Consider the following 288358-nt stretch of genomic DNA (forward strand, 5'->3'; position numbering starts at 1 on the left):
TAAGGACTATTGACGGATCTAAATCTCAAGGCTTGAACATTGGTATCTCTGTATGATTTTGATCTGTTATATGTGGCGCACTCTTGATCTATAAATCTGGGTTAACTAATGTCTGAATGCTTAAAAGAATAAATTATCCTTTATAGATCTGTACGCAGGTTCAGTGAATTGAAGGTGCGTATATACGCGTTTTCTGTGAATGAAAGACGCGTATACGCAGGTTGGTTGTGGTACAGAAGCGTATACTCGCAGGTTTATGAACAGTGAAGTAGTGTATATGTCTTGATTTATGTTCTAGTTGCTTCTGTTTTATTGCTGCAGTGTTCTGGGTTCAGAATTGGTGTTTGATTACAGTTACTGTGTTCTGGGTTCAGTGGTCAGAGGAATGCTTAGTTGTTTCAGCTTTTGATTGGTGAAAAGGAGTTTGGGTTATGCAGAAATTCTTGATGTTTGATTGATGTTACTTGTGGATCCAGTCTGAAAATTAATGAAACGAGGTCCCTGAAAGCAAAGAGAAGGTTGCAGCCTTCTGCAGGTAGGAGCCTGCGTACTAGTATCTCAAGCTAGTACAAGAACTAAGGGGGTTGAAGCTCCCTTCCAGGGAAGCTGGAAAACGAGAGAGAGAGTTGTAGCTCTCTGCAGGTTGCAGCCTGCGTACTGGTAAAGTCTGCTCCAGTACAAGACATTGTAAAGAGAAGTTTCTAATTAAAAAGAAGATAGAGACGAATTGCAGCAGGGGGTTTTCACCCACATTGGGTTTCCTCCTTATATCTTGTGTTCTTGTGTGTGACTGTCTTCTGCTCTGTTTCACTGTTTCTGGTACTGTTTATGTGCATCTGAATCACAGATTAATAACTGACATCTGAAAGATAATTCAAATTATAAGTCTGATTTATATACGCACGTTTATTTATCTGTAGTTGCGTATATACGCGAGTTGTATTAACTGAAGTAGTGTATATCATCTGGAATTTAAAAAGGAAATATTTGGCTTGATAATACTGATTCACCCCCCCCCCTCTCAATATTATTTCCAACAGAATATAGATTTAGGGTTTCTTCAAAGTGATCTCAAGGTAATGTTTTTTTCCTTAAGGAGTGATATTTATGTTCTTTCCTTTACCAAAGCTTTGATACCATGTTATTTTTTAGTACAATTGATACAATTAATTTATTTCTGAACTATGGTAATTACTTGTGAATATATATTATAGTTCTTTTATTTTCATCAAGCAATCACACTTCATAAATTCAACTAATAACCATGAAAATAAAGTAGATATCACAATGTGAGAGAAAGAGAGAGAGAGAGAGAGAGATATCAGTGATAAGTGTGTATGTAAAATGAAAAAGTTCAAGTGTATTTTATACCAAATATATCCAAGAGGCATGTCTCTTAAATTGAATCATGCCTCTTTGTAAATTAAATGCTGGTAAGTTTTCACATTTACATTTTTACTCAGTTTTGTTAGTGTTGAAGATCACATAAATAATGGTGGGTAGTAACTCTTGGTATGTATATTTATTTACATCTTCCTATTCCATGTTTTATGCAAATACTTGCTTAAATTATCGTGATGGTAAATATGTTATTTACATGAGTATGAGCTATTTTCAAGGATCTTAGTTTTATGTGGTTTTGTTGATTTCCTTTCTTTTCATTTTATTTCTTCTAATTTAAAATTTAATTTTCTTTCATGTTTTTACATATTATTATAAATACATCAAGGATTATGAAGACTGGCCATAGCTACATTATTCAAGACAAGTCTGATTCCTTCTACTTCTCTCTTGGGTCAATTATTTCTTAACTTTCATTAATGACCTCTCCCACACACAAAGTTTATTTCTTAAAATTTAAGAGTCAAAATTTTCACTTGTTTTTGGCCTACAAAACCATTGTAGAAAAATAATTTGAACATCAAATTCAAAAGTTAAGTGTGGATAACAAAGGAAAACATGTTAACAACAAATTTACAACTTCAAACACTTACAAGGCATTCAAATGTAACATATTGTTATATACCATAGCAAACTAACATTGTTGAGAGACAAAATCAAACATTTAAAAAAATGAGAAATTGTATGATCCAATCTAAAGGATGAAGTCATCATTTTTGGGTTAAAGCCATTAATTGTGTCATTTACATAGTTAATAACACTCTTAAAAAAACTTTTAAAATGTAACATTGAAAGAAGCATAGAGTAACATCAAACCTTATGTGAACTAATTTCATGTGTTTGGAATTAAAACTTGGGCTCACATCCTTCATGAGAAAAGGAAAGTGTTATAGCCTAAGAGTGAAAAGTGCATTTTTGCTAGATATTATAAAGATGTCAAAGGTTATAAATTTCTTCAACTTCATTTAAATGAAATTTTTATTCAAAGAGATGTCAATTTTGCTAAAATTCTCTTGGTTTGTGTGCCGAATTAGCATTTGTGCCATCTTTGACTTGTGAATAATTTTCAACAATTGTGTCATCTCCTATTCCAAAATTTTTTGCTAGTGCTCCTATTCTAGTTCCACCTAATCTAGTCACCTTGCTCTTGCTTAGTCCATTAAACATGAACATGCATCAATGCCACCATGGCTTAGATGGGTCCATACAACACAAGAAGTAGCTAGTGATCTTGTCAATGTTCCTTCAACTCAACATTGTACATGTTCCTAATTTAATAAATCTCGTTTTTTTTAATGTAGGTTTCAAATACTTATTACCCAAAAACTTTGTCAAATATTTTGGTTATCCAAAATGGTATGTGGCAATGAATGAAGAATATGCTTCTTTAATTGTGAATGATACTTGGAATCATGTACCTCTTCCAAAATAAAGAAAAATTATCAACTGTAAATGGGTGTATAGATCTAAGTATGCATCAAAGGGAAGTGCTAGAAGACATAAGGTTAGATTAGCTTCCAAAGGGTTCTCTCAGGTAGAAGGAATTGACTACACTTAAACCTTTTCCCCTATATACAAAATGAATTATATATTCCTTCTTTCATACCTTGTTTCTTCATATAAATGGGAACTCCATCAAATGGATGTTAAATCCACCTTAGTACATGGGGATTTGCACGAATAAATTTAAATGGAAAAAAAATGAATATAACCTTATTTGTTTCCTTAAGAAATATCTCTATGGCCTTAAGCAAACTCCTCAGCCATGGTATGTTAAAATGGATAGCTTTTTTCTCTATAAAAGCATATCTAGATGTCATTGTGACCCTAATGTATATACCACGAAAGTGGGTAACCATCTCATAATACTTGTTTTTTATGTTGATGACATTATCTTCACTGGTAGCAATCACAAGATTTTAACCCATCTAAAATCAAACCCTTAGAAGAAATTTGAAATGACAGACTTAGGATATTTACATAATTTTCTTGGCCTCTATGCCTTGCAAACCAAGGAAGGAATTTTCCTTTCCCTATATAAGTGTGCTCATGACCTCCTTCATTACTTTATTATGGAATATTTGAAACCAATGCCATCTCCCTTCTAGTCTAGAGTCAAAAAATTTTCCACCCATACTACAATAATAATAAATGTCACTTTATACTTTCAATTAGTTGGTATCCTTTTTGTAGTTGACTCATAAGCATCTTGATATTTCATTTGATGTTAGTCTTGTTTCCTGCTATATGCAAACACTAGCCCTCATAGCCACTATAAATTAGCAAAGAGAATACTTTGATATATCCAAGATGTAGTTCAGCTTGGGATACATTACTATTCAAGACGGACTCCTTTGTTGGTCAATTTCAATGATTATGATTGCACTAACAACATTGATAATGATAAATCTACTATAGGTTATGACTTTAGTGTTGGTTTTGAACCTATCACTTGATCTTATAAGAAACGCCATACTCTTGCTCTTTCTTTCATCGAAGTAGAGTATTTTGTTACAATTAGTGCAAGTCAAGAGGTTTTGTGGCTTCAAAAAATCCTTTTATTGTTTGGATTCTAGAAACAATATCCCATCACTCTTTGGTGTGATAATCAAAGTGCCATTCCATGCGCCAAAGATAAAATTCAACATTAGCACAAAAAACACATTCAAATACACATGCACCTCATCAAAAGACTCTTTTAGGATCATGTTCTAGAAGTGTTGTATTACCTACAAATGATCAAGTTGTTGACATCTTCACAAAGACATATAAACAAAATTTTTCAAATTTCAATCTATGTTAAGGGTTCAATTTATTGTCACTAATGGGGCATAGGCACTACTACCTGCTTCCTCTTTTTTTGTGTCACCTTTGTAAATCCTTCAATCCTATCACAAGTTGTTCTAAGGCAGGGATGTTAGGATAGTTTAGCTAAGTTCAACTTGATTTAATGCTTTTAGATAAAGAATGTTTCTTTAGTGTGATTTTGTAATACTCTAATTAAAAGCTCATGAATATGTTCTAGGTATATATCGATCCAAAAATGTTAGAGTTTTGTAACTATGGTCGGTCTTCATATTTTATAATTTATTCCTTCAAATATATGTATTAATAAATTGAAGACATTTTATTCATGTCTTTTTCAAAGAAAGAATTTGAATTTTTAATTTTATTAATTTTGTCATTGAATAAGTCAAGTCGACCCAACCCCTTTGTGGCACCCATTTGTCCTCCTAAGATGCATATATATACGTCATTTGGCCTCCTCTTGGCATCATTTTACCTCACAAGAAGACATCTTTTGATCTAACCAAAAGATGAAAAAGGCAAGAAGAAGCAATTTTCTCTCCAAGTTTGACCTTGTACTTTCTCTCCCCATTGACTTCGCACATGTGACATTTTCTGGGAAAATCTAGCAATAGGTCTGAAATTTCAAGTTTAGGAAGAGGTCAAAATTTGGCCCTAGTAGAGTAGAGGAGGTTGAGACTTTTAGGAGACTTGTTGAATTGACTTGAAGACCATTTGACCAAGTTTGACCAGGGATATCTTGTCGGTCTATTTGACTTTGTTTTGAGACATCGAAGGCCTATATAATTTACATTCCAGGTCAACGAAGGCCTTTATAATTTACATTCCAGGTCAACGAAGGACTAAAATCAACACAGACGTTATCTTTGATGAGGATGCAACTTTCAAGAAATCTAGGGATATTGATGATGATGATAATGAACATGAAGATCCTTAGAATGTTGATACAAGGCCTTCTTAAGCAGTGAATCCTTCTTCATAAAATCAGTGAGAACCATAAGGCCCAAATGATTTAGTAGACCCTCCAAGGGTTTTTGTTCCAGAACTCAAGAAGAGACCAACATGGCTTCGAAGTACTTTGCAGGAAGAAAAAGGTCATGCAACTCCTCGTGGTACTTTCAAAGAAATAAAACAACCCAAGAGCTATTCTATATATGTAACATTCATGACTCGTATCATTGATTCCAACCCATCCAATTGTGAGGACGCAACATATTAGCAAGTATAGAAAGATGACATGTTGGAAGAGTACACATCCTTTATGAAGATGGACTTATAAGATATGGTGCCAAGGCCTAAAGAGAAGTTAGTGGTGACTTCCAAGTGGATATACAAGATTAAGCATGTAGTGGATGGAAACATAGAGAAGTACAAGACAAGATTCACGGAAAGAGGGTTCTCCTAGAAAGAGGGAGAGGACTATGAGGAAACATTTTCTCTAGTTTCTAGGTACACTTCTATTAGAACCATCATTTCTATTGCTTTGGTTATGGGTTGGAAATTGCATCAAATGGATGTGAAGACAACTTTTCTCAATGGGATGATTGAAGAAGAAGTGTTCATAGAACAACCTCAAGGGTTTTAGGTACATGAGAGGGACACTCATGTTTAAGGACTGAAGAAAGCCTTGTATGGACTTAAGAAAGACCCTCCTACTTGGTATTCTTGAATTAATGGATATCTATTGAGTCTTGGTTTTACCAGGAGTGATGTTGATTCGAACCTTTAATACAAGGTTTCTAGAGGTGAACCTATACAAGGGAAGAGAATCTCATTGATCAGTATAAGAGGGAATTGATTGTTGCATTATATATGAAGTATCTAGGCTTGATGTATTACCACTTGGGATTGGAAATATGGAAGAATCTAAGATATATTTTTCTTGGTCAAGGAAAATATTTATTATGATCCTTCAAATATTTTGAATAATGGAATTTAATTCCATGACTACTCCCATAGTGATGAACCTAAAGAAGCTAAGAGACTCTGAGTCAGATGTAGTGGATATTGTTAAAAATTCTAGGGCAATATACTAGTTTTTGAACACTGATAATTACTTGTGATTTATATAGAATCCTTTTAACAGTTACTTCATTTTCATCAAGCAACTATACTTCAGAATATCAGTCATATAAGAGTAAGAAAGAAGCAATCACAATGCATAATATCAACACAATGATTACCCTAGCCTTAGAGACCTAATTCAACAAGAGATATAAAAGTCAGAGATTATGGTCAAACCAACCAACATTAACCAAGTGTCCAAGTCATCTGTCCTCAAACTGAACATAGAATATGCACATCAAATTATTTGGCCCTCTGTCAGAAATATCAACCACAAATTCATACCTCTATCGCAAATAACATCCACAGGTTTGGACCTCTATCAAAAATGGAATCCAAAGGTTCAGACTTTTTTCAAAAATGTCAACCATAGGTTCGACCTTCTTGTATAGGTAATATATCACAAAATTCATACCTCTCTCATAGAAACAAACCACAGAATTATATGCCATAGAATTCAGCTCACATGCACATGGTACGAGTCACAACAATTTCGTCCTTCTAGAGAAGATATATGCCACAAAGAGGATTTTTTATTCAAAGAGACTTCTTACCTTTCGATCTACTTCTAAGCTTGATTCAAACTCCTAGAACTATTTGTGTATGCTCAAATGCGTTGTGCCTTGAGGAGGATGAAGAACTCTTATTTATAGCCACTCATGAGGTTGAATGCGTGTCAATATTATCTAAGCCGACTTGTAGGAGAGACAGGGATGACTTGAACATTTGGGATCAAAAACCAATTTTCAAAAAATTAATTTTTTGTTCTTTTGATATATACAAAATTTGATTTTCTTATGAGCGTGAAGAACATGCTTTACATGAAAAAATACATCGATATAAGAATATGAATACCAACCATAGCTATAAAAATTCAACACTCCCTCTTAGCTAGGGAGGTATTCATAATGACTATAAAGATATTCTCAAGCTCACAAATTCTATAAGGAAATATCAAGATTGAGATATGCGTCATCAATATCATAATCACCAACATCAACAAAATCATGTTTCATCATCAAACAACTATAGACATTGTAAGGTCCCTATAATACTAGTGTATTCCCCTTATTGTTATTATTAGTGTAGCCCCCTATTCTTATTGTTAGTGTAGCCCCCTATTGTTATTTTTGTGCCCCATATAAGTCCATTATTGTTATTGTTGTTCCCTTACATTATTATTGTTATGTAGGTTTTGATTATATTGTGGCCCCTTAGAATCCTATATATACCAAGGAGGTCTTATCATTTGTATTATCCAAGAATTTTTTGTTTATGTGATGTGAAGGAAGTTCCCCCCTTGAAGAGGATAGTTTTTAAGTCATTGATCTATCTTTTCTACTATTTTGTGAGTTAGTTGCATAACATTTGGTATCAGAGCTTTGGATTCTAGGGTTTGCTTCTTCAAATAGGTCATCTTGGAATTTTCACTACAATGTTTTTCCTACAAGGACTCAGAAGCTGAAATTACAACCACATGGATCCAAAATATTGGTGAACTTCATGTACGAATTTTAGATCTTGGTTCGCTATATTTTCAGATATATGATCTAAGGAAGTTATGGTTTTGCAGGCTCCAGAATTCAATCTCAAATAGGTGACCTAGGGAAAATAGTCGTAACTTTCTCTCTAAGCATCAGATTTGAATTTTTTTAGAAGGGCCTGAAACTACACAAAAATTGGTTTTGTGTGTATCATTTTTAGGGCCGAAAGTCAAAACACTAACACGTGGAACTCTATACAAGTTCGCTCTACTGAACCATTTGATAATCAGGTCATCGTGGGAGATTGGGAATAACTCTTTCTTGAAGAACCCAATCTCAATCTGACTTGTGAGGTTGGAAAGAAGGCTCAAAGGGCTACCACAAGACAAAAGTTAAGACCTTGAAGATCCAAAATTATAGAGATACAATAGTTTCAATATTGAGCTCCTAAAAAACAAGAAAAGGTGTGTAATTTCTTGAAATTTTGCATGACTTTTATTTGAAGAAACAGTTTGAAGTGGTTCAAAGGGCATGAAGAAGAATATATATCATTGTTTGATCAAAAAATTCCTTGAAACAAAAAAAATGGACACACCTAGTAAGAAACCAAAAATCTCTTCTATGATGCATGAAGAAGAGGAAGAGATGCAACATGATATATCAGAATTACAAGACCAAGTGCAACAAATTTCACTCTCACAAAGAGTAACCAAAAATGAATTGGAAGCAATGATGAATGTCAAGATGGATAATTTAAAAGGGAACATTGATGGTTTAGAATCAAAAATAAAAATGGATGTGGAAGGCTTGAAGGATGGTTTAGAAACAAAAATGGAATGTTCGAAGGATGGTTTAAAAGCAGAAATGGAAGGTTTGACAAATTTGCTACAAGAAATGCTTCCAAATGGTGACAAGGTATTCCAAGAAAATCATGATGAGAAAAAAAATACTAATCATGGTTACAGAGAGCCCCATATTGTTATTGTTGTTCCCATGTATCCGCCATGTTGTTATCATTGTGCCCCATTGTTATTGTTGTGCCCTTACATTATTATTGTTATGTATGCTCTAATTATATTGTGACCCATTAGACTCCTATATATACAAAGGAGGTCATATCATTTGTATTATCCAAGAATTCTTCATTTATGTAATGTAAAGTAGGTTTCCCCCTCCAAGAGGATAATTTTAAGTTGTTGATCTATCTTTTCTATTGTTTTATGAGTTGGTTGCATAACAGACATAGTCTAAGTGAAATAACATAGACCTCATCAAGATAAAAAAATTCTCTCTAGAAAGAGATTAGAGCATGATGCTAGGAGGATACAACCTCTAGGACCATACCTCACCCAAGGTCAAGTGACATAGGGAGTATGTCCTCTGCCAGACCAATATCCCTAATTCATGTCAAAGTACTTGAAACATGGATACATTCCCTAATTCAGGTCAAAGTACTTAACATGGTGAGAAAGATATTCCATGGACCATTCTTCCTAATTTAGGTAAATGTACTTGATACAAGGATAACATCCCTAATTATGATCAAATTGCATGACGCGGGAAGAATTTCAGTCCGTGATCTTATCTAATCTATCAAACCATTCTCCCTAATTCTAGTCAATGTAATTGAAACATGGATAACATCCCTAATTCTGCACAAAGTATAAGACATATGGAGAAAACACATCCATGATGTAATCAAAACTCACTCTCAATGAGAGGGGAATTATCCACAAGATGAAGGTTGTCCCAAAAGTACATGAACTTTACTTTGGAAAGAGGCTTTGTAAGTATATCAATGATCTACTCATCAATGGAGATGTATTGGAGCTTGAAAATTCCCTTTCGCATGATGTCTCGAATGAAGTGATACTTGATTCCAATGTGCTCCAACCTTCCATGGAAGACAAGATTCTCTGGAACATTTATATAACTTTGGTTATCACAAAAAATCACAGCCGATTTCAACACTTCATTAAATAAACTTGCAAGAAATTTACAAAGCCAAACTACTTCACAAATAACTGCATAAGATGCCATATATTATGCTTTTGCAGTTTTGAGATCAATGAAGGTCTTCTTCCTACTCATCCAAGAAACCATCATAGAGCCCAAACTAAAACAACCACTAGTTGTACTTTTCCCATCTTCGGCACTTCCAGCCCAATAAGAGTCAAAGTATTCGTGTAGTGGAACCTCATTGCTTGCAACATACCTTAAGCAATAATTAATAGTACAAAAAAGATATCTTAAGACGTGCTTTGTGGAAATATAGTGATCATGATTAGGCTCCATATGAAATTGGCTAAATGTGTTCACAACAAAGCAAATACCCGACCTATTATTAACCAAATACATCAGTGAACCAACCAACTATCGATATATAGATGGATCAAAATTATTAGAATTATAACTCCTTAGCTTCTTGAAATTTGTTATCATAGGAGTTGGCATACGTTTACAATATATCATGCCAAACTTTTGGAGGACCTTAATAATATACTTCCCTTAACCAAGGAATATTTCACCAGGTTTTTTCCATACTTCTAGTCCCAAGTAATAGTGCATTAGCCCAAGATCCGTCATATCAAATTCAATAACTAACTCCCTCTTACACTGAAGAGTGAGATGCTACACACTTGTCAGCAATAAGTTATCCAAATATAGCAATAGAATCACAACCTCATTATTCATAATCTTGATGTATCTTTTTGAAGCATCATCACTTTGACAAAACCAAGCATTTTCAAATAAGCATCAATATGTGAATACCAAGCTCTAGGATCTTGCTTCAATCCATACAAGGCCTTCTTCAATCTACATACGTGAGAATCTTTCCCATGAACCTCAAACCCTTGAGGTTTCTCTATGTATACTTCATCAATTACACCATTGATGAAAGTTGTTTTCACATTTATATTCCATCCCATAGAAGGTGCAATAGAAAAAAGAGATCTAATAGTTGTGTACCTGATAGTCAGAGAAAAGGTTTTGCCATAATCTTCTCCCTCTTTCTTAGAGAATCCTCTAGCCACAAATCTAACCTTTTACTTGTCAATGCTTCCATCTGCTGCATGCTTAATTTTATAAATACATTTGGAGGCCACAACTTACTTTCCTTCAAGCCTTAGTACAACTTCTCATACATCATTATTTATAGTTGATTGATACTCTTCCATGATCGTGTCTTCATCAAAGTTGCATGCCAAAAATACTTCTTTGGCTTCTTTCTTTCTCTAAATGTGCCACAGGGAGTTTCATGACCTCCTGCCTCTTGAAGATTAGTTCTAATCCATGTTGGTATTTTCTTGTTCTCGGAACAATAATAGGGTTCACAGGTTCACTTGGTCCTTAAAGTTATTATTCTTGATGATATATAGGTGGTTCTGAAGGATGGGAATGCCTTGGACTTTCTTCTTTAGGAGACTCAGGTTTTTCATTGTCATTAAAGTCCATGTGGACTTCTTTGGATTTTTTGAAGGATACATTCTCATTAAAAGTGACATCTCAGCTTACTTCAATTTGACATTGTCCTTGAATGTAGATTCTAAATTCTTTTGATGATTCACTATATCCAACAAAGATTCCCTTCTTTTCTAAAGGGTCAAGTTTCTTCCTTTTGTCCTTGGGAATGTGAATGTAGATAAGACAATTGAAGATTCTTGGATGATCAACCCTTGGCTTGTGACTAGTGATTGTTTCTTCAGGAGTCATGTCTTCTAGAATTCTGTGAGGACTTCTATTTTGAATATATATAGTTGTCTTGGATGCTTCTTCCCATAGGAACTTGGGAAGGTCTTGATCATATAGCATAGCTCTGATAGATTCTTCAATATACCTATTCTTCCTTTCTGCTATTCCATTTTGTTGTGGATTATAGGGAACTCTTAGCTCCCTCTTAATCCCAACTCTTTTATAGAATGCAAAAAGCTCTCTTGAAATGTATTCCCCTCCATTATCAAATCTCAAAATTTTGGTCATTTTCTCCGATATATTCTTGACCTCGGCCTTGAATTCCTGGAAGTTGTTGAGTAATCATCCTTAGAATTCATGAAATAGATCAATGTCTTTCGTAATTAGTCGTCAATAAAGGTCAAATAATATAGAGTAATAAGATATTTCACATACATCATACCACACATGTCATAATGGATTAGATCCAAAACTTCTTTTGATCTACTATCACTACTAGGAAATTATTTCTTGACATTCTTTCCAAGAGCACATCCCCTACATACTCCTTCATTATCTACTTGTAAATTAGGCATGCTTGAAACCATGTGACTCAATGAAGAAAAAGCTTGTAACGAATATGGGAATACCTTCTATGTCATAATTCACATGGATTGATATCCATATGAATCAAAACTTGAGGAGGTTGATTTAAAATTTGTACAACCATCCTTCACGAACGCCAATGGTTCTAGTTTTTTCTATGCTAGAGCCTTTAAGCCATACAACTACTTTTACATAAATAAATTCTACTCTATCACCTTTATCTTCTAAACATGAAATGAAAACCAAATTATTTTTCAAACTTGGTACATAGAGTATGTTGTTAAGATGAATGCTATTTCCTAGTTCTAGCTTGATAGATGCAGATCCAATCCTTCAATGGGACAGTTATTCTTGTCTCCAAGTTCCACCTTGTGATATGAAATTCCTTTCAATATACTTAAGAGTTGGTCACATTCACCTGTCATGTGCCTTGATGCACCACTATCAATCAACCACATATCATCATCTTCAACAGATTCATCTGTAAGAGCAAAAAGTAATAAAAATATTTATGACTTTCATCCTTGACTTTCTTCAGGTGTTCCTCATCTTTTGTTGTAGATGAATGATGCCTTCCCTTTATCTTCTTGCCCTTTGATGCTTTAGGGCAATTGTTTCTATAATTTTTGAACTTATGAGATCCATAACATTGGAATTTACACAAGTCTCTTTTTCCTTGAGGCTTAGATCTTCTACCAACATTCTTATTTTGAAATCCAAACTTCCTTTTATCATTATTCCTTCTAGATATTGTAGCAAATGAATGAGATTTTCCTTCATCGTGTATTTGGATCTTCCCTTTAGCAATAATCCTATATTCATCTTGAGTGAAAGAGGTCCATAATTCTTCAAAGCTTGGAGTGTCCTTTCTAGCACAAATGCCAACTGCAAATGAATCCTATAAATCAGGTAAGCCATTGAGGGCAATAGTAATTAATTCAGATTCAAAAACGAGTTCACTAATACTTTGCAGTTGATCTCTTATATGAGCAATTATCATGAAGTAGGAGTCCACAAATTCATCTATTGACATTTTTGCATCATGAAGTTGATTTCTAAAAGACTCTTTTTTCCAATGTTGTTAATTGAGAACAAATCAATAAGAGTATCATAAACGTCCTTTGATGTAGCTAATTTTGAAACAAATGGAATCAAATGATCCTTAAGAGATTCAAATAAAATTCTTTGAGCCTTAACTTCACCCTTCATGAACCTTGATTTTCCTACAACATTGTTTCCATCTAGTGGCGGTACCTTACCTTAGACAAATTGCAAAAATTCATGTTCTTCTAGAACAAGATCAATCCTCTTCTTCCATGCCTTGAAGTTTGATGCTCCTTCAAGTTTGTTTCCTTCTTTGCAAGAGGGAACCATTTTCTCATAAATCTTGGACATAGAGATAATATATTTCTTCCTTGAGAGATAGGGATTCAACAAGATGTGATCTTCAACTTTTTTTCTTCACCAAAGCTTTGAAACCGTGTTAAGAATTCTAGGGAAATATACTAATTTTTTAACATTGATAATTACTAGTGATTATATATATAATCCTTTTAACAATTACTACTTTTTCATCAATCAACTATACTTCAAAAGATATTTCGTACGAGAGTAAGAAAGAAGAGATTACATTGCATAATATCAACGTAATGATTACCCTGGGAAAACCCACTTGGGGTAAAAAACCAACAACTTCTTTCTTTAGAGAACCAATTCAACAAGATATATAAAAGTCAAAGATTATAGTCAAACTAACCAGCATTCACCAAGTTTCCAAGTCATCCCTCTTAAAACTAAACATAGAATATGTACCTTTATTTGGCCCTTTGTCACAAATATCAACCACAGGTTCAAGCCTCTTTCACAAATAATATCCACGAGTTCAAACCTTTTTCACAAATGGCATACATAGGTTTAGACTTCTGTCACAAATTTCAACCACGGGTTTGGTCTTCTTGCACAAGTAATATATCACAAAATCATACCTCTCCCATAGAAGCAAACCACATAATTTTATGCCACAAAATTTGGCTCACATGCATAGGGTATGAGTCACAACAGTTTCGTCCTTCTAGAGTAGATATAGACCACAAAGATAATTTTCTATTCCAAGATACTTGTTCATCTTCGATCTGCTTCTAAGCTTGATTCGAATGCCCAGAACTATCTTGTGTATTCTCAAACGAGATGTTCCTTGAGGAGGACAAATAACTCTTTTTTATAGACACTCATGACATCGAATGGGTGTCAATGCTAGTTGATCCAATTTGTAAGGGAGGGAGTGCCAACTTGAACACTTGGGAGCCAAAATCAATTTATAAAAATTTAAATTTGTGTTCCTTTGATAAATACAAAATTTGATTTTCTTATGAGCATGAAGAACATGATTTCCTAATGAACAAATACATCAATATATCAATATGAAGACCAACCATACTATACAAAAAAATCAATAGATCCCTCTATGAATTGACAATTGATTGGTTCTCTAATGTATCCGATAAATATTAGACTATACATTTTCTTTGTAGGAATTACTTTGAGTTTGTTCCAGGTGGAACCAGGGCATGTACATTGGATTGTGTTAGCATCAGTATTTCACCTTTCCCTAAAGGTCTAGAGGCTATTTTTATCAATTCATTATGTAAAGTCATGGTTATGTAAATGGCCTATAAAATTTCTTATGTAAATTTCTATATAATCCTAGGGACATGTCTAATCAAGTCTTTTCACCTAACCATAAGCTTATCCTAAGCTTTTCGCAACATATTTAGTCTACCTCAAGCCTGTAGCTCGCACTAGAAAATATTTTCATAACGCTCACCAGAATTTTTAAAAGATAGGTTATCGAGTTTCCAACCCCATAATTTCAAGTGCTTGAGCGTTTTTTCACAAAGCCCCACCTCTTTCGATCCATGATGTGATAGTTAGCTACATTGTAAATCTGAAGAAGGAAGTTTAAACTCAAACCTAAATTTTCTGGAAGTTACCCTAAAATGGTAATTTCCAGGAAACCCAAAAATCTATTTACATTGCACAGGAAAGTTCTAAAAGTGTTTGCATTGTCCAGCCAGGATACTCCAATATTATAGAGGGATTTGCAATGTTAGAGTCTTTGCAAATATGGGTCGATCGAGTTATGTGAAGAGGTTTATGTCAAAACCCTAGCTAAGGAAACAAAGGGAGAGCCTAGTCATATCCCTGTTGAAAAACATGATGAAAACCTTGTGAAAGAACCAGAGGTTAGGGTTTATGAAAGGAGAACAAGAAGACAGCAGAAACTAATGTTAGAAGAAAAGGAGGCAAAACAGAGAGCAACACAAAGTAAAAAAGGCAAACAGAAAATGGAAACAAGGGAGGAAGAAATGGAAACATAGCCTAGGGTTTATTGCAAAAAACCTCATACTTGCCCTAAAAACAAGCTAAGACTGAATTTCAAGGCTAAAATGAACCCTAGGCTGAAGGATACAGTGATTATTGATGCAGAGGAAGAGATTGTGCAAGCTTCAAAGAGTAGAAAGAGACAGAGGAAAACAGAGCATGTTGACAGAAAGGGGAAAGAAACCCTAAAGGTTGATAAAATCATACAAAAAGCTACTAAAAGGGTGACAAGAAGCCAGGATAAATTATAACTCCTTGCTCAAGTTGTTGAATCCATGGAAGAATAAACAAATCTGCATTTTTGGTGAAGCAGTACCTTGAGCCAAGAACAAGGGAATTTATTTTGTTGTAAAAACCCTAATTTTGACTAATATATTTCATGAAGTTTTTTGATAGTTTAGCTAGCATACTCCAGGGTTGAATGATGATATTATACAAACTTTTGTGGATTGTAAGCACACAGATGAATTCCCTATGGTTTTGGTCAAATAGTCAACAAGAAGGAGAAATGGCAACACTCTGTTTTTCCCTATTTTAGTCACAATCTTCAAGCATAGTTTACAAACAGTTGAAAAGGAATTTTTAAAAATTGAAAAAATGAATTGTTGGGAATGGGATGATTTCAAAAAACCCCCTTCATATTTTACCCAGGCATCATGTTTTGGAAACTACAGAGGAATGATTGAGGCTTATTTTTCTAGATTTTGTAATTCTATTTTTCCCTGTTTTAGTCACTATTTTCAAATGCAATTTTCGAACATATGAAGATGAATTTGTAAAAACCAAAATAGTTTTTGGTTGGTCACATACTATTTTTAAAAATCCTCTCTCAGTTTTTACCCATCTAGCATGGTTTAAAGGATATGAAGGAATATTTGCAACCTATTTTTCAAGATTTAAATAATTAATTATTTCATGTTTTAGTCATCCACTTTGGGCAAGGTTTTCGAGAATATGAAGATGAATTTTCCAAATATGAAAGAGGTTTTTGTGGGGAATGAGTTGATTGAAATATATATATATATATATATATAGACACACAAACACACACACAAAAATCACGGTTTGGGAGATCTGAATGCATATTTGAAGCCTATTTTTCATAAATTTGCCAGATTTTTCGAAATTATGTTTCCTATAAAAATGTCAAGTCAACAGTTGAAGGCCACCTCATCAAATTCAACTTGGGGATCAGATATTATCTCCTCCTTGATTATTTCAAATAGTAATGAAGAGGTTTTCAGATCCATTTCTTTTGGATCTTGAGGATTATTGTAATTAATACTTTCCACAAATTGTGGATCTGAAACTTATGTAGTATTTCTATAAATTAAATGTAAAAGGAGGACCAAGGGTTGGTTTTTGATGAAAGAATAGCCATTTTCTGTGTGTTGCAATCATTATCAATATATAGTTTTCCAATATCAGTAGATTTTGGTTAGTGATATAAAGATTCATGTGATGGTATGTTTTAGTATGTGTTTTCTACAGTTTCAGTGTTTCCTTCTTTGTAATATCATATGAATGTATGGTCTTTTGAATATTTGAATAAGAGTAAATGTTACAGAATTCATCCTTGCTTTGATGTTATGTTTCATAGATTTCAAATAGTTACACTCTTATGCCCTACTGTAGTGGGTTGTTCTCCTATTTTTCCCTCCAGCTATAACAATGACAAATGTCTAGAATGTGCTATCTACCTTGCCTTTGTCAATCTTGATCAGACGGCGAGTATCTTGGTAAGATGACATAAACCCTACCTCGTTAACTCCATTTCCCAATGGACTATCTCTCTCATGTCCAACCAAACCCTACATCAACACAACTAAACTGAATATCTAGCCATTGTGTGAATGTACAATCAATTGCTAATTTAGTGATTAGACTGTCAGAGAGAGCCCTCTCCATATTGAAGGGGCTAGCCTTCAATCTATAAGATTGGTTTTGAATGGTTACCTTAGGAATTTCTCTTCTACAACAAAGAGGATATTTTTGAGTGATAACAGATTGCAACAAAGCATATTTTGATATATCTATGTGGCACGACAAGTTATGGTTTGAAATATGTCTCAAATGATGGAGATTAGCTATAGGGATTCATAGATTCTAATTAGGTAGGGAGTGCAAAAGATACAAAGATCACATCCATATCTTGTTTCATCTTGGGATCTGTTATCACCCCAAGAAACTCTCCTAGGTTGTATATCAGAGATGCTCAGGAACATTACAAACTTAACAAAATGTTGGATAAATGGTGAATGAATGAAAGAAATGCTGCATATTCAAGCCAGATAACCACTTCTACTATGCTTAACCCCAGACATGGGTGAACACCCCCAGACTACAAGGCTTTAGACCACCAATTACTCACAGTTTAAGGAAAATGTGATGATGGAGAATATTGATCACACCAGCAAATGCACAGGACCCTGTGATGGCCAGCTGCAACCAGTAAAAAGGTCTGCAAATTCTATTTCCTAATGCACAGACAGGATGACAGCTCTCTGGCATTAAAACAACAGAAACCTGCATACAAATTCAATGAAACTAACTAGATTCTAACACAGAGGTGGGATGACAGCCCCTCTAATGCTAAACATCAGCAGCACATGAACAAATGCATAACAGGCACAACCTAGAACAAAGAAGAAGAAGTGGATAGTGAGCAATTAACAGCAAAAGAAGCTTGCATTAGCTGAAAATGAAGACCAGACGCTGCAGGTATCACAGTAGTTACAATCTCCAGAAGTTGAAACTTACAGCAAAATAACACTCATCAACCTATTACATTCTGTCTTTTGGGTATATATAGAGGTTATTTACAAAATTTCTCTGCTAGGCAATGCGTGGAGAGGTCATAACTGACCACCAACCACATTTACAATATGAAATGGGCCTCTGCTACGATCTGATTGTCTTTAATGGACAAATCGACCTTTTCTGATGCTTTGCAGTCCTTCTCAGGCAGATGGAGTACTGACTGATAGGAGCTCCATCATTGATAAATGGTTGAACTGCTCAAGGGTGTCCTTTTTATCCTTGGTTGTGCTGCTCTTTGAATGCAGTTGGTTGTAGATTGAATGTGTCGGGTACAGGTAGTTGATCGTTGCTATCCGTCGGGAGCTCCAGACAGTCAAAGGAGTTAAAAAAAATCATGGCGGAAAGATGAGCAGAAGGCGAATAAACATTAGCCATTAGATTAAACAATCGGACGGCGGAGATCATGTTAGAAGGAGCTATCAGGAGACATATGCGTGGGAGCAACAAGGGCTGTCAGATCTGGATGCGCCAGATCTGACGGTGATCTCAATCAGAAGGTGCGCGAACATTACCGCGCGAGAGGACGTACAGGACGAGTAGTTTCGCAGGCGGGCAGTTTTCCCCGCACCGCCTATCAACCTGTTGATGCCGCGAAAATCGTTGTATCAACATTGGGGGATAACTACCCGGTCTGGACCTTAGTACAGCTCCTTTTCCGTTTGGAATGGTGGCTCCGACTGGGGATAATGGGACCAGTTTCCCAGAATTGGATAAACGGAATGAATGATTGGTTGACTAATCTAATGATAGGTGAATAACTTGATCTATTGGCGAAATAAAAGAACTACTACTAATCCCGGGAACTATTGTACTCTTAAAGTGTAGCGCTTGATGATCTATATTTATAAACAGGCATGTAGATGACTCTATTCAATAAATATGGACTTTTATTCATTCAAGAATTACTTTGCTTAAATAGTTAAACAAAGGGATCTGCGCAATATTGCTACACTTTATATATCATCGATACATATATGATCAAAGGAAAGGCATCCCATAAACATCCAATAGTGGAAAGAATAAAGAAATGTTGTTAAAACACATACATATATGCGATAATAGCAAATGTAATCAAATAACAATTCATATGAAAAGAATGAATTCAGACATAGATAATAGTACCATATGAGCTGCTAGACACTCCCAATATCAATCACTACTTGAGATTCTTCCTTCAACGCAGAAATACTTTCAAACAAAGACAGTAGTGCACAATTGCATAAAAGCTTCCTTGTCAAAATTAGAATAACTGGTCCAATTTCATAAAAGAATATGGCTGAAGCACAATAGTGCAACTTCAGTCTTTAAGTCAAGTACAAAACTTTACGACCCTTTCCAAAACAATGAAAGGGTCTATAAATAATTAATTAATCTAACTATCTACGAAACTGAAATCCTACTTAATTGGTATCAATTGATTTTGATCCTATTTTCTTCAACAATCTGGCAGTCGGCGGCATGAATCATCAAGTAGGTTGTTTGCCTTTAAATCTGAGCTGACTTATCGCAAGCATCGGCTCCACTTCGGGTGGTCTATTGAGGCGAGAGCTGAGCTGGGCGGCATAGGTGGCATCCTGAATATCGGGGATAATATACCCGATTGCATCCGTAAGGCACTTGAGGGTGGCTCTCTGTGTGTGTGGTTTTACCAAGGAGAACCAATAGGTGTCCCAGGTTAAACTGTTAATTCCAGCAATTAATCTCCCCTTTTCCTCTCGATCTGGATAACATGATTGCTCCAATGTTTTCATCGCTGTCAATTTTCCTGGTGTGCATTGGGAAATCATGTTTGATAAGTAGAGAATGTTATTGACTAATTCAACTAAATTGCTTGAAGTTGATTTGCATCTTGAAACTGCTCTCTCTGCTTTCATTAACTGGGACTGCCATTCTGTAAAGAGTATATCTTTATGTGACTCTAAAATTCTTGGTAAATTCGCCACTTGTCCTTGATCAGTATCTTGCCAGTCAAGAAATGCAGCTATCGTTTCTTCAGCTTGATCCAATTTAGTCCTAGCCTTATCTACTTTATTACTTATGGATGCCGTTAATTCACATAGTGGCTCTGCCTGGGCGATTTGTTGACATAGAAGCTTAATTTGGGCTATCAATGTAGTATTTATCTGTAGTGCTTCTACTCTGAATTCAACTACTTGTGGAACGCCCTTTGTCTTTTCAAGCTGTGCTGATAGTTGAGCGATTTGCTCATCTTTTGACTTCAGCGTTTTCTCATTCGCTGCCTTCAATTGCGCCAAGGCCTCTGACAATTCTTTCTGCTTTTGGATTGTACTGTGGTCAATCCTTTGTTTTTCTGCCTGCAATTGTTGAGTTAGTTGATTGTTTAATTGTTGTTGTGTCAACAATTGCTGCTCTGCCTGCTCCGCTTTCTGCTTTGCTTCAGTCAGCTATGCCTGTAATAAGAAAATTTCCTGGTCTTTTGTTTTCAGTAAAAGACTCACCTCCGATGCCTTATCTATTGTTGCTGCCGAATAGGCTCCAACATATTGTGACAGTTTTGTCAGGTCATCAGAGGGGTCAAATTCCTCCTTCCAAACCACATTGCCGGTGACCGTCTGTTCTGGGAAAAGGGAAGGTTGATCGGTCCTTCTTCTTTTCCTCTGTCGTTTTACTACAGCTTTATGCCTTGGGCTGTAGAAGACATCCAAGGGAGGAATCTCTTCTACCTGCAAAATGATTTGATCGGAGGGGTCCTTTGGTATTATTTCTACTTCTTTTGAAATGGGTGGGCCGCTGGTTCCACTTTGAACCTGTTGTGAAGTGGTTTCCTGTGTGTCTGCTGCCTTCGAAGTTTCGGTGTCCTTTGAACATTCTAGACCACTAATAATAGAATCAAATTGCTACCATTCCTCGAGCAATTTTGGGTCAATATGAGTATCCACATTTACTTCAATGTTGGTCTGTTTCTGCTCTTTCATCTGGGTCTCCTCCCGCACTTTCTCCTGCTCTTTAGTCTGAGTTTCCTCCTGTGGCTTTTCTGGTTCTATTATTGTAACCAGAGGCTCCTTTGACTGTTTCCGTTCAGGCTCACTTGTCGATGTTGTTGGGGTTGTTGCTAATAGATCTAGAGGCAGAGTTTGCAACCTCTGTTCTCTAAGTCTGTTAAATTCAACCAACCCTTCATCTTGATATTTCATTCTGGAAAATGCCTTAACCTGCATTATTGACTCAGCTGAGGAGAATAGGTCATCAAACATATCTTCTTTATGATCAAATTTTGACAATTTGGCCTGTTCGAGTGCATTATAGGCTACTTTGTTGGGATCAAATTGCCTATTAGGGAGAGTTGCTAGAGTTAATGATTTCATCTTTGTAGCTTCTTTCTCTGCATGTTTGAGATCATGCAAGGTATAGACACCGCATCTCAAAGGAAAAGAGGGCCAGCCCTGCTTCTTATTTTTCTTGAGAGTCTGTGTAACACTCTCAGCAATAATCTGGTAAGCTATTTCCCTCGCCAGCAGTTTATCAGGTATGTACAAAGGAAGGACGTGAGGTTCGGCTTGGCTACCGAAAACTCTTATATAAGTGAACTTTTCCTCCCCGAACCATCTCCCTATTGATGTTAAATCAATGCCAGCTTGGTAGGAAATCTTGGGAGCAGGTTTATCAAAAATAGAATAATGAATAGGCAACATAAAGCCATTGCAGACTTGGTATAAATGGTGCTTATAAGAGGATTTCCACAATTTCTGATGGTATATGTGAATAGGCATGGAGTCTTGTGGCGTCCACCTCCAGCCGAGCACAGCAAATTCAGAATTAAATCACAAGGTATCTAAAATATAGGCACTGTAATAGAATGGGGGAATTAGCCTTTCAGTAATGCGGGTCTTATTCCTAAACTCAAGAACAGCTGTAGCTAGTTTATCTGAGAGAATAGTGGCCCAATCCATTATTTTACTGTTACACGCTGCTTCCATCAAGGGAACCATTTCTATAGTAAAATTAGAAGAGTCATGCAACCCCCACAATCTACACATCATTATTCCAGCATAACAATAAGGAGAACATAGGGAATCAACCGAGTACTTACCGGAAGATTCATGTTTGTGTTTAGCTGGATTTTGTCTCCAATCCCGGATGGGTTCAAATTCCACTTCATTCTCTTTTCGGAATTTCTCCAAAAATGCCTTGTTATACTTCTTCTCTGGCTCAGGCAAATGATACATTTGCCTTAAATCATCAGCCTTGAATGACCCGAAAATTCTCCCGTCTCTGGTGCAGAAGGTTCTGTCCATGATCGGGATTTCCTCAATTGCCCATCGCACTACATCTGTATATGGGAGAATTTGCTCCCGAGCTGCTATCCGATGAAGGAAGGAGTCAGCCAGGTCTTTTAAAGTACCCTCAGATTTCCTAGTTGAATCTGCAGAAGCTTGTACTGTTGTCACTTTAGGTTCTTCGACTTCAATCAAATTGTAGGTACTCTGCCAAGTAGTTCTGTCGAGGCTAGAACATGTAGTATCAGATATCAATCCTTTCTTTTTGTTTGTTGGATCAGCGACAGCTTGTCCTGTGGCTGGCGCAACGGAAGCGACTGTGGTTTTCTTAGATTTCTTCCCCATTCTGCTTGAGTTTTCTTCTTTGGATGAATTCTACACAGAAGTGAAAATGAACGTAACACAGAGAATTGGCAATGAAAACCCAATATGAGAAAGATAAATTGATCAATGCGTGATGAGGAATTAGCTTTTAAAATGGTCGTGAATACAGTCTATGGGAAGATTTCAGGACTTATTATTACATTAAATGGCCGTTTAAACCTGCCAATCCTTTAAATGCCCATCATATCATTAATCGGCCGAATGATTCGTTTAAGCGTGCCTTGGATGTTTTGGCGGTTAAGCACAGGTAAATCACTGTTCGACAGATCGAGCTTTTAATATGAATTGATCGTAATATCCCTCTGTCTTAACGGCTTTTTTTTTTGAAATCTACGCTTTTGGCTTTATCGCAATCGGGCGTCGGGGAAAACTTAACTCCTTATGTTGACACTTTTTGGAATCCCCGATCGCCGATAGCGATATCGCATCGCATCGGGAGTATGGGCGCTCTATGAACATATGGATAGCATACCGCCGATCGCCGATCGTGAAATCGCATCGCATCGGGGTGAATGGCCTGGGGCGCTTTAAGAACATGCATAGAACATTGCCGATAGCCGATAGCGATATCGCATCGGCGAAAACCAATGGGCCATTAACTTTTGCTCCCTATGTCATTGCGATATGCGATCTTGCGATCGATTTATTGCAATGATAAAATATTGATTATTTGTATAAATATGATCAAAATGGGTTTTTCAAAAGGTTTTCATAATGTTTTTCATTTTGTTTTCGGATCTTTTTAACAATACAATATTGATACCAATCAAAACTAAAAGGGACCCATTTCATATGATAGTTTTTCAAAAGAAATAATGATAAGAAATGGGGGGTTGTTGTAAAGCACAACACAACCCAAGGCGGTTTCCATATAACCACATGCGATCCAACAGAAATACGCCACGTGGCGCCCGAAAACCGCTACCCCCACGGGTTATCGCGTGCGCAGGTCGCGCGATCACCAGAAGCATCAACCGTCAATCTGGTGATGGACGGCCAGATTAAGAGGAAGGTGCACGAGGTTTAAACATGTGGTAAACATGGAGGAGACCGTCGGATCGTGGACGATCAACGGCTACGATTGAATGATGAAGAATAAATGGATAAGGTGCACGATCATGTTTTAAATGCCCGAGCTAAATAAAAGGGTTATGCAGAGTTTAAATAGATAAAACAGAGGCAGTATGATCTTGGCGCCCGGGAGTTAAAGCAAACAGGTTTACACTAAAATTTGAAGGAAAATGGGGCTAGCGGGAGGTTAAGGGAAGGTAAGGAGAATCAAGGAGAAGAAGGTAAAGGCGAGGGATTGAAGGGGTTTATGAAAGAAACAGAGACAGCGGAGTGTGAGGAAACTTGAAGGAGCAAAAAGGGAAATGACTGCTGCGAGGCCCTTTCGGCACAAACCCACCATCAAACCCGAAAATGACCTTCAATCACTGAAAATTGTAGCAGAGCTAACACTGGCTCCTTCTGGGGATGAGATCCTCCCTGTGAGGTCTCAAGAACCTGCAGACCAATGCCTTCATGCAAAATCAGCTTTAAAAACTATGCCTAGTATCCATTGGGCATGGAGTCAACTAAGCCTACTCCTAAAACTAAAAAATAAATTGCTTACAATCATTAAGGCCCGAGGACCTTAGACAACATAATTACTCAAAAATTGGCCAACTGATGGGCCATCAAAATTGTTTCTCCTGCTCTCAACTGGTTCATCATAGATCAGCAAAACAGGATTGATTTGATCATCTACCTCAAACAATTTAGGACTTTTGAGCTTAAGAGGTAGATATTGATCAAACTTCATTACCCTTCTGTGTATTTTCCTCCTTGGATGCTCTTCACAGGAGCCTTTGTACACCTGCTGAATAATCACTATTGTTGTGTACTTATCTTTGTCATCTGTGGCCTGCACAATTAATATGAATGGTGTACCAATGTGTTCATGTGTGGAGGACACAGAGATACCACCTGCTCCTAAATATTTATTTGAGTAATGCTCATCCAAGGAAGAGTCCCACAACTGTACACCCTCCTCCTCTATTATCGAATAAGCTGCCCTTTCATGCTGTGTAGAGGCCACCTGAGCAGGTTTCAAAAAATCAAAACTGAGGTGATCAGTCTCAGCCTTGAGCATTGAATTTTGTTCTGCCTCAGTGTTTAAGTGGCAACTTTGAGGGATTTTTACTTGAGCAGACAGAGGGACAGAAGATGATGGGGAGTTGTCTTCTCCCTTTTTGATCACTGTGCTGGGGATAACAGCAGGTTGTTCAACTTGCAGATCTGCATAGCCATTAGAAGATGTGCTGGCCTTAGGCTCGAACTCTTGGAGGAAGGGATCTGCTGCTGGCTGCTACTGCTGGTCAACTTGTTGTTTTGCAGTTACAACAAAATGCTAAGCAGTGCCTTTGGATATTTCTTTCTCATAAGCAGCCCTTGTTAAGAAAGGAGCACCTTCCAAAACATGGACCTCCTCCTCATGCTGCACTTCTTCCATGACTATATTCTGTAAAAGGGACCTCACCCCTTTGTCTTCATTTGTAACTCTAATTCTTTGCAAAATCTGCAACTGCTCCTGTGTTCCTTTATATGGATTTGGCATTGGAAAATAAAAGGAACAATGAGCTCCTGCTTCCTTAGAATGCTGCTCATCTTTTAACTTAGAAACTTCAGAAGCCACAAACTCAATCATCCTAGCTAATTCATCGATTTTAGGCTCTGAGGATGATGACGATTCACCTCCCTGACTTCTTCTTTCAGCATCACCTTCGAGTCTTTCTGCAGCAATGATATTTTCTTCTAATTCAAAGGCTGCAGCTTGCATATCAGCCAAAGACGCAGATCTTCTTTCTTTTAACAGCGGGCAGATTTGAGAATTGAAAGCATTGGCATAAGTAATCATGGCAAAAGTAGGGGTTGGTCTTACTTCAGTTGGCATTTTGTTGTACATATGATTGAATCTGATGTTAAATTCAGACAACGGCTCACCATCTTCTCTCTGCAAGTTCCCAAATTCATTATGATGAAAGAGCAGATCATTATTATTTCCCCAGTGCTTTAAGAACACACCATCTAGGGTCTCAATGTCTGCAATAGACCTAAGGGGTAATTCTCTAAACCATTTTCTAGCTTTCCCGTCTAGGCTTTGGACAAAAACCCTCATCCAGACATCCTCTTCATTGATATCCAAGTTATTAGCGTAGCTATAAAAAGATTCGAGGTGCTCTTCAGCTGATACTCCTTCTTTACCAGTAAACTTTGGCATAAATTCTTAATAATCTCCTGCAGGTATGGCATTCAAAGGCATAGGCAAGACTAAGGGTCCATACCTAGCAGCAACTATTCATTCTATCTTTGTAAGAGCTTGTTGGCCTGCCATGACTGAGGTATATGAAAGGGATACTGGTGGACTGAGTGGAATGAATCAATGAAAAGAATAGCAGAAACAGAGGAATATGATGGACAGCAAGGAATGTTTCTTTCAACTGAGGTCCGAAAGGGAAATGAATGAGTAAGGAGCTAAATGAATCTCTGAAGGTATTTCTACACTAGCAGAGATACATGGAAATTTTAAGGCTTACCTGATCCTGGTGCTCCTTACTGCGATATTTTCTTCTGCTGAACGATCTTCTCAGGATCAAGCACTGATTCCGCTGATGGTTTCTAAATATTTCACCGAACATGCCTCACCAACTGCACCAGAACTGCAATGTGGAGTCGCCAAATATTGGTCTTCCTCCAGTGGAGTCGCCAGATAGATGATTACAACCAAAATATGTGTTCAAGCCTTTTCTATCATCAAAGCTTGAAGTTGTGTCGTTCTCCTAGGGAAGTTGAGCTTCAATTCTCCTCTCCCCGGCAACGGCGCCAATTAGTGTTATCACCCCAAGAAACTCTCCTAGGTTGTATATCAGAGATGCTCAGGAACATTACAAACTTAACAAAATGTTGGATAAATGGTGAATGAATGAAAGAAATGCTGCATATTCAAGCCAGATAACCACTTCTACTATGCTTAACCCCAGACATGGGTGAACACCCCCAGACTACAAGGCTTTATACCACCAATTACTCACAGTTTAAGGAAAATGTGATGATGGAGAATATTGATCACACCAGCAAATGCACAGGACCCTGTGATGGCCAGCTGCAACCAGTAAAAAGGTCTGCAAATTCTATTTCCTAATGCAGAGACAGGATGACAGCTCTCTGGCATTAAAACAACAGAAACCTGCATACAAATTCAATGAATCTAACTAGATTCTAACACAGAGGTGGGATGACAGCCCCTCTAATGCTAAACATCAGCAGCACATGAACAAATGTATAACAAGCACAACTTGGAACAAAGAATGTTAAATTGGCAACTAGGGCCAAACTCCATGTAGGTCGGCTTATTTATGGTAGCTGATATTTCTATTGGATCCCTCTCATCGAGAGGTGTAGGATTGATCCAAAGATCATCTGATTCCGATAAGTATTTATGGAGATATGAATTTATTTTGTTTATGTAATTATTATCAAGCCGACCTGCTCTTATGTAGGCTCTAGAAGCCCAACCGACGTGTCTATTCATCATCCTCGTTTTGGTATAAATAGATGAGGATTTGATATCATTTGCACACATTCTTGAGGTGATCTCCTCTCCATGTCTTGGGTTTTTGGAGAAGGAGAAAACCAAAAGAATGTGCTGACCTAGAAGAAGCCCTAGCTGCAGATAAAGCTATAATCACAGTCAACGTGTTGCCCCCAAAGTGATGCCCAAATTTGTGTCTATGAAATCATCTATACGCAGGCTATGATACAACACAGCAAGATATTCACGAGTGAAAATATTCGGATGGTTTCACCGTAATAAGGATTCCACGCTAGCTAGCCGCAGTACATACAGCCTAATACGCTGAGACACTAATATGTAGTCATAGAAACTCTTATGATACATATCCGCAGCAGATGGTGGAGATCTTACACGCTGTCACATTCGCAGTTCAATAGGACATCAATACGCTGTTTATGAAAACGTTGTTCACATATACGCTGATGCTGTTCACATATACGCTGGTCCATACGTTGTTTATGAAAACACTGTTCACATATACGTTGATGTTGTTCACATATACACTGGTCCATACGTTGTTTATGAAAACACTGTTCACATATACGCTGATGTTGTTCACATATACGCTGGTCCATACGTTGTTTATGAAAACATCTGTTCATATAATACGCTGGTCATTAATGATACTCATACGCAGATCATGGAGATTCTACGCAGGTCATGAAGACTCATACGCAGTCAATGATGACACTAATACACAGATCATGGAAACACTATGCTATTCATGATGACGTTCATTTATACGTTGTTCATGGTTATTATACGATGCCCTAATCTATGCATTGGGTCACCGCTGTCCACATAGTAGCTGCAACGTTATTAGAAGCCATTGTTCACATGGTAGCAGCAGCTGTCATAAAAGGTATCATAAAGGGTAGCTGTTGTGATGTCAAGCATGAAGAAGAGCCGCAGTAAGGAAGACATCTAGCCACAGAGAGCCCAAGGATATGCAACCAAGGTAGCCGCAGTTAAGAGCAGATATGCACTACAGGAAAAATGACGCCAATCTGAGGTGAGTACAGGTTCTTGGTGTCAAGGTGTTGAAGCATATATGATAAGGGTTCTGGAGGAAACCCTTGCAACCTTCACTTTGGACCTACCTGCACATGTATATAAATGAATATGGGTACCCTCTCAACTGCATGCTATCTCTAATTAGAGAAGGCTAATGATGATCTCAGTATGTCTATGAGTAGCATCTCGACATACTTGTAGGTGATGTCATCAACCGGATGAAGCTGAAGGATCTTAAGGTGCAGCATGATGGGCATAATAGTAAAGGGCAGCACATGCAACATAATAAGGACAGCATGATGTATGGGCAGCATAATGATGGGAGCATGAGCAGCATGATGATCATGGGCAGCATAATGATGGGAGCATGAGCAGCATGATGATCATGGGCAGCATGATGGTGCTACACAGTAAGGTGCAGCAAATGGATGAGATGCAGCACGATGATAGGTGAAGGAGTCACCTTGAGAATCAGTTGAAGCAGAATGTCTTCAACTGATCTCATCATTATACGAAATGATCTATGCTAGATATAGATAAGTCAAAGTGTTGACTTCTGTTGTAAATGTACTCTCTCTCTCTCTCTCTTTCTCTGTTGAACTTTGAAGATAAAAGAAGATTTGATCAAAGGGTTTCCCCACACATTGTGGGGTTTGTCCCTGGCTCGCGCCACATCTTGTGTCCTCTTGTCTTGGCTTGTCTTCTGCGTTTTATATTTATGTTCTATCTGCGGTTTATCGTAATGCTGATGTGATTGCTAACTATGAAAATTTAAATAAATTGCTCTAGAATAGAACATACCTAAACTTAACATGGTATCAAAGTTGAGGTGAAGATAATGCCCAAGCAAGAGTGAAAAGAGCAATCACCGAAGACAGTTGGGACAAGACAGAAGGATCAATGGGTTCCTCATAATTCACCTAGGGTGAAGTCGAAGCAAGAATGTTATCAGAATGGCGCAGCGGAAGTTTCTGATGGCCCATCTAAAGATCACTTCATTGGGAAGTTCGGATCTAAGGGTGGAAGGAAAGGCGGATACCTTGTTGAAATAAGTTCGACCGTTATGCAAAGGAGTGTCAGAATGGCAAAGACACGTCCCTTGATGAAGATAAAAATCATTCCTGGGACATCTTCAATGATCAAAGGAATGACTGGTAATGCAGGTCATCAAGGAAATGGTCGACTCTTCCACGAAAGCAAGGAACCCCAAAATCTCTTTTATGTACCTGATCGCAAGAAGAACCTAATGTCCATCTCGGAAATGGAAGTCAAAGGTTACAAGGTGGAACTTATCAATGGAAAGGAACGTGTTTGAAAATAGATATTTCAAAGATGTTTTTGAGTTCAGGGTTGTATCAAGTTGTAGGAAGTCCACTGGGGACCATGTCCATTGACTCAGCACCGGAGGTCTGTGAGTCAGATGGTGACTAGGATCCCTGAATTCAAAAAGGAGCATGAAGGTACATGTATGAATGTACTGAAGGAAAATATTATAAGGGGATCATTCCCCTCATGCAGCAGGTCCACAGGCTTGGAACAACCTGAGGAGTTTGAGACTCATGATCAGGAATCTCATGTATACAGATGGAAGAAAGCCCTCCATGGCTTGAAGAAAAACACCTCGGGCGTAGTATGAGAGGATTGATCTCTGTCTAATGCAACTGAGATTGACTAGGAGTGAAACTGATCCAAACCATTACTTGAAGGTTGTGGATGATAAACCTCTCATACCGGCACCTATGTTTAACAGGTGCAGACCCTCTCATTTATAGGAGACAGAGGGAGTTGGATTATGAATGTGGAAAAATAAGCCGCAAGCTTGTGACTGCCTCGAGGATCTTAACTTTCAGAAGTTATATGGTAATGATGTCGAACCAGATTTGGGAAATGCCTTTGAGTTTCATAAACTCATTCGCGTTGATGTACTTGGAGAACCTCCGTCTGAACATATGGGATGCAGTTAGCATGGTGAGCTCGTATTTGAGCTTCAGTGGATTGGTGCCAAGAATCTTCTGAGATATCTTCAGGGCACAACCTCTCATGGATTGAGATACATTGCCGAAAATATGAAACCACATGATTATTCGAATGATGAATGGGCAGGCAGTGTGGAGGATCACTAGAGCACTTCTTAGTGTTGTTTCTCTTTGGAAGCTGCCTTGATATCCTAGATGAGCAAGAAGTAGAAGTCGGTGACTCTGAGCACCTTGCTGCTAGTATGGCCTTCTGTGAGGTAGTCTAGTTGTTGAAGCTCTTCAGTGAGCTATTTTTACACATGATGAATACCACTGTGATTCTCTGTGACAACCAGAGGCGATATTCGATTATTGAGAAATCCCGTATTCAACGATTGCTCCAGCAGGTAGACATCAGATACTACCTTATCTGGGATATGGTAAGTCGATGAGAAAGAAGGCTCCATCGCATTGAGACTAATGTACAAGTTGTTGACATTTTGACAAAGCCCCGGGGAAAGATCAAATCTATGATTTTCCCGTACGACTTGGAGTCATCGGGAGACCCTTGTAAAAGGGCCCTGCATGTTGCATACATTGAGCTCTGGGAGCTCTGGGGGATTGCAATTCTTACTGGAACAACATACGACCATAGGGTGACTCACCCTTCCCTGGTGGTGTGCACTGGAACAAGATGATTCGCTCTCTTGTGTAACAAGATGATTCGCTCTCCTGTGTAGCAGGATGATTAGTTCTCCTGTGAGGCCTGGATTGATGTGTTCTCCATGGCGATTGTAGCAAGATTGATGTGTTCTCCTGTGAGGCCTAGATTGATGTGTTCTCCATGGCGATTGTAGCAGGATTGATGTGTTCTCCTGTGAGGCCTGGATTGATGTGTTCACCATGGCGACCTAGATTGATGTGTTCTCCATGGCAATTGTAGCAGGATTGATGTGTTCTCCTGTGAGGACAGGATTGATTAAGTTCTCCTGTCGAGGCATCCTACCCATGCAGTCTAGGACTCATGGGAAGTACCTCTCATCTAATCAATGAGCAGGGATATGAAGTTAGGGACCATAGTAGTACCGATGGACGCATCGTTGTATATACCGTACTCCCTACGCTAGGATGACCTTAATTGATATGGGATCAATGATACTGGTCTAGGACCAGTGGTAGGAGTTGCACATACTATGACGCTGACTTCGGGTCAACTGATACTGGTCTGGGATCAGTAGTACATACTCTGAGACTGACTTCGTGTTAGTGCAGGACTGGTCTGGGACCAGTGAGAGTCATACATACTATGAAACTGACTTCGGGTCAGTTGAGACTGGTCTGGGACCAGTAGTACACTCTCTAAGCCTGTGATACTAGTATGGGACCAGTGATAGGAGTTGTACATACTATGACACTGATTTTGGGTCGGTTGAGACTGGTCTGGGACCAGTGGTACATACTCCGAGACTCACTTCGTGTCAGTGCAGTACTGATCTGGGACCAGTGAGAGTGGTACACACTATGACATTGACTTCGGGTCAGTTGAGACTGTTCTGAGACTAGTGGTACACTCTCTGAGACTGCGATATTGGTCTGGGACTAGTGGTGGGAGTGATACTTACTATGAAGCTGACTTCGGGTCAGTTGAGACTGGTCTGGGACCAGTGGTATGCACTCTGAGACTGACTTCAGGTCAGTGGAGAATGATATGACTCATTCTCAATCAATTCTTCTTCTTCATAGTTCAGCAGAGCTAAGTTGAGCAGAGCAGAGCCAGCAGAGCCTGCAGAGCTGAGCAAAGCTAGCAGAGCAGAGCAGAGCTAGCAGAGCTAGGTAGAGCAGTGCAAGGCACTTATGGCCAAGATAGTACAGTTGGACATATGGATCAACGGATGGAGTTCTCCCTAGTTGAGAGGGAGTGTTAAATTGGAAACTAGGACCAAACTCCATGTGGGTCGGCTTATTTATGGCAGCTGATATTTTAATTGGATCCCTCTTGTCGAGAGGTGTAGGATTGATCCAAAGATCATCCGATTCCGATAAGTATTTATGGAGATATGAATTTATTTTGTTTATGTAATTATTATCAAGCTGACTTGCTCTTATGTAGGCTCTAGAAACCCAACCGACGTGTCTATTCATCATCCTCGTTTTGGTATAAATAGATGAGGATTTGATATCATTTGCACACATTCTTGAGGTGATCTCCTCTCCATGTCTTGGTTTTTTGGAGAAGGAGAAAACCAAAAGAATGTGCTGGCCTAGAAGAAGCCCTAGCTGCAGATAAAGCTCTAATCATAGTCAACAAGTTGCCCTCAAAGTGATGCCCAAATTCATGTCTATGAAATCATCTATACGCAGGCTATGATACAACGCAGCAAGATATTCACGAGTGAAAATATTCAGATGGTTTCACTGTAATAATGATTCCACGCTAGCTAGCCGCGGTACATACAGCCTAATACGTTGAGACACTAATACATAGTCATAGAAACTCTTATGATACATATCCGCAGCAGATGGTGGAGATCTTACACACTGTCACATTCGCAGTTCAATAGGACATCAATACGTTGTTTATGAAAACGTTGTTCACATATACGTTGATGTTGTTCACATATACGCTGGTCCATACGTTGTTTATGAAAACACTGTTCACATATACGCTGATGTTGTTCACATATACGCTGGTCCATATGTTGTTTATGAAAACACTGTTCACATATACGCTGGTCCATACGTTGTTTATGAAAACACTATTCACATATACGCTGATGCTGTTCACATATACGCTGGTCCATACGCTGTTTATGAAAACATATGTTCATATAATACGTTGGTCATTAATGATACTCATACGCAGATCATGGAGATTCTACGCAGGTCATGAAGACTCATACACAGTCAATGATGACACTAATACACAGATCATGGAAACACTATGCTATTCATGATGTTGTTCATTTATACGTTGTTCATGGTTATTATACAATGCCCTAATCTATGCATTGGGTCACCGCTGTCCACATAGTAGTTGCAACATTATTAGAAGTCATTGTTCACATGGTAGCAGCATCTGTCATAAAAGGTATCATAAAGGGTAGCTGTTGTGATGTCAAGCATGAAGAAGAGCCGTAGTAAGGAAGACATCTAGCCACAGAGAGCCCAGGTATATGAAGCCAAGGTAGCCGCAGTTAAGAGCAGATATGCACTACAGGAAAAATGACGCCAATCTCAGGTGAGTACAGGTTCTTGGTGTCAAGGTGCTGAAGCATATATGATAAGGGTTCTGGAGGAAACCCTTGCAACCTTCACTTCGGACCTACCTGCACATGTATATAAATGAATATGGGTACCCTCTCAACTGCATGCTATCTCTAATTAGAGAAGGCTAATGATGATCTCAATATGTCTATGAGTAGCATCTCGACATACTTGTAGGTGATGTCATCAACTGGATGAAGCTGAAGGATCTTAAGGCGCAGCATGATGGGCATAATATTAAAGGGCAGCACATGCAACATAATAAGGATAGCATGATGTATGGGCAGCATAATGATGGGAGCATGAGCAGCATGATGATCATGGGCAGCATGATGGTGCTACACAGTAAGGTGCAGCAAATGGACGAGATGCAGCACGATGATAGGTGAAGGAGTCACCTTGAGAATCAGTTGAAGCAGAATGTCTTCAACTGATCTCATCATTATACGAAATGATCTATGCTAGATCTAGATAAGTCAAAGTGTTGACTTCTGTTGTAAATGTACTCTCTCTCTCTCTCTCTCTTTCTCTGCTGAACTTTGAAGATAAAAGAAGATTTGATCAAAGGGTTTCCCCACACATTGTGGGGTTTGTCCTTGGCTCGCACCACATCTTGTGTCCTCTTGTCGTGGCTTGTCTTCTGCGTTTTATATTTATGTTCTATCTATAGTTTATCGTAATGCTGATGTGATTGCTAACTGGGAAAATTTAAATAAATTGCTCTAGCATAGAACATACCTAAACTTAACAAAGAAGAAGAAGTGGACAGTGAGCAATTAACAGCAAAAGAAGCTTGCATTAGCTGAAAATGAAGACCAGACGCTGCAGGTATCACAGTAGTTACAATCTCCTGAAGTTGAACCTTACAGCAAAATAACACTCATCAACCTATTACATTCTGTCTTCTGGGTATATATAGAGGTTATTTACAAAATTTCTCTGCTAGGCAATGCGTGGAGGGGTCATAACTGACCACCAACCACATTTACAATCTGAAATGGACCTCTGCTACGATCTGATTGTCTTTAATAGACAAATCGGCCTTTTCTGATGCTTTGCAGTCCTTCTCGGGCAGATGGAGCACTGACTGATAGGAGCTCCATCATTGATAAATGGTTGAACTGCTCAAAGGTGTCCTTTTTGTCCTTGGTCGTGCTACTCTTTGAATGCAGTTGGTTGCAAGATTGAATGTGTCGGGTATAGGTAATTGATCGTTGCTGTCCATCGGGAGCTCTAGACAGTCAAAGGAGTTAAAAAAAATCATGGCGAAAGCATGAGCAGAAAGCGAATAAACATTCGTCGTTAGATTAAACAATCGGACGGTGGAGATCGCGTTAGGAGCTATCGGGAGACATATGCGCGGGAGCAACCAGGGCCGTCGGATCTGGACGCGCCAAATCCGACGGTGATCGCAAGCGGAAGGTGCGCGAACATTACCGCGTAGGAGGACGTACAGGATGGGCAGTTTCACAGGCGGGCGGTTTTCCCCGCACCGCCTATTGGCCCAAGGCAGTTTCTGTATAACCACATGCGATCCAACAGAAATACGCCACGTGGCGCCCGAAAACCGCTACCCCCGCGGGTTATCACGTGCGCAGGTCGCGCGATCGGGGGAAGCATCAACCATCGATCTGGCGATGGACGGCCAGATTAAGAGGAAGGCGCACAAGGTTTAAACATGTGGTAAACATGGCGGAGACCGTCGGATCGTGGACGATCAACGGCTACGATTGAACGATGAAGAATAAATGGATAAAGCGCGCGGTCATGTTTTAAACGCCCGAGCTCAAGAAAAGGGTTATGCAGAGTTTAAATAGATAAAATAGAGGCAGTATGATCTTTGCGCCTGAGAGTTAAAGCAAACAGGTTTACACTGAAATTTGAAGGAAAACAAGGCTAGCGGGAGGTTAAGGGAAGGTAAGGAGAATCAAGGAGAAGAAGGTAAAGGCGAGGGATTGAAGGGGTTTATGAAAGAAACAAAGACAGCGGAGTGTGAGGAAACTTGAAGGAGCAGAAATGGAAACGACTGCTGCGAGGCCCTTTCGGCACAAACCCACCATCAAACCCGAAAATGACCTTCAATCGCTGAAAATTGTAGCAGAGCTAACAGGATCTACTATGATATCTTGGATGAGCATAAAACAAACATATGTGGCACTCATGACTGTAGACGTAGAATACATTGCAATTAGTTTAGAAATATGTGAATAAATATGACTTTCAGAGCTACTTGCAGAAATGCTTGATCAGGTGCAAGATCTGAGTGTGATATATTGTGACAATCAAAGCTCTATGAAGCTTTCAGAAAACAAAGTTTTCCATGATTGGTAGAAGCACATTGAGATCAAGTATCATCACATCTGAGACATGGTACAAAAGGGAGTAATGAAGCTCTGGTACATTTATACTGACGAGTAGGTTGTTGACATTCTCACCAAGCATATTCCTAGGGAAAGGTTTGTATACTTCAGGGGTAGACTTGGACTAGTTGATAATGTCTCCTTCATTGAGATGGAGTGTTGATGTTGTTGCATCAAGGGGCAGACATTCTCCCTAGGTCAAGATATAGATAAGTCAAGTATTGACCAGGGGCCACAATACGTGTCTAGGGAGAATGGCCCAAATAGCATCAAAGCCTAGAGTACTGCCCAGGTGGACGAGTGAGTGCTTTTAGCATCAACCAAGAGAGTTAAAATTTAATTAACATGCAAGAACGGTTATATCCCAGGGTTTCACCATAGATCATAGGTCTTGACAAGGTTCCAAGTGACAACTTGGATGATTGGTGAATTTCTCCAAGTGATGACTTGTTGAGAATGATTCTGATGAAGGATGCTTTCCACAGGTAGTGGATTGACATAGCAATGTAGCTATCTCATTCAACCTTTCCTTGGAGAATTTTTTTCAACAACAGAAAATTTGACGAAGGAATTATGAATACCTCCCAAACTAAAAGTGAGTATTCGATTTTTGTAGCTATGGTCGGACTTCATATTGTATAATTTAGCCCTTCAAATATGTGTATTGATAAATTCAAGACATGTGTTTCATGTATTTTTCAAAAGAAAGAATTTGAATATTTAATTTTAATAATTATGTCATTGAATAAGTCAAGTTGGCCTACACTTCGTCAAGTCGGCCCAACCCCTTTGTGGCACCCATTCGACCTCCTAAGATGCATATATATGTCATTTGACCTCCTCCTCTTGGCATAATTCGAGCTCACACCAAGAAATATGTTGATCTGAGTGAAGGATGAAAAAGGCAAGAAGGAAAATGATTAGAAGAAGCATTTTTCTCTCCGTGTTTGACCTTGAACTTTCTCTCTCCATTGAATTCACACATGTGAAATTTTTTGGGCATATCTAGCAACAAGTCCAAAAAATCTGAGTTCAAGAAGAGATTGAAAGTCTTCCCTAGCAGAGTAGAGGAGACCAAGACTTTGGGCAGCTTGTTGGATTGACTTGAAGACCATTTTGATCAGGTTTGACTAAGGATCTCTTATTGGTCTGTTTGACTTTGTTTTAACTAGGAAATATCAGTTATAGCTCTTATTGAATTGAAGGGTTTATCTAACTTGGACAAGTTCATTGGGTAATTCCCCTAAGTGGATTTTCCTAGCGTAAATCTTGTGTTGAATTTGTGCATCATTGTTTTTCATTGTCATCTATGTCTTCCTACTATTTTATGGTTGAAATTCTGAAGTATAGTTGCTTAATGATTTAATAGAAGTACTAAAGACAGACATCAAATCCTTCAAAGTGTTTATTAGTTTTAGAATTAGGTACTAGTATCTATTGTACTTGTAAAATAAACAAACAATTCATATTCTCCCCAATCCTAATGGTGCTTAGTCCATGGGTTGATGATTGATTGATCCATGCTCTTTATCTAAAGAGCATGAAAGGTCATTTGTTGATAATTGATTGTGAGAGACTTATAAGTAAAATATTTTTGGTTTGTATTAGTCTATTACTTCAAGTGGTTGTGTTATTGTTGTCATGCATTATTTTCCTCTTTTATGGTTTAACCATATAATACACTAATATATTAATCTTTGACCTATCTATGTCAGTGATTATCTTGAGGTGTTTAACCAATGTACATATATTGTATTTATCAAACAAAATTTACAATCAATTGAACTAATCCCTTGGGGTTTTACACACCTATCTAGCCTCCCACACCCTACTCCATATTGATGGTGCACTAGTCCATACCAATGTGTTTACTAATCGTGCCATCCACAAGTGTGGGGAAGTATCCCTTGAGAGGAAAACCTCATGAGGAAACCAAACATATATTTCTCTTACGTTGTTTGTCGACACCACTAGTAAACCCATCTACATGGACTAAGTTCACATCACTCAAGCGATTCGAACAAAGTAACTACTTGCATAGAACTAGCCAAATGACTACAAAACATTGACAAAATTTGATTGAGCAAATCCCTGAAACTATATATATCACTACACCCCACTTAAGTGATTCAAACAAATTTTGTCAATGTTTTCTAGTCATTTGGCTAGTTATATGCAAGTAGGTACTTTGTTCGAATCGCTTGAGTGATGTGAACTTAGTCCCCACACACACTCAAATCCATTCTCTTCAATTTTTTTCTTAAAGCATGATTTGTTCTTTAATTTTTCAATGGAATGATTTTTTAATTCTTCTACAATGTATTTAAGAATAATATCGTCAACTACTAGCATATTTATTTAAAGGGTAACAAAAATGGCTATGTCCCACAATATCATATTAGGATTTGATAATAGTGTGATTAACCAAACTTACTAACTAAAGATTAAAAATAAATAAATAAAAAGTCAAAAACCATATAAAATATAATTGAATAATTAAATAATATTAGTGATATTTTACAAAAAAAAAAAAACTAATGGGTATAAATAGAATTTAGTGGTCACCATAGTAAAGGGTTGTGTCATTAAATTATTTAATTATTATGTAAGGTTATTTATATGTATGTTGTAGGGGAGAGTGTTGCCCCCTCACCTCTTCGCTAGCACTTTGATTCCAAAGCATGAGTGTTATTTGGGAGCATGCTCCCTTGGTAACAAAGAGCACTCCATACCAATTTAGTAAGAATTTAGGGAGCATTCGGGAAGTATCACTCCTTGAGTGCTCATAGGACACTTCTAGAATTCTCTCAATAGCTTTAAAAATGTCCCTTGGGCACTTCTGTGCGATAAGACAAATTTGACTTAGCTTCTTGGTTTGTGGAATCCATGACAAGGTTCCAAAAGCTTACATTAGGCATGGTTATTTTTACTTGGTGGATTAAAACACACACTGCATTTTCTCTCATTCTTTTTCTAATTTCACTCATCTACTAAGGTTTTTAGTAGGATATTTACTTGTTCAGGCATATATTCATGAGATCTTGGAGGGAAGATTAATAGATCCATTACTTGTTTAGGAATAGATTCATGAGATCTTGGAGGGAAGATGGACAGATCCATTTGTGAGATCTTGGAGGGGAGATTGAACATTGTCATAGATAAATTCAACCACCATTGGAAAATTGAAGAGGTAGGTTGTAAAGTTCATTATCATTTGTTTTTAATTTTTTTTCACGTATTGTAAACTAGTGTATTTACTATGGTGAATGCTTGAATGTTATCTTCCCCTATACCTTCCCATTTTCCTTCTCCATGATTCTATTGCAACCAACGAGCTATTCTCAAGATTCAACAGGCATGAAAGGTATGTCAATGTGGTGTATCTTTTTAGTTTTATTTTATATATTATGATGTTGGTGTTGGGAGGATGTCAAAATATCAATAATGATAAGGAATAACTAAAAGTAGGCAACACATACCATGAAGAGGAGAAGTAAATGGAAAAGGATGATGATAATGAAAATGCTAATGATGATGTACATATTCCAAAGATAACATAACACTCGTATGGAAATATGTGACAGGTTAGGGGAGAGAAAGGGAGTGGAACCACAAATTTATATGCTCCCAATATTAGTGTTGGGAGGATGTGAAAATATCAATGATCATGAGGAATAAGTAGAAGTAGGCAGCACATACCATGGAAAGGAGGAATAAATGGAAAGGGATGATGATAGTAAAAATGTCAATGATGATGTACATAAACCAAAAGAGAACTCAATACCCTTGTGGAAGTATGTAACAATGATTGGGGTAGAGAAAGTGGGTGGAAACACAAAATTGATATGCTCCCACGGTCATAAAACTTATGCATGTTCATATGCTTGTGTGAGAAAGCATCTTTGTGGGATTATGCCATGAGATGAAGGCAAGACTATAGGAGTCAAAACCTCTGAGCACGTGCTAGTCAAAAATAGAAAAAAAATATATATATACTAAGGAAGAGGAGGCCATACAAAAAAAATCCAAAAAATCAAGGGTTAAATATGAGAGTTCACAAAGAATGTTTGATGGTCAATCCCCATCTCACCCACCCCCCCACACTAGTAGATTCTCACCTATGCATGTAGCGCATTAAACAATATCAGATTTCCTTAACCAAGGTTGTAGGGATGATGAGGATACAAAAGAATATAGGTTTTTGTATGCATGTGATGCATCATTCAATGTTCCTCGCGCATTCTATTGGCATGAAAGATACAATCCATCAACAGTTCCCCTAAAAGATATAAGAGGCCTAAGTATTAAAAAGCTCAAACCACAGGACTTGATAGGGGAAAAGTCAAAATACATAGTGCTCTTGGAACATTTACAAATGATTGGAATTAATATGGGGCATCCATTGTATTTATAATTTGGTTGGACAAACCTTAAATGTGAGCCATTGATAAATATTCTTGGTGTGTTTACTAGTGTGGTATTCCTTTCAGCATATTACTACTTCGTTTGTTATAAGATTGGTATTAATCTTGTAAAAGCCTTAAATCATTCAAGAGATTGATCCATTAAATGTCATTAAAGTTACCACTAGTAATCCTGTTGATTATAAGGAAACAAAGCAACCAATGAGAATAGGTACCCTAACATGTTTTGGTTAGGGTGTTTGATTCACACATTGAACCTCTTGACACATGATATTATTAAAATGAATGATCATGATTATAAACAAATTGGTGCATTGTATAAGAGGGAAGAAAATGATAAATCATAGCATGGCCTACCACATTTGCCACGATCACTCTAACTTGGAGCTACTAAAGATTGCAAAGGTCAAAGTTCCTAGCTATTACCTCACCTTTAAAAGGTAAGAAAGGCATCACCAAGTATGGTCTCAAGTGATTCATTATAGGATTTTAAAGACAAGGTTGCATTCATATCTAATAGACATGAATTTCGGGAGGGGGAAGACATAATGCTTGATGGTCAATTTTGGCAACATGTTAGGTATGTTCTACAATTCAGCAAGACCATTTATAGTATGATTCAATTTGCAAATATAGATTGGCTAGTGGTTGGAAAGGTATATGAGCAAAAGGATAGCATTCTAGGTCAAATCAAAGACATTGTTGAGAAGAGATGTGATCTTGTATGATCATAGCTATGATTGTGTATTTGTCATTACACCAAAATATTATTCTCCATCTCAGTTGGCCTAATCAACACTTGGGGTGGGGTTAAAAACAAAATACAAATCCAAAAGTACAAAATAGGAATATTCTTACATTGGACAATTTGGTCCCTTGATGAAAAGGAGCACGCACAAATACAAAGTCAATTGAGTCGGTACATTAGTGAACATGGAGTCTTTTCTAATTTGCATGCAACTAAAGATCAAGATAGGTTGAATCATATTGAATGGTGGAACATGTATGGATCCTCTACTACACACCTACATAAATTGGTGGTAAGGGTGCTTTCACAAGTTGTTAACATTTGTTTTGTAAAGAGGTATTGGAGCACCTATAACTTCATTCAAAGTGTGAAAAAAAACCATTATGAATGTAGACTAGGAAGAAAATTTGGTTCATGTGCAGTACAACTTGAGGTTGTCATCTTATTATTGCAAGGAAACAAAGAATAATAGAACATAAGTGAACTTGGGACAACAATCCAAAGAATGGAGCCATAGTTTTAAAATTCTTAGAAGCTAAACTTTTGGGTGATCATGATGGAAATCATATTCATGGACAAAGGAAACTACTATTAAAGTACAAGTAGAAAAATACTTGTTTTATTTACTAGGTACCATTAATGAGATGGGTTTCCAATATCATATCGATCACAAAGAAATAGGGTACAAGCATGCCACCCCATACACTAACAAGTTTCTAGATGCAGGAGTTTTTCCTTTAACTTCACAACATCCAACGCTAAGTGAGGCCATGTAGTTGTCGGTCGTGTTCCACAAAGACTTCCACCTCCTACTACTCTTCTTCATATATCACAAGAAAACAAACTAAACATTTCTCATGGAAAGAGGAAATCTTAGTAGAGAGATCTCTTTTTATTTTTCTTTTTTAGATGAACTTAGTACATTGACTTTACCATGGCTTATTTTGTAAACATTATATGACAATTTAAGTTTGAACTTGGAACCTACCTTTGAACTGAGTGAATCTTACGACTCTTTGATAATGAATACAATACTCTATTTTGTTTAACGGTTGATGTTATCTATTGCAATTTGTTGATGACAAATTTTCTATGTTGAAACTTGAAAGTTGATGTTATGGTTGATGATTGATCATTTGATGACAATGATACAAGTTATAACTACTAGATGATTAATATTATATGCATTCTAAATAGTTAATGCTTGATAATCATCATTAATTTAATAATTAATCCTATGTTTTCACATTTTTTGGTAGTGGATTCAACCTTCTAAATGTTTCTTTTATATATATATATATAGATATATATATATAAACACTTCTAAAACATTCTATTTGCGAAAACTGTTTGAAATTGTGCTTCTTGCTCCCACTCCCAACAGCCTTGATTGATATAGTTATGAATATCATGGTATACATCACACTAAGGAATCAGTTTGTGGCATTAGTGCATTTGGTAATTTGTAACACTCCGAGATCAAATTCCACTGGTCCATATTATCCAAATCAGCAATGAATGTTTGGCTTCTAGCATGGCGTTGAACCAAATTGTCAATCATTCAATGTAAAAAGTACTACTTTTTAAACCCTAAAAAAGGTGGGAAAATATTTTACATGTATTCAAGTCCATCTTATCGACACTGCAAATTCCTTGTGATGCTTCTCCATATCCTTGTCTGCAGATATTTTTGAGCCATTCAAACGTGAGGATTCATATTTAGGACAATACCAAGTATTGGAGATCTATCAAACAAATGAAGCAACATCTAGAAACCTAAGTCTCCTTGAGCGCTGATTTTCAAGACAGTAGAAGCATAATCACATATCACTGATGGTTCAAGGAACGAAATCCACTAGCATTTAGATTATTGATGCTAATCCAGAAGCAACAGATTTCTTGAGAGGAAGAGATACTGGATGGCTTCCAAAATACACATCAAATAGAGCAAATGCAACAGCCGGTGAATCTATAGTAACATCTGCTACTGAAGGGGATCCGTCTGAAGAAATTGAAACCTGCACATAATGAACATGAATCTAATTAGAATCTAATTATAACTTGCAGCTAAAATATCTTCCCGCAAAACATTACTTTAGGTTCGGGTCTGAGTAAATACAACTCTCCAGGGACCTTCACTGCACTTCTAGAAGTAGAGACTACAAAAACATTTCTCAGCCATTTGTTGATCAAATGATTGACGTCTTATTAGATTAGCAAGTCAGATAAAATAGGATTCAATTTTAAACTGAGGCAACATTGCCACTAATTTTTAGGATGTTATAAAAATAGAACCATTCAGCTACAATTTGAGCAGGGGATAGTCATCTTGATCGAAAACTAAGCTTTTATAGGTGCTAACGGAGCCTTGGCTCGCTGGTGAGGTTTGCACAATATTAGGCCATCCACCATGGTTCTATTATTTCTATGGTCTGACCCTGCCCAAATGACATGGTTATCAAAAAGAGGATGAGGTCAGGTGTATGTCTTGGACAATTTGGTGAAATTGATGTCCCCTAGACCTGACACATGGTTATAAAATAGAGGATGAGATCAGACACACGTCCTGGAAAGTTATGGTGAAATAGATAACCCTCAGACCTGGCATCTAACATGAAGTAATCCATGTTATACAGTGCAGCCACCAACCTTGGAGTGCATTACTTGAAACAAATTTGAAGACAAAGTCTTGATAGGCAAAACAGCCTTGTATTTGATATTCAACCTACAACTATGTCTAAATCAGTGTTGCGAATATTGTGATATTATTGCGAAAATATTGGGACATCATGTTCTTTTCAAGTTGATGATAATAGCGGCTGATAATATAGGTGATTTTTTGTGCTCTGAAAACATTGTGATATTATCATAAAAATGATATCACGAAATGATCCAAAAATCGGCCTTCCACACTTGGGTTCATTTATAAACTTAATTTTATGTGTTTTTGCCTCATTTTGCAAATAGTGGCCAGGGGTTAGAGAGCAGAGGAGTAGGAGAACAAATTTCCTAGACTTAAGGAGGAAAACAAATGATGATATTTAGGAGCCATCTCAAAAAAAATTGCACAGTGGACTGACTTTCCTCCGCAGGCTGTGCACTTGCAGGTATGGGCATCAAATTCAGCCCTGTTTTTTTTGTTTCTCTTAGTTTTTCCTTGGGTTTTCAGTCACCCATTTATTTTCCATGATTTTGCTAGGGGCAGGGAGTGTATTTTTTTGCCATTATTGTTTCATTGAGTGGAGAGGGTTTCTTGATTGTAAAAATGCTGATTTTTACTTTTTAAAATTCTTCTTGTGCCCTAGGTTCAATCTTACATTGAAGAATACGCATGCTAAGATATTTGGACCCTATATGGGAATAAGATGAAATTGAAGGGGGGTTCAATAGACAAAATTTGAGTTGCAAGTTGTGTGGGAAGCATATGACAGGGGGAATATCCCAATTGAAATACCACCTTGGACAAATTTTGGGACATGACGTAGGAATTTGCCCAGATGCATCTCTATAAATCATCTATATTTCCATCAAATCATTAGAAGATAAAGATCTGCCAAAAGTAATAAGGAAGCTATGAAAAGTCAAATTGCAAGGGGAGGAGTGGGGACAAGTGAGAGTGGTTCTTCAGCATCACCTTCTACAATGGCCAACCCCACATCTACCTCATCATTTTTTGTTCCTAGAACCACACTTGATGCACAACCTTCTATCAAGTCAATGCTTAAAAGAAAGGAGAAGGAAGAAGCTGACAAGCTGGTGGGTAGGTGTTTTCTATGGAGTGACATTCCCTTCAACATTGCCAAGAACAATCCATTTACCAAGCTATGTTTGATGCTATTGCTATTGTTGGCACAAGTTACAAAGCCCCTTTTATGTTGACTTGAACGGGCCTATTCTTCAAAATGAAAAGGCTGATTGTACTACTAGATTAGAGGAATTCAAGGCATCATGGGAACATGTGGGATGCACTTTCCCAATGCTAGCCTGCCCAGGGCTACTTGAGAGCGAGAGCGGGGAGTGACATTTTCAAAAGCTCTTGGGTTGGTAGAAAATCGGGAGTGAATTTTTATATAATATATATTTTGATGCATATCTGTCAACAAAAGAATGTAGAATGATGAATTAGTAATAAAAAACATAAAAACAAGCATTAAACCATATAACATCATTCATCTAATGTTTATAATCTTCATCAACCATAGGTCCACAAATTACAAGTTCTCATTTATATAGCATGTAAGGGTGCACATAACCAAAATAGCATCGAGTGCAATCCATCTCTGAACCGAAAATACATCAACAAATAGGCTCTAGATGGCCTCTAGCATCCAAAAAATCATGCTACAACACATACCCACATATCATCAAAATTATTGCCTATCGTGGGATCTTTGTTATTAATATCACCCTCTAATCATTAAAATATGATAATAAAAAAACGTAGAATGTCAAGTCAAGATTTTGTTTGAGTGATGGGTACATTTTTAGTAGGGTCATGATAGAGGAGTTCAACAACCAATGTCACTAACATCAAGGTACATAGAGGGCTTGGTGCTCTTGATTAAATACGAGTTCCATACCCTAGTACATGACAAAATCCAATGGAAACGTTGCAATCCCCCCAATCCTAAAAAACTAATAAGTCTACTAGATTTTAAGTAAGATCTAAAATTCTACTTTCTCCAAATGAAATCCAATGAGGTTGAATCCACTCTCAAACATCCTGAGTCATTTCATGGTAATGTTAAAAATTTAAGTAAAAGTGACATTCTCCCTTATGAAGATAAAGGAGAATGTCACTTTTACTTTAAGAATTTAACATTACCATTAATTGCATATCAATACTAGGGCCATATGCTTGAATATCAGGGTACTCCACTCAAAAACTCTTGTTTCTTTGAAAAAATGTGTGTTTGGAACATCTTTGCGAAAAAAGCCGGGGAGCAATTTTTTTTGCAAGGGCACGCTTCGGGGGCAGATTTGAAGGGGGGGCAACCCCCCATAGCCCTAGCCCTGCCTGATTTCTCACAGCCCTTTGTTTTGGAGTGTGATGCATCAGGAGAGGGCCTTGGGGCAGCTCTGATGCAAGGGGGTCACCCAATTGCATTGGAGAGTCGGAAGACGCAACCACATTAGAGGTTGTATTCTACATATGACAAGGAGATGCTAGCTATTATGAATGCGCTAGCCAAGTTCTAGCATATTTTGTGGGCAACAGGGTTAAGGTTTAAATTGATCATAATAGCCTCAAATTTTTCTTGGAGCAAAGATAGGTGAATGAGAGGCAACAAAAATGGGTAAGCAATATCCAAGCATATGATTTTGACATAGAGTATGTCAAGGGCGAGCAAAATGTGGTGGTAGACACATTCTCTACAAGGCCTGCAACACTCTCACTTATGATCATTGCTCAGAATTGGAGAGTGTAGTTGTTGGTTGAGTACTCAAAGGATCAACATGCATGTGAGATCCTGGATGGCATAGCTGGGGATGACCAATACAGGGTGATGAACGATGTGATTTACTACAAGGATATGATTTATTTGGTACCAAGCTCCCAATTGCGGGAGAAGATCATGCAAGTTGTACATGACTCACCGCTAGTAGGACATCAGGGGTTCCTTAAGACATACAAGGATATCAGAGAGAGTTTCACTTGGAGGGGCCTCAAGGAGGACATTTTGAGGCATGTTTGCGAGTGTGACACTTGTCAGAGGAACAAGGATGAACAAACACATTCAACGAGCCTACAGCCTCTCCCTATTCCTGAGCAGAAATCGGAGAGCATCTCTATGGACTCCATCATAGGGTTGTCAACAGTACAAGGACGGGATTGCATTTATGTGGTGGTTGACAAGTTGACTAAATTGGCCACTTCTTCACCATTCTGACTTGGTATTCAGCTTCACAGGTAGTCGAGTTATTCTCCTAGGAGGTGTTCAGGCTACATGGTCTCCCAAAGACCATTGTTAGTGACAGGGATAGCAGATTCATGGGAGGCTTTTGGCAGGAGTTGTTTCGTCTCATGGGGACTAAGCTCACTCCTAGCACTAGCTATCATCCACAGATGGATGGCTAGATGTAGATAGTGAATAAGTGGCTGAAGGGTTACTTACGCAACTATGACACAGGGCAGCAACGTGGATGGATGAGGTGGTTGCATCTTCGAGAGTATTGTTATAACACCACCTACAACATGTCTATAGGTATGTCACGTTTTCGTGCTTTGTATGGTTATGATGCACTAACCTTTGATGATATGGTTTTTGGAGACAACAGAGCCCCAGGGGCCAAGAATTCGATACAGGAGAGCCAAGATATCCTTAGAGCTCTCAAGGATAACCCGCAGATGACCCAAAACCAATAGAAGTTAAATGCAGACAGGGGCAGAGTTGAGAGGCACTTTGAGGTCAGGGACCTAGTATTTTTGAGACTCCAACCGTACAGGCAGTCCACACTTAAACAAAAGGGCATAAAGAAAATCAAGCCATGTTTCTACGGGCCATAGGGTGACCAGGCGTGTTGGGGAGGTAGCATATGAGCTAAAGCTCCTAACAAGGAGCTGTTAATTTCGCAGCTCAGTGACAAATTCCAACAATGGGACTAGATTCCTCTTTTCGAGAGGAACTGTTGACCACTGGAGTGGCCCCTGATGATTATTTGAAGACTCCACACACAAGGATGATCCAGAGGACAGTTGTACCATCATATATGATCATTCAACAGAGTTTTTTAACTCTACTTCTATCTTCTCATCATCTTTCTTGTACCCAGATTCCACACTCTACGGGGAATTGTAATAAGTGATACTAGTAATGATGAGGTTTTTAATTTGTAACAGGCCTAGGATGTTGGGAATCGATCAGCAAACGAGTACACTTTTGAGTGTTTTTTTTATCTAGTTAATTATCCCTTCTTTTTCAAAGGCAGATAATTTTCTGGGTTTTTTCACTCACTTTTTACCCGAATTCGAGGTGACGGTTTGAAAGTTGAGCCCCTAACACATCTTAGTGTCTAAAGCCGATGTATATTACCATACTAGATCACACAAAAAATTTCGTGGAATTTCGCTAGGTCTAAGTAGGATTTTTTTATAATTAAAAATTTCCCGCAAAACTAGATTTTTTAATTATTTTCTATATAATGGTATAAATAAGTGGCCTTGGGAAATGTCTAGGGCGTGTGACTACTCGAAATTCATCCTCAGAGGCCCAACATTCTTAGGACCCACTTTAGGGGTCAAAAAATGACTTATAGTCCCTCAAAAGCCGATTTTTCAAATCACTGTGGCAGAAAATGAAAAAAATGAAAAAAAAATCAATAATTGGAAAATTTTCTAAATTTTTCCAAAGTCAACAAAATGACATGGCAATTCCAAATGAAATTCAAAGGTTATGTGGCAGTTACATTGGGTCCACCAAAAGGGCGCTAGCTCAATTACAACTCAAAGTCAAAGCAAGTCAAAGGGTGGTCAAAATGCAATCAACAAGGCAACACGATGAAGTTTGGAGATATCATGAATTATTTAAAAGTGGATTTGATTTAATATATAGTCTAATGTTAAAGGTAATATGAGTGAGTAATGGACCCCACTCATTTCCATTGTATACGTATATTCCATGCTAAAGTTTCATGCACATGCCAAATGAACTCCACGCAGCCAGGCAAGTGAAAGTTTCAACGCACATGCCAAATCAGAAAATCAACGCTAATATGAGATTGGTTTGGTGAGAGATTTGTGGAGATTGGTCTCCACATACTTCCATACACTTGTATGCTAATTACTCCTAGCATCTTCCATGCATTTTACACAGCAGTCAACGCACTAACAATACCCATATGCTGATATTTTTGGCAGCTCTACGCACGGGTAGATTTGGCATAGGAACTTGTGGCACTTAGATGTTGAGACTTTAGTGGGAGTGTGCTCCCTTTTCGCCCATCAGATTTCACACTTGGCAGCCCATCAAATTAGCACATGAAGAAAAGAATGATACGCAGCAAATTAATGCACATTTAACAGCAGCGTACAAAGATTATGAATAGCATTTTGTTAGAGGTGGCATTGAACACATATTTTTGAGGAAGTTTGTCTACCACACTCTTCAGTTAAGTCTACACTTGACCAGCAGTTGAACTAGCACATTAATACAAAAGCAAAGTACATACTAGCAGTTTGGGAACACCTACAGCCAATCATCTTGCCACTTGTGATTTGATTTTCTACATTGGGATTGTCAATCTATCTCCACTTGTCATTGGAATTTTCCTTGGGACCATCTCCCATTTTCTTATTTATATGAGTCTTGAGCTCTCATTTGAAAGATATAGAACGAGTTGTTGGGCTTGCGGAGTCTCTGCTAGATTTTGTATTCATCTTTCATATAATAATAAAAAGTCTTTGGGGTTACTAGCTTCTCTTGTGGTGCATTCTTTGGTTGATGAGGTATACCTGTTTCATTTGATGTTATTATTCATTTGATTTTACATTGCTATCTAGTTGTTTTTTGTGCATTTGCCTGAGGGCATTATTGTCTAGGGAGGAGAGATTTGCAGCTATCTCAAATCTCCTTTGGGCTTGGTATATTTTGTGCTCTTGTTGTAGCTTGTTATTTTCGGTTGAATGACAAACTCAACTTGGCCTCTATATGCCAAGTCTCTTTTGCACTAACAATTGGTTTGCAGGCATTTGTGTGTTCAAAGGATAGGTTGCCAAGTCTATTGGAGTGTGAGGACTTCTTCGGTTGGAATAGTCACCTCCAAGGATATCAAAGATCCCACAAGTTGTTCAAGCCAACAATCTCATAAGACATCAAGAGATTTATTTAAAAGGGGGTTTCATGAGCCCTTTGCTTCTTTTCCATCTTGAAAAATATCATATATTTTCTTCTCTCATTTGTGTGCATATTGATTTTATCTAGCATTTGAGACACTATTTCTTTTGCATGCTAACTCTTTTGCTTGCTTTCCTACAGGTGTTCTTGGAGGCAATTCAAGTTTGAAGAAAAAGAGCTGAAACATATGCTAAGTAACCATTTTCCATTTGGAAACTCAAGTCCAAGGTTATTTGGGCTTTCCATTTGAAGGCATTTCACTTCATTCTAAGCAAAAAACGATTTCATTTCTTAAAGAGCAATACTTTGAAGGCACTGGTTGTTTATGTATTTCATGCTTACCTTATGTGTTTATGGTTATTTTTAATATTAGTTTTGCTTATAAATCTTAAATAAATAATCTATTTAACTCTAACAATTATCCTGGAAACTCACATCTTTTTTAACTTAAATTTTCATTAGGGACCACCCCCCTTAGCTAACCTAGGAGATAGTTCAAACAAAGAGAGTCGGGATTAGTGTGACGGCCCCTTCTCTGAGTCCCCTACCACCAACCACATCTTGTGGGGTTGAAGGCTTTTCTCACTGACTTGTAGGTAGGTGTAGGCAAGAGGATCAACATTTTTGGCGTCGTTGCCCGGGACAAGCTTTCTTGTACCTGGGAAATCGACTAACCTTTTGGTTTTAGCATTTTTGAACTTTAGATTTAGATATTTGCTCAAGTGGCGACTCCACTCAATCCAAATTTTGCAAGAGTCTCTACTAGGAGAAATTCAAGTGGTCTAGTTAGCCCCTCTCCTGATCCTGAAAGGGTTTTTAGAGAGGTTGAATAGACTTCTCGTAGTAGAGCTCTTGATAGTCTTGGGCAAAAGGCGATTTCTGATATTCATTTTCTTTTTTCAAGAACCAGTAGAGCCTAACATCATGAATGATCTTTTTGCTCCTTTGACTTCACTAACATAAATGGCTATCCTCACAATATCCCTGACAAGGCTATTGAAAATTTGTCTTCCTTTCAAGGTAACAATGCCATTAGTGCTACATCACATGTGAAAAACTTTATTGTTTGTATCTTTAAATGGTGTAACACTACTAATTATGAGGATGTGAAGATGAGACTTTTTGTTTTATCTTTAGAAGAGGATGCTCTTGATTGGCTCACTGAGCAACCTGCTCACTCATACAACTCTTTACAAGCCATTCTAACTGCTTTTTTAGATAATTTTGGAGAGGAAGGAAAATAGGCATTTGATCAACGCCATTACCAATATGAAGAAAAATGAGAACGGAACCACGAAGGAGTTTAACAAGAGATTCAATGGATTAGTAAAAAGCATGCCTACTACTTTTAAACCTCATGATGAATTTCTTTTATGCTCATATCTAGATGCTTTTAGTGTTGACACTGCTTATGAGTTGAGGAGGAAGGAGTTTGTGAATTTAGGTGCAGCTCAAACTGAAGCCTTAAAAATGGAAAAGGCTAGAAAGCAATCAAGAAAGTCTGAACTTCCTGGTTTCACTAGAGGCCATCAAAACCGAATGATTCCAAAGGCAAGGCCAAAGAAGATACTACACATGATCCTATTAAGAAGTTAACCCAACTCATCAAGAGTATGGAAGCAAATCACACCAGTGAAATGAATGCTATCCAAAATCGATTAGTGGCCATGGAAATAAATCAAGGTGGGAGATTCCCAAATAGAGGAAATCATAGATGGCAAAAGAGAGGACCTCCCAATGACCATAGGCCACCTAATCCACTCAAGCCTACAAACTTAGTTGATGATTCCATGCCTTATTGTAGACCTTGTGATGACATACATGATGAACTCACTTGTCCTTATGCAAGAAGGATCCTAGAAGGAGATATGATGGGAACAAGTGAACAAATCAATGTAGTTGGAAAAGAGCATCATTTGTCCTTGGAAAATTGGATGGGAGTTATGGAGAGTAGTCAGAAGGTAAATAAAAAGTCTCCATCCTCCTATAGTATAAATAATTTTGAAGATTTGGATAGGATCACTGAATTATATGGAGAGAAGCCTTCATCAACTCAGATTTTAGAGATAGCCAAGGATAAGGAAAGGGGAAAGAATAAAGAAAGAAATCATAGTAAAACTTTCACTCCACCCACAGCGAAGTTGAATATTGACTTGGGGAGATGGATTAATAATGCTAAGAATTTAGTTCCTGTCACTGAAATCATGAAGATTCCCTCCTAAAGATATAAATTGTTGAAAGCCATTGATGCTCCTAGTAGAAAAGAAATGTCTAATTTTTCTAAGAATAGGTATGAGGATGCCCCTATCACTCTACAAAGTAGTGATATGTGTAGAGATAACAGAGACCGCCAACCTTTTTTCATCACTATGTTGGTCAATGGAATGATTTTACACAATTGTATGTTTGACTCTGGGGCATCATCTTGTGTCATGACTAAGAAAGTCATGAATCAGTTAAATTTCAGGATTTCTAGACCCTACCACAACATTTGTGCAATGGATTCAAAGATCACTGAAGTGTGTGGTTTGATAAAAGATCTTCAAGTCCACTTAACTGTACATCCTAAAATTATGATCACCATTGATATTGCGGTGATTGATGTGCCTGATGCTTGGGGGATGTTATTATCTAGAAAGTGGGGATCTAATATTGGGGGTAGTTTGCAAATGGATTTAAGTTATGCTGCCATCCCTAATAGTGAGGGCATCATGGTTAGATTGGATAGTGAACTGGAGAAAGTTTCATATAGAAAACCCCAAAGAGCCTCATAATGAAATTGTGTATGAATCTGATAACTTGGGAAACTATGCTATGCTGGCTAATTCTTTTCCTCCTTTGGAGAAGGAGGTGGATTGTAAGAAAGATGGAGGTTGGCACATGAATTTTTATGGTGACCATTCTAGGTATGGTAAGGGTGTTGGAACTGTCCTTACCTCCCCTCTTAGTCACATATTCAAGTTTGCCTATAGATTGGAATTCGATGCAACCAACAACGTAGCATAGTATTGAGTTGGCAAAAGACTTGAGGATAAAGTTGCTTAGTATCAAGGGGGATTCTGATTTAGTCATTCTTCAAACTAAGAATCAATTTGCATGCAAGAATGATAGACTAAAGAAGTATCGAAATGTTGTTTGGGATAATATGGAATATTTTGATGCATTAGACCTTCAAGCAATTCCTGGGGAAGGAAATAAACAAGCTAATGAGTTGGTTGTTGTTGCATCTACATTACAACTTGGAGAGAACTTGGTGGATGGTAAAATTAAGATGGAGATTATCTTTAGGCCATCAGTTTCTGATAATCTACAGCATTGGAAAATCTTTAGTGATGAAAGCCAGGTGGTTCGTTTTTTAAATAACATGGAAGAATTTTATAAAATTAAGGCTGGCTACAAAGAGGAAGGATGTGATTATGAGGAGTGTAATGTGGTGACAAATCCCACTCCTAGGGAACGTGTAGCCTTAGAGCAAGTGTTTGACAGACATGATGCATCAAAGAGAAAAGATGATAAGAAATGTGACCCAGGGGAATTCATTGAAGTGAATATTGGTACCCCTCATGACCCAAAGATTATTAAAATAGGCAAGGGTACCAATGAGCAAGAAAGGAAGAATTTGATAAACTTATTTCATGAATATAGAGATGTTTTGGCTTTTTCATATGATGAGTTGAAAGGTTATAGGGAAGATGTTAAGGAACATACTATTCCTCTTAAGGATGAAAATGCCAAACCCTTTAGGCAGAAACTTAGGCAAATCAATCCTAAGTTAGCCCCTTTGGTGCAAAAGGAATTGCAAAAGATGCTTCAGGCTGGTATTATTTCTCACACTAGGCATTCCACGTGGTATTCAAACTCCGTTATTGTGAAGAAGAAGAATGGATCAATCAGGGTGTGTGTAGACTTTCGAAATCTTAATTTAGCCTATAAAAAAGATAATTACCCTTTACCTAAAATGGAAACATTATTGCAAAGGGTAACAGGATCTGGAATGATGTCTTTCTTAGATGGATTTTCAGGATACAACCAAGTCTTGGTGAAGAAAGAGGATAGACATAAGACAACATTCACCACACCATGGGGTACTTTTGAATATTTGAGGATGCCTTTTGGATTAACGAATGCTGGAGCAACTTTTCAAAGGGCTATGGACTATGCCTTTAAGGGTCTAATTGGGAAATTTATTGAGATCTATCAAGATGATTTAACTGTTTTTTCTAAAAATGGAATTTCCCATATAGGCCACCTAAGGCAAATTTTTGATAGGTGTAGAGAGTATGGAATATCCTTAAATCCTGCTAAATCTATTTTTGGAGTGACTGAAGGGAAGTTTCTTGGTCACATCATTTCAAAGGATGGGATCAAGATTGACCATGAAAGAGTTGAGGTTATTCAAAGTATTCCTTTGCCTCATAATACTAAAACCCTTTAATCCTTCTTAGGAAAGATTAATTTTCTTATAAGGTTCATTCCAAATTATGCTGAGATTGCCAAACCCATCCAAACCCTCTTAAAAAAAAGATGCTAAGTTTGTTTGGGGAAATGAGGGTAGAAAAGGTTTTCAGAAAATAAAGGATTCTATTGTCAAAGCACCTGTTCTAGTAAGCCTTGATTATTCAAAAGAATTTTTGATTTTCTCTTTTGCTTCCGAAGATACTATTGTTGGGGTGTTGCTTCAAAAGAATAATGAAGGGCATGAGAAACCTATTGCTTTTATGAGTAGGTCCCTTCAAGGATCTGAGTTGAAGTATAGCACCATGGAGAAGCAAGCTTATGCTTTAGTCAAGTCTCTTAAACAATTCAGAGTTTATGTGGGGTATTCTAGGATAATTGTATTTGTTCCCCACTCTTTTGTAAAGGATATTTTAGTCCACGCTGATTGCTTAGGAACTCGAGCTAGGTGGGTCTTGAAGATTCATGAGTATAATTTGGATATTAGACCTACCAAGCTTGTGAAAGGCCAGGGATTGGCCAAAATCTTGACTGAAGGAAATGAGAAAGCGATAGGAATGATTTGTCAAAATGATTTGGAATTAACTTCATCAGAACTTCAAAGGTTCGGTCAACTTTAATGGTATAAAGACATTATTCATTATTTGCAAAATTTGTCATGTCCTAACCATTTAGTTGGCCATAAGAGAAGAGCACTAAGGCTTAGAGCAACTAAGTATTGCATTATGAAGGATGGTCTAGGTTGGAGAAATCCGGAGGGGGTAATACTTAGGTGTGTTGATGAAGTTGAAGCCAAAAAGCTTCTATCTAAGTTTCATTCAGGATTTTGTGGAGGGCATTATGCTGCTAAGACTACCACCCACAAAATCTTTAGAGATGGTTATTTTTGGCCTTCTATTTTTGTTGATGTGCACAAGTTTGTTAAAGGTTACCAAGCTTTTCAACTATTCACTGGGAAGCAGAAGTTAGCTTCTTTGCCTCTTCAGCCGGTGGTCATGGAGGCTCCCTTTCAACATTGGGGGCTAGCTTTATAGGGAAATTTAATGAAAATTTGAGTAATGGCTACTCATGGATTATAACTGCCACTGATTATTTTACTAAATTGGTAGAGGCCATCCCTACAAAACACGTCACCAACAAAGTAGTGATAAGTTTTCTTCAAGATAAGATTATCCCTCGTTTTGGTGTCCCTGCCAAGATTACCACTGACAATGCCAAGGCTTTTTGCTCTATTGAATTCTCATCGTTTTGCTTAAAGTATGGCATTGTTTTATCCCATTCATCAAACTACTAACCTCAGGGTAATGGCTTAGCAGAGTCTAGTAATAAGAATTTGATAACCATAATCAAGAAGATAGTAGGCGATAACAAACGGGCATGGGATAGCAAAATTAAATATGCTTTGTGGGTTGATAAGATAACAAAGAAGAGTTCTACTGGGAAGAGTCCCTTTGAGTTAGTTTATGGCTTGGATGTTACCCTTCCTATACATCTGAGGTTACCAGCTTACCAATTTCTACAAAGTTTCACATTTGATAAAGATGTTGTGCAATGTAGGATTGACCAAATTGTAGAATTGGATGAAACCAGAAGAAGAGCCTTTGAGCATTGTTGTAAAAATCAATCTAAAGTAAAAAGAAATTTTGACAAATCATCTAGGAATAGAATGTTTTCTAACAATGATATGGTTTTTCTGTGGAATCGCAGGAATGAAAAGCCAGGTAATCATGGTAAGTTTGACAGTTTGTGGCTTGGACCATACATTATTAGGGAAGCAACTGGACAAAATTCCTACCATTTGAGCACTTCAGATGGAGAACCACTCGAGTTACCTGTGAACGGCAAACTTCTCAAATTGTTCTACAAAGAAAATATTTGATGTTGTGGGGCATCTTTTTGTATCATATTTCTAACCTTATCCCGTGTCATTTTCTTTAATTAGTTTTATTTTATGAATAAATTGTCATTTATGCTTTTAGAATAAATTTCCATTTCTTCGTTTCTATACTTTATTTCATTTAATGATATTTTGAATGGAAACTATTGATATATGTCTTTTGTTGGTGAATGCAGATTCCAGGTTCTTGCACACTATCACTTCATATCTAGCATGCATCCCCATATGGAGCCAAATGTTGACCACTAGAGTGGCACCTGATGATATTTGAAGACTTCACGCCCAAGGATGATCCAGAGGACAGTTGTACCATCAGATATCATCAGTCAACAAAGCTTTTTATCTCTACTTCTACATTCTCATCATCTTTCTTGTACCCAGATTCCACACCCTGCAGGGAATTGTAATAAGTGATACTAGTAATAATGAGTTTTTAAGTCTGTAACAAGGCTAGGATGTTGTGACTCGATCAGCGAACGAGTACACCTTGGAGTGTTTTTTTTATCTGGTTAATTATCACTTCTTTTTCAGAGGCGGATAATTTTCTAGGATTTTTCACTCACTTTTTACCCCAAAGTCGAGGTGATGGTTTGAAGGTTGAGCCCCTAATACATCTTAGTGTCTAAAGTCGATATATATTACCATACTAGATCACACAAAAAAATTCATGGAATTTGGCTAGGTCTAAGTAGGATTTTTTAATAATTAAAAATTTCCCGCAAAATGGGATTTTTTAATTATTTTCTATGTAATGATATAAATAAGTGGTCTTAGGAAATGTCTGGGGCATGTGACTATTCGAAATTCATCCTTAGAGGCCCAACATTATCCTAGGACCCACTTTGGGGACTTATAGTCCCTCAAACGCTGATTTTTCAAATGACAGTGGCAAAAAATGAGAAAAATTGAAAAAAATTCAATAATTGGAAAAATTTCTAAATTTTTTCAAAGTCAAAAAAAGTCAACCAAATGACATGGTAGTTCCAAATGAAATTCAAAGGTGATGTGGCAGTTACATGGGGCCCACCAAAAGGGCGCTAGCTCAATTACAACTCAAAGTCAAAGCAAGTCAAAGGGTGGTCAAAAAGCAATCAACAAGGCAACACGATGAAGTTTGGAGACACCATGAATTATTTAAAAGTGGATTTGATTTAATATAAAGTCTAATGTTAAAGGTAATATGAGTGAGGAATGGACCCCACTCATTTTCCATTGTATACATATATTCCAAGCTAAAGTTTCATGCACATGCCAAATGAACTCCACGCAGCCAGGCAAGTGAAAGTTTCAACGCACATGCCAAATCAGAAAATCAACGCTGATATGAGATTGGTTTGGTGAGAGATTTGTGGAGATTGGTCTCCACATACTTCCATACACTTGTACGCTAATTACTCCTAGCAGCTTCCACGCATTTTACACAGCAGTCAACGCACTAGCAATACCCATACGCTGATCTGTTTGGTAGCTCTACGCACAAGTAGATTTGGCATAGGAACTCGTGGCACTTGGTTGTTGAGACTTTAGTGGGAGTGTGCTCCCTTTTCACCCATCAGATTTCACACTTGGCAGCCCATCAAATTAGCACATGAAGAAAAGAATGATACGCAGCAAATTAACGCACAGTTAACAGCAACCTACAGAGATTATGAACAACAGTTTGTTAGAGGTGGCAGCCAACACATATTTTTGAGGAAGTTTGTCTACCACACTCTTCAGTTAAGTCTACACTTGACCAGCAGTTGAACTAGCACATTGATACACAAGTGAAGTACGTACCATCAGTTTGGGAACACCTACAGCCAGTCATCTTGCCACTTGTGATTTGATTTTCTACATTGGGATTGTCAATCCATCTCCACTTGTCATTGGAATTTTCCTTGGGATCATCTCCCATTTTCTTATTTATATGAGTCTTGAGCTCTCATTTGAAGGATATAGAACAAGTTGTTGGGCATGCGAAAAATCTGCTGGATTTTGTATTCATCTTTCATATAATAATAAAAAAAGTCCTTGGGGTTACTAGCTTCTTTTGTGGTGCATTCTTTGGTTGATGAGGTATACCTGTTTCATTTGATGTTATTATTCATTTGATTTTACATTGTTATCTAGTTGTTTTTTGTGCATTTGTCTGAGGGCATTATCGTCTAGGAAGGAGAAATTTGTAGCTATCTCAAATCTCCTTTGGGCATGGTATATTTTTTGCTCTTGTTGTAGCTTGTTATTTTCGATTGAATGGCAAGCTCAACTTGGCCTCTATATGCCAAGTCTCTTTTGCATTAACAATTGGTTTGCAGGAATTTGTGTGTTCAAATGATAGGTTGCCAAGTCTATTGTAGTGTGAAGACTTCTTCGGTTGCAATAGTCACCTCCAAGGATATCAAAGATTCCGCAAGTTGTTCAAGCCAACAATCTCATAAGACATCAAGAGATTTATTTAAAAGGGGGTTTCATGAGCCCTTTGCTTCTTTTCCATCTTGAAAAATATCATATATTTTCTTCTCTCATTTGTGTGAATATTGATTTTATCTAGCATTTGAGGCACTATTTCTTTTGCATGCTAACTCTTTTACTTGCTTTCCTACAGGTGTTCTTGGAGGCAATTCAAGTTTGAAGAAAGGGAGCTGAAGCATAAGCTAAGTAACCCTTTTCCATTTGGAAACTCAAGTCCAAGGTTATTTGGGCTTTCCATTTGAAAGCATTTCACTTCATTCTAAGCAAAAAACAATTTCATTTCTTAAAGAGCAATACTTTGAAGGCACTGGTTGTTTATGTATTTCATGCTTATCTTATGTGTTTATGGTTACTGCTCATATTAGTTTTGCATATAAATCTTAAAGAAATAATCTATTTACTCTAACAATTCTCCTAGAAACTCATATCTTTTTTAACTTAAATTTTCATTAGGGACCACCCCCCTTAGCCAACCTAGGAGATAGCTCAAACAGAGAGAGTCAGGATTAGTGTAACAACCCCTTCTTTGAGTTCCTTGCCACCAACCACACCTTGTGGGATTGAAGGCTTTTCTCACTGACTTGTAGGTAGGTGTAGGCGGTAAGGTCAACAGGACCAATTTTGACTATTGAAGCGTTCAATTTGGACAAGGGAAAGTGTACTTTTGAATTGAAGCCCACAATGTCACATTTGATCAGGTCGGCCCTAACAGGGAAATGGACACCCTTGGAAGCCTATAAATGCAAGTGACCTCAAGCTCCTTTGGACATCATCAAGCATCTTCTTCTTCTCTTCGTCGTTGATTGGTTTGCACAAATCTGAGGCTGGCTCGAGAAATTTAGTTTGTACAGGTCCGACATTACAAGGTCCAGACTCCAAAGCTCGCACTGTTTTAGGGTTTTTGGTTTCCGACCAGAGGCTTGACACAAAAATATTTTCGCTGTAACCACAAGCTTGTAGGCTCAACAGTGTGGTTGGAAGCTCTCAACTGCATCCATATCTCTTCCTCTATGCTGTTGGGATCTAAGGCTAAAATTTGACATTTGACCGCAGTTGACCACATATAAGAAAAGTTGTTTCTAATCTATATTGATGATGGGAACATATTTCTGATTGTTGTTGGGTTAATTTTGTTGTATGATTTTGTATTGGCCTTTTTGTTGAGGCAAATTAATTACCTATCATTTAATTGTCAACCGGGGGTTTCGTAAAACTTGTGAAGCATGCGTGCACTATATATGCTAGAAATTAACTTTCAATTTAGATCAATCTAACTACGAAACAAAATAATGAAAAACCAAATTCACCTATTCTAATTCAACACTCAATTCAAAAGAAATTATAGTACAATTATAGTACAGCACGCGGAATTGGAATCTTAATCTTTCAATCTTGCAGGAATTGAAAAGCACACCACTCTTTCAGAAATGAAAGCAAAAACAATCATTCTTAACCTCTCACACAGGAAAATATATGAAAGAAAATAAAAACAAATGCTCTTAACTTCTAGGTAGAAAGCAAATAAAAACAATCACTCTTAACCTCTCACACAGGAAAAGATATGAAAGAAAATAAAAACAAATGCTTTTAACTTCTAGATAGAAAGAAAATAAAGACAATCACTCTTAACCGCTCACACAAGAAAATATATGAAAAAAATAAATCTTAATCTATGAAAGTAGTAAATCTTAATCTATGAAAAACAATAAATCTCACACATTGTAGGTGGCCAATCCAAAATCATGAGAGATGGGAAGTTGAGAGGCTCCAAATGCAAGCATAACCAAATCAAGGTGAACATCGCTCATGAGCATGGTGCCAAATCCAAATTATATATTCAAAACATGAGCATTTCCCCAACTTTACACATGCCTTTCAAAGGAGAAGGCTCTCCTATTTATACAAAAACATAAGAAGCTACCTCATTAATGGAGGTCCATTATTCTCTCTCTAGATCCCTAGAAAATCTCATAGAGTTACAACTCAAATAGGTAATGATGAGACACATATCCTCTTTGACCTTTATCCAAATCTTCTTCCATATCTTGAAGATAATTCGAATTTGAGTATTGGAAGCCACATAAGGGTGCCTTGGAAGCTTCCAAATGACCTACACATGTCATGAAACTCAAGCCACTTTTAAATATTAGCAAGTACATGTCATTGTTCTAAGTTTAACCATTTAATTCACTTATAATACTAGAAATCATTAACTTTTAGAAAACACAAAGGCAACCTATATAATTATGAAAATGGAGGCCAATGAAAGGTTATATGGTCATGGAGTTGTGACATGTGAGTGAAATGGTGGTGATAAAGGTGAAAGTGAATGATATTTTGAATACACTTTGGAGACTCTACACTTTTTGTCCTTTCTGTTGAACATTTCATGACAATCTAATAGAAGAAGAATTACAAAGGGTTTTCCCCATAGTTGGTTTTTCCTTGGTCATTGACCGAAAATCTGGTGTCTCTTGTTGATGTGTTGATTGTCTCCTTTGTCACTGCTTTTACTGTTCTATCTTCAATTACTGTTGATGATTGAAAATATTAATTATTGATGAAAGATTGTTAATTGAAGAATTGAATTGGGCTAAAGTAATTGAGACAGCATAGAGTAGTGTGAAATTTAACATGGTATTAAAGCTAAGGTGAAGGACAAGCCCAAAAAGAGACAAGAGTTGAAAGAAATCATCTTTAGAAAGTTGAAGGAGCCTATCTAATCAAGATGTCTTCCTCTTTCTTCAAGGAGCATGAGAAATTGGGTGACTCATCTAACTTTGCTGCATGGAAGATCAGGTTGGAGATCATAGCTGATAACAATGATGTTTTGGAATACATTCAATGAAAGGTACCTGAGCCTCTGGACAATGCTTTCGTCGCTGCCAAGAACAAGTTCAAGAAAGGTGAGTTAAAAGCAAATCAAATTATAGTTGATAGTTTACAAGATAATTTACTTACATATGTTGGAAATTTGAGGAAGTCTAAGGACATGCATGATAAGATAGCTAATATGTATGAAGTCAACAGTTTGAATGAAATCATCTCTTTGAAACTTCAACTCAAAGACATGAAGACGAACAAAGGAGAGTTTGTGCAATCCTACATTATGAGGATATCTCGTCTTAGAGATCAATTGCAAAGAGTTGGAGAAATTGTGTCTGACAGGGAATTGGTGATTGTAACTCTTAGAGGTCTCCCTCCCATTTGGGAAACCTTCATTACTACCATAAGCAACAACAATATCTTCCCGTCATTTGATGAGATTGTTGGAAAGCTCACTCAAGAAGAATCAAAGACAATATCAAGGGGCAGGATATAAAAGCATGAAGAAGGAGAGCCCATGTTGGGCCTCAAAATGGTCCCTATTTTCACTCCATTATTCACCAATATCTTCACATTTTACCTTCATGTCACCTCCATTCCACCTCCACATCATTCCATTTACCTCATTATTGGGTTATAACTATGCTTTTCCAAAGTTTATTAATTCTTAACATTTTTAAGTGGATTTATGGCTAAACTTTAGAAAATAATATGCTTATACTTATACCTAACAATTAGAATGAGTTTGTTGACATGTGTAGGTACAAAGGAAGCTTCCAGGGCATCTTTATGTGGCCTTGAATGATCAAATTCGAATTTGATAAGATAAGCCTCATGGATAAGATCATGGACCTCATGGAGGAAATCATGGAGGATAGGGTTATGTGTCTAGATGGTTGAGAAATGTATGGAACTAAAAGAGAGATTAGTGGATCATCATTATGAGTTTGTTATCTCATCCCATTGTATAAATAGGAGTACCTCCTCCATTCCAAAGGGAGGACTCTTGGAACATTGTATCCAACTTATGATGGAATAGAATAAAGCTTCATTTTGCATATATTTCCATTATGTAGTTATAGATATAAGTTGTACATATATTTCCATTATGTAGTTTTAGATATAAATTGTCTTAGTGTAGTATATGGAATAGCTTGTCACTTTGTTCTTAGGAGAATTGAGCTCACTCTAGAAGGATCAAAGGAACATGTTATTTCATATTAGATCTTATTTCATTTAGTTGCTTAGATGTTTGAGGATTTGCTTGTGATTGATGAATGAATTTTAAATTAGAATCTTATCAGCACATGAGAGAACAACCAAGGGTCTAAGTTAGGCTCTCTCTCTATTTGATTTGCATGATAATTGAAATTCATTCTTTTGCTTTTATGTTTCAAGTATCATATGAGGAGATGACCAAGAGTCTAAGTTAGGCTCTCTCTCCATTTGATTCACATGATAATTGAAATTCATCCTTTTGCTTTTATGTTTCAAGTTATTTCATTTCTTATGCTTATGAATGACTCTTAGTTTAGTTTGGATTAGTACATGAGAGGACAATCAAGAGACTAAGTTAGTCTCTCTCTCTACTTGAATCTGAACAATAGTTAAGTTCATTCTCTTGTCTTCATTTCAAGTTTTTAGTTTCATGTAATCAATGATTTCTCTATGATACTGTAGGGAAGGACAACCAGGACCTCCTTAGTTAGGAGCCTTTTCCCTTGCATATTATATTGAATCGTAAATAATTTAGCTAGACATAGAGTTAGTTGCCTACTCCTGCATATATTTTGTTGGCATCATCACAAGCTTACGAGTTTCCCTGGTCGATAATTTAATGAAGCAATTTAAGCCCAATAAATTGCCCAACATTTTGGCGTCGTTGCCGGGGATGGTGCTAAGGGATTAGGCATTAGGAATTTAATTCAGTACTAGTATTTTTCTTTAGATAAAATAATTTGTGAAACCTGGTGACAGCAGGCTCTTCACAAAGGAGTTTAAGTTTGAGTTTTCTGATGTTTTAATGTTTAGCTAGTTTTAAATTTCGTCTTTTCAAAGAAACCCCCCCTGCATAAATAAACACAAATCAATCGATTAGTATGCTCTCTTCCTGCGCTTCGTGCGATCAGGAAGATCAGAAAATCTATTGATTTTGTTCAAATAAAAATACTCTTGCTGGAGAGCTAATTTGCAAAAAGACAATAAAGAATTTTGTGAATAAAAAAAAACATCTTTAAATTTTTAGATGAAATTTAGTTTTTTTTAAATTTAAAAAATAAAAATTTCCACGAATAATAATAATATATGTATCATATATACACATATTATTATTAAGAAATAAATGAAAAAAAAAACTAACCATTTCTTCTGTTTTTTTAGATATTTAAAAAACAAAATTTCATTGTGCTACCAAATATGAACCAATGGAATTCTCTTCAAAGGAAGGTTCAGGTGCTGATAGCCATAACATAGGTGTGCAAAGGCCAAAAGCTCTTTTTATTGAGGGTACTTGTTCTAGTGAGAAGGTTGCAGCTGACAGCAGTCATGGGGAATCTGATGCTGGAATAGAAGGTTCTTTCTTTCAACATACCGAATCTCCTGGAAGGGGGAAAAGGCGATTAAAGCATGGAGGTGTTTCAAGGAGAAATTATAAGAGAACAGCTAAGGAAGTTTTAGTTTCTATGAGGAAGAGACAGAAGATGATTGTAGCTTCTGATACAGATTCCGTTGCTAGTGGAGGTACAACACCTTCGGATATCAATCTCAGCTCAAGCGCAAGGCATTCTGACACCTCTAAATTAAAAATCTATCCAAAAAAAATTTCAAGAACAACTTCAGCAACAAAATGGTCCAGCAAGCAGGATTCAAGCGATAAAGAAGATGTTGATATGAATGGTATTAAGCGGGAAAATGATGTTGGGGATGAAACCAAATCTGTAAATGACATGCAACTTGATTCAACAGAGAAACAAGAGTGGGGTGCCTGCAATAAGGATGCAAAAGTAGATATAAGTATTGATATACGTGATGAAAATGGATGGAGCGCTATAGAGAAAGGTTTGTATTTGAAGGGCATTGAGATTTATGGCAAGAATAGTTACCTGATAGCACAGAATTTACAATTTTGGCAGCATTTCGAATTTAGGGTTTGTAGGGGTTGTAAAAAAAATTTGAACTTTGCTTGAGCAGATTGTCTTATTTGCGAACGGGTGATGTCCCTCAGTATTGAGAATTGTGGGAATTTGTCCTTCAGATGGCGGTGAGCTGAATCTCTATGTGCAATGTGGCCGAATGCGAGGATCTGGTCAGACGATCATTTCAAAACTTGCCCTCAATTGCGTTTAATCCCTTTTACAAATCCACACCGCAATGTCCATGGCATTTCTTTCACAGCAGTAACGTGGGAGTTGGACGGAGCGCCAATATTCTCTTCCCTCAAAACATTGCTCGAATAATCATTAACGTCACATGTCAGCATTGCCGTCAAATAAATAAAAAAGCGTTCAGACAAATGACATTTTTGGATTCTCTGAGGATGATTCTTATGTAGAAAAACAAGTTGATCTTGGTATAAACGGTGGTAAACATGAATCCCATTTGAATTCCGCTTCACCTCTTTCTGAGCCAGCGCTAGAACCATCTTCTGCTGTCGCTGCTGAAATGAAAAGAGAGTTTACAGCTGCTTTTCCTGACGAAATTGAAGCTATTGCTGACTATGAAACTTCTGAGCCACATGAAATAGCGCTGAAGAGCTGGGGAGATAAGATGAATCAGCTGAGATGATTGAGGGATAAGTCGAGATCTGGCGATTCGTTTTCATTAATGCAGCAGATATTTTTCTGAGGAAATCTCGGGATATTTTGTTAATGAAAACATCAGTTATAATATGTGTCACTGCCAGCAACAATGACCTTTCAAACTTGGCGTTATGGATAAATAAGCGTTTGTGAAAAGCTTGGCGAAATAACTTGGCATGTTGATTTTGAAATCGGCTTGTTTAGATTATAGTGGCGGACCCACAGCGATTGCTTTACTTAGTGCACACCCTGCCATACGGAGGAAATAGAGTTTGAAAATTTTAAATTTGAATCTACACCACGTTCCGGTGCATGTCCTCTAAAGTCTTCGTCGGAGGTCTTTCGTATGGATAGATGATCAGACTCTCAGAGAGTCATTTGCAACCTTTGGCGATGTCATGGAAGCCAAGATTACAGAGAGACTGGGAGATCAAGGGGCTTCGGTTTTGTCACCTTCCCTTCTGCAGATGAGGTCAATGCTGCACAGGAGCGAACCTATGGCGGCCGGTGGTGATTTGGTGCCGGTTGTGGAAATTAATGCCCACCATTATTCGAAGTTGCTTATTTTTATTTGTTAGTTTCTCCTGCCTGCATCAATCGGTAACTGGGCCAAATGATATGCTTGATGGTTTTGCACTATTTCTTTGTATGCCTGATATATTGCATGCCGTGGAAAATGTTACTCTAGTGCACTGTTCGTTTAATGGTTGTATGTACAGAGGCCGAGCGCACTATTCGTTTAAAGATTGGAAATACATAGGTTGAGTGCGCCTCGGAGTCGCTTCCTACCTATTTGGCTGATTCTTCATCTTTTTGACAAATGTACGTAACAATTTTGTGAGGAATTCAACAATACTTTTGTATCTGTCTGACTGCAATGACTTTCGATCAGAAAGAATCTCATAGAATGTACAAAACAGAGATAGCTGGTAAAGATGACATTATTCTTCTATCGGAAGGTCAAATTGTGTATCAAGGACCTCGAGAAGACGTGCTCGGCTTCTTTGAATCTCTCGGCTTTAAATGTCCAGAGAGAAAAGGCGTAGTCAGAATGTTGTTAGCGTGAATGAATTTGCGCGGTCCTCTGTTAGGTGTTAGTATCAGATCACTCATCTTTAACTTTACACTTTGCGAACTATGACACGCCTTTCTCTCTTGTATTCCACTTCGTCCCTTTGATGCATGATAAGGAGAGCTCTTCGAACAGTTGATTCATTCAACCCCATTCTGACCATATCATCAATCAGACGCCTCTCAGATGCGTTGATGCCGATTCCCATCCGTCTCTTTATCTGTGTCTCAACTTGCTGAATTTCACTTCTCATTTCTGGTGTCAAACTTATTTGTTCAGCAATGCCAGAGCGTGTAGCATCCATGAAATGTAAACAGCAACCGGGGCTGTCTTCTCAACAAATTTAAGGAACTGTGATTTCGCGGTGGGTGGATGGACCAAGTAATAGCACATTGATATCTCCTCTTAAACGAACTCCATCAGGCCGTCTCTTCCTCGATCCGCCAAGGAGGAGGCAAGCAACTGCCTTCTTAACATCAGGCATAAGCGCGTTGGTAATAAGCGTATTGGGATACAATATATGCCTATTTAGATTCCCATTTTTTTAGTTATACCTTATTTTTAGAATTTTTCCTTATTAGGTTTTAATAATAAAAAAAATTGTTGATTTTCAACTTTAACAAAATCTCAACTTAAATAACAAATTAACAAATTTATGTTTTTAATTTGTTATTTAAAAAAAAAAACTAACTTCATTTTAGTTATTGTTTAATTTTAGAATTTTTCTTTATTAGGTTTTGATAAATAAAAGTTTGTTGATTTTAAAAAAATTTCAACTTAAATAATAAATTAAAAATTATGTTTTTAATTTATTATTTAAAGAAAAATCTAAATAAATAAATAAAATCAACATAAAACAAAAATTCACAAAATTCACACAGATTTGAAAATTGGAATACTTGGACACAAATTTCAAAAATCGATTTATCAAACATTGGAGGATTCTTCTTTCGATAGCTTCAAGTTGGCATTAACCCATCACATATTTCTGATCTATGCTTTATGATGCACTAACATGCAGAACAGAATTTCCAAGCACATTTCATGAGTTATCTGACACAAACAGGGAGTATTATTTTTCATGGTTGTGTTTAGGAATGGATTAAAATTGATATCATGAATTGAGTTACTTTCAACACTTTGATTTTTCCTAAATCTATTTTATTTGGTATGAAATTTTTGCGTAAGAATCATGAAGAAAATGCGCAATTCTTCTTGAACAAACTAATGTTTCCTTTCTGCCAAGGTTTTTACAGGTTACAGGATAACAAAGTGATCATTAAGGAGATTGCATTGTGACGACAATTAGTCTTCCAAAGACTAAATTCATGAAAAATTCTGAAGACAAATCCATCTCCACAACCACTACCTTGCACTTCCCTTTCTTCAAAAAGATTTTGAATTCCACCAATTATACATCCATAAAGCGTAACATTTCCATATCCATTTTTCACAGCAAAAGTTCTTATTCATACACCATGCATTTCCTTACATCCATTCCTTACAAGCTTATTGCCATTTTCCTTGTCATTACCATTCCCCATCATTTCCACCAATAAAACCCTGCTTGAGTCAAAGTCCTAGAGTCTAAGTATCATTGAAAAAACACCTAGAGGCTTGCATGCCTTAATGGCAAGTACTCTTGCCAATGAACAATGGGAGTACATTAATATCCCTTGTTCGTTGGATCTTGTAGGTGACTCGACCACGACAAATTTATTCGTACCTACAAAGATGTGTTAGGCATCCTGACTCTTATTGGAATCAATGGTGGGAGCTCTTGTGTTGGCTAGGGGCATTCATTAACGGCCACTAAGTCAACAACTTCTTGCTATGTTCGACATCGACACATTTAATCACATAGGAAGATTTGTGCCATCGAGCGTTGAAGACTTGAAGACCCATATTTTGTAGCAGATGAAGCCAATTTCCTTTCATTGTTTTTCAGTTTGTCATCATTTGAGGACAAGTCAATCAATAAGGCTGGGAGGGAAATGTAACTTATATATTTTGTATACTTCCAAGCCTTATAGATTTTCAGCGATATTTAGCAGACTCATCGGATTCATCATCCAGCAGCAGATACGACTTTCAGCCATGTTCAGCAGACTCCTCAGATTACGACAATACAGATCCATCTTTCATCCACAACTTGAAGAAGAAGCTTCAGAGCATAATTGTGGCAGCTGAACATGCATGATTCATCCACCATTTTCCCAACCAAGTAAAGAAGACTATGAACAACAGTTTTTGCAGCCATACATGCACAACTCTCATCCATTTTTGGAAGGGTAAGTTAAGGTATGATATTTTCTAACTTTTAACCATTAAATTCCTTGAAAAGTTAGGATAATAATTTTTGGAAAAACTTCACTTCCTTTCCCCTTCTTTTCCCCATTTCACATAACTGCCCAAACCATCCATTTAAGGGGAAGGATACATTTACATACATGCTTTGTCACATTCATATCCACAGTCATATATCACATTCTAAACCCCACTTACCTTCAAAATATATTCACTATTACATGAGCATACAAATGGCTTTGACAAAAGTATTTAAAAGTTAAATGGATGCCAACACAATCATGGTTGTTACGCAAGAACCAACCATGACATATTCCAACAAAAATACTCTGCCATTATTACATGAGCATACAAATGGCTTTGACAAAAGCATTTAAAAGTTAATTGGATGCCAACACAATCATGGTTGTTACACAAGAACCAACCATGATGCATTCCAACAAAAATACTCTGCAATAAAAAGTAATATGCAAAGATCATACATTGAATGCAACAAACAAAATATGGTTGAAACACAAGAACCAACCAAGTTGTAGTTCATCAAAATAATGCTTTGCAAAAGTTAAGTAAATGATATCATGCAGAGTTTAAGCCAAAGCTCAAGTGCCAAAAAGTAATGTAATAGATTGCATGAGGACATGCAATACCTTCAATTTGGGGGAGATGTTGGGCCTCAAAATGGTCCCTATTTTCACTCCATTATTCACCAATATCTTCACATTTTACTTTCATGTCACCTCCATTCCACCTCCACATCATTCCATTTACCTCATTATTGGGTTATAACTATGCTTTTCCAAAGTTTATTAATTCTTAACATTTTTAAGTGGATTTATGGCTAAACTTTAGAAAATAATATGCTTATACTTATACCTAACAATTAGAATGAGTTTGTTGACATGTGTAGGTACAAAGGAAGCTTCCAGGGCATCTTTATGTGGCCTTGAATGATCAAATTCGAATTTGATAAGATAAGCCTCATGGAAAAGATCATGGACCTCATGGAGGAAATCATGGAGGATAGGGTTATGTGTCTAGATGGTTGAGAAATGTATGGAACTAAAAGAGAGATTAGTGGATCATCATTATGAGTTTGTTATCTCATCCCATTGTATAAATAGGAGTACCTCCTCCATTCCAAAGGGAGGACTCTTGGAGCATTGTATCCAACTTATGATGGAATAGAATAAAGCTTCATTTTGCATATATTTCCATTATGTAGTTATAGATATAAGTTGTACATATATTTCCATTATGTAGTTTTAGATATAAATTGTCTTAGTGTAGTATATGGAATAGCTTGTCACTTTGTTCTTAGGAGAATTGAGCTCACTCTAGAAGGATCAAAGGAACATGTTATTTCATATTAGATCTTATTTCATTTAGTTGCTTAGATGTTTGAGGATTTGCTTGTGATTGATGAATGAATTTTAAATTAGAATCTTATCAGCACATGAGAGAACAACCAAGGGTCTAAGTTAGGCTCTCTCTCTATTTGATTTGCATGATAATTGAAATTCATTCTTTTGCTTTTATGTTTCAAGTATCATATGAGGAGATGACCAAGAGTCTAAGTTAGGCTCTCTCTCCATTTGATTCACATGATAATTGAAATTCATCCTTTTGCTTTTATGTTTCAAGTTATTTCATTTCTTATGCTTATGAATGACTCTTAGTTTAGTTTGGATTAGTACATGAGAGGACAATCAAGAGACTAAGTTAGTCTCTCTCTCTACTTGAATCTGAACAATAGTTAAGTTCATTCTCTTGTATTCATTTCAAGTTTTTAGTTTCATGTAATCAATGATTTCTCTATGATACTGTAGGGAAGGTCAACCAGGACCTCCTTAGTTAGGAGCCTCTTCCCTTGCATATTATATTGAATCGTAAATAATTTAGCTAGACATAGAGTTAGTTTCCTACTCCTGCATATATTTTGCTGGCATCATCACAAGCTTACGAGTTTCCCTGGTCGATAATTTAATGAAGCAATTTAAGCCCAATAAATTGCCCAACAGCCCACTACCTTCATCACTCAAAACAAGAAGAAGAAAGGAAAAGGAGGTCCATCAAATTCAAGAAAGCCTCATCCTCAAAATTCAAAGATAAAGAATGATAGAGCATCATCTCACATTGAATGTTGTAATTGTCACAAGAAAGGTCATTATGTTCGAGATTGCCCCAAGAAGAACAATGGTCCACGCTACAACACTAGAAGTAACAACAACAGGTTTGATGATCGAAGAAGAAGAGATGACCGAAGGAATGATCGCAATGGAAGAGATGAAAGAAGAAGAGATGCTCCATGTGATCATGAAGAAAATCATCGTCTAGAAAAGAAATCAAGATACTCTAGGTATGAAAGTAATGTTGGCAATCAATCTGAATATATTCTTATTTTTTCTCTCACTAGTTCTTCTCCTTCGGATTCGTGGGATAGTTGGTTGGTTGATAGTGGGGCCACTCATCATTTCTCTAGGTATAAGGAAGTTCTCTCTAATTTGGTAGAGAGGGAGTCAAATTTGAAAATTATTCTTGGAGACAACTCCACTCATCTCGTTAAAGGCTTTGGGTCCGTCAAATTTCATTTGGATTCCAGGGAATCTGTTTTGCTCCATGATGTGATGTATGTGCTAAGATTGAAGAAGAATTTGGTATCAATATCTGCTTTGGAAGACAAAGGGATGAGGGTTGCCTTCATTAAGGGAAAGGTTCTTACTTGGCCTGTTGGATCACCTATGAGAGATGCATTCACATTGGGATCGAGATTTGAAGGATTCTACAGAGTCACTAATAGACCTCTTCTAGCATTGGTCCATGACACTAATCATCTAAGTGAGCTATGGCACTGAAGATTGGCCCATATTCATTATGATGCTCTTTTGAAATTGAAGAAATTGGTCTACGGTATTTCCGATGTTCAAGCCCAACATGATGGAGTATGTCCAGGTTGTGTCAGTGGAAAGAAGACAAGGGGACCATTCCCCTCTAGTGAGAACAATACAAAAGGCATCCTCCAACTCATTCATTCTAATATATGTGGTTTAATGCCCATACATTCTATTGGTGGTCATCATTACTACATCACCTTCATTGATGATTTCTAAAGGAAAACGTGGATATATTATTTGAACAACAAGGATGAAGCCTATGAAATGTTCAAGGAGTTCAAAGCTTTGGTTGAAAATCAAACAGGGAAGAAAATTAAGATATTTAGGTCTAACAATGGTGGAGAGTACATTTCGAATGAGTTCATTGATTTTTTCAAAAAGGAAGGTATCAAGAAAGAGACGATTGTGCCCTATACTCTCAAACAAAATGGAGTAGCTGAAAGAAAGAACAAGTCTATTGTATAAGTTGCCCATGCCATGCTCCATGATCAAAAGTTGTGAAAGTTCCTTTAGGGAGAAGCAACGAATGTTGCTATATATGTTCAAAACAGGGTGCCTCATCAAAGATCGGACAACAAGACCCCCGAAGAAGTGTTCACAAGTGTCAAGCCTGATGTTGACCATCTCCATATCTTTGGCTGCCCCATATATTTCCATGTCCCGAAAGACAAAAGAAACAAGCTGGAAGCCACGAGAAGAAAAGGTACATTTGTTGGATATTGTGAAAATTATAAAGCTTTTAGAATATATATTCTTGGTCAAAGGAAGGTTGAAATTAACAGGGATGTAACATTCGATAAAGATGTTTCCCTTGGGAAAGAAAGGGACCTTCCTCCGCCTCCTCTTGAGAAGAAGAATGATGATATGGATATTTTCAATGGTCCTTCCGTGCCTGAATTCGAAAGAGACATTGTTGATGATCCCATGGAGCCCATGGACCCCTTAGATCCTCCTCCATGTGATCCTCCTACCAGGAAGAGGCAACTATGGCTTCGTGACATATTACAAGATGATGAGAAACGTGTTCCCATTTGAAGATCATTTAGAGAAAGTTAGAAACCATGTAGATATCAGGGACATGTTGCAGCTATGAGCACTACGATTCAAGTTGAACCTCCCACCTTTGAAAAAGCTGTGAAAGAACAAGTTTGGAAGGATGTTATGGCCGAAGAATATGAATCAATTATGAAGAATGACATATGGGATGTTGTGCCAAGACCAAAGGGGAAATTTGTGGTGACTTCAAAGTGGCTATTCAAGATCAAACATGGAGTCGATGGTAGCATTGAGAAATATAAAGCAAGGTTCGTGGCCCGAGGATTCTCCTAGAAATAGGGAGAAGATGATGATCATATATTTGCACTTGTGGCTCCAGATACAACCATTCGTTCGATAGTTGCTCTTACTACAAGTCAAGGATGGACCCTTCATCAAATGGACGTGAAGACAACATTCCTCCATGGCATGTTACAAGAAGAAGTGTACATTGAGCAACCACAGGGATTTGAAGTAGAGGATCGAAAGACACATGTTTACAGGTTGAAGAAGGCATTGTATGGTTTGAAGCAAGCCCCTAGAGCATGGTACGGCTGCATAGACAGTTATCTGGAGAAGCTGGGATTCACAAGAAGCAATGTCGATCCCAACCTCTACTTCAAGGTAGTCCAAAGTATGCCATTGATTTTGGTTCAATATGTTGACGATCTATTCTTGACAGGTAGTGAGCCCCTGATGATCGAGTGTAAATGGGAGTTAGCCTCTAAATTCAAGATGAAAGACCTTGGACTCATGCACTACTTTCTAGGCCTTGAGGTGTGGCAAAGGCCCAGCAAGACCTTCCTTTCACAAGGAAAATATGTCGTGAAGTTTTTGGATAGATTTGGAATGGGAAAATGCAAGTCCTTGCCCACACCTATGGAAATGAATTTCAAGAAGTTATGTGGAGAAGCTGCAAGACCCGATTTGGCGAATCCATCCGAGTACAAACAGTTGAATGGGGCTCTGATGTTCTTAGTGAACACCCATCCGGACATATGCTATGCAATGAACATGTTGACTCAATTCATGACCAAGCCTCTCCATGCACATTGGATTGTTGCCAAACACATTTTGATATATTTGTATGGGACGATAACCCTTGGTCTGAGATATTATGTCGGAGATGTTCGACTTCATGGATATACCGATATTGATTGGGCAGGAAACGTTGTCGACAAGAAGAGTATGTATGGATGTTGTTTTAGCCTTGGATCTGCCATGATATCTTGGATGAGTAGGAAGCAAAAGTTCGTAGCATTGAGTACCGTCAAGGCAGAATACATTTCTGCTAGCATGGCTAGCTATGAAGCAATTTGGTTGAGGAAGCTCTTTGGAGAGCTATTTGAGCAGGTCCTAGACACTACAATGATATATTGCGACAACAAGAGTGGGATCCGTCTAGCATAGAATCTTGTATTTCATGACAAGTCCAAGCACATAGAGATTCAATATCATTACATTCAAGACATGGTGCAGAGAGGAGTCATTAAACTCCATATATCGTCAAATGAGAAAATTGCAGATATTCTCACCAAAGCTTTTTCGAAAGGGAAGTCCTTGGTCTTCAAAGAGCAACTTGGACTGATGTATGTGACCCCTCCTGATAAGGGGCATCACTAATCAAGAACACTAAGCCGGCTCTTCCCCCCTGTCTAAGCTCCCAGGGTGAGGAATTGAGATGCAGGGCTCCTAGCATCGAGAGATCTCCAGACAATAGGGTTTTATATGGTGTGCCCCTATCTGTCACACATAGGGTCGGGGATGTTAGCTCCCCTATCGTGGTCTATGCAAAGTATACCCCAATTGGCATTGTTACCGCTCAAACTAGCAAGGGTCCTAGGAGGGGATCCCGTGGAGAAACTACCAGGTCAAGGGGCAACAATGGAGCGATAGCTCACTGTCACCTCAAATAAGGCTCCCTGCTCTTTACGGACTTTCACCGATGGGAGGAAACCCGGTATAAGGGGAATCACTAGATGAATAGATCAATAAGGGGATAATGAGTGGTTCCTAAGGCTAAATCACAAGAGAGACTCAATTATATGGCTTTATTGCTCGGGAAGCAAGGTTATATGCTCTCTAAGAAGGGCTAAGAGGATTGTCGAGGCTAGGGTTTGGGAGTATATCTTGTAAAGATCACTCCTAGGCCTAGAAATCCTTATGGAGAATTGGTCTTTACGTGATCTTTGTGGAATTTGAGTTGCAAAGTTGCGGGACCACACGAGACCAAGTGGACCAAGAATTATGTCAAGGGTGTCGAGTTGAACAACCATGGAAGGGCTTGACCTAATTATGGAAGAGAATAGGATCAAAGAATAACTTTTCTTCTGCGATTTGGATGCAATGATCCTAATGAGGTCACTAAACCAAAATCAACCTAGGGCAAGAAATGATCTTGTGGCTAGGACTTGCTATATCTCGGGATTCCACCGTCAGAATTGCTTGAAATTGGGAAGACATCTTGAGCAAACTACAACGCAGTAGTGGACCAATTTTCAAGGGTTTTGGATGGTTACAAATGATCTCATGTGATGCCCTAGGAGACCTTCTGGGTTAGGCCTAAAATTGGAAGAAATAAAGAAAAGAAATGTTATTTTGACCACCAAAGGGATATGAGGATCATTTCCTTATTGCTTGGGCTTAATGGAGTCAAGATACACATAGATCATGAAATTTCCTAAGTTAAGGAGCATTAATTGATCTTTGCTAGCCTCTCCAAGGACAGCAACTAAATCAATAGATATTTATACTTCAAATTTGCGAAGGAGACAAGGTTTCGAGGTCTTCAACCTAAGAGGTGCCTCTAGGAACATTCACCCAATCCCTCAAAGATCAATGCATGCATTTAATCACTTATTCAAGGTCCTAGAAGAATTTCGCATTACAATTTAACCGATACAAGAATAAATATAACAACATACATGCAGTTAACTAGTAAGATAACAAGAATAGCATCAAAATTTCGACTTACATGAGAGAGAGAGAATATATCCATTTATCAACTTCGCATTAGAGAAGCTCTAAAGACAATAGTGAAATCCGAACATCAAAGTGCATCAAGAAAAGCTCCAAAAATTCATCCCAACAAAAAGTGTGAAAATAAGAGATACTAATCCAATCCCAATGATGATGATGAAAATGAATCACCTCACTTGTATTTATACAATCACTAATGAGTTCGATTCGCCTATTTTGGCCTAATTGAGCCCCAAATAATAAAATGATGTGCAATAGTAACATCCCTTGGTGACAAGCCCACCAAGGTAGCTCAATAACACAATGATAAGCCTCTCAAGATGGTAGAATGATTAATAAAGTGAGTCGTTGGGCCTTTGAGGAGGCCTAAAGAAATCTAGAGTGTGCCATGATGTGAGAATGGACCTTAAACATAGTGGACAAGGGGTTGGCCCCTTGTTTTCCAAGCAAATCCTTGTGGTGCCCCCAAATGGGTGTGAGGGGCACAAGGACATCCTCATGGGGCTCCAAGAGGATCGAAAATGCTTGTAAACCATTTGTAAGGGTTAGGCTAATGTCATAAGCTCTCATCTAGAACCCGAATCATCTGCGAAGTGTATGGTGCAAGTGTGGAGTCAGTGGGGCATGGTGAACCAAGTGCATCATCCTCATCCAAAATGTGGAACACGAGCAATCAATGAGTGGTGTTGGGGATCCATGAAGTAATCTCTATTATGGTGGAGGCCCATGGCTCTCAATGCTCACCCTACGAGTTCCAATGTGGCCCTCTGGAAGGCTAGGACCCCGTATAGGGAGACCAAGCCCCAAATGGAGACCCACCTGCAATGTTGCACAAGATCCAATGCATCCCCTTGCCTTCCAATACAACAAATCATTAAAATAATCAAGTAAAAGAGCTTACAATCATGGAATCAATGGGGCACTTCATGGTGGCATGCCCTTCCAGAGTGGGCTCTGGCATGTACAAGTGTCTCTGAGCTCAATAAGGGGGTTAATCAAGGACCTTTATAGAAGGTTTCAACTTCTAAAGGGGATGACATGTCCATAATACATCCTTCAAGTGGTAGGTGGCAAATGATATAGTAATGGAACAGAGTGGAGACCAGGGGAATCATCCAGACCACATGTCATGGTACAAAGGAAGCTATAACAAGGGAAGCCCACACCTAGGTAAATGAGTGTAGGAGGGAGCAAATCATGGTACATGAATTACCTCGACCTTTGTTTTACCACCCTTCTTCATATGCCTTTTGCCTTTTGCCTCGGGGCTTGAGGGGATGAGAGCATGTTCTGTAATATATAGCAGTGGATACCCCTTTAAGATGGGGGTAGTTCATCACCCACTAGGGGTTGGGACAATCATGGGTTCCTTAATGATGGAGAGGGCTCATCTAGGGCCCATAGGAACCAGGGTGATGGTTATTGATAAGGGGTAGACCTCATGTTTGGCTTTTGCCCACGTGTTCAATTCATGTCTCGACCATCTTTTGCATTTTGTGGTACAATTCCTTTTGAGAATGGCCAAATTATGCTTTCTTTTCTTTTCTTTTAGTTGCATCAACCTCCAGGGCGTCGTTCCAAGCTCGAATCGAGGTGTAAACAAGGGGAGGGGGAGGCTAACCCTATGTGGACCCAGCGCATGGGAGAAAAGATGAATGGCGCTAAAATGAGTGGAAGGGGGTGATGTATATGGTCTCGAGAAGCGGGACCACGCAACCAAAATCAAGATTTCCCATATAGTTCCAGCCCTAAAGCTAGTGGCCAGTAAAGGAGATCCCACGAGACTAGGATACATGGCTAACCATGGAATCGAGAAGTGGAGACAAGAGTACAAACCTAGCCCACTCTTTCTGCCAAATCCCCCCACCAATCCATGCCCAAAAGTGCCCATGACAAGTAAGGAAAATTACTTAACTATACCAATGAAAGCCATACTTTCGAGGTCTGGAAGCCCACCTTCAAACATACAATCATAACAAGTGGGCGAGGGACCATGTGGCTAGCTCAGGTGGTAGAGATAATGGCACATTGAGTAATCTAGTGGCTATAAGGGGTTGTTGGTTGCCGACTGAGGATCATCTAGGAGAAAAAAATGCTCATATATATACTACCCACAGGTGGTGGGTAACAGGCATCATACCCACAAGCTAGGCTTGTTGGGAATATCGCTCCTCGTCTGGCCAATGGGTTGAGAGAATGCTTAGAGGTGTACAACGAAAGTTGATTACGATGCAGGTGTTCCACCACATGACTCTTGAGGGTCACTGTTGGAAAGATTAGTGGGCAATAGGATGGGTTGAGATGTGCTCCCCTATGAGATAACTCTTATTGCTCGATATGGGGTAGAAGATGTTTTGCTCTCCGATGAGATTCCGGATTGAAATGTGCTCCCCGATGTAGTTCAGGTTGAGATGTGCTTCCTCATATTGTTTCGGATTGAGATGTGCTCTCCGACATTATAGAGGGTGGTAGCTAATGCACCCCGATGATTCTTCTTCTTCAGATTCAAGAATGTTTCAGCATATAGAGTTGAGTAGAGATGGGACATGATATGATGACAGGATACATACGATTATTACATGATACAGTTGGAATTTCTCCCTAGTTGATGAGTGTTAATTTGGCAGCTCAGTGATAAATTCCAACCATGGGACTAGATTCCTCTTTTTGAGAGAACCAATTTTGACTATTAAAGCACTCAATTTGGACAAGGGAAAGTGTACTTTTGAATTGAAGCCCACAATGTCATATTTGATCAGGTCGGCCCTAACAGGAAATGGACACCCTTGGAACCCTATAAATACAAGTGACCTCAAGCTCATTTGGACATCATCAAGCATCTTCTCGCTCTCTTCTTCGTTGATTGGTTCGCACAGGTCCGAGGCTGGGTCGAGAAATTTGGTTCATACAGGTCCGAGATTACAGGGTCTAAAGCTCGCACATGTTTTAGGGTTTTTGGTTTCTGACCGCAAGCTTGACATAAGCAGTTTTCGGCTATAACCGCAGGCTTGTAGGCTCAATAGTGTGGTTGGAATCTCTCAACTACACGCATATCTCTTCCTCCGTGTGGTTGGGATCTAAGGCTAAAATTTGACATTTCATCGCAGTTGATTGCAGATGACCACAGAGAGGAAAAGTTGTCTTTGATCTATATTGATGCTCGGAACATATTTCTGAATGTTGTTAGGTTAATTTTGCTGGATGATTTTGTATTGGGATCATTGTACTCTCTGTTGAACATTTTATGACAATCTAATAGAAGAATAATTACAAAGGGTTTTCCCCATAGTGGGTTTTTCCCTAGTCATTGACGAAAATCTGGTGTCTCTTTTTGATGTGTTGATTGTCTCCTTTGTCATTGCATTTACTGTTCTATCTTCAATTACTATTGATGATTGGAAATATAATTATTGATGACAGATTGTTAATTGAAGAATTGAATTGGGCTAAAGTAATTGAGACAACATAGAGCAGTCTAACATTTAACAGGAGCAAAGTATACAACGTATTCCACATCTCTTGCCTGAAAAAGGCTTTGGGACAACAGGTTACACATCTACAGAGTTGCCACCAATGGATGATGAGGGGCATCTGATCTCAATCCAGAGGCCATATTGGAGGTGAGGGAGCGGAAACTCTGGAGCAGGGTCATCAAGGAGTTTATTGTTTGGTGGAAGGATCGGCCAGAGGAGGACGCTACATGGAAGGGAGAACAAATGCTACAACACTCAACATTATAGTAGCTTAAGGACAAGCAACATATGGGAGGGGAGGACTGTAATATTCCCTCTAATTAAATTCTGCTAAGAAAGTCCTTAATTTTTGCAATTTTGATGGTGAACAATTTTGGGCCTAAAACTTAGGAAAAGTGGGTGTGTGGCATCAAATTAAATTTTGTGTGAAGGGAGGCTACAAAACATTAGAGAAAAAAAGAAAATTATTTGCAAAGTGGAATGTGGGGACCACCCCAAGGAGAAATTCGAACTCCCTTGAGGAATTCAATTTGGAGGGAAGAAGGAGAGAGAAGGAGGTCGAATTGTGGAGCCCACAAGGAGAGAGGAGGAGCAGCAATTATAAATAGAAGTGGAAGCCTCCATTTTGGGACTTTTTGCCAATTTTAGATCTGAACACTAGTTTGCTTGAGTTGCTCAGCCAAGTCAACTCGTGTTGCTTAGCACGAGAGCTTTTCAGGCAGGAATCTCACCTCTTTCTTCAGTGGACTTCGAGTGCCACCCTAGGGGAGTCCAAATTCATCATTGCAGAGTTGTACAGGAGTGAATTGCAGGGGTATTCAATCCATTTTGTGAGTATACTAGGCACAGAAAAGGAACATGCACTCCTTGGAAGAGGCAAGTCCAGTGCCAGCAAGTTTCTCGTATTTCAGGGGTTATTGTCCTTCAAATTTGTTGGAGGTTTGAGGTGATTTGCAGGAATGAGAGTGGAGGCAAACCTCAGTCTAAATTTGGGGCTTTCTGGGCATGCGCAAGAATTGCGTAGGAGTTTTGGGGTGGAATTTTGTGAGGAGAAAGGGTTGGATAGATCAAAGATTTTAAGAGGGAAAATGCAGGGGGATTTTATAGGGATTACATTGGTGATTTGGGAGTATTCTACAATAGTGCATCAATAATACATTTAGGAGGACGAATTGGGTAAATGCATTAATTTGTGGGTCTTCTAAAGAGCTAGTTTGGAGCCAAACCCTTTCTGGGTTTTGCTTCCCTTGATGAGAAAGCACACCAGCTGAAGTTTCAAAATTTTTTGAGCACTTTGGAGGGCGGAATTCCCATTTCTAATCTAGTAGCAACAATAGAAAAATTTTGTGTTAGCGTAGAGCATGGAGTGGAGGTTATCTAGCACTTGGGCAGCATGATTATTACCTGGGTTTGGCTTTGCTTCTTGTAGCAAACCTAGGTTCTTCTATTCCCATCTATTGTACTCCATTTGCTCAGTATAATAAAATGGCTCAGCATTTTTGGTGCAAATTACTGGTGTAACTGGTATTTTTGTGTGTTAATTTTTGGTTGCATGTTTATGATTTGCTTTTGTTATCACTTAATATTTCCTTTAAAAATATTACATCATGGAAGACACCAAGCTAAAAAAACACCCAAATGTGCTCTTCCTGTCAACAATGCTACCAGCCCAATTAGCATTAGTATATCAATGAAGTCTCAAGTCTCCAACAGTGTATCTCAATCCATGATTGATAGTCCCATGCAGGTATCTCAGCACATGCTTAACAGCAACCCAATGTGCATGTAATGGATCTAGCATAAATTGGCTAAAAGTGTTAATAGAAAAACGTATGTTTGGTATAGTGTTCACTAAGAACATTAGTGCCCCAATCAGTTGTCGGTACTCAAAAGGATTTCCCATATAAGGTCCCATAGCTTCACCACATAACTTCTTAAAATTCATTTCCATTGGTGTGGCCAAGGACTTACAGTCCACCATTCCAAATCTTTCTAACAACTTGACAACATATTTTCCTTGAGAAATGAAAATCTCACCAGGTCTCTGCCACACCTCTAAACCCAAGTAGTGCATCAAACCAAGGTCTTTCATCTCAAACTCAGAGGCCAACTCCCTCTTACATTGGAGGATAAGAGGTTCTCCACCTGTCAAGAATAAATCATCGACATATAATACCAGAATCAAAGGCGTACCTTAGATGACTTTGAAGTAGAGATTCGAATCAACATTGTTTCTAGTATAGTAAATCCAAGCTTTATCAGATAATTGTCAACGTGGGCATACCAATGTTAGTTTTTGTAGCATCAGAGGTGTTCTAGTCTCGAAACTTTGTGGAGAGGCTAAAACACAGGAGTTCTCCATAACCCAAAAATTGTTTCTGGAAATTCCACCTAGAAGTGTCTCAATTAGATTATTAACCTATTTTTAAATATTTCCTAAGTCTAAACTTAGGGAAAGGGGTTAATTAATTAGTATTAATTGAGATAAGGTGTGAATCATCTAGAAACTCACACGGATTGACTCTGATATGATCTTAACCATCGATTAAGATTTAATCTTGGTCGTTGGAGTCCCAACAAAAAATTATAAGAAGTCGATGGGTAGATGGAGAACACACACACAGAGATCGATTTCCTTGGAGAGTTTTATTTTTCCAGAAAGCAGTTGTTTCCAGAAGAGTTCGAACTTCAAAATGGAAGCAGAGACAGATAGGGGCAGAGGAAATGAAACCAGAGGAAGATTTTTCAAGATCCGGTGAGTACATTACTGAGAGGCCGAAATTTCTTCAGGGGCTGCACAGAGGCAGCAAAGAAGCTTCAGAGAGCAGTTCTATTTTGCTGTGGTGAAGCTAGTTATCAGTTCCAGAGGCTAGAAGACATTTCCAGAGTGCCAGAGAGACAGTTTCCTAGTCAACCGCAAGCAAGACACCTTGATTTGCAAAAGTTCTGAGCCAAAGCGTTTAAGGGACTACGCAGAGGTGATGCAAGGCCTACGTAGAGCTAGGTGGACGACTTGCTTTTCAGAGGCAGTCAAGTGTCGGGATTGCTCGAAATGAGGGTAATTTCCCTCAAATAATTTTTGCCAATATTTTCTCTATAGGATAGCCAGTATTTGGCATACAGATTGTACTCAGATTATTTCACTGCTGCATAATAATAAAAACCCTTAGCTACTGCACCAGTTTTCCCAATATGGGTTTTTCTAGGGACTTCAGTCCAAAAATAAGTGTGTCAATTTGTATGTGTGCTAGAATATTTCTCAGTTTCCAACGCTATTATTTTCTGCGGTATTTTTGTGAAGATTGCAGTGTGTTTATTTCGTTGTTGTTGTAGCAATAAACTGCTAAGTTAATTAACAGTTAGAATAAATAATACCAGTTGCTGCAATAGGATTTCAGTGGTGAATTTCACACCCAAGCCCTAGGGGCTTGCTTCAATCCATAAAGGGCCTTCTTCAACATGCACACATGAGTCTTCCTATCGTGCTCCTCAAAGCCTTGCGGTTGCTTCAAGTATACTTCTTCCTTGCGATGCCATGTAGAAATGTTGTCTTCACATCCATCCGATGAAGAGTCCATCCTTGGCTAGCAGAAAGAGCAACGATATATCGAATGGCAGTATATCGGGCAACAAGTGCAAAAATCTCATCATAGTCCTCTCCTTCTTTCTAGGAGAATCCTCTAGCCACAAATCTCGCTTTGTACTTCTCAATACTTCCATCTGCACCATGCTTAATTTTGTATATCCATTTAGAAGTCACAATAGACTTCCCTTTGGGTCTCGGAACCACTTCCCACACATCGTTCTTCATGATGGACTCATATTCTTTGGCCATAGCATCCTTCCACACTTGTTCTTTCACTGCTTCTTCAAAAGTGCATGGTTCAGCCTGTATAATGTTGCTCATAGCTACAACATATCCCTAATATCAGCATGGCTTCTTGCTTTCTCTGAAGGTTCCTCTTGCGACAGCATGTCTCTCAGCATCTTGTAAGGTGTCACGAAGCCATAATGGTCTCTTTCTAGTAGAGGGAGGATCACACGGAGGGGGATCCAAGGGACCCATGGGTGCCATGGGTTCATCAGCAAGATCAAGCTCAGGGTCAGACATAGGAGGCTCTTCTTGTACATCCATGGCATCATCCTTTCTTTTAACATTGGTAGGAAGAGGAGTGTCCCTTGCTTTCCCAAGAGTAGCATCTTCATCAAATGTCACATCCCTACTAAACTCTATATTCCTTTGACCAAGTGCATATATTCTATAAGATTTAGAATTTTCATAATAACCAACAAAAGTACCTTTCTTTCCTAACTCTTCCAGCTTGGTCCTCTTCTCTTTCAGCACATGAAAGTGGATGGGACAGCGAAACCTCGAGCTTTACACCTATGAAAGCTTCTTCGGGAGTCTTGTCACCTAAGACTCGGTGAGGAGTTCTATTTTAAACACAAATAGAAGTGTTAGCAACGTCTCCCATAGAAACTTTGACAACTTTGATCATGCAACATAGCTCTGGCTACTTCCATGATAGTCCTATTCTTCCTTTTTGCTGCACCATTTTGTTCGAGTTGTAAGGTACAATGGTCTCCATCTTGATTCCATCTTCCTTACAAAATTCAATGAATTCTTGAAGTGAATTCTCTGTCATTGTCAGTCCTCAAAACTTTGATCTTCTTTTCGATTTGATTTTCCACCAGTGCCGTGAAGTTCCTGAACATGTCAAATGCTTGGTCCTTGTTCTTTAAGAAGAAAATCCATGTCTTGCGAGAGAAATCATCCACAAAGATTATATAGTATAAGTAGCCACCAAGAGAGGTCATAGGCATGGACCCATAGAGATCAAAATGTATAAGTTGAAGTATTCCATTGGTCCTACTTCTACTTAAAGGGAATGGTCCCTTCACATGTTTTCCACTTGCACATCCTTGACAAACTCCATCATGATCTACTTGAATCTCAAGCATACCATCTTTCTCACGTCAGGCAAAGCTCTATAGCAAAGGTGCGCGAAACATCGATGCCACAACTCACATTAATGATTACTATCATGGATCAATGCTCAGATTGGTCTTCCATTGACTTTGTAAAGACCTTCAATTCTCAATGCCATCGTCAAGGCATCCTTCAAGCTAGACCCTCTTGACCAGGCACAAACCTTTCCATCTATGAAAGCAACTTTCATTCCTTTGTCCTCCAAGGCAGATATAGATACAAGATTCTTTTTCAATCCCAACACATACAAAACATCTTGTAGATGTATAGTTTGACCAAAATCCAAATGAAACGAAATAGACCTAGAACCCTTAACAGGATATGTAGCATTATCTGCAAGAAATATCTTCAAATTGGACTCCCTCTCAACCAGGTTTGAGAGGACTTCACAATAACCAGTGAAGTGTCTAGAAGCCCCACTATCTACTAACCAGCTATCAAAAGAATCTGGAGGAGAGGAACTAGAAAGAGCAGAAATAAGAAAGTACTCAGATTGAGTTTCAAATGCATTATTATCATACCATGAATTCCTTATCGCTTAGGAGGATGACGAATATTTTCTCGGGCAGGGGTCCTCCTCTCTTCCCTCTTCAATTGTTCCTTGGAGCACTTCTTTCTTTTGAACAATCTCGAGCATAGTGACCATGCTTGTGACAATTGTAGCATTGGATGTTGGACATGTCCTTCTTGAATCCTCTATTGTTGTTCTTGAATCCTTGACCTTGCTTTCTTGACTTCCAATTTGAGGGCCTTCCTTTCTCTTTCTTCTTCTTGGCTTGAGCAGAAAATGCAGTAGGTTCTCCTTCTTCATGCTTTTGAATTCTCCCTCTAGAAATCATCTTGGACTCCTCTTGAGTGCACTTGCCTAATAGCTCATCAAATGTGGGAAACTTGTCATTGTTGCTAATGGTTGTGATAAATGTCTCCCAAACCATAGGGAGGCCTCCAAGTGTGGTCAGCACCAGCTCTCTATCAAATATAATTTCACCAACAAACAAAAGTTGATCCTTGATTTGAGATATCCTCATGAAGAATGCTTGAATGGTCTCACCCTTGTTCATCTTGATGTCCTTGAGTTGATTCTTCAAAGCAAGAATATGGCTCAAGTTGTTGACTTCATACATCCCAATCAACTTATCATACATTTCCTTGGACTTAGCTTGAATACATAAGTGATCAAATGATCTCTCAAAGAATCAATAATGATTTTCTTAGCTTTGATCTCACCTTTCTTATACTTGGACTTGGAAGCAGCAGTTGCATTCTCTGAAGGCTCAAGTACCTTTCCTTCAACATATTCCATAACATCATTCTCTTCCAAAGTCAAATCCATCGTATCTCTCTAAGCAGCAAAGTTGGAGGAGTTATTCAGCTTCTCCTTTATCTTTAAGTATGAGGTAAACATCTTGATCAAGTCAAATGAACTTCAACAGTAGATAAGATCTCTTCAAAGGGGTGACTGCTCTTGTCTCCTTGGGATTGTCTTCACCTCAGCTCTGATACCATTTTAAATTTTCATAGTGTTCTATATTGTAACAATCACTGAAAAATTTATTCTTTCGATAGCAATCACTTTTCCAATACATTTTCAATCACCTTGTTGTTGCACAAAGTGTCTAGGCACGCAACAACGCTCAGAGTAAGGGTTGTCACTCTAATCCTTACTCACTCCATGTAGACTATCTCCTAGACAAGTCAAGGGGGGTAGTCCCTAAGGTGAATGAATGAGAATAGTTTGTGGAACACATGCTCTAGGAGACTTGAAGATGGAAAACTTGATGAATTTAGGACAAATCTTGGTCAACTAAGATGAATAGATTAAACACAAGACACATCCACGAGATAGAAATAATCATAGACCATTGCCTTTGTATTCGATTAACCATAGACTGAACAGAAACAAGATATCCAAAGTGAATTTACGAATGTGATAAATAGTGACAATTATGAACGATTAAATGTGAATGCTAGAAGCTTTAGCATGCAAGAGTTTCTAGCAATTAAATCCCATGACATTTAAATACTAAGCAATGATTCCAGATTTAAAATGATTTTCATTAATGACCCAGATCTAGAATTAATTAACTTTCTCCTATAGCCAATATAATTTTTAAAACATTAGTCGCACTTGACAATAGAGAAATTACTACCACAAAATTTAAAATCTTAAACCTAACACAAAAGACACCAAGGAACTTTAGATTAGAGTTTTAATTATCCCTTAGGTAAATTTCTAATGTGCTAAGCTCATGAGGCAATTTTAATGTGGCAAATGAAATAATTAAACTTTAATGTGACCAAAAATAATAAAATCAAAAGGACTTTAATAAATTAAAATTTTAAATGGGCCATAGGCCACATTAAAAAAATTAATGTGAAAGCGTGAATCCTCTTTTGATTTAATTCTTTTAGGAATTTTAAAGTCACCAAAATTTACAATTTTTTAGATTTTTTAATCTTTTATTTTTATATTTTTAATGTTGTTTAAATGAAAATAGAAAAGAAAAATCAAAAACATTTTTAAATCATAAATAAAAACAAAACAAATAAAAATCAAATCAAATTTAATAAAACCAAATCGAAAATCAACCAAGACAAAATCAAATTAAAACAAATCGAAATGAAAAATAAAAATCATGACCAAATCGAATTTCAAATGAAAATAAAAAAAACATATACTAACCCTAACCCCTAACCCCTAACGCATATACAAATAGTAAATAAATAAATAAAATTAAACTAACCTAATGTATATACAATGCAAATGAAATAAAATTTAAAAAGCTTGAATGAGAGTTTGTTGTTTGCTGTGCAGGTAGGCATTGACGACAGAGCAAGGAGAGACTCAAGACAGCAACGAGGAAGGAGTTGCAGATATGGAGGGTGAGTTGGAGCAGCAATGAAGATGTAGACAGGAGCTCGAGAGCTACGAGATGGACGAAGGAGAAGGAGATCCACGGGTAGGAAAGGACTAAGGCAGCGGAAAAAGAGAAACGCAGTCTAGTGGCAATGGGTTTCAGAGAAAAGGTTTTTGCAGATTCTGAGCAGCATAGGAGGGTCGGATGGCAGTCAGGGAGAAAGATGCAGGTGGATGAATGGAGTTGGACAGTACGCACGAAGGGATTCGGGAGCACTGGAAAGAGAGAAGGAAGAGTTGAGGTGAGGGAGCGGCAGGAGGAAAAAGGCAACGAGGGTTTAGCAGGAAAAAGGAGGACGAAATGGGCAGAGAGGGACGAGGGTAAATGCAGGTCCAAGCAGCGATAATGGAGACAAGCATGGGCAGTGAGAGGGGTTTTAAAAATAAAAATAAAAATCGAATTTTGCAGCAAACCCAAAAACCCAGGCAGCAGATAAAAAAAAAATCAGACAAATGGTAGCCAGAAAACCCCTTAAGATATTTCCAGAAATTCTTGATTACATGTTAAATCCTTTTGCTTCAAATTTATTCCTGAAACCCTCATGAAAGTTTCCAGATCTAGGAATTTTGGAACCCTTATAAAAATTTCCAGATTCAAAACTCTTTAAACCCTTGGACTACAAAATTAATTTGAATAATATTCCTGCAAAATGATGTTGATAAACCCTAAAGATCCAGATCTTAACCTCCAAGGCCTAGATATGGACTCTACACAGATTTCTTCCTCAGATTTGTAGCTACACGACAACAAGAAAACACCCAAATGATATATACAATGATAAAAACTAAAACCCAAAAAAACCGACGTTAGAAAAATAATTACAAAATTTACAAATTGCAGGCTCTAATCAACCAGATCTATCATTATACCACAAAAAAAATTAAATTATTAAATTTTATGGAGGTGCTAACTCGAAACCCTTCGTGCATCACAAAAAAAAAATCTCATGATAAGCCCGAGATTAATTTTATTGGGCTCCTCAAAAACCACGGATCAAGACTTGGCTGGTCCAACTAAAAACTTCCCTCAACGCCCGAGGATCTAACATCAAAAATTCCCTACACAACTCGATCCAACCATTTAAAATAGAGCGAGAAAATAATAATAAAACTCAGACAAATAGAGATACTTGCTATTACGTTCAAAATTTATATTATTATTCAAACCCCAGCGATTGAGCAAGATACCTGTACTCAAATCACTTTAGAAGCTATCATCAATGGTTAGAAAAATTATGCACGAAAACAACACATCTTACAGTATTTCCATGAAGAGTAACACCAGCAAAACTTAACCCAAAGTCTTTCTTTATTATCCATAAAATATTACACAAGAGCTTCTTGCTAAGCACATGACTCAAAGGTCGAATGATGAAACTGACAAATGACTTCCTATTTAAAGATAAATCCTCCAACGGTTAGTTCAAGTGATCCTCGTCAAAGCAATCTCGACCATTGATGAGGATTAAAATTTCTTTTAATCTCATTGATCAAAAAATTAAATTCTTGAGGAAATTCGAAATTTTCAATTAAATGCATTTTAATTAAATCAAAAATAAAAATTTTCAATTAATTTCCCCAAAAATTTTACTCACTTATCCCCCAGGGAACAAAGGCTTGAAATTTAGCAAAATAATTAATTTACCTTAGTCCCAGGACCTTTCAAAATTTATTTTTTTAAGGACCGACGAATTTGTCTATGGAGAATTTAAATTTACCTAGGACCTAGAATTAATTAAATTTTTGGCTTAGAATTTTAAATAATTTTTTGGCCAAAAAATTTAATTAGTTAACCTATGAGGGGATAAATTATTTTTCCAACCCTCAAGACACTTTACATCATGATTTTCATATTTTTTACATCATAAGGGAGAAAACCCATTTATAATAGACCCTCACAACTAACCACTTTTGCTATTTTTTCAACCTTCAAGACACTTTACATCATGATTTTCATATTTTTTACATCACAAGGGAGAAAACCATTTATAATAGACCCTCACAGACTATCCATTTTTGCGACACAAATATAATCCAACAGACCAAGAAATTCGTAATAAAATAACCTAACCAAATAGTTAGGATTATTCCCAAATCACTTTTACATAGACTCGATCTAGAACACTAGGACTCTCCTAAGATTCTAGCGACAAAATCCATTCCAGCTTTGGAGTAAGACTGAAGAAAAACTCTACCGACCATCCAAGAATGGATCGGTGAGACAAAAAACCTCCCAGAATATAGACCGTCACTAGAAAGTAGGTTTACCTAGACCATTACATATACGACACAGATTGCTGAGATTATTTACATTATACACATGCAGAAAGGGTTTACATAACATCTTGGAAGTGAAGCTGATGATGATAGATGTACGGCACAAACACATCAATCAAGCACTATCCCTTCTGCAAAAAAAAGAGGATGTACTGCTATGGGTCATTGACATAATAATGGTTAACACAACCAATAACAGTGAGCAATTATAGATAGAACAATAAACAATATGCACAATAGAAGACAACCAACATCAATGAGACACAGAGATTTAGGTCAAAGTCCAGGGAAAAACCCCACAAGGAGGAAAACCAACCACATTCTTCTTCTATTAGATATTCATCAAATGTTCAACAGAGATACATAGTGCAAGTAAATCCATCAACAAGTCAAAGGTCAAATCCTCGAATATCCAAGTCAACAATCCAATAACGAATGAATGATGAGCATAAAAATCAAATCTGGTCAAAGTATCAGTCCTACAATTTTCGGCCCAATCAAAGTGAAGCCAACAACAATCAACGACAACCCTAACTAGTCAAAGTCAACAGCCAAAATGTGCTCAAAAAACTTCGATAACAGCATCAACAAATCCGGCCTTCCTTGCTTGGTCAAACCAAGTCAAAACAGTCCAAGATTTTTGCCAACAAATCGACCAACTTTCAAAGTTAACCTATGGTCAAACCCAGCTCAGATCTGCAGTCAAGGATGGTCAAAGGTGCCCAATTCAAATCGATCAAAGTGATCCAAATGGATCCTAGAAAACCCTCTAAGTCTTCTAAAGATCAAAACTATCACATGAGAAGAACTTTTAGAAAAGTCGGATAACACTATCGGGAGGCAAAAACATAAAGAAAACAGTGAAATGAAGCCTATCGGAGGTCAACGGAGCAATGCACAGGAGCCGTTGGATCTGGCCGATCAACGGTCCAGATCCGATCGGCAAATTGCAATCGGCGGTGGCAAGCGGAGGCTATCAGCGGAGACCACATGGAATATGCGACAGCGATCAGCGGGGTCAATGAGGACCGTTGATCAAGCGCGCAGATCGACAGCCCAAGTTGAATCGCAATATCGCGTCAACAAACCACAGAGGAGCGCTTACAAACGGCCTGGGGGTATGTGCAATATGCAATTGCGATCAATCGCATCGGAGCATTACAATGGAGTGGGGCCGATATAAACATAACTCGCGATAGCCAGACCCAATGGAGATATAGGTGATATTTCATATATTTTGAGATCCGGAAAACGACATTTTCCTTTGTATTTGCGTTTTTCGTTAAATAAATGAAATACGAAGGAAATGTGTTGATGCGATGAAACCGGACCCGAAAGGGTTTATGAATGCAAATATATAATATTTCAAGTCCGTCTAAAGCCATTTTATGGGGTTTTTCAATGTTTTCATGTATTTTTAAAATACAAAGGAGAATCACAAAACAAGCGGAATTTCAGGCGGGCCGTAGGCAATAAGTGGTTTTGGCCGAACTCCGTCCAAGCCCAACAACTGGCTACCACATGGCCAGGTCTCGAAGAGAGAAAACCACCCTTTTCGGGCGGTTAACTCTCGTACGCATGAGCCGCCCAAAATGAACCTCAGCCATTGGATCAAGATCTCTCAGATCAACGGTGGAGATGCGATCACGATATAAAGGCGGACCCAATAGAAATATAGTGCGGATTTATGAATATTTGAAGTCCGATGAACAGTGATTTGGCGGATTTTTCCCGTGTTTTACAGTGTTTCTCTGTGTAAATAGAAAACGCTATTTTTGGGATTTCAAAGGCATCGATGGTCCATTCCATTACAGAACAGGTGGCCACCATCCCTGAAGGCGTTTAGCAATGATTGCTAACGCTCAGAGGGGGATTCGAGCGGACAGAGGCTGGGAGCCAGAGAGCCCGAGAAGGGGAAACGAACAGACAGCGCCGATTGGCTTTAAAGCCACAGAAGACAGAAGACAGGAACAAGCAGTGCTGAGACAGAGAGAAAACAGAGATAGAGAGTTAGTGAGGAGAGTCTGTGTACTCAGAAAGACTTGGGGGATCCAAGTAAAGCCTTATTGTTTTGTATCTGTTGTGTGAGACTCAAATTGAGTTCACGTTTGTGCTTCTAAAGACATAATAGAGAGGTCACCACCTATGTCACAAGGTTCGTCGAACTTTAACCTTGAGGTTCTATTTTTGGCGAACCTCACAAATGTTTTGAGGTTCGACGAACCTCATAGCCAATGACCAAGTCCATAGATCAAAACTCATAACTTCATGTCACAACTCAAGCTTGTATTTTATCCTTGCAGTTTCCAAGTTTGTGATAGCATATTTTATGTTTATTGATGTTGATTTGTTACTATTTTATCCTATAATTCATTTTAAACTAATATATGTTTATATATATAGACGAACCTATTAGCGAACCTCGTCAAAAAATTCGGAACCCAATCATTGTCGAACCCGAACTCGAACCCGAACCATGTGACATTGGTCACCACTAAAGGCTGGACTAGGAGACGTAGCCCAGGAGTGTTGGGTGAACTCCTTATTAAACTTGTTGTGTTTATGTATGTTTGTCTATTATGTTCTTTAACTGCTTCATTGTCTATGTATTTCGCAATCTTATCGATCCATTGCACAAAGTAACATAGGCAAATCCATGCACATGAGTCTGTAATACCTTAATAATTGTATAAGATCTCATTATCAGATCAATTGGTATCAGAGCTTTAAGTTTGCTAAGGTTAGACAAGCTTGTGCTGGATTGTTGAATGTTAACTAGGTCAAAGCTCAAATTAGGAGAAGGAGAACTAGTTGAGGCTAACCCAGAAATTGAAAGAGTCTATCCTAGGAGGAAAATGGCAGAAGAAATTCCCTTGGAATCAAAGTCTCAGTCATGGACAATTTCATGACCATGAGAGCCATGGTGGAAGAAATGTATCGAGAATTTAAGAAGGATCGATGTGCAAGCGCCTCAACACCCGAACAAGGCAAAGGAGTAGAGGAACCTCTTCTATTTGCCCATTCAAAAGGCAAAGGAAAGGAGAAAAGCCTCCTCCATCAACACCTCCTTCTAGCCCTAAAAATAAAAAGAAGAAAACATCTTTGATTAAATTAGATGTAAAGTTTGATTTGCCAATCTATGATGGAGAATTAAATGCAGAAAAGCTAGATAACTGGATTAGACAGATTGATGTGTATTGCAGGGTGCAAAACATTGATTCAGAAAGGAGTAAAATTCAACTGGCTAGCCTTCGCCTTGGAGGAACTACCCTAGTGTGGTGGGAAGGCAGGACCCAAGCTGATTTGAAGAAGCATGGTAAAATTATTTCTACCTGGAGTGAATTGAATTTGTTTTCTATCCACTAGCTTAAAAAACAGTTCTATCCACTCTTCGCCAATTAAAGGGCCAAAGTGTACAAAACTATACCCAGGAATTTAGAAAAAGAGCTTTAATTCTAGGCATTTCTCTAGACTCACCTAAAACTTTGTTGAAGTATATATGTGGTCTGCATAGCTATTTGAGGCACACCATTCTCATGTTTAACCCCACTAGCATAGATGAGGTATCGTTTAGGCTACACATCTAGAGGCTAGAGGCAAGAATGTGAACCCAGAGATTGGGGGATCATCAAAACCCACTGCAAGCAAAAACAAGGAAAAGAAGAGGCTGAGATGGAAAGAGAGGAAGGCAAACATTGTACAGAAAGACAAACCTTCATGCACTCACTGCAAGAAGGGTGGACACAATGATGAACACTACTGGTCTTTGCATCCGGAGCTGAAACCCAAGAAGTTCAATGGCAAGAAGAAGAAGACTGTTGCTGCTATTCAGAAAGATTTGGGGTCAGACTCAAGTGATGAAACAACAGTCACAGCTACAGGTATAAAAGGTAAAAATTCTGAAGCATCTACTATTAATTCTGCACAATCTATTAATAATGAAGAAAATGAGAGGAAAAGACATGAGCTTTTTCATATTAGAGTTATTTCCGAGCACCAAAAGATTGATACTTTATTTGATAGTGGTTCACAAGTAAACTTGATTTCTAAAGCAATTGTAAAGAAGTTGGGATTACTAACAACACCTCACAAAAAGCCATATCCATTAGGTTGGGTATGTGATAAAGCAAAGCTACAAGTGACTAGACAATGTAAACTTAGGTTTGCATTTGGGTCAACATTTGTAGATGAGGTTGAGTTGGATATAGTTCCCTTGGATATATGTGGTATTGTCTTAGGAAGTCCTTACTTGTATGATAGAAAAGCCATTTTCTATAGAACTGAAAATAAGTATCAACTCACAAAAGATGGAATAGAATATATTGTAAGAGCTCATCAGCTCAAAAATAACTATACTCTCATAAATTCAGGGCAGATGAAAAGAATTGTAAATTCATGCAAGCAATTTTTACTAATGGTTGTAAAGGAAAAGAGCCCTGATAAAACCAATGTATTTGAGGGTTGTTATGCTAAACAGAAAGCTAATTTAGAAAAAGTTGTTTTAGAATATGATATCCTATTTCAAGAACCTAAAGGTCTACCACCCAAAAGGGAAATAGTACATGATATTAATTTGCAGCAAGATGCTCCATTGCCTAACATCGAAATGTACAGATTATCTGCTTTAGAGAATGCAAAGATCAAGAAGCAGGTCCAGGAGTTGCTCGATAAAGGGTTCATAAGGCCAAGCACATCACCATGCGAATCTCCAATCGTGTTGGTGAGAAAGAAAGATGGTTCGTAGAGGATGTGCATTGATTACAGAACACTTAATAAAATAACAATCAAGAATCGTTATCCTCTTCCTCGCATAGATGATCTATTAGATCAGTTGAAAGTAGTTGTTTACTTTTCCAAGCTGGACTTGCATAGTGGCTACCATCAGGTCAAAGTTGCAGAACAAGATGCATGGAAGACTGCTTTCAAAAAAAAACAAGGGCTGTATGAATGGCTAGTTATGCCTTTTGGCTTAACTAATGCTCTTGCCACTTTCATGAGAGTTATGAATGATGTCCTTCGACCTTTTATTGATAATTTTGTAATTGTATATTTAGATGAAATTCTTGTTTTCAGTAAAACATGGGAAGAACATTTGAAGCATGTAAAGCAAACTTTAGATGTTTTGAAAAGAGAAAATCTCTATGTGAAATTGTCAAAATGTGAATTTGGCAAAACATCTTTAAATTATTTGGGTCATATTGTAGGGGGTGGTGAATTGAAGATAGATCCCTCTAAAGTCTAAGTCATTGTGCACTGGCCTAAACCCAAATCTGCTACAGAAGTTAGGAGTTTCCTAGGAGCAGCACAATATTGGAGAAAGTTTATTGCTAACTTTTCCTTGATTGCAGCTCCCTTACATGATTTAACAAGATTGAACAAGGTGTTTCAGTGGGGAGGCAAACAGCAGAAAGCCTTCGACACCTTGAAAGAAAAAATTAGTACAACACCAGTACTAGCATTACCAAATCTTCAAAGACCATTTGAGATTGAAACAAATGCCAGTGACTATGCCATGACAGCAATGTTGATGCAACACGGTAAACCCATATGTTATCATTCTGAGACATTTAATTTTGCAGTAGTTAATTATCCCACATATGATAAAGAATTGTATGCATTAGTACAGAGTGAAAAAGTGGAAACATTACTTAATGGGCAAAGAAACAATCATCCATACAGACCATCAACCACTTTAGTATTTGCACTCACAAACTAAATTGCAGCAATCAAGACACTATAGGTGGATGGGTTTTCTACCGCAGTTTCATCTAGTCATCAGATATAAGAAGGGCATACACAATAAAGTTACATATATGTTATCAAGACCAATCATAAATGCATCTACTAAACTTAAGCATAACTCAGTATTGCATGAAAGCCACATTGAAAATATGCTCAAGAAGTAGATTTTAAAGATGTATATGCAACTTTAAGTCATGGCAAACAAGTAGAAGAATTGGATTATCATGTTAAGAACCAACTCTTGTATCATTTGGGAAAGTTATGCATTCCTCAAACTAAAAGAGTTAACATAATTCGAGCAGCAAATACTTCTCTAATATTAGGTCATTTTGGTGTAAGTAAAACAGTTGCACAGCCGCAAAGGTTCTGTTACTGGCCAAGAATGCATGAAACAGTTTCTAGATATATTAAAGGGTGTACCATGTGTGCTAAAAGCAAGCCCAGCAATAGAAAACTACGCTTGTACACTCCACTTCCAGTTCCTTCTCATCCTTAGGAAAGTGTCTCCATGGACTTTCTTGGGGGATTGCCAAAATCTAGAAAAGGTCATGATTATTTATATGTTATTGTGGACAGGTTCAACAAAATGTGTATTTTAATACCTTGTAACAAGCAGATTACAGCTGAACAAACAGTGAGTTGTTCTTTCAGCATGTCTGGGTTCATTTTGGGTTACCGACTTCCATTGTATCTGATCGAGATTCCCGATTTGTTGGGAAGTTTTGGTCAAGTCTATGGGAATTGATGGACACCAAATTGAAGAAGAGCACAGCCTTTCATCCAGAAACAGATGGCCAAACAGAGGTGGTCAACAGGACAGTGATCCAGTTGCTCAGGGGCTATTCCAGGAAGCATCCCAAGCTTTGGGATGAACAATTGTGTTATGTGCAACATGCTTACAACCGTGCCAAGCACTCTTCTACACAGAGATCTCCTTTTGAAACTTGTTTTAGTTTTATACCAAGGTCTCCCTTGGATTTTATCTTTGGAAAAGACATAGCAGTTGATAGACACAGTGATGTCGACAAAGCAACCAAGTTCATTGAACAGATCCAAGAAATTCACCAGGCAATGCAAGAACAGCTGGAAAGGAGCTAGGCCAAGTACAAGGCAAGGCATGATAAGCATCGAATTGAGCATAGCTTCCAAGTTGGTGATCAAGTCTGGCTGTACATCAGCAAAGATAGAATGCAAGGTGAAGGAAAGAAGCTGAAGCCAATAAGGTATGGGCCTTTCAAGATACTTGAGAAAATTGGTGAGAACGCTTTTCGCCTTGATTTGCCAGCTTACATGCACATCTATTCAGTAGTTAATGCAGAGAACTTGAGACTGTTTGAACCTTCATTGATTGAAGATCCCGAAGAGCAAAGTCAGTTGCCTTCTATTGATGATCTGTTGCCTGAATATCTTAATGAATTGCAGGAAGATATAGTTCTGGACAAGAAGGTGAGAACTACGCGGGATGTTGAGTACCTCAAAATCGGACTCAAGGGTTCAAAACCAAGCAGTGCAATATGGATAGAGATTGGACAAGTGAGGAAGCTGTATCCTCACTTGATTGATGCTTAAAAACCAACTTTTGGTGGTCCAAAAGCTTTTTCAGTGGGAAGGCGTGATCCAAATGGATCCTAGAAAACCCTCTAAGTCTTCTAAAGATCAAAACTATCACATGAGAAGAACTTTTAGAAAAGTCGGATAACACTATCGGGAGGCAAAAACATAAAGAAAACAGTGAAATGAAGCCTATCGGAGGTCAACAGAGCAATGCACAGGAGTCGTCGGATCTGGCCGATCAACGGTCCAGATCCGATCGGCAAATCGCAATCAGCGGTGGCAAGCAGAGGCTATCGGCGGAGACCACATGGAATATGCGACAGCGATCAGTGGGGTCAACGAGGACCGTCGATCAAGCGCGCAGATCGACGACCCAAGTTGAATCGCAATATCGCGTCGGCAAACCACAGAGGAGCACTTACAAACAGCCCGGGGGTATGTGCGATATGCAATTGCGATCAATCGCATCGCAACATCGCATCGGAGCATTACAATGGAGCGGGGCCGATATAAACATAACTCACAATAGCCGAACTCGATGGAGATATAGGTGATATTTCATATATTTTGAGATCCAAAAAACGACATTTTCCTTTGTATTTGCGTTTTTCATTAAATAAACGAAATACGAAGGAAATGTGTCGATGCGATGAAACCGGACCCGAAAGGGTTTATGAATGCAAATATATAATATTTCAAGTCCGTCTAAAGCCATTTTACGGGGTTTTTCAATGTTTTCATGTATTTTTAAAATACAAAGGGAAATCACGAAACAAGCGGGATTTCAGGCGGGCCATAGGCGGTAAGTGGTTTTGGCCGGACTCCGTCCAAGCCCGTACACTGGCTACCACATGGCCAGGCCCCGGAGAGAGAAAACCACCCTTTTCGGGCAGTTAACTCCCATATGCATGAGCCAACCGAAATGAACCTCAGTCATTGGATCAAGATCTCTCAGATCAACGGTGGAGATGCGATCACAATATAAAGGCGGACCCGTTAGAAATATAGTGCGGATTTATGAATATTTGAAGTCCGATAAACAGTGATTTGGCAGATGTTTCCCGTGTTTTACAGTGTTTCTCTGTGTAAACAGAAAACGTTATTTTTGGGATTTCAAAGGCATCGATGGTCCATTCCGTTACAAAACAGGTGGCCACCATCCCTGAAGGCATTTAGCAATGATTGCTAACGCCCAGAGGGGGAGCCAGAGTGCCCGAGAAGGGGAAACGAACAGACAGCGCCGATTGGCTTTAAAGCCACAGAAGACAGAAGACAAGAATAAACAGTGTTGAGATAGAGAGCAAACAGAGACAAGAGTCAGTGAGGAGAGTCTGTGTACTCAAAAAAACTTGGGGGATCCAAGTAAAGCCTTGTTGTTTTGTATCTGTTGTGTGAGACTCAAATTGAGTTCACTTTTGTAAAAACTTTGCTTCTGAAGACATAATAGAGAGGTCACCACTGAAGGCTGGACCAGGAGACGTAGCCCAGGAGTGTTGGGTGAACTCCTTATTAAACTTGTTGTGTTTACGTGTGTTTGTCTATTATGTTCTTTCTGCTTCATTGTCTATGTATTTCGCAATCTTATTGATCCATTGCACAAAGTAACATAGGCAAATCCATGCACATGAGTCTGAAATACCTTAATAATTGTCTAAGATCTCATTATCAAATCACAAAGTCTCCCTGAATTCGGCCTTCCCAAATAGATCTGGAAAATTCGGTCAACAAGTCAAATCAGCCCCAAGTCAACGTTGATCAAAGAATACTCAAAACATAAAATCAACATTGGTCAACAGACTTATTTCTCTCTCTCCTTCGCACGTGTGAACTCGGCCCTGCAATTTCAGAAGTGTAAGAACCAAAGTGTGATGTGATGCCCCAAAGTGAAGTCAACGATGATCAATTTATATGTCTTGGAGGAGGTCAATTTCGCTCTCTAGGCCAACTTGTACTTTTCATGTTGACTTGGACCAACAAAAATAATAATATTTTTCATGTACAAATTTGATTTTTCCGAAGTGGAAGAGGGGTCTCCTTAGGGTTTGTTGGGCTTCTCCAAGGACAGAATTGCTCACTCAGCTGCCAATCTGCAACATCCCTCCCTACCTAGTGGGGATCTCTTGTGGTTGTGTCTCTTTTTCGTGGCGTGATTTCTTTTGGACTAAAATTAAACTTAGAGTAGCTTAAACACATAACAACTAGTATAGTTTAGCTTTCCATTCCATTAAGTAGTTTGATTTTCGCTCTTAGAATAGTTGCAATTTCATAGATGAACTTTCATTTTATGTTATTAGATTTCATTTCTTGCTTCAATTTAGATTTCGATTTTGCAAAGAGTAATAAATGTTCCCTTCAAGCCTTGATATGTTTTCACGCAAGTTGCAAGCCTAGCTTGGTCCTCTTGCTTGATCAGAGAAGGCTTGTTGGTGACTTAGTATAATAGGGAAAATTGGTAAATGTTGACTTGCGAAATTAAGCTAGGGGTTAGGCTAGTTTCCCGTAGTGTTGGATCTCCTTGTGACAGGTTCACTTGTGGACTCTCAAAGTACTCATTGAAGAGATGTTTCCTCCTATATGATCCCCTTGCAACTTTCCTTAACCTAGCAAGGATAAGGCTAGATGAGGAAACAGAGCATTAGTTAGATTTACTTATTTGCAAATTACACAAGTCATATACCTTAATGTGCATGCACACACCCAACTAATCTAAATCCAAGTGAAATCTAACTTAACTAAAACTTACCAAGAACATTCCATAATATTTTCTTTAGCAGCATTTGATACTTAATTATTGTCTCAAGCACTTTACATTCAAGTCCATTTAATTTGAGCATTTCATTTTCAAGCATTATCTCATGCTTTGCGCATTTTCTTTCACAAGCTATCTTACTTGGCACTAGTCCCTATTTGTTATATCATTTGTGAGTATTTCATTCATTTGAGTACTATTGTTACATGTCTTGTTTATGGATGGTTTATATGTGCCTCTAGTTATTTCATTTACTTGTAAAGTTATTTACATGCTCTAAAGTGATATGTTGCAATTAGTATATTGATGTTGGATGCATTTCTTGAGTAACTTACTTAATTCTTATACTTAATATTTCTTGTTTCACTTAGATTAATCAATTCTTAGCTTTCTTGTCTCATAGGGTCCACCCCCTCACCTTCGCTAGGAATTAGCCTAGTCGGAGGAGTTGAGAATTGAGTGACAGTTACTCAACTCGAGACTTTCCCCCAAGACCACACCAAGTGGATTAAAGATTTCTCCATGTTAGCCCAGGTGTGGATTAGGCGGCAACAAACTCCATCAATCCAAGGACTAGGCATTGGCCTTGTCAATTTGATGATCAAGCATCATTTATCCGAAAACTTGAATTTCTCTCTCTCTCTTAAATTCATCCCTCTTAAAGATAAGCATCCAAGCTAGGGCTTGGTGTGAATTATCCTAGAAGGGGAGTTTGAGCTTGTGGAAAGGTTCCACATCAAGGGAGGAATAGGTTTCCTCAAAATCAACCTCCCTTGGTCTCTAATATCTCCATTTCAAGCCCTAACCCTCTTTCCCTAGGTAAACCCTAGTTTTGCTAAGCTTCAGCATGAGGACTTTTTGAAGGTTTCATATGCCATTAGCTTGCTAATATTCTTTGTCTGGAAACCTTTTCTTGGTATAGTGATCCTAGAGTATCCCTTTAGGCTTGCTATTTCTCAAGCCCTAGGTCAATTGTGCCTTTCCTTGCCCTTACGAGAGGATGTGAGTTTCCTCTCTTAGATTGATTGAGCCTTGTACTTAAAAGAGTAATTCTGTATAGGTCATTTGTCACTTCTAAACCTTGAAACCTTGAATATCTCTCATAGGTGACCTACCTAACGGGAAGCCTCCCATTGGTGTAAGTCCATAAATAGCAGGGGGTAGTGATTGTGGTGACAGTGGGCCACACCTCATTGTTGTCACTTGGTCTAGTGCCTGCCTTGTAGGGTGCCCTTCTACAAAATCTGCTAGATTTTGAGGCAACATCATCTAAGAGGGTTTCACCCATAATTCTGAAAAAGCAATTTTCAGCTTGCTGGAAAATGACTTTTTCAACTGTTTTAGGTTTAGAAGAGATCTCACAAGCCTCAAATTCGATCCTCATACCTTTCCACCTCTAGACACAAAGTCTGGAAGGGCTCAGGTACTAGTAGGGTGGTTGTTGTGGGCTTAGTAGATTGTTTTCCCTGCACTTTTACGTGGACTTTGCAGTCTCATTTATAGAGCGGCACACTAGTTTGATCCATAACTCTCTAACCAGTGGCTAAACTGAAAACTAATTACAAATTTGGTTAAAGTAATTCTGGAGACCAAAATCAACTGGCTACACCCCATATTTTATGTATTTTGTTTCTACTAAATACCCTATTTAATTTTCTGTTGTACAGTGACATCATTAACAGCTAGACAGTTCCATGAGATTAACATCTCCACTCCAAGTGACCCCATTTAAGGGACTGAGCTTATTTGAGATTGTTTGGGGATTTTTGTGAGACTCCAGCCTTGATCATTGAGGAGTTTGTTGGGTAGACTCTAAACCGTGGGGGCTTGGACCGAGGTTACAGCAGGCCCCTACCCTATGGGTGTCCATCCAGCGGGTTGCCAGGATCTTAGCATCCCTGCTAATCGGATCAGTAATAGGACCTTATTATTCTACAAAACTACCTCAACATAACCCCACGAAAAAATTCAAGTGCAAGTTTCACCCAGCCTTTGTTCTCCATATCTAGAATGAATCCTTCATTGCTACAATATTGAATAGGTCAAACAGTTGAATTCAGTTTTATATCTTCTTATTTGGTAATGTAAAAAGTTGTATTTTCTTTGAATAGTGGAAACTCTTCAAAATGTCATATTTAAGTAGAATTTATGTGCATAGACATAAAGCATAAAAGTCAGTAGAAACTTACAAGCAATATAGAAGGCTTCAACCAGTTAAGATATATGGTGGTGCCTCGCTTGAGGGACCTTCCCTGAAATGTTTCACGAAAGATCTCGAGAGCCTTTTGCTCAGCAGCTCCTTTAGTTTTAAGCCTTGGTGAAAGGGCCTCATCTAAAGCACCCCAAAAGGTTTCACCATCTATGTCACGAACCAAAACAATCTGCAATGATTTCTCAACAGGTGCTACACACAAAATGGTATAAAACACTTTTAGCATTTGTATAAAACACATTTTCTTAAATTGAAATAAGTTTCACTCTTACTAGGCCCGTGATTTCAAGCTACAAGAAATATGCCCCAAAGGAGGTTATTCATGTAGTACATACCTTCAAAAACAGCATTGAAAAAGAGATTATCCTGTTCAATCTGACTTTCCAATTTTCCACTCCATGCAACCAAGTATGATGTAATTGTGGCATCCACATACAAACCCGCAGCATAAACTTTGACACTAATTATTGCTATCTTTTTCTCTCGGAAACCTTTTGCAAGACATTCGTAAATGTGAGTCAGTTAATAAGATTCCATGTTTATAGCTCACCATTACTCTGCAAGGCATTACACAGATTTATTTTAACGAGTTAACATTCTTAACTTGCAAGAAATTGGAAAAGCGGAAACAAGCATGTTTATTGGTAATGAATTACAACACTTCACAATCAACTCTGAAATCAATTAACATGAAAGTAAGTACTTAAACACAATTTGTCAAGAAAAAAGAAAAATATTTTTCAAGTTATCTACTCGTATATTTTCAAAGTTTCTTTTGAAATTTGCCTAATTACAAGCTTCATATGTATTTTCACCTGACCTTCACCTTAATAGAAGCTGAAGGATTTAGCTGCAATACTCACTTGTAATATCTACCTCAAAGTCTTAGAGATCTTGCCACACCAATTTTGTACTGTTCGTAGGTATTAAACCTTCTTACAGCTTACAACAATGCCAAATGTTGTTTTTTGTAGGGTGAAAACACATATGTGAAGAAACACAGAGGCAGAGAGAAAAATATAAAGATAATTTTTACTAATATTGATGATATGATGTATACATCTCTCTCACCATCAATCGTATCTCACATTACATATTTATACCACAAAGTTATTATGGTGGTTTAACTACCTAACCCCTAACCACCACATCTAAGATTAGGATGGTTCCATGTCACTAAGATATGTTAATGACTCATAAATACTATTGTGTCACCCAACAACAAGTATATAGGACCATGACAATCTGCTACCCAATGCTAGGTTCCTTGCAGCTGCTTCTTGATGCAGGGTATATGCTTTCTGAACCAAGGTCCATTTGAGGTTATGAACCTATTATGCTAATGTGTTATGCCCAACAGAGTGATTTTAGTTCAAAGGGAATTTTTGGTTTATAACTAGTCCATTTTTGGTTCTTTTAGCGCTTGCGATGGCTGCATTTGGGGCCCACTTTTGATTGTATAAAATTGCCCATGTACATTTATTGTTCATAATCTAAGTCACATGACACTGAGACACATGCATGCAAATAAGTATCCAACACAGGACATGCTGACCCTTGAAACGCAACACACACTCACACATGTAGTTAAGCAAATATTTATGTTTAAAAAAATTCCGAATACACAAAAGAAATATAGACATGAAGATCCAAATTTTTAAGAACATTAACAAGATGTCGATACTAGTTACTATGGCAATGATGATCAAACACACAAGAAATTAGAATATTCAATAGACTAAATAGAGGTTTAAAAGTTAGAACCATAAAACTGCAGTTTTCTCATTGAGTCATTTGATGTCATCCCAATCAAAACATATTACATAGATGTTGAATCACTAATACAATAGGTGGGAATGCCAATGACAACTGGGGTACATACTAGAACCATAGATGGAGGAACCTCATCGCTCATTAGTTGTCCTCCTCCATGTTAGAGTCATCAAGATCACCACCACTGCCACTACTCTCCTCCCCCATCCTCCTACCCCTCCTCCTCCTCTCCATCCTCTATATTGAATCTAAGATTTGCATTTGTTGGTGTGGAGAATGACCCCTCAAGAGAATCAACATCATCAAAAGCAACCATCTCCAGCATTAGTTGCTTAAGATCCAAGTTGGATAATGCCAACTGAATATTGTTGTCCAAACCCATATCTCAAGAAATGTGTTGATCTTTGACATGCTGTGAGGCCCTAATTTCGGAAAATTAACAAAATTGATGCTCAAAATCCAAACAGTGAAATTTTTAAAGCAGAATTTATCAATTTAATAATACAGCTACATACTTGGCTTCCGTGTTTGAAGTTGATATCGAGCTATCGTAGCTCCAAATTTAATGTCATTACCAAAGTGACCAAAACCTCCCTGCCAAACTGGGCACAATCTCAATACCCAGCTCCAAAGTACTTCAACATTGAGGCACTCTGGCCCCCGTGCCCAAAAGCTTCAAGAACAGTTACTCAAATCTCCAATTCTGATTGAATTCTCCTCCAACCACACTTCACCCCTCTAGCAGCCCATTTTTGTTTTATTATATATATATATAAATATATTATATTCCCTTCTATTTGTATAATACATTGGCTTTCCTTTTTAGTTTGTATAGTCACATATATTAAGGTGGTGGTACATACATCAAGTACCTCACTCAACATACTAAGTTAAGTATTCACTTAGAATTTTGATAATTAATTGTTCATCTTTTAGTAGGAAATTTCATAATAAGTTAATATGCAGTACATGCGATACATTCATATGTAGCTATCATATGCATGCTTCGTACGCATGCTGATATTTCTATGTTCATTTTAGTTCGAAATGGGTCATTTCATACACCCATCCTTCAGAAAACTTTGTCCCAAAGCTAGGGTTTATATCATATATCAATAATTATTTAAGTGATTAGTATAATCTTGTAAGGGTCGCGTGCCATAATTAAATTTTTGTTTAATGCAAAGAGACTTTCAAATTTATGTTTTGAACACATAATTTTTCAAACTTAATAGTCATGCCCTGCCCCAGCCGGGCTCCCAAGCTATTGCAAAATTATCCTATCATTCATAATCTCTTTCGCTCTAATCCTATCCATCTTCTACTAGAATATGTCATGGCGTCAGCGATACTGATCTAACCATTCATAAACGTCAAAGGTGACAATGTCGACTATATCGACCTGATTATCCAGTAGGCCTCTGGAAATCATCATCACATATCTAGGGGAGCGTGACTCGCATGGTCCTCCCATGACTCCAAATTTTGGAGGATAAACGGTGGGTAAAACCTCCACCCCTCCTAGTAGGACTAGGGTCAGCACCTTATCATGGAACCTCATTGAGTCTCAATTGTTCTTGGAGCTTTTTTCATCACGTGGTCATTTTGGTAACGGTATTATATGCAATGAAAACACTTGTCCATGCATCATAGCATATGCATCAATATATTTAAAATTTATTGTATTGAAATAATAGTTCCTTGCATTTCTATCATGTTACCATTTATGAGATTGATCTTTAAATTCATATAACATATTTGGCTATGTCTAGCCAATGTATCAATAAGTTAGCTTTCGTATTAAGTAGTCAAGTGTTGTCATTCTTTTATTTCCATTTCATCAATCATGTTGATATGCAAGAATAAAATAAAATTATAGATATCTTATCCATAACATAATACATAATTCACATTTCATAGCAATGTTAATCAAATACTAGACTTCATATTGGTATCCATGTACCAGCAAAGTTAAGCAAATAACATATTTCATATTGATATCCACGTATCAGCAGAGTTAAAGTAAAATTCATTCTTAGATGTAATAATTCAAAAAAATAATCTTAAGTATCCAGCAAAAATAAAGTAATATATACAAAATAAGGTTTTAAGTTCTTCAAAATAAGCACAAGTTGGGGTATTTCCGACATACGATCTTTGTATCTTCCCAGGTAGCCGATCCAAGACTATACTTGTCCCACTGGATCTTAACTTGGTCTACCAAGCAGTTCCTAAACTATCGAACCCTGTGTTCCAGTATACGTAATGGTTCGACCGAAATGGTTCCCTCGTCTGATACCTGCAGTTCCTTCCATTGAAGATTATGTGATTTGTCAGTTATGTAATGTCTTAATACAGATACATGAAATAGATTATGAACTTTATGCAAGTGGATTGGCAGTCCAAGACAATAGGCGACAGGTCCAATTTTTTCAGAACTTTGAATGGCCCAATAAATCGGAGTGATAACTTTGTTCCTTTTTCGAACCAAATGGTGCTTTTGTGGTCTAATGCAGTTGAAAGCCTGATCCCCTACTTCATAGTTCCTATTTGTCTTATGAGCATCAACATAAGTTACATAACTCGTGTGTCTATCCTGTGCCTCCTTTAACCGTTGTCTAATTTGTTTTACATGTTCTTCCATCACTTGAATTAATTTTGGCCACACTATTACTCGGTCCTCTAATCAATCCCAACTTCATGGTGTTCTACAAGGTTTGTCGTATAATGTTTCAAAAGGAGGCATTATGATTGAACTGTGGTAGCTATTATTGTATACAAATTCATCCAAAGAAAAGTACTCTTCTCATTGAATTTGTTGGTCCATAACGTACATCCTCAACATATCTTCATTAATGACATGATTAACTCTTGAAATATCTAGTCAAATATATATATAAACCGAATGTTGAAGTTTCTAAGTTTAACAGTTAGAAACCCTCCATGTACTTTCTGATTTATTGCTTCCTATTTGTTCTGATTAATTGACAAGTTATTTACCATGTAAATACTGAAAATAAACACAAGTACATGCTCAACAAATTACAGATCAACAACTGAAGGAAACAGAAACAAGCACACAAATGACACCGTTATTTTTGGACTAATGTCCCCAGAAAAACCCAATGCGGGAAAACTGATGAAGCTATCTAAGGGTTTGATTTATTAAGCAGTTTCATAATACAATCTGGGTGCCAAATCCGGCACACCCAACAGAGAAAAATCTCGGCAATAGTACCTCTCTTTCAGAGACAGATGCTTCGACTGAAACCTCGGATAAACACTCCGGCAGCTCCTCAGCTCCAATCTGCCCCACGAAAAACCCCAGTGTCAGCCTCTTCTGCCCTCTGCGTCAGCTTTCCCGGCACTTCCCCACAGTTCCGGCTGTTTTCGGTAGTTTCGACTTCTACCCTCTACATCACCTTTCCTGACAATTCCGATTGTTCCTGGCAATTCCAGCTTCTGCCCTCTGCGTCAGCTTTCCCAGCTGCTGCGCTGATCCTCCCGGCACTATCTCTACCTCTCTGCTTTTGTATTCACTACCCCTTAGCTGCAAATCCATATCACTCTCTCAACTTTCTCAGCAAACCCAGCCCCAGAAAGTTGAAATCTTGATCTCTTGGTGTGTTTTCCAAGTGACCCTCAAGCCTCCTCTTATACTTTTCTCGTTGACAGATCAACGGCCGAGATTAAGTCCCTAATCAACGACTAAGATTAGATCTAGCTTGATCCATGACTTTTGGACCATTCTAACATAGTTTTATATTAATTCACATTAATATTTTAATTTTCCTAAGTTTAGACTTAGGGACTCCATTAAAAATATTAATTATTTTAATATCTCCCAAACTGTTTAGAATCTGCCCAAACCCTTTCTAGGTATTGGAGATCTCATGTGCCTCAGCCTCTCCACCAAATTTTGTGGCTAGAGCACATCCGATGCCACCCCAAATCAACACTCCCTCTTAGCGAGGATTGTGCTCTAGCAATACTCCTCACTGAGTATTACTCTGATCATCCAGCATCGGTTCCTGATGCTAGGCCTGCTACCCATCATATGTACTGCCACCCATGGCTCTACCACTACCACTGTTGCATCTGTACGACAGCTCTCTCTACATCTGTGCTGCTGCCCATGGCCCTGCCACTGCCACTGTTGCGTCTGCACTACATCCCCTCTCATCATGCTGCATCGTGCTGCCCATAGCACCGCCACTGCTAATTGTTGCACTGCAACTCAGTTACTGAGAAGTAAGTAACTAATCTCCCAACTCTGACATCTTTGTCAGGCTAGAAACACTCCCGATGTTGAAGTTCCCTCTATCGTTGACAAGTGCTCCCTCTCTGACCTCTGTGCTACTGCAACAACTCCCTGCATCTCGCACCATTGCACACCTCTCTGTGCCATCCTGCACTAGTGCAACACTCTTATTCCTCTAGCACTGTTGCACCCTGCTAGCCTCACGCTGTCCTAGGAATCCTGCACTGTAACTCTCTCTGTCACTCCATCCTCATCCGTCTCTACCGACATCCGCCAGTCCTGCTACTCCTCTTCAGGGCTCCCGTAACCAGGTATAATCCAAGAGGTTGGGTACCTCGAGGATCCTACCCCTGATCTTCTGTAGTCCTCCTGACTACAACTCGATGTCTCCCCACTTTCGCTCAAGTGGTGTGTGTGCACTCATGGCACAGACATCGTATGTCTCCACTTCCTTCTCTGCCCTTGTTGGCGTTGCCTTGGTCTCGGAAGCCTCTCCCTTGCTCTTCTTCCTCAGACACTGGGTCGCATAATGACCCAACTCCCCACAGTGGAAGCATTTGACCTTGGAGAGGTCCTTCTTCTTCTGCTTTTCTTGCTTACCCTCAGATGCTAGGGCAACATCCACCTCCTCCTCCTTCTTGATTCTGATCCCCTTGTTGCTGCTTCCCATCTTGGTCACCCTCCTGATCTCTTCTTGGCGAAGAGTCGCCCACATTTCCTCCCAATCTAGAAGGGTCGCCCTACCCAGTATGCTCTGGACAAACACCTCCCAGTCTTCTAAGATTGCATTCAAGGTTGTTCTCACCATCAACTCTGGATCTGGTGTGGCCCCTATGGAAGTCAGTTGATCTCGAATCTCCTTCAATCGACCGAGGAAGGTGTCGATCTGTTCTCCCTTCTGCATCTGGTATGACCGCAGCTGATTTTCTAGGAGCATCTTCCTTTGCACGGAAGTATGCTGATACAACTTGGTCAGGGCCTCCCACATCTCCCATGCCATATTCTTCTCGGCAATATGTGGTACTATATGATCCTTAACCCTGTCAAGAATGATACTCTTGGCCCTCGCCATTGCTTCCTCATACCTGTCATTGTCAGCTGGGTCAACTGGGACCACTATCATCTTCAAGGCGAAATGCTTGACACGATTTCTGTCAAGTACGAATAAGATTTTGGTCTTCTAGACTACGAAGTTTGATGCTCCGTCCAGTCTGTCCTGGTCTCTTACTCCGTGTAGTGCCATTCCCTTGCTCTGCTACTTCCCTCCTGCAAGTTCTCAATGTCACTACCTCTGAGCCTCGATTTCCCTCCTGGAAATCCTTCTGCCGATGTCGAGATTCCCCCTACTCTGATCGTCTTTCCAAGCGCACCACTGATCCGGATTTCTTGGCTAGAAACCCTCAATAGCAACTCCCTCCTCCTTGGCCTTGCCCTGTTAGGTATTGTTCTGACAACAATACCCCACCAGCTCCACTTTGCAACTTATCCACAGCCTCCTAAACCCCAGCAACCTGAAGGTGAGAGCTCCTAGGCTCTGCGCAGTCCTAGCACCGACAAACTAGCTCCCTAAGCCAACTGCGTCAGCCCTCTTGGCCTCTGCATGGCTCTGCGTGAGCCTTTCTTTGCCTCCCTCAGCCTCTGTGCAACCTCTTCTTGGCCTGAACTTGATGACATAGGCACTGCGTCACTCCTTCCTTGTTGTTTTGCTGTTAGGAACAGCTTCTATCACTTGGGACAGTTGTTTTCTGTTGTTGCTTCTCTGCGCGGCTGATGTCCTCAGTTCTCCTGTGATTTGCAACCACGCTCTGAAACCATATTGAAGTTTCTAAGTCTAACAGTTAGAAACCCTCCATGTACTTTCTGATTTATTCCTTCTTACTTGTTCTGATTAATTAACAAGTTATTTACGATGTAAATACTGAAAATAAACACAAGTACATGCTCAACACATTACAGATCATCAACTGAAGGAAACAGAAACAAGCACACAATTGACACAGTTATTTTTGGACTAATGTCCCCGGGAAAACCCAATGCGGGAAAATCGGTGCAATTATCTAAAGGTTTGATTTATTAAGCAGTTTCAAAATACAATCTGGGTGCCAAATCCGGCTCACCCAAAAGAGAAAAATCTCAGCAATAGTACCTCTCCCTTGGAGACAGATGCTCTGGCTGAAACCCGGGATAAACACTCTGGCAGCTCCTCAGCTCCAATATGCCCCACGAAAAACCCCGGCGTCAGCCTCTAGGAACTGTGTCAGCCTCTTTAGCCCTCTGCGTCAGCGTTTCCGGCAGTTCCCAGCGGTTCCGGTTGTTCCCTATAGTTTCGGCTTCTGCCCTCTACGTCAGCTTTCCCAGCAGTTCCAGCAGTTCCGGCTTTTACCCTCTGCGTCAACTTTCCCAGCAGTTTCAGCAGTTCCGGCAGTTTCGGCTTTTACCCTCTGCGTCAGCTTTCCCAGCAGTGTCAGCAGTTCCGGCTATTCCCGGCAGTTCCGACTTCTGCCTTTTGCGTCAGCTTTCCCAGCAATTCCTGGCAGTTCCAGTAGTTCCCGATAGTTTCGTCTTTTGCCCTCTGCGTCACCTTTCCCGGCAGTTCCGGTTGTTCCCGGCAGCTCTGGCTTCTGCCCTCCGCATCAACTTTCCCGGTTGCTGCGCTGAACTTCCTGGCACTATCTCTGCCTCTCTGCTTCTGTATTCACTGCCCCTCAGTTGCAACTCCAGATATCTCTCAACTTTCTCAGCAAACCCAACCCCAAAAAGTCAAAATCTTGATCTCTTGGTGCGTTCTCCAAGTGACCCTCAAGCCTCCTCTTATACTTTTCTCGTTGACAGATCAACAGTCGAGATTAAGTCCCTAATCAACAGCGAAGATTAGATTTGGCTTGATCCATGACTTTTGGACCATTCTAACACAGTTTTATATTAATTCACATTAATATTTTAATTTCCCTAAGTTTAGACTTAGGGACTCCATTAAAAATATTAATTATTTTAATATCTCCCAAACTGTTTAAAATCTGCCCAAACCCTTTCTAGGTATTGGAGATCTCATGTGCCTTAGCCTCTCCACCAAATTTCGTGGCTAGAGCACATCCGATGCTACCCCAAATCAACACTGAAAAGCAATATGAATAAAATACAAAGAGTATAAAAAGACACATACGAGACAAAGGTATAGGATATTAAGGCATTTTTAAATGGATGAAATTAGAGTACAAAAGTGAATATATATAAAAATATAAGCTAAGACATGCACAATTATATTACAAATTGTGTTATAAAATATTATTATAAAACTATATTTTAATATAAAAAACTAATAAATTGAACAAGAATAATTCTTCATTCTTAAGTCAATTCTTCGCATAGTATATTGACCATAATTATATAGTATATCCAAATATCTTTAAAACTAATAAATTGACCATGAGCACCTTTACATTATAACTTGATGCTAACAATTTTATAATTCCCAAAATATATTTACACAAAACCTTTAAGGTAGATATTTAAAACAATGTCCAAGACAATTTTGCTAAAAGAAATCCATGTCCCTTATAAAATATATCACAAATGAAAGCACCCTAAAATTAATTTATTTATTATTATTATTATTTTTAAAATTAAATTAAGACCTAAAATTTTAATGTACAAAGTTAGAGTGTTCCATGGTTTTTCAGGATTTCGAACCTATTTATACACTCAAAATGCATTTTAAACTATAAAAAATCAAAATGCCAAAATCCTCGTTGTATAAATCTGATTCATATAGAAATGATTGTTAATCAGAATCGTTTTAATTATAATAAGTGAAGAATGGATTTTTATTATAAAATTTTGACAACTGGGAATCACCTTTTTTTTTTGGATCCAATTGTAACAGCACAGAGACGTCAGTCAGTCGGGTCCCTTCAGCCATGCGTCTAGCTATATTGTATCAATTCGTTAAAGTGGGATAAGGGACAACAATGACACATGGGATGAGAGGCATTTACACGTTTTCCTCTTTGGTTAATTCAATAAGAACTATGTACAAAGTAAAGCTTTTACTTTTAGAATAAGTTTATTTTCACATTTATGGTTAGTAAAAAAAATATTTGAAAACCTATAGATATTTGTCAACGACTATCATCAATTATACAAACTACTTTAGGTCTGAAGAGATTGATTTTAAATATTAATATAAATAAGTTTTCTATTTTAAAACACATTTATTATAGATTAAAAATATAATAAAGTTTTAAAACACAAATATATATATAACAAATAACAATTAACTTTATGTAAAACATATTTACCTAAAGAATATATGAAAACTTATGTGGATGTACCAAACATATAATTATAAGAAAAGAACTTTGAGGGGTTGGGAAGCATTTTATGCTTTTCAAAACAGGTGTAGAGAGACAGAGTTATGGGACTATGTACCAAACATATAATTATAAGAAAAGAACTTTGAGGGGTTGGAAAGCATTTTATGCTTTTCAAAACAGGTGTAGAGAGACAGAGTTATGGGACTGGAAAACCACTCAAACTCTTTTGGGCTTCTAGTGATTCCGGTGATTCTCTATGGTTGTGAACTATGGGCCAGCAGTACATCCGACATGCAGTGGAGACAAATTGAGATAATTCAAAAGCGTTTGATTACAGACAAATTTAAGATTAAAAGTGCAATTCCTTATGGTATCTTGTTAAGTGAAACAGGGACTTCTCCTATTGAAGCAATTGCTATGGTGCGAGTCATAAGGTATGTAAAAAAAATTGAGCAAATGGAAGAGGGTAAATGGCTTAAGGTTGTCTTTAATGATAGATTGTGCAAGAGAAAAAAAAACTTGAATGCAGCAAAATAACAAATGGTTTAGTAAATGGGGTATTTGCTTGAACGTGTGACCCATAAACAGCAAAGAGATAAAAACTTTTGTTATGGAAAAGTTCCACAAGCGTACTTGGGATAAGGAGCTAGGAAGAAAGAAAAATTACTATATTGAAGTGTTTAATCCCACTCATAGTCATCAACCAAAAGCATACATAGAGCCAAAATTCTTATTGCTCAGTTAAGGACTAATTCTCATCAACTCCATTGTGAAACAGGGCGTTGGAAAAGGACAAAGGAAGTGTGGGAAGAAGGAGTATGCATTTTTTGTTCTTCCGAAAAAGTGGAAACAGAGAAACATTTCATTTTAGAATGTGAAGCCTTCAAATACAACAAGGAAAGTTAAGCAGATATGTTTGCAACTAGCTCTTGGGATAATCTATTTAGCGAGGAGTTTGTCGACAAGTTGGGAGCATTTATTTTGAAGCTTCACAGAAAAAGGGCCGAATACATCAAGCAAATGAAGAAGCAATCTGTCCCATAGGCTATCTTTAGCCTCGTGGACGTTAAAATAATTTCTTTCTTTCTTTCTTTCTAAACCATAAATTTTAAAAAGAGAAAATGATACGGTTTGTTAATAGTATTAATGTCAATTGACGACAATGATGATTGCATCAATGGATAGACTCACAGAATCTGCCAGCAAGCATTAAAAAAAAAGTTTTCTTCGTTAAGATGGGCATAATATCACACAGGTTACCCAGGTAATGAAACTTTGATAACGGTAATTAGACTTTGTAACGTAACCATCCTTTGATCTCCTGTCAATTGAGGTGGACGGAACACTGAAATCCACAACTACAATATTTTTTGTTTGTCATTTACCCACTTCAATTTTTGTTTACTACCTTCTTTTGACCATTTTGAGATTTTATTTTCTGCAGTTGGGCATATTGTCAATATTTGGTGGAAAATATCTTAAGCAGTTCCATCCAAAGGAACACGCAATACATTTGCGAATGGATACACAAAGGCTCATGTACACATGCATCAATAACGAACCCATCACCTGTTGCACACCATAAATCTCTTTAACCAAATCCCACCAGAGAAACTACAAAGTTCATCGATTTTGACTATTCTTCCCTTTCAGGGTATCTACTTCTAGAGTCACGTAATAGTCATTTCATATATTTCTACAATATGAAAGAGATTTCTCCAAGGTGCTCGAGTCAAAATATGGGCCGTTGGCAGTGATCTGGCCCGAAAGCGTCTCAAAGAGACGGGTGGAATAAGGCGACTTATTTCGGTTCTAAAAAAAATCAAATTTCATGACCTAACATTGTCTTTAATGGCAGATTGTGCAACAGAGAAGAAATTAACAAAAAAAAAAAATGGACTAATTCTCATCAACTCCGTTGTGAAACAAGGCACTGAAAAAGGCCAAAAGAAGTGTGGGAGGAAAGAGTATGCATTTTTTGTTCTTCCGGAAAAGTGGAAACAGAAAAACATTCCATTTTATAATGTGACGCCTTCAAAGACAACAGGGAAAGTTATGCAGATATGTCGGCAACTAGCTCTTGGGATAATCTATTTAGCCAGGGGTTTGTCGAAAAGCTGGGAGCATTTATTGTGAAGCTTCACAAAAAAGGGTCGAATACATCAAGCAGATGAAGAAGCAATCTGTCCCATAGGCTATCTTTAGCCGCGTGGACGTTAAATAATTTCTTTCTTTCTTTCTTTCTTTCCGTTGTTGACGTTAAAACTATTGACCCTATACTACACGCCCTGTTTAGCTCCTACCCAAAACTGTACAAGAGTTTACAAATGTAGCAAGCTAAGAAGACCGGGGCATCGATACAAATCGAACACATCACAGATTTTCTCCACGAAACAACAGACCCCAATACTGTTGTCTGCATCCAAAACATGCACCACGTCAACAGAATTAAATGTCGTTCACGTTTTCAAAATCCCCAAAATATTTCAGAAATTTTATACCTCATGTTGGCTCCATCAATGGGTAGATAAGAATCCACTCTATCAATGAAGTAAAATGATAATGACTAACATAAATAAAAAGGGGCCCGCTCTATCAATGTATTATTAATGTGCTTATTATTTATGACCTAGCTAGCTGGTTGTTGGATTCGAACCTTATTATGTGAGCAAACGGGCGGTTGAACTTTCTTCAAGGAATAAAAGGAAGGTTGATTCATTCACACAGCACCCTGTTACCCACCAGCTGTGGGTAGTGTGTATGGGAGAAAAAAATTCTCCTAGATGGTCCTCAGCCGACAGCCAACAGCCCCTTGTAGCCACCAGATAGCTTGATGTGCCATTTTCTCCACCACCTAAGCCAGTCATGTGGTCCCTCAACCACTTGTCATGAATGTATGTTTGAAGGTGGGCCTTCCGACCCCAAAGGTATGGCTTTTCATTGGTATAGTTGAGTAATTTTCCTTACTTGTCATGGGCACTTTTGGACATAGATTGGTGGGGGGATTCGGCAGAAAGAGTGGGTTAGGCTTATATTCTTGTCTCCATTGCCTGATTTCGTGGTTACCCTTGTATCCTAGTCCCGTGGGGTCTCCTTTACTGACCATTTGGCTTTTGGGTTGGCACTACATGGGAAATCCTGATTTTGGTTGCGTGGTCCTGCTTCCCGATACCACCTACATCACTCCCCTTCCACTCATTTTACCCCCATTCATCTATTTTCCCATCCGGGTCCACATACAATTAATCTCCCCCTCCTTGGGTCAAGCCTGGAACGATGCCCCGAAAATTGATGCAGCTAAAAAGAAAAGAAAAAGCACAATTTGGCCACTCTCAATAGGAAATGTACCACAAAATGCAAAAGATGGTCGAGATACACAAATTTAAAATGTGGGCAAAAGTCGAACATGAGCTCTACCCCTTATTCATGGGCATCACCCTGGTTCTTATGGGCCCTAGATGAGCCCCCCCCCATCATTAAGGAACCCATGATTGTCCCAACCCCTGGTAGGTGATGAACTGCCCCACCTCAAAGGGGGTATCCACTGCTACATATTACACATCATACTCTCCATCCCCTGGAGCCCCGAGAAGTTATGAAGAAAAATCAATCAAAGGCAAAAGGCATATGAAGAAGGGTAGAAAAACAAAGGTCAAGGTAACTCATGTACCACGATTTACTCCCTCCTACACTCATATACCCAGGTGTGGGCCTCCCTTGTTATAGTTACCCAATGTACCTTGACATGTGGACTGGATGATTCCCCTGATCCCACTCCATTCCATCATAATATCATTTGCCACCTAGCTCTTAAAGGATGTACTATGGGCATGTCATCCCCTTTAGAGGTTGAAACCACCCAATAGGGTCCATAGTTAACCCCCTTTTGAGCTTGGAGACACTTGTACTTGCCAAATCCCACTATGGAAGGACATGCCACCATGAAGTGCCTCATTGATCCCATAACTTGTAAGCATTATTACTTGATTATTCTAATGATTTGTTGTATTGGAGGGCAAGGGGACGCATTGGATCTTATGCAAGATTGCAGGTGGATTGCCATTTGGGGCTTGGTCTCCCTATACGAGGTCCTAGCCCTCCAGAGGGCCACATTGGCACTTGTAGGGTGAGCGTTGAGAGCCATGGGCCTCCACCATAGCCGAGATTACTTCATGGATCCCCAACAACATTCGTTGATTGCTCTTATTCCACCTTTTGGACGAGGATGATGCACCTAGTTCACCATGCCCAGCCGACTCCACAGATGCACCATACACTTGGCAAATGTTCCAGGGTCTAGAGGATTGTTCCCCGCTGCAAAGGCAGGGCTTATGTCATCATTTCAACCCTTACAGATGGTCTACAGGCACTTCCAATCCATTTGGAGACCCATGAGGATGACCTTGTGCCCCCACACCCACTTGGGAGCACCATAGGGTTTTTCTTGGAAAACAAGGGGCCAACCCCTCGCCCACAATGTTGGGAGTCCATTTCTACATCATGGCACCCTTTGGACTTCAGCAGGCCTCCTTAAAGGCCCAACGACTCATTTAGTAGATCATTTGACCCTCTTGAAAGGCTTATTCATGTATTATTGAGCTATTTGGTGGGCTTGTCACCAAAAGTTAGTGTTATTGTGCACATTATTTTATTCTAGGGGCTAAATTAGGCCTAATTAGCTAAATCGAATTCATTAGGAAGTGTATAAATAGAAGTGTGATGGAATCATTTGATCATCATCACTTGGATTGATCATTCTCTCTTAAGAGATTTTCGTTATTCTTTTTGGAAGACGAAATTGGATGGATGGATGTTGATGGTTGGATATCTTCATTTTTGTCTTGGAGCTTCTATATTGGCATATAATGATGATTAGATATACTTGTTCTCACATGTAAGTTCTCTCCTAACGTTATTTTGTCATTCTTTTCTATGTCACATAAATGATGTTGGGATTTTCGCTATACTAGGCCGAAATTTTGTTGCTTTTCTTTGGTGAAAGGGTATAAATTTGTCTTTTATTAGCGTTGCATCATGTTATGGGCCATGTTTGAATAAGTGAATGTTCCTAGAGATATTTCATTGAAATTTATCTTGATAAGTCATCACATATTGCACATTGAAGTATAAAGACCTTGAAGCAATTTTCCTCATGCCCTAATTGTCATGCGAAATTGTTCTAGAGGCCTCCTTGACTAAATGAAACCATCCTAATCATTCGAATCTTCTTGACTCCATTTATCCCAAAGGAATAGGCATTGGTCTTCCATAGGTGATCACCTTAAAGAATATTTTTCTCACCTTCTCCCTTTCTTTCTAGGCCTAGCCTACATAGGTCACCTAGGGCATCACTTATCTCACAATCTAGCCATCCAAATACTTCGATTTTTGGTCCACAACTGCGTTGGAGTTTTCTCTAGAGGCCCTCCAAATTTGAAGCAAATCCGACGATGGGATCTCGAGATATTGCAAGCCCTAGATCGAGGACTGTTTCTTGCCCTAGGTTTCCCTTGGCTGGTGACCTCATTGGGATTATTGCATTAAATTTAAATAAAATTTCTCCTTTAATCCCTTTCTCCCCCTCAATTAGGTCAAGCACACCCTTGGTTGATCAATTCCATCCCCTTGACCTAATTTTGGGTCCACTTGGCCCCATGTGGTCCCATAACATTTTAAAGATCAATCCACAAAGACCACTTGGAATCCAAGTTTCCACAAGGATTTTAGGGGCTAGGAATCTCCTTGACAAGTCATATATTCAAACGCTAACCCTTGAAATTCCCCAAATTCCTTCTTAGAGGGCCTTTCATCTTGCTTTCCAAGCAAATAAGCCATACATTTGAGCCTCTCTTGTGAATAGGCTTCTAGGATCACCTTTCACCCTATCATTGATCCATTCATCTTCGTGATCCTCATTATACTGAGTCTCCTCCCATTAATGAAAGTCCATAAAGAGCATGGAGCCTTAGCTGAGGTCACAGTGGGCTATTGCTCCATTGTTGCCCTTGATCTAGTAGTTTCCCTATAGGATCCCCCTCCTAGGAGCGGTAACACACCCTATTCGTACAAACCCCAACTACGAATATTTGGGTTTCCCCCTTGCTGCATCTTAGGCTGGTGAGAATGTAACATAAGATTGAAAGATAAACCGAATGAAATGCCCTTAAGAATAATCCCAAATTGGAGTGGCGTGGAATAACATAATTTTAATTGACAATTTGCAGAACCACACAATCCCTAAATTGGTAATTTGCAGCGAGACAGTCATGAATTGTTTCCTACCGTGACATTGATTTACTTAATCTAATCCGGGAGGACACAAACTCTAACACTTATTTTCACATTTGAAGTGGCTAACAAATCAATAGCGGAAATGGAAATCGACTATGAAAATAGTAGGTCCAATAGAGTTTGTAACTTTCTCTGATACCAGTGTGTGAGGCGCTAATTTAGGAAAATTAACAAAATTGATTCTCAGAACCTAGACAGTGAAATTTTTAAAGCAGAATTAATAACACAGCTACATACCTGGCTTCCACCTTTGAAGTTGATTCCGAGCTGCCGTAGCTCCAAGTTTACTCCCATTACCAAAGTGACCAAACCCTCCCTACCAAGCTAGGCACAATCTCCTACCCAGTTCCAAAATACTTCAACATTGAAGCACTCTGGCCCCCGTGCCCGAGAGGTTCAAGAACAGTTACTCAAATCTCCAATTCTGATTGAATTCTCCTCCAACCGCACTTCATCCCTCTAGCAACCCATTTTTTTTAACTAAATATATATATATATATATATATATATATATATATATTCTCTTTTATTTGTATAATACGTTTTCTTTCCTTTTTAGTTTGTATAGTTACATATATTAAGGTGGTGGTACATACATCAAGTACCTCACTCAATATACTAAGTTAAGTATTCACTTAGAATTTTCGATAATTAATTCGCTTATCTTTTACTAAGCAATTTCATAATAAGTTAATATGCATTACATGTGATGCATACATATGTAGCTATCATATGTATGCTTCATATGCATGCTAATATTTCTATGTTCTTTTCAGTTTGAAATGGATCACTTCACATGCCAGGACACTGCCAGGGCATGTGCAAAGTCTAGAGATACGTTTGATATGTATCTTGTTTTAGGAAATCAGCGTAACATGTGTCTTGGAGCGTCATGTATTTGCCACATGAGATATGGAGGAAAAGACCTTTTGTTTCCTAGATCATAATTAATAGACAAACAAAGCATTTTATCCAAAAATAAAACACCAAAGACATGCCATAATCTGTATTAGGGTAGCTAGGAAAAGACCTCATGAAACATCTCCGTAGCTATTTCTATGTTTGGCTTTTATCAAATTTCCTTAGTATTGTCCTAATGGGAATACATGCTTGGAAATAATATGCATCCTTGTTTCCCTACAATATTTTCACATTGGGTTAGTTCAAGTTTGTTATAAAAGACCACCCTGAACTTTGCCAATGAAGATTTGCTATAGACAAAACTGGTCTTGCAAATTTCAATTATCTCTGATTTCTCTCAATATATCTGAGTTCATCAAGGTATCAATTTTCTATGTTTTTCAGTCCATGTTTATTCTTGTCAATATTTCTCAAATATTTTCCCCAGTATTTCGAACAAGTTTCTTTCTAGACCCTTAGTGATATATTCTCCAAAATGTTATTTGCAAAATTGGAGAAACCCATACAACAACCTACAAATGAGTGCTTCTTCTAAAAGAAGTTTGCATCAACCCCCTATTACACATCATATTGTATAATTTCGCATTATGATTTTCAACACATGTAATTGGGCTTGAAATTGGCAACCATGGAGCTTTTTGATGGATTTGGGGTTTCATATTCTCATGAAGCTTCTTCTCTTCCTAGCATTGAATTATTTGATGGAGATACTTTGATGTTTGGGTGGAGGAGATTCACCACTCTACGGTGGACAGTCATCTGGTGGTTGGTGCTACTTTCATGCCTTCGCTTCAAATATGTTTCATCTATCATATTATTCTTCAAGTATCCTAGCGACTATACATCATGGTGTTATTGATTTGTCACTAGGAAGAAGGGATGTCCTAGTGTTCTACAAGAACCCCTTTGTTGAGAACCCTTTTGGTAAAATCTTATTTTGAGCAATTGATTCATTTACTTTGAGGTGTTTGTATTAATACTTTCCTTTGGACATAATAACATTTACAAGCATTTCATTTACGCATTTTAGTTTAGATCTAGCAAATTTGAAATTTACCTTCAAGCATAAGCTTGGTTGTATAGACACAATAGGACAAAGATTTTCCTTAAAAGTTTCTTCCATATGGTACGGAGTAAGGTAAAGTGTGTGACCCTGCAATTATGAAGGTGGCCTTGTCGTCTTGTAGGAATGACGGCACACATGATATGTAAGGATTAAGGCATGGATATCGTTAATGATGACAAGTGTCTCCTCAACCCCTCTTCCTTGTAGATCACCTCAATCTTTACCCCTTGGTAAGAGGTTGAAGGGAGAATATCTCACCTAGAATAGGCATATAGATTAAAATTAACCAAGATAATTGCATCTCACCTTAACTAAGTTACATACCATTCTAACTCATTTACTTTAAGAGCACTTTGAAGTTTATTTGCAAGATTATCCATTTCATGTACTTGCATCATGGATGGTCTCATTGCTTAGTAATTGCTACTATCTCTTGTTTTTGGGGTACTTTCATCTAGCAAATTGACCACTCACTTATATTTTGCAAGCAATACTTCAATCCATTGAATTGCATTTGTAAGCTATCTTTCAAATTGCAATTACATGTGCTTAATGTTTATGCTTATGATCATGAATGACATTATCCTTACTTGAGCATCTCTTTACAAGTGAAATTTATATCTTGCAAGTAATATTTTTTATCTAACATTATTCTATTTTGCAATACTACTTGTTATTTCATTTTGAATATCTATTTGAGCAAGTCTTTACTATTTCTTTGAAACAATTATCAAGACACTGGTTTACATGTTTATATCTTGAATATTGTATTGATTATCATCAAATATACATTTTTATATTGCTCACACTCATAAGCTTGCTCATATCTTGAAGTAGTCCCATTAACTTAAGATCTCCTAGAAACTCATCTCATCTCATCTAGCCTTCATTTAGGGACCACCCCCTAGCTTTAACCAGGAGAGAACTTTAACGGAGAGAATTGGGAATAGGTGATAGCCCCATCTCTTAGGTTGCCATCAAGTCACACCTTGTAGGGTTGAGGATTTTTCCCATGCTAACCTAGGTGTGCAATCGAGGCGGCAACAAATCCCACTGACATTTGAAGGAAAATCGTTGTCTAAAACCGAGATCACCCTCCTAGACTGCTAGGGTTTTAAGGGCAACGAAGGATTTATCTAAAGTCGTCTAGCCTTTTTCTTGTTGTCTTAAGGGTTTGGAGGCCTATTTTCTTCCAGATCGAAAAATTTTCTCCAAGGGTTTTCACTCCATATAACTTTGCAGATTTTTTTGAAGGGTTTCGCTTGGAGTTTTGGCCATTTTCGCTCTCTGTGAAAATTCTTTGAAATGCAGTGACTGAAATTTATTCTTCTAACTAATTAATTATGCAGTTTACTTTTTTATGGCAAAATAACGAATAAATCACACTACAATTTCTTCACCAAAAAAACACTGCGGAAAATAAACTGGAAACTGACAACAAATAGAGCACACACATACAATAAAATTAACATCATTATTTTGGACAAATGTTTTTGGAAAAGCCCAACGTGGTAAAACTGGTGCAACAGATGAGCATTTTTTTATTATTCTTTAGCAACAAAAATTCTTAGTATAATCTGGATGCCAAACTAGTAATCCTTTCCTGAGAAAATATAGGAAAAATTATTACGGGAATTTTTCCCTTCTCCACAAACAATCCAGCAACATAATGGCCACTTGAACTGGCTATCCACGACACCTGTGCAGCCCATCACACACACTCCTCGGATCTACCTCTGATCAAGATGTTCTGCCTATTGCTGCATCTGGAAATGATTCTCCGACTTTTTGGAAAATAATACTGGCCTCCGACACCTGAATCGATCTCCTCTCTACCAAAAATATAATTGCTTCAACAAGACTTTGCGAGGCCCCTACGCAGCCTCCTGCGAAATAACTTCAACCTCCTTTGGATGACGCTTCCGGCTCATGAATCCTACACTAGATCACCTCTCTGCTGTTTTTTTTCCTTTGCAACTAATCTCTGGCTCAAATTCTCTTCCCAGCTAAATCTCTACTCTCTCAGAAATTTGATCTACCTAGATCACCCACTCCCTCGATGTGTCTATCTCCATCCCAGCATCTTGATCTTATAATCTCTCGTTGGTGAACCAACGACCATGATTGGATCCCCATCAACAGATAAGATCATCTCAAACTCAATCCGTGTGAATTTCTAGAGCATTCTTAATTTTCTCAATTAATTCCCTTTAATTAATCGATTTTCCAAAGTTAGAGTTAGGCATTTTTTAATTGTCGATCAATTAATTTAATTGAGTTGTCTCTGAGTGTTTTCTACCTAAACATTTACTGGGTTTTGGAGGTCTTGTGTTTCTTAGCCTCTCCAACCAAAGTTGAGATTAGAACACGTCTGATGCTACAAAAACTAACATTCCCTCTTAGCGAGGAAGGTATTTGTCTTCTCCTGTAACATCTTCCCTCACGTTGTTGATGTCTGACAACTGTGACAATCTGCCACTGCCCACCAAGCCATTGTGCATACTCTGATTCATCTGCCACTTTGAGGATGAACCATACTACATATGTATTGTTGTTGACACTGCACTCTACCACCCTATACTGTTGCCAACTCTGCTTTGCATTGCAACTGATCTCATGTTGTTGTTGCTACTGCAAATATTGCGACTGAGAACTCTGAATCAAATATCCCTGAACTACAACTGTCTCCTGAGTCTCTAGCTAGTACTAGCCTTTGCACCGTCTACTGAGCCTGTTTGCATTGCAACTGCACTGCGGCCCTCAGCATCTGACCACAACTAGTTCTGCAGTTGTCCCTCATGAACTGACCATGTCAAGCTGACACTAATCCAACTGCTACTGAAAATTGTGGGTCCCTCTAGCAAGGGTAATGATCCATATGAGGAGTAAACTGCAATGGTTGTTTCTCCTCTATGGACCCTATCCAAATCTCTACAACTTTGGGGTCTAGAGCACAATGTCTCCCCACCTCTATCCTAGAGGTATAGGAGGATACAAAGTGAATTTGTCCTCTAACCTGTTGGATAGATTGTTTATCTTTGTTGATGTTGTTGCTTGCTCCCGCTTCTCCTTCTTGTCCTTTTTTCTCCTGAGACACTAGGTACACTCACCACATCTAAAGCACTTGATCTTCGACAAATCCTTCTTTTTATTTTCTACTCCCTTTGAGCCTTGTCCCTTACTGGGACCTTTCTTTGGCTTCCCCTTTGATGCAAGGGCTACATTCTCTTCGTCCTTCACACTTTTTAGCCCTTTGCTAATGTTGTCCTTGAAATTTCTCTTAACCAAAGCAAGCCTCCTTTCTTCCTTTGTGAAATCAACCCACAATTGATCCCAACCAGGTATATTATCTCATCCAATGATACCTTGGAGGAATGTTTACCACTCTGTGGTGAAACCGTTGAGAGATGTACACACTAGTTCACTCTCTTGAGGTGCTTCTCCAACTATTGCAAGCTCATCTCAGACATTTTGAATTATAGTGAGATAAGGAGTGACACCTTCACCCTTATGCATCATGGTGGTCCTCAACTTCTCTTTCAAAAACATCTTCCGGTTCTCGAAAGGATTCTGGAAAAGCATGGCGACTGCATCCCACATTTCTTTGGCCATATTCTTGGTTGCTAAGTGTGATACTATATGATCTCGAATTCCATCGAGGATCAACCACTTCGCCTTGGTCGTCTCCTTATTGTAATTCTCTATCTATTGTGGGTCTATAGATAAGGCTACAACTCTCTCTACATACATCTTCAAACCATGAATATCCAGAAGGAAAGACATTTTGGCTTTTTAGATACAATAGTTAGAGGCTCCATCTAGCCTATCCTGATCTCAAAGTCTTGTTGAGGCCATTTCTGCAAAACTCAAAATTGGGAAAATAAACAGGAATCTCCTCCCTTTCCTGCTCGGTTGCCTGCACTACAACTCGCACTCCCACCTGAAAAGCACAATTCTACCTGTTGCTACTGGAAATCACAAATTTCCTATTGAAAATGGATTTGGAAACCCTCTAAGAAATTCCTTTGTGTGAGCTTTTCTCTTCCACCCGGTGTTGATCTGCTACTGCAAAAACTACAGCATAATCAGTACACCCAAATCTACTCAACAAACTCACTGATCTGCTCAGTGGAATTACTTCTCGGCAAATCCACTACCTACTAGAACTGCTATTGAGAAAATCAAACCTTTCCTACACTATGCCTCTGGAAATCGATTTTTGCCCAGTAATTTGAACTGCCTGGCTGGCACTTTGCGCAAACCCAAAAGTTTTACCCAGAGACTCCCTCTGAAGTTGCAAAATTTCCCCTTCATCACTAACCTCCTAATCTATCTTCAACACTGCTCCGATTCCATGTGAAATTTCCTTGAAATGCAGCAACTGGAATTTATTCTTCTAACTGATTAATTACGCAGTTTACTTTGTTACGCCAAAATAATGAATAGATCACACATCAATTTCTTCACAATAAAAAAAAGGAAAATAATCTGGAAACTGAGAAAAAGTAGAGCACATACACACACAAAATAAAATTGATATTGTGATTTTGGACAAATGTCTCTAGAAAAACTCAATATGGGAAAAATGGTGCAGCAAATGAGGGTTTTGTAATTATTCTTCAACAATAAAAATTCTTAGTACAATCTGGATGCCAAACTGGCAATCCTCTTCTGAGAAAATACTGGCAAATTATTAAGGGAATTTTTCCCTTCTCCACAAGCAATTTGGAAACAATTTGGCCCTTGAACTGGCTATCCACGACCCCTACGCAAGCCTCTGCACAATCCCTCACACGCACTCCTCAGATTTGCCTTTGATCAAGACATCCTGCCTGTTGCTGCTTATGGAAGTGATTCTCCGACCCTATGGAAAATTATCCCGGACTTTGGCACCTGAATCAATCTCCTATACAGTGAAATCGAGCTGTTCCAAGTAGACTATAGAGTTAGGCATTTTTTAATTTCCAATCAATTAATTTAATTGAGTCGTCTCTGGGTGTTTTCTCCCGAAACATTTTCTGGGTTTTTAAGATCTTGTGTTTCTTAGCCTCTCTAACCAAATTCAAGACTAGAACACATGTTTGATGCTACAAAAATTAACACTCCCTCGTAGCGAGGAAGGTATTATGTCTTCTCCCGTAACATCTTCCCTCACGTTGTTGGTGTCTGACAACAATGACAATCTCCCACTTCCCACCAAGCCATTGCACATACTTTGATTCATCTTCCACTTTAAGGTTGAACTATATTGCATCTGTGCTACTACTGACACTGCACTATACCAACCTGTATTCTTGCCACTCTGCTTTGTGTTGCAACAGACCTCATGTTGTTGTTGCTACTGCAAATATTACAATCGAGAACTTTGAATCAACAGTCCTTGAACTGCAATTGTCTCCTTCGTCTATCACTGTTACTAACCTCTGCACTATCTATTGAGTCTATCTGTGTTGCAATTACATTGCGCCCTTCAACATCTGACTGCTACTACTTCTGCAGTTGTCCCTCAAAAACTGGCTGCGTCATGTTGACATTGATCCAACTGTTGAAAATTGTGGGTCCCGCTAGCAAGCGTAATGATCCATATGAGGAGCACGTTGCAACTGTTGTTGCTCCTCTATGGACCCTACCCAAATATATGCAACTCTGGGGTCTAGAGCTCAATGTCTCTCGACCTCTCTCTTGGAGTTATAGCTACATACAAAGTGAATTTGTACTCTAACTTGCGGGAAAGATTGTCGATCTCCGTCGAAGTTGTTGCCTGCTCCTGCTTCTCCTTCTTATCCTTCTTTCTTTTGGGACACTAGATACTGCAATGACCAAACTCACCACATTTGAAGCACTTGATTTTCGACAAATCCTTCTTTTTCTTTCCTTTTCCCTTTGAGCCTCGTCCCTGCCTAGGACCTTTCTTTGCCTTCCCCTTTGATGCAATGGCTACATTCTCCTCACCCTTCAAACTTTTTGGCCCTTTACTACTATTATTGTTGAAATTGCTCTTAACCAGAGCAAGCCTCATTTCTTCGTGTCTAAAATGTAATGTTCCAAAGTAGAAATTTACAGAGATAACAAAGACATGCAACAATTACAACATAGAAATTTACTCAGTAAACACACATGTAAACAAAAATTTTGCCCGAAACACCAAATTGGCCAATTTTCATTAATTATAATTGTTGGAGTACAATAGAAGATGGAAGGAGTGCACCTGGGCTTGCACAAGGCAAGCTACAAGCCTTAGGTGGTTGACACAGTAGTGCCCAGCTGCTGTAATATTTGTTGCATCCAAGATATTGCGATGTTTCCTCAAAACTGCTCTGCTTGCTGACTTCCGGCTCTGATTTACCCCCTCAAAACAACCCAGAAATTTTTGCAACTTTGGGGATCTAATCCTCTCCAAAAACCCAGAAAGGGTTTTCCCTGGTTTTGACCTGCCAATTTCAACCCCTTGGGGATTGACCCTCCTCCAACACTAGTTCTCACTGCCTACAACTGAAACTGCTGTAACTTGCTCCCACAAGACTAGAAACCTCCCCAAATCAAGCTCCCAACAATCTCTCCACAACCCAGCCCCCAAATCCTCTGACTAAACCTCCAACCAAGAGTCCCCCTCTAGTGACTATGAGTCCTGAGTGAGGATGACGCAGTCCCTCCAATCTGCAGTTCGAACTAGGTGTATGACTGACTATCCTACTGCAAATTTTCCTCCACAAGATGAAAATTCGATGTGGGCAATGGAAGCCCTCATAGGGTGGCACTCGAAGTCCATCGAAGAGAGGGATAAGCTTCACTCCTTGGGAAGCTCTTGTGCTGAACAATACTGTGTAGCTTAGCTAAACAACCAAAGCAACAATGAAATTCTCAAATGATCAAAAGGCCCCAAATGCTGCTCACTTCCTCCTATTTATGCTTGCTCCCTTGGGCCCCACGTGGGTCCCATCAAATATTTCGATCCCCACTTAGGAAATTCGAATTGCCTTCATGGGGTGCGTATTTTTGGTGGGTGAGTGGCCCCCACAATCCACTAAAAGCACATCGACCCCCTTTCTCCTAAGTTCTCCCACATATTTGCCTAAAGCCAAAAATATCAAAATTGCTAAAATTTATTTTCTCCTCGCCTTGGGAAAATTATTAGGAAGGGACATTACAGTCCTCCCCTCCTGGATGTTGCTTGTCCCCAAGCAACTGCAAAACTGGATGTTGCAAGATTTGTTCACTTTCCCACGTGGCATCCTCTTCTGGCAAATCCTTCCATTTGACCAGGTATTCCTGGATCACCCTGTTCCTCAACTTCTTCTCCCGGGTCTCCAATATGATCTCTGGTGTCAAAACCAAGTGCCCCTCATCATCCAAGGGAGGCAACTCAACCGTTGTTGTGATATGTTGTCCCAATGCCTTTTTCAGGCATGAAACATGGAACACGTTGTGAATCCAGCTCTCCTTAGGTAGCTCTAATTTGTAGGCCACCTCTCCCACCTTCCAGACCACCTTATACGGCCCATAAAACCGTGGGCGAAGCTTCTCTACCCCTTTCTGCTTGAGCGTAGATTTCCTGTATCGCTGTAGGCATAAGAAGACCATGTCCCCTACCTCAAAGTGTCTCTCCACCCTTTGTTTATAGCACGGACCTTTTGTTGATTCTAGGCCACCTGCAAGTTGTTCTTGAGAGCTCGGAGAATCTCTTGGCTCTCTTGAACCCAATCCTTTGCCCCTAGGGCCCTACTATCTCCAAACACCATGTCAGAAAAATAAAGTGCATCATACCCATAAAGTGCTCGAAAAAGGGTCATATTGATGGACCTGTGATAAGTAGTGTTGTAGCAAAACTCCCCGAGGTGTAGCCACTTGACCCATGCTCTCTGTTGTCCAGTCACGTGTCACGTAGTTGTGCAAGTACCCTTCCAGCCACTTGTTCACAATCTATGTATGCCCGTCGGTTTGGGGATGATAACTAGTGTTGGGTGTAAGTTCTATACTCACTAACCGGAACAACTCCTGCCAAAAAGCCCCCCCCCATAAACCTGTTGTCCATGTCACTCACAATGGTCTTGGGGAGACCATGCAACCAAAAAAACCCCCGAAAGAACAACTCGGCCACCTGGGAAGCTGAAGATCTCGTTGGAATAGCAAAGAAGTGGGCGAACTTGTTTAGTCTATCGACCACCACATAAGTGCAGTCCCGTGGCCCGCCCCTGTGCTGCTGGAAGTCCCGTGATGAAATCCATGGATATGCTCTCCCACTTCCTCTCCGTAATGGGGAGTCGTTGTAGCAAACCGGCTGGGTGACTCAGCGCCACTTTGTTCCTCTGGCAATCCACGCACTCTCTCACATGTTTCAGCACATCTCCTTTAAGACCCTGCCAAGAGAACCTCTCCCTGACGGTACGGTATGTCTTGAGGAAAACTGGGTGCCCTGCTAGTGGAGAATCATGGGTTGATTACATGATCCTGTCCTTCAGTTGAGATCCTGGCACTAAATAAATCTGGTCCTTGTAGTAGATCACATCGTCCATCACCCGGAATCGGTCATCTCGGTGCATGCCATCCAAAATGTCGCAGGCCTGCCTATCCTTGGAGTACTCAACCAATAGTTGAGCCTTCCAATCCTGTGTGACATCCATCAAAGATAGAGTTGCGGGTCTCCTGGAGAGGGCATCAACTACCATGTTGTGTTTTCCCTTCACATACTCTATCTCAAAATCGTAAGCCTGGAGCTTACTCACCCATTTCTGCTGCCTCTCCTCTAAGGACTGCTGCTCAAGGAGGAAGCGAAGACTATTGTGATCCGTCTTCACTTTGAATCGGTTGCCCACTAAATACTGTCTGAATTTGGCCAGCGCATGCATCACTACCAACATCTCCTTGTCGTACACAAAGTACAACCGCTCGTGAGGCTGCAATTTCCTGCTCTCAAATGCAATAGGATGGCCCCCCTGTGTCAAAATGGCCCCAATCCCTTCACCGGATGCATCACACTCCAACACAAATGGCCGTGTGAAATCCGGCAAGGCTAAGACCGGACAACTGCTCATGACCCTCTTGAGGCGCGTGAAGGCCTCCTCTGCCACCTGCGTCCACACAAAAGCTCCCCTCTTCATCAAATCCGTAAGAGGTGCTGCAAGCTGTGAGAACCCTCTCACAAATCTCCGGTAGTACGTACAAATGCCCAGGAAACCCCTCAGCTCCGTCACGTTCCTGGGTGTGGGCCAATCTAGAATTGCCCGAATCTTCTCCTGATGCACCTTCACTCCATCCTCCCCAATCACATGCCCCAGGTACAACATCTTTGTTAGCCCAAACTCACATTTGGACAACTTCGCATACAGCTGTTGCTCCTCAAGTATGTGGAGCACCTCCTCCAAATGTTGAAGATGCTCCTCCCATGTTCTGTTGTAAATGAGTATGTCGTCGAAGAAGACTAGAACAAAACGTCTCAGTTGTCTACGGAACATGTGATTCATATAGGACTGGAATGTGGTCGGAGCATTGGTTAGCCCAAAGGGCATCACCAAGAACTCAAAGTGTCCGTAATGGCAACGAAAGGCAGTCTTCGGGATATCCTGCTCCCTCATGCGAATCTGGTGGTACCCTGAGCGTAGATCTATCTTAGAGAAGTATTTAGCTCCCCTAAGCTTGTCCATCAACTCATCTATGCGCGGAATGGGGTACCTATTCTTCAAGGCCTTTTTATTGAGAGCCCGGTAGTCTATGCACATGTGCAGCGTCCCATCTTTCTTCTTCATCAGCACCATGAAAGAAGCAAATGGGCTCGAGCTAGCCCTGATGTGCCCCAACCTCAACAACTCCTTAATGGCCCGCTCTATCTCATCCTTATAGGCCTTCAGGTGCCTATAAGGGGTGGTGATGATTGCGTTCACCCCCTCCTCTAGCTCAAGGTGTGCTCAATGTTAGGATATTCCGACACATAGGATATAGTTAAGTTCAACTTGGTCTAGTGTAGAGTTAGGTATAGAGTTAGGTAAAGTGTGTTTCTTTACCATTGTACATTTTGTAACTTACAATCCGACGGTCACGATATGTAGTGATCCGACGGTTCACTCTCTCCTCGGTATTACTGACACTTGATCCGTGGCTTGACACCCGATTGGTCCATGAGTTCTATTTAAAGCGCATGGAGGGTCATTGTTCGGGTAATCCGTGCATGAAAGAAGCTTATGTAAATTTTCATTCTTTGATTAATAAATTGCCTGTAGTAGCCACGTTGGCGCAGGCCGTGGACTGTTTCCCTCTTTGAGGGTTTTAACCACGTCAAAAATACTGGTGTATTGATCTGTGATCTGGTTGTGAGCGGTGTCCTTTTGGTGTTCTTTCTGAGGAACTTACCCTGTAAATTCCTACATGGTATCAGAGCTATTTGAGGGCCGCATCCGTTGTTGATCCAAATCTGAAGCCGGTAGAACTGCATCCGACTGCTGTTTCCTAGATCTGCTGTTTCTGACTGCTTTCGGGCCGAAAGGACTGCTCTGTTGTGTTCGGAGCATCTGTTCCAGTGAGGAACCCCTTTCGTTTCACGCGAAAAGGTTTTCGGTAGCCCTAGCTGCGTCATTTTTAAGATCTGGAGGTATACAGTCTTTATTTGCAGTTTACTGTTATTTTCTCTCTGCTTATTTCGGTTTCGGTTTATTTAGTTTTTTTTAAACCGGATCTATACCTTTCATTTCTGCATATGCTCTTTGCCCTGCGACTCTGTGCGATCTGGGCAAATCAGAAACAGAAAGGAAGGATTTTCCTCATGCGTATGCTCTTTTCCCTGCACCTTAGTGTGATCTCGGAAAATCAGAAACATTGAAAAAAATATTTAGTTTTCGGGCTAAAGCTAACTTTGAGCCGCAAGGTTCATTTTTTTAAAATATCTAGTTTTTTGGCTAAAGCTAACTTCGAGCCATAAGGTTCGTTTTCTTTGCATGTCCGTGTTGGGTTTTGTGTTTTGTGTTTTGTAGGGAAAAAGAGCTTTCTCAAGGCAAGCACGCAAACCAAGGCCCCCCCCCTCTCTCTCTCTCTCTCTCTCTCAAATTTTTTGTATAGATCAATTGGTCAAAGCTATTTTAAGAGAGTAGAGGTCTTGGGTTCAAGTCTCCATTTTGTGGGAGCGGATTTTTTCATTTCCGCACATTCGCGCACTTTGCCGGCAACTTCAACAATTTTTTTTCAAAAAGCCATAACTTCTTCATCCGGAAGCCTTTTTCAGAGCCGTTTTTTTTAAAACCGCCTAATTTTTCGAGATCTATCCATTGGAACACTTACTTTCAGTATCTTCAGCTTCAGTTTTTTTTTTTTTTTTTAAATGGAAAGTCCATGCCAAGTCATTCTTGACAGCACTAACTACTTCCAATGGATATCCTACATGGAAGATTTACTTAGAAGTAAAGGTCTATACAGAATAGCCACAGACCAAGAGAAGAAACCAAAAGATGAAGACAAGGCTGCAAAATGAGAAAATAGACAAGATCAAGCACGTGGTTTGATAGGGATGTCTATTTCTCCTGATCTTAGATTCCATATTGCAGAACTTGAGACTCCTCATGAAGCATTGGAACAAATCACTAAAGTTTTTGGGATTAAAAATGAAATTAGAGCCCATCAACTTGAAAATGAGTTGCTTACATTAGATCCTAATAATTTTTCTTGCATTGAAGATTTCTTGTCCAAATTCAAGACCCTTAGATATCTCTTGGAAGGTGTTAAGGTTAAGAAAGAAGATAGTAACCTTATTTATTCCATTCTTACTAAGTTGGGACCAGCCTACTCTGTATTTGTTTCCACCTTCTATTCTACAAGGGAAGCTTTCATTTGTCAGGGAAAAGACTACAAGGCCCCTTCCTTTGACTCTTTTTGTGATTCTTTAATAAGAGAACAAGAAAAACTCTTACACCTTGGTCTTCTTAATCTTGGAAACTCTTCCAAGAAAGCGTTAGCCGCCCAGCAGCAACCAAATTCAAAGAATCCTAAGAAGTCATATCCTAAAAAGAATGGTCCTAAACCAAACAAGGGTCCTAAGCAAACTCAGCCTCAAAATGAAAGATCATTTCAGCAAAATGATAGGACCAATAAAAACAAATGGAAGAAGACTGATAGACATTGTAACTTTTGTAATCGAGATGGCCACTTAGAATCTAAATGCTTTAAGAAGATGGAAGCCTTGGAAGCCGCAATGAAGAAACATAACATCCATGTGGAGCATTCTTCAACTTCAACTTCAACTTCATCTTCAGGAATGGCACTTTCTGCATGTCGTTGTCAATCATCTCAGTCTGGTTATGCATTAAATGTATCTTCTTCTTCTCATTCTCATGAGTGGCTCATTGATTCTGGAGCCTCTTATCACATGGCCAAAAACAAAGCCATGTTTTCTTCTTTAAATGATTGTAAAACCAAAAATATATATGTTGGTGATGATAGATCTCTTAATGTTGTAGGGACTGGAACTGTTCATCTAGACAATGGTCAGTTTAATGATGTATTGTGTTCCAACCTTATCCTGCAACCTTCTATCTGTGTATCAGATAACTCATTCAGGTGAAGGTAAAATTGTTGAATTTTCACCTCATGATGTTGTAATCAAGGATCTAAAAGATCCTAAACAGATTCTAGCTACTGGTATTGCTGATGATTCCACAAGGTTGTATAAGTTTCACAACTTTGGGTCATCAAATCTTCCCTCAGTATTTGTTGCTCATAATGATGAAGTGAGCAAACTTTGGCATGAGCGATTTGGTCACTTAAACTATCGCTCCCTTCAGCATCTATGTAAAGAAAATATGGTGACAGGTCTTCCTATGGTATCTTGCAGAGATGGTGTTTGTTCCGGATGTGTACTCGGAAAACATCATCGGGACAGTTTTGAAAAACGTGCCTCTTGGCACGCCTCAGCCCCTTTACAGCTTGTGCACAGTGATTTATGTGGTCCACTTCCTGTTGCTTCATTCTCTGGCTGCAAGTATTTCTTAACTTTCATTGATGATTTCTCCAGACGCACTTGGGTATACTTCTTAAAACTCAAGAGCGAAGTATTTAACACATTTTTGGCCTTCAAAGCCTTTGTTGAAAAACAATCTGGACATCAAATTCTTAAGCTAAGAACTGATAATGGTGGAGAATATGTTAAAAACACATTCATCAACTTTTGCACCGAAAATGGAATTCAAATGCAACATACTGTTCCATACACTCCACAACAAAATGGTGTAGCTGAAAGGAAAAATCGCACCTTAAAGGAAATGGCTAATTGTATGCTGCAATCTAAAGGACTCAGTCTTAGTTTTTGGGCCGAAGCAATTAATTGTGCAAATTATATAATAAATCGCACTCCTACTAAGGTTCTAAAGAATATCACTCCAGAAGAAGCTTGGAGTTCCATTAAACCAGATGTAAGTCACTTTCGTGTTTTTGGAAGTGAAGCATGGGCCCATATTCCAGATGAAAAGCATAAAGCTTTAGAACCTAAGAGTGAGAAATGTACTTTTGTTGGATATTCTGAAGATGTAAAAGGTTATAGACTTATTCCATTTAAGTCCAAAAATGTTATCATTAGAAGAGATGTAAAATTTGATGAAAATAAATCGGCCTGCGAGCCTAGTCCGGCGGATGTGCCACCTCTTCCTATCTCTTCTACTTTTGAAAACATTTCTTCTTCAGATGATGAAAGTGAGGATGACAATCCTCCCCACCTTCTCAGGATCCTCAACTTCCACGATGGGTCCGTGCTACTCGGGATGCAGCAGGTGATCTTGCCGGTGATCCTACAGATCAGCGACGTACACGTTCTCAGTTTGAAAGAGCCTCTTCTTTACTGGCTCAAGCTCCAGTAAATCATGATCCTGACACTTTTGCAGAAGCTTCAGGCCATCCACATTGGGAAGCAGCTATGAATGAAGAATATCATTCATTGTTGACAAATGATACATGGGATCTTGTTCCTCTACCAAAGGGACGCAAACTTGTTAGATGTAAATGGGTTTACAGAACCAAGTATGGACCAGATGGGAAAGTTGATAAACATAAAGCTCGTCTTGTTGCTAAGGGCTTTTCACAGGTTGAAGGCATTGACTACACTGAAACCTTCTCCCCTGTTGCCAAAATGAACTCTATCCGCCTTGTTCTTTCCCTTGCTGCCTCTTTAAAATGGGAAGTCCATCAAATGGATGTTAAATCTGCCTTCTTGCATGGGGACTTGCATGAAGAAATCTATATGGAACAACCCATTGGCTTCATCCAACCAGACTCCAGCCTTGTATGTCGACTTAAGAAATCCTTTTATGGTCTCAAGCAAGCTCCTCGGGCTTGGTATGCCAAAATGGATAGCTTTCTTTTAGAATCTGGCTTTTCTAGGTGTTATTCTGACAATACTGTCTACACCAAGAAAGTGGGCAACTCTCTTATCATCCTTGTTCTTTATGTTGATGATCTTATTCTTACTGGTAGTGATCCCAACCTTATAAACCATGTGAAGTCCAGCCTTAAAAAGAAATTTGAAATGACAGACTTAGGACACTTACACTATTTTCTCGGTCTTCAAGTCTTGCAATCCAAGGAGGGTATTTCCCTTTCCCAGTCCAAGTATGCTTGTGATATTCTTCGTCATTTTCACATGGAAGACTGTAAGCCAGCCCCTTCTCCCTTTCAGTCTGGAGTCAAACTTTCAGTCTCTTGTACTTCTCCTGAAGTTGATGCTACCTTATACCGTCAACTTGTAGGAAAACTCTTGTATTTAACCCATACTCGTCCTGACCTTTCCTTTGTTGTTGGCCTTGTTGCTCGTTTTATGCAAAACCCCCGTGAAAGTCATTGGAAAGCAGCTAAAAGAATACTTCGTTATGTTCGAGGTACAGTACAGTTTGGGATTCATTACAGTGCCAAAGCAGCTCCTCTATTAGTTGGTTTCACTGATTCTGATTGGGCTGGTGACCCTGATGATCGGAAGTCTACTGCCGGTTATGTCTTCACTCTTGGTTCAGGACCTATTACATGGGCTTGTAAGAAACAGGCTGCCATTTCTCTTTTGTCAGCAGAAGCAGAGTATCGTGGTGCCGTGGAAGCTAGTAAGGAAGCCTTGTGGCTTCGTCAGATCCTATCAGAGTTTGGCTTTGAGCAGCAGCATCCAACCACACTTTGGTGTGATAATCAAAGTGCCATTCAGCTATGCAAAGATCCAGTCCAGCATCAGCGCAGCAAACACATTGAACTACACATGCACTTCATCAGAAAGCTCATTCATGACCATGTTCTTGAAGTGCAATATTGTTCAACAGATGATCAGGTTGCAGACATCTTCACAAAGGCTCTCACAGAGGCGAAGTTCACTAAACTTCGATATATGCTTGGAGTTCAGGAAGTTGTCACTAAGGGGGGATAGGCTCTAGTGCCTCCTTCCTTCTCCTATTGTGTCATATTTGTAAATCCTTCAATCCTATCCCAAGTTGGTCTTAAGGGGGGATGTTAGGATATTCCGACACATAGGATATAGTTAAGTTCAACTTGGTCTAGTGTAGAGTTAGGTATAGAGTTAGGTAAAGTGTGTTTCTTTACCGTTGTACATTTTGTAACTTACAATCCGACGGTCACGATATGTAGTGATCCGACGGTTCACTCTCTCCTCGGTATTACCGACACTTGATCCGTGGCTTGACACCCGATTGGTCCATGAGTTCTATTTAAAGCGCATGGAGGGTCATTGTTCGGGTAATCCGTGCATGAGAGAAGCTTATGTAAATTTTCATTCTTTGATTAATAAATTGCCTGTAGTAGCCACGTTGGCGCAGGCCGTGGACTGTTTCCCTCTTTGAGGGTTTTAACCACGTCAAAAATACTGGTGTATTGATCTGTGATCTGGTTGTGAGCGGTGTCCTTTTGGTGTTCTTTCTGAGGAACTTACCCTGTAAATTCCTACACTCAAACCCATGGTTTGGCGGTCTACCTAATGAGACATCCCCAAAAAACCCCTGGTGCTTCTCTAATAGGGCTAGTATATCTGGATGTGTGACCTGTGTCTTTGTCCCCAACTCCGAAATCCATAGCTCAACTGCCCACTCCACATCTCCATGGCATAGATCTGCCTCCATCCGGTGGGCTGAAACTGTCTGAGGGGGATAAGAGTGCATGCCCCTCAGTATTACCGGCTTCCCATCCGGACCCTGGAACTCCATCTCGAGTTTTTTCCAATCAGTCGTGACCTTCCCCAACGCATACAACCACTGGACACCCAACACCACATTGGTGTCTGGGACATCAACCACAAAGAAATGGTTAGTGAGTGAGTAGTTCCCCATCTTCAAGGTCAACCTGGGCACATACTTGGTACACTGCATGGTCCGGTCTCCGGGTACCAAAACTGAGAACCCCTCAAATGTAGTTGTCTGGATGCCCCTACGCTCCACCATCTAGGCATCAATAAAATTATGGGTGGCCCCACTGTCAACCAGGACTAACACACGCTGCCCCTATACAGTCCCCCCAATCTAGAGTGTCAAATATTTCGACACACCCTGAAGTGAAGCGAGGACTCCCCCGGTTGGGGCAAACAGCCCTCCTCAAGGTGGTGGTGGTGGTGGTGGTGGCCCTCCTGCTGATGGTTCCCCCTCATCTCCCGGCTCCTCTCCTACCTCGGCCTCCTCCTCCTCAGGCTCACTATCCGAGAACACCTCGATGAAATGGACTTTGCCCTTGGTACACTTGTGCCTTGGTGCCCAAGGCTCCTGGCACGTGAAGCACAACCTCCTCCCCCTGAGGTCCCTCCAGTGTCATCGTCCAGCTGGCTACGTCCTCCATCTCTCTGTGGTGGCCTCGCATCTTTGTTCCCCAATGGAGTTGTGGGTCTTGTGGGGACAAAAGCCCGGTTCTTGGGCACTGCATCAATCATGTCCCGGGTCTTAGAAATGGCATCATGTAGTGATGCGGACTTGTAAGCTCTCACACAGCCACACAGAGGCTCAGCAAGCCCCTCCACAAACAGCATGATCAGTCGTGCCTCCGAAATATCTGTCACCATCACTGTAAGTCTCTGGAACTCTGTAATGTAGACCTTTGCGTTGCCAATCTGTCTCAAGTGGGCTAGCTCCCGGAAGTGTAGCTCTGGGTCCTTTCAAAACTCTCCAACAATCTCCTAGTGAACTCCGTATAAGTGGTGATGTGAAGGTGCCCCAACGTGATCAACCCATGATACCACCACTCCTGGGCATCACCCTCCAAGTGAAGGGTGGCAAAGTGTATGGCATCAGCTTCCCTCATGGGATTCAGGTGAAAGTATGTATCAAGTTTCTGGATCCATGCCCTAGCTGAGCTCTTTGCTGACCCATCGAAATTTGGGAGTGTGATCTTCCCTGATAGCTTTTGCACATCTTTGTTGGATGCTCCTCCTCTATAGTGGCCTCTAGCCCCACTGTCGCGCCTCTCCTTAAGGTGAATGTACTCTCCAAAAGACATCACCCTCTTGATCCCGCCATCCAACCCCTCGTACTCATCAATGCCTGATGCAACAGAATGTACCAAATCCGCAATTGGGTCTGGCTCTCTCTCTGGCTCAGCCTCCTCCATGAAATGAGGCATCGTGGGGTGGTCAACTTGCCCATGTTGTGGGGTGTGTGGAGGTTGATAGGTACGACTGCCTCCTCCCGCTCTGGAACCCCCTTCACCTTGAGGTTCTCCCTCCGGCCTTCCACCCATCTGCAAGCCCATCACCTATTGCATCATGTCCATCATCAACTGCCCTTGCCTCATCATCTGTTGGTTGGCCCTCAGTAGCTCCTCTAAGACCTGGTCCGTGTTCCTTTGTCTAGGTTGCTCATTCTCTTTCTGGTTCTCCATCTGGCCTCTGATGTTATCCACTTCGGCGTCTGAAAATGGGTCTGGCCCCACCTCTCTACCTCGACCCCTGCCTCTACCTCTACCGCTACCACGACCTCTCTGGAAAACCAATCCCTGGTATCTTGGTGGCATCACCCACTCTAGCCAAGAACATGCTCTAATACCACTGTAATATTCCAAAGTAGAAATTTACAGAGATAACGAAGACATGCAACAATTACAACACAAAAATTTACTCAGTAAACACAAATGTAAAAATGTAAACAGAAATTTTGCCCAGAACACCAAATTGGCCAATTTTCATTAATTATAATTGCTAGATTACAATATAAGATGGAAGGAGTGCACCTGGGCTTGCACAAGGCAAGCTACAAGCCTCAGGTGGTTGATAAAGTAGTGCCCAGATGTTGTAATCTTTGTTGCATCCAAGATACTACATTGTTCCTTCAAAATTGCTCTACTGGCTAACCTCCACCTCTAATTTACCCCCTCAAAACAACCCAGAAATTTTTGCAACTTTGGGGATGTACTCCTCTCCAAAAACCCAGAAAAAACCAGAAAAGGTTTTGCCTGGTTTTGACCTGCCAATTTCGACCCCTTGGGGATTGGCCCTCCTCCAACGCTGGTTCTCACTACCTACAGTGGAAATTGTTGTAACTTGCTTCCACAAGATTGGAAACCTCCCCAAATCAAGCTCCCAACAATCTCTCCACAACCTAGCTCCCAAATCCTCCAGCTAAACCTCCAACCGAGAGTCCCCCTCTAGTGACTGTGAGCCCTGAGTGAGGATGATGCAGTCCCTCCAATCTGCAATGCAAACTGGGGGTATGACAGACTATCCTACTGCAAATTCTCCTCCACAAGATGACAATTTGATGTGGGCAATGGAAGCCCTCCTAGGGTGGCACTTGAAGTCCACTGAAGAGAGGGATGAACTTCACTCCTTGGGAAGCTCTTGTGTTGAATAGCACTGTGTAACTTAGCTAAATAGTCAAAGCAACAATGAAATTCTCAAATGATCAAAAGGCCCCAAATGCTGCTCACTTCCTCCTATTTATGCTTGCTTCCTTGAGCCCCACATGGGTCCCATCAAATATTTTGATCCCCACTTAGGAAATTCGAATTGCCTTCATGGGGTGCGTATTTTTGGGTGGGCGAGTGGCCCCCACAATCCACTAAAATAAAATCGCCCCCCTTTCTCCTAAGTTCTCCCACATATTTGCCTAAAGCCAAAATATCAAAATTGCCAAAATTGATTTTCTCCTCACCTTGGGAAAAGTATTAGGAAGGGATATTACATAAAATCAGCAAACAATTAATCCCAACCAAGTAGATTATCTCGTCCAGTGATACCTTGGATGAAAGTTGCCCACTCCGGGGTGAAACCGTTGAGAGTTGTACGCACTAGCTTGCTCTCTTGAGGTGCTTCTCCAAATAATGCAAGCTCATCTTGGACATTCTAAATTCTTATAAGATAAGGAGTGACACCTTCACCCTTATGCATCCTGGTGGTCCTCAACTTCTCTTTCAAGAATATCTTCTAGTTCTTGGAAGCATTCTCGAAAAGCATACCGACTGCTTCCCACATTTCTTTGGCCATATTCTTGGTTACTAAGTGTGAGACTATATGATCTCAAACTCCATCAAGGATCTACCACTTTGCCTTGGCCATTTCCTTATTGTAATTCTCTAGTTGTTGTAGGGTCTGTAGGTACGGCTACAATTCTCTCTGCATACGTCTTCAAACCATGCTCATCTAGCAGGAAAGACATTTTGGCTTTCTGGATATAATAGTTAGAGTCTCCATCTAGCCTATCCAAATCTCAAAGTCCTAATAAGGCCATTTCTGCAAAACTTAAAATTGGGAAAATTAACAGGAATCTCCTCCCTTTCCTACTCTGTTTCCTGCATTGCAACTCGCACTCCCACCTCAAATGTGCAGTTTTGTCGGCTGCTAATGCCTTCTACTACTGGAAATCACAGATTTCCTCGTGGAACTAGATCTAGAAAACCTCTAAGAAATTCCCATGTGTGAGCTTTTCTCTTCCACCCGGCATTGATCTGCTACTACAAAAACTATTGCAAAATCATTGCGCCCGAATCTGCTCAACGAACTCACTGATCTACTCACCGACACTACTTCTTGGCAAATCCACTACCTGATAGATCTGCTACTGAGCAAATCGAGCATTTCCTACACTATGCCTCTAGAAATCGATTTCTGCCCAGCAACTCGAACTGCCTGGCTAGCCCTTTGTGCAGACCAGAAAATTTTGCCCAGAGACTCCCTTTGAAGCTGCAAAATTTCCCCTTCATTGCTGAGCTCTTGATCTGTCTTCAACACTGCTCTCATTCCATATGAAAATTCCTTGAAATGCAACGAATGGAATTTATTATTCTAACTGATTAATTATGTAGTTTATTTTGTTACGGCAAAATAACAAGTAAATCACACTGCAATTTCTTCACCATAAAAATACTGCGGAAAATCAATTGGAAACTGAGAAAAAATAGAGCACACACACAATAAAATTGACATCGTTATTTTGGACAAATGTCTCTGGAGAAACCCAATGTGGGAAAACTAGTGCAGCAAATGAGGGTTTTTTTATTTTTCTTCAGCAGCAAAAATTCTTAGTACAATCTAGATGCCAAACTAGAAATCCTCTCCTGAGAAAATACTGGCAAATTATTAAGCAAATTTTTCCCTTCTCCACAAGCAATTCGGCAACAATCTGGCCACTTGAACTAGCTATCCACGACCCATGGGCAAGCCTCTACGCAGCCCCTCACACGCAATCCTTCGATTTGCCTCTGATCAAAACATCCTGCCTGTTGTTGCCTCTGTAAGTGATTCTCCGACCCTCTGGAAAATTATTGATCTCCCCTCCAACAAAATCGAACTTCCTCAATGAGGCTTTGCGCAGGCCCCTGCGCAACCTCCTAAGAAATAACTTTGACCTCCTCTAGCTAACTCTTCCAGCTCATGAATCCTCTAGCAAATCACCTTGTTGCTGCGCTTTTGCCTCTGCTATGGATCTCTAGCTCGAATTATCTTCCCGGTTGAATCTCTGCTCTCTGGGAAATTCAATTTGCCTAGATCACCCACTCAATCGATGTGTTTATCTCCATCCCAGCATTTTGCTCCTATAATCTCTCGTTGGTGAACCAACGACCATGATTAGATCCCCATCAACGATTAAGATCATCTCAAACTCAATCTGTGTGAGTTTCTAGAGCATTCTCACTTTTCTCATTTAATTCCCTTTAATTAATCGATTTTCCTAAGTTAAAGTTAGGCATGTTTTAATTGTCGATCAATTAATTTAATTGAGTTGTCTCTGGGTGTTTTCTCCCAAATATTTTTCTGGGTTTCGGAGATCTTGTGTTTCTTAGCATCTCTAACGAAATGAATACTAGAACACGTAGAGGTCATTTGCATTTATAGCCTTCCAAGGGTGTCCACTTTGCTTTAGGGTTGACCTTATCAAATATGCACATGTGGGCTTTTCTTCATAAGTACACTTTCCCTTATCTATTTTGAGTGATCTTTAGGTCGATTTTGGTCCTCTCGAAAAGAGGAATTCAATGAAATCATCATCTCCATCAAATGAGTTGTCCAAAGTGGAATTTGACTACAGTTGCATATTTTAACACTCCCTCTCAACTAGGGAGAATTCCACCTGCATCATGTCATGTGTATCTTGTCATTAGATCATATCCAATCTCAAGTATCTCATCATATCATCATTGATCATCTTAATTCATCTCTTGCTTATTCCTGCTTATCTCTTGATTGTCCCTGCTCATATGTTGAACATTCTCGAATCTAAAAGAAGAAGAATTTGACATCAGAGGGGAGCTCAATCTACCACCCTCTATCCATCAGGGAGCCATTGCTACCACCCAGAATCTCTACCAGCGGGGAGCCCAATGCTACCACCCAGGAAACATTAGCGGGGAGCTAAATCTATGACCCGCATCATCATCAAAGAGCATATCATTAGGGAGCACATCTTAACCTGGAATCACATCGAGGAGTACATCTCAACCCGGAATATCATGGGGGAGCAAAACATCTACGACCCCATATGGAGCAATAAGTGATATAGGGGAGCTACTACTCAACCCATTCTATTGCCTATCGATCTTCCCAACAATGACCCTCAAGAGTATTGTGGTCGAACACCTGCATCATACTCAGCTTGGGTTGTACACCCCAAGTACACTCTCAACCCGTTGGCCAGATAGGGAGCAGTAATCCAAACAAGCCCAGCGTGTGGGTATGATGCCAACTCGGGTATACTCTGCAAATACCAAGATAGGGGAGCAACATCTCCAACCCTATGGATAGTAGATAGGGGAGCAACATCTACGACCCAATTGTATAGAGATCCCTCAACCCCAGGAGCCCTCTATCACAATTCCTCAACCTGGTAGCTCAGGCAAGGGGGGAGAGTTGGCTCAGTGTTCTCGATCAACGATGCTCTTTGTAGATTAGCAACATATCATCGTGTTCATATCTGGTAATCATCATGTCTCAATAGCAGTTGTCTCTTGTTCATACAGGACATCAAATCAAATATCATATTAGAACAAAAATATATATATCACAAAAAGGATACCATAGTCATCCTCCCTCTCGAGGAGGTGCCAACCACAAGCCTAAGCTTGTCTCGTACAGCGGCATTGTCTCAATGAAAGTATTTCATTTTGAGCTATATATGAGATTCTCAACCAATCAGATCCCACTCTTTGTCATCGCAATGTATCCATGTCATATCCAAAACTTTCTCAAACAGCTTTCCAAAGAGCTTTTTCATTCTGCCTCATAGCTAGCCATGCTAGAAACATCGTACTCAACCTTGGTCGTGCTTAAATATACGGACCTTTCTTCCAAAAATATCAAGGCAGATCTCATATTAAATCGGTACCCAGATGTGCTCATCAATAACGATCCCAAACATCATCAATACATCTATGCAGTGACATATCACAGGAAGAATGTCCCAGACCAAAAATAGATCGTCCCATGCAAGTATCTCGAAAGGTCCTTGGTGGAAACTCAATGTGTATGAAGCGGCTCAATCATGAATTCACTCAAGTTCTATGTACAACATATATGTATATGGACAGGTGTTCAATCAGAACATCAATGCTTCAATCAACTATCGGTTGCCAAGTTGAGTTCAACAATATCTCTTCACAACTTCTTGAAATTCAATTGGAGTGTCCAAGGATTTGTATTTCCACTTTCCAACAATGTTGCGAACATCGACATTGGAATAAAATCGGCAAGGGTCCGGAAAACCAAAAAATCGTAAAAATTGGGAAAATACCGGTAAAAATTGGCAAACAACGACAAAATCAAGATACCATCAAAATATCAGTAAAAATCGGCAAACATTGACTAGGCCAAAAAATTGTTATTTCGAGATAAAATCGGGATGTTATCGAGATGTTCACAACACTTCTTCAATAGCTTCGCAATATAGATTTTCTTTTCCCAACTTCAGAAATCGATTCATCATGTCATGATTCATTATTTCGAGCTTCAGAAGCCATCTCCCTCTTACTTAGATCATCAGAGGCTCATTACCTATCAATAGTAGACCGTTAGCATATAAAACCAAAACCAAAATCAAAATCATACCTTGGAACACTTCTAAAGTAGAGGTTTGGATCAACACATCATCCTGGCTTCACTAGATAACTGTCAATGTGGACACATCAAGATCGAGGAGCTTGCTTCATACAATGCTCTCTGCAAACATAACACTTTACCAAACCAATATGTTCAGTCTTACATAAATCAATATTGTACAATCAAATCAACTAAGTCAGCTTATCAAAGTTTAGATGCCAAATCAGAACTAATATCAAAATCATCAATATCACAATATCAAATTCTTTAGACCAGGTGATAGGTAGAGCTCTCATCAAGTCATGACTTCATCTATTATCATGCCAACAAGTTGTCATTTAATTATCAAACCAAGCTTCATCAAGTCATCCTCATGATCATAATAAATCACTAGATGCAAATGCATATACTAAGAATAGGTTCCATCTATTTATTGTGAGATTACTTCACACTGATTCACACCTATCAATACTTCAAACATTGTGCCAAGGACAAGGAGGCCAATACAAAATCATTATTGAATACCTAAGTTGCACGAAACGGGGAAACGGAAACGAGTTTCCGAAACGGGAAGCGAAACGAAACGCGACCTCCCCAAATTTTGGAAACGGGGAAACGCGAATATATATAATAATATATAGATATATATATATATATATATATTAAAAATATTTAAAAATTATTATTATATATATGTGCAATCATAAAGCATGAATGATACATTTACATTATATTATTATAATTTATTACATTTAAACATTAAGATTAAATTTACATCACATTTACTCATGAGTCATGAATGATCACATAATGAAAATAAAAATATAGGAAAATCCAAAATCAGCGTTTATTTATATTAGTATATGAGGCTGCAAGTACAATAAAGACTATAAGGCTGCAAGAACTATAGAGACAAGTCACAAAAGACTAATCCTCATCATAACAATCCTCATCAAAAATAGAAGCAGCACAATGCTCAACAGTGGATGGTAGTGCTGAAGAAGATGATGCACCAATTCCACTATCAGATTCGCCCTCAATATTCAGGGCAGCAAGAGAGAGATCCAAATGCCAGAAAAGAGAAGAGAAATATGGTTGTAGCTGAGCCAAATCTGCTGCTACTGAAATCTCCTGCTGAAATCTCTTTCTCTTGCTGCTGAAATCTCTTTCTCCTGCTGCTGAAATCTACTTTGCTCACTGCTCAAAACACCCTAGCTGAAACAAGTGCCAGTCTCCAAGAGAAACGACTTGCTGAATAGTGTGATGAGAGAATGAGACAAACTGCTCTTTTATAACTTTAGAATAGGTTTCTAGAACATCCCGGAAACCTAAAAAAAATTTAAAAACAAATTAAAAAACAACACATAAATTTGGGGAAACGTGGCTCGTACGGCCTGGAAACGCATTTCCGGCCGTACGGCCACGTTTCCCGCGTTTCCGGTCGTACGGCCACGTTTCCGTTTCGGGAAACGTGGCCGTACGGCCGGAAACGCGTTTCCAGGCCGTACGGTACGCGGAAACGCGTTTCGTTTCCCTGGAGGAAACGACCCCTAGGGCCACGTTTCCTGCAACTTAGTTGAATACCAATATTGGTCACTAAAAGTCACTATGCCCATATAGCATTGTTATCCAGGCAAATCATTAGTGATCAGGTCGAATTCCAAATTTGCTAACACGATGAGATCTATAGCCCAAAACATATCACAATCATCAAGTCAAACTTCTAAATCATTATCAAGCATCATGTCAGCATCAATCAGCCAAATCTAGTCAAACCCTTGCAACTGTTATCAAATATCGTCATACACAAGCCTCAATGGTTAAATTATAATGACATATTGATATGCATATCTTGGACACCTGTTAACACAAGTTTAGTCAATATATTCACATTATAGTAAGTCAAACATTCAAACTTCCCTACTCATAAAACTTTATGTTGTCTACTCAATGTCTATAGCACTGACATCCTTCAAGTGTACTTCTAATTTTATGCACAAACCTTCAATCTTGTGTCCTGTAGGCATAACCGCATCCATAGGCCTTCTTTTGTGCAATTGGGAGACTACAGTTGCACCCTTGACCTTACTTTCGTGCTGCTGAGAGGATAGAACTCTCATCAAGTCATGATTTCATCTATTGTCATGCCAACAAGTTGTCATTTAATTATCAAACCAAGCTTCATCAAGTCATCCTCATGATCATAATATAAGTCACTAGATGCAATACATATACTAAGAATAGGTTCCATCTATTTATTGTGAGATTACTTCACACTGATTCACACCTGTCAATACTTCAAACATTGTGCCAAGGACAAGGAAGCCAATACAAAACCATTATTGAATACCAATATTGGTCATTGAAATTCACTATGCCCATATAGCATTGTTATCAAGGCAAATCATTAGTGATCAGGTCAAATTCCAAATTTGCTAACATAGTGAGATCTATAGCCCAAAACCTATCTCAATCGCCAAGTCAAACTTCTAAATCATTATCAGGCATCATGTCAGAATTCCAAATTCTGCTTATCTACATCAATCAACCAAATCTAGTCAAACCCTTGCAACTGTTATCAAATACCATCATACACAAGCCTCAATGGCTAAATCATAATGACATATTGATATGCATATCATGGACACCTGCAAACACAAGTTTAGTCAATATATTCACATTATAGTAAGTCAAACATTCAAACTTCCATGCTCATAGAACTTTATGTTGTCTACTCAATGTCTGTAGGACTGACATCCTTCAAGTGTACTTCTGATTTTATGCACAAACCTTCAATCTTGTGTCCTGCAGGCATAACGCATCCATAGGCCTTCTTTTGTGCAGTTGGGAGACTACAATCACACCCTTGACCTTACTTTCGTGCGGCTGAGAGGCTACAGTCGCACCTATTCATTACCCTAGTTTTGATGAGGAACTGGTTTCCCCTACGAAGAACCAAGGGTCGTGGTCTTTCCCCAAATACGATGACGATCCCACTTCTTGTTTTCCCAATAACCAAAATGATATCGTCCTAAATATGTCTGGGTCATTCACTCCCTCTGATGATGATAGACTTGAGACACTTCTTCATCAAAGGTTCATGTATTTGATCATTGACATTTCCATCTTCTGGTTAGAGGATCAAATTCAATCTTCTCGGTTGGTGTCTTTCCCTTCTTCCAGGGTTCCTTTCTATGGCATATGGGTCTCTTGTTTTCCCACCTCCCACCCTCGAAATCCCTCATACTACTCCCATTTGTGTTTTTGGATCTGTTGCATAAATAATCATAGAAGCACATGTTTTTATATTGATCAATTGACATGTTGGTTGCATTGGATCTATGATTATACTTAGCACTTGACATTGTATCATATGCATGTTAGGGTAGGATGCATTGCATATTGATTTTCTCATTAGAACTAACATCATATGATATTATCATGGTAGATTAGCTGCATTTAGATTAAAAATTGCATAATTTTATTTTCTTGTTGATTTTATGGCCTAATACTAAGCATGGGTGATCATAAGACACCACAAAAACACATTGCCCCGTGTGCTTGGTCTTTGATCTGTGCAAGTAACAGGTCTGCGGTACCAAAAGATTGTTGGTTTTCTCATGACCTCTCGTTTGAGTAGCTTTGTGCACTGTTTCGAGAGCTCATGTCACAGTTGGAGTCAGATGTTACCCACCACCTGTGGGTAATATACATAAGAGAAAAAAAATTCTCCTAGATCTTCCTCAGTCGGCAGCCAGCAACTCCTTGCAGCCACTAGATAGCTCGATGTGCCATTATCTCCGCCACCTGAGCTAGCCATGTGGTCCCTCACTCACTTGTTATGAGTGTATGTTTGAAGGTGGGCCTCCCAACCTCGAAGGTATGGCTTTTCATTGGTATAGTTGAGTATTTTTCCTTACTTGTCACAGGCACTTTTGGGCATGGATTGGTAGGGGGATTTGGCAGAAAGAGTGGGCTAAGTTTGTACTCTTATCTCCACTGCCCGATTTCGTGGTTAACCTTGTATCCTAGTATTGTGGAATCTCCTCTAATGGCTATTAGCTTTAGGGTTGGCACTACATGGGAAATCTCGATTTTGGTTGTGTGGTCCCGCTTCTCGACACCATATACATCCCCCTTCCACTCATTTTAGCCCCATTCATCTCTTTTCCCATCTGGGTCCACATAGGGTTAGCCTCCCCCTCCCCTTGTCCACACCTTGGGTCGGGCTTGGAACAATGCCTCGGAGGTTGATGCAGCTAAAAAGAAAAGAAAGCATAATTTGGCCACTCTCAACAGGAAATGTACCACAAAATGCAAAAGATGGTCAGGACATACAAATTTAGCACGTGGGAAAAAGCCAAACATGAGCTTTACCCCTTATCCATGGCCATCACCTTGGCTCCTATGGGCCCTAGATGACCCCCCTCCATTATTAAGGAACCCATGATTGTTCCAACCCCTGGTGGGAAATGAACTGCCCCACCTTAAGGGGGTGTCCACCGCTATATACTACACATCATGCTCTCATCCCCTCGAGCCCCAAGCAGTAATGAAGAAAAATCAATGAAAGGCAAAAAGCATATGAAGAAGGGTGGAAAAACAAAGGCCAAGGTAGCTCATGTACCACGATTTTCTCCCTCCTACACTCATATACCTAGGTGTGGGCTTCCCTTATTATAGCTACCCTCATACCATGACATGTGATTTAGATGATTCCCTTGATCCCCACTCTGTTCCATCACTATATCATTTGCCACCTACCACCTGATGGATGTACCATGGACCTATCACCCCCTTTAAAGGTTGAAACCACCCAATAGGGTCATTGATTAATCCCCTTATTGAGCTTGGAAACACTAGTACATGCCAAAGCCCACTATGGAAGGGCATGCCACCATGAAGTGCCCCACTGGTTCCATAACTTGTAAGCTCTTTTACTTTATTATTCTAATTATTTGTTGTATTGGAGGGCAAGGGGATGCATTGGATCTTATGCAACAATGTAGGTGGGTCTCCATTTGGGGCTTGGTCTTCCTATACGGGGTCCTGTCCCTCTAGAGGGCCACATTGGCACTTGTAGGGTGAGCGACGAGCATTGAGAGCCATGGGCCTCCAGCTTGGCAAAGAGTACTTCATGGATCCCCAGCACCGCTCATAGAATTCTTGTGTTCCACCTTTTGGATGAGGACGATGCACATGGTTCACCATTGTCCAATCAGCACCACACTTGCACCATACACTTGGCAAATGTTTCAGGGTCTAGATGAGGGTGTGTCTCATTACAGAGGGCTTATGTCATCATCCTAGCCCTTACAGATGGTTTACAGGCATTTTTGATCCACTTGGAGACCCATGAGGATGTCCTTGTGCCCCCACACCCACTTGGGAGCACTAGAGGGATTCGCTTGGAAATCAAGTGGCCAACCCTTTCCACTATGTTTGAGGTCCATTCTCACATCATGGCACACTCTAGACTTCATTAGGCCTCCTCAAAGGCCCAACGACTCATTTTATTGATCATTCTACCCTCTTGAGAGGCTTATTCTTATGTTATTGAGCTATCTTGGTGGGCTTGTCACCAAGGAATGTTAGTATTGCACAATATTTTATTATTTGGGGCTCAATTAGGCCAAATTAGGCAATCCGAACTCATTAGAAATTGTATAAATAGATGAGAGGTGATTCATTCTCTCATCATCACTTGGATTGGGTTATTAGCTCTTGTGAGAATTTCGCATTCCCTTTTGGAGGACGAGTTTGGTTTCATGGAATGAATTTTGATGTTTGGATTCTATCTTCTTGGTCTTGGAGCTTCATTATTGGCATAATTTGATGATTGGATATACTCATTTGTACATGTAAGTGATATTTTTTCATGCTTATTCTTTTTATTTACTTTGTCACATGAATGTTACAAGGATTTTCGCTATATAGGTCTGAAATTTACTGCTACTCTATGTGAAAATGTGGAAATTTTGATCTTTTGTATGTTGCATCATTACATGTACCATGTATGAATGTTTGAATGTTCCTAATGGTTATCCTTGTTGAAAATACCTTGAGAAGTCATCAATTATTGCATATTGAAGTATAAAATCTTCTAGCAACTACTCTCATGCCCTAATTTCCATGCGAAGTTGTCTAGAGGTCTCCTTGATTGGGTATAGTCTCTCCAAATCACAAGTTCATCTTGACTCCATCTCTCCCAAAGGCAAGGCACTAATCCATCCATTGGTGGTCACCTAAACACTTATCTTTCTTGCCTTCTCTCTCTCTTTCTAGGCCTAGCCACCATAGGTCACCTAGGGCATCGAATAAATCTCATTGTAGCCATCAAAACACCTCGATTTTTGGTCCATAACTATGCTAGGGTTTCCTCTAGAGGCCCTCCAAATTTGAAGCAATTCCAACGGTGGGATCCTGAGATATAGCAAGCCCTAGCTCAAGGACCATTTCTTGCCCTAGGTTTCCCTTGGCTAGTGTCCTCATTTGGATCATTGCATTCAATCCTCAAAAGAAAATTTGTCCTTTGATCCTCTTCTCTTCCCTAATCAGGTCAAGCCCCTCCTTGGTTGATCAACTCCATATCCTTGACCTGATTCTGGGTCCACTTGGTCTTCCTGAGCAAGAAAACCATATAATTGAGTCTTTCCTATGAATAGGCCTTAGGAATCACTCCTTTATTCTCTTATTGATCTATTCATCTAGTGATTCCCTTTATACCGAGTCTCCTCCCATCGGCGAAACTCTGTAAAAAGCAGGGAGCCTTAGTTGAGGTGACAGTGGACTATCACTCCGTTGTTGCCCTTGACCAAGTAGTTGCTCCGTAGAATCCCCTCCTAGGACCCCTGCTAGTTTTAGCGGTAACATTACTCATGGATAATGAATGAATGAATGTTCCTAGGGGATTTGTTGCATTTTGCATCCCTGAAACCCCATTAACAGTTGCCATTGAAGTATAAATATCTAGAAGTTTTGTGTAATTGCTTATTAAGGCTAGTAGAGTTGATTCTAGGTTTTCTTGAAGAGCAAGTTGCCATATCAAGGTTATCATTGACTCCAATTCTCCCAATTGCTAGGCACTAGTCTTAAATCCTTGGTGATCACTCTTAACTTGATAATCATCTTTCTTTTCAAATCTTTTTCGCCTCTTTTCCTCGTCCCTTTAAGGATAAGGAGGCCTCTCTAGGGCTTGGTGTGAAATCCATTAGAGGAGGGTGTTTTGAATTTCACTTGGATAAAACTCTTCCTTAGTGTCTCCTCTAGTGATCCTCAAGTTTTGGTGGATTTCCCACAATGGAATCTTTGGAAATTTGATGCCCTAGCCATCACACCAAGAGGGAACCCTAGAAGCTAATCCTTCAACTTGGGGATTTCATTGAAGGCATTTGCTTTAGTACTCATTGGAGTAGATCATTAATTGTCTTTTCTCTTGTCTACCTTGACCTTGGATGAACTCATATCTCACTAAATATCTCAACCCTAGGTCTCATGTAGCCTTCTTTCAAAGGGGTTTTTCGTGGAAAGTCTTACTAGCTTCTCCCAAAGCTCGCACATTTATTTAACCTTTCCATTGAATGAGCCACCTTGCCTCACTTCAAGCCCATTATAGATTTTTAAATTTTAGAAATGTTCTATGCTTAGAGCAATTTATTTCAATTTTCACAGTTAGCTCAATATCTTTTCCAGATTAGCAATCACATCAGCATTAAAGTAAACTGCAGATAGAACATAAACATAAATCGCAGAAGACAAGCCAAGACAAGAAGACACAAGATGTGGCACTAGCCAGGGACAAACCCCAATGTGGGGAAACCCTTGATCAATTCTTCTTATATGTTCTTCAATAGTTCAGCAGAGAGAGAGAGATAGTATGTTTACAACAGAAGTCAACACTTAGACTTATCTAGATAAAAGCATAGATTATCTCTAAGAAGATGATACATGAGATCAATTGAAGACATGTTGCTTCAACTGATTCTCCAAGGTGACTCCTTCACCTATCGTTGTGCTGCATTTCGTCATCATACTGCACCTCACCGTGCTGCACCATGCTACACCCATCATCACTATGTTGCATCTCGCCATGCTTCATTAATCATGATTGTACCCATCACTGTACTGCGTTATGTGCCATTGTTGCACCATGTTGCCATATTGACCTATGTGTTCGCTGCATCTTGCTTGCTTGTTGTCCCTAGCTTGCTTATTGTCCCTAGCATGCTTGTTGTCCTTTGCATACTTGTTGTTGCATGCTAGTTGTCCCTTGCATGCTAGTTGTAACATTGCATGCTTGGTGTATTTGTTGCTAAGTACCATACAATTGTCCCAATGTTAGTTAGTTGTCCCTTGCATGATGCTCTCCTTCGAAGACAGATGCTCAGGTTGTTTCGACAGTTCCCGGTAGTTTTGGTTGTTCCCGGCAGTTTCGGCTATTCCCAGCAATTCCAGCGATTCCGGCTGTTCCCGGCAGTTCCTGCAATTCCGGCTGTTCCTGGTAGCTCCGGCTTCTACCCTCTGCGTCGACTTTCGCACCTGTTCCGACAGTTACGGCAATTCCGGTTATTCCCGGCAGTTCTAGCTATTCCTAGCAGCTCCGGCAGTTTCGACAATTCCAGCTATTCTCGATAGTTTCGGCAGTTCCGGCTTTTCCCGTCTATTCCCGGCAGTTCCATTTTCTGCCCTCTGGATTAGGGCAACGTTATCCCTTAGGACCTCTCCTCCTAATAAAACCCAAAGACAAGTAGAGAGGAAGAGATCCCAAGTGTGTTGAAATGACTTGAAGGCCACCTCTATTTATACTAAAACATTGAGTACAAGTGGGGTTTATTTGGTTGTTGGCCGACCTTGATGAATTGTCCCATAACACAAATAAATTCATATCTCCATGAATACTTATCGGAATCGGATGATCTTTAGATCAATCCTACACCTCTCGATGAGAGGAATCCAAGAAAAATATCAGCTTCCATTAATAAGATGACCCACATGGAGTTTGGCCCTGGTTGCCAATTTTAACATAGATGCACATCTATCACAAGTGAAGAATACTGGGACTCCTCACGTTAATGAAAATCCGAGAATATAAGGGGACTTCTGCTGTGGTGACAGTGGACCTTTGTCCCAGGTGTTGTTGTGCTCTCTAGCTTTTGCCTCTTTGCAAGGCCTGCTAGTTTGTGCAGCAACAACCGACACCTCATAGTGTTGTCGCTTGGTCTAGCGTTTGTTTCGTGGGTTCCCTCACAAGGCTTGCTAGTTTTTGAGGCAACATGAACCAACCCCCAACTTGTATTTTGATATGTCTATGAACCTCCAACCTGATTAAATGTGTTGGTCTTTAACCCTCCAAATTTGCAAGGGGTGAATATAGAGGTTACCACTAATCCCATTGTTGCTCTTAATCTAGATTACTTAGTCATCCTTTGCACTAAAGTGCTAGATTTTTGTAGTAACTGAGAACAAAAGCCTCCCAAAATGGGGAAAGTATGATCCATATTGGATCATTTTATTATTTGGCATCCATCTCAATGCTTTCAAAGTGGAAAAATTGGAGGTAGCTTGCTAGAGAAGCTTTACCAATAGGACCTGGTTTGGAGAATTGGGGTATGGAATCTTTTGGGGCCATTTTGAGACCTATTACCGCTCAATCTAGCAAGGGTCCTAGGAGGGGTTCCACAGGGACAACTACTAGACCAAGTGGCAACAACAGATCAAGGACCCACTATCACCTCAGTCGATGTCCCTTGCTCAATGGGAGAAGTCCTAAAATGGAGGAAATCACTCAAATGATAGGATCAATCGCAAGGTATAACATGATTTCCAAGGCTCATTCATAGGAGAAGCTCAATTAATGGTTCAAATGCTTAAAGAAAAGTTGAAAGGCTCCCCAAGAAAGACCTATGAAGGATGACCTCGAGCTTAGGAATATTCAATAATGATGAATGCCCAAGATCAAAACTTCCAAAATCCCTCACTCGTGATTGATGTGTTCATACCAGTGAAGCACGATCCTTATAAGACCCTTCACGGCTCGCGGGTCTTGAAGAGTCATATGCCAAAACGAGTCACTATCATAGAACCCGCGCATAAGACCCTCACCCGCGTTGATGCACGTAAAGCACATGTTGACTCGCATACAATTCCTCATACGAACCCATATAAGAGTCAGACCTGTCCCTGGCAGCAAATTTTGTTTCTTTGTTTTCTTTTTATTTTTCTTTTTTCTTTTCTGAATTTTGTCGGACCTTATACGAGTCTTATACGGGTCGTTCCCAATTCTTATACGAGTCACCAAGTCAATAGCCAGACGAGTCTTATACGAGTACGAGTTGTGCAACATTGGTTCATAGTAGGGTTCAAAGTGAGGCAAGGATGGCTCATTCAATGGAAAGATTCAGTTAAAGTGTGAGCTTTAGGAGAAGCTAGGGTGACTTTCCACGAAAAACCCCTAGAGAGAAATACTAAAAGAGACCAAAGGTTGAGAGATATAATGTGGTAAAGTCTCATCCAATGATCACCTAAAGTTGAGAGAAAAGGCTTTGAATGATGAACTACAAAGTGCAAACCTTCAACCAATCGCCCAGCCAAAGTAGCTTCAAGGGTTCCCTATTGGTGTGATAGCTAGGGCACCAATTTATTTGAAATTCCACTGTCAGAATTCATTCAAAACTAGAGGATGCCTAGAGGAGACATAAACGAAGAAACTTGTCAGGACAGAATCCTAAAATTCCTCCTCCCTAAAATTTCGCACCAAGCCCTATAAAATCTCCTTATCCTTAGAGGACGAAGAAAAAAAGGAAGAAAAGAGGTGAGAAAATGATATTGCGTTAAGTTAACATGATCACCAAGGATCGAGGACCAATGCCTGGCTATCGGGAAGATTGGAGTCAAAACGATTAAGATTCGGGAACTTCGCTCTTCAAGGAGGCCTAAAGAAGCAGCTTCACTAATGATGGATGCAGCTACACGAAACTTTAGACTTTTATACTTCGATATGCAAGACTTGATGGAGTTTCAAGGTAAAAGGTGTACAGCCTACCCCTAGGAAAATCTGTCCTTCTTTCCAAGATGAATAACATATGCAATGAGCCAAGATTACAAGTGTTTCATAAATTCACATTATTTTTAGGGCACAAACAAAATTGTAGCATAGCCTTCCATATATTAGACATAATTATCAAGAAATTTGCATGAAAAAAGCACTTACATGACAAGAGAGTATATCCATCCATCACATTTGCAAAATAAAAGCTCCAAGAGAGATAGCAAAAATATTCCACACATCAAAATGCATTTAATCATCCAAATCATTCTACAAATAGTAGGTCCAAAATCTTTTAAAAGATATATCTCAAATCCAAGTGATCATTAGGAATGAAATGAACCTCTCATCAATTTATATGATCCTCTAAGGGATTTGAATTGCCTAATTAGGCCTAATGATGCCCCTAATAATAAAATAATGTACAAATAACAACCTTTTGGTGACAAGCCCACCAAATAGCTCCATAATATGAAAAATAAGCCTCTCAAGAGGGCCGAAATGATAATACAATAGCTAGGAGGGTCATTGGAAGGCCTAGTGAAGTCCAACATGTGCCAAAATGAATGGAAGGGCTCCAAAAATAGTGATGAAGGGGATGGCCCCTTGATCTCCAAGCAAATGACCTATGGTGCTCCCAAGTGGTTGTGGGGGCACAAAGGCATCCTCATGGGTCTCCAACTGAATCAAACAAGCATGTATCCCATCTGCAAGGGCTAGAACAATGATGCAACCTTTGTCTCCCATGGTGAGACACAACCCCATCTAGGCCCTGGATCAATTGTCGAGTGTGTGGTGCAAGTGTGTAACCGGTTGGGCAAGGTGGTTCAGGTGCATCATCATCATCAAATAAGTGGAACACAAGCAAGCAATGAGTGGTGTTGAAGGATCCCATGGCATGGCAATCTGCTCTCTGCTATAGTGGAGGCCCATGGCTCTCAACACACACCCTATAAATGCCAATATGACCCTCTAGAGGGCTTGGACCCTGTATAGGGAGACCAAACCCCAAGATGAAGACCCACCTGCAATCTTGCATAAGATCCAATGTGTCTCCTCATCATCCAGTACAACAAATCATTAGTGTAATTGAGAAAATGAGCTTACAAGTCATGGAACCAAGTGGGCACTTCATAGTGGCATGCCCTTCCATAATGGGCTTCAGAGTGTACAAGTGTCTCCAAGTTCAAGGAGGTTAATCAAGGACCCGATTAAGTGGTTTCTGTTGAAGATTGTAATTAGTGTCAATCTTCGTAATTGTACTCATCAAAAGAAAGAAAAAGATTTTTTTATTATTAAAAAAAATTACTTATTAAAGCATGGGTTTCATGCTTGGGTCAATGGCCAATAGTTCAAGCCTCCATTGTAGGCTTCTAGGATTATGTCTTGAGTCATTATCATCATTATTTTGTTCTAGACCCTTCTTGGGTTTTCTAAAATCAAGAAAGAAAAAATTATTGAGTCAAAAATGTCATTCTTTCCTCCTCCAACAAGTCGGCCCCAAAGAGAGAACAAGTTGGCTTCATGAAGACATTTGACTAGCTTGAAAAGACAGTATATATACACCCTTGCATTCAACCTATTCGAAGGGAGAAGATACATATTCGATATGCAATAGAATAATCAAGAATGAGGGATGTGAAGATGACGAGAAAGGGTGAAATGTTCAAGGAAAAGAACAAAGAAAAGGTCTGAGCAAAATTCTTTATGCCAAATGTGTGAATCTGAAGCTAATCGCAAGGGTCCAATATGAAGGACAATTTGCAAAAGTTGCATAATGAAGGAACCAAAAAATTTTGTTGGATTCAATGATTTTATCAAGGGCTGACTTGTTGGAGTAAAGGAGTGCATATGTATTAGCCTTGGTTGTCTCAATCTAATCTGAAACTATTAGTGGAAGAGTTTGAATGGGTTTTCCCCTTCTTAGGGGTTTTGCCCTGGCTGAGTGCCTATATGTTGTGTTCTCTTTTGTTTGTGATCTTCATTGGTTGGCATTAGTCTTGATGATACGAACAAAACAATTTGAAAGAAGATATAATAAGTAAATATCACAAGATAATGTCATAGTATAAGAGAAATCAAGCTAAAGAATCTAAAATATATGATGCACTAGATTTTTCAACATGGTATCAGAGCTTGGTTAGCTTATATAAGGGCAAGAAGAAGGTCACTAAAAGCTTCAAGACATCAAGGAGAACACGAATCTCTAAGACAGAGCTCCTAGAACGAGTTTGCAAGTTTGGGCACTTTTGCAAGCCCTAATCATAGTAACTAGGCCAAAGTCCTGTGTATGAAGAACAAAGGTTTTTGGAGAAGTATATAAACCCTATTTTAAAGGAATGAAGGGCTAGTTCAATAGCTTATACAAAGCCAAGATCATTAAATAAAACAATGAAGCCCTGGGCACAAGTATATGTTGAAAAGTCTAACATGAAGATGCAACCTCTTAAAAAGAGATCATTGAACTTAAGGGGGAGTTCAATAGACCAAATTTTAGTCACCACTCGGATAGGGATATAGAGGCTAAGACACCTGAAGCTAGAGTCCTGTAGCATTCATATATATACAGTCCGAGCCTAAACAATCACCTAAAGGAACGCCGACTTTTTGAAGAAGAATATATCAGTTCTTTCACATCGAAGGGAGTGTCTCTAAGAGTACACTTATAACCAGAACATCATAGCATCTCAAAGTCTATGCTCAGTGGTTGATAAAATTCATTTAATAGATCAACCTCAGTAGCATACATAAGTATTTTGGAAGCCCTAACCAGAGGGTCACCTCATGTACACTAAGCAACATTCAAAACCATTTCTCTTTGGAAAGCAGTGAGAAATTCTAGACCTAGGGTCTAGTCTACGAAAGGAGCTACAGACAGTGAAGGAATGTAACAGTGATAAGTCTCTTTATTGTCAAATCCTATCTTGGAAACCTGTAGCAGAGATGAGATATTGTTGAAGACACGTTGAAAGGTATCAGTGATAGAAAAAAGAAGATCTTTGAATAATCTCCCTAGAAGCAGTGAGATCACCTTGAAGACCTAAAGTTGTCATAAAAGTCAAGGATAACAACAGAAGCCTAAAGCAAGTCAAGGTCACAAAAGAAATTCTTGTCCGCTTTTTAAGAAGATCATGACATCCAAAAGAAGGCCTTATAGCAGCTTCTATGATAATAAACGACAAAGGTACGTAATTATAAAGTATGTATAATATATTCATTTTTAAGGGTCTAACATGAGATATTTTAGGGCTAGCTGCTTATATGGTTCTAGGGTTTGTTGTCTTCATTATTAAAAATTGTTGATATCGGCATTGATATCTAACACTGTAAACCCTCAGTGGCACATGAAAACCCTAGTCATGTAGAAACCCTAACCCTCATTACTCTTGACTTCTAGGGTTTGTAGGTAATCTAGGGTGTTGAGTAAACCCTAGTGTTGATTGAAGAAGATAATTTGATTTTGCTAGATCTAGGGTTTGTACTTGGAAACCCTAGGATTCCATCCTCCATTGTTGCATAGAAACCTTAGATTTTCAAATTGACATCATACTTTTGGTATCACATATTTTGCTTGGTTGTGTTTGTCAATAAGTATTGCAGGTAAAAAGATTATGACTAAATTCAAAGGGAGCACTTCAAGGAAACCCTACAAGGTCTATAAGAGGAGCAACTCAAGGTATGTTTAAGACCATAAGATTTTGTATCTAAACCTCTTTATTAGAAGATATGATTATTTTGAAATTTGCCTTGTATTACTTTCTAATGTTTAGGGTTTTTGAATGATAAGGATTCTAGTTAGGGTGATTAATCATTGAATCTACCCTTATCATATTATCTCTTGTTTGACCATTTTTAATAAAACCCTAATCTTAGGGTTCACTATAAACCCTAACCTTTTGGTGCTTAGGGTATGTTAACAATAATAATGAAACCCTAGTCCACTCAGGGTTTGATAATAAAGTCTAAAACCTATGATGAAATCCTACTCTCTTGATGTTCAGGATTTGTTAATGTTATGAAACCCTAGCCTTTTTAGGGTTTGTCAATGATATCTAAGTTAAATAATAAAACCCTAGATTTTAGGGTTTGGTGAATTTGGGTTTATGACAAAACTCTTGTGATAGTTAATCCTAGGAATGAAAACTTGGGTGTATAATCTTTCGCATGATTGAAACCCTAGTCTAATCAAATAATTGTATATCTAATCTTTGAAGTTAGACGTGTATCTAAGGTTTACAATAAAAACCCTGGTAAGAGATTGAATCCCTAGATATGAAACGCTAACTTGATTGTTGATATCCATTCATTGATGAAATCTAGGGTTTGTGACAAAACCCTAGTAAAGCTTGACATGAAATTCTAGGGCAATGGTATTGAAAATGTAAAGTGCTAGGGTTGGATTGCTAACTTGATTTAGTTGTTGATATCTAAGGCTTTAAGTATCGATGACAGAATCTAGGGTTTACAACAAAAACCCCAGCGAGTTCTTACAGTTCAGAATATAAAAGATGTAACCCTTCTTGACTATGAACCTAAATAGGTTTAGGTATTTGATCTCTAAAGCTTGATTATTATGGTGCTTCGAATACAATGACATGATTTTGATCTAGTTGACTTCATGCTTCTGTATATTTGTACTTGGTTGTACTTAAAGATTTGCAGGTGCATAATCTTCAAGATGTTGAAGATGTTCGTAATAAAAGATGGCTTGATAATAATAAAGAGCATGATGGTAAGAGGGAGTTATAAGAAAGATGAAGACATTAAAATTAAATAGATGATCTTGTTGCCATAGAAAGGGTGATATTCATGAAGGAATATAGCTTTAAAATTCTCGGATGATAATGCAAAAGAAAGAGTTTCTGTGGCTGAAAGAATAAAAATTGTTGATGGACTTATTCCCTAGTTAATAAGAAACTTGGATAAAGGAAAAATGTATATTTCCCTATTTCAGAGGGAGCTTGGTCGAAAAGTTAATCTCTTCTAGAATGATATAAAGATCATAAGCATGATTGAGATTGGAGAATAGCTAAAGCACTACAGACAGGTTGTTCATGATTGATGAAGTTGAAAACAAAAACTTGGTTATGTTGAAAAGTGTTGAGGTTGAGTTTGGTGCTGCTAGAAAATTGAAGGAAGCTTCTGACGAATTGTATTCGGATAATATGATGAAGATTTAAGCAGCATCAGTATAACTAAAGACCCCAAAGGTTTGTACTAAACATATATGTATATATTGAAATTTTATTATTGATTGGGGTTGTGATTGTGCAAGACAGTGTTGCGGGGGAGCGCCCCCCCCCCCCCCTTCGAACCCGCTCCCGAAGCACGCTCCGGGCGGGAGCGGCTCGGGAGCGGGTCGGGAGCGTGCTCCCAAAATCGCTCCCGGACGGGAGCGATTTTCGGGAGCGCGCTCCCTTAAAAAAATTTACGCTCCCTGCTCTGATAGGGAGCGTTTCAGGGAGCGATCGCTCCCGAGCTCCCAGAGCGTTTTTTAATGTCCGGGAGCGATCGGGGAGCGATCGCTCCCTGATCACTCCCGGGCATTAAAAAACGCTCCGGGAGCGATTTTTAACCGGCCGGGAGCGGTTCGGCGGAAAAAAATTCCGCCGGACCCGAAAAATTAAAAAAATTTAGCTAATTTTTTTTGTTTTATAAGCCCAATGGGCCAAAAACTTGTCATTACAACTTTGTTGAGCAAGTGATTGAGAGCTTGAGCAAGAGATTGAGAGCTGGAGCAAGAGCTGAGGAGCAAGGAGCCAGAGCTGAGGAGCGAGGAGCAAGTGCCAAGGAGCGAGGAGCAAGCTTGCAGAGGTAAGTAACTTAATCATTTAGTTAGTTTAGCTGGTTAGGTAGTTAATTTGGTTAGTTTAATTTACCTGTTTGAGTTTAAAGATCATTAATTTAAATTAAATTAATAAATTAAATGAATTTTTTTATTTTATTTTTTTTTTGCTTGTTAAGACTAACCTATGTACCCACGGGGATTTGAACCGGTGACCTATCACAAGGAGTGCCTTAACACCGCACCCATTCACCGTCAATCCAAAGCCCCGTGGGCAATAAATTAAATGAATTAATCCCAATAAACTAAATTAATTTGCAGATTCAAGACTCAAACCCTACAAACATCAAACACGATGGACCTGGGGATATTTATTGGCATTTTCCTCTTCCTGGTCCCTTTTCTGGTTATTATGGTGGTGGAGAGTAGGAAACGGAGAGGGCCTGAAACTAAAGAGGTGGATGAAGAAGCCGGAGGAAGTCAAATGGGTGAAAACCCCAGTGAGGAGGATGTGGAGGAGGGTGAACATGAGGGTCAAAAAACTAAACAAGACCAAACTCCATTGTGGAAATATGTTCACAGGGCTGAAACAGGGAGAGGGGGTGGAACCACTAAATTTCATTGCCCCCATTGCAACACTGATTACACAGGCTCATACACCCGTGCTAGAAGACACCTCTGCGGGAAAAGGCCATGGGATGGAGAGAAACAAATAGGAATCAAAACTTGTGCAGCGGTGTCAACAGCAGATAGAGCCAAATACATAAAGGAAGAGGAGGACGCCCAATACAGAGCAAAAAGATCAAGGGGTTTCTTTGAACCAAGCTCACAAAGAACTCCTTCAGCATCCTCCCAAGGCAGTGGATATGGACATGGAGGCACAGGGTCATCATCTTTACGCCGTAGAACCATATCAGATTTCCTTGATGAGGGGTGTAGGAATGATGTGGATTCAAAAGTTTACAGGTTCCTCTATGCATGTGGGATACCATTCAATGTTCTACGCTCACCTTATTGGCACGAAATGGTTTCTGCCATAAATGATGCCCCTAAAGGATACAAGAGCCCTGGGTATGACAAGGCAAGAACTGTTGGCCTTGATCATGAAAAAGCAAAAATATCACATTCTTTGAATAAAATGACAAGTTCTTGGACTGACAATGGGGTGTCCATTGTATCTGATGGATGGACAAATGTAAAAGGCAAGCCATTGATAAGTGTTCTTGCTGTGTCCCGAAGTGGTCCCATCTTTCTAGCTGCACATGATTACTCAGACAAGTTCAAGACCGCTATCAACATTGCAGAAGCATTGCTTGAAACAATTGAGCGTATTGGCCCATACAATGTCATCCAAGTCATCACTGATAATGCTCCTAATTGTAAGGCAGCGGGAGCAATATTTTGGTCTGGATGTTTGGTTCACACATTAAACCTTCTGTTGCATGATATTGTCAAAAACAAAAATGAACAATACCAATGGATTGGTGATTTGTACAAGAAAGGAAAAAAAATGATAAAATTTATTACAAATCATAGCAATACCCATGGCCTTTTCCGCAGTCACTCGAGATTGGAGTTGCTGAAGATTGCGAGGACTAGATTTGGTAGCTATTACCTCACCTTCAGGCGCCTTTTGAAGGTAAGAGAGGCATTAGCTAGCATGGTATCAAGTCCACATTGGCAGGTGTTAAAGGAAAGGGCTACAAATGTAGCTGACATTGCAGGTTTTGAAACGGTGGAGGAGGTCGCTCTTGATGGGCAGTTTTGGACAACTGTGAGACAGGTATTGGATTTCACCAAGCCAATTTATAACATGATTCGGTTTGCAGATACAGACAAACCAGTGATTGGCGAGGTGTATGAGCAAATGGATACCATGTTGGGGGAAATAAAAGACATTGTTCATAACAGAGATCCCGACTTGTACAAACTGATTCACGATTGTGTGTGTGAACGGTGGAATAGGCTTAACCTTCCACTACATTGCTTGGCATATATCCTTACGCCAAAATACTACTCAGATTCTTGGTTGGGCAAACCTGCAGCAGGGGGTGGTGTTAGGACCAAACCCCATTTAGATCGAGAGGTAACTAGAGGATATCTGGAAGCATTAGAAAAGTTGGTGCCTGACAGGGAGGAATGTGCAGCTGTGCGCCTTGAAATAGGCAGATACTTCACTGGCAGTGGTTTGTATGGTAACTTCCATGCAATGGACGACAAAGATAAATTTGATTCTCTCACATGGTGGGAAACATATGGCGGCCACGGACTTTTGCCAAAATTGGCAAAAAAAGTTCTTTCACAGGTTGTAAATTCTTCTTCTGCAGAGAGGTGTTGGAGCACCTACAGTTATATACATAATGTGAAAAGAAACAGGCTCAACGAAAACCGAGCAGAAAGCTTGGTTTATGTGCACTACAATTTGAGGTTGTTGAGCCATTACTGTGATCGGGCTAATGAAGATCCCACATATAAAATTTGGGACAATCACCCTGAGGACGACAATTTGGAGGATGGCATTGTACATATGGAAGAACTAGAAGAGGAGCTTGTACGGGATGAAGCTGAAGCAGCTGCAGCAGCCATGCCACCTCCACCTCCACCATCCAGTAGCAGTTCTCGGGGCCCGAGTCTTGTTCCATTGCTGTCGCCACCTCCATCGACACCCTCGCGTGGAGGCTCTAGTTCTGGTCGTCGGTCTGTGCGGGAGACTCCTAGAAGACCACCACGACCTACTTATACTCCTGGAGACTCTCGTGGCAAGGGCCACTTGTAGATTTACAGTTTACTTGTCTTTTTTAGTTTCTATTAGACTTTAGTTTTCATAACTGTTGAGTTTTGAGTCCTTGACTCTTGACTCTTGACTCTTTCATATCATTATGACATTATGATATTTTTTGTAAACATTATATCACTGTGACAATGAAAATTTGAAGTTTGAAGTTGGGCCTTGGCAATTATAACTCATTGGTAATGATTGTGAATTATGAATATGATGCTTTGTGAAAGACTAAAGTTGTTTCATTTCATCTCATTATTCATGTTTCATTTTATAAATTTTTAACATTTCATATCATGTTAACAGTTAGAAGTTAGGACTTAGAAATATCTTCGATATTACTTCTTGTAATGGTTAAACTTGGCTTACAAGTACAACTTGTTACTTTGGTGATCAATGATGATAAATGTTATTGAATTTTCAATTCTGAAAGCTTGAAGTTGAAACTTTAATATTGAATTTGATGAATCATGATTTATAAGACTCAATATGTTGCAGTTGTAATATGTATTTTAATTTTACTAAGGTTGATGACGATTATAATTTCTAGATGATTGATGTGATATGGTTCAATGATCAATTTATGTTTTTTATGTCTATTTCATCATTCTACATGTTTTTGTTGACATATATGTATCAAAAATTAAAAAATATATATATTTTTAAAAAATCGCTCCGGGATTCGCTCCCAAACCGGGAGCTTCTGAAAATGGTCGCTCCCGCTCCCGCTTCCGCTCCCGCTCCCAAGTAACATTGGTGCAAGATCTCTGCATAAGAAGGTTGAACATTTGAAGCACGCTTGGATTGCTGGATATATCTGGTTTAGTTGACACGGAGAGATGAAGCATCTTGGGGCAACAAGATGCTTGGGATGACATGGCCAGCCTATGATGATGTCCAAATCCCGAAGTAGGGAGGGTGGCGTTTGGTCTTGGAGCTCCGACCTTGGATACGGACCTAGACCCTTGAATTGGTGTTAGAGCTAAAGCTTGTACCTAGAGTGGCTAAAGCTTGGAACACACCTTAGTCTCACCTGATTAGAATACCCTAGTCAAATATCTAATCTGTAGCAATGTGCGTCCTATAACTCTTTGTATAGCATATCATTTTGAGATCTTCCTTGCACCTATGTATATATGTAATTATGAATACCTCCTAGTTAAGAGGGAGTGTTGAAGAATGTAACTAGTGTCAGGCTTCATAATTGTATTAGTCAAAAGAAAGAAAAATAAATTTTTATTATTAAAAGAAATTGACTTATTGAAGGATGGGTTTCATGCTTGGATCAATGATCAATAGTTTAAGCCTCCATTAGGCTTCTAGGATTATGTCTTGAGTCATTATCATCATTATTTTGTTTTAGACCCTTCTTGGGCTTTGTAAAATCAAGAAAGAAAATTTTATTGAGTCAAAAATGGCATGCTTTCCTCCTCCAACAAATCGGCCCCAAAGAGAGAACAAGTTGGCTTCATGAAGACATTTGACTAGCTTGAAAAGACTGTATATATACACCCTCGCATTCGACCTATTGGAAGGAAGAAGATACATGTTTGATTTGCAACAGAAGAATCAAGAATGAGCGATGCAAAGATAAAGAGAAAGGGGGAAATGTTCAAGGAAAAGATCAAAGAAAAGATCCGAGCGAAATTCTTTATGCCACATGTGTGAATCTAAAGTTAATTGCAAGGGTCGAAGATGAAGGATGAATTGAAGAAGTTGCATAATGAAGGAACCAAAATTTTTTTGTTGGCTTCAATGATTTTATCAAGGACTGACTTGTTGGAGTCTTGGTCTTGATTGTCTCAATCTGAGCTGAAACTACTAGTGGAAGAATTTAATTGGGTTTTCCCCTTCCTAGGGGTTTTGCCCTGGCTAAGTGCATATATCTTGTGTTCTCTTTTGTTTGTGATCTTCATTGCTTGGCATTAGTCTTGATGATAAGAACAAAACAATTTGAAATAAGATCTAATAAGTAAATATCACAAGATAACGTCATAGTATAAGAGAAATCAAGCTAAAGAATCTAAATATATGATGCCCTAGATTTTTCAATAGTTTCAACCTCTAAGGGAGTGACAGGTACGTGGTACATCCGTCAAATGGCCGATGTCATGTGAAATACTGATGGAACGAAGTGGGGTAATAGGGAGGGCTCCAAGCCACATGCCATGATACAAGGAGCTCTAATGAGGGAAGCCCACACTTGGGTGTACAAATGTAGGAGAGAGAAATCGTGGTACATGAGTTACCCCTGCCTTTGTTTTCCCACCCTTCCTCATATGCCTTTTTCCTTTTATTGATTTTTCTTTTATAGCTACTTGGCGCTCCAGAGGATGAGAGCATGATGTGAATGATATAGCAGGGGATAACCCCCTTAAGGTTGGGCATTTCATCGCCTACCAAGGGTTGGGACAATCATGGGTTCCTTAAGGATACAGGGGAGCAATGTAGGGGCCCTAGGAACCAGGATTATGGCCATGATGATACGGGTAGAGCTCATGTTGGCTTTTGCCCACATGCTAAATTTGTATGTCCTGACCATCTTTTGCATTTTATGGTACATTTCCTGTTGAGAGTGGCCAAATTATGCTTTTTAATTTCTTTTTAGTTGCATCAGCCTTCGAGGCATAGTTCCAGGCCCGACCCAAAGTGTGGACAAGTGAAGGAGGAGGCTAAATCCTTATGGACCCTGGACAAATGTGGACCCAGATGGGAAATATGTGAAAAGGGGTCATAATGAGTGGAGGGGAGTGATGTATGTGATGTCAGGAAGCGGGACCACGCAACCAAAATCGAGGTTTCCCATGTAATGTCATTCCTAAAGCTAGTAGCCAATAGAGGAGATCCCACGGGACTAGGATACAAGGTTAACCACCAAGTTGGACAAGGGGACAAGAGTACAAACCAAACCCATTCTTTCTGCTGAATCCCCCCACTAATCCATGCGCAGAAGTATCCATAACAACTAAGCAAAAATACCCAACTACATAATGAAAGCCATACCTTCAGGGTTGGAAGGCCCACCTTCAAACATACGATCATGACAGATGGGTGAGGGTGCATAATGGCTAGCTCAAGTGTCAGAGGTGGTGGCACATCGAGCTATCTGAGGGCTGCAAGGGGTTGTTGGCTGTCACCTGAAGACAATCTAGGAGAAAAAAATTTCATATGGGTGTCACCTTAAATGATGTTTTTTGAGTTTAAAACTTTCTTGATTAAGTGGTGAGCTTGTGACACTCAGAGACCTTTCCAACGGTGCAAGAATCGCATAAATCAGAGTTCGTATGCAAAAGTTATGCCTCTCGAAAGTTGACCTACCATGTTTGACCACCATGGTACAAGTGGATGCCACGTCAATCCCCTTTACTCAGGCATGTACAGTTAGCCACGTGGGTATTGTTACCGCTCAAACTAACATGAGTCATAAAGGGGCAATTGTTAGGACAAGGGCAACAATGGAGACTTAGCCCACTGTCACCTCTGTGAAAATTCGGAAACTCGAATCCTATTGCAGCAACTGGAAATAATTATCCTAATTGTTAAATTAATTTTTAACAATTTATTTACTATTTGCTACAGCAAATATTGAATCAATCAATTGCAACCTACACAAATAAAATTGTGGAAGAAATAAACGCTGGAAGAAATGCTAGCACACTCACATAAATTTACACAGTTATTTTTGGACCAATGTCCCTGGAAAAACCCAACTTGGGAAAACCGGTGCAGCAGTGAGGGTTTATTTTATTATGCAGCAATGAAATTTGAGTACATCTATGGATGCCCAACTGGCAATCCAAACAACAAGAAAATCTGAGTAAAATACTGAAGGGAATTACCCTTCTCCCACAGGCAATCTCTGGCTAGACTTTCCCTATCAAAACTCGGCCTCCTGGAGCACTGTGTCAGCCTCTGCGCTGCTCTGCATAGTTGGCTGGATGGCTTGCTCTAGACTAGGCTCAGATGAAGTCGTTCTGCCTCTGGAAGCTAAGAAAATCGTCTCTTTGACCCTCTAGGACTCCTTCCCGACCTCTGGAACTGAGAACGAATTTTTCTCCTCACCAAATCGATCTGCCTGACTGAAGCACTGCGCAGTCCCTCAGCGTTGCCTCTCTAGGATAATTCGACTCACTTGCTGCTGCCTCCCCGAATCTAGAAAATCTTTCCTCTGGCTCACTATCCCTGCCCCTCAATCACTGCTTCGATCTCACTAGCTCTCTCTCCAACAACTGACTGCTGCTACTCTGGAAATCGAACTGCTGAAGTGATTTCTCCAAGTGCCATCAAATTCTTCTTATAATCCTCTATTGAGACTTCAACGACCAAGATTATATCTTAATCCATGGCTAGGATTAACTTGAATCCGATCCGTGTGAGTTTCTAGAACATTCACACCATGACTAAATTAATTTTTATTAATTAGTCATATTCCTCAAGTTTAGACTTAGGAAATATTTAAAAACTAACTAATAATCTAATTAAGTCATTTCTAGGCAGAATTTCCAAAAACGATTTCTGGGTTTTGGAGATCTCATACATTCTAGCCTATCCACAAAATTTCAAGGCTAGAACACATTTGGTGCTACAAAAACTAACAACCTAAGCTAAGGCTCCAAACTCTTTACGGACTTTCACTGATGGGAGGAGACCCGATATGAGGACTCACTTACAAATAATATATCAATGCAATGGATAAGAAGTGATTCCAATCACCATTTCCAAGGAGAAACTCAAAATTGGGGCTTGTTTGCATTGTAAGCAAGGTGTAGAGTAGTAGATATCATTTTGTTAAGTAAGCCATTCATCTATGACCATTTCCATGAGAGGTAGTCATAACTGACTAATTTCTCATGATTTTTTAATAGTCCACTTAGCACTCATTGCATTGGGTGATGCTCACAGGGGTGAAGAAGTGGAATTGAAACTAGTGAAAAGAATCACATAGCGTCAATCATCACTTCCAGGGCTTGCACCCAGTAACCAGGACTTCCTAGGAGGTCACCCATCCCAAATTGCCTCTGGCTCAAGTGCGCTTAACTATGGAGTTTTCCCCACAATCAAGCCCACTTAGCAAATGGGGTAGCAAGCTAAGTGGGCTTGATTGTGGGGAAAACTCCACAGTTAAGGGCACTTGAGCTAGAGGTGATCTAGGATGGGTGACCTCCTAGGAAGTCTTGGTTACTGGGTGCAAGCCCCGAAAGTGATGATTGACACTATGTGATTCATTTCACTAGTTTCAATTCCACTACTTCACCCCTGTGAGCATCACCTGATGCAATGAGTGCTAAGTGGACTATTCAAAAATAATGAGAAATTAGTCAGTTACGACTACCTCTCATGGAAATGGTCCTAGATGAATGACTTACTTAACGCAGTTAAACCCCAAAATGATATCTAATATAATGCACTGCGAAAACCCCCAATACTTAAGGTGTAGCGTTTTTCTAGGAAAGGTTGATGAGGATTTTAAGGTTAGGTTTAGGGAATATGTCATACAATGGAACTTCCTATTCCTCAAAATCCTTATGGAACTTGGATTCCTAAGTGATCTTTGAAAAGTTAGCTTTGATAGGAAATGGGACCAGTGTTTTACGAAACGGCCGGGTTGACTCCGAAACGGCCGTTTCGATCCGGGTCATTAAAAAAAATTGCAACCCGGCCTTATGACTCGGCTCGGTGACCGGGTCAGCTATGACCCGGCCGAGTCAGCCAATGACTCGGCCGGGTCATAGCTGACCCGGTCAACCCGGCCGGGTCACGACAAAAAACGGCCGTACCGTTTCCAAACCGCTGGGCAGCGTTTTAACATGAAAAAAATTAACTTTTTGCTGATTTTTGGCTGATTTGGTTAGGGTTTGTGGACATGAAAAGGTTTATGTGATTAGTTAAATGCATTTGGGGTCCATTTCCCCCTCCCAAACTCTATTTAAGACAGCCAAATGCTCTCATTTCACTCACAGCAGTCTTATGCATTTGAGTGAGAGTCTTCTTTGAGAGTTAGTGAGCAGTTCTTGAGCTTGTTTTGGAGCAGCAGTGAGGAGTCTTGGAGGAGCATTGTAGCTGGAGTGAGGAGCTTCTTGGGCAGCCATTTGGAGCAGCATTGAGGAGCTGATTTTTGGAGCAAGTTTGAGGAGGCAGTTTGTGCCTGGAGGTATTTTTTTCCACCTCTATAAATCTGTTTTTACTTATTAAATTTTAGGTGCATATAAAGATAGCTTAGAGAGTGTTTTTAGTCAAATAAATGAACATTGAATCAATTTTTATTTTTATTTTTCATTTTCAGATTGTTTTCCTAGTCAAAAAATGGCACCTAGAGCAAAAGATGTTGCTTGGGCATATGTTGAAATGGTTGATAATGAGATGTGTTGCAAGTTTTGCCATAGGAAAATTAAGTCAGGTCCTGGGGGGATTCATAGGCTGAAACAACACTTGGCAGGGATTAGAGGCAATATTACTGCATGTCAATCTAAGGAAATTGGGGAGATTAGAAAGACTTTGTTGGAAAGCTTTGAAAAATTTCAAGAACAAAAGACTAGGCAAAAAGAGATACAGGATGAAATTGGGAGGAAGAGGGAGATACAAAGAATGATGGCTGCCAACCCCCACTATGAGTTTGAGGGTTCTTCCTCTATCCCTCAAACTGATGCATCAAACCCTTTCCGTTATGTTCCTCCCTCTTATGCTTCTGTTCAAGATAAGGGAAAGGGTAGAATGAAGGGTGATGGGACTATCAAAAGTTTTTTCACTCACTCAGCCTCCTCTCCATCAGATGCACATGGTCCTGAAGTTAGTAAAGGTCTTTCTCAGCCCACTTTAGATGACCATTGGAAGAAAGAATTGAGGGAGACTGCTTGTGACTACATAGCTAGATGGTGGTATGATGCTGATATCCCCTTTAATGCTGCTCGTTCACCATATTATGAGCCTATGTTTGAGGCCATACATGCTGCAGGAAAAGGCTTCAAAGGCCCTACTATGCAAGAGCTAAGGGGGGTTCGTTTGCAGAAAGAAATTTCATCAATTAATGAGTATTTGCAAGATTTCAAGGAATCATGGGCAAGAACAGGGTGTACCATCATGTCAGATGGATGGACTGATCAAAGAAACCGTACCATCATAAACTTTCTTGTCTTCTGCCCACAGGGAACCATGTTTTTAAAATCAGTTGATGCATCTGATAAGGTAAAAGATGGCCACTTGTTGTTTCAGCTATTGGATGAGGTTATTCAGGTTGTGGGGGTGGCTAATGTTGTTCAAATCATCACAGACAATGCCTCTAACTATGTTCTTGCTGGTAGACTGTTAGAGGAAAAACACAAGACCATCTTTTGGACCCCATGCGCTGCACATTGCATAGACCTCATGCTTGAGGATATTGGGAAATTAGATTGGGTCAGAAACACTGTAGATAATGCCAAAAGCATAACAAAATTTATCTACAATCATACACTGGTTTTGAGTCTCATGAGGAAACACACTGGAGGCAAGGATATTATTAGGCCTGCCATCACTAGATTTGCTACACATTTTTTGACATTGCAATCTATGCTTTCCCAACATAGAAACTTGCAAAAGATGTTTTCCAGTGATGATTGGAATAATAGCAGTTGGTCTAACAAACCAGAAGGCAGAGAATTGAGAAGGAAAGTCCATGATGAAACTTTTTGGAGAAAGGCAACAAAGATTGTGAAGGTTGCTGAGCCACTAGTTAAGGTGTTGCGGTTGGTGGATGGGGAAAGGTTGGCTATGGGCTTCATTTATGAGGCTATGGATCAAGCAAAGGAGCAAATAAAGGCAGCATACAAGGATAGAGTGGCAAAGTATGGGCCCATTTGGGCAATCATTGATGAAAGATGGAACAATCAACTCCATCGCCCTATACATGCAGCTGGGTATTTTTTGAACCCACAGTATCATTATAAAGCTAAGGAGTCAGGAGCTTTGAGGGGGGAGGTCAGAGATGGACTGGTTGATTGCATTGAGCGCATGGTCCCATCGGAGTCTGATCAGCTACTGATACATCAGCAGGTCACATCCTTCACCAATGCAACAGGTACCTTTGGGAAGAACCTAGCAAAGATTGCAAGAGAAGCAGATGAGCCAGGTAAACAAAAATTTCAATTTTCAATTTCTCAATTTCAAGTTAGATATAATTTGTAATTTTGTTGAGCTTCAGCCTTCATCTAACTCATAATTCATTACACTCCTATGTTTTTTGCAGCACAATGGTGGGAGGCCTTTGGTGGCCACTGCCCTGAATTGCAAAGGTTTGCAATTCGTATTTTGAGTCAAACTTGCAGTGCATCTGGGTGTGAGCGCAATTGGTCTGTCTTTGAGAGGATTCACACAAAGAAGAGAAACCGTTTGGAGCAAAAACGGTTGAATGATCTAGTTTTTGTCCAATACAACCTTCGGCTCAGACGGAACCAATTGCTGAACAAAAGACCTGATTCAATCCCATTGTGTTGGAAGACATTGATCCAACATCAGATTGGGTAGTGGAGAGTCGTCTACCAGAGTTTGATCCTGATGAGGATCTTGATGAACTTGATGTTGGAGATCCACTGCAACATGTTCAGTTGAATGCAGATCCCAATCCACCAGCCTCAGTCTCACAGCCAGCTAGTAGGACTCCAGTTGTAGGTGCTTCGCCTTCCTCTGCTCAGCCACGACAGAAGCGCAGCCGCATTTGTACTCTATCTCAGCTTGCATCTGCTTCACAGCCTAGTGGTACTGGTACTGGCACCACTTCTACAGTTGCAGTTGGAGACGATGATGATGAGGAGGAGTCATGGGGCCCCTTGTCTGGCTCTGCCTCTGATGATGATGATCCAGAGATTGGTCGAGATGATCTTGGCTCCTCTGGCAGTAGCCAGTAGCTACTAGCCTCCTTGGTTATTTGTATTTTGTTTTGACTCTTGAGTCTTTGATCATGTATGACAGACTACAGTTGACTATGTATTTACTATTGCCATTGGGTACACCGTACCATTTTGATATAATGGATTGGTTCATGAGCCTACTTTGATCATATGTTGTCTTCCATGTATATTATAATGTTGTGTGTTTCGAAACTTGAATGAAAATATTTAAAATTATGTTTAAACTATTTAAAATTATGTTTTTTTATAAAAAAAATAAATATTTAATGTATTTTTTACAACGACCGAGTCATTGAAATCGAGCCGGCCGAGTCATTGCCGTTTCCGTTTCCGTTTCCGAGTCGATCCTCGGCCGAGTCCGAATCCGAGTCCGTTTTGTAAAACATTGAATGGGACCACATGGGACCAAATGGACCCCAAGTTAGGTCAAGGGGGGAGGGTTTAGCAACCAATGATGGCCTTGACCTAATCAGGAAAGAGAAGGGGGTCAAAGAAAAAAAATTCAATAAAAGGTGGCATAATGATCCCTATGAGGTAACTAGCTTAAGGAAAACCAAGGGCAAGAATTGGTCTTTGAGCTAGGGCTTGCGATATCTCAAGATCCCACCGTCAGAATCTCATGAGATTTGGAGGGATTCTTGAGGACACACCAGCATAGTTGTGGACCAAAAATTGAAGTATTTGGATGGCTAGATTGTGAGATATTCGATGACCTAGGTGACCTATGGGGCTAGACCTAGAAAGAAGAGGAGAAGGTGAAGAAAAATAAGTTTTAGGGTGATCATCTATGGTGGGCTAGCGCCTAATGCTTTGGGGAGATTGGAGTCAAGAATGATTATGAATTCGGATTTGATTTTCTTGGCCAAGAAGCCTTAAAGGCAGCTTCATTTAGCACTAAAGCAAAGGAGAGCAGCTTCAAAGACTTTATACTTTGTTTTGCAAAATAGATGGCTTATCAAGATAAATTTCAACCATGAAATATCCCTGGGAACATTTATTCATCATACATGGACCATACATGAAGCATCACTATCCAGAAACAAAATTTCCACAACTTCACAATAATAGATGTAGCAAATTAGCCCTAGAATAGCGAAAGCCCAGCAACAATATATGTGACAAAAATAGAGCAAAGAATAGCATTAAAATTGCACTTACATGTATTAGAATATATCTAACCATAAAAAATTTGCCAAACAAGAAGCTCCAAGACATGAAAATGATCCAAACATCAAAATTCATTCCATGCTCCAAAATTTCATCCACCAAGAAGGATAGCAAAGTTCTCTAAAGAGATACAAGTCCAACCAAGTTATGATGCTAAAATGAATTCACATCACTTGTATTTATACACTTCTAATGAGTTTGATTTAGCTAATTAGGCCCACATTATCCCCTACAATAAAATAATGTGCAAAATGTTGAAGAATCAAGGGCAATCAGGTGAAGTGTGATTCTTCTTGACTTGATAACAATTTGTGGTGTCTTTTTACTTTCCTTGTTAGCTTAATCTTCTTCTTATTATTAATGCATGTGTGTGTACTTCATCAAATTACTACCAAAAACATAAGAACAAAAACACAAGATGTTGGCTCTCTACCAAGGCCAAAACCTCTCTTCTCTTGAGAGGAAAACTCTTTAGTAAGTTTCTCTTATTGAAGCTTCTTATTGATCAATGCCAAACCCTAGACCCTTTACTAGAATATCCTCCAATCACAAGTCAAGTCCTTTCTCCTTTCTGGACTTAGTTCCCCGACACTTAGTCTTCCTTATTCCGACACTTTGTTCCCCGCAACTTCGTCCTCCTTCTGGCACTGCGCTCTTCTTTCAACTGTTGGTAGACCTTGTTGCACTTGCTCTACAAGAGGTGTTTTATCCTTGATCTTTAGTACACATAAGGAGTCCTTTCTCTCTTGCCCAACTGAGCTCTTACTTGAGATATAGTTGCAGACCTGTTATTACAGTAGTGCAGCCCTGTTTCTTCGCACATGTGAGGGGATTTCTTGTGAGATTTCACCTCTTCCTTCTTTACTTGAGTGACCTCTTCCTTCTTTACTTGAGTGAGGGGCCTTATAGGCCTAATTATCTAGCCCAAGCAATGAAGTTTATGTGACTGTGATAGAGGGATGTTATGACCGTAGGGAGACCCTCTCCTTTTTCGCACGTGTGACTGTATTCAGCCCTAGAACAGACTTCCAAGGCTCGGTATTTCGTCTTCCTCCTTCACTGCACTAGAGGCTCCTTTTCTTCGCTCTTCCTTCACCTTAACTCGTCTTCTATACTCGTTGATTTCAGAGGAATGGATGCTTGACGTTGGAGGAGTGGACATCCTCTATATATAGAGGATTGTCCCTCCTTTTAGGCCGACTAGAAGACTGTAGGCTGACTTGACTTATTTAATTTGGATTGCTTCTTTTGATGGTGCCACATGCTTGGAGGAGACTTGACTTTGCTTGGAGGTGTCTTCTTTGACTCTCATACATAATTATACCTAGTTTAACATGCCCTTAAGGTCTTCAATATTTTCTTTTGACCATTTGACTCACCTATAACACTTTAACATGTGCTAGAACTATTTCAATGAGCAAGAAACTCATTGTCATATATTATAAAAATAATATTTCTTTTCTTGAATAAATACAAATATCAAAAGTACATTTATGAAGACCGAACCTAGTTACATTTCCTTCAACACTCCCTCTTAACTAGGGAGGTATTCATACAACATTACAAGGTGTTTGGTTATGTTTCAATCTTGAAGAATTCACATAAGAGAAACCGGATTGGCAATCCATCTGTTATAGCATCATAGTAACCAACATTGTTTCCACAGCAAGGCCTTAACTGACAACGCTATCTCTCAATAGATCAGAGCACAATGTTTGCGAGACCAATGACTTATAGACACCTTAGTCATTGTCTCTCAAGGTACATACCCACCCAGGTGTTCACTGAGTATGACCTTCTAGGACTATTGTTATCTTGGGTTCCCATCACTCAAAGAATATCGTTCATCTTGCCTACTCTTGTCTTGGATGCCCTACACATCCTCAAAGAGTATCGGATGCCAGATGATTACCCAATCCTCCCATTCTTTCTTCCCAAGTGAAGACAAGAATGTTGTGTCTATCAATTCCTCTCAGTTGAGGAAGACATGTCCAAATATCCTCTGACAAGGTACTTGTCCAAGTTCCTTTGTAATTGTGAACTTGTTATAACTCCCTCTTAGCTAGGGACTTGTCCATTCATCAACAAATTCTTCTTCGTGGGTCATTTAGCTGCTTGATCTCCTTCTTTCTTTTGATGTCATGAAGTCTTTGTTCGAACTTCTTCCTGGTAGGGCACTATCCATCGATCACTTTCCTTCCTAGTTAGTCATGTCATTGCTTCCTTCTTAGAAAGTGGCCTTCTTGTCCTATATCAAGTTCTCTTGCCATCTGGTTACTCCTTGTCATCTTGTCTATGCTTCAGACTACTCTTCACATGGATGCTTTGTTGTACTTGATGCGTTGATCTAGTAGCCCTTCATGACTTCATCCTAATATTGCTTCAGCATTAAATGGTGTTTTTGTTGGATGGCTTCTTCATCATCACATCTTTGTAGAGTAGAATCAGTTATTTGCATCTTTCATATTTCCAAGGCCTTAATAGGTGTCAAGGGTCCTTTGATCTTTTCCTTTCTTAGTCAGAGTTGTCTTGCCTTCTTTCGGGAGATGTCTTCAAAGTATTTTGTCATATAGTAATTCTTGGTGATCATGGTGTTCTTCAAGTGCTTGATCTCTTTCCTCAATTGCTTCTTCTTGGATAGATTGTTCAACCACCTTATGCTCCTTGTAGGACTAGTCAACATTTCTTATACTCCTTATGTGAGTATTTTCTTTTGTTGACCTTCATTGCATTGCAGTACATGCCTTTGAGCATGTCATTGGTGAAAGAGATTCTTTCTTAGTTGATCATGTTATAGAACTATTCCCATGACAAATAATATACAAATGATAACATGACTAAACTTTGATGCATACATACCTCATCTTGATTCTCCTTTGATCATCTTAGCTTCATTTGGTTGTCCTTGGTGTGGCCCTTCTTGCTTCATCTTAGCTTGCATGCATATCATCCTTTTCTTGAATCCCATGAATGGGATTCCCAATGAGACATCTGCTTTTGTTTATGAATCTTCTTTTGAAGATTCCATCATAAGATCTTAAAGACCCTTACCTTGCAAATGTTTCTTTCCTTTTGATGATGGAAGTCTTCTAAGATTCTTAATCATGATCAATTTTCTTTCATTGTGGATGAGGTCTTATTCTAGGTATGCTCCTTCTACATGAATATCTTGAGCTATATCTACCATGCTCCTATATTCTAGAAGATATTTCTAACCATGCATTTTGTTCTCATTTATAAATGCTCTTTCTACATGAGTATTTTGAACTCTATGTATATCATGCTTCTAGATTCTAGAAGATGTTTCTAGCCATGCAATTTTATTCTATTCCTACATGCTCCTATATTACTCAAAACTTTGAAAGAAGACCTTAAGTAAAGAAGTAGACTTAGTCATAGTAGAGATCCAGAGGATCTTCCTTCTTTTGCTTCTTGTCTTCTTCTTTCATTTCTTGAGTCACATGAGCTTTTTCCCTTTTTCTTTTGTTGTTGTTGTCCTTCTTAAGTTTAGGACAATTCCTTTTGTAGTGTCCATATTCTTGGCATCCAAAGCATTGGACTTTGGACATATCTTTGTTGTTTGTTCTTCGTGGACCAAATTTGCCAAACTTTCCCTTTCTCTTGGCCATGGTAGCAAATGCTTGCTCCTTTGATCCCACATCTTCCTTGGCTTTGTGTTAAATTGGCAACTAGGACCAAACTCCATGTGGGTCGGCTTATTTATGGCAGCTGATATTTTTATTGGATCCCTCTTGTCGAGAGGTGTACGATTGATTCAAAGATCATCCGATTCCGATAAGTATTTATGGAGATATGAATTTATTTTGTTTATGTAATTATTTCAAGCCGACCAGCTCTTATGTAGGCTCTAGAAGCCCAATAGACGTGTCTATTCATCATCCACGTTTTAGTATAAATAGAAGAGGATTTGAAGTCATTTGGCAACTCACTTCAAGTGATCTCCTCTCCACGTCTTGGGTTTTTGGAGAAGGAGATACACTATGGATTACGCTGGCCTATGGTGCCCTAACTGCTATGATGCCCTAATTGCTGTAATGCCCTAGCCAGCCGCAGGCTTATGAGGATGAAAACAAATCTTATACGCTGGACCTTATATGCTGTCCATGGAAACTTTTATACACAGTTTATGAAGCCGCAGTAAGACCCTATGTGCAGTCACGGAAACATTCATACGATGTCATGTATACAAAGAATAACGCGGCCATGGTCAACACTGTTATGTATACGCAGAAGAACACATGTCAAAAGCAACAGCCGCATATGGAACGTAGTCTATACACACACAGCTGGAGCACTTAGCCACTATCCACATGGTAGCCACAGTGATATAAGAAGCCGCTGTCATAAAGGGTAACCGCAGCTGCTGTGATATGGAGAGAGCCACAATCAAGCCGCAGAAAGCCACAGTGATGGTAAGGGAAGGCCGCAGTTAAGTGCAAGGGTGCCACGTAACCAAGGTGAGCCGCAGTCTTGATAAAGACTTATTAACACGCAGTTAATAAAGGGTTTATACGCAGTTATGAAGAGTCATACACACAGTTCAACATGATACGTTGTTTCATGGTGAAATCAAGGAAACCTGATACGCTATTCATAGTGAAACCCTATACACTGTAATGAAGACCTGTTAACGCTGTAATGGAGACCAGTTAACGCAGTTAATGGAGACCTGTTAACGCAGAAGAACTTCACTCTCTAAAATTTCAGATATAGTAGCCGCAGTCTAAACGTAAGGTGTAACTCGGGTACGGGGACCTGCATTCGTATGGATTCGCATTGAATTAAGGTATCCCAGATTGATGGAACAGCAAGGTTCAAGGAGATGTGACACAGACTAAATACATATCTCGGCATACCTGAATTAGATGACGCAATGATGTATGGGCAGTATGATGTAGATCATGGACATCATGATGTATGGGCAACGTGATGTATGAGATCATGAGCAGCATGATGATGCATTGTTGCAGCATGATGAAGCAACGAGAAGGCAGAGGCAACAACATGGTGGGCAGCACTATGAGATCATGTGCATGAGCAGTACAATGATACATTAGCAGGGGCAGTAGCATGATGATGATGCACATTAGTTTGAGTAGCATTATGATGGACAAGATCATGGACATGGGTAGCATGATGATAATCATGATTAGTGCAGCATGGTGCAGTATGCAGTGGTGCAACTAGAGAACCAGATGCAGCACAATGATAGGTATCAGTTGAAGCAGAATGTCTTCAACTGATCTCATCGTTATAGGAGATGATCTATACTTAGATCTAGACAAGTCAAAGTGTTGACTTCTGTTGTAAATGTACCATCTCTCTCTCTCTCTTTCTCTGCTGAACTTTGAAGAACATAAAAGAAGTATTGATCAAGGGTTTCCCCACACATTGTGGGGTTTGTCCCTGGCTAGCGCCACATCTTGTGTCCTCTTGTCTTAGCTTGTCTTCTACAATTTATATTTATGTTCTATCTACAATTTACTTTATGCTGATGTGATTGCTAATATGGAAAAGAAATTAAATAAATTGCTCTGCATAGAACATACCAAAAATTAACATGGTATCAGAGTTGAGGTGAAGACAATGCCCAAGCAAAAGTGAAAGAGCAATCACCAAAGACAGTTGGGACAAGACAAAAGGACCAATGGATTCTTCACAATTCACTTAGGGTGAAGTCGAAGCAGAGCATATTATCAGAATGGCGCAACAGAACTTCTGATAGCATACCTAAAGATCACTTCATTGGGAAGTTCGGATCTAAGGGTGGAAGGAAAGGTAGATGTCTTGGTTATGAGTTCAGCCCTTATATGAAGGAGTGTCTGAATGGCAGAGATGCAGGTCATCAAGGACACGGCCGACCCTTCAAGGAAGCAAGGAACCCCAGGAATGGAAGTTGAAGGTTTTAAGGTGGCATTCATCGATGGAAAGGTACGTGTTTGAAAATAGAATTTTCAAAGATGCTTTTGAGTTCAGGGATGTATTAAGTTACAGGAAGTCCACTGGGGACCATGTCCATTGAGACATAGCACCGGAGGTGACAGGGAAGCTTGAATTCAAAAGGAGCATGAAGGTACATGTCTGAGATGTACCGAAGGAAAATCTTATAAGGGGACCATTCCCCTCATGCAGCAGGTCCACAAGCTTGGAACAACCCAGGAGTTTGAGACTCATGATCTGGAATCTCATGTATACAGGTGGAAGAAAGTCCTCTATGGCTTGAAGCAAAACACCTCAGGTGTAGTATGAGAGGATTGATAGTTGTCTAATGCAGCTAAGATTCATTAGGAGTGAAACTGATCCAAACCATTACTCGAAGGTTGTGGATGATAAACCTCTCATACCGGCACCTATGTCTGAAAGGTGCAGACCCTCTCATTTATAAGAGGCAAAGGGAGTTGGATTCCGAATGTGGAAAGATAAACTACAAGACTACCTCAAGGATCTTAACTTTCAAGAAGTTATATGGTAGTGATGTCGGACCAAATTTGGGAAATGCCTCTGAGTTTCATAAACTCATTCGCGTTAATGTTCTTGGAGAAACTCCGTCCGGACATATAGGTTGCAGCTCATATTTGGTTGAGCCTCATTGGATTGGTGCCATGAATCTTCTAAGATATCTTCAAGGCACAATCTCTCATGGATTGAGATAGACTGCCGAAAATATGAAACCACATGATTATTCGAATGATGAGTGGGCAGGCAGTGTGGAGGATCACTAAAGCACTTCTCAGTGTTGTTTCTCTTTGGAATCTGCTTCGATATCCTGGATGAGCAGGAAGCAGAAGTCGATGGCTCTGAGCACCGCCATGGCGGAATACATTGCTGCTAGTATGGCCTCCTATGAGGTAGTCTGGTTGGGGAAGCTCTTCAGTGCGTTGTTTGTACACATTATGAGTACCACTGGGATTCTCTGTAACAACCAGAGGTGGGATTCAATTAATGAGGAATCCCGCGTTCGACAATTGCTCCAGCAGATAGACATCAGATACTATTATCTAGTATATGTTAAGTCGATGAGCAAAGAGGCTCCATCGCACTGAGATGCTGTACAGGTCAGAGCCCTGGGGAAAGATCAAATTTGTGATTTTCCCGAACGACTTGGAGTCGTCGAGAGACCTTTGTAAAAGGGTCTTTCTTGTTGCATACATTGAGCTTTGGGAGCTCAGGGGGGCTTGCGGTTCTTACTGGAGCAACATACGACCACAGGGTGACTCACCCTCCCCTAGTGGTGCGCACTGGAACAAGATGATTCGCTCTCTTATGGAACAGGATGATTCGCTCTCCTGTGTAGCAGGATGATTAGTTCTCCTGTGAGGCCTAGATTGATGTGTTCTCCATGGCAATTGTAGCAGGATTGATGTGTTCTCCTGTGAGGCCTGGATTGATGTGTTCTCCATGGCGATTGTAGCAGGATTGATGTGTTCTCCTGTGAGGACAGGATTGATTAGTTCTCCTGTTGAGGCATCCTACCCATGCAGTCTGGGACTCATGGGAAGTACCTCTCATCTGATCAATGAGCAGGGAAATGAAGTTAGGGACCATAGTAGTACCGATGGACGCATCGTTGTATCTACTGTACTCCCTACGCTAGGATGACCTCCATTGATCTAGGATCAATGATACTGGTCTGGGACCAGTGGTAGGAGTTGTACCATACAATGACGCTAACTTCGGGTCAGTTGAGACTGGTCTGGGACCAGTGGTACATACTCTGAGATTGACTTCGTGTCAGTGGAGGACTGGTCTGGGACTAGTGAGAGTGGTACATACTATGACGCTGACTTCGAGTCGGTTGAGACTAGTTTGGGACCAGTGGTACACTCTCTGAGCCTGAGATACTGGTCTGGGACCAGTGGTAGGAGTTGTACCATACTATGATGCTGACTTCGGGTCGGTTGAGACTGGTCTGGGACCAGTGGTAGATACTCTGAGACTGACTTCTTGTCAATGTAGGACTGGTCTGGGACTAGTGAGAGTGGTACATACTATGACGCTGACTTCAGGTTGGTTGAGACTGGTCTGGGACCAGTGGTACACTCTCTGAGCCTGCGATACTGGTCTGGGACCAGTGGTAGGAGTTGTACCATACTATGACGCTGACTTCGGGTCGGTTGAGACTGCTCTGGGACCAATGGTACGTACTCTAAGACTGACTTCATGTCAGTGGAGCACTGGTCTGGGACCAGTGAGAGTGGTACATACTATGATACTGACTTTGGGTCGGTTGAGACTGGTCTAGGACCAATGGTACACTCTTTGAGCCTGTGATACTGGTCTGGGATCAGTGGTAGTAGTACCCACTATGACTCTGACTTTGGGTCGGTTGAGGCTGGTCTGGGACCAACGGTACGCACTCTGAGACTGACTTCGGGTCAGTGGAGAATGGTATGAGACATTCTCGATCAATTCTTATTCTTTATAGTTTAGCAAAGTTGAGCAGAGCAGAGCTAGCAGAGCCAGTAGAGCTGAGCAAAGCAGAGCTAGCAGAGCTGAGCAAAGCCAGCAAAGCAAAGCAGAGCCAGCAGAGAAGAGCAAGTAGAGCTGAGCAGAGCTGGGCAGAGCAGTGCAAGGCACTGATGGCAAAGGCAGTACAGTAGGACTTATGGATCAGCGAATGGAGTTCTCCCTAGTTGAGAGGGAGTGTTGAATTGGCAACTAGAACCAAACTCCATGTGGGTCGGCTTATTTATGGCAGTTGATATTTTTATTGGATCCCTCTTGTCGAGAGGTGTACGATTGATCCGAAGATCATCCGATTCCGATAAGTATTTATGGAGATATGAATTTATTTTGTTTATGTAATTATTTCAAGCCGACCAGCTCTTATGTAGGCTCTAGAAGCCCAATAGATGTGTCTATTCATCATCCACGTTTTAGTATAAATAGAAGAGGATTTGAAGTCATTTGGCAACTCACTTCAAGTGATCTCCTCTCCACGCCTTGGGTTTTTGGAGAAGGAGATACACTATGGATTACGCTCGCCTATGGTGCCCTAACTGCTATGATGCCCTAAATGTTGTAATGCCCTAGCCAACCGCAGGCTTATGAGGATGAAAACAAATCTCATACGCTGGACCTTATATGCTATCCATGGAAACTTTTATACACAATTTATGAAACCGCAGTAAGACCCTATGTGCAGTCACGGAAACATTCATACGATGTCATGTATACAAAGAATAACATGGCCATGGTCAATGTTGTTATGTATACGTAGTATAACGGTCATGGAAACTCAACAATGTCATGTATACGCAGAAGAACGCATGTCAAAAGCAACAGCTGCATATGGAACGTAGTCTATACACGCACAGCTAGAGCACTTAGCCACTGTCCACATGGTAGCCACAGTGATATAAGAAGCCGCTGTCATAAAGGGTAACCGCAGCTGCTGTGATATGGAGAGAGCCACAATCAAGCCGCAGAAAACCGCAGTGATGGTAAGGGAAGGCCACAGTTAAGTGCAAGGGTGCCACGTAACCAAGGTGAGCCGCAGTCTTGATAAAGACTTATTAACACGCAGTTAATAAAGGGTTTATAGTATATACGCAGTTATGAAGAGTCATACACGCAGTTCAACATGATATGTTGTTTCATGGTGAAATCAAGGAAACCTGATACGCTATTCATAGTGAAACCCTATACACTGTAATGAAGACCTATTAACGCTGTAATGGAGACCAGTTAACGCAGTTAATGGAGACCTGTTAACGCAGAAGAACTTCACTCTCTAAAATTTCAAATATAGTAGCCGCAGTCTAAACATAAGGTGTAACTCGGGTACGGGGACCTGCATTCGTATGGATTCACATTAAATTAAGGTATCCCAGATTGATGGAACAGCAAGGTTCAAGGAGATGTGACACAGACTAAATACATATCTCGGCATACCTGAATTAGATGACACAATGATGTATGGGCAATATGATGTAGATCATGGACATCATGATGTATGGGCAGCGTGATGTATGAGATCATGAGCAGCATGATGATGCATTTTTGCAGCATGATGAAGCAATGAGAAGGCAGAGGCAGCAACATAGTGGGCAAACTATGAGATCATGTGCATGGGCAGTACAATGATACATTGGCAGGGGCAGTAGCATGATGATGATGCACATTAGTTTGAGCAGCATTATGATGGACAAGATCATGGACATGGGCAGCATGATGATAATCATGATTAGTGCAGCATGGTGTAGTATGCAGTGGTGCAACTAGAGGACTAGATGTAGCACGATGATAGGTATCAGTTGAAGCAAAATGTCTTCAACTGATCTCATCGTTATAGGAGATGATCTATACTTAGATCTAGGCAAGTCAAAGTGTTGACTTCTGTTGTAAATGTACCATCTCTCTCTCTCTCTGTGGAACTTTGAAGAACATAAAAGAAGTATTGATCAAGGGTTTCCCCACACATTGTGGGGTTTTTCCCTGGCTAGCGCCACATCTTGTGTCCTCTTGTCTTGGCTTGTCTTCTGCGATTTATATTTATGTTCTATCTGCAGTTTACTTTATGCTGATGTGATTTCTAATATGGAAAAGAAATTAAATAAATTGCTCTGCATAGAACATACCAAAAATTAACACTTTGAGTCTGATTTCCTCTGTCTTGCATAGAGACCACATTTTACTTAGTGTGGTAGCTTCCTTCTTGGCATATATGCTTGATGTGAAGTTGCCCCAATCCTCAAGTAGAGCATTGAGTACTGCAGTTGTCATTTCTTTGTCGAACATGACTTCCCCTAGCTCTTGAAGTTGATCCCTCATCTTAGAGATCTTCATGAAGTAGAGAGCTATTCCTTCCTTTGATATCTTCATCTTATACAATTCATTTCTTAGAGATATCACTTCTCCAGCTATGGTTACCGAGAATAGCTCTACTAGTTTATCATAGATTTCTTTTGATGTTTCAAATTTGGAGACATAAGGAATGAGAGAGTCTTTGATAGATTCTATTAGAATCCTTTGAGCACTTGTCTCATCCTTATTGTTCTTGGCTATGGGTTGGGTTTGTTCCTTAGCAGGGATAGTGATATTCCCTATTGTATGTTCTAGAAGTTCATTCTCCTTGAGAAGTAAATCAGTCCTCTTCTTCAATGCAAGAAAGTTATTGGTACCTACCAATTTGCAGCTTTCCTTGCAAAAAGACATTGATGTATATTTAGAAGGGGACATATACTTACTTGATTAATTTTGAGATGTAGTAGACTTGCTTTCCCCTTGAAGACTAGATGGCTTGCCTTCCTTATATCGTGATGTTCTTCAAGTTGCCTTCTCCAAGTGGACTTGCTTGATGATGAGATTTGCTTGATGACTTGTAGATGATCTAGGTCCCTCTTTGATCTACTCTTCTTTGTAGGTGCCTTTATGTAAGGCTCTTCTTCTTACTTTGTAGTCTTATTTGATGAATGATAGATTGTAGACCTTCTTGTCCTTGAAGTGATTGAGACTTCTTGGCTTGATGCTTCAACTTTTGTAGGTGTCCTTCCTTGATGAGTGTCCTTGAGATGCCCTTTCCTTGATGTGTCACCTTATTTCCAATACCATGTTGAAGAATCAAGGGCAATCAGGTGTAGTGTGATTCTTATTGACTTGATAACAATTTGTGGAGTCTTTTTACTTTTCTTGTTAGCTTAATCTTCTTCTTCTTATTAATGCATGTGTGTGTACTTCATCAAACTACTACCAAAAACATAAGAACAAGAACACAAGATTTTGGCTCTCTGCCAGGGCCAAAACCTCTCTTCTCTTGAGAGGAAAACTCTTAAGTAAGTTTCTCTTATTGAAGCTTCTTATTGATCAATGCCAAACCCTGGACCCTTCACTAGAATGTCCTCCAAGCACAAGTCAAGTCCTTTCTCCTTTCTGCACTTAGTTCCCCGGCACTACAAGACATATCATCGCACCTTGAGATTCAATAGACGACTAGAGATAATGTGATATTTGTTAGACGGGGTAGAGAACAGTTACTGAGAGATTAGGGAACAGTTAGTGAGAGACGTTTCTTCTGCTGGAGAACCTAGCTTTTAGAATACAAAAGGTTTCACAACAAGAAGTCAGGTCCATTGTCAATTTATCCTATATATCAAATTGTCTCAATATACAAGAACACATATATTTTATGAATATGGTAGCAAACATAAAAGATACTTGTATGTGGATGATTGAAAACAATGAATTTACCTATACCAGCCAACGATAATGAGCTTGAACCACCAGGTACCTTTAATGAAGTTCGAAATTTTACATTTGTAGCCGGCTCCACAATAAAGTCTTCAGTTCCAACTACAGTCATTTCCATATAAAACCGTCAATAAAAGCCCCACTCTATTCTTCTGATAATAAACATATAATCTTCTCTTTACATTCAAGAAAAAATTTCATGGGGCATATTAAACTTTCAATAATTTCTAACTTTAACAGAGAAATGCAGGTGATGACACATGATATTAGGAATCCCATATATTCCTTGATAGAAATATTTCATCCAACAAAGGAAAACATACAATACTTAAATCATTATGATCTGCATGCTATATATAATACCACTTTGAAAGTAATGAGACATACTGAATCTAGGGGCCTTGGTTCACTAGTGAGGTCAATGGAGTATTTAGCTGTCCCCCAGGGTTCCATTCTCAATATGGTCTGCCACACCTGAATGGTATGAATCTAAGATGGATGAAGATGGATGCAACTCTTGGGTAATTTTGCATAATAGCTACACTTCAGACAGAGTCTTGGGTAATATTTGCAAGCTGTGAGGTGCAGCCTCAACCTTGAGGCATATTTCTTGGAGCACTTTAACCAAAGAAAAAATCCCAGCATTGTTGATCCATGCTCGATTCCCCCATATTAATTGAGGTTGCAAACATGAATTATTTAAAGAAAGTTGCAATGTGGGGCTCCATTCTCAGTTCCTCAATCATTGTTTTGTATGTTTTTCACCCTATTACCACCAGAAAATGCATGTTCATTTTGCTTTTTTAGTAGCACTACACCAGGAGATGTGAACTTTGGGAGCTTGGTAGGAGGCACTGGTTCAAGCATCACCTTATTATCATGCATGGGGGAGAGAGTGATAAAAATCCATATGATCACCTTTTTTTTCACACGTTGAATAATGTTTACACGTTTGAAGGTGTGCTTCATTGTTGAGTTCACATTTTTGGAGGCAACATTGCACATGTGGAAGCATCTTGATTCTTACCCTTGGGAGTCGGGACACATTTGACAATGTCAAGTCATATATTAAGGAAAAAACAGCGAATTATGAAAGAACGCTCTCCTAGAGAGCTCTATTATTATTTATTGCCCCAATATTTAGGCATACGAAGAGACTTGTAGCATTTTGTAACCATCTAAGAAAAGGGGTTTATTTAGAGTGCATGAGCTAGAATGATGACACATGGAAACAAAAATATATTTAATAATTGATCCAAGACTAAAGAAGCCTATAGAAGAGGATCACCCTCTTAGGGAAGATTCCAAGGGCATTTTATATTATTTTATGGAGCTTTGACTAATTCCAATAGAGGAAAAGGATGATTAAGTGCTTCTAAATAATATTTTACTGTAGAAAAGTTGAAAAGGAACTCTATAAAAGGAAGAGAGCTCTCATTTGTAAGAGATAACTTGAGGAAAACCACCTTTAGGTCATGTCCAATGTTTTCTCGGACTTAACAAACTGGAGCTTCCTCTTTTCTCATGGACCCTATGTGTATGTAAAGCTGGAATTTATGTGTTGCTGCCATCGGTTCATGTAAAGGTCTGTTTTTGCATATCATAGTGGGTTGTTTGCTGGAAAAGGAGGCTGAACCGTGGTCCCAAATCCCTCCTCTCAATTGATATCAGATTTGAAATATGATGTATCAAGGGGCTGTTCATTCAATAGAAGGATGTCTCATTTTTTCTAATCTCATAATTGATATCTTCTGTGGTAGCAAGAAGTTTATGAATGTGTTGTTTGTGTCTTTGCTGAGCATTTCATGTGGCTGTTCCATATATATCAGTTCTGTCCATGACTGATAAAACTTGCTGTTTGGTGGCTTGATCACATCTTCTTCATCCACTTTCAAGATCTATTTGTAGCCTCTTACCCCTTCTACTAGCGGGGGTACCTATACATTCATGCAGCATTTTTCACACCATTGTAAGCCCAAAGTCACAGGTTAAAACCTTGTAACAACCATGTGAGGCCCTACATCAGGTATCCTAGACCTTGTTGGGTAGGACCATGACCAGTCCCTTTGAGTTTATCTCTGTTCCTTTCAACTTGGATAGGATTGGATGACCTTGGATGGGCTTACATAAGGTATCATGGTTTTAGAGAAGCCTTGCTTTTGTAGGGGTGATCACCAGTTTAGGGGGCAGTCCAACCCATGTCAAGTGCACCTATATCACTCCACAAGGTTATGAGTCTATTAAGTCTATAGGTTGCCTTGGCTTTGGCGTAGTATCCCTCAAATGTTTCTCACACATGATAGTCTTACAGTCAGTGACATTTCACGCTTCCTAAGGCAATTCATGTTTCCCAATGCAAAGCGATCTCAAAAGTCAAAAAGTCAACAAGGTCTCAGCTTGCAAAGATTGACGAAAGGATGACATGCCATGTGGAATTTTTCCATTTGGTGAAGACAATCTCAAGATATAACTAGTCAAAGATGGTCAACATGTACTTCAGGGGTGATGAGGTGGCATTGACCGAGCTTATGTGGCAGTACAGTGGACCTTTGGTATAGATTAAAACACAGCAAATAGTACCCTAATGTGGTGGAACACTTGACCAAATCAGCTATGCATTGGAAAACAAGAAAGGTGGTCAAAAGTTCGATTCACTATGCATGAAAAGTCAAGGAATGATAAGATAGTTGTTGCAAAAGTCAAGGACGACATTGGAGGTGTCCTAGACCAAGGAGCAAGGAGATAAAGTTGTGGACAAAAATATAGATGTTAGAAGTCAAGAGATGAGTCATATTCAACTAATGTGAGTTCCCAAAGTGATCAAGATGAGTTCCAAGACCAAGTCGAGCTAGGAGTGGAACATTGAAATCTTCTAGAGGGACGTTGGGGCTAAAAAGGCTACTATTCTTCATCTTGTTGACTTCTGGATCCTTTGCAATTGGAACATTGACCTCTTTGGGTTAAATGCGGAAATTTGACCCCCTTTAGGGAAAACTCATTGTGACAGAAAATTATTTTCTCGAGTTGAATTAGTGTCCAACATGTGGATGACAAGTCATAAAATATTATTTTAATGGAAGAAGGAAACTAGTCATTAGCAATGAAAATTATAAATTGCTAACTCCTCCTCCCATTTGAGGTTGTTGTCTGTGAGATCATTTGATGCCATACAATAAAGAAACCAATTTGCAAAATACTTGTGTGTATTGAGTTGATTCTTCTATATTTTTCCTTCTTAGCTTTCGCCTTTATCATTGTGTTTTATAGAACGAATCTACAGGTACAATTCTATCCTCACAAGATTACTATAGCAATCATTGAGAGAGAAAGTTACATGGAAGGGGAGATCAAGTCCCAAGCCTTCACCTCAACCTTAGTTAGTGTCCAAAAATACACTTTCCAAGTGTTGGACAAGCCCTCTAGGGGGGATATCCAACCAAATTGTGGTCTATTGGCACTACTATTGCTATTGTGATTGGAGCATCTCACGTGAATAGATCCTCCTAGTGAGATCAATCTTCCAACAGGTAGTTCAAGGCTAAGAGAGTGGGATAGTTTCACCCCAAACCCCTCACCCATCTCTAGTCTCAAAAGAGAAAGTTGACAAAGGAAAGGTTGTGATTGCAACTCTACAAATTGGTAAGTTGTGATTGCAACTTGCATAGTTTTAAAAATATGTTGGTTTGACTAGTTATCGGTCAAACCAGCCAGTCAGCGGCCAGCCACCCTTAGACACTGAACCGGCAAAAAAATTTGACTTAGGGTCCAGTCACTTGTAGGATATCACCTGTCAAAAATTTTATTTCCTATAGACTACAATGTCTATTTGAAATTTGTAAAAGTCACCTTCTATCCTTACCACCATGCATACCTTTGATATGTAGGAGCATCTTGTATAAATATTCAGCACATATTTTTTCTCTAATGGTTTGGAATCATGGTTTTCAATCTTAAAAATAATTGTTTTCATTAAAAATAAAATATTTTATGTGTTGTTTTCAATTCTGTTTCATTGAATTCGATTTGATCTCGTTCAATCTGGTTCCAGTTTGAATCCCATGTTGATAGGTGGCTTGGTTCAAAACGTGATTCTGGTTTTTAAAAGAATGGGTAAAAGGAAAAGGTAAACCTTAATCTTCAACCATCTTATCTCTAAACATCTTTATCTTTTTTCTATAAACTTGTTGCAAGTACCAAGTGGCCTTATTCCTTAAGGATGACCCTTTAACATTAATTAGCTATACACCAACTACATATTGGGTTGTATTCAAAGAGGAAGTAATGTAAATACTCAATCCACTATGGTCGGTGTCACCGCAAAATTTAGCAAGCCTAATGCGAGGCCCCACAAGGCAGAACCAGACTTTAGGTCAACAAGAGATCAATTGCCACTATCACCTCAGCAACCTTTCTCCTACTCTTTAGTGGAGTTTGACCACAAGGGAGGCTTCCCTAAATGATTACCTAAAAGATATTCAATGAAAATGGCTATGTTACCCCTCTTTTAGTAGGGATACTCCAAAACTTTTTGGTCGCACCATATAAGCCCAAAGGATGTGCCTTATAGCCCTATAAAATCATGTGGGTTGTATTATCTTGTGAAAATGACTCTATGATCCCCATTGGTGTGGACAACCATGGCTACTCTCAGTCTTGTTTATTTCATGATATGTCTACCTTTCTGGCATTGTTGCCTTCACCCTTGCGAAAGGTAGCTCTCTACCTTGATGGGTATTCTTATACCCTGGGATGGTGTTGTAGGTATCATGGAGTAGGCATTCCTAGGACTCATGGTTCAAGGGAGCACTTGTGTCAATAAATCCTTGTAAGGGTGATCCACCATATGCACTTTTCCCTAACATTATTCCTTCTGATCCTGATGCACCCTTACCCCACATGTGCCATATCTCTTATGTATTTTGCGCCTCCCTTTGGCCTTGGCTATGCATCTTGATAGGCTCATAATTCCCAATGCATTTGTGTATCTGATGCAGGAGCATCCAAGCACTCACAATTACAAGAGGAATCCAAAGAGGAAGCAAGGAGGACGTGGACCATCGGAACGGAACAAGGGGACAAATCTGTTTAAAACAGAGTAAATGATGAAATGGATAAAAGTCTCGAGAAAACTTGATTTAATGTAATCTGCCACATATATCTCCATATGTATGCATGTAGAGAGAGTTTAGGCGTTTGTTGAGTGATTGTGAGAAGAAATCGTGCATCTTAAATGATCCACAACTGTTGTAATCTCTTATAAAAAGAGAGTCTGTGTGTGTGGGAGTAAGACAGAGAGTGATAGATAGAAATTTGTGAGAACAGAGTAGTCAAGATGTAGTCTAGAGGGAATTCGTTCTAAGGCTGAAATGCTTTAGATCTTGTAATCATGTTGTGTATAATATAAAGGGTGTTTCATTGTTGAATTTGTACGCTGTGTGTATTTTATAGATAGTTGAATCTTTCAGTATTGTCGGGTTGCTGATCGACCATCGATCACTACGAAGATCGATGGCGATCTATTGATAAATGAGTTTAACTGTCATTGGAGTGATAACAGTGTGTAAAACAGAGTACGGCGGAAACCATGATTTTAACGTAAAATCCCTCAATAGCAAGCGGAACCAAGTCCAAGAGCAAATGAAGAATTGATGCACAGGGACCGTTAGCTCTGTAAGATCAACAGCCCGGATGGAATCGCAGAGGAGAAGAGATCTGTTATAATCGCATCGGCGGATTGTTATAAGAAGGTGGACCGCAAACCTTAAGGTATGGCGATAAGCGATTGCACGACCAAACGTCAACCGTCGGATCGAGTCTAGATGACGGTCAAGATTTGATCGGCGATCTCATTTCGGCAAAGTCAAATGGCAGCAGCAATGGAATGGGACATAACGATATGTTGATAGCGATGTCGTTGATAGGCCGACATGCGATGTGCCGATGGCCGATAAGCAATATCGTCGATAGGCCAATATGCGATGATCGGAGATCGGAAATTCTGTGTATTCCCATGTGCACCCATGTATTCCGATAAATGTGTTGTCGAGGTTTTAAAGGCTTAAGGCCTTATGAAACGCTTCCGATAAGTAATGGGCTCATAACCCATAGGTCCCAAGATCGAAATATTTAAAGAAAGGGGATTTGCCTTACCACCAAATCTCCTTTCATCATTTGGTATCAGAGCAGGGAAAGGGAAAGGGAAGAAGATTTCCTGCAAGAAGAAGGAAGAGTTTGCAAGCAAAAGGGAAAAGAGGTACATTTGATGAAGATGGAGAGTTTATGGTCTTACTGTCGTGCAGAGAACGGCAATGGAAGGTGAGAAAATTTGCAGCAAGCCTAGAGCATGGAGTGCTCAAGTGGTTCCAAAGAGGAGAGAACCAAAAGGATGCCAAAAGGCTAAGCTCGGGAGAAAGCTTGGTGAGGTATCATGTAGCAAAGGAAGACTGTTACTGCAAAGGTAATGTTGCAGAGCTCACAGAAGATCATGAAGGCAGTTCCACTGAGAAGTGGGTAGAATTGCTAAGGACAAGGAGAAGCATATGACCAAGAGGTCATAAATTTTTGTGCCTCGGGAGTCTGATGCAGGAGCATCCGAGCACTCATAATTACAAGAGGAAGCAAGGAGGACGTGGACCATAGGAGCTGAACAAGGGGACAAATCTGTTTAAAACAGAGTAAATGATGGAATGGATAAATGTCTCGAGAAGACTTGATTTAATGTAATTTGCCACATATATATCCATATGTATGCATGTAGAGAGAGTTTAGGGGTTTGTTGAGTGATTGTGTGAAGAAAACGTGCATCTTAAATGATCCACGACTATTGTACTCTCTTATAAAAGGAGAGTCTATGTGTGTGGGAGGAGTCTGTGTGTGTGGGAGTAAGACAAAGAGTGATAGATAGAAATTTGTGAGAACAGAGTAGTCAAGATGTAGTCTAGAGGGAATTCGTTCTAACTCTGAAATGCTTTAGATCCTGTAATCATGTTGTGTATAATATAAAGGGTGTTTCCTTGTTGAATTTGTACGATGTGCGTATTTTATAGATAGCTGAATGTTTCAGTATTGTTGGGTTGTTGATCGACCATCAATCACTACGAGGATCGATTGCGATCTATTGATAAATGAGTTAACTGTTGTTGGCGTGATAACAGTGTGTAAAACAGAGTATGGCGGAAACCATGATTTTAACATAAAATCCCTCAATAGCAAGCGGACCCAAGTCCAAGAGGAAATGAAGAATTGATGCACAGGGACCGTTAGATCTGTAAGATCAACGGCCCAGATGGAATCACAGAAGAGCAGAGATCTGTTATAATCACATCGACGGATTGTTATAAGAAGGCGGACCGCAGACCTTAAGGTATGGCGATAAGCAATTGCCCGACCAAACGTCAACCGTCGGATCGAGTCCAGATCGACGATCAAGATTTGATCGGCAATCGCATTTCGGCAAAGTCAAATGGCAGCGGCAATGGAATGGGACATAGCGATATGCTGATAGCGATGTCGCTGATAGGCCGACATGCAATGTGTCGATGGTCGATAAGCGATATCGCCGATAGGCCGATATGCGATGATCAGAGATCGGAAATTCTGTGTATTCCCATGTGCACCCACGTATTCCGATAAATGTGTTGTCGGGGTTTTAAAGGCTTAAGGCCTTATGAAACGCTTCCGATAAGTAATGGGCTCATAACCCATAGGTCCCAGGATCGAAATTTATAAATGAAAGGGGAAATTGGTTTACCCCAAAATCTCCTTTCATTAGTATCCCAAGGCATCATGCTACATCTTTTGGGGCAAAGAGGGTGTCCACTTGATCCTTTATGCCAACATGAACCATTTGCCTTTTGAAGCAATCAAAACACCCTCACCGATCTCTAGTTACAACAATGGAGACACTTTTGGGGCAAGAGGGCATTCCATGTGGCATTGCAAGCAACAATATTTGAAGGCAGCCGATGAGGTGGACAAAGAGAAAAGGCCAAGCAAGTATCATCCCAAGCCAAATCAACTCAACATTCAAGCAAAGTGATATCAAATCAAGCCTTTTCAAGCATGTGTACCACACGCAGGGCATGACTTCATCCTCTTTTCGGTTGATGAATTGATTAAAAGGCCAAGAAAGGGAAAATGTTGGAACATTAAAGTCTTATTGTACTAATTGGAACCTCCAAAGGCTAATCATTCTAGTATCAACTCAAAATTATTCCAAGAAGAAGTCAAAGTACTCCAAATCAGCCTAGCTGCTAGCATTCTAAGAGAAGAAAGGGAGGCCAAGCTCTCCAACCAAGCGAAAGAAGCATCTCCAAGCAAGATGTTGAAGGAAGAAATGAAAAAGAAATCCCCCAAGGGATAAATTAAGCAAAGTAATGTCAATTCAAAGGTAGAAAAGCATTTTCTCTCAAGTAAGGCAGTTGTTGGGAAGATTGAGGGCCAAGGGAGGAGGCCAAGCCCTCCTTTAAGCAATGTTAAGCCTTTCTCGAACAAATTTAAGGACACTTATACATGAAGGGTAGCCCCCAAGGGTAATTTCAATTATTCCAAGCCAATTTTTGAGCTTGGAAAACCATTCTCCTGCCTCATGGAAGTGCCTCGACTGATAGCACTGGCATGGGCCTTCATTTAAGACATATCTTGGAAGATAATAAGCATTATTTGAGACTTTATTGCAATAATTTTTGGAGGGGTCATCCACCTTTCTATTAGTCATTGGCGGGTCAATTCAAGTCGTTGGACCACCAATGAAAAGTTAATTTTGCAAGCGAGCCAACCATGCAATTACAAGTCGAACGCTTGGTCATTTAGAGTCAAAACAACCCCTCTTGGCCTCATCCATGTAGCATTTTTCCTCTATCAGGGTTCTACTCAATGTAATTTTGAAAATTAAATTATTCTTGACTTAGCCTCCAAGCGTTTTGTGGATGGCAAGTTACTTATTTTATGGGAGACCAAGATGGATATTTTGAAGAGCCTCATCTATGTTGATTTTTGGGTAGCATCGGATGTGCTCTAGCTCCGAAATTTTGTGGGGGGGGTAGAACACATGAGGTCTCCAAGACTCAGAAATCATTTGGATAAATTCCACCCGGATTGTATTTTATTGACATAATTAATATTTTTAATGGAATTCCAAAGTCTAAACTTAGGAAAATTAAAATATTAATGGGTATTAATGAAAATATGGGTGAGAAGCTTCTAAGAGACGGGGATCAAGTCTAATTTAATCTTAGTCGTTGATTAGAGATTAGATCACGGTCGTTGATTTGTCAACAGAAAAGTATAAAGGGAGGCTTGGGGTCAGTTGGAGAACACACACAAGGAGAGCAGCACTTGACCTAAATCGAAATTCTAGGGCGTGGTTTGCTGAGAATTTCAGAGTAAGCTTCTAGTGCAGAGAGGGGCGGTTCGGCAGAGGGACTTTCATCTAAGGCCGAGAATATATAGCTGCGAGGTAGCTCAGCACCAAGGAGAGGAGCTCCAGAAAGGGTGACGCAAAGGCTAGAGGGTTGACGCAGTCACTTAGAGGCAGCACTGGGGTTTCTGTGAGGCAGATCGAGCATCAATTCAGCAGATCGATTTTTGAGCCGGGAAGGCTCACTGGGAGGGTGACGCAGCTCCTAGAGGAGGTGACAGTTCTAGCATAGAGTTGGGAGCAGCCATCGATGCACAGCGCAATCACCTGTGGGGTTTGTTCATCTAGTTGTTGGATCCGCCAAAATATCTGTCTCTGCATAGAGGTACTTCTGCCGGGTTTATTCTCTGTTGGGTGAGCCGGATTTGGCACCCTAATTGTATTCAAAAATTTGCTTAATAATAAAACCCTCATATCTATTGCATTGGTTTTTCCGCATTGGTTTTTTCCGAGAACGTTTAGCCCAAAAATAAGTGTGTCCTTTGTGTGGTTGTCTCATTTATTTTTCAGTACTTGAACTGTATAGTGGTGTAGGCTGCAGCGTATTTGCATCGATATTTTCTGAATATTTCTGAAAATAAATTGTTAAAATGAAGAACACAAGTAGGTAATGCAAATCAGTTTACTGCAATAGAATTTCTGGTTTGTTAGATTCAGAAATTTTCACATGGTATCAAAGCAATTGAATATCAAGGAAGACTGAAGCCATCGGCGAAAGGATAGAGGAAAATATGTGTGTGAAGACAGCTATCTCGAGAGACAGCGCAGTTTTTGGCCAAGAGAGCAGAGGAGGGGTGACACAATCACCAAGGGAGGCTCACGCAGAGCCTGCGTCAACCTAATTGGGTGACGTTGTTGCTGCAGAGGGAAACGCAGTGGTGGTTACTGGGCCAATGCAGAGACTGTTGAGTCTCATTTTTCCGGTTGTCGTGGCCAGAGGGCAACGCAAATTTCATCTGAAGTCGTTGGTGGGGCGTTGATTATGTTGGTGCAGAACAGTACCTACTGGGCAGAAGAAAAGTAGAGGGAATCAATTCCTCAGAAGATTTCTTGCCAAGAAATCTAGATCCAATGCTGAGCAGCAACAAAGAGAGATCAGAGAGGAGTGGTTTGACAGTGGTTGGCAGAAGGATTTCCATGAAAGAAATCGAAATTCAGAGGGAGCTTGTTCCTTAGAGGATTTATATCTCCAAAGAAATCTAGATCCAAGTTTTGTTGGGGCAGCAGCGAAAGAGGGAGAAGAGAACCAGTTCGACATTCATTTGGCAGAGATGGCAGTCGCATCTCCAAGAGGAGGTGGGGAGATTTAGAGTTGTAGTTCGAAGAAGCTACAGAACAAAGATATAAACAAAAAAAAAAAAAAAAAAAAAAAAAAAAAAAAAAAAAAAAACCAGAATCCTTGAGGTGCCCAAACTCTTGGATCACATATGGCTACGAGAGCGGTTAATGACAGTAGCAGAATGACGGGAGTCAATTGGTGCAAGGGATGATGGAGCAACAGTGGCAAAGCTAGAGTGCCAAAGTCTGAAGCAATGCAGTAGAGTGTTGCAGCAATGCAGAAGGCACAAAGCAGATACAACAATAGCGTAGTAGCATCAGAGGGTCAGCACAGATTAGCAAAAGAGGTAGCTTCAGCGTCAAGGGGCATCCAGACTATCCAGCATGTCAACTTTTGGGTAGCTTTTCATTTGCTTACTTCTCAACAACTGAGTCGCAGTGCCGCAGTTAGCAGTGGCAGTGCTATGGGCAGCATGATGCAGCATATTGAGAGGGAGCTGCAGTACAGATGCGGCAGTGACAGTGGCAGTGTCATGGGTAGCCGTACAGATTGCAGTAGCGCAGTGGATAAAGGACAACAGGCCAAGCATCAGTGGCGCAGAGGACCGATGTCATGGATCAGTGTGATACTTCTGCTGGGAAATATTGCTAGAGCACATTCCTCGCTAAGAGGGAGTGTTGACTTTTGGGTAGCATCGGATGTGCTCTAGCTCCAAAATTTTGTGGAGGGGCTAGAACACATGAGATCTCCAAGACTCAGAAATCATTTGGAGAAATTCCACCCAGATTGTATTTTATTAAAATAATTAATATTTTTAATGGAATTCCTAAGTCTAAACTTAGGAAAATTAAAATATTAATGGGTATTAATGAAAATATGGGTGAGAAGCTTCTAAGAGACGAGGATCAAGTCTAATTTAATCTTAGTCGTTGATTAGAGATTAGATCACGGTCGTTGATTTCTCAACAGAAAAGTATAAAGGGAGGCTTGGGGTCAGTTGGAGAACACACGCAAGGAGAGCAGCAGTTGACCTAAATCGAAATTATGGGGCGTGGTTTGCTGAGAATTTTGGAGTAAGCTTCTAGTGCAAAGAGGGGCAGTTCGGCAAAGGGACTTTCATCTAAGATCAAGAATATATAGCTGAGAGGTAGCTCAGCGCCAAGGAGAGACAACGCAGCTCCAGAAAGGGTGACGCAAAGGCTAGAGGGTTGACGCAGTCACTTAGAGGCAGCACTGGGGTTTCTGTGAGGCAGATCAGGCATCAGTTCAACAGATCAATTTTTGAGCCGGGAAGGCTCACTAGGAGGGTGACCGTTGACGCAGCTCCTAGAGGAGGTGACACAGTTCTAGCACAGAGTTGGGAGCAGCCATCGATGCACAGCACTGGGGACAGCGCAGTCACCTGTGGGGTTTGTTCATCTAGTCGTTGGATCCGCCAAAATATCTGTCTCTGGATAGAGGTACCTCTGCCGAGTTTATTCTCTGTTGGGTGAGCCGGATTTGGCACCCTAGTTGTATTCAGAAATCTGCTTAATAATAAAACCCTCAAATCTGTTGCATTGGTTTTCCCGCATTGGTTTTTTCCGGGAACGTTTAGCCCAAAAATAAGTGTGTCCTTCGTGTGGTTGTCTCATTTATTTTTCAATACTTGAACTGTATAGTGGTGTAGGCTGCAACGTATTTGCATTGATATTTTCTTGAATATTTCTGAAAATAACTTGTTAAAATGAAGAACACAAGTAGGTAATGCAAATCAGTTTACTACATTAGGATTTCTGGTTTGTTAGATTCTGAAATTTTCACAATCTATAAATATAGGCCTTCTACTCCTTGGCAAATTATTGTAAACTTGTTGAGATATTATCAAAATGTGAAATTTTTCATGAGACAAAAAGGTTTACAATGTACATGTGAATTCTCTTCTCTTGTTTGGTTGATCCAATTAATTTCAAAGACAATTTTTGGAGCAACACAAAGTTACTACAAATCTAAGCAAATCAATCCAAGAAGACTTCAAAGAAGAGGTCTAGGGTTTATCTCACACTTTCTCTTAACTCATACAAGGTATTGTTGTTCTCTTTTGGGACATGATTTGCTCTCCCCTTTAGAGGTAAATAATTTTATCTTATAATTGTTGGTTACTTGGTTGGAAGATTCGCTCCTTGGAAGGTCCTCGTAGTAGGAATTTGGTTCTAATACTTGTTTTGTTGATTTTTCCACGACACTTCAGAATCAAGTTTGAGTCTAATATCACAAACATAAACACTAACACACCACAACACTACTACTTTGCACAATGGAATAACATACATCAATGAATCAAGTTTCAACTAGTGCACATGACAATTTTTAACTTTTAACCCACTACATGTTATATTACAAACTTTAATACAACAATCTTAGGGCTCTCGTACTAGGGATTTTGGCCCTTACATGTAGCTCTGATACAAGGACACAACTAGGGCTTGGTGTCACCAACTATGATCACCAATCTACCCTGAACAAAGTACACTTGACCTACTTACTGATGTAGAGCTCCACATCCCTTTCAGTCCACGTACCTTGAACACATCTAGCAGGTGCTTTGCCTCCCCATTTACCGTCACTACAACTTCAGAATGCTTGCATCTCCAACTGTTCAATCTGCCACTATCAACCCTCCTATTGCTTCAAGAGTGAATGAACTTTGGCCCACTGATCTACCCACTAGCAGTCCTCTTGCTCCATCAAGATGTCTTCTCATAGGGTCTTCCAAATCTGCCCTCTTATCAGTGATTTGCCACACCAAATCCTTGAACTAGGGCTCCATTAAATCTACCCACATATCAATGAGATGCCCACCTACACACAACAAACTAGGGCATACCCAAATCTGCCTCCTAACAGCCCCTTCGTTGCTCCAAGGATCACTGTACATGAGGTCTTCTTACCTTCCGACTTGTCAACCTTCTAGCTACTCCAGAATGCTAATCCTAGGGCCCTCTAGAGTCCAGACATCCCACATAACAATGACTAGAATTCCATTCGCCATTGTACTTGGGGCTTTTTTGCTCAACTACTAACAGTCCACAACGGTACTATTCATAGGTTTCTCTCAATTGTTGTTCAACCTCATTGTGAACAAACCTCCACCTAGCAACAAACTTTAGTCTTTGTTTCCCTTGCTAGTCTCAGTCTTCTTGTCAATATACTTCACAGGACTCTGACCTCTTCGCAGGCCTGCACCATGAGGGATACTTGCTCTTGTGAATATTGTTGTCGCAAAAAATAGCAAGCCTTATGAAGAGCGAAAAGATAGAGGGTAAAACAACACTTCGGACAGAGGCCCACTATCACCACAACCTAAGTCCCCTACTCTTCTCGTATTTTCACCAACAAGAGGAGTCCCAGTATAACTCACTTGTGATAGATGTATCTATGACAGGCTTGAAGTGAGGAAAGGTGGCTCGTTCAATGGAAAGGTTCAACAAAAGTATGAGCTTTGGGAGAAGCTAGTAAGACCTTCCACAAAAAACCCCTTCAAAAGATGGCTACATGAGACCTAAGGTTGAGATATATAGCGAGATAAGAGTGCAACCAAGGTCAAGGTAGATAAGAGAAAAGGCGATGAATGATTTACTTCAACAAGTACTAAAGCAAATGCCTTCAAAGAATCCCCAAGTTGAAGGATTAGCTTCTAGGGTTCCCTCTTGATGTGATGGCTAGGGCATCAAATTTATGGAGATTCCATTGTGGGAATTCCTCCAAAACTTGAGGATCCCTAAAGGAGACACTAAGGAAGAATACTATCCAAGCAAAATTCAAAACGTCCTCCTCCAAAAGATTTCGCATCAAGCTCTAGGTTAGCCTCCTTATCCTTAAGAAAACAAAAAACAAAAGGTGAAAGAGAGATAATCTTTGAGTTTTGAATGATCACCAAGGATTTAAGATCAATGCCTAACCATTGGGAGGCTATGGAGTCAAGGATAATCTCAATATGGGCAACTCGCTCTTTTAAGGAGACCTGATAGTGTTGAAGTTTCTAAGTTTACTTAGTTAGAAACCCTCCATGCACTTTATCTGATTTATTCCTACCTACTTGTTATTTTCCTTAACAAGTTATTTACACTGTAAATACTGAAAATAAACAATAATTCATGCTCAACATATTACAGATTAGCAACTAAAAGAAACAAGAACAAACACACCACATGACACCATTATTTTTGGACCAATGTCCCTGGAAAAACCCAATGCGGGAAAACCGGTGCAGCTATCTGAGGGTTTTCTTATTAAGCAATATCAGAGTACAATTTGGGTGCCGAAACTGGCCTACCCAATAGAGAATTTCCTTAGCAGCTATACCTCACAGTTTGAGAGAAATCTCCTAACTAAAACCCCGGAAAATCCTTTTGGCAGTTCCTCAACACAAAACTACTCTGCAACCCCAGCGTCTACCCAATCTAGACTGCGTCAACCCCTCCTAGCCCAACGTTGGCCCTGCGTCAGCCCCAGGAGGCCTTGCGTCAACTCTGGGAACCTCTACGTCAGCCACGCTAGCCCCTCTGGTGCTCTGCTCACTCTCCTTGGCTGCTGCGCTGCTCTCCCGGCACAATCTTTGCCTTCTCTATTTCTTTGTACTCAATGCCCCTCAGCTGCTCTCCCGATCACTGATTCTATCTCTCTCAGCAAACCCCGCTCTAGAGAATAGAATGACTGATCACTCTGTTGTACCTCTCCAAGTGACCCTCAAGCCTCCTCTTATACTTTTCCTGTTGACATCTCAACGGCCGAGATTAAGTCCCTAATCAACGGCTAAGATTAGATTTGGCTTGATCCATGTCTTTTGGACCACTCTAACATAGATTCATATTAATACACATTAACATTTTATTTTCCCTAAGTTTAGACTTAGGGACTCCATTAAAAATATTAATTATTTTAATATCTCCTTATCTGTTTAGAATCTACCCAAACCTATTTTGGGTATTGGATATCTCATGTGCCCCAACCTCTCCACCAAATCTCGTGGCTAGAGCACATCTGATGCTACCCCAAATCAACAGATGGAAGCAGTGTCACTCCTCCTTTAGGTATTTATACTTCGTTGGCACTTGTTAATGGAATTTCAAGAAAAATACATCAATCCCTAAGAAACATTCATCCATTCGCTATCTATGAGTAATACATGCAAAATTTCCCAATAGTTACAATTTTTAGACAATATTCCAACAATTAGGGCACATTAATAACCATGAGACAATATTCCATGCATTAGACATCAATAAAATCAGAAATTCATTAATAAAGAGCACTTACAAGATAGTAAAAGAACATATCCATCCATAACCACACCAAATATCCTTGTGTTGTTGTTCATGAGATCTCTCTGTGGTCATAACTCATGGTTGCAAAATCATGAACCTAGGAGCATCTCATCTATTGAGAAATTCTTTGATGGGTTTCTTAAACATTTTCAAGTATGCCCCGCATTAAACATTCAAGAGGAAGCCTTCATTGAGCATCATCATGATGAGCAGGAAAGGGGGTCCTCCCTGGGTCCACATGACGAAAGATGGGATGATAATTTTGAAAGCATGTGTGATAGGGAGGGTGAGTTTGTAGAGAGTGAAGTTAGGGTTAACCCTATCTTTCCCAAGGATATTATCTCTGATGATCTCCCCTTTGAAAACCTTGGAGAAGGTGATCCCGTAGCCCCTTCAAACATTGATATCAATGATTACTTACATATTAAAGAAGGAAAATGGGAGGTCCGTGGAAATCGTTTCGACAAGGACCCTATCTATGACACCGATGATGATGATATTGATAGGACCCTTGTCTTTCCTCACAATCTTGGGGTTGTAGTTAAGTCTCGTGTGGACCCTTTCCTCAACCCTCCTTACATTATTACTAATAATGAGGAATCCTCCATCCCTCTTTCAAAATAACCACCTGGACCAAAAAAATGATTTCCTTTGAGAAATATTTTCCCTCTGACCCAATGGATTTTTTTTGTAGGTCTTTTCTGCCTTGGAAATGAGACTTTTCTCAATTTACAATTGATCCCTTTTTCAAAAAGTACACATTCCCTTTTTAATTATTTTCCACTTGGAGAAAGTTTTATTTTCACTCATTTTAATTTTTTGACTAATTTATGGCTAATTATTTTGCCATTTTTTGCCAGAAAATCAAAATAAATGACTCTAGAGAGGTTTAAACATATTTTTCCACCCTCAAAGTGTGTCTAGATAGAAATAGGAGTTGAGGTGTAATTTTGAGTACTCACACCCCCTAGAACCTCTATAGACAACACTTTTTACATCTTTACATATAATATTACATGAAAATCCCATTTCAAGAGGGGAATTTTGAAAATAAAAGTACGACCTCTAGACTTAGCCAAATTCTACGACACTTTACAGATGATCTAGTATGATAATTTACATAGATTCGAAACACTAAGACTCATCTAAGACCTCAACATTGAGCCCCACTCCAGCTTTGGGGCATGCTCGAGAAAAAAACTCTACCAATTATAAAGGTTTGAAAACATAAATAATTGGCAAAGGAACAAAAACTTCGTAGAGTGAAACTCTTTGGTAAAAATGACTTTACAGATGATCTGGTATGATAATTTACATCGATTCGAAACACTAGGACTCACCTAAGACCTCAACATCAAGCCCCACTCCAGCTTTGGGGCATGCTCAGGAGAAAAACTCTACCAATTACAAAGGTTTGAAAACATAAATAATTGGCAAAGGAACAAAAACTCCGTAGAGTGAAACTCTTTGGTAAAAATCAAAGGCTTACCTAGATGTTTTAAATGGATTTATAAACATACTAGAATAATTTTTACATAATGGCCCACGGGGCTACAGAATTTGGATTACATTATGATGACCAAAAGTTGCATGATGATGATGAAATCTGAAAATTTTCTAACTACTCTGCATTGTACTTTGCTCAAGGGGTAGTTAACACATGAGTGGTCAACAGGCGGCAATAGGTCTTTTAGGCCAAAATTAGAGATCATTTCATATGTCATGATCACACTTGGAGAATTCGGACCTCTTGAAAGAACTCACACTTGTTTGTTTTTGGCAATTGGAGTATCTTGAATGCATTTTTATGTTTGGAGGCTATTTTGGATTGTCATTGGAGCTATTTCTTTAATGAATGGATGGATGATGAGCCCCAAAAATGGACAAATATTTGGGCTCATTCAACCTCCTAGTTTGACTTAATCCACCATTCTCATTGGTTTATTGCATGTTTTTTATTATTTTTATGTTAATAGAGTGAATTTGGTTAGTCATTATGCCAACAAGTCTAATGGGTGCTTTGTGTAGCCTTTTTGGTCAACTTGGAGACAAAATTGAAGGTCTTAATGAGCACTTGGCAGCCAAATTCGTGGGAGAACAAGCTAGAGGATTTGTAGGAAGGTGTCCCCCTCATTTATGCGCCCTTACCTCGAATTCTCCACCATCAGCTCGGAGTTCAAAGGCCACCAAATCAATGAGCACAAGGGCAGCCAAGCAAGTCAAGTAGGACTGCTGTTAACTACAAGTCTTGGGCAGCCAAGTCCCTAAATTTTAGGAGGACTGTTGGGTCCTCAAATTGTATAAATAAGAAGGCTTAGGGCCTCATTTTGGTTAGCTAGTTGGTAGTCATTTTTGGGATTAGCTAGTTAGTCAATTTGGTTAGCCAATTAGTCTTTTTGTAAGCCAGTTTTGGCATGATGTTAGACTCATGATTATTCAATAAAGGCAGGCAGCTTTGGATTCAATTCTGAGTTTTTAAGGGAGCTATAGCTCTCAGGTTAGGGCCCAACCTGAGAGCAATAGACCTCCTCTTCCTTGTATTGTTACTTGTTTCCTTGCAGCACTTTATTTCCTTTGTTTTGACATGCATTTAGAATTTACAGTCTGCTGATTCGATTTCTTTTGTGTGATTGAGTAGGATTAGTTTACAAGTTCAAGTGCTTTTAGTTGTTTAGATTGGAGTAGGAGGATTGTAATTCATTAGAGTCAAGAAAAGGTTGATAGTGCACTCGCTGCCATCTCTGTTTAGAGATTGGGGGTGTGGGCTGTACCAACCACCAAAAAACGCAGTCTTATGCTTTCATGCAAGCTGCCACATAGTTATTTTAATTATAGATCCATGCATGCACTCTTTCTCCACTTTAGTTCTCCGTTCCTGAGCCATCACAAGCCTCATTTCCATCCTACCTATTCACCCATACACTTCCTCCACTCCTCCATCACCCAAAACTCCAACCACAGACCTTCCTGTAGAAATCCCGAGACTTCCTGTAGGATCCCCTGCAGACATCCTGTAGAAGCCTGCAAACTCGGTTGCTGAGCATCTGAACGTGTGGAACTTCTGTGGGATGATGTTAGAGATCCCCTGGAACCTCTCCTAGCCTCCCTGACCTTTCCCAAGCTTTCTTTCCCTTCACACTACCCCTGCACAGTCAAACCCTAATAAGAAACAAAATCATCATCACTCCAACCATTTAAGCAAAAATACAAAAACATGTTCTTTTCAATAAAAGTAGTTTAAGTTCATGCATTTCACATCATTAGAAGTAATGGCATCATTTTTAGACATTTGCACTCTCACTATTGCATCATAGAGGTTAAACTAGTCAGATTAGGGTTTACTAGGGTTTCCATGTTTTGGTTGGCTTTCAGTTCATTTTTGCAAAATAGATTAATTTCCTTTGAGATAGCCTTCGTCCATCATTTAGAAAGCTTCTTCTGAGAGCATATAGAAGTTGGCTTGAGCCCTAGCGGACTTGTGCCAGCTGACCAAGTGACAGCTGCGACAAGAGCTAGTACTTGTGCATACAGCACCGTCGCTTCCAAGTTTGTACGAACTACCGGGTTGATAAAAATAGAGATAGGAAGCCCCAGGAGTTGTAGCATTATTGCTACAATACTGGAGCTCACCAATGGATATAATACATGTTATCTTGTAAGTAACTAATGTTGAAGATTTTTATTTTGAAATTGTCTAATGTATGGAATTGTTGCTTCTAGATTATGCTTTTGTGCCCTAATTTGTTGAAGATAAATTTTAAAGGCTATCTAGTTGAGAATTGCATTGTTACTCATTGTATAACATGTACTAAATTTTCCTAGCGGATGAATTTGTATAACTCTCCATCAAACTCCATTTATCATTGAGTGGGTAAATGTTGGAATTTTGATACCTAGGGCAACAAATTAGGTTTATCTAGACTATCCTTGACTCCATATGCTCAAAGGACAAGGCACTAGCCCAAGTCTTTGGTATTAAACCTTACATTTTCTCCATAATTTTCTCTTCTCAAATTCAGCCCTTTCAAGGCTAGCGGGAAAAAGTAGGGCTTGGAGCGAAATTTTGAGGAGGCTTTTTAGTGGTTTGAGAGCCTAAACATCAAGAGATAGGTCTAGGTTACCTAACCTATCAATTTGGTGAGCATCCACTTAAATTTCATCCACAAAATCTCTTACCCTAGGTGTTTCCCTAAGAGAGAAACCCTGGTTTCCTCTCCCTCAACTAGAGGACTTTCTTGAGAGTTTTATGAGCCTTGGATTAGCTGGTTATCATCATAAGAAACCCTTTCTTTGTGGCCTTGACCTCGAGAACACCTATTTTAATCAAAAACCTCAAGACCCTAGGTCTTGAACCTTGCTTTCTAGGCCTTTTCTTTGAGAGTATAATGTCCCCATTTTCAGTTTCCTCTATGGTACAGCCAGGATGGATTTCCAAGGTATGTGATGGCCAAGCCACAGGAGCAAGATTACATCATCAGCGGTCCCGGAGGGGTTTTGAGGGATTTTTATGGGATCCGACAACATTCGCTTGGCATATTCATCATCAAGAGCAGTTTCACACAACTTGTTTTTTGTTCCATTGTTTTTTGATAATTCTCGTTAAACAGGGTAGTTATTGAGCGTAACTTAATTAATTAGGCTTAAGGTGGCACTCTGAATGTATATTTGACGGATCACCTGAGTGTAATAGCTCGTTGGAACCGAAACGAGAATATCTACAGGATGAGATGTTGAGAAGTGACTTCCAATGGATAGAGAAAATATGGTGGGCGATTTACCATTTTCTTGGATTAAAAAGTGACTTTAATTAGTCACTTAAATAAAAAGGGAAAAGATTAATTAAGGGGAAAAGGCGAAAAGTGACTTAAAGAAATTAAAAAGACATCTAAGACGAAGTCAAGGAGGAGCTTTTAGAATAATAATAAAATAATAAAATTAAATACTTCTAGAAGATTGGAGATCTATCTATAGGGCCTTTAAAAGGAGGAGGGAAGATCATTTGGGACATCTTGAACTGGAGCATTTGTCTATGGTGTGGCTTAGAGAACCTAGTTCTCTGTTTTTGTAGCCGTGGGATGGAAACCCTCAGGTGATTTTGTGAGAGTGGGCGAGAACCCATATCTTCCCTTGGAATTCATTTAGAATTCACAGGTTGTATTCATCAGTTCAGTGACTTTGGAGACCTGATATAGTTTGTAGCAGATATTTTGGAGAGGCCATCCCCTCAGCCATTAGCAGTATTGTATGTACTATTTCATATTAATAAAATAAGGTTGAGTTCTTATGCATGTTTATCTTGTTTATTCTTCAGTTGTAGATTATATTTCCAGTTTTTGTCGTCAATTTTTGTTGAAAATTGTAACTAGGTTTTGTCTTCATTATGATCATGACATTGTATATTCTTTAAAAAGAAAGAGAAATTATATTTTATTTTGGAGTATGGGTTTCATACCCAAGTTTGAGTCAAAAGCATGTTCTTCGTGGTTCTAGGTCTTCTAGGTATTTCTAGGATAAAGAATAATATTGGTCAAGTGTCATAGTCCCATTTGGACTCATTGTAATGAAGAAAAATATTTATTTTATTATGTAAAAGCCATGGAAAAGCCCAAGAGCAAGATAAAGTAAGGAGGGATATTTGACCCTCAAGAAAGGCTATAAATACAAGGCCTCATTCAAACACTCATCTCAAGCAAGTTCGAGCTACAATAGCAAAGGAGAAAAGAGTAGCTGGAGGACGAAGAAGAGGAAGCAAAAGTCGAAATTTGTCAAGGGTTGTCTCTCTCTTTGTCTCACTAGGGTTTGTGAAGTTGCCAGCTGCAGGAGGCCGAAATTCTGAAGCAATTGTAGGGGGACGAAGTTGCAAGGCTGAAATTTTGTTGCATGGGCCAAAATTGCAGTATTGAAGTTTTGGAAGTTGTTCTAAAGTAGATCTTGTTGGGGGCTAGCTTGGGTCAAGAAGGGTTTGTTGGCTTTGGTCTTTGGGTCTTGGAAGTCTCTTTGTAAAACCAACTAACATCACAAGAAATTATCATGATAAGGAAAATAAGTTCTAATATGCAAATCTCCAGATTTTCCAACATGGTATCAGAGCTAAGGTACAAGGAGACTGAAGATCACAAGTTAGTTGGCACTATGACAAGGGTTTTGAAGAAGGGCTTCAAGCTTATTAGAAACCTCGCTATATCCACAAAGAATTGTCTATTGAAGATCATTTCCAAGATCGCAAAATAAGTACCAGATGGAAGTTTGTTCTTCGCTTTATCCAACACATTCAAGGATGAGAATGTAAGGGTTATTGACAATGGTGCCTCCAGACATGATGGGAGAATGTAGTCAAATCCAAACCCTATCTAAGGGGAACCCATATCACTCTATTGAACTTGGAGACAACAAAAGCTAGCCAGTGAAAGGCATTGAGTCTACATAATTGGAGCTCGAGTCAGGTGTAAGCATCCGCCTTAACAACATCCTATATGTCCCAGGTTTGAAGAAAAATATACTTTCTATTTCTTGTCTAGAGGATAGGGGTGATAGAGATGTTTTCGTTGATGGCAAGGTTTTGGTTTGGGGTGAGGGCTCTAGTATTAATGAAGCAAGGGTGATTGGGATTCGTGAGGGGACATTGTATAGACTCTATACACCCCTAGCTCAAGCCCTAGTTCACCTAGAAGTGAGTCCTTCCGAACTATGGCATAGAAGGTATGGACACCTTCATTACAAGATATTGCCATCTTTGAGTCAAATGGTCAATGGCATCCCCAAAATAAAGGAATATCATTAAGGGATCTATAAGGGATGTGCTCTAGGAAAGAATGTAAAGAAACCATTTGCAAGTAGTGACACCAAATCTAAGAAAATTTTAGATCTCATACACTCGGATGTATGTGGACCGATGGCAGTAAAATCTCTTGGTGGGCATCAGTATTATGTAACCTTCATTGATGATTACTCAAGGAAGACTTGGTTATACCTTCTCAAGAACAAGGACGAGGTATTTGAAAAGTTTCAGGAGTTCAAGAATGAAGTGGAAAACCTAACCAAGAGAAAGATAAAAATCCTAAGATCAGACAATGGTGGAGAATACACCTCCAAAGAATTAATAGTTTTCTACAAGGAAGTAGGAATCAAGAGGGAGCTCATTGTTCCCTATAATCCTAAACAAAATGGTGTGGCAGAAAGGAAGAACCGTACTATTGAAGAATGTGTAAGGACTATGCTTTATAATCAAGATCTTCCTCAATTTTGATGGGGAAAGGCATGCAAGATAGCTATCTACTTACAGGATCGAAGTCCTCACAGGATTCTCAACAACATGACTCAGGAAGAAGCATTTACAGGAAAGAGGTCGTGTGGATCATCTTTGGATTGGGTGTCTTGTGTATATTCATATACCCAAGGACAAGAGGAAGAAGCTAGATCCTACCAGTTTAAAGGGCATCTTTGTGGGATATAGTGCTTCATCAAAAGCATATAGAATCTATATCAAGGAGGATCGTCAAATTGAAGTAAGTAGGGATGTCATCTTTGATGAGAGCATAGCTTACAAGAAATCAAGGGATGTTTCGGTTGACTCTAATGAAGAAGAGATACCTATCTTTGAGGATATCTCTAGGGATAATAATGGTCAAGAACCAAGACCTGCTCAAGAAGATGTTGAAGGTCCTTGTGAGCCTATACAACAAGTAATTGTTCTAGAAAATCAGAAGAGGCCTGTTTGGTTGAAAACTACTCTTCAAGAGGCAGAAGGACATACAGCATCAAGGACATCCAAGGAAAGTAAGAGACCAAAGAGGTATTATGGATATGTTGCATACATGACAAAGCTAATTGAAGCAAAACCTTCCTCCTATGAGGGTGCAACTAAGCATCATGGATGTATTATGGATATGTTGCATACATGACAAAGCTAATTGAGGCAAAACCTTCCTCCTATGAGGATGCAACTAAGCATCAAGAATGGAGGAGTGTTATGCAGGAAGAATACCAGTCCATAATGAAGAATGGTGTTTGGGAGATTATCCCTAGGCCAAGTGACAAATCTACAGTCACTTCAAAGTGGATTTACAAGATAAAGCATGCTACAGATGGGAGCATAGACAAATACACGGCAAGGTTTGTAGCAAGGGGAATCTCACAAAAAGAAGGGATTGATTACAAGGAAAACTTTGCTCCCACAACTAGGTATACAACAATAAGATCACTTGTATCGTTAGCTTCTGCTATGGGATGGAACATTCATAAAATAGATGCCAAGACAACTTTCCTAAATGGGACCACTGATGAGGAGGTTTACATTGAGCAACCTCAAGGATTTGTAATAAATCAAAGGGAGACATGTCTGTAGATTGAAGAAAGCTCTATATGACTTAAAGAAAGCACCTAGAGCATGGTATGCAAGAATGGATAACTAACTTTTAAGACTTGGTTTTAGCAAGAGTATTGCAGACCCTAACCTATATATCAAGGTGGTCCAGGGTGAACCAGTGATACTTTTGTATGTGGATGATGTACTAGTTACAAGTGTAGAGAATCTAATTCAGGAATGCAAGAAGCAGTTGGTAGCAGAGTTCGATATGAAGGATCTTGGGATTATGCACTATCATTTGGGACTAGAGGTATGGCAGAAGCCAAGAGAAATATATCTTGGTCAGGGTAAGTATGTGATCAAGATGCTTCAAAGGTATGGCATGATGGGTTGCAAGTCCATGATGACTCCTATGATTACCAATTTGAAGAAGTTAAGGAGTTCAGAATCTTGTCTGGTAGATCCTACTTGCTACAAACAACTGATTGGGTCCTTGATGTATCTAGTGAACACTAGGTCGGACATTTTGTTTGCAAAAAATGTCCTAAGTCAATTTCAGATGGAGCCAAAGCATGATCATTGGATTGCAGCCAAGCATATCCTATGATATCTGCATGGAACTATATATATCTGCCTTCGGTACACTGATAATGAAATCCAACTCGTGGGATATACAAATTTGGATTGGGGTGCCAGTGAGACAGACGGAAAAAGCACAACAAGTGGATGCCTCAACCTAGGATCTCATGGAGGAGCAAAAAGCAAGATTCAGTTGCTTTGAGTAGTGTTGAAGTTGAAAATGTTGGTGCAAGTGAGATCTATCAGGAAGTAGTTTGGATCAAGAAGTTACTATCAGACTTGTTTGAAGAACCGCTCAACCCTACATGGATATATTGTGATAATAAAAGTTGCATAAGATTGATAGTAGACCCGGTGTTTCAAGCGAAGACAAAGCATATAAATAACACGTGCCACTACATCATAAGCTTGATACGAGATGGGGTTGTGGAGTTGCATTATCTACCTATAGATGAACAGGTAGCTGACATACTGACTAAAGCGTTACCAAACAAGAAGTTTGATTACCTGAGAGGTAAGATTGGTTTGGTGGATATCTCTTCCTTGATTGAGAGGGAGTGGTATCAGATAGTTCTTGTCTTTAGGTCAGGCACTAGACTAGGACTAGCAGTCATAAGTCTTAGTGAACGCCATAAAGAAAGAATGGAGTCTAGAGGATTGGATAAGCATCTAGATTGGAAACTTCTTATGGATTAGAGAATCCAAGGAAATAATTTGATGATTGATGCTCTTTGAGGATGAGGTAGGGCATCCAAGATAAGAGTAGTGTTAAAATTGGCAACTAGGGCCAAACTCCATGTGGGTCTTCTTATTTATGGCAGCTGATATTTTTCTTGGATTTCTCTCGTCAAGAGGTGTAGGATTGATCTAAAGATCATCCGATTCCGACATGTATTCATGGAGATATGAATTTATTTGTGTTATGGGACAATTTGTCAAGGTCGGCCAACAACCAAATTGCCCCCACTTATCCTCAACGTTTTACTATAAATAGAAGAGGTTTGCAAGTCATTTGAGACACACACTCACACCTCTTGTGATCTCTTCCTCTCCACTTGTTTGAGTTTTAGTGGAAGGAAGAGTCCCTAAGAGTATGCGTTGCCCTAGAAGGTTTTCTCTAGCCCTAGACGTTGTCTAAAGAGATCCATATGTTGCCCTCATCTACATTCATGGAGGATGATTAGATGAATCTTCACTACCCAAAAGGAGGGTTTTATAACGCAACAAGGAAAGGCTTCAACGCTGGTATGGAGGAGCCCTAAGGCTGCCCTAATAAAGAACCTAACGTTGTCATGGAACTGAACCTAACGCTGTCAATCCTCAGGCACTCTGATGCATGAAGGAAGATTCATACGGAAATGGACCATGAGGATGTTAATGGAACGAGAAGGTCATCATGGTAAGATAAGTCTGATTTTCATTATTGTTGGTTATTTGGTTAACATATTATTTTGCTACCTGGAAGGATGTTGCATACATGATGACAGTTGAGGCAAGTTCAACTATATGGATGGAATATATAAAGAATATTGAGAGAAGCTCAATATGTGGTAGCAACTATGAAGTCAAGATATGTTCATCTTGGAATTGGATGGTAGCCATATGAGAAGATAACCTAAAGGTCAAAGGAAGATCACTTTCAAGAGGAAGCCATGATCAGCTTGAAGTTTAGGAAGGCTTTATGGAATGCCTTCATGTTAACGATGAAAGTGATGAGCAAGAAAGGTGACTTGGATCATGTCACAAGATTGAAGAGAGAAGGTGGCTCCATGATACCATGAATGAAAGAAAGCTCGAGGAAAGAGGGACTTGAGCGTTGAAGAATATAAATAGTGTTGGTCTTCATAATTTTACTTGTCAAAAGAAAAATTATTATTAAAGAAAAATGACTTATAAAAGCATGGGTTTCATGCTTGGGTCAATGTTTTCTAGGTAAAAGCCTCCATTGAACGCTTCTAGGTTTTGTCTTGAGTCATTAGAGTCATTATCATTTTTATTAGACCCTTCTTGGGCTTTTGTATCACGTAAAAAGAATTATTTTTGAGTCAAAAAGGTTAATTGTCACCTCCACACCAAGTCGGCCTACATTAGGGCAATTCGACCAAGCAGAAAGTCTATATATAGAGAGGAAGTTCAACCTATTAGGAGCATTCATTCAGCAAGTTCGATCTTCAAGGAAGAGAGGCAGAAAGGAGAGTGAAGTAGCTGGAGAAGGACAAAATTTGTTGGGAAGACCTAATCTGAGTTTATGGGCTATCTATCTCTCACATGTGCGAAGTTTCTGGGCAGTTGTTGGGGCCAAAATTGTGTCTACTGTAGGTCCAAAATTATGTTGTTAGGGGTTGAAGTTCTTCTACTAGGGGTCGAAATTATGGATTGAATTTGATGTTGGGGAGATGTCACTTGGAGACTTTGACAAAGATCATCTATTGAAGGGAAGGGTTGACTTGGTGGTTGGAGGAGGTCTTTGTCTAGGTCTAAGAAGTCTAGAAGTGTCTCATCTTGATTTGAATCTACTGAAGGAAGAGTTTTGACTGGGTTTTCCCCTTGTAGGGGTTTTGCCCTGGCTACGCGCCTACATCTTGTGTCTCTTGTTCTTGTGGTCTTCATATGCATATAGTTTGGTAATTGCTTGATGAAAGATAAACTAATTAAGAAGTAAAAGAAGCGAACATAATTCATAAGTAATTATCAAGAAAGAAGAATCAAACCCTAATTCCTATAAGCATTGATTTCTCAACATGGTTCAAAGCTAAGGTGAAAAAGAAGGAAAAAGGAAGACCGAAGATCTATTGAAAAGAGAGATATAAGGGTTTCAAGAAAACGGTCACAAGGAGTAGAAGATAGCAATATGACAAACTCAATGAAGGGAGAAAACAAACTAGAAGGAGCCTACAACTACAGGTCATGGAAAAGGAGGATAGATCTTATTCTCGCAAAGCATAAAGTTTTGGACCTTGTTCAAGGAAAATTCAAGAAACCTACAGATGAAGTAGAGAAAGAGAAGTTCAGAGAAACCGAAATCTTGACCATGAACCTAGTGGTGGATGGAGTAAAGGATAACCTAATTCCATAGATATCCAACATAAATTCCGCTCAAGAAACATATGAGGCTCTCTCCAAATTATTCACCATCAAGAACATTGGTCAAATAGCAAGCCTCAAAAATGAACTAAGGACAATAAAGATGATAAGAGACGATATTGTATCATCATACTTTGTAAGGATATCTAGAATAAGAGATGAACTCCAAGCAATAGATGAAGTTGTATCAGAAAAGGAGCTCGTAATTGCTACTCTTCTAGGACTACCAAAATCTTGGAGTGCTTTTGCATCAGGAATTAGCAGTTGGAAGGATACTCCAACATTCGAACAAATGTGGAATGCATGCAGTCAAGAAGAAGCTAGAATATCATTAGTAAATGACAAGGAGGACGACGAAGAAAATACCTGTAATGCCTACTATGCTCATCACAAGAAGAAGGGAACCTTCAAGAAGTTCAAAGGACCAAAGAAAAAAGTTGACCTATCCAAGATTGAACACTACAACTATCATAAGATGGGTCATTACAAAAACCAATGTCCTGAGAATCCAAGAAATAAGAAGAGAGATAGGAAACAAGAAAATATCACCGATGAAGCTCCAACTAAGAAGAACAAGACTAAAGAATCAGAAGTCAAAGAGTTATACTACTAATTCCTCTCTTACATATCCTTATTAGTTTTCTATTCTAAATTTTGCATTTTTTTCCTTTATGTTTTGATTTCTAGAATTTGTAGGTCTAACATGTGTTAAAACATTTTTGAGTTATTTTGATAAGTTGTAGGTGTCCCTCATAAAAATTAGATTAAGAGGGAGCCTTCACCATTTTACCAAAAGATAAGTATTTTGTTCTTTGCTTAATATTTTCAATTTTGGTTTCCTCCTCACATCAAGATTTGTTTGTATTGTATGCTAATAACCTTTTCATTATATTTTCCTTGGTTAGGAATGCTTGTTGAATGCTCAGAGGTTATGGAGGAGACTTCAAAGGATAGACCTGAAGCATGGAAGAAGTTTAGCCCGTCAAGATTTGATGTCCTGCAAGGTTTGTTAAAGAACAATTCAAGATATATCTTAAAATTTTGTTATGAGCCTCTCTCCATAGAAAAGGTATGTTTATTCTCTTTTGAAATTTGCTTTACATTACTGACAGTCTGACACCGTTATGCCTAGGGTTTTAAATCTTAAAGATTCTTGTCAAGGTGATTAATCATTAGATTGAATCTACCCTCGTTATACTATCATTTTATCATTCTTGTGAAACCCTAACCTCTAAAGGTTCACTATAAAACACTAGTCCTCTTAGGGTTGTTAATGAAATCTAGAACCTATGATGAAAACTCTATTCTTTTGACATTTAAGTTTTTAGAAATAACCCTAGTCTTTTAGGGATTGTTGTTATTGTCTAAGTTATAAATTGAAACCCTAGATCTTTAAGATTTTGATAGGTTAGGGTTTGTTGTTAATAAATCGAAATCCTAGATGTTAGGGTTTTGTGTAAGTTTTTGTAGCATCAAAGTTGTTCTAGTCTCGAAACTTTGTGGAGAGGCTAAAGCACATGAACTCTCCATAACCCAGAAATTATTTCTGGAAATTCCACCTAGAAGTGTCTCAATTAGATTATTAGTGTATTTTTTAATATTTCCTAAGTCTAAACTTTGGAAATCTGGTTAATTAATCAAAATTAAGGTGTGAATCATCTAGAAACTCACACTGATTGACAGGGAATTAATTTGGGCCCTTGATTAAGTTTTAATCTTGGCCGTTGGAGGTCCAACAGAAGATTATAAGAAGAAGTTGATGGGTAGATGGAGAACATATTTGTGAGAACCACAGAGAGTTCGATTTCCTTGGAGAGTTTGATTTTCCAGAATGCCAACAGTGCTAGAAGATTTTGAGCTTCAATAAGGAAGCAGAGACAGAGAGGGGCAGAGACAGTGAAGTCGGAGGAAGATTTCTAGATCCGGTGAGTGCATTACAGAGAAAGGTCGAGATTTCTCCAAGAAGTTGGGCAGAGGCAGCACAGAAGCTTCAAAGGGCAATTCGATTTGCTAAGGAAGGAAGACGTTTTCAGTTCCAAAGGCCAGGCAGAGGTTCCAGAGGGTCGAAGAAGTTTTTCCAGTCAACAGCGGGCAGGACAGCTTGACTTGCAGTTGTTTTGGGCTTAGCATATAGCAGACTGCATAGAGGTGACACAGAAGCTACGCAGGGCTAGGTGGACGGCTTGCATTTCAAGGGCAGTTGAGTGCTGGGATTGCTCAGAGTGAGGGTAATTTCCCTCAAGATATTTTTGCCAGTATTTTCTCTGCAAGATTGCTAGTTTTCGGCATCCAGATTGTACTCAGACAAATTCACTGTTACAAAATAATAAAACCCTCAACTATTGCACCAGTTTTCCCAAGTTGGGTTTTTCCGAGGACATTTGTCCAAAAATAATTGTCATTTTTTATGTGTGCGCTAGCATATTTCTAATTTTCTAACGCTATTTTCTTTTGCAGTTTATTTGTTAAGTTTGCAGTGTGATTTATTGATATTTGTCGTAGCAGATAAATTGTTAAATTAATTAACAATTAGAAAAATAGATTCCAGTTGCTACAATAAGATTTCAAAATTGAAATTTTCACATTTTGATGAATTAGGGGTTATGAGCAAGACCCTTGTATTAGCTAAATGTTTATGAAGACCACAAGAACAAGAGACACAAGATGTAGGCACTCAGCCAGAGCAAAACCCCTCCAAGGGGAAAACCTAGTCCAACTCTTCCACTAGTAGATTCAAATCAAGATGAGACAATCCAAGACCCTTTAGACCTAGACAAAGACCTCTTCCAATCACCAAGTCAAGCCTTCCTTCCAATAGATGATCCCTGCCAAAGTCTCCAAGTGTCAGCTTCTTAGATGCAACTTCAATCAAGAAATTCGGCCCCCAGCTACAAAATTTCAGCGCTCAACTTTAGAATTTCGAACCTACAGTAGATTCAGAAATTCCGGCCCCAGCTATAGTCCAGTAACTTCACACGTGCGAGAGAGAGATGCCCAAAAATGCAGTTCTTGTCTTCCCCAGCTTCTTTCTCCTCAACTTTTCTCTTCTTTTCTGCCTCTTTCTCTTGTAGATTGAACTTCTTGAGTGTGTGCTTCAAATGATCCAAGCTGCCTCTCAATATATACTCCTTCTGTTGAGTCAAACAACCCTAATCCAGGCCGACTTCATGAGGACAAGGCCAACTTGGCGTGGAGGTGACAAATGACACTTTTGACTCAAAAATAATTATTTTTACATGATACAAAAGCCCAGGAAGGGTCTAATAAAAATGACAATGACTCTATTGGCTCAAGATAAAACCTAGAAAACTTCAATGGAGGCTTTGACCTAAAAAACATTGACCAAAGCATCAAAACCCATGTTTTAATAAGTCAATTTCTTTTACAATAATTTCTTTCTTTCTTTTCATCAAATATAATTATGAAGACCGACACTAGTTACATTCTTCAATAGGACAAAGGCCCACTGTCACAACAGCCTAAGTCCCCTTCTCTTCTCAGATTTTCAACGACGGGAGGAGTCTTAGTATCCCTCACTTGTGATAGATGTGTCTAGGATAGATTTGAAGTGAGGCAAGGTGGCTCATTCAATGGAAAGGTTCAATGAAAGTACGAGCTTTGGGAGAAGCTAGGAAGACTTTCCAAGAAAAACCCCTTGAAAGAAATACTACACGAGATCTAGGTTTGAGATATTTGACGAGATAAGAGTTCATCCAAGATCAAGGTAGGAAAGAGAAAAGGTTGTGAATGATATACTTCAACAAGTACTAAAGTATAAACCTTCAAAGAATCCCCAAGTTGAAGGATTAGCTTCTAGGGTTCCCACTTGGTGTGATAGTTAGGGCATCAATTTAATTGAAATTCCAACGTCGGAATTCATTCAAAGCTTGTGGATGCCTAGAGAAGACACTAAGGAAGAGTCATGTCCGAACGAAATTCAAAACACACTCCTCTATAGGAATTTGCACCAAGCCCTAAACAGGCCTCCTTATCCTTAAGGGGACGAGGAAAAAGAGGTAAAACATGGGAGAAAGACGAGTTATCAATTTAGGTTTGATCATCAAGGATTAAGACCAGTGCCTAGCAATTAGGAGAATTGGAGTCAAGGACTTTCTTGATTTAGCAATTTCGCTCTTCCAGGAGACCTAGAGGCAGCTTCGCTAGCCCTAGTGGAGGCAGCTACACGGCTACTCTAGAAATTTACACTTCTTTGGCAATAATTAATGGAGTTTCAAGGATATAATATGCAAAATATCCTCTAGGAACATTCGTTCATCATTATCCATGAATAACACATGCAAATTTTCCAATAACTTCAATGTTCTAACAAAATTTCATTTAATTAGGGCACATGAAAGATCATAAAACAATATTCCATACATTAGACATTCATTTGGGAAGAAATATAACATTAAAAGGCACTTACAAGACAACGAAGAATATATCCATCCACAAAAATGCCAAAAAGAAGCTCCAAGAAAGATAGCGAAAATTTTCCAAATGTCAAAATGCATCCAATCATCCAAATTCGTCCAACAATTGCAGGTCTAAAATTTCTCAAGAGGAGATATCGAAATCCAAGTGATGAAGGCTAGCATGAGGCTAGACCTCATCTATTTATACGTGATCTAAGAGTTCAAAATTGAAAAGAAGAAGCCCCTCCAATGCCTAAAATGTCTAGTAACCCACCCATGGTTACAAGCCAACCATGATAGCTCATAAAATAAATCGAATAAGCCTTCTTAGGGCCACGCTAGGTTGATGTGGAGGCCTAGAAGGGCAGTGTTGAGGCCTCATGTGCTAAGGATGAGAGTGAGGGCCTCAAAAATAACGAATAAGAGGGAGATGCCCTCCAAAACATCTCCAAGCCCCAATTTCAGCTCTATGGGTTCCAAATGAGTCTCATTAGTCTTCAAATGGCTCAAGATCAAGTCGATACTCCATCGATGAGGGCTAAAGATGACACATGCCCTCCCATGTCTCCCCGAGAAAGGCAAAACTTCCTTTGGGCCCTAGATAAGCTGCCAAGTGTCAAGTGCAATGTGTAGTCGGCCAGGCAACGTGTTCCAAGTGCATCATCATCTTTGTATAACTAGGGCACGAACAAGCAATGTGGTGGTGCTGAAGAAACCCATCATGTGACAATCAATGCTCTGCATCGCTGGAGGCCCATAGCTCTCAACACTCACCCTACAAGTGCCATTATGACCCTCTAGAAGGCTTGGACCCCGTATAGCAAGAACAAGTCCAATATGAAAACCCATCTACAATCCTGTATAAGATCCAATGCATATCCTCACCTTCCAGTACAATAATTCATTAGTGCAATTGAGTAAATAAGCTTGCTAATCAAGGGCAAAAGTGGACACTTCATGGTGGCATGCCCTTCCAAATGGGCTTTAAACATGTACTGGTGTTTCCTTCCTTGACAAGAGAGGTTAATGAAGGACCCTATTAGGTGGTTTCAACCTCTAAGGGAATGACAAGTCCATGGTACACCCATCAAATGGCAGGTGTCATGTGAAATAATGATGGGATGGAGCAGGGGCAAAAAGGGAGCCTCCAAGCCACATTCCATGGTATAAGGGTAGTTATGATGGAGGAGGCCCACACCTTGGTGTATGAATGTAGGAGGGAGCAATCGTGGTACATGAGTTACCTCGGCCTTTGTTTTTCCACCCTTCTTCATATGCCTTTTTCCTTTTATTGATTTTTCTTCATTTTAATGCTCGGGGCTCGAGGGGATGAGAGCATGATGTGTAAGATATAGCAATGATTACCCCCTTAAGGTGAGAAAGTTCATCGCCCACCAGGGGTTGGGACAATCATGGGTTCTTTGATGATGAAAGGGGCACTCATAGGGACCCTAGGAACTAGGTTGATAATCACAATGATAGGGGGTAGAGCTCATGCTTAGCTTTTGCCCACGTGTTAAATTTATTGTCCTAGCCATCTTTTTGCATTTTGTCATTGTGGTACATTTCCTATTTAGCTGCACCAACCTCTGCGGCATCTTTCATGCCCAACCCAAGGTGTGGACATGGGGAAGGGGAGGATAACACCTTGTGGACCCAATGGACAAATGTGGACACGGATGAGGAAAATGTGAAAAGGGCTTGTAATGAGCGGAGGGGAGTGAAACATATGGTATTGGGAGGCGGGACCACGCAACCAAAATCAAGGTTTCCCATGTAGTGTCACTCCTAAAGCTAATAGCCAATAAAGGAGATCCCACTAGACTAGGATACATGATTAACCCCCCAGTTGAAGTAAGGGAACAAGAGTACAATCAAAGCCCTTTCTTTCCACCGAATCCCCCCACTAGTCCATGCCCAAATGTGCCTAAGAAAATCAAGCATAAACACCCAAATTACATAATGAAAAAGCATGCCTTCGGGGTTGGATGGCCTACCTTTAAACATACGATCATAACATATAAGTGAGGGCTCACAATGGCTGGCTTGGGTGGCGGAGAATGGTAACACATCGAGCTATCAGGTGGCTGCAAGGGGTTGTTGGCTGCCAGCTGAAGACAAGTCTAGGGGAAAATTTCTCCTATAGGGGTCACCCACTAGTAGTGGGTAACACAGTGTTCCCAAGGAGTGACAGTAGAGCTAGTGGTGTGTTGTAGTTAGTACACTCAAATATTTGTGGCCCGATGTCCACTGGATCTCTCAAAGGGTACAAGTGTTTCATGACCTCCATATATGACTTCTCCAGGAAAACCCAGTTCTATTTTTTGAAGACGAAGAACAAGGTCTTCAGTCACTTCCAAGATTTTAAAGCTCTTGTGGAGAATATGACAGGCAAAAGGATCAAGGTGCTTTGTACAGATAATGGAGGCGAGTACACTAATAAAACCTTCATAGGGTTTTGTGCGAAGGAGGGCATCTAGAGAGAGTGGACAGCTCCATACAACCCATAGCATAATGGAGTTGTAGAGCGGAAGAACAGAACAATTGTTGGGGCGGCAAAGGCGATGCTATATGACTAGGATATGCCCATGTTTCTTTGGGCAGAGGCATGTAGCACAAAAGTGTACATACAAAACAGGGTTTCTCACATATCATTGGGGAAGATAACACCAGAGGAGGTCTTCACAGGGAAGAAGCCAGAAGTCAGACACTTCAAGATCTTTGGCTGCATAACATCGGTGTTTTAAAAACCGGTTGACTTGAACTGGAAACCGATTAAACCGACCGGTTCATTGGCCGACCGGGTCAAACCAGTACAAAATCTGGGTTTAGGTCTCCTCTTCGCCCAAAATTCACAAAAACCGGTCCTAACTGGTCGGTTCACTACCAAGGTCGTGGCGGACCCACACAGTGCGGTTTAGGAAAGTTCCAGGGTGTTTTGGAGGGAAAATAAGGGTTGTTTCCCTCAAAAACACCCTCTCCAAGCCTTTAAAAGGAGCTTACCCCTCTCATTTGTCTCACACGTCTCATTTGGAGTTTTTGTGAGTTTGATTGGGAGCTTGGAGAGTCTTGAGTTTTTGCTAGAATAGTGGAACAATAGAGAGTTTGAGCGAAGTAGTAGTCACCATGCCTCCAAAAGCCAAGAATACTACATGGGCTCATTGTGATATGATTGATGGCAAAATGATCTACAAATATTGCCAAAAATCTATTGCAGGAGGGGCTATTAACAGGTTCAAGCAACACTTGGCTGGGATAGGAGGCCATGTAAAGCCATGTGGAGCACCAAATGAAGTAATAGGGCATATTAGGGCAGAATACCTTCAGAAGTTTGAGACTCAAGTCACTGAACCAATAGAGAAGTTTGTGACTCAAGCAGTTGCAAAGTTTGGGAGTCGAGACTCAACCAACTGAGTTTGATCATGATGAGAAGTTTCAAGTGATAATGTTGATCACTAATATCATATATGTAGATTTGTAGTAGGTCAATGGCCCCATAGTTTGTAGGCTTTGTTTTTGAACTCTAGAGGCCATTTAGAGCCTCATTAATTATATATTTTGTTGCTGATATGTATTGCACTTGGTGCCATTTTGATATATTCACCTTTACATGGTATATATATGAGCAAACTTTGCATATTTTGTGTCTATTGGTTTGGAATCATGGTTTTAAATCTTAAAAATAGTTTTTTTCAATAAAAAATAATTATTTCATGTGTTTTTTTAAAACCAGTTCATTGAGATCTAACCAATCCTGATTTGACCGATTCCTGTTTGAAACCTGGTTTATAGGTGGATCAATCTGCTCACCATTTCCAGTTTTTAAAACCATGCATAACAAATTGGCATGTGCCAAATGATAAACGCACCAAACTAGATCAAACTATAGAGAAGGGCTATTTCATTGGTTATAGCGAAACGTCCAAGGCGTACAAGATCAATATTACTAGTAGCAGGAGGATCATCGTGAGATGGGACGTGATGTTCCTGGAGGGGAAAGCCTTCAGGAGATCTCATGAGTTGCTAGTAGATGATCAAAGTGGGCCAACAAAAGCTCCAAGGGTTGAGCAACAGTCGTAAGGATAGCAAATTACTAGTACAGTTACTAGCACGAGCACTAGCTCAAGTGCAGGAAGTCCTTCACTTTCACAGTAGACGAAGTAGCAGGGGCAGGATGAGGAGCTTGAAGCTCCAAACACCACCAGCAAAAGAAGCAGAGAGGTGCTCCAGACGTTGAGGGATGCACAAGAGTTCGTGGGAGCTCCTAGACTGAGCACCAGAGAGCGCAAACAGCTAGACAGGTACAAGGCGTTGGTGAAAGATGTCATCGACAGGGAACCTTCCAGTTATGATGAGGTTGCAAAACATCAACTATGGCAAGATACCATGGTTGAGGAGTATAACTCCACCATGATCAACGATGTATGGGAGGTTGTGCCTAGACCTGTGGACAAGTCAGTTGTAGGCTCTCGATGGATCTATAAGATCAAGTATGTTGCGTATGGCAGCGTGGAAAAGTATAAGGCTAGGTTCATGGCCAAGGGTATGCACAGCAAGAAAGCATAGATTATGAGGAGTCCTTCACTCCAATGACCATATATACCTCTATCCGAGCAGTGATCTCATCGGCAATGCAGATGGGATAACAAATTCACTAGATGGATGTCAAGACTGCATTCTTGAACAGAGTGATAGAGGAGGAGGTGCATATTGAATAGCCAGAGGGTTTTGAGACACATGGGAGAGACAAGCATGTATACAGGCTGAAGAGGGCACTATACGAGCTTAAACAAGCCCCCAGGACATGATATAGTCAAATCGACAGCTACTTGCAGCAAGTGGGCTTCGTGAAGAGCAAAGCAGACTCCAACCTCTACTACCTGATGGCGAGAAGTGAACCACTCATACTGGTTTTATAAGTGGATGATCTCTTCTTGACAGGGTCATCAGGGCTCATAGAGGACTGCAAGAGGGACTTGGTAGCAAAGTTCAAGATGAAGGACTTGGGACTGATGCATTACTTCCTAGGACTGGAGGTATGGCAGACGGACAAGGAGATCTTCCTTGGGCAAGGAAGATATATCATGGAGATCCTTAAGTGATTCAAGATGCAGGACTATAGGCCCATGTTCACACCTATGATTACCAATTGTAGGAAGATAGACGCATCAAAGGATGCAAATGTGGACCCAACATTGTATAGGTAGTTCATCAGATCTCTCATGTATCTAGTCAACACAAGGCCAAACATTTGTTTCGTGGTCCACACTCTCAGTGAATTTATGGTGGAGCCAAAGAGGGTGCACTAGACAGCAGCGAGACACGTATTGAGGTATCTGCGCAGCACAGTCGAGTATGGTCTGAGATATACTCGAGGTGATGGTGTTAGTTTGTGTGGATATATAGATACAGGATGGGTAGGTAGTTTGTTAAAATTAGCAACTATGGCCAAACTCCATGTGGGTCATCTTATTTATGGTAGTTGATATTTTTCTTGGATTCCTCTCGTCGAGAGGTGTAGGATTGATCTAACGATCATCTGATTTCGACAAGTATTTATGGAGATATGAATTTATTTGTATTTACTTGACAAATTGTCAAGGTCGGCCAGCAGCTAAATGTGTGGCACACATCCTCAACGTTTCATATAAATACAAGTTAGGTTGAGGCATTATTCACTCATCTCATCTCTCACATTCTTCTCTCCTTAGTTGATTGGGTTTACACACAAGGAGCAGCACACACATGGGAAGGAAGAGGATGCAGAAGGACAAAGTTGGAGGACGCAAAAGGACGCAAAACTAATTAACTGCATTGACCAGGGCTGCAGATGTATCTTTGACCAGCGTTGACCAGGGTTGTAGATGTATCTTTGACCAGCGTTGACCAGGGCTGTAGATGTATCTTTGACCAGCGTTGACCAACGTGGACTTCCTAGGGCTACGGTTTTGGTGTGGCCGTCTCTCCTAGGCAGGCCGCGGATTTTGGCATGCAAACAGAGGCAATGTGACCTCAGTTTTGGCGTTTGACCAATGTTGACTGCCCTAATTGTTGGTAGCAAGTTGACTTCATTTGACTAGGTTTTTCGAATTGTTTTTGGGTTGCCTCTTCTTGCTGTTGGAGGCCGAGTTGACTGGGATATTGACCAAGCTAATTGGAGGTCAATTCTATCTTGTTTGACCAGCTTTGACTTTGTTGGTTAGGGTTTGTTGTTGCTGTCATAAAATTACAGATTTGTATATTTGTACTATTTCTCTCTCTGCTGAACTATTGAAGATTATAGAAGAATTGATCAAAGGGTTTCCCCACATTGGGGTTTGTCCCTGGCTAGCCGCCACATCTGGTGTCTCTTGTCTTGGCTTGTTTTTCTATCAATCTATTAATGTTCTATCAGCATTTTACTTTATGTTAATGTGATTGCTAAACAGTGGCTAATAAGAAGAAATTGAAGTAAACTGCACTAAGCATAGAACATACCATAATTTAACATGGTATCAGAGCTGAGGTGAAGACAAGGCCCAAGCAAGAGAAAAAGCAAGAGCAATCACATAAGACTGTTGGAAAAAGTCTCACTCCATGGGTTCCTCATCACACTTCCCCGCCAAAGACAAGCTCTGTGAGAAGTCTGACTATCATGGATGGAAGATGTCTCTCGATCTAACATTGGAAGAGCAGGAAGTGTTGGACCATGTGAGAGGCAGAATCATTGAGCCTCCATAAAATGCATCGGTTGTTGCACAAGTGGACCAAGGGAGAAGTCAAAGCAAAGAAGATCATTCGGGACTCTATCGACAAGCACCTGGTGGCCTACGTTTCCAAGCTGAACACCTCCAAGGAAATCTACGATAGACTGGTAAGCTTGTTTAAAGTTAGTGATGCAAATCAAGTTTTGTTCCTTAAGAATAAGCTGAAGGAAATTAAGAAGGGCAAAGATGAGAATATGCAAGCCTACTTCTTAAGGATCACCGAGATCAAGAATGATCTCCTATCGATTGGGGAAGTCATTCCTAACAGGGAACTGACCATCACAACTCTTGGAGGGCTCCCATCGAATGGTATGTATTTAGAACCACTCTTCTCAACAATAATGTAATTCCAGGATTTGAGGAATTGATGGCGAGATGCATTCAAGAAGAGACAAGGATGGAAGAGTAGGAAATCCCTACATTTAGAGGCAATCTCGCTGCTTTCTCCTCTCAAGCTAAAAGGAGAAATAATTCCGAGTCAAAACCGGAGGGAAAGGCCGGACCGAAAGGTGGAAGGAAAGGAAGATGTTTCATTTGCAACAAAATTGGCCACTATGTGAGGGAGTGTCCTGATAGAAAGGACACATCTCATGACGATGATCAAAATCACTCCTGAGGCAATTTCAACAACAATCAAAGGAAGGGCAAGTTCAATGGCAAAGGAAAGAGGAATGTCGGAAATCAAGGAAGTGGTCAACCCTCCAAGAAGGCAAGAAACTCCAGGTATGAATCTAACATTGTTAACAACAAGCAAGATGAATATTATTTGATATCGGCCCTCTCTACTACTTCTCCTCCGGACTCATTGGGCAATTGGCTTGGTGCCTCAAGGCACTTCACTGGTTACAAAGAAGCTCTCTCTAATCTGATAGAGAAGGAGACCAACCTGGAAATTATTCTTGAAAACAACTCCAAATATCCCGTGAAAGGCGTAGGGAATGTTTCTCTTCAATTGAATCAGGGTAACACAATTCATTTGCAAGAAGTTCTATATGTACCTAATCTCAAGAAGAACCTGGTGTCCATTTCGGCAATGGAAGACAAAGGCTACAAGGTGGCCTTCATCGATGGAAAGGTACGTGTATGGAAAAAGAATTTTAAAGATGCTTTCACTCTTGGGTTTCGAGTTGATTCTTTATATCAAGTCGGAAGAAGTCCATTGGGTGTCATGTCTTGTGACACATCTCTTCAGTCTAAACTATGGCATATTTATATCAAGTCAGAAGAAGTCCGTTGGGTGTCATGTCTTGTGACACATCTCTTCAGTCTGAACTATGGCACCGAAGGTTTGCTCACCTTCATTATAAAGCTCTACCCGATGTGAGACAAATGGTGACAGGGATGCCCGAGTTTAAAGTAGAGCAAGAAGGTGTATGTCCGGGGTGTGCCGAAGGAAAACTCAAAAGGGGACCATTCCCCTCAAGCCATAGCAAGACCTCCAGTATATTGCAGTTGGTTCACTCCGACATATCTGGTATGATGCCTGTGAACTCCTTGGGAGGATATTTATATTACCTCACTTTTACAGATGATTATTCTCGCAAGACTTGGATATACTTCTTGAAAAAGAAGGATGAAGTGTTCTCCTGGTTCCGTCACTTCAAAGCCTTGATTGAGAATCAAACTGAGAAGAAGATCAAGATCTTAAGGACTGATAATGGGACCGAGTATGAATCCAATGAGTTCCATGACTTTTGCAAAGAAGCTGGCATTAAGAGGGAGACCACAACACCATACACTCCTGAGCAAAATGGTGTGGCGAAAAGGAAGAACTGTACAATTTTGGATGATGTTCGTTCCATGCTCCATGACCAAAGGTTTCCAAAGTTTCTATGGGCCGAAGCTGCAAATACCATCGTATATGTTCAAAACGGATGCCCTCATCAAGCACTGGATTCCAAGACTCTCGGAGAGATGTTCATTGGTAAGAAACCTGATGTATCTCATTTTAGAATTTTTGGAAGTCCTGTATATTTTCATGTGCCAAAAGAGAAAAGGAATAAATTGGGTGCATTTGGAAAGAAGGGAATCTTCGTGGGCTATAGCGAAAATACTAAGGGCTATAGAATCTATGTGGCTGGTCAAAGGGAAGTCGAGATTAGCCATGATGTCACCTTTGACGAAGATATGGCTCTTAGCAAAGTTGACAATCTTCCTATACTAAGGAAATCTGGAGAAGCTGACACCAGCAAACTGGAGGAAAAGAAAGATGAGACGATGCCCGAAGTGGAAGAACCTATGGACCCTATTGATCCCCCTCCACAAGAGCCTTCCTCTTCTAGGAAGAGGCCCTCATGGCTTAGGGGGACACTTGATGATGCTGAAGGACACATTGCACCTAGAGGGACTTTCCGGGAAAGTAAGAAGCCAACCAGGTATCAGGGATACTTGACCATTATGAGCACGATCATTCAAAATGAGCCCTCATCATTCGCAGAAGTCGTGAAGCATCAAGTATGGAAGGATGCTATGACTGAGGAATATGAGTCCATCATGAAGAACGATGTTTGGGATGTGGTCCCCAGACCCCAAGACAAAGTTGTTGTCACTTTGAAATGAATTTACAAGATAAAGCATGGAGCTGATGGAAGTGTTGAAAAGTATAAGGCTCGTTTTGTCGCTCGTGGCTTCTCTCAAAAGGAAGGTATAGACTATGACGAGATATTTGCACCTGTTGCCCGATATACCACCATCCGCTCGATCATAGCCCTTACTGCTTCGCAAGGATGGAACCTACATCAGATGGATGTCAAGACCGTGTTCTTGCATGGTTCGATCAAAGAGGAAGTCTATGTGGAACAACCCGAAGGATTTGAGATTCATGATCGGGAATCTCACATGTGCAAGTTGAAGAAAGCCCTCTATGGGCTGAAGCAAGCACCCCGAGCTTGGTATGAGAGGATCGATAGCTACTTGATGAAGCTGGGATTCATTAGGAGTGAAGCCGACCCTAACCTTTACTTTAAGGTTGAAGATGATAAGCCTCTCATACTGGTGTTGTACGTTGACGACCTCTTTCTGACAAGTGCAGACCCTCTCATTCACAAATGTAAGAGGGAGTTGGCTTCCGAATTTGAGATGAAGGACCTAGGACTGATGCACTATTTCCTAGGACTGGAAGTCTGGCAGAAGCTAGGGGAGATTTTCCTATCTCAAGGAAAATATGTGGTGAAGATATTGGAGAGATTCGGTATGGTGGACTACAAGCCCATAACTACCCCGATGGAGCTTGACTTCAAGAAGTTAAGCAGTAGTGTTGTCGGACCTGTTTTACAAAATGCTACCGAGTATCGTCAACTCATAGGAGCATTGATGTTCTTGGTGAACTCCCGTCCGGATATATGTTTTGCAGTCAACACGTTGAGCCAACATATGGTTGAGCCTCACCACTCACATTGGATTGGTGCCAAGAACTTGTTGAGATATCTTCGTGGCACAATCACTCATGGGTTGAGATACATTGTCGGAGATGTGAGACTACATGGATATACTGATGTTGATTGGGCAGTGAGTGTGGTCGACCGAAAGAGCACTTCCAGGTGTTGTTTCTCTTTGGGATCCACCTCGATATCCTGGATGAGCAGGAAGCAAAAGTCGGCGGCTTTGAGCACCGCTGAGGCAAAGTACATTGTTGCGAGTATGGCCTCTTGTGAGGCTGTCTGGTTGCGGAAGCTCTTCAGTGAGCTGTTTGGATATACATTGGATACTACCGTGATCTTGTGTGACAACCAGAGTGGGATTCGTTTATCAGAGAATCTCGTATTTCATGATCACTCCAAACATATTGATATGAAGTAACACTTTATCCGGGATATGGGACAACGAGGAGCAATAAGGCTCCATCATATCAGTACAGATGAGCAAGTCACCGACATTCTGACAAAGCCCCTGGGAAAGGTCAAATTCTTGACTTTCTGAGAATGACTTGGAGTCATTGAGAGACCCTCTTATGAAGGTCCTGCATGATGCATGCATTGAGCTCTGGGAGCTCCGGGGGCTTGGGGTACTTCTTGGAGCGACAAGCAACCATAGGGCGACTCACCCTCCCCTAGTGGTGCATTGTGTACAAGGTGAAAGGTTCAGCCTTCCCCTGCGATACCCCGTGGCGACTTAGGGACAAGATGAGTGGTTCTCCTGCCGAGGCATCCTACCCATGTAGTCTGGGACTCATGGGAAGTACCTCTCGTCTGGCCAATGAGTAGGGAAATGGGGTTAGGGACCATAGTAGTACTATCGATGGACACATCGTTGTATCTACCGTACTCCCTATGCTAGGATGACCTCCATTGATCTGGGATCAGTATGAGTGGTTTGAGACACTCTCTTCTGGCACTGATCTGGGATCAGTAAGAGTGGTATGACACACTCTCTAGGACTGACTTCGGGTCAGTGGAGGATGGTATGATACATCCTCGATCATTTCTTCTTCTTCATAGTTCAGCAGAGCAGAGCCGAGCAGTGCAGGGCAGTGCATTTGATGGCAGAGATAGTATCAACGATCAGATGGATTAGCAGATGGAGTTCTCCCTAGTTGAGAGGGAGTGTTAAACTTGGCAACTATGGCCAAAGTCCATGTGGGTCATCTTATTTATGGTAGCTGATATTTTTCTTGGATTCCTCTCGTCGCGAGGTATAGGATTGATCTAACAATCATCTGACTCCGACAAGTATTTATGGAGATATGAATTTATTTGTATTTACTTGACAAATTGTCAAGGTCGGCCAGCAGCTAAATGTGTGGCACACATCCTCAACGTTTCATATAAATACAAGTTAGGTTGAGGCATTATTCACTCATCTCATCTCTCACATTCTTCTCTCCTTAGTTGATTGGGTTTACACACAAGGAGCAGCACACACGTGGGAAGAAGGAGGACGCAGAAGGACGAAGTTGGAGGATGCAGAAGGACGCAGAACTGTTTGACTGTGTTGACCAGGGCTACAGATGTATCTTTGACCAACGTCGACCAGCGTGGACTTTCTAGGGTTGCAGTTTTGGTGTGGTTGTCTCTCCTAGGCAGGCTATGAATTTTGGCACACAAACTGAGGCAATGTGACCTCAGGTTTGACCAGCGTTGACTACCCTAATTGTTGGTAGCAAGTTGACTTCATTTGACTGGGTTTTTCAGACTGTTTTTGGACTGCCTCTTCTTGTTGTTGGAGGCCGAGTTGACTGGGATATTTACCAAGCTAATTAGAGTCCAATTCTATCTTGTTTGAGCAGCTTTGACTTTGTTGGTTAGGGTTTGCTACTGCTGTCATAAAATTATAGATTTGTATATTTGTACTCTTTCTCTCTCTACTGAACTATTGAAGATTATAGAAGAATTGATCAAAGGGTTCCCCACATTAGGGTTTGTCCCGGCTAGCCACCACACCTGGTGGCTCTTGTCTTGGTTTGTTTTTCTGTCGATCTATTAATGTTCTATCAGCATTTTACTTTATGTTAATGTGATTGCTAAACAGTGGCTAATAAGAAGAAATTGAAGTAAATTGCACTAAGCATAGAACATACCATAAATTAACACAGTTCAACGGATCGGAAAAGCACTTCAGGGTGTTTCTTCAAAATTGGATCAGGGGTTGTCTCTTGGTGCAACATGAAGCAGAAGTCAGTGGCACTAAGTTTTGCAGAGGCAGAATACATGGCAACTAGCATGGCCACATGCAAAGTTATTTGGCTTCAGAAGCTGCAAGTGGATTTGTTTGTTCAGCGGATGGATTCGACCAGTATCAGTTGTGATAATCAAAGTTGCATCAGGCTCTCTGAGAATCCAGTCTTCCATGATAGGTCGAAGCATATTAACATAAGACACCACTACATCAGAGATTGTGTACAGCATGGATCAATTCGACTACAACATGTTCCCACAAATCAGCAGGGTGCAAATATTCTCACAAAGGCCTTGGGTAAGGGAAAGTTTGTCTACTTCAAGGACAAGATGGGAGTAGTGGAGAACATCTTCCTCGCTAAGAGGGAGTGTTAGTTTTAGGTAGCAGCGGACAGGTGTTCTAGTCTCCAAGGTGTCTAAGTGGCTAAGGAACACATTTTCTCCGATACCTAGAAAAGGTTTCGCAAGAAACACCTCAATTAGATTTATTAGCCAATTATTAAATATTTCCTAAGTCTAACTTAGAAAACCCGGTTAATTAAATCAAATTAATTGAGGTAACTCAATTTTTCTCTAGAGACTTCTAGAAAGTCACTTGATGGGGTCAAGATGATCTTAGTCATCGATTGTGATTAAATCGTGGGCGTTAGTTACTCAACGAGAGATTATAAGAGCAAGTCGATGGGGCCTTGGAGAAGACACAACAGAGACTCAGTTGTGCGATTTGTAGTGAGAGCAAGGGCGAAGAGGGAGACACGAGCAACGAGATTTCAACAGGGAGATTGGGGAGAGAATTTCTAGAAATTCTCCATAGAGTTTCCAACATTCCAATGCCAGGAAGGGAGGCCGAATATATCTGCAGAAAGGTTGTACCAAGAGGTGCGAATTAGCTAGTGTGCACTACTAGTTTACCTAGTGCAAATTATAGAGACTACAATTCCAAATCCAATGCCAAAGTTAGCTACCGGAGGAGTTGTGAGTAGCTTCAGAGCAGTGCAGGATGAAGTGTGTGTTATCTTTTGGATATTGTGGTAGCATCAAACATGTGTTCTAGTCTCAAATGGTACTAAGAGACTAAGGAACACATGATCCCCAATACCCAGAAATAGTTTCGCGAGATATGGCTATGAAAAACCTTAATTAAATTAATTAGCCAATAATTAAATTATTTCCTTAGTCTAACTTAGGGAAGTTGGTTAATTAAAGTTAATTAATTAAGGATGTTCGATATTTCTCTAGAGACTTCTATTTGATGAAATCTAATTGATCTTAGTTGTTGATGGAGATTTAATCTTGATCGTTGAAGTCTCAACAAGAGATTATAAGAGCAACTGAAAGGGTTGGAGAGAGATACAATTGTGAGAGCATAAGTTATCTTGGCAAACTAGGATACCTAATTCATAGCTTCAGCAAGGACGCAATTTGAGCCAAAGGGAGAGCATCAGAGAGAGGAGCAGCAAAAAATTCAAGAGGAGGCTTCCAGAGAATTTTCCAATGTTTCTCGAGTGTCAGATTGGCAAGAGACAGGAGATCGAATTATCTATAGAGAGGGTCACAAAAGCTAGTGCTAATAGCTAGAAACCCCAGTGCGAGTTGCTGGGAGAGCCACGGATTAGCAACAAGAGACCGGACCTATTTCCAAAAGGCAATGCAAGTGGTTTCCAGTGACAAAGGAAGGCAAGACGGCTCAATTAGAGCCACTTTCCAGGCAGTGCAAGTTTCCTAGGGCTAGTAGTGTGAATTCCAGGCTGCAGTACGAGCAGCCAATGTGGGGTGTGAGCAAGCCAAAAGGGGCCAAGTTGTTTAGCAGAGGAGATCTGGGATCTCTAATTTATTTTGGTCAAATATTTGCCAGAGGATTGCTAGTTGGGCATCCAGATTATTATACTCCCAAAATTTGTTGCATAATAATAAAATAAACCTTCATTTGCTGCACCGATTTTCCCTTTAGGGTTTTTCTACGAAATTTTCAATCCAAAATAATTGTGTTAATTTTATGTGCATGCATATGTTTCTTAGTTCCTGATTTTAATTATGCGGTGTATTTTATTTGCGAAAAATGCATTGGCGAATTATTTAGCATTTGTCGTAAACAAATAAATTGCTAACCAGTTAGGAGAATAATTTCCAGTTGGTGCATTCGTGGAAATTTCACAGTGTGGTTGTCGGAACGAATTTTCGAAGGTTGATCTAATTTCCCAGAGCCAATGTTGTGCATTTCCAATCACCAAAGCGAACGATAGCAGGAGGTGTGAGTAGGTTGGGAGGAGGTCATTTTGATTTTGCATAGGAAACTTGGGCTTCCAAATTGATTTGCAAGTGGAGAAAATTGTACGTTGGAGCTTTGCCAATAAGAGCTACGCACTTGATGTATTTCTCAATTTCGCTAAAGAATTAATAATAATATAAACCCTCATCTATAGAACTCGTTTTGACCACATTGGGGTTTTTCAATGGGTGATTTGTCCAAAAATCTTGGTGTCATCTATTTTGTGTGTGTGCTTTATTTCTCAATTCCTGCATTTATTTGTCAAGATTGCAGTAGTGAATTAATCGTTATTTGTCGAATTAATTTCTGAAGACAAATAAACTGCATAAGCTAGAAGATTAAATTACCAGTTACTGCAATTAAGAAAATTTCACAAATAGGGCTTGCCCTAAAGATAATTATCCAACTTCATTTATTGCCCAGATTGTCGATGATTGTGCCGGAAATGAAATCCTCTTTCATGGATGAATTTTCTAGTTATAATCAAATCAACATACTCCCATCAACATAAAATTTTGTACTTGGGGAACCTTCGCTTATTGAAAACTTCCATTTGGACTCAAGAATGTTGGTGCAACTTTTCAGAGAGCTATGCCTTACGCATTTCATGATATCAAACATATTGTACAGCCATATCTTGACAATTTACTTGCACATTCCATGAGACGTCAAGATCATCCTATACATTTACGAGCTATATTTCTCCAATGTATGCATTACAATATTCAATTGAATCCACATAAATGTGTCTTCTGTGTGGAATCCAGTCGTCTCCTAGGTTTCATCGTTCCTAAGCAAGGGGTTCGTGTTGATCCGTTGAAAGTAGAGGCTTTTCTGAATTTGCCTCCTCCTTCCAATTTACGCCAACTCCAAAGTTTGCAAGGGAAGGCAAACTTTTTGCGTCGTTTCATTCCCAATTACGCTAAGTTTACCAAGGGTTTCACTCGACTATTGAAAAAAGGGGTTCCCTTCCTTTGGGATGACATCATCCAAAAAGCCTTTGATGCTTTAATGGATGGATTAACTCATGTGTCATTGTTACATCCCCCTGATTATCATGAAGCCTGGCTGGCATAGTAGTTGTTGTAATATTGGGATGGAAACTAGGTGTTTGAAAGGTGGTGGAGGTTGGTAGGAAAAAGAGAGAGCAGCTAGCGGTAGTTGGTTTGAATTGGCCGTTCTTGTGACCAGGGTTAAGGCCACACACTACGCAGATTCTGATATCCTACAAGAAATGGAAGGCAATAGAAGGGATACCCCTACAACGCAGAACAAAAAATGTTCCTCAATCCAACCCCCTAGGGTGCTAATCATAATGCCGAGAGAGTGAGGCTGAGTGAGGAGAGGGGCGGCCTACTACGAGGAGAAAGCCCATAGGGGAAATTCTCGATTACATAATAGAGTGGCAGGATTTGCAGCCGTATACAAGGATCAGATCCCTGTGTAGGTGCAGGAGGAGCTGACCAGGGCTGAAGGAGAGGCCTCATCCCAAAGAACCTCCCTCTCAGACCCAGAAGTGCTTGCAGAATGGTTAGAATGGATACTGGATATGAGCAATGCACAAGGTAGAGCCAATCAGTATATGAAGGCAGTGTACCTGTATTGGCAAGATGAAGTTCCTTCTAAGGCGTACACTAGTGGACACTCATGATTCTAGGAGAGAACTTCTGCAAACCTTGGACCATATGCACGAGTCACAGACACATGAAACATTATGATTATGGACCATATGCATGGACCTCAGGTTGGTGCGAATTGAGAAGCATCATGGTACTAGGCCCTTGGAAGAACAAGTGGAACCTATCCCAGTAGCTGGGTCAGATTCGGAAGCTCTCCCTTGACTCTATGATGATTCAGTTTTGTGTCTTTCTTTTTGCAGCAGACTATGTTTATGGTCGGATAGGCCACTGCCCTCGTACATAAATGTTTGATGTTTATGTCTTTACTGTTCGGTTGTCTATGTTTTCCCTTCGAAGGGTGTATTTTAGTTTGTCATCTGGTCTCCCAGGCGAGAGATTGGAAGGTCATATGCAGACTTTTGTTTTAATTTCATGATTTTATAGCTAATAGAATATACCTTTTAAAATAATTATTATTATTATTTTATTATTATTATTATAAATTCCCTGAATTTTTATGAAAAACTTTACAATACTATAGAGGTCTATGAAACTATTCACATTATTCAAATTACTGTGAATTTTTCTTTCTTAGGAGTTGCGCTAATCTTAAAGAATTGGACATCTTGTGAGGACCATAAAACCTGACAGATTGAGAAGGCATTACACATCTTGTGAGAACTATAAAAACCTGACAGATTGAGAAGACATTTCCTCGGCCTCGGAGAACAATGTTACTTGAAAGAAGGGTGAAGCTGACATGAGATGGTGATAAAGCTGTAAAATGATAAGGTACACAGAAATGCCATGGGATTTAGTAGCAACAATCATCTATCATCATAAAAAGGAATCAGCAGCAGTAATCATCTATCGTCATTAAAAGGAAGGCTTAATGTAGGGGAGCTGGTTACAGAGCAAATACAGCAGTTCCATAGATAACCCTATATATGTGATTCAAAATTGTAAATTAATGGGAAAGCAGACTAGCTTTACAAGGAAGGTGGCAGGCAGCCTAGATGCCAAATCTGAATTAGGGCCCTGGCTTGGATAATTCAACTTTTTCACTGGTGTAGTATGAGTATAGATCAGGAATCTCTAATCTATGCTTTACATGGAACTCCATGGATGGTTATCCAGCCGCATTTACTGGACCAATCAAGGTCATCAACTTGAAACCCAATGCAATAATAGATAAGGAAATGGGTGGATTAGAATGTTAGGAGATTTTCAGTAACAAAAACAAAAATTGCAGATTACTGAGAAACTATTACCCCTTGCCTTTGCCCTGGGCACCACCAAAAGGCCATTGGATTGTTCCATTTTGGTTCTTTCAGCACCTTTCCATCTGCGTATCAACAATTCCGAACCTGAGCTCTCGAGGCTTCTGTTATTGTTGATAAGTCGGTTTTGTGCACTTATCCTTGCAGGGTAGCTAAAATTTTTGCCGCAAAAGATCTTTTGAATCTTGCTAACTTGAGTAGATGAACACGCTGCCACCACAACTATAGCAGCTGTAGCCATTGAATTGAATTGGATCTGCTTGTGACTGCTAACTTAATTTCTGATGCTGTTTTCTGAATAAAGTCAGTGACAATGCTGCCAACCCTGGTTCTACTTATAGGTTGTAGTTACAGAAATGGCTTGCCAGACTAAATGGATGCATTAAATTGTCAAATAACGAAGTGCTGCCCATGTTTGTTTAGTACGTACAAATTCAACCAAGACATTAAATCCACTTCAATCTTTTAGGTGGTCACCGCCAAGATATTAAATCCACTTCAATCTTTTATTTTAAATGATAAAAGATGAATGAGAAGGCCACGTTATATTAGGTTGGTTTGAAAAGCCATTTATTAAGTGGTCTAATATAGGGGATGTATAAGTGTAATATGTAAGTAAGTATGTTAATATTTTGTTAAATCTCGAGAATTGTATATTGGAAAAATAAATAAATAAACCTCAATTATGGATTGATGTTTTAATGGTGTAAATGTTATAATTATTTAATAATTTATACCGGAGTTCAATTTTAAAAAAGAAAAAATCAAAAGTAATATAGAGTTTCACTCTTGTAGTGTTTATAAATGAGTGTAAATATTTCAATGTTGGCTTAATTAATAATAAAATTTTAAAAATAATAAAATTCAATTTGTTATATTATAATTTTATTTTAATAAAATTATAAATTAGTTTTTAAATAAAAGAAAATCATAATACACATATTACAGCAAAATATGTAATATATAAATAGTAATTATAAATAAATACTATAAGTTACATTGGTCAATGTTAAACTAATAATAGAAATGAAATGAAATGATATTCTAAGGTTGACGAGACTAAAAATAGTTTATGAGACCATTAGTTCCCTATTTTTCACTCTTTGCAATTCAGTCCTTTTCTGATTCAAATTGATGATGAGCTGACCCAACCTTCCAACAATCTCCTCGCTAAAAAGACAATGCCAAGAAATTGATGCTAACATGTTCTCATAACTTTCTCTGATGTCTTTGAATGCATCACATTCTAAAATGAAATGTTTTTCCGATTCCACAGCCCCGAACGTGCAAAATGTGCACACCCTTTCTTCCCAAGCTTCTTTAGGCCTTTTCCACTGTCCTATTTCACACCGAAGTTGACGTGAGTTGGTTCTTAATTGAGCAATAAGAACCTTTGCCCTCCACGAAATGCTAGATCCAATGAACTCTTTTTGTTGTAAATCACACATAGGGTTGAATTCCTCAATGTAATATTCTTTCTTTCTACCCAACTCTTTTCCCCATACCCTTTTACGAAACTTCTCCATAACAAAATCCTTTAGCTCCTTGTTATTTGTGGGACGCGCATTGAGGTAGATATCCCATTTTTGCATCCATGTGTAGTTTTGTTTCATCCATGTTTTCTTTCTTTCATTGATGCCTTCATTGAAGATAACATTAGGCCATCTATCTACTCTCATTTGTTCAATTCTTTTTAGCTATCTTATGAGCCACACCATGGCAATTGCTTCAATGGAAGTTGCTCCTGTTTCACTCAACATTATCTCATAAAGTACCAAACTTTTTATTTTGAACTTGCTCATCATCAAGCATTTTTGGATTTTCTCAATTTGTTTCCATTTTGAGACTGGAGTGCTGCTAGCCCACAATTCATACCCATATAGCATCATTGGACAAACTAGGAGTCTAAAAAGCACTTTAATCTTTTTCCAATCCCATAACTCTGCTTCTCTACATCTGTTTTGAAGAGCATATAATGCTTTCCACCCTCATAAAATTCTCTTCTTTCTGTAGTCCTCCCAATTGAGTTTGTTGTTGAAATCAATCCCAAGGTACTTGTACTCCTTTACTTCTTCAAGAATGTTGTCTTCAAAGAAGAAAGTATGTTGGCTATGCTTCCTTTTATTAGAAAAAATCATTATTTTGGTATTGCAAGTATTGACTTGCATCCCCACTGCTCTACAAAAATTCTCAAGGGTATATAAGTGCATTTGCAATCCATGGGCCGATTTAGAAATCAATACAATATCATTAGCATATAAAAGAAGCTTTATCACAAACTCCCCCAACCGAACACCATCTCCCCCTTGCAAATTTAGCCACTCCTCCAATTTATCAATATATAGACCAAAAAGAGTGGGGGATAGAGGGAAACCTTGCTTGACTCCAATGTCACTTCTAAAGCTTTCTGAAATACCTGCTGAGGTTCTAATTTTGACTTTCACATCTTCATAAAGTCTATGGACAGCGGCTCTATAATGCACAGGAATTTCAAGTTCTTCCATTCTACACCACAACTTATCCCTAGGGACTGTGTCAAATGCTTTTTTGAAGTCAACAAAGCAGCAAAATACTTCTTCTCTGTCCTCCCAAACCTTTTCAACAATGTGTCTCGACGTGATGCCATGATCCACTGTAGAATGTTTTGGCCTAAAACCCGCTTGTCCTCTCACCCTCTTTTCTTTTACTTCTGTCCACTTGCTAATTTTGTCTTCTACCATGATGCCGAAAAGCTTTGCAAACAAAGGATTGATCATAATTGTTCTATAGTTGGACGAGTTATTGATGTCTCCACTTTTAAAAAGGGGTATTACTAGGCTAGTTGTCCAGTCTCTTGGGAACCCTAGCTGAATGATGTTGTTGAATATTTTCATGATGTGCGGTGCAAGAGTGTTCATTCCCCATTTTAGATACTCTGCCTGAAGTTCAACCAAGTCCTTTGCCTTCCTGTTTTCAACTTCTTAATTCCATTCTCCACCTCCTATAATGTGAAGAGCTTTGAATTTGTGTTGATCCTAGGGGGGGACTCCGCCTCAAATTTTCTCTCATAGAGTTGCCTTGCATAATCAAACCATTAATTCGTTGTAATATTATTTTCAATTTGCTTCTTCCTTGGTTGCAGTTCCTGCCAGAAAAGCTTTGGATTATTCTTGCTTAAATATATTAACTCTTCTCTCCTTGTTTGCATGAACTCATCTTTTTCCTTTTTAGTATCTGCTTATATAACTTTACATTCCTCTTCTCTTTTCCTACCTTTTTCAAGGTTCTCCTTGCCATTTTGCATTCCTCATCAAACCAAGCATTTACAGGAAAGCAGTTTGATTCTGATTTCCTATTTTTTGCTCTTTTGCACTTCTCAAGTGCACTTTGGATTATATTTGTTAACTCATGGTTGTTGAAGTGTTTGAAACCAGTTTTCTCTTTCTAAATTAATCTCTCTAACATTGTTTTGAAGATAGTACCATTTTCTTGTGTTAGAAGAATTTTGCCCCTTGATAATGATTATCGAGAGCATTGGGTTTTCCTCTTATGTTGCCTTTCTTCTAACCATGATAGCCTTATAAAAATTGGGTTATGGTCTGATTTTAAGTCCCAAATATGCTTTCCAATACTAACTTCATCTATCTTTTCTATTAAGATTTATGAACACATCACATAGCCAACGACACTTGCCCCATTGTATGTGTTGCAAGTGAAGTTCCCAGACATGTCCATCTATCTAGACCGTTGCAAATAATTAGGTTGTGTTATCACCCCAAGAAACTCTCCTAGGTTGTAGCTCGGAGATGCTCGAGAACATTACAAACTCAACTTAATGTTGGAAATGGATGAATGGGAGGAATGATGCTTGTTCAAGATAGATAACCACTTCTACTATGCTTAACTCCAGGCATGCGTGAACACCCCCAGACTACAAGGCTTTAGACCACCAATTACTCACAGTTCAGAGATTGGGTGAATATGGAGAATACTGACCACATCAGCAAATGCACAAGACCTTGTGATGGCCAGCTGCAACCAGTCAAGAGGCCTGCAAATCCAATTCCCTAGTGCACAGACAGGGTGACAGCCTTCTGTCACTAAGTGAAAAGAAACCTGATTAACACATTCACTGATACATGCAAGATTTAAACACAGAGGTAGGATGACAGCTCCTCTAATGCTATACATCAAGAGTTCAGGAAGACTGCATATCAAGCACAGCCTGGAACAGAATAGGAATGTAAAGTGAGCAATTAGCAGCAAAAGAAGCTTGTATTAGCTAAAAATGAAGATGAGATGCTGCAAGTATCAAAGTAGTTACAGTCTCCAGAAGTTGAACCTTGCATCAAAATAACAACCATCAACCCTGATTACATCTTGTTTCTGGGTATATATAGAGTTTGAATACAAAGGCACTCGGCCACTCTAAGTATGGGGAGGTCATAATTGACCACCCACCACTTTAACTATCTGATGGAGTCTCTGGTGCGATTGTTTGTTGCAGTTGACGGATGTGATCTTTTCCTGCACTCTGCTATCCTCTGAGGTAACTGGAGTGTCGTATAAGATAAAATTCCATGCTTGTTAAATGTAAGATTCTGCTCGAGCCTTGTCCTTCTTCTTCTCGGGTATACAGTCTGTTGAGTGCAGTGGTTGAGGAGGAAATGCACCAGGTACCGGTAGACGGTCGTCTTCATCCTTCAGGCGCACGGAACGACTCAAGGACGTGTATGGCGTGGCGAGTGTACGAGCAGGATGGAGGAGGGAAATCAACCGTCGGATCAAGCGGATAGATGGCGGGGATCACTCGGCGGAGGGTATCGGGAGATACGGAGGCGGAGTGAGCGCGGGCCGTTGGATCTCGGGAGGGCAGATCTAACGGCCATTGGGCGGAGGAGGCGCACGAGATTTAACGGGCGGGAAAAGCGGTTTCGGCGATAGGCGGTATTGGTCGCATCGCTTTCGAACACAAGGTGGTAATTGTAAAAAGGCGCGCGATTTCCTCAAGGCATGACGCGCGACCACGGAATCTGATTCACATCGCACGTTATCGCGTCGTTACTTTGCGGGCGCGGGGGAAGCGATCGCCGTCTGATCGTGGTGGGGATGATCGGACGATAAGGGAACGGTCATGTAAGTTGCTGCAACAGGAGCCGTTAGATCAGGGTGGCAGAGATTAACGGATGCGAGTAAAGGTGGTGATGAACTATGGGAGCGCGGGGTCACGTGAATACGGACTCGCGGGGGCTTAAGCTTTGCGCTCAGGGCTTGGAGAAACAAGGGTTTATCCGGGGTTTTGGGAAAAAAATAAAAAAAATAAATATAAAAATAAATAAATAATAATAAATAAATAAATAAATAATAATAATAATAATAATAAATAAAATAAAATAAAATAATAAATAATAAAAAAAAAATAGCGGGGTCATGAGAGTGTAAGCGGAGTGAAGGAGAAGGAGAAGGATGACTGATGTGAGTCCTCTTTTTGAGCATAAACACATGGCCAAGCTTGCATCTGACCCTCAACATGTCAAAGTATGTAGCAGAGCTAACACTGGCTCCTTCTGGGGATGAGATCCTCCCGGTGAGGTCTCAAGAACTGCAGACCAATGCCTTGCCTGTCAAACCAAATAAACAAAATTTCCTAGTGTTCCATTGGGCATGGAGTCTATCTGAGCCTACACTAAACTGATAAAACAACATATTTACAAATTTAAGGCCAGAGACCTTAAATAACATAAACTTTCAGAAAACGCCCATTAACTGGGCCTCCAAAAACTGTTTCCCCTTCCATACTTTGCAGCATGAAAGTATTGTTCCCTTGGATCTGAGAGATGATAAAAGGCCCTGTCCAAAAAGCATCAAACTTCCCATGGTTGCCTTTCTTCTCTTTCAGGGCATCCCACTTAAGAACTAAGTCCCCAACCTGAAAATTATCTGTTTTTGTCCTTCTGTCAAAAACTTCCTTGATTCTCTGTTGATGTGCTGCTGACCTTTCAACCAACTGTTCTCTGATTTGATGTACCTCTGCTAAATCAATGATCCTTTTTGCCATGTCTTCTTCCTCATCCTGCTCTTCTTGCAAGAATTTTGCCACAGGGAGGGTTAACTGAATCGGGAATACAGCTTCAGTGCCATATACCAACTTGAATGGAGAATTCCCTATGGATTTCTTGGTGGTCACTCTGTCAGCCCACAGTGCATATTTGAGCTTAGAATCCCAATTCTTTTTGTTATCTTCCAATAGCTTTTTAATTATCCTTATTAGGCTTTTGTTGGAAGATTCTGCTAGACCATTGCCTTGAGGGTAATATGAGGTGGAATGAACCATCTTAATGCCCATTGAGTCACACATGTCCACCAATTCTTTTGCCCTAAAGGCTACTGCATTGTCTGTGATCAATTTATGTGGACAACCAAATCTGGTGAAGATATTCTCTGTCAAGAACCTCATGACCACATGATGATCAGCCTTTCTGGAAGGGATTGCTTCAATCCACTTAGTGAAGTAATCATTGGCTACTAAGATCCATCTGTGCTGGCCACTGTGATGTCGATAGAAAGCGATCCGTTGCAGGCAAGCCCACAACATGAAATCATAGATCAAGTTGAAGAAATGTAGCTGTAAGGACTGACTCAGGGATGGTCAAGATGGATGACAGATATTTTGCAGATGAATGGTTTATTTGCAGTGACCTCTTGAACACATAACGACACAACAGATGGCTTGGTGACAATTGACCCAAAGTTAATACCCAGAAAACGGCTGAAGACTTTCAATGTGGTTTGATCAACTGTTAGGCAAAGGATTTCCCAACCTAGGTGAATGAAAAGTGTCGTGTTCAAGAGTGGTGATAAGGTTTTTCCGAGTGATAACAAATAGGCTCATTTTTCTCTCTTTTCCCCCACCATTTATGGCAAGTACCTATTTATTTTTTACAAGCTTGAGGAGGATAACATTTGCTTGATTATAAGCTCGTCCTTCGGATGAGTCCAACTTAGTTTAGATTCGAACCCTAAGAAGGAGTGGTCCGTTCCTGTTTGTAATCGAACAGGTCCTTTACTGTGAAATTTTAACGAGTCCAGTATAGGAGAAACTCGGCGTTTTTCAATTTTAGAGAGTCTGAAAAACTTAAGAAGACTCCAGGGTTGACCTTTTCCGTAAATTTGTGTCTCCCAAGCCCGAAAAAGTATAAAATAATACTTGAGAGAACCGCTTGATCTTTACGACCAAGGAGTACTTTCATGATTAGTGTCTCTGACCTGAAAAGTAAAAAGCGATCAAGGACGCGTCGTTTTATTTCCAATATCGAATTTGAAACGACAAAAATCTGGCAATCTTTTCATGTTTTTACGGTCAGAAAAGGGCTGTAAGAGGACCGTCTTTTAATTCCGTTTTAACGAGTGTAAAAGAAACGCTCGACAATCTTTTCATGTTTTAGGAGTCAGAAAAGGGCTTAAAGATGACTCTGATGTTTTTGTTTGTAAAAAATGACAATTTTCCCTGAAAATCCTTTATCCTACACAAAAACCAACACATTGCTCATACCTGTTGAAGATAGATAAAAATACTTTGAAAAATACCTTTTCATGGTGAAAAATAAACAAATTTACCATTTATTTACCCAAAAAACCTATAAAAAGGGCTTTTACCAATTCATTTTTACCATTTTACTGTTGAGGAGAGAAAAAGGGCTTTTGGCAAGAAACTTCCCGTGGACATTGTGGAGAATCCGACCGTCGAAACCGAACGTCGTCTCTTCCAGGTAATTTTCAACATCCTCCTCTTCAATTTCATCCGTTTAGAATTCTTTTTAAGGCCCCAGATTTCATTTTTTGGAGGTTTTGGGGTTTCAAAAACCGCCTCTCGGCGTACGCAGGCACCACACTAGGGACCCGCGTACCCCGACATTTTCTCAGTTAGAAAAATGTCGGGAGTACGCACCTTGCCTTCAGGGAACCTGCGTACCCACGCTCTGTTCCTAAAGGTGGGGTGCGTACCCCGCGCAACGAGTTTTCAAACCCCAAATTCTCCAAAATGGACCAATTTTTTTTTTATTTTATGAACTCTAATGGATGTTTTCTGGTGTGTAGATTGTTCACCATGCTTGATTGGCGCGAGAGAGAGCACGAAGATGTTGATTTGGCCGCCATTAATCATCAACCGTCAATTGATGCTTTGAAGGCATGCGGCCTTTATAAATACTGGGCCATACCTGGCATGAGGGCCCAAGTGAGATTTCTAGAGTGGCTGGTAGAAAGATGGAACGTTCAGGACCAGTGTTTTTATATTGGAGGGCACCAGCTTGAGATGGAGCCCACAGATATTTACTTTCTCACTGGTTTTCCCAAGAGAGGCGAACACTTAATTCTGTTCGGGACTAGGCTGGGTGGCCAGTCCATCGCTAGTCTCCGACTAGAGTGGTGTAACACTCAGACTCAGGAGAAGGGGATAGAGATCAAAACTATATCCCGCCCTGAACTTATGGTGATTGCCTTTACAGTTACTAGACTTTGCGGGGCTGCCGCTTTACACATTGCCACTGGATCCTAGATGCGGATGGCGATTGATTGCTATCGAGGTACCATTTTCAACTGGTGTGATGCTGTGTTGGCCAATGTAAAAGGCCAACTGACTAGAGCCAAAAACAGACAGCTAAAGACTTTTGGTTATGGGCCTTTAGTTGTGAGTTTTGGTTTAGAGAGGGTTCCGATGCTGATCCCACAGCAACTCACTGTTGGTGTTGGGCTTCCTCGAGAGCCCAAATTGATGCGATGGGTTGCGGTTATGGCCCGTCATCCTGATGAGGGAACGGAGGTTGTTCGATTTACTCCGGAGTACTTTCACTGGTTAGAAGACCAGGTCTTTTCTATACAGGATTTTCCTTATGCCGGAGTTGATTTTCATGGAGATCCGGACATGGTTCTTCCACCAGGAGAACAATGGGATGATACAGGTAACTTCATTTTCCACAAGTTTTTTAAACTATCTATTTTTTTTGTTTGTTTTTATATCGTCTCAAAACTGATAGTAATAATTTTCAAAATGCAGATGTAGGCCCACGACGTCCAGCCAATCTCCGGCCTTTCGAGAGGAGACTACCAGTTGCAGCGGCACCGGCCCCACAGGACGAGGCCACAGAGACTTTAGCTGAGTTGGAAAGTGACCTAGAGCGTCTTACAGCAGATATACTGGAGACTACCATAGATGATATTCCTATCAGGCTTCAGCGCTATGTAGTCGGGGTCCCAGGACCTTTTAGGAGGTTCTTGTGTAGGGTGGCCCGTGCAGTGGTGTCATATAGAGATCATCACCAGTGATTGGATGGTTGTTTTGTAGACACATGTGACATTTTGGTTTTTTGTACTTATCATTTTTGCCGATCATAAGGTGTTTTTCAACCTATGATCAAAGACGATGTATTTTTTGACACACTCCTATCTATATATATCATTATTACCAGCCTATCTTGTAAATCATGTTATGGAATGGTTTTAAATTTACATGTATGATTATTGCAAATGTCTATTTAACATTCGAGAAGCAATTGCATATGCTAATGTATTTAAGGACCTTGGAATATGCTGATATTCAATATAATCAAATTGACATTCCAAGAGACGCACTCTCAAAAATAACCTTAATAACACTGGATTTCTAATGGCATACACTCTATTAAGCTGTAATACAACGAGTTCAGAATCTAACCTCACTATCAAACTCCGAATCCCAAATGAAATAGATTCAGACAATAACTCAATAACTGCACTGTACTCGGCAATGTTGTTTGTTGTTTGACCGAGCCTCACCCCATGCATAGATACTAACTCGTCAGAGGGCGAATAGATAACCCAAGCTGCGGAAGAGATATTCCGTGTACTACAACAAGCACCATCAGCGAAACCAATGTATGTTTGGAGAGGCATCGACATCTGCATCATCAAGAGTAAAACCAAGATAAGCCAGAATAACGACGAAAAACACACTCTCTAAGCTAAGCACACTGTCTAAACTAACAAACACACCAGCTAGAAAGAAAAACTAACCTAACTAAAAATCTCCATACCCATCTTTTAAGCATAATACCTCTTTAGGTAAAGTCCATTTCTGGGTTTACCCAAAGAGTCCCCGTCAAAGTCTACCAGCTCATAGGCCCCTTTTGCTAGCTTTCGCTTGACAATATAGGGCCCATGCCACATAGGAACGAATTTTCCAGCACCTAATTTATCATTAGCTTGATCATATAATAACACTAGGTCTCCTTCCGAAAAATTTCGAGGGGTCACATTTCGATCATACTGAGCTTTCATACGTTTTGCGTGAGTCTCGATCGCCAATGCAGCATCACGTCGATTCTCATCTAATTGAGCTAAGTATAATAAATGCTTTTCCTCTTCGGAAGTAGCTGGAAGTAACTCGATGGCCATTTGCAGTGACGGGATTTCGCATTCAATGGGTAGCACAACTTCCAAACCATAAACTAATTGGAAAGGAGTGAACCCTGTTGATGTTTTCACTGAGGTTCGGTACGCCCAAAGCGCTGAAAATAACATGTTGTGCCAATTCGACCAATGAATACCAATGATTCGTCGGATCATGATAACTAAAACTTTGTTGATGGACTCAACCAGACCATTCGCTTGTGGATAATAAGGAGTTGAACTATCGTGACGCAAACCAAGCTGGCCTGTAAGTTCTGTCATCATGACGTTTCGAAAATGGCACCATGGTCAGTGATTATCGCTTGTGGGACACCAAACCTAGCAATTATATGATTGAACACAAAAATTGCAGCTGTCTTGCAGTCTGCCTCGAATGTAGGCATCGCCTCGGCCCACTTAGTAAAATAATCTACCGCAAGGATGATATACGCATGCCCCCCGGCCGAGTGAGGGTTACATGTAATAAAATTGATACCCCATTTGGCAAAAGGACCAACGACAATTATAGGGTGGAGAGGAGCAGGTGGAGCGCGCATCTTTCGATCAAACACTTGACAGTTGTGGAATTTTCGGATCGCAGTAATACAATCTTTAAACAAGGACGGCCAGAAGTAGCCAGCGCGCAATATCTTTTGGGCTGTGGCATACCCAGACATATGACCGCCACACGCTCTAGAGTGACAGTCATTCAAAACCCTTTTAGCTTCCTCATGTGTTAAGCAACGTCGAAAAACCAAGTCCGCCCCACGGCGATAAAGAGTATCTCCAATAATTTTGTATTGTTGGGACTGGAACTGAATTTTCCGACGTTCCGACTTTGAAACTTCGGGCCGAAAGGATTGGGTCTGGAGATAGACGATGATATCCCCATATCACGGATCTAAAGTGCTGATTAGAAACAAAGATTCGTCCGCAATGGGCTCCTCTGCCACAGTTTCCGTGTCAGCACACAGGAAGTCACACATTAACTCTGCAAAAACTAAAGATTTCTTAGACTTAGATTTCTCAAACTCCAAGTCGAACTCTTGCAGGATAACAATCCATTTAGAGTACTTGCCCCCTAGCAATTGTATGGTCAAAATGTAGAGCATAGGGTTGCAATCCGAACTGACTGTAGTTTTTCGGAGTAAAATGTAGTGACGAAAACGTTGGACAGCTTGAACGGCTGCCAATGCCAATTTCTCCACATGTGAGTATTTTAGCTCAGTTGGGTTTAACGTCTGACTAAGGTAATATATCACATGTTCTGTTCCGAATTCGTCTTCCTGAACTAAGACCATCCCAATAGTGGAATGAGCGGCGGCGAGGTACAAAAAGTAATCCTGGTTGTAGTTGGGAGGATGCAACAACGGTGCATGGGTCAACGCGTGTTTGAGTGCATCAAAAGATTTCTGAGCTATCTCATCCCAAGAGAATTGAGCGTTCTGTTTCAACAACCGTGTAAAACCCTTTGTAACCTCGGCGTAGTTAGGAATGAATCGTCGTAAAAAGTTTGCTTTCCCCTGCAAACTTTGGAGTTGGCGAAGACTCGAAGGAGGAGGCAATTTGATGATAGCTTCTACCTTCGAGGGATCGACGCGAATGCCGGCTTTCGAAACTACAAATCCTAGCAATCGTCCCACTTCTATACAGAAGACACATTTGTGTGGGTTCAACCGAATACGATAATGCCTACACCTCATGAAGATTTCTCGTAAATGGACAAGGTGATCAGCTCGATGTAACGAATGAGCAGGCAAATCATCGAGATACAGTTGCACAATGTGTTTGATGTCATGAAACGCATAAGACATCGCCCTTTGAAAAGTTGCTCCGGCATTCTTTAGTCCAAAAGGTAATTTGCAATAAGAAAATGTCCCCCATGGACAAATGAAAGTCGTTTTTAGTTGATCGGCAGGTAGAATATTGATTTGATTGTAACCGGAAAAACCATCCATAAAGGAAAATATTTCACTGTCGGCACAATCATCAATTATTTGATCGATATAGGGGGTTGGGTAGTTGTCTTTTGGACAGGCTCGATTAATGTCCCTATAATCGATGCATATTCTTATTGTTCCCTATTTTTGTTAACCGGAACAATATTCGATACCCAATCCGTTAACGAGATCGGATAAATGAAACTTGCTTTCAACAGTTTTTCAACTTCTGCCTTAATTGCAGCAGCTTTTCGTGGGTGAATCTGACGCAAACGTTGTCGGACGGGTTTAGCATCCGGGTAAGTCTTGATCTCATGAACAACAATCGCGGGATCAATTCCTGGCATTTCCTCATAGGACCAGGCAAACACGTCACAGAATTCTTGAAATAGGGCCTTGTATGTCTGAATTTCGTCATCTGTACACGAGGCACCTATATGAATGTTCTCAACAATTCCAGGCTTAACCAAAATGTCAATGGGAATAGTTCGAGAGATATTTCCCAAATTCAACTCTGAATCAGGATGTTTCATTGGATTCTGAGCTTCCTTGACATAATCAGCTGTAAAGATTGATGAGAAATCATTTTCAAAACGATCATCCTCAGGTAAAAACGAAGATCTGTGATGGAGATCTTCCCATGGTAAATCGTCTACACACAGGACTTCACGAAGTTTCTCGTCAGATGAAACAACTTCGGGAAACGCTATTAACTCCGAGGTTGATGTGAAAAGTGATTCCTCACAGACCACATTCATTAAGTCTTTTTTGGTTGAACGCGGGTCGGTAAAAGACTGCACGGCTTCATAGGCAATTTCATATGGACTCAAAGGCATAGCATCACCAAATGAGTCTATCTCAGATTCAGAAGGAACGATCCAAGGATCATCATAAACAATGGTTTCTGATGTAATCATATGAATGGATGCAAACGAAGACAATGCGTTGATTGGAGGAAAAGGAAAAGTTCCTAGTAAACCGGCATCTTTAACTAATCCTACTCCAACATCCTTATATGGGATAGTCGTTTTACCAACATGCTGAATACTCTCTGAAGAGGCTGGGTCAGATGAAAAGTAAGCCAACTGGTCTATTGTTACGATCTTTCCATTATGTGGGAACTTTATTACTCGGAATACCGATGAAACGACCGCTGTCATAGCGTAAGACCAACTTCGACCCAAGAGAAGGTTGTAGTCTAGAGGGGCATCAACCACCTCCACATCTAGACTAACGGTTTTTCCTTCAACCCCTATAGGCAAATCCTGTAGAATGCCAAAAGGATGAAACCCATGGCCATCAAAGGCCTTAAGAATTGTCGGGGATTGATTTAGTGAAGGAGAACCAAGTGATCTCCAACACTGTATCGACATAATACACGTCGAAGCTCCCTCATCAATTACAGTCCGATGAATAGGCCTGTTTTTTACTATCACTGGGATCTGGAAAGCCATTTGATGAGGTAAACGCGGTGTATTATTTTCTAGATCAAAGATTATTAGGTTTGGGTCCTGAACATCAACATCTCCTATAGCCGACAAGAGTAATTTGCATTGTCTTGGGCATGATTGCAAGACCTCCAAAGCCGACATTGATGAGGGTGAAACAGCTAAGTCCTCAACAATGTTATAATTCTGGGCCGCTCTCGCATGTGGATTGAAAGCAGACCTTCGAAGTATACCCTTGGCGGACGGTTTGATTACCAAGTCTGGATTAGGTTTCTCGATCTGTAGTGGATCGGAACCGGGAGCTGAGGTTGATGGATTAGAATGAGAAGATTCTGCTTCTTTGCCATCAACAGGACTTTTACTACCATAATCTTGCGATCGAGTCGCAATCCTTACATGGGACATCATCAATATGGGTTCTTCACTGGCACTCGAGGAAGAACCTATCATCTTACTATCCTGCTTTGGAAATGGATCCTTCAAAACAGCAGGAGTTTGGGAACCTTTGACGATCTTCGCAACCTCTGCTCGATGAGGGCAGTCTCTTGTAAAATGTTCTTCTTCACACATGAGACATGGATAACGAGGTTTGCACTTTTCATCATTGGATTCCACCTTTTCAGTTTTCTCCTTTGGAGTTTTATCTGCTTTATTCTTCTTCTTCCCTTTCCTCTTTCCACCGGATTTTGATTTAGCCGTAGATGACTCTACAGCGTGAATATCGGCGAAAACCTCAGCAGAAGAATCTCCTGTCGGGGAGTCTGGTAAGGTTATAATAGGAGAAGAATTCTTTGAGGATTTCTTCTTGCTTTTAGTGTTTACCGTACCAATCATGCCATCAGCAGCATGAGACCCTGACGGAGCAGCAGCGATTTGATTTGACTTTGGAAGATCTGGGATCTTTTTGTGTAACGTACCTGACTGAGTATAAACTAAGTCAAGGTACTGTGCTTGAGCAATCACTTGCTCCTCAGTAACTACTCCGGCCTTAGCTACGTCTTCAGTAATCTTCGGTAACAATGATTTAACAAACCATTCAGCTAAGATCTGGTCCGGGATAAAAACTTTCACTAACCGCCTTCGACGTCTCCATTCATGAATATGATCGGAAATATAAGTGGACGTCGATTGTTTTAATGAAGTTAGTAACTCCGTGCCATTATCATATCTGACCGGCAACTGAAAATGAGTTAAAAACGAGGTAGCTAACTGGCTAAAATTATAAAAAGAGGCCTGTGGTAACTCAATGTACCACTTGGCCGCAAGACCAATGAGAGTGCGCTGGAAAAGACGTAAGCGGATCGAATCATCCGAGATGGAATTAGAGGCACACCAGAGGTGGTAAGTCATCACATGATTCGACGGGTCCTCTCCAGGTTTACCTTTGAACTTGGGAATGTCACTGGGCAACTTATTTGGCATTGGTGGCCAAAACGGAAGATAATTAATTGGATCGTTCGTTAGGTGCGACAAGTCTGGTAAGTCCAAAGTTGCGATAAACGGTAGCTGCCGATTAGGATCCCTAAAACTCTGATTCATTATACCAGCCCCAGGAGGAGGATATCCAGGATAACTAGGAATGGGAATCACGTTCGGGATATTGTATCCTCCTGGAAAACCAGGATTAACCGGACCGTACTGGGGTTGTTGTGGTTGTTGATAAGTGTACCCAGGATACGGTTGATACTGGTAAACTGGTTGCTGGACAGCAGGACCGAATTGGTACTGTCCCTGGTACGGTTGATAAGTGAATTGTGGTTGACTTGTGACAACCGTACTTAAACCAGGTTGTCCTACAGGCATCTGAACCGTAGTTTGAATCGTAGATCCAGACGATGGTAAAGATGTCTGAGGAGTAGATACAAGAACAGTAGAAACCGGAGCTGTCGATACTCCAGAAGTAAGTGGGGTAGATTGAACAGATGTTGCAGCAGTTGCAGCAGTCGTTTGAGATGGAGTACGAGGTGAAATAGGCCCAGACTGAGAAACTACCGAAGGTACAGAAGTTTGAATATTAGACTGGACTGGTTGCTGGGGTGAACCAGAAACTAAGGGTTGTCCAGTTTGAGATGACAACTGTACATTTGGCTGCAACACCTGTTGAACTTGCGATGGATCCCACACTATGTTCATTCCGGGGTATTGACCCATAACAGGTTGAGGATATTGAGATCCATAACCGGGTTGAGGGTAGGATTGATAATTGAAAGGTACATTTCCCATACCTTGAACATAAGATTGACCTTAGGGTGGTTGGAAACCTTGGTTCGAGTACTGACCTTGGGGTAGATACCCTTGAGGCATGTACTGATACTGGGGTTGACCTTGAGGTATAAATTGATACTGAGGTTGACCTTGGGGTACATATTGAGGCTGGGTTGACCTTGAGGAATGTACTGCACCATGGGTACATACTGTCCTTGAGGTTGCCCCCCAGATGCAAATTGTGTACCTTGAGGTTGCCCCCCAGGCGGTAACTGGCCACCTTGAGGTTGAGAATTGGGAATAGAACCTGACATCATAAGAATGCCTTCTACGCTCAACGGCTTTGCACCATTGCTTCCAGTGAATAACCCTTGTTCAATGGGTTGAGGAGATGCTCCCGAAAAAGTACCAGAAAGTGACTGATACCCAGAGGAAACAGAAGGACCGCCGTACAAAAAGGATTCAAGCGATTGAGTAAACATGGACGACTGACCAGACATATTTATAGGAGTATAAAGACCTCTAGGTGGATAAGGAGCACGAGGTGGAGAAAAACTTAACCCTGAGTTGTCCAAATAATTAGTTAAAGAAAGATACCAAGTAGTACTTCTAGGTGGACTGTAAAAAATTGATTCACGCTCCCTTAGATCAATAGTAGGTTGATTTTCAGGGATAGGGATGCCTATTTCTTCTTCTGGAGCAAGTTCTTCAATAGCTATCAAACCAGAAGGAAGATTTTCGGTGATTACTCTTTCTACCCTAGGTGAATCAGGAGCACTAGAAGTTGGAGAGACTAACCCCAATGTTGGAGTAACAAGTTCAGATATCTCAGGTTCTTCGCATATATCACTAGTAGATGAAAAACTACTAGCTAGTTCGGAAACCGAAATAGCTTCAGGATTATAACCTGTTTCTAGAGTTTGGTAATCAAGATGAACAACCAACGAAGACTCTCCTTTTTCAGGTGACCTTACTTTACTGCCACTAAGAGTTACGAGGACTTTCAAACCTTCGTAATGACCCGGGACGTCTTCAAGAGGTTGGCCCCGAAGTCTACGGGACTTCCTCAACAAATCGGCCACGGTTACAACCTCAGGAGACTGGCCCCGAAGTCTACGGGACTGTCTCGGTAATTCAGCCACAGTTAAAACTTTTAACTACTGCACACGCAAACAAAGTAAAATCTCAAATCAAACCACCTAAAGCCTCTAAAGAACCAAACAAATTCGAATCACACGCCTAAAGAATCTAGAGCGTCAAACCACACACAAACAGTAACCTTTCGGACCGAAAACACTAGTTGGTGATGAAATCCAACATCGCAGAATTCAGTACAGAAGTGGCGGGTGGAACAGTTACCCCGGCAACCTGCTTAATGAGTAGACTGGCACAAGTTCCTCCACTTTAACCGTCTCGAGTGAAGTGAACCCCCCAGAAAATACAAGTGAGTCTAGCCGACGTCTGCTCCAGATACAGTGGGATCTTCCCTCCACCGTCACCTTAGGTAGAATCCTAAAGATAATAGTCACTAAGGTCACCAACAGCAAAAAATATACCTGGGGGAATAGTCTACGATCCGATACACATGCAAGGGCAGAGTAACAAGCTCAATCCCCTTGCCGGCTCCTTGACAATAATCCAAGGTTTACCGACAAGTGACCCCAGGCTCCTCGACAATGGTTAATCCGAGGTTTACCGTTTGTAGTACGTGCATATCTGGCGTCGTTCCCAATGAAGGAGGATTGATCCCCTCACTGGTTCGGACACGATCTCGTGCTTCTCCTTTAAGAGGAGCTTTCCCAGAGCATAAATGTAACAATTGGATTTATCCTACCGCAAGATAAGCTACTTGTTTGTTTTTACTGTCTTGGAGAGTTAATTACTCTCCTACTCCAAGACACTAGCCTGATCTATGTTGGTGTATCAGAGCCCTAGTAAATAAAAAGTTACTAAGTTAATTTTACTTTAAGCGTTAATTTTTATGGCTTTTCTTTAGGACAAAAAGGTAGCGGAGATGAAACTGATGGTGTGTAGACTCGACTCAAATCCACTAAAAAGATGCACCTAAGATGATTTAAACTATCTTTCCTTTTCAATGAATTCCCTAGCTAAGAGAGTTGGAGAATGAAAAATTTATAAAGACAACTTTCTTGGCAATGAAAATCAAAGAAACAATCTCTTTATCTTTTCCAAAGCACACAACACATGACCACTAATTATTTCACGAAAACTTCCTTTCTCTTTTCAAAGACTTCAAATGCTACTAAAACAAACTTTCCTCAAAAGAGATTTTGTATTTTTCCTATTTTAACAAAGCATGTAAAACTACTTAACAAAAATCAATTTTAAAATCTATGAAAATCTAAAAGAAATTTATCTCAAAGCAAATCTAAGAGAAATTTACCTAAAAGCAAATCTAATGAGGTAAAAGCCTACAAAATATAATTCCAGGATGTTTTACTCAGTTAAAATTCAACCAAGGACTAATTCATGCAGAATCATAAATCAGTCAAAAACAAAAATAAAAAGCTTTTGTTCTTTTTCTTAAGAATGAAATTCACAGCTTAATAGACAAGCCTTCTCGAAATTCTGCAAAGAGACAACACAACGGTAGGTTTCTCAAACAAAGGTGGATTTTACGAAAGGTCCGACTCCTAAGAAGACTGAAAAGACCAGGGATATCCAAGGTTTTTACAACTTCTAAAGCCAAAGTCACTACAAGACCAATACAAAAATCAAACCTAGGGCTAGAACTTCCATGAACTTCACTAAAACCCTTGATGCTAATGAAACAAGCTTAGATGAAATTTTTTGACAGGTAATCAGTGGATCTGGGCAGCAATAAATAAACTATAAACAAAATCTAATAGGTAAAAAAGGAAAAAATGGAAATTTTCTCAACTTTTGACAGGGTACACAGGCAGCCTGTTTGCACAGGTGCGGCCACGCTCTGTGTACAAAGCAGAAATGCGTACAGGTACGCACTGTGCTTAACGCAGAGGGTGCGTACTGCTCTCAAAACCAAGAAAAATAAAAACTAACTCAACCCTAAGCTATTCCACGAAAAATTCACAGTCAATCAGTCAAAAACTAGAAAGAAATCAACTTTTCTCAAATCAAAGTATCAATCAAATCCATGGATTCCCCAGCAGAGTCGCCATTTTGTCATGCGGAAAGAGTCAATTTTGCGGAAAAAACCGACCTCCCTAGAAGCTAAGGCTTTCTAGTGACAAACAAGACAATCAAGCACTATCTTTCCCTAAATATGCATTTAAAATAAAAGCAACCAGGTGTTCAAGTCTTACCTTTAGTCCAACGCTGTTTGTAGCAGCCAAGCCTCTTCGATCCAGATGAGCTCCTTCTCCTTGAAGCCTGCATTCACTAACAAGCAAACGATTACATAGCACCTGAATAACTCATATAGTAAAACATATTCATCATAAAGACCAAGGAGTATATTAAAAAAATTATATATAACAACTTGTTGAGAAAAATGAACTTAATTGTATTAATTGGAAACAAAAGAAACCTTACAACCAGTGCCTTGGTGTTGTGCAGGTCCCTCCTGGGGTCCAGCAAGAGTTCTCCTCTACTTTGATCAGCTCACCCACTTCCAAATGAAGCTAAGAAAGGATTGGAATCTCTCCTCTCAAGCTCTATAAGGGAGTCCTAATTTCAGCAGCATCTACCCTTAGGAATGTTCAGCTTTCAACCTCCCCTCCCTCTGGCCCAATGCCTGTATTTATAATGCTTTGGAGGAAGTTAATCAGGTCCACCATCAATGGGATAAGCCCCTCTTTCAAAGGGATAGCTCCCCTCTTCATGGGATAAGTTCCTCTTTCATTGGGATGCATGAACCATCTGGGGGCACTCAATCCACGTCAAACCATCTTCTAGAATGCTCTAGAATCGACCACAAGTAAGTTTTTTGAAGTAAAACTTGCGCCTTTTGACCTTTACAGGAGTACGCATCCACCCCTTTACAGACAGAGCGTACAAGTACACAGGTATTATGTACTTGAGGTGCGTACACGCAGGTAAGGGTAGGAGAAACTGCGTAACCAGAGTTATATTGACTTTTAAAGACTTTCTCTCTTTTTTGGAGTTTGACATGAGGAGCAGAGATATAAGACTTGCCAAGGAGGACAGTATGGTTATTGATGGAGCCATACTGACTGCGAATAGTCATGGTGACAAATTTTAGTGTAACACACTGGAATGTGGATTGATTTCTCCAATAAAATCCAAGCCCCATTGCTGAAAAGGGCCACTGGAATGTATGGGTTTTAAGGGCAGGGACTTCAATTGTTGTTTCCCTTCAAATCTTTGGCAGTTGTCACAAGATTTAACAAATGAAAAAACATCAGCAAACAAGGTGGGCCAATAATACCCAGCTCTGAGGATTTTGTGGGTTGTAGTTTTCCAATAATGGTGTCCTCCACATATGCTAGAATGGAGTTGTTGCATGACATCAATGGATTGTTCTTTGTCCAGACACCTCAAAAGAATTCTAGAGGGGTCCCTCCAGTAGAGCAGACTTTCATGAATGCAGTATTTGGCTGCCCTAAGTTTAACAGTTCTAGCTTGGCTTGAACTAAGACCTGGAGGGATTTCTAGCTTCCGCAAGAATTGAGCCATGACAAAATACCATTCACAAGAGGCTATATTTTCTCCTAGTGACTGATTTTTTCCTGGTTTAGTTGTTTCTTCTTTTGTCTGACCATTCTTTAGAATTGTGCTCATGAGATTTATGTCCAGCATTCTGCAATTTTCTTCTGCCATCAGTTTGGCAAGGCCCTGACCTCTGACCAGTTTGGTGGGCTTCAATTCTATGTTAAATTCAATTAGCTTTGCAATCCATTTAGCCCTTCTTCCATCAACATCAGGCTGTGTTAGCACATCTTTTATTGAAGCAGAGGGTACATATGCAATTATCTTGGAATGCAGAATGTAAATTCTAAAAGCTTTCAAAGACTTGATAAGAGCATATGTCTGTTTTTCAATGATATCATACTTTAGCTCATCATCCCTTAATGTTTTGCTGAAAAAATCCACTGGATGCTCTGAGCCTTCTTCATCTGCTCGCAATAGAACTGCTGCAAGGGTGTCTTCATAGGCAAATGAAAATATATGAAACTCCTTGCTGTAATCTGGACTTCTTAAAGTGGGGGCTTCCATAATGGCTTTCTTAATGGACTCCAAGGATCTTCTTGCTGCATCAGTCCATCTGATATCCGACCCCTTTCTCAACATGGAGGTACTATGCTTTACAAGTTCTGCAAAATTTGGGATAAACCTCCTTACAAAATTTATCTTGCCCAGAAAGGACTAAATATCTTTCTTTGATCTTGGAACAGACAAGGTCTGTATTGCTTTTACTCTTTTTGGGTCAATTCAGACACCTACAGCATAAATGACATTCCCTGACAGCTTGCCCTCCTCTAAAGCAAACTGTGATCTTTTAGGATTGACTGAAATCCCAAACCTTCTGCACTTTAGGAACACCTTTTTCAAATGTTGCAAATGGTCTTGATGGCTGCTAGAGTATACTGTTATATCATCAAGGTAAACAAGGACAAACTTATCCTTCTCCCCCAAAAATGCTATATCCATAGCTCTCTGAAAGGTGGCTCCAACATTCATCAACCCAAAAGGCATCTTGGAATACATAAAAGTGCCCCAAGGAGTGGTGAATGCAGTCTTTTCTTGGTCATTTGGATGTACAACAACCTGATTATATCTTGAAAATCCATCCAGGAAAGACATTACTTTGGCCCCTGAGACCTTCTACAGCAAATGCTCCATCTTGGGTAGAGGATAATTGTCTTTCTTAGAGCATTTATTTAAGTTTCTGAAATCAACACAGAGTCTGATTTCTCCACTTTTCTTCCTTACCACTACTAGGTTGGCTACCCACTTTGAATATCTGAGAGGGACTATGATTTTGGCAGCCAGTAACTTCTTTATTTCTTTTTCAATCAGAGGGAGGAGCAAAGGATTTATTGGTCTCAGCTTCTGCTTAAAAGGGATGGTGTCTTTCTCTAAAGGGATTTTATGCTGGATGATCTTTTTGTCATATGTTTTCAGGTCACTATATTCCCAGGCAAAGACATCAGCAAATTGCTTCATTAAATTGCAGTATTCAGCACTATGGGCAGCAGACAGATGAGTGGACAGATTTATGTATCTTAGCTGATCTGGACTCCCTATATTATGCTTACAGACTACAGATTGGTCTTCTTTTTGGGCAACCTTATAAGGCACGTCATTTTGGTCAAACAACTTTTCTAATGGAACCAGACCCTTAGGTATATGATTGCTAGGCAGTTGGACAATGCTATCTTTACCAATTCTGTTTCTAAACTGGGACTGGGGGTTTTCTTCCAAGGCTTCATTCTCTTGGTCAATTTGCATTTCAGAAAATTCATCAATGACTTGCAGAAACCTATTCACTTCATCATCATCTTCAAAGACTTTCCAATGATGTACATTATTAGGAAAGGATGGTCTGTATTTCATTTGAACTTCATAAACTAGTCTGGGAGGCATGGGAGGGATAAACATGCTAGCAAACACAGCAAGGGAATCGACAAGCTGATTTTTTACTCTAGGGATATATGAGATACAAAAATTATCAAAAGAATCTTTAAGTCTCCATACCTCATCTCTGTATGCTTTCAGCCTTGGGTGCTTTGCTTGAAATGTTTTATTCACTTGCTGAATGATAAGATCAACATCTCCAAACACCTTTATGTTCCTGATTCCTCTGTCTTTGGCTGCATTGAGACCCAATAGCAGAGCCTCATACTCTGCTATATTGTTGGTGACTTGGAAAGCCAGCTTAAAAGACAGATTTGTGCTTTCTTGTTTTGGAGATATCAGCACCACCCCTGCTCCTGCGGTCTCCCTAGAACATGCTCCATCAAAGAACATTTCCCAAACCTGACTTCCTTGCTCTCCCTCGGCCTGATCCATTGGTTTCTTGATCTACATTGAGGCCTTCTGGGATTCCTCAATTTGGAGAATACAAGCTCCAAAATCGGTGTCCACAGCATATATGGGATGATTGGAAGGGTTCCTCTCATCACTGATGATGTAGGACAGCTATGCTTCTCTGTACAATCTCCTACTTTCCCCTCCAAATACTGGGACAGTGGCATAAGATAAATCATTTTGTAATGTTCCCGCTAGTATCTTAATCCACCCTCTGGACAACAGCATGCCAAACTTGGGAGGGACATCTGCTACCACAATATCCATAATCATGCTCTTCATGGGCAACTGAGTGAGGGTAATAGCCAGGTCTTTGATTAATCCTAGGCATTTTACCTTTCTTGAATCAAACGAGAATAAGTCATGATATGGTCTAGTGATATCAAGGCCTAACTCTTCCATGACAGCTTTAGGCATCAAATTCTGGCTGGCCCCTGTGTCTAGCAGGTACTTGTGGAATTTTGTCATGAATGGTCAAGGAGACATAAAATGATGGAGAATTATTATCAGCAGGTTCTATCATGGGGCTAAGCACAATTGCAAGCTTATCATTTTGCAAATTGACACAGTCGGTGGAGGTGTGTGTGGCTTTCAGCTCAAGAGCCTCAAGGATAGGCTTTCTAAAAACCTCACTCTTTACTAGTTCTAACAGAGGTACAGATATTTTTAACTTTTGAACTTCTGATTCAAGACTGAAAGGGGAAGGGGACTTGTCAGGACCTCTTACCTCTTGAGCTGGTGCTTTGAGGATGACTGGATCAGCTGCTGGTCTCTTCTGTCTGATATTCAGTTGCTCTGTTGGGACAACAGCTCTTTGGGCAGGGTTCTCCTTGACATTGTTTGCTTTTGACCTTAGATTATATCTTTGTTGTTCACCGGTCTACAAAATAGCCCCTCTGTCCCATTCTTGACTACTTTGGTCCCGTAGTAATGATTCTTCATATGCAGACAACGTCAAAAAGGCAGCACTACCGTTGTCTTCCATGTAATGGATTTCATCCTCTTCTTCAAACTGCTCCTCTTCCATGACTACATTCTGGAAAGGAGCCTTAACCTTTTGTTCTTCATTTTCTTCTTTACCCCTTTGAATGATTTGCAATTGTTCATTTGCTCTTCTGAATGGATTTGGATTTCTTGGAGCAAATGTGTTTGGAAGCCTTAATTTTCCAGAGCTCTGCTCAACTTTTAGCTTAGATATCTCAGCAGTTAATGACTCTATCATTTTAGTCATCTTATCTAATTTGGGTTATGAAGATGAAGTAGAGGAAGAAGAAGCCTCACCTCTCTGCCTTCTTCTATCAGCATGAATTTTAAGCTTTTCTGCAGCCATAATATTTGATTCCACCTCCAGTGCTGCATCTTGCATATCAGCTAGAGTGGCACATCTTCTTTCTCTCAAAAGCAGGCAGAAGTCAGAGTCAAAAGCATTAGCGTAAGCGAGCTTGGCAGAGGTGGGGGTAGGCTTTACTTTAGCTGGTATATTTTTTTTTTAGATTGTAACGGTTATTGGAATTAGGGCGGCAAACCAGCTGCCGCGTGCTTGAACATTACAACAGATTCTGAGTTGACATTGCTAATGCACAGAAGCGTATCTCTCTATTGAACCAGATCCAGGAGATATCAATCCTCGGGTTGCCAGATGACAGGGATGCGTTACGCCCGACTCTTTTTGGTCTTGCTCAGGCTTGAAAAGATGGCTGTCCTTCATGAAAACAGAGTCCGCGTTAACCTTTCCTTGAGCCTTCTTCCTACCGGTCCTTCTGCATCCCTGTTCCTTAATCATCACAACTGAAAGCTTGAGCGACAATGGTATCGCATCTACGTCCGAACCTGGGCACCGGCGGGAGGCGCTAACCATAGTAGAAATCCATTAGTGTGGTCTGAAATGGAGCCTTCATCTTTAATATCAATTCTGGGTGGAAGACTTTTAATCTGAAAGACTACTTCAGTCAAATTAATACCCTGTTACCCGGTCTTTGCTTTTTAGATAGGAACAGGCTTTCTGAACAGAATGAGATCACTGAATTTGAGGCTAGGCGTTGAGGACTAAATGGGGGCAAATCGAAAACAGTGGATTAAGGAATGATGCAGTCTTCCTCGTCGGAATTGACTAACAGGGATCTTCTGTCTCGAATGGAGCCCAAGTTGGCTTCAAGGTCCGCTTGATCATTCAGATGCCTCAGAATGTGAAAGAAATTTATTTTCTGGAACAGAGGTAGGATAAGCCTGATTTTCTTGAAAATGGAGGCTAAGAGGACCTGAGAGGGGATTGTGTTGAGATTCAGAGCTTGAATGATTAGCCTGGAGTCTCCAAAGACTGACAGCTTCAAGATGTTCCTTTTGAGAGCTAGATTGAGCCCTTGCCACAGAGCCAAAGCCTCAGCTCTGTTATTGGATTCGATGCCCAGTCCCCATTGATATCTGAGCTCAATGGAACCATCCGGAATCAGAAGAACCCCACCTCCTCCCGCAGCCCCGGGGTTGCCCTTAGAGGCCCCATCGAAGAAGAGGCAATGTTCCTCCAGGACAGAGTGCCATTTAATAAACATCTGTTCTTCCAGGCGGATTTCCCAATTCGCATGGGGGATTACAGGGGGCATTGGCTTGGTGTCATAGTGTGGAACCAGTTCTTTGAGCCATATCTCCTCCTCGCTGTCCAGATCAGCTTCATTTTTTATTGCCTGTTTGGTGTCCAGAGTTTCTCCCAGTAAAGCTTGGATTTTAGTTATGATTTTGCCCGGTGTACATTTCTCATCCCTGAAAATTCTATTGTTCCTCTCCAACCACAGCTTCCAGCAAGTAAATTTAGGTATCCACATCCAGGCTGTTTTGAGGAGGCTTTTTTTTGAGAGATCAAACGGAGTTAAGGAGGTCCAGTTGTGAAGCAAGGTGTTAATATTACCAGGGATCTCGACTTTGTCAGCTCCTGTTCTCAGGACTCCCCTCCAAACATCACGGGCAAAGGGGCATAGCAATAACAGGTGATTAGCGGACTCTTCCTCGGACATGCACAGTGGACATCTGGAAGGTCCTTCCATTCCACGTCTTCTCAAGATATCTCTAGTGAGAATGCTGTTGTGGGCTAGCGTCCAGTAGAAGAAGTCGATTTTGGGCAGCGAGGGGAAGGCCCAGATGAATTTCCATTGAGCTGGATCAGGGGGAACATTAGGGATCGCTTTCCTGCTTTTGTAACCTTCAGCAACTGTGTATTTGCCTGAGAGGGAGCCCCACCCTCTTTTGTCTTTAGCTGATGCTTTAATTGGAGATTTCCCTTGAAGCTTGTCTAACAGAATCTTGGCTTCCACCTGCAGCTGTTGGGGGACCTCTCCCAAATTCCAACTAGCCCACCTACTTCCAGCATCCTCCGTCCATGTTGAGATGTCCCACAGTGTGTTCAGATTGTTTGACTGTAGCCATATTTTAATGTTTGCAAGGCCGTCTACCTGGTTTAATGACTGATCACCAAGGATTGGGTCATCCCAAATTCTGATATTTTTCCCATTACCTGGAATCCAGTATAGATTTTGACTGAAGTGCTCCATAGCTTATAGGCAAAGCTTGAAAATCGGAGAGCCTTTACGTGTTTTTGGAGGCTGGTCCTAGCATCTCAGCCGCTGTCCCTTGAAATATTTTTTCCACAGCACTTTCTTGCTCCAGCTAGTCTTCCCATCAACAATGCTCCATAGTATTTTGGAGCCCAGGGAGAGATTCTGGGCTCCCAGATCTCTTAAGTGAAGGCCTCCTTCCAGGGTTGGCTTTTTAACAGTATCCCATCTGACTAAATGAAGTCTTTTTTCATTGTTTTTCCCCCCTTCCCAGAGGAATCTTCTCAGCAGACTGTCCAATTTACTGAGGAAAGTTTTGGGAGCAAGCAGAATGGAGTTATGATAAAGCGGCATACTTGTGAGCACTGATTTCATCAGGATAATCTTCCCCGCATTGTTCAGCCAGGTGGCTCCCCAAGCTTGGATTCTGAGTTTTATTTTGTCAAGCATTGGCATCCAGTGGGCCACTTTAGGAATGGATTTGAAGATTGGGATCCCCAGGTATTTGAAAAACTCCCAGGTCTGAATTCCTTTCATTTCTAGAAGCCTGGCTATATCAGCGAGATCCTTGACCGAGCAGTTCCAGCTGTAGATGGTGCTTTTTAGATAGTTTATCTTGCTACCCGAGACCTCCTTGTAGATATCCAGCTCCTTCTTAAAGGATCTTGCGGAATTTATGCTCGCTCCTCCAAGCAGAAGGGTATCATCGGCGAATTGGGCATGATTAATATCTTTAATGTTGGGAACCATTATGAGTCTAGGCAGAGATTGGATTTGTTGACAGCAGTTTAGTTGAAAACTGAGCACCGAGGCTTGAATGGCATAAAGAAGCGGGGAGAGCGGGAAACCTTGTCTTAAACCCCTTGAGGCATTGAAGAACTTGGTTGACCGGCCATTTACTAGTGGCGCTATCCAAGGGAAGGCAATGCAGGCTTTCACCCAATTGATGAAGGTTGAAGAGAAGCCCAGTTTCTCCATAACAGCATAGAGGAAATCATGTCTCACCCTGTCAAAGGCGTTAGCCAGATCGAGCTTTATCACCATTCCTTTCTCTTTTCGCTGGCAACTTGAGTGAACTGCTTCTTGCACCAGCACAATATTGTCCAGAATCTTTCTCCCTTTGATGAAGCCACCTTGGTTTTCCGGTATGATGTCCGACAGCACGTTCTTGAGACGATTGCCTATTAATTTGGTGATCAGCTTATAGCTTGTATTACATAGTGAAATAGGTCGGAATTTGCCAAAGTCAGTGGCTCCTTTCTCCTTCGGAATCAGGGCAAGGAAGGCCGAATTGGTGTTGCCTCCAATTTTGATACATGATTGTGATTTCCTGACCATTCTTAAAAGATCTTTGTTGATTATAGGCCAGCAAGTCTGATAAAATCTGGCATTGAACCCGTCTGGCCCAGGAGCTTTATCCGGCTCCATGCAGTCCAATGCCTTCTTGAGCTCCTCCATGCTGATCGGAGCGGTAAGCATAGAGTTAACAGAGTCTTGAACACAATGAGGGATTAGATCGAGGGGATGGGCTTGGAGGTCTATAGGAGGGTTATCTGGAGCCGTGAACAGCTCTTTGTAAAAGATGAAGGCAGCTCTTTTGATGCCTTCAGGATCTTTGATCAAGGCCTCTTGGGACCGAATTTCTGAAATAGTTTTAAATTGCTTGCGGGCTTCAGTTTGCTTATGGAAGAAACTGGTATTTTTGTCGCCGGCTTGTAACCATAGATTTCTGGATTTTTGCCTCCAATATTCCTCTTCATCTCTGCTGGCTCTATGGAGAATTTTTTGCAGTTCAATTTCTCTTTGCATCAGACTATGAGAAGCAACATAATTCTCTATTGCAGTTTGGTGGGCAGCAAGGTTTTCTAAGGATTCTTTTCTCTTGGCAGCGGGTGTTTTCAGAGTTTTGGCCCACTCCTTGAGTCTTCTTTTAAGGCCCCTCAACTTTTCTTCCCATACGTAGAATGGGGACCCCAAAATCTGCCTGTTCCAAGCTTCTGAAACCATTTCATGAAACCCATCTTGCTGGATCCACATAGGACTAAATCTAAAGGGAATTGGCCCAAGGTTTCCATCAAGGGAGAGCTCAAGGCTAATAGGTTTGTGATCAGATGTGCAATTTGGAAGGATTTTAGAGGAGGCTGAAAGACCACAAGTAAGAAAAGAGGATTGGACAAGAAATCTGTCCAGACGAGCGGCTATATGATTAGGCCCTAGTCTTTTGTTAGACCATGTGAATTTCCCTGTAGTGGGCTTGATATCCTCAAGATCCCAGTCTAACATGATGTCTTCCACCCATTCTCTAGCTGGGTCCCGAACAGGAGAACCTCCCTTTTTCTCGTCAGTGGCTAGAGTGACATTCAGATCACCTGCAATAATGATATTTTCTAGATTGTGCAATAATAAAAAGGACTGAATCGAGTTCCAGCAAAGTTTTTTCTCCGTTGGAAGGACCGGAGCGTAAATATTGAACATACTTACTTGCTGACCAGAGTCTTTGTGAAGGAGCTGAGTGAAGATCCAGTGAGAACAGTTTTCTTCTTGAATCAACTCATATTTGGAACTGTCCCAAAAGGAGGCAAGTCCGCCAGAGGCGCCCTTGGCACTTACTGCGCTTCCGGGACCTTTACGCCAAAATGTCTTGCTAGTTTGGAGGAGAAGTTTATCCTCCATCTTTGTCTCCTGGATAAGAAGGATTTCAGGCGAATGGATCCTGACAATATCTTTCAGGGCTTCTTCTTTCAGTTTGCTGCCTAACCCTCTGCAGTTCCAGGAGACGTACTTCATTATTTACTGGTTTGGAAGGAGGTGGCTCCTTTTGGAGCCTTGCTCTGCTTTCGTCCGGATCTTGTGTTCATCATTCCTTTGAGGGTTTTCTGGGATCCTTGCAGGACGTCCCGATAAGTTTTCTCCTCTCTCTGTTGCTTCTTAGATTTCCGGCCCCTAGCCGACTTGATAGGGGTTATTTGAGAGCCATCTGATTCGGTGTCTCTTTCTTCTGACTCTTCACCCGATTCAGAAGCTAAGCTAATATGTTCCTCTGCTCCTTCGTTTCCCCTTTGATCTGCAGTGGTTGGAGGAGCGGTTGGGCTTTCTTCGTTTTTTTTCAGATTGTTCGGTTGATCTTCCGTTTCTTCGTGACTCTCTGTTACAATCGCCTTTTCACCTGATGGGTTGCCTTCTTTTGTGATTGGGTTGGTCTGAGAGGTGGGCTGGGTTTCCCCCATTGTTCCAGATTTTGTATGATCAACAGACTTTGAGACTGCTTTGCCTTTTTTTATCTCTTTCCATCCTTCTTCTTCCCCCTTGTCCTTTGATGGTGCTTTAGGGCAGTTTCTTTGGAAGTGACCATGCTCGTGATAGATTCTGCACTTAAATGGCAGTTGCTCGTAGTCCAGTTTCTGGTAGTGGTGCCAATCTCCAACTGATAGCTTAACGGCTTCCGGGAGACCAGCTTCCAAGTCGACTTCCACGCATATTCTTGCGCAGGTGTATTGACCTCTGTTATCTGCTTTGTCTATGAATCGACCCAGCCCATTTCCAATTTTTTGAAGGGATTGATAGCTCCAGCAATGTATTGGCAGATTTGGGAGCCGGACCCAAACAGGAACCTCTTTTGGAACATCGACTGAGGGGTTGAAGTCTGGGGTCCATTTGTTCAGGAAGAGGCCTTGATTCCCCATGAAATACGGACCGTTTCTGAACACCAGATCCCGATCCTCCTTGGTAGTGAATTCGAAGATGAAGAAACCTCTACCGACAGGGTAGCTGATCACACTGTTTGAAAATAAGGGCCTCCAATTTCGTTGGACCCATTCATCTGTTGATTTTGCTGTAGGCCATCTACCCATAAACTGCCCGACCAGCCCTCTGTCAGCCAAGGCGAGAGCAATTTTGATCGACTGTTCTTTTGGCAGATCGATTTCAGGTATTTCTTCGAGCTTTTTAATAAATGTTGGGACCTCAGGCGGGGGTCGTTTCCTTCCTTTCTGAGACAGCAGTTTCCGGAATGCATCTGCTGATGAGGATGGCGGGGGGGGAGAAGCCTCTCCGCCCCCAAGAGCTCCCATGGCGGCGTCGGTTCAGTGCGCTGTTTGACCTAGCCGCAGAGAGGAGCGCGCGCGATCACAATCATTGAGTACTTTAGCTGGTATATTACTATACATATGATTGAATCTTTTATTAAAATCCGGCAGTGATTCCCCATTCTCCCTCTTCAGGTTTCAAAACTATGTATGGTAATAGAGCAGATCTTTCCTATCACCCCATTGTTTCAGGAATGCATCATCCAATGCTTCAATGTCTACTATGGACCTATGGGGAAATTCTCTGAACCACTTTCTAGCCTTTCCATCAAGGCTCTGGACAGACACTCTCATCCACACATCATCCTCACTGATATCTAGGTTATCAGCATAGCTATAAAAAGACTCAAGGTTTTCTTCAGCAGTTACTCCCTCTGTACCAGTGAATTTGGGCATATATTTCTGATATTCTCCTGCAAGCATGGCATTCAAAGGAACAGGCAAGACCAGGGGTCCGTACCTAGCAGCTATGATTCTTTCCATCTTTATGGGAGCTTGTTGGCCTGCCATGACTGGGATAGGTGGAAGGATATTGGCAGATTGGGTGGTAGGAAGTAATGAAATAGATGACAGACACAAAGGAATATGATGGACTGTATGGGAGGCTTTCTTTGGACTGAGATCCGAAGGGGAACTGACTGAACAAGGAGCTTTATGAATCTCTGAAGGTATTTCTTTACTAACAATGCTAGGCTCTAAATCTTCAAACTGTATATCCTCAGCTATAACCTTCTCTTTCAGAGATGCATAAGTTTTCTTAGGATTACCTGATCCTGATGCTCCTTTCTGTGATGTTTTCCTTTGCTTAGCAATATTCTCAGGGTCAGGCACTAGGTCAACTAGTGATTTCTGAGGATTTCTCCGGGTATGCCTCACAAACTGAGCCAGAACTGAAATGTGGAGTTGCCACTAGGTTGGTTCTCCAGTAGAGTTTCCAGATAGATGATTACAACCAGAAATGTGTCCAGACTTTGTCTATCATCAAAGCTGGATCTGTGTCGTTCTCCCAGGGAAGCTAAGCTTCAATCTCCTCTCCCCGGCAACGGCGCCAATTAATGTTATCACCCCAAGAAACTCTCCTAGGTTGTAGCTCGGAGATGCTCGGGAACATTACAAACTCAACTTAATGTTGGAAATGGATGAATGGAAGGAATGATGCTTGTTCAAGCTAGATAACCACTTCTACTATGCTTAACTCCAGACATGCGTGAACACCCCCAGACTACAAGGCTTTAGACCACCAATTACTCACAGTTCAGAGATTGGGTGAATATGGAGAATACTGACCACACCAGCAAATGCACAAGACCTTGTGATGGCCGGCTGCAACCAGTCAAGAGGCCTGCAAATCCAATTCCCTAGTGCACAGACATGATGATAGCTCTCTGTCACTAAGTGAAAAGAAACCTGATTAACACATTCACTGATACATGCAAGATTTAAACACAGAGGTAGGATGATAGCTCCTCTAATGCTATACATCAAGAGTTCAGGAAGACTACATATCAAGCACAACCTGGAACTGAATAGGAATGTAAAGTGAGCAATTAGCAGCAAAAGAATCTTGTATTAGCTAAAAATGAAGACGAGACGCTGCAAGTATCAAAGTAGTTACAGTCTCCAGAAGTTGAACCTTGCATCAAAATAACAACCATCAACCCTGATTACATCTTGTTTCTGGGTATATATAGAGTTTGAATACAAAGGCACTCAGCCACTCTAAGTATGGGAAGGTCATAATTGACCACCCACTGCTTTAACTATCTGATGGAGTCTCTGGTGCGATTGTTTGTTGCAGTTTACGGATGTGATCTTTTCCTGCGCTCTATTGTCCTCTGAGGTAGCTGGAGTGTCATATCAGATAAAATGCCATGCTTGTTAAATGTAAGCTTCTGCTCGAGCCTTATCCTTCTTCTTCTCGGGTATACAATATGTTGAGTGCGGTGGTTGAGGAGGAAATGCACTAGGTACCAGTAGACGGTCATCTTCGTCCTTCGGGCGCACAGAATGGCTCAAGGACGTGTATGGCGTGGCGAGTGTACGAGCAGGACGGAGGAGGGAAATCAGCTGTCGGATCAAGCGGATAGACGGTGGGGATTTCTCGGCGGAGGGTGTCGGGAGATACGGAGGCGGAGTGAGTGTGGGCCGTTGGATCTCGGGAGGGTAGATCTAACGGTCATCGGGCGGAGGAGGCGCACGGGATTTAACGGGCGGGAAAAGTGGTTTCAGCGATAGGCGGTATTGATCGCACCGCTTTCGGACACAAGGTGGTAATCATACAAAGGCGCGTGATCTCCTCAAGGCATGACGCGTGGCCGCGGAAACTGCTTCACATCGCGCGTTATCACACCGTTACTTTGCGAGCACGGGGGAAGCGATCGTCGTTTGATCGTGGTGGGGATGAGCGGACGGTAAGGGAACAGTCGTGTAAGTTGCTGCAACGGGAGCTGTTAGGTCAGGGTGGCAGAGATTAACAGATGCGAGTAAAGGTGGTGATGAACGATGGGAGCGCGGGGTCACGTGAATATGGACTCGCGGGGGCTTAAGCTTTGCACTCAGGGCCTGGAGAAATAAGGGTTTATCCGGGGTTTTGGAAAAAAAGAAAAAAAAGAAGAAGAAGAGAGATAGCGGGGTCATGAGAGTGTAAGAGGAGTGAAGGAGAAGGAGAAGGATGACTGATGTGAGTCCTCTTTTTGAGCATAAACACATGGCCAAGCTTGCATCTGACCCTCAACATGTCAAAGTATGTAGCAGAGCTAATAGGTTGAAAGCCCCACACAGTGTAAGCAACTCATCTCCAAAATGATTGCTAACTTTGTCATCTTCTGAACACCCCACCCTTTGGGGATTCTCCTCTTTAGTGAGCCAAATAGGATTGTTGTCCTCTTTGCAACAAAGGATTCTAGCTTGATTATTTGTTGTTATAACATTGAAAACTCCCACTAAAAGAACTTCTCACTGCTGAGAGTACACGACAATATCTTGTTTTAAAGCTGCATATGGATCCTTGTTGTCAAGCCCCTTGTTTTTGTAAGTTTTTTAGACTTGAGTGGCAAAATAGTATGTTGCAATTCTTATGTGATTCTCATTCTCTGATATTTTCAACCATAAATATTGTTTATTTGCATCTTCTTTAATTAATTGAATGTGAAGGCCTTCTTTTTCTTTCAATAAACTAGTATCCCCCATACCCTTTGCCATTTTTTGCTACCTTGTTCCAAACTGCCAACTTCAAATAACCGTCAAACACAGGAGTTTTGCAACCATCATGCTCATGAGTTTCCGTGAGACAAATTATGTCTCTACCTTCCGCAATAGGCCCTAACCCAGGTCCCCTCCTCCAAGGGTAACCTCTACAATTCCAACAAACTAAACTTAGGTAGACCTGGGTAGGATTTGACTGCTACACAGTTTGGCACATAAGACTCAAATTTGAGTCTTCACCCCTTTTTGTCCATGTTGCTCTTGTTGTTTTCGTCTCTATTATTGAATTCTCTATTTTTTCTTTACTGTCAGCTTGCTGCCCTGATTTGCCTGGAGGCCCAAACACTGCAATAACGACTTTCCCATTGTACAACCATGCCCTTTTCCCTTCATTTCTTGTTGTTCTAATTTTCTCCACTTCATCCCTTCTCTCCTCTTGTTGTTTTTTGGTTAAATCTTCATCAAGGAAGAAGTATGAGCCTTTCAAGAGTTTCTTTTTGCCCAAAAGTTGTTGTTTTTCTTGTATGCTTGCCATGGTGACTTTTATGGGTCGAGGCCTCTCTTCACATATCCTCCCAACCCTTCTTGCTTGGCAAATTTGCCCTTTCCAATGTAGTTTCTCTTTCAGAAAGTCTCTTGTCAAATTGAGAGTACTTTCATTCTTCCCATAATCTCTTATTCTCCTGATAATAAAGTTTGTTTTTTTGTCCTGTCTTTCTTTTTGTTCTATTTCCCGTGCTCTGCGATCATTTGCATCTTCTTCTTCCTCTGTCTATATGTAACCATTAGCTTCTTCAGCTCTAGCTTTGATTTCTTTTGGACTATCTTTCCCACTATTCATTTTTGCCTTCTCTTTGGAAATGTTTGTTTGCTGAGATACTCGTGTATCTACCTAAGTTTGTTTAGAAATTATAACATCTCTGTTTGTTGTTATTACTTCTTTCATGTTTTTTCATTCTTATTTCCCTGTCTCTAGAGCCTCTTGTGACATTGTTACCTGTTCTTTTAAAATTCTATTATCTTCCATTAGACATTGGTTTTCAATTGTGATCTCTAAAATTTTGCAGTCTCTTTCCTGTTCTCTGGCTTCCACAATCTCTAGCCTTGTTTTGACCTTCATCAGTTCTTAGACATATAGATCTAATGACCAAGTAAGAGGTGTAGATGTGGGACTGTAAATGATTGATTCTTCTTTAATTTTTGTTTCTCTTATTTATTTTCTTTTTCTTTTTCTTTTTCTTGATCGATTTTCTTCTCATTTGTCCCCATTTAAGGTGAGCAATCCTACACCTTAAAATGCCCTCATATTGCTTTGCATTTACCCAAATCCACCTTCCTGTTTTGTCTGTTGAAGCAATTTTGACTTGACCCAAATGATTTGTTTCCACAAAATCTGAAATTTCCTTGCTCTTTACGCCTCGTCTCTTCTGAGCGTTTTCCATGTTCTGAATGTTTACTTGTTTAGAAGTTAACTGCCTCACTGCTCTGTGCTCACGAAACCCTGTTCATGCTGCCTGTCGACTGTGCTCATAAAACCCTGTCCTTTGCTTACCCGCCTGTTCACGCTGCCTGTTCATGCTACTTGTTCATGCTGCCTATTACCTATAAACAATAAAATGCCGAACCTGTTACCTTTTACCTGCACTGCTCTCTGAAATTCGGTTATGTTCAAGCTGTTGCCTTAAATCTCTGTTCTCTGTACTCGCCCATCCTCCACAACCCACCTGCCAATTAAGAGGGTTAAAACTTCCAAACTTGCATACAACAAGATATAGAGACACTGGGTACGGAGACCAGGTAGCTGCCTTGTTTTGGACCTCTACGCCTGCTTCTGCTTCTTCTCATGGAAAAACCAAGACGGGTTGCAACTACCTCAGATTTAGCGCTCTCTGTCTCTCTGTGGAACGATCTCCCCTGAATTTAAAATTCAAAAGTTTTCCATATTCAGAGAGTATATTGTATATTTGATGTACAAATGACCCGAGATGGAAGATGCTCTCGCCGATCTGCACTTTCAATCTGTCAGCAGCAGTGCAGTGATGACGATGGTCCCCTCATTATTTTTGAAACCTTTTTCCTCCATGAAAACAACCCTGGACCCTAAACAACCCTTCGCCAACCACTAATCGCTATGTCAAGTGTACGAGTGGAGGGAGATTTCTCCAACGGCTATGTCAAGTGTATGAGCAGAGGGAGTTGTCTCCAATGACTATGTCAAGCGTAAGAGCGGAGGGAGCGTACAAGCGGAGGGAGCTCTCTTTCAGCAAGAAAGAAAACTTATTGCTAGAGCGTTGTATTGGGAAGGAGTAATAACTATTTTGTAACGATATTTAAATTTAATTAATAAGCACATTAAAATTTAACACTTAAAATAAACTTACAATATAACAAGATTTTAGACTATGGATATTCACCCTCACTTTACCATAGATATTATTAACTTGTAAATAGGCTTTGTTAAAATACCATGGATTATCAATAACATGTACCCAAAAAGCATAACTCATTTCACAATCAAAATATTTTTATTTTAACTTAATTTTATAACATTTTTTAATTAAATCTAAAAAAAAATTGTATTTTTGAGATATATCTAAAGCCTTTATCCTCACTACCACTAAAAATATTTCATGGATATTCCATATAAATTAAATCAAGGTTTTCATAAAATTAAAAATGATAATACTTTTATATATAGAGATGTGAAATTTATATAATACCACCGTAGATCCATCTTAACTTTGGATCGATCATGCGCATAGAGGGATCAAATCTCTTTTCACTCCAAAGGTGGTTTACACCTCAAGAGATTTGATCCCTCTTGGCGCTAGAGTTAAGATCAATCTAGGCTGATTTATTTTTAAATTAATTAATTAATTAATTAATTTATTTATTTTTTTTACATGGTGGGAAAACCTATCATAATTTAGTTGTCAAACCAACATTAAGGACGTCTTCACTGGATGTTATCTGCAAATGCAGACTGACTCATCACCATTATTCAAGGAAAACCATGCCACTTGGAATTACTAGCTCGCACAAGCTTTCACATTATTCAAGGAAAGCCATGTCACTTGGAATTACTAGCTGGCACAAGCTTTCACTCATCCTAGATGCATCTAGGTCTTGGGTCATTCACTCCGGTTAGATGCCTCTAGGTCTTAAGCCATTAACATGTTTCCTTACATCTAAAGAAAACGAGCTCTTAGCCAAGGAAAAATAATTTTAGGGCATACTCCATGAAAGAAATCAATATAAAATTTAATTGTGATTTATGCAATTTTTTTAAATTTTAGTAAATTGTTTTTTAAATCAATTTTTTTTTGTAATTAAAATATAAATTTAAATTTCAAAAAGAAGGTAATTAATTTATTTAGTATTTAAAAAAAAAACAACAACAACAACAACAAATGAATTGAATTTTAAAATTTATGATATAAAGAGTGATATTTTAAGTAAAATAAAATTTGAGATTAATTGATATATTTATTTTAATTTGAATAATTTGAATATGAGATATGTAGAGTTATATTTAAAAACAATGAAATAATACTTACATTAACAAATTTTAAAAATAATAATATAATGTTGGTCATAAATAAAATACTTCAATTTCCACTTTTATTTTACATCAAATTTATTCTTAGAATTAAAGTAATTTAAAGTTGAAAAAAAACAAAAACTTTTTGGGATCATAGAGATACAATTTCTTCTTTCCTTAATTATGGAGTTTACATGGCATGTAAAAATAATGTTATTCATATTATATGATATGTAATTCATTCGATGAGAAGTTGATATGTAATAAAAAACAAATATATATATATATATATATATATATATATAAAATAAATTTTCTTATTACAAATAAAATATTTTAATGTTCGTATCATAATTTTATATCAACATTATATAGAAATAATAAAGTAATTTAAACCAAATTTTTTCTTATATTATTATTTTCCATTAAGAGAGATGTATATTTATTTCATTCTTAGAATGAAGTAGGTATATAACATTTAAAAAATATTGATAACAAGATAAAAGGTTTAATGTGGATATCAAATATTTCGATATCTCAACTAAAAAAATTTAGCATCAAAGAGAGAGAGAGTGTTTTCTTATTCTAATAATAGGTGTTTTGTAAATGACATAGATTTGTAATTCCTTCAATATTTAATATGGAGTTGATATGTAACATTCTAAAAAGTATTAATAATAAAAGTAATTCAATGTGCGTGTTTGTGTGTGTGTGTCTATATATATATATATATATATATGACATTAGATAGATACAGGTAATATTTTAGAAAATATTAATAACAAAAACAATTCAATGTGTATGTATATATAGAGAAAGAGAGATTATATTCTATGAATATATGTTTTTTATTTCCATATATGAGGAGGCATGTATTGACATTTTAATGTCGAGAATGTGAATCATAAATAAAATGTTTCAATGTCAACTATGTATATATTATATAAAACAAGTGAAAATAAAAAAATGTCTTATAGTTAAATGTCTAGAGAAAAATCAACATAGATCCATCTTAACGGCGGATCTACCAAGAGTCAAGAGGAATCAAATCTTTCAAGGCGCAAACTTTTCAAATTTTATAAGATCCATTAAATAACTTTTCAAGTTAAATTATGCTTTCATTTTGAAATTCATGACAAATGCGTCCACTCAATACCTTTGTTTTCCTCTACATAGGTGGAATGGGTCTAAAAGGGAAGTTTCAATCAACTATTTCTGTTGTTCAAAATATTATTGCGAAGATAAAAAGTAGTAGAACCAAAAGTTGATTTCTCTTAGGAAAAGAACCCTAATTCGGCTTTCTTTTTAGATAATTCATAACATTCTAAAAAATATTAATAATAATTAGAATGGAGTAGATATATAACATTTAAAAAATATTGATAACAAAACAAAAGGTTTAATGTGGATATCAAATATTTCAATATCTCAACTAAAAAAATTTAACATCAAAGAGAGAGAGAGAGAGAGAGTTTTCTTATTCTAATAATAGGAGTTTTGTAAATGACATAGATTTGTAATTCCTTCAATATTTAATATGGAGTTGATATGTAACATTCTAAAAAATATTAATAATAAAAATAATTCAATGTGCATATTTGTGTGTGTGTGTGTATATATATGGCATTAGATAGAGACATGTAACATTTTAGAAAATATTAATAACAAAAAAAATTCAATGTGCGTGTATATATAGAGAAAGAGAGATTATATTCTATGAATATATGGATTTTATTTCCATATATGAGGGGGCATGTATTGACATGCCAAGATTGTTCATTTTCATCACCAGAAATTTAGGGAGGCCATAGAAATTGAAAAAAGGCCGAGGAATCTCAATAGGGATGACGGCTAGAAAATTAGCAGTTGTTGGATCCCTGCCCTTTCTTCCTAGCCGCCCTTCCCCCCCTCCGCCCCCGCCACTACCCCTTATGTTGTTCTTTTCTATGAGGTCTTCTTTGTTTTTCCCCTCGTCTTTTGGATCGTCTGTTTTTTTCCTTCTCGTCTCTTTGGTTTTTATGCATTTTTAGGATTTTATTTTAATCTAGCTAGTTCTCTTTCACTCCTTCTAGGTTAAAAATTAGAACATAATGTTTGAATTAGTAATAAAATCCTTTTAATTAACATAACAATCAAATGAAATAAGGATTTTTCTGTTCCTAAACATTGATGAAGGAATTTCTAAGATATGAACTTTTTATCTTACTAACCCTTTAGATATAATTAAATAAAATTAAAATTGAATGAACTAACAAGTTAGGAAAATCTATATTCTTTCTCTTTAGTTCTTCAATGATTTTAATTTAATTTCCATGTTATTTTAATTAGGATAAAATTGCTAAATATTCAATACTCTTGGATTCCTTATAGTTAGTATGAGGTCATTATTTAACTAATTTAGTAGGTTATCTATTTGAACAAATTTAAATATTTTTTTTTCTTATTATTTAATAAAATTAATGATACATGGTTAGATAGTTTTAATAATAAAAAATGGATCTATTTCTTAGTAATCAAATTCAAACATTTACTTTTTAGGGTAACAAACAAAACAAAACTAACTCTTAAATTAATTAACTAAATATTTGTCTATTTAATTTTAATAAGAAAATAAGGCCTATTATTAGCTATTTGATTCATACTCTTAATAATTAATTAATAGCATGGTAATAAATATAACTAAACTAACTTACAAATTAATTAACTAATTATATTTTTCCTTTCCCTATCCCTTGGTCTTGTCGCCCTGTCATACATAGTTGTTTCTTAGTCAAATTTAGTCATTGGTCCAGTCTAGTTGCCCAGTCAAATATAGTCGTTTCCTAGTCAAATATAGTCATTAGATGATCTGCTCTCTCTATTTAACATGCAGCCATGATCTGGTTTTTCAACTTGTCTTGACGATGAACCACACTTGTTGGTTCGAAACGCGTCGACAAATGAATTATGATGTGATTTTCGTTGAAAACTCTTCTCAATAAACATAAATAAAATGTTTCAATGTCAACTATGTATATATTATATAAAACAAGTGAAAATAAAAAAATGTCTTATAGTTAAATGTGTTGGGAAAAATCAGCATAAATCCATCTTAACGGCGGATCTACCAAGAGTCGAGAGGAATCAAATCTCTCGAGGTGCAAACCTTTCAAATTTTATAAGATCCAATAAATAGCTTTTCAAGTTAAATTATGCTTTCATTTTGAAATTCATGACAAATGCGTCCACTTAATACCTTTTTTTTCTTCTACATGGGTGCAATGGGTCTAAAAGGGAAGTTTAAATCAACTAACCATGTTGTTCAAAATATTATTTCAAAGATAAAAAGTAATAGAACCAAAAGTTGATTTCTCTTAGGAAAAGAACCCTAATTCAGATTTCTTTTTAGATAATACATATAAAACCCATTCAACTAGAACTATGTCTTGGGAGGAAATGTATGATTATTTCTAGAATGGCAGTTGGAGATTTTTTACGGAATTTCCCTTACAATGAAAAGGTACTCTAAACCCACAGACTTTCCTAGAGCCTGCCACAGATAACAAGTTACCAACCTACTTAACCGTCTATCACACACATGCATTATGAGAAATGAACAAGAGAAAAATATTAGATTATGCATCTTATTTTGAAAGGTGGATGATGGTTACTCTAGATATCTTCACTCATGAGCGCTTTGCACCTGTTACCTGCACACAAACAACAAAAGCCACAAAATCAATTTCCCTATACATTCATAAAGTCTGAGAATACATTGTAATTCTTATCTTGATGAGGTGTTGTGATTATCCACTTATGAGTTGTTAGTGTGATCTAGAATTAAATCTGCAAGATCTAGAAGGTCAAATGATGTATTATAAATTCACATGTTGAGATCCATACAATACACAAAACAAATGGGCTTTAGGCCTTTTCCGCCACTTTCTTGTCTTTTCTCACTTGTGTTAATTCTTAACATGGTATCAAATCCAAGTTATGAGATATAATGAACATTTTAGAGCCATGGGCAGTAAGGATGTGAGAACTTTATGATATTAGATCCATGTCCAATGAAGATATAGGAGTCTAAAGCTTGTTATTACCAAGGCTTCTTAAGTATTAAGGGTCTGGTAATTCCATAATAGATTTTCATGGAGGATTTGCAATTTGCAGTTGATGCTTGAGAAGTTTGATAGTGCTAAGTTGAATGTGAAGCCATGGCAATGATCCATGAGTTATTCAAAATATGCATTGATGGATTGTGGCTCTTATCAACATGTTAAAGAAACCCCAGATTTTAAACTACAAGGATCTTAGAGTTTAGATCTTCTTCGCTGCTACAAGGGTGTTATGGCCATTAGTGTTGCACTGATATGGCCCTACTAATTGCATTTGTGTTCATGGTTGATTTTTGTAATAGCTATATTTTAATCATTTTTTTCTTGTATGGAAGGTGAAACATCAAATATCTTCATGGAAAGATGATTCGAGGTGACACAATTAAACATTGAACCCTTCAATGGAGGTATCAAATATGTAAAAAAACATGGGGGCAATCATGGAGGTCTTTCCTGTGCAAAATTGAACCTACACAATGACATATTTGTCATTATTGTTGGGCATGATCATTCTCTATTGAATTTATTGAAGCATGAGTCTATATCTATAGATCTAGTTCTAGGTAATTTCCCACAATATGGATAAGTTTTGGGATGTTTGTCTATATTGTTATATTATTGCAACTAAAAACGCCTTTGCAAACACCACCTAATATATCAAAATCTAACAGAGGATTTTTCGAGAATGATGAAGGAAATAATTGTTGTTGGTTACGATTTTGATTTTGTAGCTTAATCGAACCACGACTAGGTTAATTCTGAAGAATTTGTGTTGTAAGTGGAGGTTTCCTCACCCCCCAAATACATTTAAGATATTCCCATCTAAAAATTCCATGAGATTGAGATCTAAGCATGTGAGAACTATTGGAACACATAAAATTGTGGATATTTGTTGTTGTAGATGTGCATTGTGATTCACATGAGTAGATATACTTCCTTGATATCATTTCCAAAATCTAAGGAGGAGAGGCCACTTCTAAATTCTCAAGTTGTGTGAAGTTTATGGGATTGCTTTAAATCTCAAGGTTCAAATTGATTTTCTCCACTGTAGAATTGACAAATTTACAATGATATTTTTGTTGGGTCGATATGATTGATTTTATTTTGATTCAAAGGCAATTTCAATGGTTTTATATGTGATTTGTGAGGGATTATGCCTTGGATGTATGAGGATTGAATTGGGGATTCCAATTTCCTTAGCCTGTAAAGTCTTTTCTTTTCACACAATTTGTGGCATTTCACATAGAATACAAATCGAGGAATGAGAGGTCATAAATGGTAAGCTCAAATCTTTGTTAATCGATTGAATTGTTAGTCACCTTCACATAGTGTCAACACAAAGTACCACACACCAACCCCAAGTATTAAATTTGAAAGGTTATCAACCAAGTCTAACAGAACTACAAAACCAAACTAAAGAACAAAAGGAGAAAATCACTAATGATTTACGTTACACTAACAATCTTCTTCGGCAATTCTTCATGACATGTCATGTAATACTTCATGAATTATTTATTGGTTATCCCATATGTCAGAAATATTCATACGCAGTGGCATAACCATTTGTAACCAGATTGAAAAGTGATGTGCAACTAGATTGTTGTGTACAACTATATCATTGGGATTGTATTCTAATAGTAGATGTGTGCTACCAACTTGGCTCATTTTGTGTACATCTAATTTCTAAACTCTCACTAAATAGAAGAAAATTCTCCATTTAGTGAAATGGATGGAGTGGTGTAGTAAATGAGGAATTCAAAGCTCAATAGAATCATTGATTAGTGCTCGATGATCCTTTTTTGCATGCAAGATAACATAAGTTTATTATAAAGTATTCTAAGCATGAATTCAATTTAAAAAAATTATCTACTTCTTTCCCTAGACCACCCCAAAATTTAATAAGAGGGTCTAAGGACACTTGCCTTGCGTGTATGTTATTTGGGTGTGTGACACTATATTCTGTCTATTTTTGTCATTTACTTGTAGTTTGTCACAATGCATGTGGAGTAATAGGGTGTTATTGTCAGATTAGTTATGAACATGTAAGAAGAGGACAAAAAGTTGCTTGGAGGATTAGAAAAACATAAAAGACAATAATATTTTGAAGCATTCAATTGTAAAAATTGAATGACAAATGATTGAATTTGAGTAAAGTTGTGAATGCTTTCAAGGCAATAAATTGTTTCTTTTCCAAGTTCAAAATCAATAGTGACCTACCTAAAATTGAATAAGGTGGCCAACTAGGTCATCAAAGTCCATACATTGTAATCTCTCTTTTAGGATGCATGATCAAATGCACTTGACACCTTAAGGTGACAAAAAAACAAGGAAACATGGAAAATAGACAAAATCAAGTGAGTGCAATGGGTGCGCGAGTGAAGTGAAATATGGGTAAAGGTGGAAAACATCTCCTAAATTCCTCTCAAGAAATTAAAGATTTGTAAGATTGCAACCATGAATTGCATAAAAAATTAAAGTACTTGAGTGGAAATTACAACAAAATAAAATCATAACTGATCAAATGGCTAACACACTAGCAACTACAAAAGCTCTTCATAAAGAAATAAGTATAAAGGACCAACTACTTGATGCTATTCAGACTAGATTAAGAGAAAAACAGGATCAAATTGATGTAGCATCTATAGTGAAGGTAGATGCAATTTGTGATACAAAAAATCTAATAGAAAAGGTCAATACATCTTGTGATACACATGAATTCATCCAGACAATTGATGCAAGTTGTGGCACAAAAAAGATACTAAAGCAAGGCAGTTAGTTCCAACGATCCAAGACTGCATCACCTCCAACCTTTGTTACTGGACAGACTGCTTGCAAGCACTTAGAAAATTGACGAAAAATCCCTCACCATATGAATAGTATCGAATCTGAATATATGATAAGCGAATAGGGTCGAACTTGTCGACACAACCACAACCTTGATCATTTTAAAAGTGATGAAATATGGGATATAAAGGACCTTATTCAAAAATTTTATGCAACATGTGATACAATTGAAATAATGGCAAAAGTTGATGTGACTTGTGATACCCAAGACATAATACGAGTGATTGATGCTCACTGGGATACAAGCGACTTGATGGAACCAATGAATGAAGCATAGAATAACATAGCAGTCACAAAAGAAATTATGAAGAAGAAAAGGAACAAGAAAATGGTCTTTCCAAGATGATTGTGAGATGCTCGAAATAAATCTCATTAAAAAAATCGGCAGGGATTGGGATACACCAAAGATGATGGCTTTTATATTCTAGATTACTCCAAACCAGTTCAGTTTGTGAGTGGAGGATTTTTTTATGAAGTTAAGAGTATTTATACAAAGTTCTAGCATTCTCAAAGAGTTGGTCACATGGAGAATTAGTGTTTTGATCTGAATCCTTGTCTTCATTGTGGGAAGAAAAATCAATTATCAGAAGGATGTCGAAAGCAAAATAAAGCTAATAAAATAATTGATTATGGATGGACAAATCATTGGATAAGAAATCAAGAAGTAAAGAAGATGCATAAGTCCTACAGCCTACTCAAAACAAAGGTAAAGACAAAGATGCCTAAAAAAATGAACAGAGAAAAAAAAATCATCTTGTTATTCCAAAAAAATGAGGGTACTCCCCACACCTACAGTGGGGGAACACATTGATAAAAGAAACTCTCCTACTCCTTTAAGGGGGGGAGTAAATTGATGAAGTCAAATGGGTTAGTTGTCATCCAAAAACCACCACCTTATTCAAAGAAGATTGATCAGTGGTAATCAAGAAACAACCACATCATTAAAATCAAATATGTTAGTGTTAAACCTTAAACCACCAGTTTCAATGGAAGATGGTTATTGGTAAAACAAAAAAACCTCTACCTAAAGAATTCAAAACCCCATCTTGGATCCTTTTAAGAATCAACTATTTAAACTCAAACCAGTGAAATAAATTGACATTCAGTCAACAATGGAGAATTATGGCATAGCAATTGGTCTCTTCAACAATCATTTCAATGTAAATGTTTAGACATAGCAGTTGATCACTTCCAAGCATTTAGATATTGGCAATTTTTCAGGCAAATCTTCATCGAAAATCAGTTCATCAGTTTTAGATTCAATTAGTCAGACTTGTGATTGGGGGGGGATGTTAGACTATGAGTACCTATATAATCATTAAGTTTGAGAATGCACTTGTAATTCTTATCTTAATGAGGTGTCATGATGATCCACTGGTGAGTTGTAAGTCTGATCTAGATCTACATCTAGAAGATCTAAACAATTAATAAATGTATTATAAATTCACATGGTCAAATCAATACAACACACAAATTAGATGGGATTCAGGCCTTTTCCACCACTTTCTTTCCTTCTCTCACTCATGTTAATTCTTATCACTAATGTAATACCCATTAGCATTAGCGTAATAAAACCCAAATTGTAACAACCTGGTAAAAAATCTGTGTAATAAAGTTAATAAAGAAAAAAATAATAACCATGGTCATGGGACACGTATTCCAAGTTGAATGTTGGGAAAAAACAGTGATGGGGATCACTTGTGATTAATTAATGGCTATGGAAATTGGCAAAGGCAATGACAAAGTCTTTGGAAGGAAAAGTGGCATTAATTGACATTTATTTGTGAAAATAATGGAATATAGGAGACTAGGGAGGTGAAAGGTCACATGTTTCATGTGAGGAGGAAAATGAAGGAAAATAATGGACAATTGAAGAAAATATAGACCTCATTAATAAAATGGCTTATGAGGATCAATTTTTTGCTCTTTGTTAGATTAGTTTTGGAGCTTTCATTTTCTACATTGTCTCTCTCTCTCTCTCTCATACTCTTGGACACTTGAGTTTTCTTGGAGCACTCTTGGAGGAGTGTGGCATACTTGGGATTTGGGTCAAGAACGCAAAGGAAGAGTAGGAAAGTGCAAGAGGACATCGGGATCAACGGCTACAACAAGTGTTGCTTGCAGGTATCGAGTTGCATGTATGATTCCCTTGCTAGTTTTGGCATGCATGGCAAGTGCATGTGGTTTCTTGGTTATGATTTGTCATTGGCATGGATAATTTTATGGATTCATGGTGGATTTTCATAGCCTTTCCATTTCCTGTATAACCATGGTGTTGTGGGTGTATTTCCTTTTGTTTTCCTGTTGGTTCTCATGTTCCTTTGGTTGTGGGTTGTGTTATTAGTTCCTGGAAGCCTTGGTTAGACAAACGCTCTGGAAGCCTTGTAACAGCTTGCGTTGAGTTACTAGTCCTCGAAGCCTTAGTTAGACAAACACTCTAGAGGCCCTTGGTGGGTTGAGTGACTAGTCCTGGAATCCCTAGTTGGACAAACGCTCTAGAAGCCCAACAACAACTATGGGCTGATTTACTAGTCCTGAATGCCTTGGTTGGAACAAACGCTCTCAAGCTGTGGACAACTTGGGTAAAGACCAATCTGGTGATGGTTCTTGATGTCCGACCGTGAGATCGAATCACTAGTTGAGGGTTGAGGTGGCTTGGCCTCTTGAAGCCGTGGTTTGGTTTTGTTTGATTTGTTCCATGAGATCCCATATTCATGCTTAGAATATGGCATTGGGGTGATTGGTTGAAAGAAATATTTGGTTCAGATGATCTATGGTCGGTAGTACGTGGAAGCCGTAGACTTGGTTTCATTTTGCATACATTAATAAGAGCTCCTTCCCTCTTGTATTTGATGGGTAAATATACTTGTTCATATGTGGTTTTTATGGTTGTTATATCTTTGTTAATTCTGTTGAATGTATGTTGGTTATGAGGATGTTTTATGACTGATTTGATGTATGGCTCTCATCATGTTTTGATTAGAAAATGAATGAACAATGAATATATGACCTAATAGATGATATTTTAGCTATTGTGATAAGGAATCAATGCTTCTTGGCAATTCTCAGATAAGTATGAGACCCCTATGCTTAGATCTATTGTTATGACCTGTAACTTGCATATTTGTGACATGTTTGAAAAAATTATTGTCGTGGCTAGTAGGGGTCAGATCAAATACTTGTGCCAATGATTTGAATTAGTAGCCTTATTCCATTGTTGTTTATCTTTTCTGGGAGTTTCATGAAGTTCTGGGCAATGACCTAAGACCTAGCCCTGAAAAAGTGGCTCAGAATCCGGGGTCATTGGCTCAGAACTACTGGAAAAAGTCCACATTCATTGGCATGCCTTACTATGGGAGCGATTGGAAGGCTTCATTCACATGCATGGTTTGTCATGGGAGCGACTAAGGGTCCAGATCAGTAAAATGTCAAGATACCTCAGGGGTTGGTCACTTGGCAAGGTTGGTTAGCTCCTGAGAGTTCTGTAGCATGTGTAGAAGGTGAGATTGGTTATGTTTTATCAGTTCCACTTCCTTAACTAGACATGGGGAGTTGAATCACATCATAGTATCCTCTTGTCACATGTTTACCCTAGTGGACCGATTAACTTGGATAAATGTGAGAGGAGGGTGTTACACAAATACAAACACATTAAACATTAAACAAAAATATGTTCTTAGGGAGGGGAAAGTGTATGTTTTTATTAAACCATGATCAAATACAAAAGTTGCTCCTTTCACAGTACAATTTCCATGTCCCTCATCTCACCACAAGTCATTTTCAAGGCACACAATATTCTGCAACTTATCACAAGGGCAAAATAAGATCTCAATCTAATAGTATTTTGTTATTATTCACTCTCCTCTCTTTTGTTCCATGGAGGGCATTTATTTTATAGATGGCTTGGAGGAGTGATCACAATTAATTTAGACACTTTATTGACCATGTTTGATATGGTCCTTTCATCCTTATCTTATAAAAGTGATCGAATTTTACCTTTTCTGCTCTTATCCATTGCAATGTTACTTCAACTCTCTTATGTTGAGTAACTATAGAGTTTTTGAGCCCTTCAACTCTCCATATCAAGTCATCAGGAATTTTTTTGGCCAAACAATGATTTTTTTCTCTAAGGGCATTGAAGGAAAACATACTTAGTTTTAATAGAGTTTCCATCGACCATTTTCTACATTCTAGTCTTCAAATTGATGTGCTTCGCTAGTGGACCTAAGGGAGTGTGACTTTGAGCTATGGAGGACTCAAATGGTGACATTTTGAGCTATAATAGGTGATCCCTAATGTATGATATTATAATATAAGTTTATGGTTGAAATACATTACAATAATCTTAGTGAGTTAGGCGGAGGGAGGGAACCAAGGATGAAAAACTTCAAAGGGCTACAAAATTTATAGTTAGATACATAGAAAATACATCCCAAAGGTAGGCATACCCTACTTAGTACTAAAATAATAGATCATGGCAACCCATACAACATATTGCAAACTCGTGCCATCAAATACTAGTCATGATACAATGTATATATTTGTCACGGTAGGTAACGACAAGGCTCGAGCACTTATATGAGTGCCCAAATGGTGGTCATAAAAGTACATAATACATTCTATAATACATCTTGGGGGATGAAATGTGCTTGAGTGAGTTATCCCCATGCCCTAAGGTCTTCTACTCATCCTAATGGTATGACTCAACTACATGCGAATGAATGAGATAATGTTGAGCATGCAGGGATATTGTTTGATTACTAGGCATTAAGGGATCCCATTAACATATGCGAGGGAATGATGAATATGGTTCCCAAGTTACCTAGTACAATCTATCTAGTTTGAATGGCTAAACTAATTTCGAGCACTCATAGAATCGGTAAACATGGGACAATGAGGAAATCTCACTATTAATCATGAGGAAGGCTGCAACTAAGGACTATAATGTTGTGGGGGAAAGTATCCAACTCGGAATGACCCTAACCCACTCTAAGGGTGACAGTTCCTTAGCAACAGCTGAAAGCAAAGCTATCTAAAGTTTCTTCTTTATGACATGCAAGAGATAGAAGGAAGAGATCCACTTACCGATGTCTTGCGCAAATGGTCGATCCAATCTCCTCTATTCGCCGCTTGCTCCCAGCTCCAAGTCTTTTCACGGGCCCAGCTACACGAGATCCTGCAAACAAGACAAAGAAAGGAAACTACAAGAGGCATGCATTCATAACTGATTCAAGGATTAGCATAAATCAAATACGCAAGTAAGACAATACATCATTGAAACACATGCGAATAGAAGAACCTCAAATGCTTTATTAATATATGGAAGTAAGGTTCAGGCGGTGATACAACCATGAGAGGTCCAATCCAGCATCACCTTCCCGACGGAGAGAAATCTCTTCTTCACCTCCCTCAAGCAATCACCCAATGCTCACAACTGTAAACCAACAACAATTCTTTGCACAAAATTCCGGCCTCCTTTTAGATCCCATGGGATGAGATCCTTATATAGAGTTTTGGAGTGAAGATAAGTCAGCTTGATGTGTGACTTGTTGTCCTCTTCAACTCCAGTTGTTCTTCAGTTCTTCACTCGGAGTTTCTACCTTCCACTTGGAGTTTTAGAAGCTCTTAACTCATCATTAGGTGAATCTTATGATCAAGTGTCTTTTTGGAAGCTTCCTGGGCACTGGCACATTGAGAGAAAGATTCCTCCACATGTCAGAGTACGCCCAGCGCAGGTAGCCTTTGTTGCACTTGCGATGCAGCGCAGGTAGCCTTTGTTGCACTTGCTATGCAGTGCAGGTAGCCTTTGGAGCAGCTGCTTTGATCCAAAATTGACCTGTTTTTGAGTGTTTTTCAGTGGAGAACTGATTTGCAGTGCTGTGGTTTGCTGACCTTGTTCCTCTAAGGGTAAGAACAACATGTTTAGGGACTTTGGATCCTCAGTTTATTGACATTTCATGCTCCATGCTGTAAGGCACAAAAATGTCTATAACATATAAGCTCAGAGGTGCTAGATATTTTATAGATATATAACCCAGATAAGCTATTAACGTCAATGGGAAGAGATTCATCGAAGGAGGGCCTTGATGTATCCCCCATCATTTTACATGAAACTGACACCAAGATAATGTCTCTGGTGATAGCAGATGAAGAACTAATGCACAAATGATACAGGGATGTCCCACACAAAAGGTAGAATGATATTGTAGATGGTTGACTTTGATGAATAATTCCCTTGAACACATAATGGAATGACATAAATGTGAACTTGGTAGCTTGGAATAAAGAATACCATACATACAAATTATCGACACAAGAGGCATAACTGCAGCCCAAGGACTGAAAGCGTAACAAATAAGGTGAGATACTTACTCCATAACAGAGTGACTCAACTCATGTTGATGGTGTGGCTCTAAATCCAGGAAAAGACCAACTATAAGTGAATGACTTAAACAAGTGCCACATTCAATGATGATTGAAAGCTGCCATGATAAAACAAAGAATAATAGGCTTCTCCCCTTTTCCCTTTTTGTATACAATATCCCCTTCATTGTTTAACAAGCATGAAAGAGAAGATAATTGAGCTCAATAGTGTATTTTTCATTCAATTTTATAGTAAGGCCAAAAAAGAGATGATGCACTTGTGTCTTTCTCGTGGTTTAACAAGTATGAAAATAGATAAGATTTTTCTTGCTAACTTTCATCTTAACTAACAGGTAAGAAAGAATAGAAATAACTTGACATTTTCAAGTAGTTTAACAAGTGCGAAAAGATGGCAAAATAAGCTCAGTGTTTTCATTGTTTAACGAGCATGAAAAGAGAACCAAAGTAAATCTTATTCCAGAGAGATGAGTAGTATAATGGTATGCATCTAGTTCCAATGCTGACGGAACTGACCTAAGCAAAGAAAGAGGCAGTGGAGAATTTTCTAGCAAGGGAAATCCACTCATTGTGGTGATCTCTCTGAAAGGGTGAGATGGGTTTCAAGATGGGAGAATGATTGGTGCAAAGGAAAGAATTCAAGCATAAATGCAAGGTTGGGAAGCGGGATGAAGGTAAGCATCATTATGACAGAATCTAGTAAGATATTGAAAACTATAGGCATAGGTGACCAAAAAGCAATGATGAAAAGAGTGGGGACCCCCTATAATGGTGACAGATGGACAAATATAATAGAAAGAGAGAGGAATGAGATTAAAGTTTGTTGTCATGGAAAGCTTGAACATGATCCCTAAACCTACAAATAAATGCAACATGTGAAACAAAAGGACAATCAGGTGCTAATCTAGGGAATCCATGAAGGGTAGGCTCTATCACACAAGTTATGATGTGTAAAAAGACATGGTGAATGCCAAAACTTGACAAGGTGGGCCCTAAGGCATAGTGAAATAGTGTGGGAAAGGTATAAAATGCAGTGGCAAGATTGATGTGTATCCTTACCTATATCCTAGTTACGACAATATACACCAGGACATTATGAAATGTGGTATGTGTTTTTGTGATTTTCATGTATTTATATTGTTTTTGGGTTTTATATATAACACAATATGGTGGACATTGTTGACATGATTAAGTTGTGATAACATGAGGTAAGAGTCCATATTAACCACCAATTAATGGATGCCTAGAGATATTACCTTCATTAAGAGTTACATGATAACAATGTATTCTACTACGTTGTTAGTGACATGGCCTAGAAATATGCTCCCTAAAATCAAAATTCCATTAATGGGTGAAAAGAGCACCCAAGTGGTGGAAGCAATGTTCCAGGAACTATAATTGGTTCCATCAACCTATCCTATGTAGATCGAAGGGGATACAAACATTTGCAAACCAAGCACCAAATATGATAACAAATGAACCAAAACATTACACACATGCATAAAAGAGTAATAACATACACAAAAATATGGTAAGGTTTTCTACTCACATTCAAACTTTTAATCAAACTCGTTCCTCTGTTGCTCAAGCAAGAGCATGAGCGCTCCCTGCAACAGATTTTCTCCTCGCTTCACCTTGATGATTTGATTCGATGACCCCCCCCAGAGGCCTCTCCAAGAGGGGATTGTCTCCCCCACCCACACACACAACCTCCCGATCCAACCATTGTCACCTTCAAGACCCTCATCAGCTCTCTTAGGCCCCCACGAACCACCCTTTAGTTTCCAAATTCTTCAAGAAGCTTGAATCAATTCTAGAGATCAAACTACCTCCCTCAGTCCCACGCAAGGCAACTCTTTCACTTGTCTAATGATGGTTGGTTGGTCAATTCATGAGCCTTTGGCCCTCCCCAAAAATAGTGCAAAAATGGATTCGAGCATAACGAGGCTTCGAGGACCCAAGGACATATATCAGTGCGCTTTTGTGGTGGGGGGTATTTCACTGTTTATTTTGAACTAAAAGAAGATAGAGACTTAATATTCAGTAACGTCCATGCTTTATGGACACCCGAGGCCTCTACCTACATTGAAAGACACCTAATTTT

The 288358-nt window shown here is 39.6% G+C and overlaps 1 protein-coding gene across 1 annotated transcript; it reads right to left on the bottom strand.

Moving 5' to 3' along the window:
* Nucleotides 1-42587: 42587 nt before the first annotated feature.
* On the bottom strand, nucleotides 42588-236044 carry FAP3 (Chalcone-flavanone isomerase family protein). The gene is made up of 5 exons (XM_089428616.1): nucleotides 235559-236044; nucleotides 185656-185757; nucleotides 102035-102190; nucleotides 101677-101891; nucleotides 42588-43256 (listed from the first exon to the last, which is right to left on the bottom strand). Exons 1-5 carry the CDS (start codon nucleotides 235806-235808, stop codon nucleotides 43101-43103), a joined length of 879 nt encoding a protein of 292 aa, XP_089284742.1. The 5' UTR covers nucleotides 235809-236044; the 3' UTR covers nucleotides 42588-43100.
* Nucleotides 236045-288358: the final 52314 nt, after the last annotated feature.

Source organism: Pinus tabuliformis, chromosome 4_2, assembly GCF_031772625.1.
Source record: "Pinus tabuliformis cultivar Carrire ecotype Pingquan chromosome 4_2, CPIR1, whole genome shotgun sequence".
NCBI lineage: Eukaryota > Viridiplantae > Streptophyta > Pinopsida > Pinales > Pinaceae > Pinus > Pinus tabuliformis.

Coding starts and splice junctions, on each gene's coding strand:
- FAP3 (XM_089428616.1), bottom strand. CDS start 235,808: ATGGCTACAGCTGCTATAGTTGTGGTGGCAGCGTGTTCATCTACTCAA. Junction 185,758..235,558: donor GCCCAGGGCAAAGGCAAGGG/GTAATAGTTTCT, acceptor AAATGACTGTAG/TTGGAACTGAAGACTTTATT. Junction 102,191..185,655: donor ATTATCGTTGGCTGGTATAG/GTAAATTCATTG, acceptor GTCTTGCAAAAG/GTTTCCGAGAGAAAAAGATA.